Raw genomic sequence first — 232815 nt, forward strand, 5'->3', positions numbered from 1 at the left:
ACTCTCTGAGTGCCTAGCTCTGTTTCTTGGAAGCACCTGGCTACATGTTTTGGCTGGAGGCATCCAGAGGCTCTTAATGTCTAGTGGCCTCGCTTAATGACACATCTTTGGTTCTTTTTGCTGTAAACAAACCAGGCTCCCCGCTGCCAGACAGCTTCACTGACCTCCCCTCTGTCATGCCAGGGGTTTGCCAGGTTTCTCTCACCAGCCAAGGCACCTAGCACTTTCTCTCCACCTGTGGTGGTTATGACAGAGGCCTCAGTGCATCATGGCCCCTCCCTCCAATCTCTGCTCTTTCCGTTCGGGAATGCCTATGGCTGGCAGAGCTCCCGTTGGGAAGAAGGCTACTGGGTTTGGGAGTGGGACAAATGGTGCTGTGCATTTGGCCACAACAGAAACAGTCCCCCTGGCCATTTAGACGCAAAGTTCTTCGTGTCAGGTGCTCTGCTGTCAGGCAAGAGCAAAACTCAGCCTCCTGCTGGCCAGGACTGCTGGGGGCCCCGATGGTCTCAGTGCCTGGCTGTGCTTCTCACTGAGAGCCGTTCCAGACCTTTCTGTCCCTCAGACGCTCGGAAAGAACCCTCTTTTCTCTGAGGTACTGTCTTTTTTCTTTCCCAAATTCTGACCCTCCTCATAGCTCTCCCTTGTCTGGTTTATATATATCCGAGGCCTGGCTTGTTTCCTGCTCTGTCATCAGCGTCCTGGCCGAGGATAAGCCATGGAGCGTCTGGAAGACCACCCGTCCAGTGTATAGATGTGTCTGGTTATTTGGGGACTCCTGGCCCCCCACATCAGCGGGCCAGGTACTTTAACGTCTTCCGTTTGCGGCATCCCCAATAACATGCATAAAAGGGCATGACTAAGTGGAGACTGAGATTTACCATTTATTTACTGCTGATATTTTTTACTTTGGACGAGGGGGAGCTATAGGTTTTTATTTTACTTGTTTTTTTAAACATATTTTAAAATTGCTTTTTTAGAGAGAGAAAGGGAGAGGCAGAGAGAGAGAAACATTAATGTGAGATAAAAACATGAGCCTCCTGCACACACCCCAACCGGGGATTGAACCCACAACCTGTGCCCTGACCAGGAATCAAACTGACGACCTTTCAGCGTATGGGATGACACTCAAACAACAGCCACACCAGCCAGGGCGATAGATTTCCATTTAAATGCCCTGACTCATCTCTGGGACAGAATTCCTTAAAACCAGTTTAAGTTTGGGAGCCTAAACCCTCTGCCATCGAAACTTCCAGCAGAGCCGAGGACGTGGGAACAACTTTCCAGGCCAAGATTTTACGTAGAAAGTCCCTCCTTTCCGTGTGAGCGTCCTGCCCAACTGTTCCGGTGGCTTTGCTCCTCAACAGACTCCCGACTGACGTTCCCTGCTGGACACGTCTCCATAAACCCCCCTGTTTCTCTTTAATGGCTATCAGAATCCAGCTGGGAGGAAGAACCCTCGGAATGAGGAAAACGCTGCCTTTGGAGGTCCTTGCTGGCCCCGACGAAGGGAAAGGCCAGTGAGTACATGGCCAAAACGTGCCATTGGAATAAAGAGCCCCCATGGCTCGCCAGGCCGGGGCTGGGCCACGGCTGGGGCAGCGGGCTGCAGGCGCAGAAGTCCGGGGCGGAAGTACTGGTGGTCAGCAGGAAGGGCAAATTGAGGAAGCAAAGCCTGAAGATGCCATTTTCCCCATAAGTTCTTTCCTCTCCTCTCCTTTGGCTTCCCTCCACCCGGCAGCTTGACAAAGGGCTTAGAGCAGCTGTGTCTGTGTTTAATGGTGGAGGGAACTCCTTCTCCAGATGTCCAGAGCCACAGAAGCAGGGGCTGAAGGCACCGAATCCATAGCCATGAGGACCAGCTCTTGAGTCTATGGACCCTGCAATGCGGCGGCCCCAGTCAAGAGCTCAGTTCTTTCGTGTCATATGCAGGGACATTAGGTGACCAGGAACAGGGCATCTGGTCATCTCCAGGTGGGAGGGGGTCTCTGGGGTAGCTACAGAGTAGACCGTTGACAGCCCCAGAAGAGGAGACCCCTTGCATCAGAAGAGGATGAAATTAGGTGATTGTTCCTTAAAAACTCAGTGCGGTTGCTTTTCTGCCCCTGCTTCAGTACTTGTGTGATGGCCCAACTGTAGCTCTGGCACCACAAACCACTGTCCCATCCTCCCAGCCAGGGTATGTTCAGAGGAGGCCAAGAAAAATCGCTTCTCCACTTTGTTTTGACTCGACGTTTGGGGTCCCCAGGTCTTCCTTTCGACCCTTCCAAGGGGCGGCTTGGCACTCTCAGCACTGCTCCGCCTCCACAAAGCCCTCCTTCTCGTGGCCCGAGGGTTCAACCTCCGTGTAGGTGGAGTGGTTCGGGTGGTTGCGGAATCGCATGGCTGGCCAGTGGTGAGGTCTCCTCTGCGGGGGTACAGACCGGAGTCAGTGGGCATGACCTCACCCACTGGGGACCACCCCCCAGGGATAGCACTGAGCACCGAGCCCCTCTACAAGGGCACTGGGCCTACTGAGAGCTGGGTGGAGTTCAGGGCTCCTCTCTCAGAAGGCTCCGCTGTGTCCCTCCACTGCTGGGCCACGAGGGCTGCAGGACACAGGTGAAAGCTTTAGCATCATACGAGTAGAGCCGAGACAGTGGCCAGGGAGGAAGTAGGTGAGAGAGGGAATGATCTGGAAGGCTCTGGAACTGCCAAGATAATAGGTCCTACATCAGAGTGAGCTGGGGAGCTTATGAAAATGCAGATTCTTGGGCGTGCCTCAGACCTGCCCTACCAGCATCCCTGTGGCTGGGGATACCATTCTTAAGCTAAGGCTTAAGAATGACTGGTTAGGGCCCTGGCCGGTTTGGCTCAGCGGTTAGAGCGTCGGCCTGCAGTCCTGAGAGACCCGGGTTCGGTTCCCGCTAAGGGAGCGTACCTCGGCTGCAGTTTGTCCCCGGCCCTGGTCGGTTGTGCGGGTGGCAGCCACTCGATGTGTTCCTTTCACATCGATGTTTCTCTCTCTCTCTCTCTGTTCCTCTCTCTCCCTCCCACTCTACCTGAACAAAAAATGGAAAAATGTCCTCAGGTGAGGATTAAAAAGAAAATGAATGACTGGTTAGGGCTCACAAGAAACCGGGGGTGTCTAAACAAACAGGAGGGAGCCACCTGGGCCTCTGGGTAATGAGGTCAGGGGGTTGGTGCACCGCTGTGCATGAGCAGAGCTGGTGAGAAGCCGAGAGTGGGGCTGGGACAGGAGCTGCTGAGCTCTGCGGCCCAGTGTGAAGGGGGCCGGGCCTTACTTCCGTGCTGCACCTGGACTGGCTCTTCCAAATCCTGAGACATGCGAAACCGTAGCCTTCTCAATGAAAGCTCCCAGAGAGAGTAACTCATTATGGTTTGTTGAGTCTAATCTAAAAAGCCCACACAGCAGCGTGTTCTCCCTCCTGGGAGCATGCCCACGCCTCACTTCCCTCTCAGGTGGGCCTCTCCTAAACTCTAAGGGCCCCCACGAGACTTGCAACCAGGGGAGCAAGCAGCAGCGGCAGCTTGTCCTGGGCTGACCCCCTGAACCTGTCTCCAAAGCCCCCTTTCTCTGCCTCAGTGAGCCAAAGCAGCCCCAGCTAGGCTCTCTCCTGTTCCTTCTTCTACCCTAAGCCCTTCCGTGTTTCACTATCCCAGGTTTAATAAACATACTCTCAAAAAAAAAAATAATAATAATAATAATAAACCCACACAGAAAAGAGGCAGAGACCTCAGTTCCATTATGGCTTTGAATAAACACCAGGCCTGGAATCTGGCCATGAGAGACCACAGATCATTAGAGATTGGCTGCACAGCCACTAAATGGCCATGCGTGGCATTTTTTGCCTCATTCTTTTGCCCTGGGGCCTAATTTCACAAATGGGAGAGCAAAAGCAGACAGGACAGGAAGGCTGGAGGAGTTCTAAGGTGCACATCCCTGGGGGTTGGGGACTAAAAGGGCACTAGCCAGTGTGAGTTGTGCCCAGATGGAGTCAATGAAGATTCCTCAGGTGGGAACAGGTGCCAGGCATGTGGCGGGTGACGAATGAGATGAGGAGAGGCGGGTACTGCATGGCCAGGGAAACACTGATGCAGAAGCAGAGGGAGGAGCTGACCTCGATGAAGAAGAGCGCAGCATTGGAGGTGGGGTGGCCGCTGATGTAAATCCCCGCCAGGATGATGGCCGCCACGACAAGGACCGCCAGCACAATGCCCACAATGGTGCCCAGGTGCACCGGGGGGCCCTTTGTCTTGGGGGACAGGTTGTTTTGAAGTCCTGTGGAGAGACAGTTAGGGCAGGGCTGCTGCAGGGGAGCAGGGAAGGTGGGGCCTGGAGTCCTGGGTTCTGACAAAGTCTCAGAGATGAAAGCTGACGGAACTTTTGGTCTACTTATGAAACACACGAAAGGGTGGGGCCGGAGTGGGTGGACTCGTGAGCATGGCATTAACATGCTTGGCATGGTTCAGGTGGTTTTTCAAAATCATTTAAAGTTGCCCAAATGTTGATTGAATAAGGATCACAAGAGAAGTTCTCTCTGATACCCTTCCAGAAATTCAGCAAATGTACGTGATGGTGAAGATTTTGGGAGCTGGAATCTGGCTATCTGGATTCAAATCCAGACTCTGCCACTTACTAGCTGTGTGACTTTGGGCAAATTACTTAACCTCTCTGTGCCTCAGTTATCACTTACGTAGAACAAGGATAATAATAAGTACATGCTGGGGTTATTGTGAGGGTTAAAACAAGATACTTCTTGTCAAGTACTGAGGACTGTGGCTAGGATCTTGGACGACCTCAGTAAGTGCCAGGTACTGTGATTGCAAAATGACCATATTTTTACCTGTCACTGTCCATTACACCAGACTGTGACCTCTTGCAGGGCAGAGACGGTGTCTTATTCATCTCTATGTTTTCAGCACTTAGAAAAAATTGCCAACCCATTGTAGGAGCCCAATAAAAGAAATGAGCTAGGTCCTCTGAAGGCTAATAAACCAGCAGCCACTCTCTGAGAACATCCCAAGCATTTGAAATATATTCCATGGAGGAAGCTGAGTATTTCCATAGACTGTTGAGCTGGAAGCTCTTGCAGTCCCACCCTTCCTGTGTGGCTGAGGTAATGGAAATACGGAGAGGTGAAGCGATTCGTCCAAGGACACAGTCAGTGCCAGCCACTGAGAAGCCTAACTTCCTGATGCCACCTGGGTTGGCTATTTGCTTCTTCCCTCTATCCTAAAGGGATGTGGAGATAATGAAATAGAGACAGATGAGCACGTAAACAACAGGAGTATCTAATCTTATTTGCATTGCTAGTGGGTGGGATGGGAGTCAACAGGAGTGGGGATTTTTAAAGGGATGATATTTGCATCCAAAATCATTGCCCTCCCCTGCCCCTCTTCTCTGCAAGCAGAGGAAACCCAGGAGAGAAATTACCCTGGGGCACTCCGGTGCATGGTTTGTGCCTCTATCTGCCATCAGGTGGGAGAGTTGAGGTCACACACCCCGAAGCTGGCCTTCCCTGACCTGGCAATTAGCCAGCCAGCAGCCTGCAGTGACCTGATGGTCAGGGCTCGGGCTAATTAACACACGTGTAGAGAGGGGAATGCGGCCCAGCCTCGCCCCTTCACCCTGCGCCCGTGCCCCCCACGCACACGCACACTCACACCTGCTGCCCACAGAAAAGAATAGCTCCGTCCCTGGTGGGAGCCACAATCAAACTGTGCTGTGTTTCTAGCCTCTTCTCTCCTGCTCGATCCGCAGACCTCCCAGGCCCTGGAGTTGACCTCCCTTTGCAGGGTTTGCAGCAAGGGCCTGAGCTGGCCCTGGGCAACAGGCAGGAAAGGTGGGGCCACCTCACCTCATCAGAGAGACTGGCCCCCCAGGTCATCCTGGGGCAGGGGACCCCACATTCTGGCACCCTATAAAAACTGTAGTGAGCCCTGGCCGGTTTGGCTCAGCGGTTAGAGTGTCTGCCTGCGGTCCGGAGAGACCCGGGTTCGGTTCCCGCTAAGGGCACGTACTTCGGTTGCAGTTTGTCCCCGGCCCTGGTTGGTCGTGCGGGTGGCAGCCACTCGATGTGTCCCTTCACGTCGATGTTTCTCTCTCTCTCTCCCTTCCTCTCTCTCCCTCCCACTCTATCTGTACAAAAAATGGAAAAATATCCTCGGGTGAGGATAAAAAAAAAACAAAAAAACCTGTAGTGAACAACTTTTGTGGACTCTGCCAACCCAGGTGGAGAATCAAAGCAAAGTTGATGTGAGGGCAGCTGCTCCCCACTCGTTGTGAGGCCCACAGGGGAAGAGGCCAACAGCCCCAGGCCGCACACCACCATGCCTGCTCTGTGCAGCCCTACTGCCTCCTCTCCTTCGCTTTAGGGCGGTGGTTATTCAAGACCAGGGAAGAACCACAGGAGGTTCCTGACGGACATGGGAAATGTCTAGACACCCTTCAATCTAGGGGGCTTGTGCCCCAAAGCCCCTGCCTTCCCACCCAGCAGGAGGTCTAGGAAGCGCAGGCTGTTGCTGTTGCCCCTGCCTCACTCAGAATGAAAGCAAAGAGGCCGGGTGACTGCTGCACCCTCCTCTGGGGTGGGTCCAAGAGGCAGTAGCTCTGAAGAGGGGCAGGCAGCTCTGTACTCACCATCTCCTCCTGCATAGGGATTCAACTTGGTGTCATCTTCAAAAAGAAAGGAGAGAAGTGGAAGATTAGTGGAATCATTATAGCCTTCGTCACTTTAGGTCCCGATGGGACGTTAGGGAAGGAGGTTCAGTTCAACCCTTCATTTCAGAGGCAAGGAAACTGAAGCACAGAGAGGGGAGGTGACTTGCTCAAAGTCACACAGCAGTGTAATGGTAGAAGGCCGTGAACAAGTCAACTTTTCCTAGTCTTGTGTTCATTCATTCAACAAATATGTATTGAGTGTCAAGTATGAATTGAGCACTGGGAGTAGGCACTGAGGACAGACATGGTCTTTGCCCTCAGGGAGTTAACAGGTGGGATGGATAGAGGGGCAATTAAAATTCAGCCTAATAAAGCTCTCACTGGGGACCTCACCAGACAAAGGGAGACAAGAAGGAGGGGTGAGCTATGGGGCTGGAAATGGGGTTCTAGATGGAGGCAAGAGCATGGGCAAAGGACCAGAGTCAGCAAGAACGTGGCCAGTCGAGAAATAAAAAGCAGTTCAGTGTAGCTGGAGGGCGGAGAGGATGGATGTTGAAAGTGAGGCTGGGGGTGGGGGCATGGCTGCCTGGAAACCAAGCTAGAGGACCGTTCACACTCTCCTAAGGGGCAATGGAAGCAGAGGAAGGATTGGAGGAGGGGGTAAATGTGTCACAAGATCAGATTTGCTGGAGACCTCCCCCAGAATACAACGTGGAGGACAGATTTCCACACCAACACACACACTCTCCCCAGCTCAAGGTGTGTGTCCCGCAGCGTCCTAAATAATTCCCAGGGTTGACCCCTCCCATGGTTCTTCCCCACCGTCATCTGGAGAAAGGAAAGCAGGAGCTCCATGTGGGGAGAATGCTCTAGTTGACTGCTTTAAGCACCAAACCTCTAAACAAATGGAACCAGTCCACGATTGAGGGCTGCCAACATGCAGTTGGTTCCTCTCGCCTCCAGCACCTCCACCATCTATGTCATTTTAAAGACTTTGCCGGCTCCTCTCTGTTCACAGGTGTTCAAGGCCCTTGCAATCGGTCCCTGATCTTTCCTCATGTCCCTCGCCACAAATCAAGATGCCGCAGTGTTGTAACAAGCTGCCAAGGCTCGCAGACACCCTCGGCTTGCATGTCTCTGAGCTGCTGCATGTTCTGTTCCTCCCCCTGCGCATGCCCTTCCTGCCCTTCACGATTCCTCTCTCCAGAGTCCCAGCCCTGACTGCCCTCTGCATGAGGGGTTAAGGCTGGGATTAGGGTGAGATTGGGGTGAGATTGGCTTTACTTACCATTTGGATCTTTTGTTCATTATAGAATTTTTGGCATCAATTTTGGTTTTTACAATATTGCATTAAAATATTATTTATCCTGATTATTGCTTTGGGGTGGGGGTGGGGGGCTCCTGAAGTTTTATACCTGCAGTGAGAGTCTCACTTGCCTCACCCTCGTCCTGGCCCTGTGGCTTCCCGGACGACACACGGGTGAGTCCTCCTTGGTGTCCCGTTGCCTTTGGCACCTATCTCTGCAGCATCTAAGGTCCCACTGTTTCCCTAGACTGTGAGTTCCCCAACACCCTGCCTAGTTACACTCCCGTGACTGGACACGGCACCCTGCTCTGCGATTCATGTCCAGTAAGTCTTGAAATATCAAAAAAGTCACACTGGATAATGGAAGACTAAACCATAAGGACATTTAAAAACGACTCCCTGTAGGGGAAAGAGAGAAAACTAGAAACCGAACTTCTTTGAATATACCTGCTTTTGTAGGTTTGACTTTGGAACCATGTAAATCATCATTTAACTATTACATAATTATAAAGAAATCAAATTTTAAAAGCACTCCTAAAAACTGAAAGCAAAACATAACAGCAAGTTATAGACTTATCACAGAAAGCTGTATTTTCTTCTGGAATTTCAATAAACAAGGTATTTAAACACACGTCTGAGTCTATTTTGTTACTCCAAGTTGAAAATAATGAATTGGTTAATCAAAAGTGACCAGAGTAACCTTAGACATCACTGGGAAAATTAACTTGATTTGAATCTACTTGCTTAGAATCTGGAGCATTGAAAATCCATTGTGGCCCAGTCCATCTAACCCTGGCAGACAAAAGGACACGGTGCCACCTACAGCCAGTCCCTCCTACAAAGTGACTAAAAGTGACCACACAGTGGTCAGGACAGCTTTTCTCCCACTCATTAAGGGCTGGTTCCCAGCTTCCCTCTTTTTGGGGGTCCATGGAATGCAAATTGGTTCCCTGATGAATGGAGCGTGGGAGAGTACCATGAAATCTCACACAGTGGAGAAATACGTGTGGTGTTTATCGAATGAGTGGTCATCTTTCCGTAGTTGGTTGCCACCTCTTGCTGCTATCAACATGCTGTTCAGCTGCTCATCAGATGAGCCCTTCTACTGCAGCTTTTCTGGGCGAGGGCCTGTCTCTCCTTGTAGTAAAATGCATGGGCTTTGTGGCAGCTGCTTGCCACGCAGAGGTCATTCTGGTTCACTTACGTGGGTGGCAAGTGAGCAACTCTTAAAATCCAGCCCCTGTACCTCCTGCTTCCCTGGCCTTCTGTGTTTGTTTGGCTGGTGCCAGAAGGGGTCCGCACACCTTCCAGCAGCCTGAGCCCACTAAGTTCCTCGCTGTCTGACTCAGCCCTGCACAGGTGGGTCCCTCTGGCTGGAATGCTGTATCCTCTTCACTTACAGCATCTCCCTGTACCCTGAGACTGGGCAGGTGCCCTCAGCACCAGGTGGCTGTGGGATCAGGAATCAGACCCTCCTGGCCCCTCACCTGCCTCCACAAGACTCCACGTGCCAGTTGTAACCACATGGGCAGGCGGGGGACTGAAACCTGTCCTGCCAAGATTCCCTGAGAATTGGGTGTGGGGAAAGTCATCATCAAAATGTGTTTTCTTATAGATGTAACTTGATCCTCTTTGCCACCTCCTCCAGGAATGGAATGACATAAAGCCACAATTGTCCTCACTCTAATTAATGCTTCCTTTTGGGAACTGTTACACAGCACACCAAAGTGAGACATTCCTGGCTGGCAGGAGAGACACACATAATAAAACTGGCCAACAGAACATGCTGCCTCTGCATGGGAACAGCCCACCATGGCAGCAACCCGGGAGCAAGACTGTCAGGAGCTGAATAATTCAAGTCGGACTAGAACCCGGTCCCCAGATGTCTTGTGCTGGGCTCTCCACACCCAACACAGCCACCTTCTGGCCTCTGACATTCTGTGGCTCACCCAAAGGTTCGGTAACCCCTAGCACTGGGCTCTGAGGACGCTCTCAATAAACATACAGGGTTAACTCAGAAGTGACTGGCCAGGAGGTTCTTCCTTTGAACTGGAATTTCCCTTAATTAGAAGGTCACCTGGTCTTGACTGTTAACTCCCTGAGGGCAAGGTCTCCTCCTGCTCCTTTTTCATTCAACTTATTTAGTCCCCCACAGAACCAGCAGGAGCTCTGCTCCCACTGCCCGGGGGCCTTAACCAGCTCCCGACCACTTCAGAGTAATGGCGGCTGCCTTGCTTGTTCACCCTGTGTAATCTCCCTGGTTCCCCAACCCACAAAGACCCTTTTCTATTTCTTTCAGCACTGAGAACAGCAGGGGGGGTCTAGGGGCAAGATAGCTGCTTTTGGAGCCAGATGAGACCTGACTCCACCTCTTCGGGGCTGTGTGACCTTGGGCAAGTCATCAACTTCTCTGAGCCTTAGTGCCTCCTCTACCAAATGGGGATAAAAGAGCATCGTCCTATAGGATTGTTAGGAGGACTAAGTGAGTGTTCATGTGTGCACAGAGTTAGAACCCTACTTGGCACACGGTCAGCCCCCCCCCCCCCCCCCCCCAGTGTTAGTTCTTTCTGTCATTTGTTCACTTTCAGATCCATGGGCTGCTGCTCTAGGTTTCCAGTTCTCTAGGCTACATTTAGAGAGGCAGGGGCTCTACCACTTATCCCTCATGTAACCCTGAGTAACTTTCCTTGCCCCTATGAGCCAATTTCTGTATCTAAAAAATGGGACCGTGACTGAATGATGTTTTAAAATATTAACTTATTTCTTATCTCCTTTCGCCCTTTCCATTTTCCCCTTTCCAGCAGGTATCTGGCTCAGGGGAGATGGTAAGAGCTCACAGGTCTCTAGTCTTAGCCTAAAGGCAAGAAGCTAAAACCTAGATTCAAGGTATTGAAAATGGATAGAGAGAGAAATTTCTCAGACCTAGCCAGAGTCCCAGGGGGGCCTGCACAGGCTTGGGGGGATGGACCTCCAACAAGACCCTCCCCACCCCAGGCCTCGAGCTGGCAGAGAAGCCCCTGGGGACAGCCAGGCCTGAAGAGTCAGGGTGGATCAGCAGCAACAGATGGACATCGCTGCCCTGCTCTGACTCTGTGCCATACAAAGTCACAGGGCAGGGAGCCAGCCCAGGACTGAGGTGGGATCCTCTGCACTCCAGCTGAATGAGGGTTGAGAGAAGAGAAGTCATAGAAAAATGAGGCAGTCTTTGTACCACATCTGATTGTTTACACGGAGTCTATTCTTTCTACAGGGATGATAAGACCTCACAGGTTCTGCTAGGATTGCTAGTAAGATGAACTGAGGCATTATGTAAAATACCTGGCCCTGGGCTGGACATTCGTTTTCCCCCTCACCACAGTGACTTTCATCCCACTGCCCTGACCTGGGCTAACAGAGCCATCAGAGCCTGGGCGTGGGTCCACTCATTCTAAACTTGGTCCTGCTTCTCACCAGCACGTGACCCCAGCTCTGGGAGCCGCGGGTCTCTCACCTGTGAAAGGACAGGGCAATTCTTGTTCCCTGAGACAATTCCTGTCAAGAGGGCGCTACCCCAGGGCAATGGCCCATCCCCACCGCTTCTCTCCTCTCCTCCCCCGACATTACCTTCTGTGGTGAGGCTGTCCAAGAAGAGGGAGGAGGAGGTGGTGCTGTGGTCTCCATCAGAGGGGCTGAAGGAGCTGTCCGGGGAAGATGAGTAGTGGTCCTCATCCTGGAAGTCCTCACACGTCCTGCCCTCCGCCTGTAAGAGAGACCCAGGGCTGCCCTGTACAGAGGCCTCGCCAGTGGGCATACCACACACGAGGACGGCGGGGGCACTTGCATCCCTCAGCGGCCAGAAAATCTAAGATTCCAGCACATGGTCCAAGCATGGCACTCTAACCAAAGCTGTGCCCTGAGTGCCTTTAAGCCTTCCACTTTATCCTGAAAGCATCTACCTCACAGGGCAATTTATCTATCCACTGTTTCGAATCCTTCCTCAAGGAAGGAGCTGAGATGCCAACTTTAAATAAGTAGAGCAAATCTGTACATTTACCAATGGCCAGCGTCAGAACTGGGCGGCTGGACAAGGTTCTATTAAGGCCAGAAAGAGACAGCTCACCCAGCCTTCCTAACACCACAGACGGGGATGAGTGCCCGGCAGTGGGGTCTGGGGGTTTACTTTTAAATGCTGGTCCTAGCACCTTCGCCCTCTCACCTGACCTGTGAGATGCAGGCCAAGGCACTAAACTTCTCTGAGCCTCAGTTTCCCACTCTGGTCAGCGGGACACTGGCCCCAGCTCCTGGGGCACACTGGGACGGAATCAGAGCGATGCCGGGCAGCATGCAGTGAGGTGTGCGTGCACGAGGAGATGGAGAAAGCCAGGGAAGGGAAAGAACCCGTGGACGACACAGGTGTTAGTGTAAGGTGTGACAACAGGACACTCCCCACCCAGGATCAAAGTGTGGAGCATTCTGGGAAATTCAGTAGTGAGAAGGAACCTGGATGGGATTCTAGATGGGAGGAGCCTGGAACGACCCTCCTCACTCCCAGAATGACTGCACCCCTCAGAAGCTTGAAGGCTAGAGCCGCAGTTGCTTCTTGAATGTCACCAGGGCACAGCCTCCCAGAGGATCAGAGTCCCAGGTGGAAGGGACAGTTTTACCAAGAGCCAAAGACACCTTGAGAAGAGCTCCCAGGCAAGGGGCCTGCTGACAGCCCTGCTGTGCCCCACAACCTGGCTCACTTAAGCCTCTCACCTCCTGGGCACAGCCGTAGGCCAGCCACTCCTGGCGGTAGCGGTCAAAGCCACTGGAGCATCTGCAGGGGGAACCAAAGGTCAGAGGTGTGGGGGGATTGACAGAGCTCCCCTCCACTTTGCCCCATGCAGCAACAGTCTCCTTCGACAGTGAGGAGGGGCCTAGCCTCCAGGGCTCGGGCAGTCAAGTTCCCAAGAGCACTGGGCAGGTGCCCTCAGCACCAGGTGGCTGTGGGATCAGGAATCAGACCCTCCTGGCCCCTCTATTCCTTTTCCAGAAGGAGGGGAAGGGGTCTGTGAAATCCCCTTCTTTCTGACCTAGCTCCCAGGGATCAAGGCCTCACCTGCCTAAATATGTATGTTGGGGGCTAGATAGACTGCATGACCTCTAATGACCTTTCAGGCCCCCTTGACTCAGGGCTGCCATGAAATTGCTAAAAAATCCAGGGAATTCACACACGTGTTCTCATCTGGGAAAATCTCGTTCATTCGCCAAGATCCCTCTTTTTTGCGGAAGGGCCTGAACTTCGCAAGGAGAGGCTGGGTAAAGGGGGACATCAGCAGGTTTAGCCAACACGCCCTGTGTGATCATTCAAAGGCAGAAATGAGGGTCCTGCCACAGGCTGGGAGAGATTAAAAACTGGCTGACCAGGTTCCAGAGGACATTGTGCAGCTCAACTGGGCTGGAAGACACCAAGCACTTCGCTAGGGAAGGGGCGGGGGCACGAGGATGAACCAGAGAACGTTCTCCATGGCATCATGCTCAAATTTCCGATCCTCACTCCTTGGTGCCCTACTCAAGTGCAGGGACATCTGCATGGAAAAATATCATGCGCCACCCATGCTAAGAAAGAATCCGTGGCCAGTTAACTTTCGGCACCAGCAACTGCCTGCCCATCTGCCGGAGACCCGGTGGGGCTGAGGCTGAGGCTGAGGGCGCCAGAAGCCTTTCTTCTGATGTCTCCGAGCTGCTCCTCCCGCAGCCGAGACACTGAACTGAGCCTCCACACTGCTCACTTTCAGGTCCTCTGTGCCCAGTGTGTGGGGGATGGGAGAGTAGGGGCACCACTGGGGGATGGGAACTCAAGTTTCTTTTAGGCCACAATGATTCTTTCAGGGACTGAGCCTTTGATATGGGTCTAAGAGCATCGGGTTCTAAGCCCTGAGCCAGCCAACGCCCATTCAGAGAAGGGCATGAGCAATGGTCATTTACTGAGTGCCAGGCGCTGCCCAGCCACGTGCTGCTCCTACACCATCTCATGGGACCCTCACAACGGCACAGGAAGGCAAGGACCATGCCCCTCATTTCCTGAGCCAAATCCTGGAGTTAAGGTCACCCTTAGACTCCAGAGTGGGCCACTGGGGGGCAATGTGGGATGACAGGAAAATACCTGCCATGGTAAGTGAAATGGTCTAAATCAGATCCAGCCCCAGGGCAGGGAGCGGGAGCTGGGAGGCTGCAGAGGGGAGAGTGGGAGGACGGAAAGGGTTAGCCAAGAGCCCACGCGGTGATTGCAAGCAGCTGTTGGTGGGAGAGGCCGTGGTGGCCGGCCCTAGTGTACCAGCCCTGCCCTCTGACATTATAGGGGCTGGAGTCAGCTCTTAGTTGGAGCTGAGGCTCCAGAGAGCTGGCAAGGAGGGGCACACACTGGGGTGAGCCCAGGCCCAGGGGCATCTGAGGACCGGCGGTTTCCAGAACCATGTCAGCCTTGCACACTGATGAAGCGCCTCTGTCCTGTAGCTGACATAACCATGGCAAGAGCAGTGTCCACACCTGCGGCCCTGCCCTCCCCCAACCTGACCAGCCCCCATTAAACTGTCACAATCCCTGGCACCAGAGACTGAAGACCTAGGACTGGGCGTGTGCATGAAATGGGCCGTGTCAATGCGAGGGTGCGCTTCCATCTGACCCATTTTGCAATTCTCATGGCTCAGCTGTCGTCAGATGCTGAGTTATGCAGTGGCAGCCGGCCCCAGAGTTCCAGGGCTCATCTGAGTCCATCTGGATTATCTCCCCATGCTGAGATGGTGGCTCTCAAACTTGAAAGTGCAGAAGATGGACAACGCTGCAAGGCTCCACTCCTAAAACACCAACTTGGGGTCCCACCTATTGTCTTCTCTCTGAGACTCTATGCCTTCCGTGTGAAGGGCCCTGAACACTTTGCAAAAATGTTGTTTGGTATTTGTGAAAACAAAATAACACCGTGGCCCGGCTGGTGTGGCTGAGTGGTTGAGCACTGACCCTTGCACCAAGTGGTTGCCAGTTCCATTCCCGGTCAGGACACATGCCCAGGTTGTGGGCCGAGCCCCCAGTGGGGGGCATGCAGGAGGTGGCCAATCGATGTTCTCTCTCATCGATGTTTCTGTCTCTCTCTCCCTCTCCTTCCCTCTCTCTCTAAAAAAATAAAATAGAATAAATAAAGAATAAAATAAAATAACGGCGAGTTCCTCACCCATGTTTCTCTGAATCATATAACCCCAGCCCATTTTACAGGGAAAGCAAACCCTCTTGTATAAATGAGGTACTGAGTGAGTAAGTTGTGGGAGGAGCACCTAGGAGGCCTGATGAGGGTCTCTCTCTCCACCCAGACCGAAGCTGTGTCCTGCGTGCTGGGCGGGTCGCCTGCAAAGGCGATGGCTTCTATTTCTACACCAGGATATTGGAAAGGAGCAAAGGAAACACTGGCAGACACATGACAGCCGCACGGAACTCAGGGACTTCGTAACTTACAATTTTCAAGATTGCCTTAAAGGCTCTCAGAGTTCACAGGGCATCCCATTTATGAGAGACCTGGCACCCAAAGAAATTCTTTTCTTCCTTCTGCCATTTACTTATCTTGAACAGGAGAAGGGCTCAACTTCTGAGTGTACTCTGTGAGGAAATGAGTTCAGAACACGGACTGGAAGATGAGCTGGATTTAAGAACTTTATCCCTGAACCTGCATCTCATCCAGAATTTCCCCTATTTCTAAAACCAAGCAAACACAGCTTTGTTAGCCCCAACTTTCCACAGATGCCTGACATTTGCATGCCCCTCGTTTTCAGAAAACCCTGTTGCAGCCTGAGGAAGATCCTGAGATGGTGTTTTGGGGTCCTGGGGCTCCCAGCCAACAGCAGTTGGTCTTTGGGCCCCTGAGCTGGCAGGTCTAATGCTTGTGTGCAGATGAGGCACTGTATTGAAATCCAGGTTCCTGGGCTTCTCTCCCCGAGATCCTGGGGCCCAGGGGGCGTCCCAGGAATCCGTGAGCCTTAGCTGATGCTGGAATGCTTGCAACTGTGGACCTCTCTGAGGAGCGCTGCCCTAGGATAAACCAGGTGAGGAGGGAGCTGCAGTAGCTGGAATCTCTAAGAGCCTAATGTCATCATAGGGACCCTGCCACACAGGCACCTGGATCGGTCACGAGCCTCATGGAGCTCACTCTGTGACCTTCTTGTCCTAAGGGTCAGAGTGAACTGGCCAAAGATACCTTCATCTTGGCAATGAGGCCTGAGGCAAGGAGCGGGGCTGTGCGACCCTCTGCCCCTCCTCCACAGTCTGCCTGCAGGAACCAGAGGGTCAGTCTGGGCACAAACCTCTGGAGGACATGGCACCAGCTGCAGTTGAAGGTCAGGTCCGAGGACATGCAGGCATCACAGCTCCGATGCTGCAGGCAAGCTGCAAGAGAGAAGGCAGGGACCCCTCAGCACCGGATCCTCCACAGGCCTCCAAACAGTGCAACTTTCCTCAACGCTGGGTCTCACTGGACTGTGCCCTCTCTGACTAGCAGGGACCCTGGGGGTCATTAACACCTCCCTCACACGAGTTCAGCCCTGATTCCTCCATCTCTCCCTTCCTTTTTTCTCCCTCCCTTCCTTTCTTCTTCCTGTCTCCTAGGGGTCAGGTCCTGACTTCATGTGGGGGAATCAGCAGTAAAACCTGGTCCCTGACTTCTAGGACCTTGCAGTCATATGGGGAGACAAACACTAAACAGATAATCAAACAAAAATAACCACATAATTAGTATTTTGATGAGGCTCATGAAGGAGAATTACAAGGTGCTATAAACATGTCCAAAGAGATCTCATCCAGTCTGGGAAGTTATACTCTGGGCCATTGCCTACAATTACAGGGTTGAAAGATTTTTAAAAATGGAGATATATTTGACACAGATTGAGTTTAATATGTACACCATATCAACTTGATACATTTATATTGTGATATGATTGGCATTGCAGCTAACACATAATTATCGTTTCTTCATGTGGTAGGAACAGTAAGATCTAATCTCTTAGCACATTTAATGTTTATAACACAGTTTTATGTCTATAACCACTGAAAACGATTTTGTAAGATGTTCTGGTTTGACCTCCATCCAGAGCTGGCTGGGAGCACTCATTCCCCACCCCCGACATTCGGTCCAAGTGAAGGGATGGGGCTCTCTCCGCCTCCTCCCAGGGAAGTCTGAGTGCCAGTTTGTGAGGGTAAACCAGACATACGTAATTTTATTCCTTCTTCGCCCTCTCCTCTGAGAGTGGGCTACCCCAGGGGGGTGCTGGCATCTCTGCTCATCCAGGTCTAAATCTTACTTGGGAAGTTACTGAACCTCTAGTGCCTCAGAACCTCATTTATACAAGAGGGAGCAAGATGCCAGTTGCTTGGCAGATCTGCGGTGAGGATGACATGAGACAATACCTAGAGAGGGTTTAGAATAGCGCCAGCCACATGGTGAGCACAGTGAATGCTACTTGTTGTTATTGACTGTGGTCTTATTCATCCCTCTCAATATCCCTATCAGGTATTCATTCACTCACTGATCCATCCATTCATCCTTTCAATAAATATGTAATGAGCGCCTGACATGGGCCAGACACTGTCCCAGGTGCTGGAGATTACAGCGGTGAACAGGAAAAGACAGAAACACTGCCCACATGGAGCCTGCAGACCAGTGGAGGAAACAGCCAACGCCTATGCAGACAAATAAATCTACATTAGGGTTTCCGGTGGTGAGAAGGCTGTGAAAAAACAGAGCTGAACAGGGAGGTGAAATGACAGTGGGGGATGTGCTGTATTCAGGGAGGCTGGCCAAGGCCTGAGGAGAGGATGCTCGGGCAGGGACAGAGAGAAGGGAGGAAGCGATCCAGCAGCTCTCCCGGGGGAGAAGTCCAAGCAGAAGGGCCCTGTGCAGAGACCCGGAAGGAGCATGTCCCAGGTGTATTCTCAACAGCAGTCAGAACACTAACAGGCTGGGCAGAGTGGAGAGGCAGGACCCCCAGGGCCAGACAGAGTCAGAGAGCAGAGAAGTTAGTGGAAGCAGTTGCTGGAGGGTACATGGACCCCTTGTGGCACCAGCCAGGCAGAGGAGCAGAGAGGGCCAGAGGAAGAAAAGCTGTGGGGGGCTGACTTTTATGAGTTGCTCACTTGCAGTTCAATGCCACCCACTTAAGTGAACCAGAGTGGCAAGCAGCTGCCACAAAGCCCATGCATTTTACTACAAGGAGAGACAGGCTCTCGCCCAGAAAAGCTGCAATAGAAGGGCTCATCTGATGAGCAGCTGAACAGCATGTTGATAGCAGCAAGAGGTGGCAACCAACTACAGAGAGATGACCACTTGATAGACTTCACACGTATTTCTCCACTGTATGAGAGTTCATGGTACTCTCCCACACTCCATTCATTAGGGAACCAATTTGCATTCCATGGACCCCAAAAAGAGGGAAGCTGGGAACCAGCCCTTGGTGAGTGGAAGAAAAGCTGTCCCGGGCACTGTGTGGTCATCTTTAGTCACTTTGTGGGAGGGACTGACTGGAGGTAGCACTGTGTCCTTTTGTCTGCAAGGTCTTTGCAGGCCTGCAAGGGTGGATGGAAAGCCACAGGCAGGAAGTAAGCAGACACTGGCCTGGCCTGAGAATGAGGGTTCTGGCAGTTTGGTTCCCTTGTGTATCCAGAGGGCCTAGAACAGTGCCCAGCACGCGGGAGGCAGTTTCTATGTTTGCCGAATTGTTCTAGAAGAGGGGACCAGCCACTGAGTGCGATGGCTGAGAGATGGCCCATCCGCACCTCTGGAAGATTCTTGGTTAAGTACTCCCCCACCCGACATAAGGGAGAGCCTGGGCTGGGGGCTGCAGAGTTTTCTGAGGACAAAGCTAGTTGGCCTCCCAGGGGCTCCAATCACAGCCTTGGTAGCACTGTCCCCTCCCTCACCAGCTGCACTCACATGGGAGCCCATGGCCTGGTCATTCCCAGCGACTCTGGAGGCTCCTTAATGGCCTTAGTTAAACTGCAAATAAACCCTGGGAGCCCCGTGGGATGTTCATAAGACCCACTGACCTTTATTTCTCATGTGCATTTCAGATGTCCTGCATGCTAGTAAATGCTCACAAAGTTCACCGGAAGGGTGGGAAGTGGCTTACATGTACAGTGTCCCAGAAACTCATTCCCAGACAGTTTACTTCTTCCGCCCGGGCAGTAAGCCCTGTCCTTGGATGTCCTTGCTCCTACATGAAGTTTTATTCAAGACCTAGGGTCTGTGATTTGCTCTCACCAGTTCTTGAAAAAGCACCGGTTCTCAAGCCCCAGGCCTCTCTAGCCTAGAGGAAGGGCGGCTGGGGAGGTGGGGGGGCTGAGACCTGCCAGGTGTCCTAGCCCTGTGACCCCATGGTGTCCGAGTCCTTCTTTTCCAGAGGACACCTGCTGAGCCCAGACTGAAACAGGTGGCCAAGCATCAGAGGACCCTCTTCCTCCTCTTCTTGCTCCACCCTCTGCTCCCAGAACCTCCAGGGAAGAAGGAAAGATGGGGATCAGGGGAAACTGGCAAGAAACGCCCCAGAGGGCAGGGAAAAGGTCGTGGCTTCAGAAGCTGGAAGGTACTGTGAGACAGAGGATGAAACTAAAACCCTTTTAAAAAATTCAAGGATGGGCCCTGGCCGGTTTGGCTCAGCGGTTAGAGCGTCAACCTGCGGTCCTGAGAGACCCGGGTTCGGTTCCCGCTGGGGGCGCGTACCTCAGTTGCAGTTTGTCCCCGGACCTGGTCGGTCGTGCGGTGGCAGCCACTCGATGTGTTCCTTTCACATCGATGTTTCTCTCTCTCTCTCTCTCTGTTCCTCTCTCTCCCTCCCACTCTACCTGAACAAAAAAATGAGAAAATGTCCTTGGGTGAGGATAAAAAATAAAAATAAATAAATAATTCAAGGATGGGACCGTGGTCCTCCTTCCCCTCAGCCTCTGCAGCTGCTCTGACCGGACCCTGAAGAGCACCCAGCTGAAGAGCACCCAGCCCCGGTCCTGCGGGTCCAGCAGCAGCAGCAGCAGCAGCAGCAGCAGGGGCCTTGGCCATGATGGGCTTTCAGCTGGAGGTGAGTGGGGTACATGGGAGGAGAGGGCCCCATGGTTCTTGGACAGCTGCTGGCTGAATCCTTTCATGGCCTCTGCCTGTGGACCCCAGCACCACCCCTGCCCTCGGGAACACAATGATGAACTACGATCAGTTCAGTGCCTGGAGTGCTTTTCCTGGGGCCCAGTCTGAGTTCTCAGAGGTACATCTTTCCTGCGTTTCAATCACGTGTTAGTAATAGAAGCTGTCACCTGTCAAGCACAGATCACTCCCCAGGCCTGAGGAGTGCCCCTTAGTGTCACAGCTGCCAGCTACATCCTCCACTCTCCCTACTGTGGTCCTAACCTGGACCACGGCTCTGGGTGGCAGGTGGGGTTAGGCCCGTGTCACAAGTGAGACATGGAGGCCCAGAGATGTCACATGGCCGTAGCCGCACAGGACTCAGTGGTGAGCCTGGGAATGGCGCTCAGCCTGTTGGACTCCAAAGTTCTTTCTAAGACACTAGTGATCTAGAAGGCTGCCTTCCCGTCAGTGGGAACCACCCCCACTTACTTGGCAGCGGGGTGAACTCCACGGCCGACGTGCTGATGACCTTGCTGGGGTCCAGCTCCACACGGTGGTACTCGAAGATGGCCCTTCGCCGAGATTCTGAAACAGAGCAGAGCCTGTCATCAGGGGTCTGAGGCCTGCACCAGGACCCCGATGGTAGGCAAGCGATTGTAGTGAGTGGACGTGAGGGCAAGAAGTAAACCCATCGACCTGGGATAATGAGGCCGGTGCCGCGGGGAGACAGGACAGAAGTTGACCTTGAGAGGGTTGTGTGACATACGCAGGTTTAACTACTCAGTGCAGAGGCCTGGCTGCTCCTGGGGTCAGGACATAGGAGAGCCCACGCTCCTGGGTGCCTCTGTGCCTTCACAGCTTCTGCTCCCTTGACCCAGAATGCGTTTCCACCCCCCTCTCTCTGCCAACTCACCCTGCTACATCCAGCTCAAGGGCCACTCCCTCCTCTCCCCACTCAGGCCAGGTGCCCTCCTCCCACTGCACTCACCACCTTGTGTGGCCATCAGGGCTTATTTGGAGGATGGGGGGGCATTAGACTGAGAACATCTGGCCCTGAACCTGACCCACAGTGAGCACTCTGCACATGTCTGTGGGTGGACAGGCTGACCGTGGAGAACCTCGTCACTCCTGGATGGAGGCCAGATGAGGTTCAGGACCTGGGGCCAGGCTTACGTCCTGCCTCAGTTCCTGCAGAAACTTCCTACAGGACCTCAGTCAGGAAACCAAAGTTCTGATTTGAGTTCTGTTCCCGACTCCCTGGACCGACCACCTTAGGGCCTCAGTTTCTTGTTTGTGAAGTGGAAAGACAAAAACACCTGCTATAACACCCTTTGGAGGAAAAAACTGGAATTGTAGATTAAAAGACTTCCTAAAATGACAATCTGAGATGCTCTGATATCTCTCATCACACCCCTATTCTCACCCAAGAACCATGACTTGAGGTTGGTTTCCTCTGGCCCTGAAAGGCAGGTAGCCAGCCACTGAGCTTTCTGAATGAGTTCCCTATGAGGGAAAAGGGCCATTTAGGGTTTGGTCAGCCCAGCACCCCTTCTTCTGGAGTGCTTCCTCTGTTCCCTTTGGGGGGACTGCCCCCTGCTCCTTCCTACACGGTCTGCAGAAGCTGCCATCTTCCTCCATGACCCAAACCTCCCTGGCCACACAGTGATTGGCCCAGGGCTGAGTATCTGAGGAAAGCTGGACCAATCAGAGATCTTCCTGGGACTTTTTGACTGTAACCAAAAAGCCCTTTGCTTTCTAGTAATGAAGCTAAGAGGTGAGCTTAGAATCCATGAACCGCCACAATTCCAGGCTCATGGGGAAGGCCGGAAAGTGAAACCATCTTGTGGAGAGAAGCAGGAAGTACTGGTGACATTCCAGGCTCTGGAGGCCCAGGTCCTGCCCTGGTCCCTGTCTTACCTGTTGTCAGCTCTCCTTTGGCTCTGTGGGCTACTTCAGTATCCCCAGTGTACTCTTTCCCTCACATAGCCTCGTCCGAGTTGGGTTTTTGTCTCTAGAAGCCCAGAGTAGGCAAGGATATAATTTCTCATTCAGCTGAAGGTGGTTTGGAGAGACGTTTCCCGAGTTGGTAGTAGAGCTCACATGGGGCACCCATGGAAGAGAGGGCATCCTGTGCAAAGCTGGGTGCCCCATCCCCTGCTCTCCCCCCGTATGAAAAATCTGGGGTGGGGGCATCTGCTGTTTAAAAGAGTATCTCATCTTGGGGTGGTGAACACACACTACAATATACAGATGATGTATTATAGAATTGTACATCTGAGACCTGTATAATTTTATTGATGATTGTCACCAAATAAATTCAATAAAAATGAACAATATATAAAAATACATATAAAGAATATCTCATCTTTGTTTCTTTCACTTATTTATTTTCCGATCTTGAAATTGTTCTCTCCTCCTTAACGCAGCATTGAACCCCAGGTGGTCTGGCGCCCAAGCGAGCTCTCCCCACCCCACCCCATCGCCCCACTGCAGAGTAACGGTGGACACCTCAGCCCCTGAAACACGCGAGAGCGCAGAACGTCCTGGAGACACATTCCACGCAGTGGAAAGGAGACTGCTCTGCCATCGGAGCCGGCACAGCTCCCGGGACCTGGACGGGAACCTGCAGCCCCACCTCAGAGCCTGGGCCAGAACTGCTGGCCTTCCCACCCACATGGCACCAGGAGGGTCTGCCCCCACGGGCCAGGGTCTGCTCCGGGCCGAGTGGAAGGGGAAGGAAGGTGTGGGCACCGACAAGAACGTGGAGGAGACGTCCTGCATCAGGAGAGGAATCACACAGGAAGGGAGGGTAGGCTCTGCCCTCACCATCTGTGTGACCTTGGACAAGGGACGAAGCTCAGTGAGCCTCACCCAAAAACGGAACTAGTTCTTCTATACTTACGGGGTTGTTCTGAGAATTCAAGCAGGCAACTTAGGCAAAGTACCTGGACCAGGGGAGCCACTTAAAGTCTGTGAGCCCCTTTCTTCTCACCACCCGCTCCTTTTGTGAGTTTGGTTTTCTTGTGGCTGAGACTCTAGGGCGTTTTCTTCCAGCCTCTCCGAACCCCTCAAACTACTCTGGCCAAAGAACTTGAGAGAAAAAAGATGGCATGTTTCTCCCCCGCCTCCCGTAGCTTATTTCGGGTCAGTGATTCTTGAGTGGGCCCCTCAGCTCCTCAGAGACTCCGGAGGATGCTGCAGATGGAGTGACTCCCCGAGAGGCAGCCTGACCAGGGGGCTGGGCCAGCAATCTGGACATCCCACCTTCACCCTCCCAGCCTCCAGTGTCATCCCTCCACTGGGGGCCTCTTCCTTTTCCCCTGTTGGCTCCCGAGGTCCAGGATGCTTTCCCTCCTGTGGGGCCAGCCCCCACCCTGGTCTTCCTGGTCCAGATTGGCTACTGTCTTGCTTGTGCACCCCCTGGAGGATGAGGTAACAGGAGAGTGAGGGAAGACCAATGCTCAGGTGGTGAATAGGCCTGACGAGTCTTCCGGGCCACCTCTGAGGGCCCCTCAGACAGTGCTCAGCTCAGAGCCCCTCCCCCACCCAACCTACTGGCTCCCATGGAGAGAGGCGGTGAGAGGGCTACGGCCGTGGCCTTCCTCCCTGCCAGGGAGAATGACCACTCCAGTCCCAAGGCACCCCTCCATCTGGACCCCTGAATTGGAGCCGGACAGTTTATAATGAGACCCAGTCCGCCTCTTGCTTTTTTCTCTTCCTTCCATTGCAGGCAGATCTAGGGACTTGCTGCTTCTAAGGAAAGCAGCTGGCAAGGGTGGGTGGGATGAGGGGTCCGGGCAGTCTCGGCAGGTGTCCAGCAGGGAGGCCCTGTCCAGTGTGGGCTACGTGAGTGAGGAGATGGGCCACAGCCTGAGACTCAGACATATCAGGTTGAGAGCTGCAATGACAAGTTGTCATGCCATTCATTTCACAAGTGGGGGAACCGAGGCCCAGACAAATCAACCCACGGACTGATAAAGGTTTGCTGACACTTTACAATTTACCAATCCTGTCCACAACCTTAAACGGAAAAGAACAAACGAGGAAACGCACAGAGAAGCACAGCACCACCACACACCGCGTTCATTCATTCACGCGGTCGGCACTCAGATACGGCACCTGCTAAGTCCTGAGCACTTGTGACATGCAGGGCAGACCTGGCCCTGCCCCCGTGGGGCTCACATCTTTGGGGTACCTGGATCTGACTGACTCACTTGCTCTCACAATTTTCTGAGGTATGCAGAAGGGAATCACTGTTCTCCCCATTTCACAAGGAGGGACAGTGACATCAAGCAGGGGACTCATTTGCCCAAAACCACACAGCTTTTTCTTTTTCTTTTTCTCAGAGGCCAGACTTAAAATTCAAGCCTCAATGCTGGTGCAGTCCCAAGGTGTGTGGAAAAATATTTAACAACTGGCTCCTGGGGGGTGGGTGGAGGCTGGGAGGGGTCCTCACTTGTAGCATTTGCTGATTTTTTGTGGCAAAATAGCTCATTTCAAGGTACCAATCTGGAGTACTGAGTACGGAATTGGGAAGAGATGTGGTCAGTCTGCTCTTGTACAAGCATCTCCAGCATGCCACTGTTTACAGCTGTATCTTTAAAAGAATCAAAGGGAAACATTTACAATTAAAAAAATCATTACGCCAATGTCCCAAAGATTTAGTAATTGTGTGTTTATTTCTCCCAGACAATCCTAAGTCTGAGAAAGAAGTGACCCACTAGGCAAGCCTAGAATATATCAGGCAGTCACTGCCAGATTGTCACAGGGCCACCAAGGGCCTAGGGAGGAGCGAACCCTCCATCAAAAGCTGAGCAGCATTCAGAGCCCAGTACAGGTATGTGCACACCCACACCCACAGACACACAACAGATTTTGATATAAGAAAGTCCCCTTGTGCCCTGGCCAGTTTGGCTCAGCAGCTGGAGTGTTGGCTTGTGGACCAGCGAGTCCCGGGTTCGGTTCCCGCTAAGGGCACGTACCTCGGTTGCAGTTTGTCCCTGGCCCCGGTTGGGGTCGTGAGGGTGGCAATCAATCAATGTGTCTCTCTCATATCAATGTTTCTCTCTTTTTCTCCCTCCTGCTCTATCTGAAGATAAATGAAAAAAAAAAAAATTCCCCCTTGCCAAGCAGGAGTGGGGTCTGAGATGGGGTGAGGAAGGGCACCTTGCTGTAATTCATCTGCTCAGAGGAGGCACCAATTTTCATTCTGCACAAGGGCCCTTCCTGTATGACACCAACTTCTGTGAGGTGGCCTGGGCTTTAGGTGAGCCTGGGGGATGCAGGACGTGTAGGTGGAAGATGAGGAAGCTCCATCCCACCCACTACCACAGGGGCCACCTCTCCTTCTGAAAAACCACCCCTTTTAGCACCGAGTGTAATAGAAAACATAAATATGAAACTACAGGTCTTCCAAGGTGCCTGAGGCCATGGGGCCCAGAGCCTACGTCAACTTTTCTCCCTTTACCTGCCGCATCCTTCAGGGCTCAGCTCAAAGGACTCCTCCACTCTCCGGAGCAGTCAGCAGCCCTCCTCCCGGCTCTCCGTGCAGTGGCCGGTGTCATCTGTTAACTGCTCCACCAGTATTTGCTTTGCTGGCCACCTGCCCCACCAGGCGGTGAGCTCCTCCAGGGCAGAGCCTGCACGTTATTTGTCTCTGTTCCCTAACATCAGGCCCTGCACATAACAGGACCTCCAGAAATGACTGTGAATGAACGAATGGGTTACAAATCGTCATGAAAACCTCAGCAACATATTATAACTTCAGCCTGCAGCCCAAGGAAGAACGCCCTTCCTCCCCAGCCCACCACAGATTATGGCCTTTCTCCAAAGGGCCTCCCGCGGTGGGCCAGAGGAGGCCAGACAAGTTAGAACTCGAAGTAGAAGGGCTAGCTTGCAGGCCTTCCCCACCTGCAGGGGTGTAGGGCACAGCCACCCTTGGTTGGAGGGAAGGTGAAACAGGACGGACAAAGGGAGTCAGGGTTGGGGCACAAATGGAGACAAGACTTGTTATGGGACTGATTTCCGGCACAGAGACAGAAAGCAACATCCAGGGAAAGTGGGGGTGTGTCTCCCCACCAGCCGGGCTCGAAGTGGATTTGGGGGGTGCCTCGAGTGTAGGGCAGCCAGAGGTGCTCAGGTGTTCAAAACCCACCACAGCCCTCCCAGCGGGGCAGGGGGACCAGTGTGGTAGGAAGGAGGAGGCAGGTGGGTATACAGAAACATAGCTCTCATTTAAAATATTTGCTCATTTCAACTGCCAACTCACACTTATTTGAGTGCATGGCTTTGGTAATATTTTTATTTCTCTATAAACAGAACCCTTAATATCTCCGCCTGAGTTATTTGCTTTTGGATTATCTTCCCAACATCTGGAGCTTGCCCAGGGACAATGACGTCTGTCTGAATGACCAACAGCTCCCTTCCGGAACTGAGACAGAGGCCGCCCCAAAGCCACATATTTGGCAGTTGGAGACGTTCTGTTTTATCTCTGCTTCCACTCATCAAAGATTCAGAAATACTAAGGTCCAGACACGGAAAGTCCTGCCACCCAATTAAGAAATGTTTATTGTGCAAAAGAGGTTGACATGTCCCATTGTGTCTCCATACAGACACCAGTGGGAATGAGCTGGGAAGCACAGAAAAGTCAGACTGATGGGCCCCGCTACAAACTTCCCTCCAAACTGGGTGGTTATGACAAACAGTATCGGATGGTGGTTTTGGGAAAAGTATTCATTCACTCATTCATGTGTGTGCTCATCTGGTTATTCTTTCATTATGAATTGAGCCCCAGAGACAAACACAATGAGCGTCCCACACCTGAGGAGGATCCCTCCTCAGCACTAAAGCAAAGTAGACAAGGGGCAAGGGGAGGAGAGGAAGCAAGAAATGGCAAAACTCAGGGAGCAGAAGAAAGAGAAAAATAGAAGAGAAAAGTGAAAAGAGGGGAGAAAGGACCCCCAGATGGATGAAAAGCTCCAACGAAGAGCATTATAAAGGATCCCTTAGCCCTGGCTGGTTTGGCTCAGCGGTTAGAGCGTCGGCCTGGGGTCCAGAGAGACCCGGGTTCGGTTCCCGCTAAGAGCATGTACCTCGGTAGCAGTTTGTCCCCGGCCCTGGTTGGGTCGTGCAAGTGGCAGCCACTTGATGTGTCCCTTTCATGCCAATGTTTCTCTCTTTCTCTCTCCGCCCCCCCCTCTATCTGAACAACAAAATAAAAAATGGGAAACAGGTCCTGAGGTAAGGATTAAAAAAAAAAAATCACAATCAATCAATCAATCAATAAAGGATCCTTTATCCAGAAAGGCCACAGAGCAAACGGGCCAGATCTGGTGAGGACATGTCCCCGCCAACCACACCCTCACTTGGCTGGTCCTTCTCACTCTTCGCAGCGGGTTCCGGAGCCTCCCCCAGCAGCCCAGCACAGAGGTACAGCACAGACCTCGGACACATTTCAGGACTCACATCTGCCTTTGAAAGGAAAGGAAAGTTCTGGTAAAGGAGAAGCCCAAGTGTTAGGGCCAGCGGAGGCCATTCTGGGGCCAGCCAAGGGGCAGTCTATCATTCGGAGCCTTTCATAATGAACTCTTCATTAACCGATTCCACCAAGTCAGATCTGTCCGTTTTGACGTTGGCTACGCTAAAGTTGCTTTTCTACTGGCCATGAAAGGAAAGGTTTCTTTAACAAATGAATAGAGGAAATTAAATTGATTTCTGGGGGCCCTTCCAGCCACACAAAGAGTGTACAAGCTATTCGGTGTCTCGCGTGCCTCTGCAGAAGGATGCCGCTAACTGCACTTTCTGTGTCGATGCACACTCTGCAGACTGCTCCAAAGCCCGGGCAGCAGCTTATGTAAGGAAGTAATGAAAAGAAAAACCCTTCTTTCCTCAACCCCACGAGTGACAATGTGCAGAATTCTCTCCGCCCTCAGGCTGGGAAACGAGCAAGTCTCTGGACAAGGTTCAGTCATGGGGGGATTCTTGAACAATGGGGAACCCAATTCCACTCCTCACAGTGCCCCAGGCACGGAGGAGCTAAGCTTGGGTACAAGGATGGCGATGCCACCCATTCTGTAAGACTAGGTGGGCTGGGACAATGGGAATATCCATGGTGATAATAGGGTCTGCAGACCACAGCACTCTCCCTGAACGTCTGTCTTGTTTCAGCCCTGGTTGTTTGAGATTTACTGTTCTTTGCAGCTCAGCCTAATCCAAACAAATTCCCTGCTTCCTGGGTTGAACATCAGACAGAGGAACCTGACCACTTAACCACATCAAAGCCATCATTCTCCAAAGCAGAGATCATGGCCCATTTAAAAACCCAATGAAGGCCCTGGCCAATTTGGCTCAGCAGTTAGAGCATCGACCTGATGGTCCAGAGAGACCCGGGTTTGGTTCCCACTAAGGGCATGAACCTCGGTTGCAGTTTGTCCCCGGCCCTGGTTGGTCGTGCGGGTGGCAACCACTCCATGTGTCCCTTTCACATCGATGTTTCTCTCTCTCTCTCTCCCTCCCTCCCTCCCCCTCTGTCCCTCCCTCCCACTCTATCTGAAGAAAAAAATGGGAAAATGTCTTTGGGTGAGGATAATAAATAAATAAATAAATACCCAATGAAGGCCCCGGAGACTGTCCCAGAAAAATGCACACCTGGGAATATGCTCCACCTGCACCTCGATAGTCTTCCTAAAGTCTAGGCCTGGATCCTCAAGCTAAAAACCTTGACAAAAAAGATGCAATTACCAAAGCACTCACCCCCAAATTCAAGTGGTATCAGTTCCTGCTCTCACTTGGGGTCAGCAGAGAGCAGAGGACAGGGTCTCCAGTACACCCACATGCTTCCGTGGCACCAGCTCGTGTGTTCCTCACTGTTTGAGCACATGCCTGCCACAGGCACTGAGCCACAGTGAGCCCCCCGGGAGCTCACAGCTAACTGGGGAGAAGACAGATGAGCAGGGCAATGTGAAGGGTTTAATATTAAAGGTATCACCAAAGTGCTAGGAGGTGGAAATGGAAACCATGAATTCTGCTGCATGGAGGGGGCGACATCTGAGCTTTGCCAATGGATAAGAGGGGCATAATTTATACAGGGAACTGTCACAGAAACTCAGAGTGCCCTTGACTGTTTGGGGAACACAGGACATACACACCAGTGCTGCCCAGGCAGAGTGGTGAGTGACAGGCGGGTTTGGGGATGAGCCTATAAAGTCAGGCTGTGTGCAGCTGCACAGGGCCTTGAATGCCACTCAGGATTTTGACTCGATGCTGCAGACAACAAAGAGCTAGAGAATGACATGATCAGATCTGTCTGGTGGTGACAAGAAGAAATGGGGGACAGAGAGAAGGGAGCCTGACGTCTGGGTGCTGGTAGGCAGTGACTGGGGTCTGGCACAGGCTGTGGCCTGGCTGGTGGATGCAGCACCTCAGCAAACAGCACTTGGAGAGCCCAAAGCCAGCAGTTCCCACGACAGAGCCCTTGCGTCTCCTGTCTCCTCCCGGACTCTCAGAACAGGCGCAGCTGCCCTCCTGTTTTTTCAGGTGCACTGCGCTTCCTCTCACCACCCTCTTCCCCGCCTCCCTACATCTCCCTGCCTTGCTCTAAAATAGCCTTTTATTCCAGAATCACAGAGGAGCCTCAGATGCAGACACTCCCAGGGGATCTGACTTCCTCTAATTCACCCTCATTCAACAGCTGGATCCAGCACACATTTTCCGAGACTCTGCCATGCACCGCGCTGTGAGGGAGACGCAGATGAAGCGGACCAGACCGCCCAGCGGTGCAGGGATGCCCAGGGAGGTGGGAGTGTGTGGCACTGCCCTTCTGCCAAATAGCCTGGGTGTGTGCTCGCGCGCGCGCGCGCGCACACACACACACACACACACACACACGTAAGGCTATGGGTGTTTGGGGAACTGAGGAGGAAGGCGTCGCCCCTCTGGGTGGAATGTACGTGGGACAGACTTAGAAAGTCTCCATGGTGGATCCTGTGGCTCAAAACCCGGATCTGGTTTTCACTTCTCCCTGTCACAGTGTGCAACCACAGGAAGTCACTCCACCTCTCTGAACCTCTGTCCCCATTTAGAAAGGGACAGATATACAGTAGTTCTCCGTTTTCTGTGGGGGATATGTCCCAAGACCCCTGAAATGAAAGAGGGTCCTAAACCCTATATACACTGTTTTTCCTGTACATACATGCCTATGATAAAGTTTCATTTATAAATTAGGCACAGCAAGAGATTAACAACAATAACTAATAAAATAGAACAATGATAATATACTGTAATAAAAGTTATGTGAATGTGGTCTCTCTCAAAACATCTTCTTGTGGTGAGTGCACTCACCCTTCTTCCTGTGCGGATGCGAGATGATACGACGCCTGCGTAGTGAGATGAGGGGAGGCGAAGGACACAGGCATTGTGAGGGAGGAGTGTTAGGCTACTACACACCTTCTGACGAGATGGCTACTAAGTAATGAGTGGGCGGGAGCGCGCACAGCAGGGAGCGTGCACAGCCGGGCAGCGTGCACAGCCGGGCAGCACGCACAGCAAAGGGATGATTTATGTTCCCAGGTGGAATGGAGCGGGACGGCGGCAAGAGATTTCATCACACTATTCAGAATGGCGTGCAATTTAAAACTTATGAGTTGTTTATTTCTGGGATTTTCCATTTAATATTTTTGGACTGCGGTTGGCTGTGGGTAACTGAAACCACAAAAAGCAAAACCACAGAAAAGGGGGGACTACTGGACATTCACCTAGAAGGATGGGAGGATGATCAGTAAGATACTGTGAAGCTCAGTGTCTGGGGATGGGATTGTAATCAGTGGAGGAAGCAGCCTCTAAAATGGCCTCCACGGACCCTGCCTCTTGGTGGTCACACTCAGTGTAATCCCATCCCAAGAGTGGGCTGGACCTAGTGACTTGCTTCCAACCAGGGCAATACGGCAAAGAGCGATAGGGTGGCACTTCTAAGACAAGGTCTCGAGGAAAAGGACTGGCTTCCATCTTCCTCACCCCTGCTGCTGGCTTCCTGGCCTGCTCTGATGGCAGCCAGCTGCTGGGCTGGGAGCTGCCCTACCGGGAGGTCCACATGGCAGGATCCGAGTGGGGAACTGAATTCTGCCAACAACATCATGAAAGTATCTCTCTCCCCTAACAACTGTTGGGGTGACTGTAACCCTGGCAAACACCTTAAGGGCAGTCTGTGAAAGACCCTGAACCAGAGGACCCAGCTAAGTGGTGCCAAATTTGCTTCCTGACCCACAGAAACTCTGAGATAATGTTTGCTGTTTTAAGCCTCTTCAGGGTGATTTGTTATGCAGCAGTTGCTAACTAATACAATCAGGGTGATACGGAGACGGTTTAGCAACCAGGTCAGTACTGGCGTTAACCAGTTAGAGCAGATGCTGACAGCAGCGGCAGAGCAGGGTCTGGCAGGTCCTTGCTGAGCCTCTTGCTAGAGCACAGGGAGTTCAGGAAGGGGGTCTGGGGAGGGCAGGTGAAGTGGTGGGAATTCGCCTTACGGAAATACTCACACAGGGCATAAAAGTACCTACTTGCAAGAATATTCACGGCAGCATTATTTGTTGTAGCAAAAGATTGGAAAAAACTGAAAAGTCTATACCCAGGAGACTGGTTAAATTAAGGACATTCATGCAATGGGCTGTCACACAGCCATTGAAAAGAATGAGATGGTCCAGCTGGTGTGACTCAGTGGACTGAACACCCTCCCATGGACTGAGAGGTCCTGGTCGATTCCGGTTAGGGCACATGCCCAGGTTTCAGGCTGGATCCCCAGTAGGGGGCGTGCAGGAGGCAGCTGATGAATGTTTCTCACCTGGATGTTTCTACCTCTCTAAACAACAATAAATCTCATATATATATATATATATATATATAGAGAGAGAGAGAGAGAGAGAGAGAGAGAGATAAAAATCTCAAAACAAAAAGAAAAGAATGATGTGCCAATATGGAATGATGGGCAGGATATACTTTGTTCAGGAGAACAGTGGCATCATACATGATCATTTGTGTTACATATCTATACATATATGTATCTGAAGGCTTGTAGCTCTAGAAATAACCTGGTAGCCCTGGTTGCCTCAGAAACGGGAACTGGTGGGGTGGGTCAGGAATGGGAAAGAAACATTTTTCTGTCTCGTGGAAGCCCCTGTGTAATGCTTCTTCCATCAGCTGGGGTGGGGAGGAAATTATGGCTGTGTTCTGGAAGGACTCAAACCCTAATTTGGAGTCTGGAGATTTTCTAAATTGGGGGTTGCTACGTAGAAGGGCCCTGGCTCCCCTACCCCTCAACAACCAGAGCAGTGCCTCCTGCTGGAGCTTTTATTGGAAAAAATGGCTCCTCTGCTTTAATGAGGACAAGTTGGACCTCGCTATGCCCCCTTTCTTCCCTCAGTTCCCACTCAGCTCTCCATCGTCCATTCGCTCCCTGCCACCACTGCCACCCACCACCAGCCTGAGTCCGTGTGCGCCAAGTCCAACCCAGTCCAAGTCTCTTCTCTGCTGAATCCCTGGGGACTCACCTGGTACATCTGGGGAGGTATTGAGAGTCATGAAGGCATCTGACAGACCGGCTTTGACGGGATGCTGGGAGGAGCTGATTTCCAGGACAGACATAGGGATCTGCAGCAGGGGAGAAGAGGCTCCATCTACCCCACACACACTCTTGGGCCAGCCTAGACTTCCCTCTGAGCTCCAGACCCAACTGCCTGCCTGGCACTGCCTCTTGGAGGCTGTGAGGACATCTCACACCCAAGGGGCCCCAGTCAAATTCCAAGTCTTCCCCATACCACCTCCAAGCACATTTCCTTGTTCTATGCTCCATCTTTGTAAATGGCACCTCCATGCAGGCCAGAGACCTGGGAGTCACCCCGGCCCTCCCTTTTCTTCATTCCCCCTCCTCCATCTAATACATCTCTAAATACTATTAGTTAACCAGCTAACCGGCTCTCATATGTGTCCAGTTCTCGCCATCATCCCCCACCAGACTCCAAGCTGGCAACACCTCTCTAACTCATCTCCCAGCATTCCCTCTGAGCCCCCAACAATCTGTTCTCCACTCTGAAGTCAGAGTGACCTTTGTCAAAGGCAAATTTGGTGTTTCCCTGCCCCGTCTCGCCCCTCACTCTCTCCTCTCCAATCATGCTGTCTTCTTTCAGTGCTTCACACCAGCTATGATCTACCCTGTCACAGGACCTTTGCACATGCTTTTCTTTTTCCTGGAACACACTTCACTCTCCTCTTTGTTTCCTTAACTCCTATGCATCCTGCAGATTTTAACTCTTTTCTTTGGGGAAGCCTCTCCTGACCCCTACTGAAGCAAAGGGCCCCATGCCAGGCTCTCGTGGCACCTCTATGGAGGAGCACTTGTTACAGAGGCAATTACTTCTACCTTTGTCTTTGTGATTATTGTCAATTGTCTCAACAAGATCATCTCTACAAGGGCAGGGCCCACGGTGATCTTATTAACTGCTGTATCCCCGGCACCAAGCCCTATGCCAGGTTCTTCACAAATATCCGCCGAGTGAAGAAAAATTCTCCACAAGACCCAGCCAGCTCTGAAGGTGGGCTCACTCACCTCTTTATAGCCAAATACAATGCGGCCATCACGGTGCAGAGCTGCCTGGAAGGTGAAACTGCCCCTGTCCTCCCGGCCTTGGAGGTAGACATGGTCCCACTGGACAACAAAGACTGTCCCTGTGGAGAAGAGCAGAGACCAGGTGGATGGGGAGGTAGCTCAGGGAGCAGGGCATTGCAGAAATGGTGGCCAGAGTGGATTAGCCGTAGGTCGGGTCCCTTAGGGACGATGGGGTAGTTTGCAAATTTGAAGACAAGGAGCTGGACAACCCACACACATCAGCCTGGCTTCCAAGCTGGAGAGGAACCAGAAGACCCTACTTCTTCCCCCAGATACAACGATTGATCATCTCTTACCCAAAGCATGCCCTTCCTTCTTGGCACTTGAGATGAAAAGGAGGAGAAATAGGAGAAATGGCTGTTCCCCTGGGATAGGAGCATGGATGTCCAAGGGACAATGTGGTGAGAGTTAAGAAATAGTAAAAGTCCCTAGTATTTATTTCACCTACACTAAGAGCCAAGCACTTTCATTTCATTATCTCATCAGATTCTGCTAAGTAGCAGGCATCTTGTCACCATCTTACAGGTGGGGAGACCGTACAGAAAGGTGGGGTGACTGCCTTGCTGTGTGACTGTGGCAAGTTCCTTGCCCTCTCTGGGCCTTGTGTTCCTCTTGAGGGGCTGGGCCAGGGGAGCCCTGGTGCTGGGTGACTTAAACTCTGAGATCTGGTCTCACCATTGTCGAAGTAAGCAACTGTGGAATTGTCGGAGTAGCCAGGGTTGAAGTTGGCCATCAGAGGGGCCACGTACTGAGTAGCTGTGAGCATCCGATGGGTCACGTCACCAGTGAAGATGAAGCCTGGGGTGTGAAGAAATGCAGAGGAATCACCAGAGATGGCCCAGCAGGGTGCTGCCTTATGTTTTCTCCCCACGGGCAGGAAAGAGCAGTGCAGACATAGCTAGAAGCAAGCCTTGAACCTGTCCTCTACGCCCAGCTGGTGGGCTCAGGGACAGTCATGCACAGAGCAAAAGGGTCCCAGACCAGAGTTTTCCCCTGCCCCTCCAGGTGGGCACAAATCCCCATCTCTCCTTTTCCCTGGTAACTTACACAGGAATCAAAGATGGGCTCCTGATATGAACAGGGAGCCTGGTCCCAGGAGCCAAGCTCTCAGTGCAGTCTCCCTTTCCCTCTCAAGCACAGATTCGGAAACACAGGGGCCACAGGGGCCACAGGGGCCACCCATACTGGCCTGAGCTGGCCCGAAGACACACACACACACACACACACACACACACACACACACACAAGCAAGTCAGCTGATGCGAGGAAGGTATTCAGACATAGTCACTGACCTCCCTTCTGAGAGTGGGCTCCCAAGAGAGCCAAACATGGGTGCCTCCCTGGTCCATCTATACAAGCCTATCTCCAGGGAGCCTCCCCAGGTAGATTCCCCAAGTTCTGGTGGAGAGCGCCAAATCCTCCCCCAGCCCTGCTGACACAGCCTTACCTCCAGTTGCTATGGTGATCTGCCGCAGAGGATGCCCGTAGAAAGGGAAATCGAAGGACAAGACCACTCTCTGCAGGGGATGGAAGAGAGGCAGCATGGGCCAAGTTGCAGACCAGGGGCTGAGCATCTACACCATTCCATGCTTGTCTGGACAGGGTGGGGGGCAGGCATGTCCAGGGCAGGCTGCCAGGACCACAGGTGGGCACCCCAACTCTGGCCACACCACCCAAGATCCCCTGAAAGGCACCTCCCAGATCGAAGACCTTAGGCCAAAGCCATGCCCACTGACCAGGTGGGGTGGGGTGGGTTGGCCCCCAGCCTCCCAGCCCAAGGCAGTGCTTCTGGGAACTGGGCACTCACCGAAGCCTGCCGGTGGGTGTTGGAGAGGATTCTGTGGACCTTCACTTGGCTCCGGTTGGACTCGGCCACGTCCACCCACAGCTCCCGGCTGCGGGGCTCGCTGGGGCCGTACAGACGGGACACATAGTAGTTGTGGTTGTCCTCCTGCCGCCACCCAAGACAGAGCCCACAGGAAGCACGAGGTGTCAGGCATGCCAGGAACCACCTGCCCCCACCCCACCCAGCACCTTCCCAGGAAGCTGGAGCTGTGGCTCAGATGGCTGCTTTAGGCTGGGTAGCCCCTGGGCTCCCCTTGGCCGGAAATAGCTCAGTACCTGGCCCCCAGCCATGCCCATACGGCTCTGGCCCCAGCCGAATCCACACCTGCTGTGCCCATGCTCAGCCCAGGCTTCCCCAGAGAGGCCAGGGGGCTTCTGCTGCAGCCCCCGAGTCCCCAGGAAGCAGACAAGGCAGAGCTTGGCTAGAGACACCAAAGAGAAATAGCGCAGCCCCAAACTGAGCCCTTGTCTTCAGGGAACTCACAGACTGAGGGGGAGTGCTCCCCTGCTCTGGGGTATACCTTTGTTAAGGGAAAAGAAAAAGCTGGATCTCAGAAGCTGCCAGTCTGAAGATGGAGGCAGACCCTTGATCTTGGGGAGCCGCTAGACTGATGGAGGAAGTGGGCCTTATGCAAACAGAACACAGACCCAGACCCTCAAGCAGAGGGATGATACAGGGCCCACACTACGGTTACTAGAGAGTTGAGAAAGGAGAGAAAAGCAGCAAGGATTTCAAGATGTATTTCTAACCTCTACCATGTGCCCAATGGGGATAAAGTAAAGAACAAGCCAGAACCCAGCAGGCTGGGCGTCACTTCTGCAAAGCCAGTCCCGCACGGAGCGTTTGGCGCCAGGATTGAGAAGAGGCCCGGAAATGGCTGGCAGAAGGGGTGGAAGAGCCCGGAGAGGCGGCGATGTCACAGCAGGTCTGCAGGTGGGGGTGAGGGCAGCCACAGGAGAAACGGAGGCAGAGCGGGCAGGTTCACTTGGCAGCTGCCCGGAGATGGGGCTGCTGACCCGTGAGAAGCCCTGGACGGGGCGGGTCATCAATCAGGCTGTCCTGCGGCAGTGGCTGCAGACACAGCAGAGCAGACCATGTTCTCGCTGCCAGGCTGCCAGCTGCCCAGCCAGTCCTTGCCCTGGGCCCAGCATGAGCAGGGACAGGATGCCTGCTCTCCCCACCCACCAGGAGGGAGACTCTGCTCTTCTGACAAGTGACACCCTCTGGGAATGGGAGGGGGGGGGCAGGGCTCAGGGAAGAAGAGCAGAAGAAATGTGTAGACGGAGGCAGGCCGACCAGACTCCTCTGATAGTCTCAGGCCACCAGTGGTCACTCATGTCTTTGCACATGCTGATCCTACTGCCTGGAATGGCCTTCCTTACCTTCTTCCCCTGGCCGATTCCTATTCCTTTAATGCTCAGATTAAACCTCATCTTCTTTTTGACCTTCTCTCTCTACTTGCCCAGTGAGGACTTCCATCTGTTACCAATGGCACCCGCCATCCATGGGAGCCCTCCAGAGATGTGTGTACCATTTGAGTCACATAAGCCCACCCTTGCTTGACTTACGATTTCATTCATGAAAATACCTGAGGGGGCCACCCTGATGCCACCAGCCCTAGAGTGAGGGCAAGTGCCTGGGTCAAGGATGTTGCTTTGACCATTGCTGCCACAGGCACCCACCCTGGGGTCACAGAGGGTGCCCAGAGGAGGGAGCACTGCTTCCCAGCTCTGCCTGCGGGCACCAGAGTAGCCGTGCTTGTGCCCAGAGCTCAGAGCCTTCCCCAGGAAAGCAGCCCCTCCACCTCCACCTCTCACCCGACTCCCCGGGGCACCAGACATCTCTTCCTCCTGGGCCTCCAACTGTCCCATCTCCACCCATCTCTGCTGGGGATCCTCACCTTAGTCAAAAAAAACAAAACGCCGCGCGCACACACACACACACACACACACACACACACACACAATCACCTGCCAAGAAACGAAACTATGCCCACCACCTCATGCGAAGAGATATGTACAAAGGTGGCCCAGCCTGTGTCCTGGGATTCATGGGGTCAGTTGTTTTTATTCCACTGCCAAGCAAAAAACAGGGGGCCCTAAACAACACTGTACATCAGACCCCGTCTCCGCTTCGACCAGCTGCCAGAGCCACTGCTACAGCTCAGCTGCCCCCACCCCGGGGCTCAAATATAAAAGTGCTTTATTGCCCTGGCCAGTTTGGCTCAGCGGTTGGAGCATCGGCTTGCGGACCAGAGAGTCCCAGGTTCGGTTCCGCTAGGGGCACGTACCAAAAGAAAAAAGAAAAAAAAGTATCCTCAGGTGAGGAATAAAAGTGCTTTATTAAAGGTCATCGGTTAGCCTAAAATTTTGCCTGAAGAAAGGAAAACAAGTTACATGCTATTCAGGCTGTCATTTACATTTCAGCTGCCTCTCTCCCCCACCGCCCACCTGTCCAAACTCTGATCCCGTGACAAGCAGGGACAGGCGGGGTCACCTCTGCACCAATGGCTTGAGGTCCTTGAATCATCGGAGCTGAAGAAATGTTTGCTGAGGTGAGTGAGACAGGAGCCCAGACCCTTCCTTTTGCCTTTTTATAAGAAAGGAAGGAGGGACTGGTACCTGGCATTGGGTAGAACTTTTGGAAATAAACCAGTCTCCTTTATCCCTGGGCTGTCTTTTTATGATCTATGGGTGAAGTGAAATGAGTGGCCCAAAGTGACACAAAGCAGCATCTAAGTGTGCTACTGTAGGATGAATCGTCTTGCAAAAGAAAGTGTGCTCCAGCCCTAACACCCCCCGTACCTATGAAAGTGGTCTTATTTAAACATGGAGTCTTGGCAGGCACTAATTCCAATGATGGCTGTCCTTATAAAAGACAGGAGAGGGAAATTTGCATACAGTCACAGAGATGACACAGGGAAGAAGGCCATGTGACAACAGAGGCAGAGATTGGAGTGATGCAGTTGACAAGCCAAGGAACACCGAGGATTGCCGGGAGCCACCAGAAGCCAGAAAAGGCGAGGAAGATTCTCCCCTCGAGCCTTCCAAGGAGCATGGCCGTGCTGACGATATGACTCAGACTTCTGGCCTCAAACTGGGGGGGGAATACATTTCTGTTGTTTTAAGCCACCCAGTTTGTGGTCATTTGGAAACGAATACACTTGCCCACACGTGGCTCTAGTGGGATAACCCCGAGTTGTCTCCCCGTTCCATGTCACTGCCCTGCTTAGAACATTCTGTGGCTTCCCAGCTGTTCTCAGAATGAGGGCCGCACTCCTTACCACGACTGGCAAGGCCCTGTGAGGCAGACTCTGGATACTGCCTATCCGATAGCATTCTTTACTAACAGAATATTGGTTTTGTAGCAAGCAGCAATGTACCAGCTAAAAAACCTCATTCCCTGGATGTCTTTAGGGTTACATGTGATGCATGTGACATAGGACACAGGCTGGCTAATGAGATAAGGTAATGGAGTCTTTTGAAAGAGGTCAGATTTGACTGCTTGCCCCTCTTGCCTTTGTCCTTCTCATTCCTGCCTGGAATGGAGATATGATGAATGGAGCTCCAACAGCCATTTTGTGAGGATAAGGACAAGAGTCACAACCTAAGGGTGCTGAATTGCTGAATGGAACTTGGGTCCCTGATGACATGTTAGAGGGATGCTCATTAAGTTCTTGGTTCAGCTGTCTGTTACACACAAACAAACCCTTCCTGCACGTGGTAGTCTGGCCCCCCCCCCATATCACCTCCCCCTCTTCCCCTGCTCTCTGCACTCTAGCCCTGCTGGGCTTCTCTCAGTGTCTGAGAGCATCAAGTGTTGTCTGCCTCAGGACTTGGTACTGCCTGTGTCTCAAAACCTCTTTCTTATTCCATTCAGAAGCCTCACTCCCCAGTCATTTCCTCAGGAAAACCTGCCTGAACCCCGTTGCCCTCTCCTGCTTCTCCTGCTCAGTGAGTGGCAAACTCGTGATGATTTATTTGCCTTTTAGACTTGTTATCGCCACACCTGCTTTTTCTGTAAGTTGACGACAGGTCAGGTCAGCCTTTTCCTGTGGTGTTTAAGCACAGAGTATGTGCTCAGTTGGAGGATTTGATGAATGAATGACCGTTCAGAGTTTCAAGGCATAGCTTGTCAAAGGCCTGCCCACCCTGTCAGATTGCTACCACCACGTGTTCTGGTGGCTAGGATGGCGTGGTGTTACCAAACAAAGCGGGACAGCAGCTAACAGGGAACAGGTGCTGTCGGTCATGGAGGAGTCCAACGAATACTGCTGCACCAGGAACCTGAGCAGGCCGGTGTTTAAAACGGCTGTTTGCAGGTGGGAGAAGGGTCCTGTTTCCATCACCTGCTTCCTGGGACTCACGTTCACTAAACCACCACGTGTTCGAAGTAAGGGCTCTGGACAGATGCCACGCTCTGCAGCTGTGAAGCCCAAACATGCTGACATGTCTCTCGCTGCTTCGTCTAAGAGGCAAAGAGTGGGGACGCATCTCACCAGCTCATTGCTCTGACTCAATTTCCCATGAAGGAAAATGGCCCACTGCCCCAGCCGGTGCAGCTCTGCTGTGGAGCCCGGCTGGATGGTGGTGGGGGATCCCTGGACGGAATCCTCTCCCTCAGAGTTCCCGAGGAGCCCTCCCATGGCATGTCTTTGTCTATGTGGACTCAAGGAGAGCCAGAAACTCAAGAAGTTGCTGCCGCTAACTCCTAGGCAGAGATTCTCTGCAACGAGTCAGCAGACCCCCGGGAGAGAGAAGGCCTCAACACACACAGAGCACACGCAGGCCAGGTGTGTGAGGCCGAGGCTCTGCTTCCGGCCTCAAAAGTGCCAAGTGCAGCCAGCCTAGCAGGGGAAACTACTGCAGGAGACAGCGCCATGCAGAATCTGCCACACATCCCAAATAGGCCCCAACAGAACACCTCTCCTGGCGCGGGGGGACTTTCTTCATCCCCAGAATAGCGAGGCTGGCAGCTGTGTCTATGTAGAGCCCTGGCCTGGGGAGGCTCTATGGTGATGGGTGAGGACAAATTGCAGCCTGGAGAGGAAGGGACAACTTGGAACTGGGCAGAGCCAAGAACCAAGTCTGCAGAGGTGGGAGGGGGGGGTGCTGGGAGAACTGGAGAGAGAAGGGCACCGGCAGAGCTGTGACAGTTGCACTGGGCATTTCAGATGCGTCACCACAGAGCCCTAGTTGGTGAGCACTCCAAGTGGTCCCTTTTCACGAGGAGGGAGAACCGAGGCCAGCGTATCTATCTGAACCCATGTCAGTCTCACTCCAAGACAGCGCCTTTTCCTCTCTCCTGGTTTCTCAGGTCTTTAAGTAACTGCCCCGCTGGAAGGTAACTTAGGCCACCCACTCTCTAGTTAAAACCTCTCCCTCAGAAGAGCCGGCATGGGTCCTTTATGGAGCACAGAGCTCAGGGACCATGCTGCATTTATCTCCTCACCCCCAGGCACCTACTGAGAGCAGGGCTTGCACCTGGCTTACGGCAGGTGTGGGGATCGCCTGCGGAATAGTTCAGTCCCAAGGAGCCCACAGCTGATGGTGCTGCAGGCGGTGCTGAGAATGTGCAGAGTAGCTCGACAAGGACAGCGTCCCCCCACCACTGATGTCAGGTGACACCAAACCTCTTGTGAAGGACCCAGCTGCCCCCCTGGAATCCAAGTCCATGGAAAGCATTCCCTTCGCTGGGACACCCTGCACATAGGAAGGTGTCTCCCGATTCCTCAAACTCTTCTGAGGAAGTGAGGCTAACAAGGGAGAAGCTTTCAGGGCAAGGAAGAGAAGCCGGGTCCCGCCAGGCTTAAACATGGAAGACGTGGAATAGATCAAGTGGCCGAAGTCCAGCGAGGCAGCAAGTGTGGGACACAGGTGACTCTGATGTCATCATTGCCCGAAGTGGGACTTCTGGTCCGTAGAAAAGAGGAAGAGGACCTTACATGCATCTGACTTCAATGCATGCACGCTGGGTAAGTGAAAAAGGGACAAGAAGTGAGGCACATGGGCCTCGAGAGAAAGCTGCCCTGTTTTCCGACAGCTTTTCAGGTCCTTCCTCTCCAGTCCTTGAAGCCCGTAACAGGTCTCTGCACCCTCACGATAAACCCTCCCCCTGAGACAGCTCAAATGGCTCCGGGACCAAAGGGGCCCTAACTAGAACTGTCTTGCTCATGGGGTGATCAGAGGAAGGACTTCCAGGGATATCCCAGACAGCCCTGCGCCAGCACAGACAGTGTGAATCTGAGTGGGGAGACAGGAGTGAGAAACCATGCTTCTGAGAGCTTTTCCCTGGCAACATGGGCCGCCGTGTTTTTTTTTCCTTCTACCATGCTGGCTGCTGCTTTATTTTTATAAGAGTTTATTTAGAAAGTCACAGAGGTAGAAGAGGTGAGCTGCAGAAGAAATGGGTTCAGGAAACAAATTACAGCGGCAAAAGAGAGGGGCCCTTGGAGCTTAGTGGAGGAAAGTAATAGTAACGCTCCTGGAGGGAAGAGGGGGCTAGAAAGGCAGAGAGTCCGGGATGGGAGGACTCCGGACTCCGGGAGGAAGAGCAGCTGGCTCTTTTGTCCTAAGGGCTTTTAAGGGTGGAGTTTTAGGGGCGGTCCCAGGGGAAGATCTCAACAGCCTAAGCATTAGCCTTCCAGGTGTGTCCTTTCAGGGTCGTGGTCTCCACTGATTGGTCAGCACTAGGGCAGGGGATCATTAGTCAATGCAGCTGGTCCTGATGTCAGCCGTGGCCTCGTGGCCTCGCTTGTCGGGTTTTGCTGCTTTTCTGGGCCTGGAGCTGAAACACAGCTGAGGCCTAGATGTATCTGATGCAGGTCAGAACCATCATTGTCCTGGGGGCTTAATGCTTAGGGGAGTAGTCGAACAAGGGCCCACACGGGAGTCACGTGAAGCCACTCTTTGGCCCCTTATTCCTCCTCCAAGGGGGTCTACCACATGACTAGCAACATGCCAGGGGAGGAAAGGTCAGGGGAGGGTCCAAACTGCACGACAAACTGCTGGCTTCTTGGCTGACCACCAGGAAAGAATCACGTGTTTGGAATTCTGTAAATTGGCATGCTTCCCCTCTACCCCTGCAGGTCCCTGATCTTGCTGCCCCTGGCACCAGCAGTTTCGATGGTGGAAGCCCACTCATGTCAGAGATGGATAAATGCCTCCCAAGGACCATTCTCTCCTTCTTCCTTTAGTAGCAGAGCCTCCCAATTAGACTGTTTCCCAGCCCTCCTTACAGCTGGGTGTGTGTGGCTCAGTGACTAAGTCTGGCCAATGGAAGATGAGCAGAATGATTGCCCTCAACAGGAATGGGGGCCCTCGCCTTGCTAGGTAACCACTGGCTGGGATGCAGATGTGATGGTGGGAGCTGAAGTAGCCACCTTGGGCCACAGCATGGAAGGCATTTATTGAAGAGGAAACCTGGATTCCCAACACCATGGAGACACTACAGCAATCCCTGCTTACTTATGCTCTCACTGTGAGAGAATAAATTCTCTCAGGTCCAAGTGCCTCATCGGATGGGCAGTTGTTACAATAGCTGAATTTGTATCCTAATTAATACAAAGTCCTAAATGGCCAGTCAGTGGGAGAGCTCCTTCACTGTAATCCATAGATATGTCTCTCTTTTTTTTTTATCCTCACCGGAAGACATTTTTGCATTTATCTTCAGACAGAACGGGAGGGAGTGAGGGAAGAAGAAAGAGAGAGAAACATCGATGTGAGAGAGAAACATCGACTGGCCACCACCCACACGACCCCAACTGGGGCCGGGGACAAACTGCAAACGAGGTACGTGCCCTTAGCCGCTGAGCCAAACCGGCCAGGGCCGTAGATATGTCTCTTAAAAAGGATTTAGAGGCCTTGCTTGGCAGTTAACTTGCCTGAGGAATTCACTCAATTCACAGCCTGCTATGGCATTTGACCTGCTGTCCGTGGGGCAGACCCGGGACCCCAGAGGGCAGCCCTCCAGGCACTGTGGACTGGAGACTAAGAGCCACGATGGGGTGGCCTGACATTACAGAGGGCCAGGGAGCACCGCACAAGCCAGACCACTTGCTAAGTCCAAAAGGGAACTAATGATTCCTCAAAATGTATGCAAGAAGCCGTAGTAATAACCTCCATTCATTTGGGGAAGCAGCATGATGTGGATTTCAAACATTTTTGGTTATGAAATCCTTTCTTCCAATAATCTTCCATGGAAGTTCAATACATGAAATCCACCAAAGGCCACTCTGGGAGAAGGAAAGAGGAGGGCCTGGAGTCCGCTACTTCCTTCTCCGCACCCTCAGTCCTCTGCAACCCGGGAAGCCCCTGTGGGAACCGTTAGGGTTCTGTGGAGTCCAGTTTGAAAGCCACTGCTCTAGGATCAAGTGCGGAGGCCGTGGCATCAGAAAGACTCAAGTTCAAAAACTGGATCCACTACCTAGTAGTCGGTGCCAAGCATTTCTCTCCACTCTTCGTGTCTGTTCCATCAGTACCCTTTCTCGCAGAGTTGTGAAGGGATTACACAAAACATACCGATGGAAAGCTCTCAGCCGGGTGCCTGGTCCACAGTAGGTATTTGATAAGTGGGGGCTACGATGCGGACATCGTTGGACCTTTCTAGGAAAAGGACTTGATTGTGGAGGCTGCCTCCTCAAAGCCATCCCAGCTCCATCCTCATGTCCGCTGTTACAAGGTCTCTTCTGACTCAATTATTCACGGCCGAAGCCTGCCAGCGCTCCATTTCTGACAGCAGGGCAGCATTTACCTTGGCTGAGCTCAAGGCGGTTCTGGACAGGAATTCCGGCTAAGCTGTCACCATTGGCCCATCACCTGCCTGCCAACTGGCAGGTGGAAATGCCAGGGCAGGCAACCAAGGGCATCCTGCAGGTCTGCTGGGAGGCCGGGCCAGCCAGGCGTGTCCGGCCGGTGCTCCAGGCAGCTGGGTCCAACCCAGGGGGCGCTGATGGGATTACTGGGGTAGGGGTACCCCAGCCCCTGCCTCTACTATTCCATGAGCCCTTACAAGACCAACAGGAATATTTTTTTATATCCCTGCTACTCAAAGGATGCCTAGGGGACCAGCAGCATCTGCGCCACCAGGGAGCTTGTTAGGAATGCAGAATCCTGGGCCTAACCCCAAACTTGCTGGATCAAAATTGCACTTGAACTTGTTCCCCAAGGGATTCTTTTGCACAATAAAACTTGTAAAGCGCTGGTCTAAAACCACACTCTGTCTGGGCCAACATGTCACTCATTTCTGTCCATGAGGAGACAGTGGTTAAATGTTCACATTCCAAAGGCAGAATAACCTATATTCTTGTCACTAGCTGTGCAATCTCAGGTAAACACTGCACCTCTCTGTTCCAGATAGTATTAGAAATACCTGGCTCTAGTTGGGTAGATTAAACACAAGGCCACAGAATGAGGCCGGCGTTCAGGAAGGTCTCCTTGAACTTTACCTGTTATTATTTTCCCTTTGCTCACGTAGCCACACGATAACCTCCATCTACCCTCTGGAAGTATCTTTGAGCATCAGATTGAAACAAACCCACAGAGAACACTTGTCATCACAGAAGTGCAGAAAGGGGGTCTCACCTGGGAAGGGAAGGACCCAGGCCAGACAAAGGGCCACGGGCAGCAGCACGGAGGGCCTGGGTGAGAGGTGTCAGGGTGAGTGAAGGTGACCTAAGAAGGCCCTGGGAGTGGGGTTAGACCAGGCTTGGAAAGAGGGTGTGGACTGGCTTTCTAGACAAAGCATTTCTTCACGCCTGCAACACTTCCTGGAAACAGAAGACTCATCTTGTCCTGGCACTGATTCAACATGGAGGAGTATCAGCCAACCCGAGATTTTGACAGCACAGGTATATATCATATAACCACAGAGAATTAGGACAACGAGCAAAAGTGGGCCTCCTCCTTCCCTCATCTGGTCCCACTTGGCATAATGCCTTCTAGTCTTTTTCATACGTGTACAATTTACTTGATTGTCATCCAGTTATGTGGACTGCTTCGGTCACGTTGCATGACATCTAGAGCAGTTTTTTTTTGTTTTTTTTTAATCCTCACCCAAGGACATTTTTTCATTTTTTGTTCAGATAGAGTGGGAGGAAGAGAGCGAGAGAAATATCGACGTGAAAGGGACACATCGAGTGACTGCCACCCACACAACCCAACCAGGGCCGGGGACAAACTGCAACCGAGGTACATGCCCTTAGCGGGAACCGAACCCCAGTCTCTCTGGACCGCAGGCTGACGCTCTAACCGCTGAGCCAAACCAGCCAGGGCTAGAGCAGTTTTTGATGTTGAACATGACAACATTTGTAATGGCTTCATGGCTCTCTCCTCAGAAGAAAACACACAGTTTTCTTAACTATTTCCCCACTGTTGGGCATTTGGGTAACTTCCAATTTTTATGCTCTCATAAGTACTGTGGGATGAATTTACTGATGCATTTCCATAACCTGGATTTTCCCCTGCTTCAAAGCCTTTGGTAGAAAACAGTGCTTCTCTCACTTTCTTGTGCCTACTAATCACCTGGGAATGAGACTCAGTCTGCAGGTCTGAGGGCCTGGGCTCCCAGGTGCCCCCACTGCTGCGGGTCCCCCCCAGACTCTGGGGAGTCGTGAAGATAAGAAGAGTAGCACCTAAGGCTTCCAGGACAGGAAATCCTCTTTTGTTGCTGGGATCCTATTTTTCTACTTCCAGGTAAGATCTGAAGGATGTGGGGGGCATCACCCTTTTTTCTGGTCAACTTTCTCAACCAATTAGCTCAACTGATTTTTATAACAACTGTGAGAATTCTCAGTTCCATTTTACAAATGAGGAAACTGAGGTTTAGAGGGGTGATGTGGCAAGGATACATACTGTTTACCATATCTGGGGCCACAGTAACGTGGGGAAGGGTCCAGGGATTTCCCAGGATGCTGAGCATTCGTGTGTTAAAACCAGAACCAAAAAAAAACAAACAAACAAAAAACAGAACCAGCCCTGGCCGGTTTGGCTCAGCGGTTAGAGCGTCGACCTGCGGTCCTGAGAGACCCGGGTTCGGTTCCCGCTAAGGGCATGTACCTCGGTTGTAGTTTGTCCCCGGCCCTGGTCGGTCGTGCGGGTGGCAGCCACTCGATGTGTCCCTTTCACATCGATGTTTCTCTCTCTCTCTCTCTGTTCCTCTCTCTCCCTCCCACTCTACCTGAACAAAAAATAGGTAAATGTCCTCGGGTAAGGATAAAAAAATAAATAAATAAAAAATAAATAAATAAAACCAGAACCATCCTGGGAAAACCAAGATGGTTGGTCATTCCCAACCATGTGCCAGACTCTTCATGTAGATTTCTGCAGAACACCTTTGCAGTTACACACAGAAAATAGCATCCCCATTTGACAATAAACAAATGGGCTCAAGAGGGATTAAGAAATTTGCCCAAGACAAAAAGACAACCCAGTTTAAAAATAGACAAAGGACTTAGACATTTCTTCAAAGAAGACATATTAATGGCCGACAAGCATATGAAAAGATGTTCAACATCATAAATCATTAGGGAAACACAAAGCAAAACCCTAATGAAATACCATCTCACACCCACTAGGATTCTACAATTTAACTAAAATCGGAAAGTCGCAGGTGCTAGCAAGAATGTGGGGGCACTGGAACCCCTCATACACTGCTGCTGGGAAGGTAAAATAGTTCAGCTGCTGAGGACAACAGCTTGGCAGTGCTTCGGAAAGTTAAACGTAGAGTTACCGTATGACCCAGCAATTCCACTCCTAGGTATAGACCCCAAACAGTTGAAAGCAATACTCAAACAAATACATGGACACATGTTCATAGCAGCTCCATTCACAATGGCCAAAAGGTGGAAACAGCCCAATGTCTATCAGTAAGTGATCTGGATAAACAATGAATTATCTAAACAATGGAATAATATTGGGCCACAAAAATGGATGAGTTTCAGAAACATACCAGGTGAAAGAAACAGACACAAAAGGTTATATATCCTATGATCTCATTTACATATGAATCTAGAATGGGTAGATCCATAGAAACAGAACACAGATTGGTTGTTGCCAGGGGCTTGAAGGGAGGGGAGAATAGGGAGCAATTGCTTAAGGGGTACAGTATTTCAGGATTTCCTTTTGGGATGATGAAAATGTTTTGGAACTAGACAGAGGTGCTGGGTACACGACATTGCTGGTATGTTAAATATACTTCACTTTAAAGTGGTTAATTTTATGTTGTGTGACCCACCCTTCAATAAGAAAGAAAGGAAAAAAGAAACCAACCTGCTCAAGGGAAAAGGGTCAACAAAAGGGACCCACATGCGAAATGGACCTCCTGGGGCGGTGTACCCAGCAGAGCCGCTGCTGGGGGAGGGGAGACAACAGGGACTGAGAATCCGTCAAGTGCCTCAAATTTTGCTCTTAAATCTCAACCCGGTGAGCTCACTATTTACCACCCAATCTGGGAAATTTGAAGCTAATGGGCTTGCAGAAGCTCACCATGTCGGGCTCATTAACTGAGGGGTTAGGTGTCCAGCCCAAGGTCGGGTGGCTAGTAGGTACCAGACCAAGATGGGGGGTGGGGATGGGGGTGAGGGGCAAGACTGCCAGACTTTCCACAGTGCTGGAGACTGGATGTCTGGACCCCACCTCCACCTCCCACCTCCCTGGACACCCTTCTTCTCACAAAATCTCTTCTCTTCTCTCTAAAATTTTATTCACAACTTCCCCCTCCCTCCACCCACCTCACACTCTGCTCCCAGACATCCTCCCGAGTGCACTGGCTGCGCGGTTCTTCGGTGAGCACCACTTGCTCTTGTGTGTCTGTGCTACGAACCCGTCCATCTGTCCTGTCCACCCTAGCCCTTCGGTCTGGGGACGCCTTCTGGAGGTCTCCTTTTGGGAACCGCCTGCTTAGGGAGGTTGTGGACCAGGCACTGCATCCACTCGTCCCTGTCGCCCGATGCAGGGTCCTCAGTGTTTCTGGGCCTGCGTGGTGGTGGGTGAGCTGGGAAGGTTTGCTTGCGCCGGAGAGGAGAGGAATTCATGGGGGCCGGGTCAGGGGGAGACTGAGGTGGCAGGAGGGACTCTTTTCTCTTATGGGGTGAACCTATTCTATTACAGGGGAACTTCCAAATCTGAATGTTCTTAAACTTGGTTCCTCCCAAACACTACCCCTTAAGCAATTGCTCCCCATTCCAGACCTGAACCACGAAAGCAGGATTGAAAAATCCCCGAGATGGAAAAGAACCTTTGTCCAAGGCCTCCTCTTCCCAGCCTCTCGGAGAAGAACCTGCGGCACATCCCAAGGTCTCCGGCTCAGCACTGCAGCTCCCCCGCCCCCACCCCCACCAAAGACATTCCCAGAGTTATAGGACCTTAGGGTTGGTCTCGGTGGAAAATCTCTGGAAAACGTGAGTTCAGACAGGAGTCTTATTCCCACTGGGATGTGGTTTTAGAGTGGGCGTGAGAATAAAATCCAAGGAAATGGCTCTGACCAGGGGCCTTGGAGCTGACCTTTCACCCTGGGAATGCAGGCTGGATCCCTCAGGCCTCAGAACAAGAAGATCTGAATTGGAAGAAGCATTGTGGCGAGGTGGCCAGGCAGGCGCGCTGGGCAGAGGGGCTGGGCCAGAGGGATAGGTAGGGGGCTGGGCCGGGGGCTGGGCAGAGGGGTAAGCAGGGAGGCTTGCCAGAGGGACTGGGAAGAGGAGGTTAGACCAGAGAAGGTGAGAAGGAAAGATGGTCAGAGGGGGTGGGCCTGAGAAGGCCTGGGATGGAGGTTGAGCAGAGCGGCTGACTCGAGTGAGCTGGGCCAAAGGGACCCGGCCAGGAGGGAAGTCACAGCCAGAAGGATGTACTGAGGGACAATGAGGGAAGATGAGGGGCAAAGGGAACGGCAGCTCACCTGCCGGGCCCTCGGCCCCTTGATATGGCCTCAGAGCTCAGGCACAGACCAGGCTGTGATATGGATCAATGGTGGAAATGTTTTCCTGTTGAGACCAAGAAAACTTTCCAAAACAAACTAAATCAAACTTGCTAAGATGTCCCCTTCCCACCACTCCCCTCCTGCCCAGCCCTTTGCTGCTAAGCTGTTGTCTAGATTGGATTTCCTTCCGCCAAAGAGACCCCAGCTCTCATAAGTACTGACCAGAGGTGTGGGAGAAGCAGGCATCTCTGGGCCCCTTTGCTGGGCTCCTGCAGGGGCTGAAGCTGCCCACTGGCCAGGTCAAAGTGGGCACATAGCCTGGGGTGGGGGGGGGTGAGATGGCATTGAGATCTGACCATCAGTGTCCCCTGCTGACCACTGCTCAGTGCAAGGCCTAACGGGTTCAGGGTAAGGTAGGGAAGGGAGTGTAGGTCCCTCTAAAGATTCAGGCAAGAGACCACCCAGGTCCCGGGTGTGTGCACACATGTGTATAAGCACTGATGTTCTCTTCTGTCTGTGGGAACCCGAAAATCAGTACAGTTGGGGTCCTAAGAGGCCACTGAATCCAACATCCCACCCTGGGAACAACCTGTTTTCTTCAGTAAGGCCTCTTTCAAGGCCTCTGGGGATGAACAAACCCTTACTTCCTTTGTTTCTTCAAAGGAGGAACTCCCACCATGTGCCAGGCACTGGCGACAGAGTGATAAAAGTCTCGAGTCTCATGGTGCTTCAGTTCCCGCGGGAGGACAGGCAATATAAACAAATAAACAGAGAATTCAGTGCAGGACAGGATAAGTGCTATGGAGAAAAATCCTGTTTCCTCTGCCCAGTCGCAGCCCCGCAGCTATTGGAAAGCAGCCACCTTTAGAGCCGTCTCGACGCCAGGCTCAGTACCCCAACTCCTTCAACCATCCTGGACTACTCTGCCTTCTAGAGAAACATCTAAAGGGAGGCTCACGCCCCTCCGCTGTGGTCAGGCTGAGAAATACCCCACAGGATCCCCAGAGTCCCAGCCCTGGTCCCAGGGTTTTTGTGGGTTTCCATCGACACAGCTGGCTTTGCCACCTCTGGCCTTGGCAGTCGCTCCTCACTCCTGACTCATCCTCAGCCCACAGGCAGTGAGAAGCCTCGAGTCCTTCCCTCCCGAACTGCTGCTAAGTGAGCACTTCTCTCCCACCTTATTTTAAACCGAAGTGCCAGGATTTACACTTATCCTGGGAGTCTCATCTGGCGGGAGTCCAACTGCCATCCAGCCCACTGAGGGGGCTTTCGGCCCCTGGCCTGACATCTGAACTTGCTGCCAGCTAAGGTGGAAGTCTGGTCTGGAAGTCTGAGCCTCCAATCTTCTGGGCGGAGCTGGGCACCACCCCTCCCACAGTCAGAGGGATCTCTTGCCAGGGTGGCCCCGGTCCTCCACGTGGACTCCCGACGTGCGGCTGCTGAGGGAGCCACGAAGCCCCAGGACAGTGGAAGTCTTACAGCCATGTGGTTGAAAGTCTCATGTTCTGGAGATCAGTCTGGTAACCGATTTTGAAATTGGTTGGAAAGATTACATGTCAGAAGTTCCCACACCTAGATGACTGTGAGAATCACATGGAGGGACTTTTAAAGAAGCAAATTCCCAGGCTCCATCTGCAGAGTTTCTGAACCAGGCAGTCCAGGGTGGAGCCCAAGAATCTGGGGTTATTGAGTCCATGCTGGCTCTTAATGGTCCCATTGCCCTTTCTGACGCCCACAGACAATTCCTTCCAGAAGTCTGTATCTCTGTGGCTCTCTTCTGCAAGGTCCTCTCTGCACAGACTGGGACGTGGCCCTCTGGCCATGGTTTCTGGCCCAAAGCAAGTGTAAGTTCTGTAACTGATGGCCCAACTAAGCTGGGGGTAGGGAAGGGTGAGCCTCCAGGTGTTCCCTCACTCGAGGGACCTCTCCTGCCATGCCCTCCTCTTCATCATCCCACCATGGCTCCTTGGTGCTGCAGGGTGGAGAAGACAGGGCAGCTGGGAAGTGAGGGAGGCCAAGTGTGGGGTGCGGGTCTACCTCAGGGCTAGGATTCGGGTGAGGAGAGTGAGACGCTGACCTCAGGTGCAACGTTTAATCCACAAACTCAGTCATCAAGACAGAGATTATTTTAATGCCCCATTTTATAAAAGTCAAAATTAATCCAAACAAATCTATGATGAACAAAATATCAAAACATTAAATAAAGACAGGATCGGGAATGGTGCCAAGCCATGTCAGAGCCCAAGATAAAAGGAATAATCAGTCACAGAAGTGGTGCAGAGAGGAGATGAGTTCAGAGCATTTATTACGCTGCTCCCGCCCCACCAGGCGGGCTGGCACTGGTCCCTCTCCCACCCCCGGCTGCGCGCTTGTCCAGCAGCCCCTCCGCCAGGCAGCCAGCAGCTCTTCCGGGGTTGGGTAACCACCTCCCTGCCAGTCTGAGCTCCTCCACTCGGCTGCTATTCCTAAAGTGCTTCTCCACCCCTGTTGTCCTCCTTCACGCTGCCCACTCCTGTAAACGGTCCCTGGGTTTGACAACCCCCCACAAAAAGAGAGAGAGAGAGAAATGATGCAGAGAGCAGGAAAAAATTGAAACATCTTAATTTTAAATATCTTTAGAAAGAGAAGATATATCTATGGCACAAAAAAAGACGCCCTTTTGAGAAAAGAAATAATCAGAAAATAATAGAGAGCTCTTGGGAATTAAAAATATAATAGTAGGGGGGAAATCAGTGACATTAAGACAATAAGGCTGAAGGACAACCACTGAGTGGTCTTAAGCTGTTCTTTTTTTTTTTTTTTTTAATTTATTGTTTTAGAAAGAAGAAGAGAGAGAGAGAAATATTGCTTTCGGGGCTCGAACCCTCCAACCTTGGTATATCTGGATGACACTCTAACCAATTGTGCTACCCAGCCAGGGCCCACAAATTCTTAAACAGAATAGAAATAAGGATGACAGAAAATGAACAGTTTCTAAAGGTTGACAAAACAAAGAAAAGAAGATTGAGAAAATCTCCCAAAACGTAAAACAATAATAACATGCAAACTAATAAATAAACAACAAAAAATGCAAAAGGAACGGACGAACAACGGAAGAGAAGAGAGTTTGAGAATCATTCCCCAAGAAGGATGGCTAATCGAGGGAAGTGTAGAAAGAAGGGAACGGGCTGAGGGGAGATTATCAAAGAAACAAAGAGGAAGATGTTCTTGAGCTGGTGAATATCCATCTCCAGGTTGAAACTGTGCAACAAACACCCAGCCGGAGCAGAGCCCTCACTCTCGGAGGTGACAGGGAACACCCCGAAAGCTTCCGGAGGTGGGGGAGAAGCGGGCATAGTCAGAAAGGGGGCATAAGAATGACATCAGACCTCTCAGCAGTGACACTGGAAGCCGGAAGACAATGGTGAAGTGCCTGCGAACTTCTGAAGGAAAATTATTTTTAATCTAGAATTCTATATTCAGCCAAACCATCCATCAAGTGTGAGAAAGAATAAAGGCATTTTCAGACATGCAAGCTCTCAAAAGAATTTTTTCTCCCGTGTAACCTTTCTCAGAAAGCTAAACAAACAAGGGGGAGAAACAGGAAGAGAAGACACAGAGTCAAGAGCACAGGATGCCCAACACAGGAGAGAGACCGGGGTCCCAGCGATGGAGAGGTCCAAGGACGGCTGTGGGGCAGGCAGGGGGACAGCCGGTCCAGGTTGGAGCAGGACAACAAGAGACAGGTTTTGGGTCGGGAGCGGGGGACAGGGGAGAACTGACAGGGTTGACTACCCTGAAAATTATCATTGAGGCTGTTAAACAACAAAATTCAACTGAGTACATTTTAAAGATCTTACTGGTTTTATTAAACTATTCATGAATCAGGCACCATCTCATCTAGCAGATAGAAGGAGGTTTCTAGCAAAGAGTGGATTGTGTGTGTCCAGGTCACCTTCTTTCAGGGCAATGACAGGGGTCTATCAAGCAGATCACCTCAATAGGTAGTTCTAGACGGACTGGTTTAAGATTCCACTCCTGGGAGACATTGAAACTATAATTAAGTTAAGTATTAAGGGTTGGTTTTTGTGCTATGGGTTTAGCACAAGGAACTCCATTTTAAGCCTGTGGTCTCTTATCTTAACAAGACCAATGGATGTGTAAGAATATATAGCTGTAGAAAACGAAGCAAGTGGAGGGGGGCAAGGATCCAGGAAAAATAAAAATTATATAAGGAAGTAAACAATGCTATCACCCTGCTTGGATTAGTGGTGAACAATATTTACATGCTTATAATGATATAAAGCAGAGCATATGGATTTAATAAAAATACTGAGAGAGTAAAATGAAGCTCAAGGGAGTGTGTAAAAAGCAAATCTTCATCTACACAACAGGCAGTCAACACATAATGTCTAAACGGATTAATCAAGAGGCAACAGAAGCTTGGCCGGTGTGGCTCAGTGGTTGAGCATTGACCCATGCATCAAGGGGTCACTGGTTTGATTCCCAGTCAGGGCACCTGTCCAGGCTGTGGACCCAATACCCAGTGCGGGGCATGCAGGAGGTGGCCAATCAATGTTTCTATCTCTCTCTCCCTCTCCCTTCCTCTCTCTCTAAAATCAATAAAGAAAAAACTTTTTTAAAAAAAGAGGCAACAGAATAAGCAAATTACTTCGAAGTATGGAGGTACTTCACATGGAGGTGCCAGCAAACATGCCCAAAGCCTCGCCGGGGGGGGGGGGGGGGGGGGCACCGCTGTGTTTTGTTTTCCAATCTTAGCAGTATTTGACCTTTTTGACTATCTGTAAACACTTCTTTGATTTAAAAAACAAATGTTATGAGAACATAAAATAAGAAAATATATACTGATAAGCACATGTGTTGTTCCTTCTTGTTTCATAGTTTTCCAACATCCGGAGAATCCACTCTCTTTACGGTCAGCCACAGGCACGGACACACATACTCAGGCAGACATAAAGAGCTCATGGTGACAGACACGCAGGAAGAAGATGTACATAACCACCAAACCCTCAGACACGTGCAAACACTCCTGCTGACACACACATGAGTACAGATTCACCCGCACACATGCAGAGGCCGCCAGAAAGCCAGCCGGAGAGCAGGGCCAGGCCCTGCAAGGACCCCACTTCCTGGCCTTGATCCCCCTGACCTCTGAGCGCCCCCACCCCCAGAGCTGCCCCAGGCAGAGGCTGGTCTCTCCTGGGGCTTCACCCTCTTCGCTTCCTCTGCTCAGAGTTCCCTGCCATGAGACTGAGCAGCCTGAGCCCCTGCAGCCATGAACCCTTTGGGGACACACAGTCTGTAGATGGCACAGCAATAAGGTGGGGGAGGGGCCAGAGCTGGCAGCTGGATGGGACTAAGAATGTCACCTTCATTCAGCTTTTAGTGGAGGCCCTAAGCAGGGCAGGAGTCCAGTGTCAGGAACCCTGTGGACATCCTGTGTATCCCTGAGCAAATCACTTTACCTCTCTGGGTCCATGAGGAGGTAGGCAGCCTATGAAACTCTTGAGATGCCAAGATTTTATGACCCAGGCTGGGCCCTGTTTCTATCCCCTCTAGATCCCTATCTTTACACTGACCTCCAAAGCCAACACCAAAGGACATGTGATTGCGTGTCTGACAAGTGTACATGGGCCATCTGGCAGCCCCCCTCCCGGCCCCTTCCCTTCCCCTCCATGTTCACTCACCACCACCCTGGTCCTGTTATCTGGCAGTGTGTCAATGGCCAGGGTGCCCCCACCCAGGTCCTGGCTCAGCTGGGTCCTGTCCGGCTCCGACACCTGCCCAGGGCTCTCTCGGGCTCTCCGACTCCAGCCCTGCACGGTCCCCTTGGCAGCCCATCCAGAGCCTGGGCCTGCATCCTGACCTGGGAGAAGGAGACAGAAAGCTGAGTCCTGGTAGTCCAGAATGACAGTCTGGGAGGGGACCAGCCCCCTCACTCTGCAGAGGCTCCACCCCCATGCCATCATTGCCTTTGGGGACACTGACTACCAGGGCAGGACATAGCCCACATACACTGAGACATGTACCCAGCTCCACTCCATGCACTTTGCACATATGACACTGTCAGTCCTCATCCCAGCCCTCCGCAGTGGACAGGATGCTCTGCATTTCACGGCAGGAATCAGCAACTCACAGAGGTTAAGGAAGGTCACATGGCAGGTTAGGGATGGAAAAAAGTTTCAAACCCAGGTAGATCTGCCTCCAAAGTAGTAATTATTCTTTTTTATGTTTTGTTTTGTTTATTGATTTTAGAGAGAGAGGAAGGGAGAGAGAGAGAAAAACATTGATGAGAGAGAACATCAACTGTCCGCCTCCTGCATGCCCCTCACTGGGGATCAGGCCCACAACCTGGGCATGTGCCCTGACCAGAAATTAAACTGGCGACCTCTTGGTGCATGGGTCGATGCTCAACCAGTGAGCCACACCAGCTGGGTTGCAGTGATTATTCTTTTTTTTTATCCTCACCTGAGGACATTTTTCCATTTTTTGTTCAGATAGAGTGGGAGGGAGAGAGAGGAAGAGCGAGAGAGAAAGAGAGAAACATTGACATGAAAGGGACACATCAAATGGCTGCCTCCTGCACGACCCCAAACAGGGCCAGGGACGAATCACAACCAATGTACATGTCCTTGACCAGATTCGAACCCACGACTCATTGGTCCTCAGGCTGATGCTCTAACCACTGAGCAAAACTGGCCAGGCCTGCAGTAATTATTCTTAACCTCAGCTGCACACTGGAATCATCCTAGGAGCTTTATAAATTCCTGATGTCTGGGTCCCACCCCAGAGACTCTGGTATACTGTAGTCCATGGTGCAGCCTGAGCATTAGGGTTCTTCAATGATCCTCAGGGGAGCTATTAAGAAGCCCTGGACCTAACACTGCAGACAAGGGTGAGAACCACTGCTCTGGAACCTTCCAAACCAGTTCCTTATTTCTCTGCCAGAAATGGTACATAATTTCACCTTCCAGAAGACTCCAGGGACTGAAAGCCAGAGAGCAGAGTTTTTTAGTTCAGGGCTTCTCAACCTTGGTACTATTGACATTTGGACTGGATATGTCTTTGTTGGGGCGGGGGGTGGGGGGGAGGGGGTTCCTGAGCATTGTAACATGTCTACCAACATCCCTGGCCTCTACATACAAGATGCCACTTCCTCCCGGCTGTGACAGTTGAAGCTGTCTCCATAGTGGGGGCCACTGTTTAATCCTCTCACTACCCTCCAACACCTTGGGTAAGTCACTTTCCCTATAAAATAAGGAGCCTAGACACCATCAGGGATGGTAAATAACTTTCATCTCAAGACCCACCTCCTATCAGTTAGTGACAGCCAGGAGCACTCTAACTAAGAAGAATTCTGAGGCTCCATTTGTGTTGAGCAGGAAAGACTGTTATGATCAATTAGCAATGTCTGCCACGCACAGCATTGGAGAGTGGTGGCAGCCAAGCCATTTAGCAGCTATTCCTAGACTCGGTGTTCTCTCCAGCTCCCTCATTAAATTTATTCTAAATGACACAGAAACCATGCTTGTCCATTTCGGAAAGATGTGTCTTATATTGTCACTCCAATCGCCACCCCTACTAGGTATTGGTATATGGGACACCGACCACCAGACAGGCGGAGCTAACAGTCCCTGTGATCTTCATCAGTTTCAGGCCCACCCTGTATCCGATGCCCTTCTCGACCTCTGCCTGCTCCCGCCCACTCCCCAGAGCCTCTGGATGAAGCCCTTTTCCTAGAGCATCCACAGTGTTGTAACTATATGCCTGTCTCCCTGGTGCCCCCAGGACTCTCCCACCTTCTGAAAATGTGTATTCTCGGTGCCTAGCAAACAGTAGGTGCTCAATCACTGCATAACTGAGCACACGAAACTGGAGGTAACTTGGGAGCCAGCAAGCACAGAGGTTGAGACAAGGTTTGGCCAGGACCAGGCCTGGGGCGGGGGCCAGGACTCTTTGCTGCGAGGCTCTGGTTTGTCATTAGACATTTTATCCAATTAAGTCATTCTTGGCTGCTGGTGCCTGCTGGACCCTTGCCGGCCCCCTCTCACTTCTCTGCCCCTAATCGCAACCAGATGCTCTGGAGAAGATGGGGAAAGGGGCGGTCTCCAGGCCCCTTCCCCAAGATGCCCACTGGCGGAGATGGACCTGAGCCCGGTGCTGGGAAGACAGCCTGCCCTTGGTCCATACCCCAAGCCAGCGCTGCCTTGCCCTTCTCGGGTGAGGCCCACAGCTGCCTCTGGAAATAGTCTTGTTTGTGCTGGGCTGGTCTGCCTGGCTCCCTAGGTCCTCTTGCAAGCAGCCCTTGGGCCTGGGCAGGAGCCAGGACAGGAAAGGAGCATGTGCAGAGCAAGTGGAGGAGCTTGGCCAGCCTGGACAGGGAGGCTGGGGATCTGCAGGCATCACACTCTTTCAACTGAGACAGGAGGGTGCCTGGCTGGTGGGGGCCCAAGGCTGGGGAGAGAGCAGGGATGGGGTACCCAGCCAGAGGTGGGGTTGAGGGGGACATACCTGTACCTACAAGCTGTTTGACCTTGGACCCATCAGTTTACTTAGCTAAGCCTCAGTTTCCTCATCACTAAAATGGGACAATAATCATGCCTATGGTACAGGCTGCTCTGAGCCTCAAATGAGAAACAGAAATGAGAAGGCTTTATACATAGAGGGCTCAGGGCCAGGTCAGAGGCAGAGACCCCGAAGAAGGGTAGGACAAAGGATAGAGAGGAACCTACCCTGCCCTGACCTAGTCCTGAGTCTTGCTCTCCCAAACCGCACACTCCATATCCCTGCCACCCTCCCCCTCCCAGCTGGCTAGGATAGGACATCACCCCCTCAGCCTGTGGAGGGAGCCAACACAGCTGGTTGCTCACGTGTGTGTGTGTAAGGGCCCACGTGCCTGTGCGTACACACGTGCACGCGCACACAGACTTGCCTGAAGGCCTGGCCTCCTCCCTGCACGCTCACGCACGTTACACACCTACCAACCTCGGCGGCTCCCTGCTGTGCCTGTCTTGCACTGGAGGGCCTCTGCATGTGAGCGAGGGCAAGAAGCTTCCAGAACACACTGTTTATTTATTCATCCACTCATTCGCCCCCAGTCCCAAGTAGCATACCGTCTAGTGGATGTCACAATAGTAATAGTAATAATAAAAATGATAGCTAACTTTCAGAGAAATGCTTACTCTGTGCCAACACTATTTCAAGTACTGTAAACACATTAACTCGTTTAATCCTCACAATGTTAGTTTTAGATCTATGTTACAAATTGGGAAACCAAGGCACAAAAATGTTAGGGGATGCCCCATGGTCACACGTCTAGTCTGTGGCAGAATTTGTACACAGGCAGGCTGGCTCCGGGGTCTGCTCAGTCACAGAAAGTGCAGTAAGATGTGACCAGCAATCCCAGGCTGTTTCCTGAGGTGCAGGGGCAGCCCCCTCCCCGCCCCCCGGGGCAGGACTGGCATGTGGGCTGGGTTCCTGGATGCCCTGCTCTGAGAACCATTGGACCTGAACCTGGCAGCTGCCCTGGGAGACTGTGTCCCCTGTCTTTCAGGGGGCAGCCCAGTGGTAGTGCCCCACCCCCTTCCCATGCCACTGCCCTGCTCCAGGGCAAGAAGTGATGGGCTGGTTTCAGGAGGCCAAGTCATGACACCACAGTGCCTGGCCCAAGCCACCCTCACCCTACCCATCACCCCGGCTTGCCATTCCAGCCCCATGCCTACCACTCACTCCAGTAGCTACTTCAGCCTCACCTTTAATGCCCTTCAGCTAGTCTCCCACATGCCTCTAGGGGGAAAACTTGATTCCAACTCTCCCGTGCGTCCCACTTGCCAGTCCTCCAGCTGATGCTCAGCAACTAGCGACTCTACCCAGCACCCGAGGCCCCTTGTGACTGGATTCCTTCTCTCTCCTCCAGCCTCCTGTCTCCCTAAAGCCCTCCTCAGGACCCAGCCCTGCTCTCTCTGGGCACAGGGCTTCACACGTGCAGTCTCAGCCAGAATCGTTCTGCTCCATAGTGAGCCTTCTCCCGAGGAGCTCTTGCTCATCCTTTGAGTCTCTTAAGATGCCACTTCTTCCCAGCGCATGCCCTGACATCTCTCCCCCTCACCCCAAATGCTACATGTGGCGCCCAAGCCCTGATCGCAACATGTCGCTGCTGCCTGTGCATCTGCTCCAGGTGCCTGACACAATGCAAATAGTCAGTAAGGGCACGTGGATGAAGGACTGAAGGGAAGAAGGACAGGAGGGAGGGAGGGACAGACAAGGAAAGAAGGAAGGAAGGGATCAAAGGAGGGAAGAAGGGAGGGAGAGGGGGAAGGATGGGAGGGAGGGAGGGAGGGAGGGAGGGAGGGAGGGAGGGACAGACAAGGAAGGAAGGAAGGAAGGAAGGAAGGAAAGAAGGAAGGAAGGAAGGAAGGAAGGAAGGAAGGAATCAAAGGAGGGGAGAGGGGAGGGGGGAGGGAGGGAAGGAAAGAAGGGGGGAGAAAGGAGAGGAGGAAGAATCTTTAAATGGCCCGAGTACCAGAGACACACAAGGCTGAGAAGACCCTTCCCTTGGGCCACAGCCCCATGGGAAGCCCTCACTATAATGTCACAGCAACAAAAGAGCACAGGTTTGGAATCAGACAAGCTCCAGGAGGAAACCTGAATCTGCTACTTACTGCCTGAAACATTGGACAAATTGCAAACTCTCTCTCAGCTTCAGTTTCTTCATCTATAAAATGGGGATGATAAAACCTATACTTCGTAGGTCGTTGTGAGTCTTTAACAAAATAATGTACACAAAACATCCAGCAGGGTCCGGCCTTCCCAAGGCCATCTTTCTGTCTGTCCATCTATCTGTCAGCCTCTCCTGGTCTGCCCCTCTAACTGATAGATCTTCAGATCATTCATTTTCTTTCTCTTGCTCCCATCCTATTGATGAATAAATTTCAAAGCTCCACCAAGCATGCCAATTCATCAAGAGGGAGAGATGTACAGATGTAGATTTAAACCAAACTAACTCCCTCTCTCTGTCCCAGAGGTGTGAGTTTCATGCTATGCCCTTTGACCAACTTCACAGTCCTTAGCAAGCATGATTATCTGAGTTCCTTAAAGTGTAGCCATAAATATTTCCTTAGTAACAGTTGGAATGGCATGATAACTGAGGTCAATATCAAACAGGTGATATTGATTATAAACAATTTTTCTATCACAAGACCACCAGGAGGTATGGCCCCTGGCGACACTGCATTCTTTGTCCCTTTGTTCTGTCAGTCCTTCATACCCACATTATACTATTTAAAAAGTACGGCAACAGGGGTCTGTTAGCAGAGAAAAATTTGTGCAAAACTGCTGGGCCGTCTGTCCACTTAGGCCTAGTCTTCCCGTAATTAAGTTACCTTATAATAAATTCTCTTCTATTCTATGGAGTTGCCAGTTTTGTCTTTCGGTCTGAAGATACCTTGTTATGGCGGCCAGTACACCCTGGACGGGAGATCTCAGCTCCCTCCTGAGCCATCCTCCACCCAGCCCAGGTGACTCAAGGGCAGAACTCCTCAGGCCCAGCTCCCAGCTGCCCTTTCACTAGTTGTAAGGACTCAACCCATCAAAGCTAGGCTGCCCCTCCTTAGTGCCCCCCCCCCAGAATGTCCCACCCCCACCCCTGTCCTCTCCCAAAGATACCCCCTGCCTCCATTCAGCCCCTCTGTCCAATCCAGCCTGGCCTTGTGAAAAAGTACTAAACAGAGTCAACGGCTAGCCCCTCTGGCTTCAGGAAGCTTCCTTAGGTCTAACCAGTCTCTCCTGCTGCAGAGAAAGTCCATTTGATAGGCTGAATCGCTGTCAAAACCGAGAAGACGGTGTCTTCTACTTAGAGACGTGGTTCAAGTCTCTGCCTGCCATGCTCTTCTTAGCCTCCCCAGGTGGCACCACCTCAACCCAATCTGAAGAGACGGCCTTCAGCCAGGCCTGAGTCTGGCCACGATCCTCCAGCACATCCCTGTTAGCCCCCAACTCCCTTTCCTAAACCTCTCCATGGTTCTTCCAATTCTGTAGGGGTTCAGAGCCCACCCTCATCAACGCTGTCACATCCTAAGTTCAGAAGATCCCACGTTGGGGCTACAAATAACCTCAAATATTGAGGTCCAACTTCTTCCTTTTTATATTGGGTTTGTTTTGTTTTTTAAATTATCAATCACCCATACATATCATAGCAAATAAGAAAAGGGAGCCCTGGCCGGTTTGGCTCAGCGGTCAGAGCGTCGGCCTGCGCCCCGAGAGACCCAGGTTCAGTTCCCGCTAAGGGCATGTACCTCAGTTGCAGTTTGTCCCCGGCCCCGGTTGGGGTCGTGTGGGTGGCAACCACTGATGTGTCTCTCTCACGTTGATGTTTCTCTCTCTCTCTCTCTTCCTCTCTCTCCCTCCCGCTCTATCTGAACAAAAAATGGAAAAATGTCCCCGGGTGAGGATAAAAAAAAAAAAGAAAAGGGAAACCCTGACCGCTTTGGTTCAGTGGTTAGAGCATCGGCTTGCGGTCCAAAGAGACCGGGGTTCGGTTCCCACTAAGGGCACATACCTTGGTTGCAGTTTGTCCCCGGCCCTGGTTGGGTCTTGCGGGTGGCAGCCACTCGATGTGTCCCTTTCACATCGATGTTTCTCTCTCTCTCTCTCTCTCTCTCTCTCTCTCTCTCTCTCTCTCTCTCTCCCCCTCCCTCCCTCACTCCCACTCTATCTGAACAAAATATGGGAAAACGTCCTCCGGTGAGGATTAAAAAAAGAAAGAAAAAAAGGGAAGACAATAATAAAAAGAAAAGAAAAAAAAAAGATCTCTCATAATCCCACCACCAAGAGTCAAATATTTTGCCCACAGCCTCATTATATAATAAGACAACAGACCCAGAGAAGGAAAATAACTTGCTCAAGGTCACCCAGCAAGTGAGATGCTGGGAATAGAAGCCAAGTTCCTGGCCACTCTTTGTGTGGTCTCCCTGAAACTGGTGGCTCTGCACCAGCAGCCTCTTGCCACATCAGCTTCCACTGCTCTCGGCCCACATCTCTCCATCAGCACCCTTCCCCACCCTCCTTCTCAACAGGGTTCCAGGCCTTCATCAGCTACATACAGGGACCATTAAAGTCAAGAATGCTGTCACTGTCACTGTGCCTGATGTTAGCATACCCCTGAGAACAAGCAACCCAACTATAGCATCCCCCTACACACACACACACACACGCACACACACGCACACGCACGCATGCACTCACTCACTCACTCACTCACTCACTCACTGCTCTGTCCCATCTGAGGGACTCCTATGCCAGTGAGGCATAGAGCTCTCTATCTTCCTTCTTCTCTCGGTCAAGAGTCTTTACTGCAAATTACCCAACCCCCCAACCCAAGAGAAGGTCTGGGTGCAGGAGGAGAATCTAAAATTACCTGTTGAAAAATGGTTCTTTCATAACATGAGAGAGTCATGGTAGATCTCAGAAAGGACATCCATGGGAGAGATGTTTGTGGGAAAGTGGTGTAGGGGAAGAGGAGTGTGCAGACAGGAGCCTCCACCCCCACCTCCTATCTAGAGCCAGAGCAGCTAACAGCCAAAGGCCACAGGGTAGAGCAGAGCAGGAGTGACAGGAGGACCCCAGAGGCTGGGGATAGAGGAGCAGCAAGCCGCTTCTTCCTGAGCCCAGGGCTGCTCTCCAGGTACCAGACAGAGAGAGGAAGGCTTCAGTCCCAGGCCATCACTACCCTTCCTCTGGGAGAAATGCTGAGTCTCCACCATTCCCCTGGCTGCTCCCACTCAGCCCCAAATCCGACTCAGACCCAACCTGAGTCAGCTTGGGGGTAGGGAAGAGAGAGAAGGAAGCAAAGCTTGGCAGACTCCCCAGTTCATCAGAATTCAGCCTTGCCCCGTGTGGCCAGGGGTCCCTATGACCCCCCCTCCACTGTCCCCTTTGCGACCACAGCCCACTGCCTTATGGAGGCCCCTCTGCAAGGGAACCTCTGTTGTCCTTCCAGGAAGGCAATATTTGATGCCTGCGCTCTCACTCACACACCTATGTGTTTAGGAAAGTGGGGTCCCTGTCCACCTGCCACAGCCCACAAGGCTCCTGACCTCCCGCTGACAATACTCCCCAACCCCCCACCCACCCCCGACCTCACCAGCCGGCTGGTACCTGCCCATGCCCACGCCTGCCTACCTGGCCCCTTCCCGCCCCCGGCCCACCCGGCCAACTCCGGCCCGTCCTACCTGCTCCGGGCTGGGGGCTCAGCGCTCGGGCAGCCTCCCTGAGCACCAGCAGCAGGAGCCAGAGCTCTCCCCGCATGGTGGGCGCCAGGACCCGCCCCCGGCCCGCGGCTGCCGAGGGAGGAAGCCCGGCTCTGCGGCGCGGTCCCCGAGGCTAGCGGGCGGAGGGCTGGCGGCGAGGCGGCAGCGGGGCGCGGGGCCCGACAGGAGCGGAGCGGCGAGCGCGCGAGCGGGCGGGGAGCGAGCAGAGCGGCGGCGGCCGGGAGCCGGGAGCCGGACCCGGAGGGGGCGGGGCGGGGGGCGCGGCGCCTCCCGAGCTCTCCCCAGTCTTCCCCGGCCCTTCCCGAGAGCTCCCGCAGCCGCTCCCAAGGCGGGGGAGGAGGGGGTCGGGGGAGGGGCGGAGGAGGCGGACGGGGCGGCGGACCCTTGGACTGAGAGAACCCCCGAGGAGCATCAGCTGCCTCCCTCAACACCTCACCTTAGTTCCTGCCACCCTTCCCTTCCTCCACTCCCCCGGGAAAAGCAGCAGAGAGAAGATCCGGGTGACAAGACCCAAGGAAGGGACTGGCGCCCCTTCCTGAGTCCTGGGCTCCTGCCCGCCTCCCGCTCCATCAGGTTTCCCGACTTTCTGGGCTGTTCCTCAGAGTTCTGTGGAATCTCCTTGCAGCAAAGACCCCGGCTCCTCTCCCCAGCAGATGCGTGAATTCCACCCCTCCCAGGGCCCCTCTCCTCTTCACCGCGCAACCCCCCATTTCCAGCACAATGTTGCCCCCCAGCCTAACAGACTTGGAGGTGGAGGTAGCCTGGCTCACCTTTGCTTTAAAAAAAAATTGGACCTGTCCCCACCCCCCGAAGGTAACCCAGGTCACTCTTCTCTGGGGACCCCAGGCCTGCTCAGGACCCAGTCAATCTTCAAAGCCAGCCCCAGAGCAAGAAGACAGTGCACCTCCCTGCCACTACCACATAACAGGCTCTGGGGATAGATTTTTTTTTTTCCCTTCCAGGACAGAATAAAAATACCCGCAATTTAGATTTAATAGACGGCAGGGAATCAGGTCAGGACTCGGAGGTGCCTCTTCCCGCCCCTGACCTAGTTCGTGCGACAGCAAGGAGTTGGAGCGCTGGAGGATGGGCGAGTGAGGCGTGGGGGGCAACCTGGCTTCCGCGGGTCTGGGGCCTAGGAACTGGAAAATCGAGGAGAGGGGTATGCACGCTGAGCGTCATTTGGGGGATTCCCCAGGGGGAGGGACTTGCGTAGGGACAAGAGAAGGAACAGTATGAGCTGCAATGAAAGAACCCAAGACTCTAATTTCTCGGAATCCTAGTTCCAACTTCCTCAGGATCCAGGGTCCCGGAAACGAACTCCTCCAGTCCTAAACCCTCTGTTTCCTTACGAGGAACGAGACGAGGCCTGTCTGTAAATTCTTCTTGTCTAATTTAAATCCCGATTTTACAGACTCTCAAAGAGGATCGAATAGGCTGCTGCTTCCAGCTGCGGCTTCTGGCTGCCCTCTAGTGGCCACGTGACGATCCACAACGCGCGTGTTTTGCGGTTTCCCTCACTTTCCCGAACCTGCCCAGACGCTGTCCATTCACTCCGGCTCTGACCCAACTGATTCACATCTCCTCGCCCGTACCTTCTGGGGGCTCAAGTTGGGAGGTCTTAGGACAGGACTGCGGCTCCGTCCCGGGTCTCTTTGTACATTCCCCAGCTCGGGGTGCCTCACAGTCTGTCTTATACGATCTTCTACAAAGGTTCAGGTTGAAACAGCAATTTGGAAATAATTAGAAGAAAGTGACGTGTACATTTTTTTAATGTAAATCTCTGGGACTTGAGTGTACATTAGACACACCTGAAGGACTAATTAAAAAACAGATTTCTGGGCACCACCTCCAAGTTTCTAATTCAGTAGTTCTGGGATGAGACGGAGAGCCTGCATTACTAACATGTGCCCAGGTGGTGGTGCTGGTCCCCAGGACTATGGTTGAGAGCCACTGCTGAGGAATTCTTGATTCTTGCTCGCTCTCTCACCGTTTCTCGTCTGCCAAAAAGAGGTGACGAAGGCAATATCAGCATACAATTGTAGAAGAAAAAAAGGACGCGCTGTAAAGAAATTTGTCCAGGCTCCGGAGGTGAGGCCTTAAAAATGACAAGGCAGGGGGCACCCGGATTTGAACCGGGGACCTCTTGATCTGCAGTCAAATGCTCTACCACTGAGCTATACCCCCTCCGCTGGTGCTTCCTGCATGGAAAGCCTCTTAGCGCTGCTTCTACACAGGCTCCGCGAGGAACTGCAAGGAAGCAGAATCTAAGGTTTACAACAGAGGGAAAGGATATACGTTTCGAGCGATTGCACATCTGAATGCAGGGCTTGTTTTCTGGCTTCTAATGACGGTGTAAGAAAAATGAAATTTGGGGACGTGGGAGGGTAAGTCCCTCCAGATCCTTCGAGATCTTTTACTTCCGGGCATTTCTTTGGGCCGGATTCCCCTTCTTTTTGCCCTGCTATAGCCCCGTTACTAATGCTTAAGTGCCATTCTCTTCTTCCTACGCTGTTACGCGGACTTTTCTGGGCCTTCTTTCCCCAACCCAAGCTTCGCTCTTAGAAAGTCAGCCTCCCTCCCCGAGAACTAACCTCAGGTCACTGGCCAGGCCACCCTGAGAGCCACCTAGGGGAGTGGGCCGTATGTACAGTCCGAATAGGTCAACCCGAAGGTCCAAGTCCTTCCTCGCAATACATTCCATTCTTCGAGCTTGTGAATTGGACAGAGGCTGGGTCTCCACCTTCACTGACTCAAAATAGGTTGGCAGGACCCAAGGAAGTATCTCCCGTCATCTGTAAGGGAACTTACAGAGATGGACCGCAGGACTAAGAAAACTGGAAAAGCCTGGGCTTGAAGAGGGGGCACCCGGATTTGAACCGGGGACCTCTTGATCTGCAGTCAAATGCTCTACCACTGAGCTATACCCCCACCTCGCTGTTGGTGGGTTGCTTTCTTGTTGAGATAAGTTTTCATAGATAAAGGCAATGGTGTCAATTTGTGTTATTATCTGAGGGCTGTGCCAGAAAAACCTAATGAAAAAAGAAAAAAACAGAATCTGAATAGGGGCTGCTAGAATTCCTGAGTTCTTCGTTCACAATCATTCCTCAAGAAGACCACAGGGGTAAAGAATCCTGGGCCCTTTGTATCTCTGTTGACTCGCCAAGATATCCACTTCCTGACTTGGCAAGGAGAGAGACTAAGTGACCCCAAGACCATCCCATGTCTTCTGGGGTAATAACACTGCTCCCTGTGTACAGGGCAGCCTGGGTTTCCATCCTGTCTCCAGCTCGACCTAGATAGGATTCCTGGCCTTAATAACCCCTAAAGACCCCTACTCCAACAGGCAAAAATAAGAGGTGAGTACTTTTCAATGACATTTATTACATCTTTATAAATAAAAATTAAAATAAAATAAAAAAACCTGATACAACGTGAAATAAAATTATTACAGAGAAACAGACAAGATAAGCAGATACTGTAGGAGCCTAGGTCATTTGGCAAGAGTGGGATTTACACTGGAAGGACACTGGGAACGAAGGGCATAGGTGGGGTGGCCTAAAGCTCAAAAGCTGTGGTCAGAGCCAGCATCTCAGAGGGAGTGGGAAGGTGGAGGGAGGAGTGGAACTCCCTGCAGTGCCAACGACTGTTCCTTGGATGCTCTGTCCCACTCCCTCTCCCCTCCCAGCTTTTGAGTCTGCCCTCGGTCCCCGGAGCCCACCCCCATCACCTTTCTAGAATATTCTTTGCCCAAAAAATGGCTGAAGGGCCAGAAAGCTGGGGTGGGGTAAGGGAGATAGGGATGGGGTTCTAGGAAAGAAAGGAGTCTCTTACTCTGCTCCTCCATTTTTCCTACAGAGAGGTTGAGAGCTGAGGGGAGGAGGCTCCACTTTCACTTTCAACATACCCCTGGTGTCTCCAAGGACACCTGCTTTTGTGAAGTGAGGGGCAGCATTTCCTGCTGTCCTGTCTGCAGCAATTCAGGTTACACAGTGTAGCTCCTCTGTGGGGAGTTGGGTGAGCAGTAGTAATCTCACTGTCCATAGCTGCCTGTGCTCCCACCAGAGAATCGTAGACAAGTAATAGTCACGTGGGGTTTCCACCCACGTAGTCCATGCAAAACCCCAAAGTTTCTGGTTGGCCATAGGCTAGGACGTCAGTTGGCTGTGGCCCGAGATTGCATCCACTGAAGCCCAGCGAGCAGCCTGCAGGAAGGGAGGAACAGGCAAGGATCAGCATATCCCATGAGGACGATGGCCTTCAAGCCCCTAGCCCCTGCCCAAAGCCAAATGAGGAAACAACTGAAGTTACATCCAATCTTTCCACCAATAAAATAAACAGCCTGAGTACGTAGGCACTGTGGTTACTGGTGATAAAAACAGACACGCCCTCTGGGGCTTACTCCAGCAGAGGAGATGGATATTAAACACATGATCAAATAATTTCATAACTACCTACTGTAATAAAGGTTAGGAAGATGTACAGAGACCTCTGGATGTCTGGGAACCAGGAGGGGGCTTCTCTAAGGAAGGGGTCTGCAGACCTACCTTAGCAATGTCTCTGGACAAATCTCTAATGCCCCCTTCCCACCCACTCCATCACAGGAGGCAGTGCAGGGTGACTTCAAAGGCCTGGGAAGAGGCCCCATAAGCAAGTTCTCCCATTAGACTGTTAGCAACGCCAGAGCAAGGGGTGGGGATAGAGGGGTCTTGGTCATGTCTGTATCACCGGGTACAGTGCATGGAACATGGGGTACTTAGGAATGCTGGTTGAACTGAACTGACTGGGTTGGGGAAGAGGAGGGCCCTCTTGACCCAGGGGGTAGCGAGACACTACCAGAAATGTGTGGTTCCTTGGGCTGACCTGCCTAAAGCCTCCCCTTCTTTAACCAGGATCTAGGTCCTCAGCCTGCTGTGACTCCACCTGAGAAGGAAGAGGAAAGGGAACTCTCCAGACCTGGTACAAGGTCCTTTCTCTGTGACCCTGGCCTAGCTCCTTCGCATTCCTCAGGTGTGTGCCCCCAGTGCCTACCTTCTCAGCACTCCCTCCCTGGATAGCTTATCTAAAATTGCAACATCCCCCACCCCCACCATGTTCTTCCAATCTTCCTTCCTAACTAACTTTTCCCCTGAGCACTTAGCATTTTTTAACTTACTATATATATATATATATTTTTTCCTTTATTAGAGAGAGAGGAAGTGAGAAGGAGAGAGAGAGAAACATCGATGAGAGAGAACATCGACTGGCTGCCTCCTGCATGCCCCCCACAGGGGATCTGGCCCACAACCTGGGCATGTGCCCTGACTGGGAATCGAACCAATGACCTCTTGGTACATGGGTGGATGCTCAACCACTGAGCTACACCGGTCAAACTAACTTACTATATATTTTTTTATTTTAATTGTTAATTGTCTGTTTCCCCCCACTGGAAAGTAAGCTCCATGAGGGCAGGTATTTTTGTCTTTTTTGTTCACTGTTGTTTCTCCAGTGCTTAGAACAGTGTCTGGCACAAGTAGGTGCTTAATAAATGTGGAGTGAACGATATCATTTACTCTCTACAGAAACTCTGGAAGGGAGTAGATTTACTCACCCTCCTCCTCTTACAGATCAGGAAAGTCAAAGGTAGAAGGAGTCAGTGATTTCTGCCTGGAAGGCTTGCCCGGGTTTTCCAACAGCTATCTCCTCTTCATTTGTCTCAGCTCAGACATCTCCTAGTAGAGGCTGTCCCTGACCACCGAGCTAAACCAGACCCATCCCCACCCCTCTGTCACTGTGATCCAATTTCACTTTCTTCATAGCACTTATGAGCACCTCAAAGGATTGTGTTTCGGTGGGTTGCCACCTCTCTCCCCGACTAGAAGGAGCCCCTTGCGAGCAGGGACTCTCTCGCTCTCTGCCTGCACATCTCTACTGTGGAAACATGCTCAACTGACTCGACTAACTGTGAACCAGATTCTGACAGGAGAGGCAGGAGAATGTTCTGATGGTCAGTCGTTCATTGGTTTGGCCAGGCCCTGGAGGTCCCGGTGGGACAGCCACTAACCCTTCCCCGGTGAGGGCACAGCAGCCCTGTATGTGCCACGGGTGATCTTTGATGGCACTAAGGGTGAGGAATTGGGAGATCTCCACAGTGGTCATGGAGTCCTTCATGTCCTGCTTGTTGGCAAAGATCAGGACGGAAGCATCTTGCAGAGCCTGTGGACAGAGGAGTCAGCCTGTCAGGGCCCAGCCTCCCTTCCCAGTACCCCATGAGTGTCCCCTGGTTCCCCTGCTGTCCCTGCAAGAGAGGCCCATGCCCAAGTGGGATAGGGATGGGGGCCCTGTCCCAACATAACAACCCCAGTAAATGACACCGACAGCTCATAGATGCCTCTAAACCAGCTCATATAACCTTTAAGACAGTCCCATGACATAGGAATTTGATGATTCTCCCCAATTTTAGTTAGGGAAACAGAATTAGAGAGGTAAAATGATTTGTCTGGGGTCCCACAGTGAGTGGGAAGTGGTGTCAGGACCTGAACCAGCAACTTTGCCTTCTGTGATCAACTATGCTGAGGGTATTATTGTCCTTCGTCTAAGATAAACTAGCCCTGCCCAAGCTGCTGAGCTAGGGGCTCTTGCAGACTGAGTCATCAGGAATGAAGCTCAGAGAGGCTAAATGAGTAAACTGAGGTCAAACAGCTAGCACATTGGGCCCTCTCCCAACCACAGGGGGCTTACCTCATGGGCCAGCATCTTATACAGCTCCACCCGAGTGGTCAGCAGCCGATCCCGGTCTGTGCTGTCAATCACAAGGATGATGAACTGGCCAGCAGAGGGGAACCATGAGTGGAGGGCCTTCTCTTTGGTGAAGGTACCTTCTCCCAACTGTGCTCCCCACTGGCCTCTGCACAACCCTGATGTGAGTCCCACAGAAAACAAACTGTCCAGTCTCAAGATCTCACTGCCCTAGTCCCATTTTTTTAAATATGGTTTTGTATGCATGACCAATGAACATAGACAACAAAGCTGGGGATGGGGCAGGGGTGAAATGGGAGGAGGGTGTCAATGGGGGAAAAATGAGAAACATCTGTAACAAAAACAAATTAATAAAAAATAAATTAAAAAAAAAAGAAACCTGAAACACAATCAGAAAGAATATATGTACCCCTATGTTTGTAGCAGCACTATTTACAATAGCTAAGATCTGGAAACAGCCCAAGTGTCCATCAGTAGATGAGTGGGTTAAAAAGCTGTAGTACATGTATACAATGGAATACTATGCAGCTGTAAGAAAGAAAGATCTCTTATCCTTTGAGATGACATGGAAGGACCTGGAGAGTATTATGCTAAGCGAAACAAGCCAAGCAGAGAAAGACAAATATCACATGATCTCACTTATTTGTGGAATATAATGAACTAAACAAACTGCTGAACAAAATTAACCCAGAGACATAGAGGTGGGGTGCAGACTGATAAGTCTCAGAGGAGAGGGGGTTGCGGGGAGGGGGGGAGAGACAAACCACAGAACTTACATGCATGTATGCATGACCAATGAACATAGACAACAAAGCTGGGGATGGGGTGGGGGGAAAGGGGAGGAGGGTGTCAATGGGGGAAAAATGAGAAACATCTGTAACAAAAACAAATTAATAAATAAAAAATAAATTTAAAATAATGAATAGCTTTTTTATTTTGAAAAAAATAAAATAAAATATGGTTTTATTGATATTTTTAGAGAGAAAGAAATGGAGAGAGAGATAAAAACATCGATATAAGAGAGAAACATCAATCAGCTGCCTCCTGCATGCCCATCCCATTCTTTGTTGTTTTTCTTAAATATATTTATTTTTTGTCCTAGTACTGTTTTATTCCCTTTTCCAACCAGACACCGGGAGTACACAGCACAACCTCAAATTTCATGCCAGGGGCTATGCTATGCCCTGGGCGTTCATGACTCCGTCTGGGCCTCACCACAGCCCTTTGGAACTGAAACTGCAGTTGACCCTTGAACAACGTGAGGGATAAGGGCAACCAATTCCCACACAGTTGAAAATCCATGTATAACCTTTGACTTCTCCCCAAAACTTCAGTCCTCTCTTGGTATCCGCTGGGGACTGGTTCCAGGGCCCTTACAGATACCAAAATCTATGGATGTTCAAGTCCCTTATATAAAATGGCATAGACCAATGCATACAGTTGGCCCTCAATGCTTGTGGCTTCCCAACCATGGATCAAAAATACTGTTTTTGATCCACAGTTGGTTAAATCAGCAGGTGCAAACCCCGGAAACACAGAAGACCAATTTTATATATATTGAAAAAATCCACATGTAAGTGGACCCGGGCAGTTCAAACCCATGTTGTTCAAGGGCCAACTGTATTATGATCCCCATTTACAAATGAGGAGACTGCACTTCAACGAGGTGCCGTATCTGGCCCTCAGCCACACAACAGGTGAGTGGCAGTGCTGGAATTTGAACGCGGCTGTCTCATTCCAGGAATTAAACTACTAAATTCTACTGCTTCCAGAGTGAGTAACTAAAACCTCCTGAGACAAAGGGTCTACCCCATCCAATGCATCAAACGGAAGGCTGCCAGCAAGCAGAGCTTCTAGGGAATATTCAAACATTTTAACCGGTACTGTGCTATGTAAGTATTTGACACACATGCATTAGCTATTGTTCTATTATTTAATTTTCATAACAACTCAGGGAGGTTATTATTATGATCTCCATCTCACAAGTGAGGGAACCAAGGCTCAGAGAGGTTAAGTAGCTGGCTAATATCACAAAGCTCCTCCAACCCCAGTGCCCACCTCACCTCGGTGTTGGAGTAGTATGTATTCCAGGTGGAGCGCAGAGCCTCTTGTCCCCCTATGTCCCACATGAGGAAGTGGGTCTTTCGCAGAACAATCTCCTCCACATTGCTACCGATGGTGGGACACGTATGGACCACCTCATTCATCAGGCTGGGGAGGTAGGAGAGGGCACCAAGAGATCAGCCCAGCCCCCTCCCAGCTCTGCCCTCCTACCCCTCTACTCCCAAATCAGGCTGAATCTAATTGAGAAGATATCAATCCAGGCTGACCACGCCTCTGCTGAGCACAGGGGAATGCAGACAAGAGTGAGACCAAGTCCTGCCCTGGCTTGGACCCCAGAGAGGGGAGACTTAATAAAGCAGTCTCCCCAAGCTTTAATGTGCAGTTGAATCACCTGGGAGTCTTGTTAAAATGCAGATTCGGATCCAGTGGGTCTGGGGTGGGGCCCAGCGTTTTGCACTTCTAACAAGTTTCCAGATGATGCCAGTGCTGCTGGTCGTGGCCCATACTTTGAATAGCAAGGGATTAGAAAAAGGAGACAGACCCAAGTGAGGGCCATCAGAAAGGTGCTCTGTTTATAGTGACATAGGAAACACACACCCTTTTAATATGTGAGGAATTCCTCTGGAAGGTCTGTCTGGGAAGTAAAACTGGGAGTTAGAGGTGAGAGAGAAACGCACTTTTCACTGTGTACTCTTACACTGTTTGGATTTTTCTTTTAACTTTTAAAAACCACTTACATAGGTCACTTTTTCAGAAATTTTGTCCTAAGTAAACACTCTGGAGGCTCCAGAACGGGAGAAATGCCATCCAAGGAGTGAACTTCGGGGAAAACTCTGATGGGTACTTAGCACATGTGCCAGACTCTGCGAAACCAGGAGCTACAGAGCCTTGCGGACCCAAAGCTGGCCCTCCCAGTTGTGTTTGCAGGAGAAAAACGCAGAGGTGGAGCGCAGAAGTTAAAAAGGAACCTGCCGCTAGGGGGTAGCAAAGAGCAGGGAGACGGGAAGAACCTGCCTGCCCAACAGAGTCAGCCTGCAACCCGGTTTGGCAGGGCCGGGGGTAGATGGTGGGGCGCTGTGGAGTTGCCCACACCGAGCAGCATTCGAATGCCAGACCGAGGGGCTACTGAACTGAGTGAGGGGCCACTACACCAGGAAGGTCCCACTAGCGTTCCCCACAACACTCCTCCCGGGAACCCAGGAAAGGGCTCCGGTGATTGGTCCAAATGTTTGTCAGTCTGGTGGGAAAGCACAGACCCTTCCCCTCACCCCTCGGAGTCACTTACAACTGGTAGAGAATGGTGGACTTTCCTGCATTGTCCAGTCCCACGATGATAACCTTGTGCTCTGGAGGCATCCGGGGGAAGGGCAAGGTCAGGGCCAAACGCGATGATCGAGGGACTGTGTGACCCACTAGGCCTCCCACGAAGGAGACAAGTGTTCCCAGCAGGCCGAGGGACCTTTCCCATGGTACCACGTCTGCTTCCCCACCGCCCCACCCCATCTCCCACCAAAAAGAAAAAAGAAAGAAAAGCGAACCAACAGGGCAGGCTTCTTTCCCACCGGACCCCGGACACCTGCGCCACTCCCGAACAGTGGAAATGAGAGCTCAGCCCCACCTCCCTCGCTCCACATTTCCAGAAAAGTGACTGTCCGAAGGGTCGGGGGAGCTCGGGGCTTGTCAAGAGAACGGGTCTGGGAAAGAGCCGAGCGCAAAGTCACTTCGCAGGAAACCGGCGGCGGCGTCTACCCCGAGCAAGGAGGCTCGCCCAGCCCTGCGCCCTGCAGCGCACCGAAGCCGGCGACCTGCGAGGAGCCGGCGGGGAAGGGGCAAGGGAGGCTGGGCAGCTGGCAAGGAGCGCCCACGCAGGACCCTCCCAGTCCTAGGTTCCCAAACGCATCCCCCCGGACGACCCCAATCCCGGGATCCCTGGGTGGAAGCCGGATCAAAGAGGTCGCTTGGATGCCCTGTGCGCCCCTTACCCTGTTTCCCAAAGATGCCCATCAACTTGGCCATCAGTTGCCCCATGACGGGTCCTGGGCCAGGCAGGAGCAGTACTCCGTGGCCTTCGGGGGCCCGAGTCGAGCCCTGGTTCTTAGAGCCCCGCCCCCGGGGGTGGGCCGGGCTGGGTCGATGAGGTCACCGAAGCCTCAAGAGTGTCCTATGAGCCTGGGAATTCCTTGGGACGCTGACCCCTCAGGGGCGCTATGGATGTCATGGTGACAACAAACTACCTGTCCAGAGCACTGGAGGTGCAAGGGAAATGGAGTCCAGACTCCACATCCTCCCCCTCCCCCTGAGAAGACCAGAGTTCTCTGGGTGGACTGCTCCCCCACTACAAATTCAGGAGACTCAGTACAGTATCCTGTGACCAGATCCCAGCTCTCCCTTCTGCAAGGGGCACCAGGCTAAATCAAAATCCTTGGCCATTCATACCTGTTGCACCTACCAGCTGTGTGGGGTAGACAGGGCCCACTGATCCTCTCTCTCTCTGAGCTCAGAGAATATTCTGACCCTCAATATATCTCTAGTTGTTCACTTGTGTGGCTCATGTAGGCCTACCAAAGTGAGTTCTCTTGGGGAAGGGCAAGGTCTCCCTCCTTTTGCAGGTCCCTTGGTGATAGGCAACTTCTAGGAATAAATCAGTGCTACTTCTATGATTTACTGACAGACCAACTGCTCAGACACAGCTCCCTGATCCCAGAGGGTCCTGCATCTGAAGACAGGGGTAGAGCAAAATAGACATCTCTCAGCCAGAGACCCTACAGAGGGATTCCAGACACTAAGACCCAGCAGAGGAGGAACAGGTAGGGGGAGCTGCTTGTTGTTGTTTGTAAATTTCCTTCCTTTCTTAAACTGGGAAAAACCAGCTAATGAAAAGAGAAGTGGGGAAGGCAACCAACCTCAGGCTGCCAGAGTGGTTAGGAGGCACCAGCCATCACACAAAAGAATTGGCTCCTTCCACCCCATCGCCACTGCTCTCCTACAGCCAATTAGTGCACTCTCCATTAAGGGAACAACCCTCTAACTGGCCTCCCTCCCTCTGTCTCCCCTAACCCAAGCATCTTCTTCACAGCCCTATTAACTTTCAGAGTCTGTTACTCCACAGCTCATAACCCTACAGTGGTTCCCTATTGCCCACTGGATTCAGATCAGTGTCCTCACCTGAAATTCAAGAGCCTCCATGAACAGCCCTCATCTGCCCTTGCAGCTTATCTCCCATGTTTGCATCCACTGGTCCTTGCTCACACATGCACAGCTCTTTCCAACTGTGCTTTTGCTTCTCTGTGCATTTCCCCTTTTCAGAAACCCAGTAGCTGCCTGCCATAGAAGTCACCTGCTTCCCAAGCCCTGGCCTGGTTCTCCAGTGAAACGGGGCTTCTCTCCACACTGAGACTGCAGTGTCACGCCTTTTTCTTCCAATGACCTGTGAGTCCTACAGGGCAGGGTTCATATCTTGTTCACCGGCGTATCCCCTACTCCCCACCGGGTCCAATACCTGGAACACAGTAGGGATGTGTTGCTATTGGACTGAAGTACAGTGAGTTAAGTCACAGCCTGAAAAATGGTTTTGGATTGTTGTGGGAGTTTTTTTAACATGTGAGTATAAGTTGAAGAGAATTGAGGACGACTGGGAAGTTTATGAAGAGAAGAGTGCAGTAGGGCGAGGGCCCAGAAGGGTGCTGAGGGCAGCAGCAATGTGTTAAGCATTTTCACCATCTGTTTCCTGGTGTGGGGGAGGGGGGACTCTTCGTGCACGCTGCCTCCTCCACCACTGCCCCCAAATGCAGAATTGAAAGTGACACTCTGCTCACTGGAGTATATTCAGTAAACAGACAAAAGCCAAGCCTTCACTGTGAGGCCGAGTCTGAATCTTAGGGGCATTTCATTCATTTGACAAATATGAGTCAGGAGTTAGGAAACATGCCAAGTAGACTAAATAGACCCAGTCTGGGTCTTATGGAGTTTACTGTCTAGTCGGGAGACAAATACACACACCAAAACAAAAAACAAACAAAAAACCCTGGGAAACAGTAGATGGGAAGGCCTGATTTAGAAGAGAACCAAGGCACACTTTGTGTGATCATTGGATCTAAGACAAGATTTTTCTCTAGAGTATTGGACTGGAACACCCCCATGCTTCTGGGCCGTGGTGGCCCCAGCTCAGCTCATTTTATTTTTGATCCGTGTAAACCTTCAGCCATACCAAGGACTGAGGCTCACTCTGGTGCAAAGCCTGCTGCAAAGACAGAAGCAGGTAGTCAGGTAGGGGTTCCCCAGCGCCTCCGTTCCTGAGCCTGAGGTGGCTGTGGTAGAACTAGCTTCTCTGGATCTAGTCCCAGCCAACTTCATGGTTGTTGACATTCTCACATGTTGACAACCACCAACCTGCTGTGTCAGTTGAGGACTTGTGGTTACCAAGAACCAACAATCTCTCTCCTCATCTCTCAGTATCTCCAAGCCACCTAGAGATGCCCCTGCCTGTAAGTTCTGGGCGAATGCAATTTCTGGCAGAAGCCACATGGGGAGGAGACAGAAACATTCAGACACCTGCTTTCTCCTCCCCAACCCTCTCGCCTCACAGCTGGGCCATCCTGGGGCAGGAGGAATCAGCCCTAGACTTGGGAGTCATGGACACCACAGACCTTGAAATCCAAAGATCTGAGTCCAAGTTCTTGCTCCATGGCCGTGGAACCATGGACAAGTTGCTTAATCTCTCTGCACTTTATCTGCAAGTGATAGTTAATAATCCCTGCCCTTGATTCACAATATCAGGCTCCACACAGGATGGAGCTCAAAGCTCCTGACCAAGCACTCATCTGTCTTCTCTCCTCCTCCTCTTAGATGTCCTCCCACAGCACCATAAACCCACCTTGTCTAAAGCTAGACATCGTTTTTGCCTCTAACCTGCTTTCTCTCTGTGACCCAGACACCTTCCTTCTCCTCACTGGCCATTTCCAGTTGCTCTCCATGCTAACTGCTAGATGTCTCTGACAGCCTTGGCCTTCTTCCCCACGCCTCTGCTGAGGTCTGATGCAGGTCCTTCTCATCTCTCACCCGGACTATCGCAGGTTTCCAGGTTAGACCCTCTGATCTATGCTCCAAACTGCAACCAAGGCAATCTAGTCAGCACTGCTTACATTCCTTCAATTCCTGCACACCAGCTTCAGGACAAAGCCCAACCTCCTTAACATGACTCAAGGCCCATGGTGACCTGCTCCTGTCAACTCTTCTCTGACCACTACTACCTTGAGAATATGCTTTGCTAGTGAAGTCCAAGAACATGTCCAGCATGTCACCTGTTTCCTCTGCCTTCCCCCTCTTCTCCACTCAAGCTTTACTTCCTCCAGGAAGCTTCTCGGGGTCTCCTCACGTTTAGGAAGTGGCCCCTCTCCCAGGTTCCCCCAGAACCCAGTGCTTCGCACATCAGACAGCTCATTGTGCCATCCGGAATTGCCCGTGGCTCCCATTTAGACTCATGCCCCATACACAGCAGATGCTCACCAATGTTTGTTCAGTGACTAAACAGGGGAATGGGTTGCACCGAAAGGCAGTGCAAAGAGTACTACACTGGGAGGAAGGCTGGACTCGTCCCAGCGGTGCCAGCTTTGCCATCACCTCCCCACGGACCTCGGGCCTGCTACTTGATCTGTGGGCCTGCCCAGTTCCTCTTCCCTTGGGTCTGCTAACCCCCTCCTCCTGGGGCAGGGGGCAGTGTCTGTTGCCCTCTGTACACAAACACACACACACACACACACACACACACACACACACATCCATACCCAGCACAGAGGAACATCCAGGTTAAAGACCCAGTAGCTCTAGTCCTTCAGGTCCACCACCACCTCAAAATCAAGAACTAGGTGCTGAGACAGGATACAGGTGACAGCAGGAACAACTTTCAGAAGTCCACATCCTGCCAGCTGATGGCAGGAACGGGCAGTCACCTGCTTTTGTCTTTCTCTGAAGCCGAGACTGGGAGTGCCTCTGCCCTCTCCCGAGGTTCGTTAGCAGCGGCTGGGAAGTGGATAGTTGTGGAGGCTTCCGTGGAGAAAGCTGGGAACTCAGTCTCTCCCTCTCCTGAAGTGTTGGGGAGCAGTTCAAGCCACAGGGGTAGAAAAACAAGCACAAGCCTTAAAGACATTGTGCCAGTGGGTCTGGATCTCACCCACTGTAGGACACCCATTTCTCCTCTCCAACTTCCTATTTTCCCTGGCTCTACTTACGGGGAGGTGGGTTAAGTGTGGGATTTGGGGCCAGGTGGGGACTGAGACTAGCCACACAGCTCCCGTCAGGCTTGAATGTAATGCATCAGAGCCACAAAACAGCCCCATATCCTGTGGGGCAAACAACTCCAGGCACAGCTTCTCCCTGCATAAGCCCCTTCCATCCCCTGCATGGTGGCAGCTCTCACATGCCTAGGCCAGCAACCGTGTGGCGGGAACAAAACAGGCTTGGGAGGCTGCCACAAAAGACAGGACAGTGGTTTTATATGTGGCAAAATACTTCTCCTAAGGGAGTCAAGACGAACAGACAGACAGATGGGGGTACAGGATACCAGACAGGAGGGGGTTAGGTTGGGCAGTGGTCTCTTCTAACCAGTAAGTGGAAGCTGTACCCCACCCCAAGGTTGAGGGGTGGGACAATATTGGCACAGGAGGTGGCGAGACAGGCATGAGGTGCCCATCCCTGAGGTGGGCAGCCGGGCAGGGCCCAGTCCTCATTGGCACAATCGGCTCTCTCTGGCCCAGCTGGGATGCTGGGGAGGGTCAGGGCTGCTGGGCTACGGGAATGCTAGGCAGAGGGACACTCCAGGCCAGAGGGGTACGAAGGCCTCTCCTGGGGGGGGGGTGGAGTGGACATGGGTAAAGAACAGGATCACAAGAGGTAAATACAGAGCAGCAGCAGCAGCAGCAGCAACCAAGCCCCCAGGGGAGATCCGTGGTCCTGAGGCTACCCCTGGGGTGGTGATCATTTCTTGGGCACCAACCCAAAAGGGCCTCTGATGGGGTTTCAGGGTGAGAATGAATGAGCAGTTTTTGGTTTCAAAATGAGGCAAACCAGCGTTCCACGGGCTCCATACCCAGGCGACAAAGAAATGTGGAGGGACCCTCTTCTGATGGCAGCAGGCAAGGGATGTTGTAGGCAAAGCTCATTCCTGGGGCGGGTGAAGGCTGAGGAATGGAGGTGGGGGGAGGGAGCAGCATCTCAGATCGCCCATTCCTTAGGGTTAGGTCCTGGGCATGCAGATGGCACTAAATCTGATGCCCATCAGTTTCCGCCCAGACACCTCCCCAAGGAGCTGCCATCCCAAAGCTCTCCTACCAGACAATACTGCCAGAAAGCTGGGGAGAGGGGAGGAGAAGGGTTGGGCATGAGGGACCCTGAATCTGGAGCTTGAGAAGAGAACCATCATGGGAAAGTCTGTGATCTGTCTTCAGGAAAAGCCCCCTATCCTCCTTCTCAAATACTCCAGGTTGGAAAAAGGGCCACCCCATTTAGGACCCTTTTAGAGCCCCAAGTAGAGTTAAGGAAGTGCACCTTTTCTCTGGGAGAGTGAGGGGAAAGACCCCTGAGGTGGGGAAAGGGGGACACTGCAGAAAAGTGGGCATCCCCCATCCATCCACCGCAGGTAGATAAAAACCTACAGCTGGGGCTTAAGAGACTCCCAGGAGCTGGGATGCTACTACCAAAGAAACTCCAAACATTGAGCAAAGGCATATGAAAGGAGACAGCGCCCCCTGGGGGCAAGATACACCCCCGGTGGTAAACCAGCTTGCTGTACCTCCCCTCCCAGGGTGGCCCTTGCCTCTCAGCGGATGTAAACACCCCGCCCCCAGCCCTCCAGCTCGTTCTTGTTGCGTCCCAGCACGGGTCCCCCGCCCTCCACGCAGTAGCGGGCCTTATTCCGGCCACGATTCCGGTTGTCAGTCAGCTCCTCTTCATAGTCTTCTTCCTCATCCTCCCAGGATCCCTGACGAGCTGGTGGGGTGCTGACCCCGGCAGGGTCTCCAGGACCTGGCCCCTCTGAGGGGTCAGTCTCCATGTCCACACACGAGTCTCCAAGCTCCGTGTAGGCAGAATTTCGGTTGCCAGAGGTGTCGGCATCAAACGTGTCTTGGCGGGACAGTGCCCGCACGGTGCCCACCCGGCCTGGTGGGTGGCTGCTGGAGTAAAGGCCTGGGGGCTGGCCCAGCTCCCCCGGGTACTCGTGCACACTGGCGTGCTCCCCGGTGGCCCGTTCCAGCGACTGGTCCCCAGAAGCAAGGTAGGGTCCCTGGTTAGCAGACAGACGTCACATACCATGCAGATCAGGCAGGGGTGAGAGAAACACAACAAAGCAAGGCAGGTTAGTGATGGCAGGAAGGCACCAGCCTGGCTGAGGGAGGGGGCTGGCTCTAGGGGATGGAACCCTACCAGCCAGACCTCAGGGCGTTGCTCCTTTGTTGGGGGTAGGGGGGCAACCTTCCTAAGGCTGAGGTGTGAACTCACCCAGTGACCATGGTTCAGAGCCCATGAACATTAGTCACAGTGCAGTCTTGGGGTAAATCATCAACAGTTCATTAGTATTGCCACTTGTTAGTGGTTGATTGGGTTAGTCATTGCCCCTTTTCCAAATATACTAAGGAGATTTCAGCTCAATTTCATTAACCCCAGCTCCTCAGACCAAACCAGACCCTAATCAGAGGCTTCCAGAACCTCACACTCCCCTGTTCCCAGTCAAATGATGGAATTCCTCCTCTGCCCCCAGGAAAGACTCAAAGCAGCAAAACAGGGAAGGCTGATGGGTCTCCGTTCCCCACAGATGTGAGGTGGCCCAATGTCCTCAGCACCAAATGCCACATGAAGATGATCTGATGGCCACTTCTACCAGAGGCTGCTGGGTGGATGCAAAGAGGCCTGGGTCCTAGTCCTGCCCCTTTAATTTGTGTGACCTTAAGCAAATGACTCCCCTTCCTGTGGCCCAGTTTCTGTGTGGTGACGTGATGGAGATTAGAGCAGCAGTTTCCAAACTGTGCCCGGAGATCTGCGGTGGGGTGGGGAGGGCACAGAAGTGCTTCAGGGGTCCCCATGGAGGTGAAGTGGAGGCAAACCACTAGCTCCTGCTGAGCTGAGCAAGGATGTCTTATCTATGTACTGAGCTTCCACATAGGATTCAGTGAACAAATCTGAAAAGCAATGGTTTAGAAGGGGTTTCTTCTGGCTCTAATTGAGAATCAAATACTTGATGTGATCTCAGAGACAGGCCATGGCTCCCACAGTGGGGAGAGGCAGGGCAGGGCACCCATAGGAGGGCCTTTCCTGGAATCTGGTGAACTGGGAGAAGAATGGAAGGCTCATCATCAGTCACAGAAGATGCTACATTCTGAATATTTCTGAGCGGTCTCCTATGGTTAGGGATCTAGGGGAGGGGACAGTCTCTGGGTTTAAAGGCTTCTTCTCTGTGGAATCCCTGCTCTGTTGGGTCTACCATGTTGTGACCACTATTGGGTCTAACAGGTATGGAGTCCAGCGAATGAATCTATTAGTCTTCCCCATGTTTTCTTCCTAGTTACTTGTCTTACAGGGCCCCAAATATGGCCTCCTACCTGAAAGCCCCCAAGCAGCCCTATGGGTGTAGTCCTAAGGGACCAGGCCCAAGGAACACCACCAGCCAGCCCCAATCCCTCAAAAACCACAGACACCAGAAGCTGCTGCTGCTCACCACATTTTTTTTTTTTTACAAAATAAAGCTTTCCTTCCTTCCCCATGTTCCCTGCACTCAAGTTCTGGGCCATGGGCAGGAGGGAAGATGGGGGTGGAGGGCACCTACATGGCGTGCTCCTGCAGCTGGGGCACCGCCCTGGCCTGCTGGGAGGCCTCCAGCCCACCCCAGAAGCTGAGATTTCTCCTGAGTGAGGTGAGCACCTGTACCTGGAGGTTGGAGACAGGGGCAGGGCTGGCAGCCAGGGCTGCAGAAGCCATGGTGCGGTTCAGCAGCGGGTTAGGTGGAGTGCTGCTGGGCGGGTGTGTGGCTTTCCAATAGGCTTCCAAGTATTCCGCCAAGTGCTCGCAGGCATCCTCCAATTGGTTCTCATCCAGGATGATGTCAAACATTTCCTGTGGAGGTGGGGTTAGGGGCAGGGCTAGGATGAGCCAGGCATGACCTAGGGGGTGAGGGTGTGGCCTGGGCACAGTGGGTGGAGAGTCAAGGGGTTGAAGGACAAAGTTAAAAAGAGACTTCTGGATGTCCAGAAAGAGAAGGAGGGTTCTCAGATATACGCATTGGCAGAACTATAAAAGGTCTTGGCACCCACACCCTCCACCTCCCTCATTCTAGATTTAAGGCAGCCAAGGCTTAGAACTGGCGCTTCTATAGCACCCACAGAAGCACTTCTCTTGAAGCCAGTCTCTGACTTCCTGTCCAGCACTCCTTCCTGGAAGACTAGTCTGTACCTATGGACCCAGCCCAAGTGTTGCTGGTCACTCTGTCTCCTATGCAGGCCAGAGGAAACCAGAATCCAAACGTCCCCCCTTCCCCTAGGTCTGAGCACTTACAGGGGGACACTGCGCCAGCTTCTCCGAGGCCGCTATTTGCACGTTGAGGTGTTTGGACTGAGACTTCCCTCGAGACTTGATGAGCCTCTGAAGTACCTGGTTCGGAGGGAGAAGAGCAATGCACCACGTCAGAGGGGCAGGTCCTGGCTGAAGCCAGCGTGGAGAGCCAGTGCCAGGGCTGGCAGATGTCCGAGGACTCTCAGCCCTGGATACCTTTAGAAATCACCTCACCAACTCTTATCCATCCTACACAATGCTCAGGCTCTCTCCCAGACCTCATGCCAACGTGTCCTGGGAAGTTCTCCTAACAGTGGCTGTATGACGGTCATACAGCCCAGCCCCTGTAACTTTCTTCACAGGCTTCATTGTCCAGGCCACCTTCCCCTCCATGTTAATAACAGCCATGCCTTATGGGGCACTTGCTATGTACTGGCACTATTTGGTCCTTTCTACATGACCAATTCATTTAGTCCCAATAATAATCCCATTATGTAGCCACTCCTATTATTCTCACACAATGATAACAATAGCTAAAACAAAGCCATAACCTTAACTAAGTGATAAAAGTTAACAGCACTAAAGGTGCATCAAATCATCGTCATGTCTCTGATGCAATGCACTCAGAAGGACACATCGCTTTGGTGATATTCCAACCCAAAATGCAAAACCTAAATCTGGTCATGAGGAAACATAAGATGAACCCACAATGAGGAACATTCTGCAAAATTAGTGATCTATACTCTTCAAAAATGCCAGTGTCATGAAAACCCAAGGAAGGTTGAGGAACTGTGCCAGCTTAGAGAATACTACAGAGCCCTTGCTGGTTTGGCTCAAGGGTCACAGCTTCAGCCCAGGGACCAAAGAGTCGTGGGTTTGATTCCAGTAAAGGGCGCGTACCTGCTGGGGTTTGGTCCCAAGCCCTGGTTGGGGTCATGAGGGAGACAGCCAACCAATGTGTCTCTCACATGATGATTTTCCTTCTCTCTCTCTCTCTCTTTTTCCCCCCCTCTCCCCCCCCTCCCTCCTTCCCACTGTATTAGAAGATAAATGGGTAAGTATCCTCAGGTGATGATTTAAAAAAAAAATACTACAGAGATGTAAAAGCTATGTGACATGTGATCCTGGACTGGGGGAAACTGCCATAAAGGCATTACTGGGACAATTGGTAAAAACTGAAGATGGACTGTATTTTAGTTAACACTTCTTGAATTTGACAATTATACTGTGGTTAATGTCCTTCTTCTCAAAAATACATGTTGGAGTATTTAGGGATAAATACAGTATCTACATACAGTATCTACAACTTCCTCTCAAATGGTTCTGTGCACTTAATACATACATACATAAAGATAAAGTAAACATGGCAAAATGTTCAAAATTAGTGAATATGAAAAAATTGAACTGTGTGCTTTAAATGGCTGAATTGAATGGTATGTGAATTATATCTCAATAAAGCTGTTAAAAAATTAGTGAATCAGACTGAAGGGCATTCAAAGGATAAGAGTTCTTTGAACTATTCTTGCAGCTATTCTGTAAATAAAAATCTTTAAAAAATACCCTGGCCAGTTTGGCTCAGTGGTAGAGCGTCGGCCTGCAGTCCAGAGAGACCGGGGTTCAGTTCCCGCTAAGGGCATGTACCTCGGTTGCTGTTTGTCCCCGGCCCTGGTTGGGTCGTGCGGGTGGCAACCACTCGATGTGTCCCTTTCACGTCGATGTTTCTCTCTCTCTCTCCCTCCCCACTCTATCTGAACAAAGAATGGAAAAATGTCCTCAGGTGAGGATAAAAAAAAAAAAACTTTAAAAAATAGAATAAGATACGGTGCTTAGTAGGTACTGGACACTTTGCATGGTTAATTCCTTTATTTGATCTTTGCAACCTCCATTTGAGGATCCCTACTTTCCAGATGGAGAAACTGAGGCACAGAGATGTTATGTAACTTTCCAAAGAGCACAGAGCTGGTAAGTGGCAGCGCTGGGCCATAACTCCAGGCAGCCTGGACTCTCAGAGTCCCCACCATTAACCTCAGTCAGTGCTCATCCATGGGGGAAATGGACGTACCTCTTACTTTCTAGATCACAAGGTGTTTTGTATCCATTACCTCATTTTATCCTTTCAGACACTCCAGGAAGTACTTCCTATCATCCCCTTTATGCTCATTAGAAACTTAGGACTCAGAAAGGTTAAGTAGCTGGGTGCTCAGCTCACAGGTGCTATCATGAGCTAATGACAGTTACTACTCCTGGTTGCCATCGTGAACTCTGGGCTCTTGACATCATTACCTCAAATCCTCTCAACAATAACTCAAGGGAGGGACAATAATCCCTATTCTATAGGTGAAGAAACTGAGGCTTAGAGGCCTCGATTTTCAATAAAAAATAACCAAATAAACAGAATTAACTAATAAGCCAGCCAGAGCTAGGAGTTGAACCCCATGCTGTCTTCTAACTTCAAATCCTTCACCTACACTCACCTTCCACGTGTCTCAAACCCCCACATCTTCACCTACACTCACCCTCTATGTTCCTCCCCCGTTAACATCTAGGAGGGAAAACGAATGGAGCTGCAATGACAGAGAAGTAAATCAGACTTCCTACTGATTTCATCTCTATCAAGGTCCGCACGAGGACAGTGCAACAAACGGCTGAAATCAAAAGCCAGGAAAGACCTCCCAACCGCCAAGTAGCTGGGTGACACCTGGGACAAGCAGCTCAGAATTCTTGCAGTTCTCTGGATCAAGGATGGGAGGTCAACCACAGCGGAGATAGGGGACTGGCCCACATGACCCTGATAATAATATTTGTACAATGTTAATACCTAATACATGCTGAGGTGCATTATACCCCTTTGCTAAGTACTAAGTATTCATATTAGGTTGAATCTTCCTTCACAGTATCCATGTGATGGGGTTTTACAGAGAAGGAAAGTAAAGCTGGGGTGATTAAGTTACATAATTAGTAAGCAGTAGCTGGGAGTTAAACAGGCAGCTGGACTCCTGAGTGTTCCTGTCCCATCTGGGGTCAGGCTTCTGCACCCACCTTGGGAGAGGTGATCTTGATGTAAACAATGATGGGGGCCAGTGAGGTCTTGGAGAGCTGGGCCGGGTGGTTGATGGTGTCGGCGTCCAGAGCAACCAACTGAAGGGTCCGGGCCAGCTCAAAGATTCGCTCGATCTCGCTCTGAACCTCAGCTGGGGATACATGAAGTTATAGAGAAGGAGGAATGTAAGGCAGCACCCCAAAAGGCAGTAGATGGAGAGGACCCTTCTGGAGATGCCCCCCCACTTCCCTCCCCTCCCACGTCTGACCCCAGAGAGGGTGACTGAGGGGTGGGCTCACCCAGGCTGGAGCGAGTGTTGGAGCGCTCAATGATGATGTGTTTGCTGGGGTTGTTGAGCACTGAGCGCTTAGCTAGAGAAATGTCCGCTGTCACGCGAGTGATGGAGATCCTGGGGGATGGGGCAAAGGGGTCAGGGGTCAGGTGGGCTAGAATGCCCTGCCCACTCCCCAGGCTCCAGGCCTGTCTCCTGTCCCTCAGTCCAAGAGTCCCAGAATTAGCATTCAAGCCATCCTGCCCATCCCCAGCAGCAGAGATCCGCAGTGGGAGAGGGGAGCAAGCTCCCAGGTCTTTACCTGCCATCAAACCGATGCTTCAAGAAGTCGAACAAAGCTTTCTGCATCATGTCTGTAACCTGAGGGCGGAGACAGAAGTCAGGGGTTTAAAGCCACTCAGCAAGGGTGGGCTGCTGGGTAGATGCACCCTCACATCCCACTTTCTTAAATTCCTGAGATGAATGAGATCCTGGATGTAGGGGGGTTCTTCTGGGTCTGAGGAGCCTCCAGTGAGCTCTCAGATTCCAAAGGTCCTTCTGAGTGGTACCTCTGGGAGGACTCCTCTGGGGATATTGGGGAGGAACTGGACCCTCTGAGTGGGTCTCCCTGTTGGACCCCTCTGGGAAATTTCTCTGAAGGACTGCAGCCCTCTGGGGAGGACACCCGAGAACCTGGGCCCTTTGAAGGAATCTCTCTGGTGTGTGAACTTCTGGAGTCTCTCTGAAGGTCTGGGCCCCTCTAGGTCCACGCCCCTCTATGGGCTCCTACCTCATAGCCCTTGAGCGACGGTCCCACCAGGATGATGGGCCTCATGGAAGGCACCACGTCATAGGGGGGCACATGCTCTGTCTGGAGGGGAAGCAGGGAGGGGAAACCCCAGAGTGGAGATGGCATTAGCCCCTCTCCCTCAGTCTCCAGGCTCCCCCATGCATCCTTCCTCCCCCTGGTCCCAGAGCCCAGATGTGGGGATCAGGGTGAGGGTGGGGAGGGATGGCCAAGGAGAACCAGGAAGGGGGGGATGGGTGTTAGAAGATCCCTCTAGCTCATCCCAGGGGGTGGGGAGGAGGACACAGAAAGCTCTGATACTCACCGACTTCTGCTTCTGTTTGGCTGGGTCCAGAGATTGCCAAGAGGGGTAGGGGGGAGAGAAGGGAGGGCACCCAGGCAGGGGCAGAGGGCAAGGAAGGAGCCAGGGCAAGAGAGGGAGGGAGAGCGGGCAGACGAGGAGAGATAACAGGTCATGCGTGTTAGTGACAGACAGAGCCAGAGGGGGGACGGGACCCCATGCCAGGGGGAGCCAGAGATGGCCCTGGATCAGGGCTGGGAGCGGGACTGTCAGTCCAGTGGACTTGAGAATATTCAGACATACCAAGACCCTCTTTCTGGGTCTTGGAAAAGGCCTGGGAAGGGGGACAGCCCCTAATTTAATTCCTACCTCTTACCCCCAATACAAGCCAACTTGCCCATTTTGAGTTCCTATAACTATCCTGCTCAGTAGGCAGGAGACCCCGATATGCCCACCCTAGACCCATGGAGTCTAGGGGCAAGAGCCCCACTCCCGCTTCACATTCAGGTGTGGGGGTGGGGAGGAAACTTGGGATGTCCCACTGGTAGTAAAGGGAAAGGTTGGGTTTCTTTACCACCAGACCCTACTTCTGGTAGGGGGAGCACCCAAGGGAAGGGGTGCTTTGATGATCCCTTCCTGTAGAATGGGCCAGGGTAGGGTTGTGTGTGGAGACAGAGATACCTGTCCTCTGTGCCATCCCACCCTCCCCCCTCCTCAGCAGGAAGCCCTGACTCCCCACAGGATCAGGCTGCTACATCTGGATCCATTCCATCCCCCTCCCTTGCCAAAGATCTGGGCCCTGACCCCCTCCCCGCATGTAAGAACCCAGCAAGAATTACCTTCTTGAAGAAGGGGATGCGTTTGCCATGGGGTGGCGGGGTGGTGACACTGCTAACACTAGTCTTGGCAGAGCCGCCATGCTCCCCAAGCTCTGCCTCCTCGTCCTCTAACTCTAGGGGGTCTAGTTCAAAGGCTAAGTTAGTCATTTCATTACCTGGACCGCAGAGTCAGGAGAGAGGGAGGAGGGAGGCGAGGTGGGGAGGAGTGGGATGGACATGGAGACACAAATACAGAACGCAGGGATGGGATGGGGAAAAAGAAAGAAGAAGAGGTGAATGGAACAGGGCTGGGAGAAATGAATGGGGGAGGGGAAGGGGAGTCAGGCAGAGAGATGGAGCTACCAAAGAAATGGGAGAGGAGAGACATGAGAGGATGGGCGCTGATGGGCCCAGCTTATGGGGTATCCTACTCTTCATGGAGAGGGGACCACTGGATATATGTGGAGGACTCAGGACTGGGGTTCCCGCTACTGCAGGGGAAGGAGGGAAAGGCAGTGGGGGAACCATCCCACCCAGAAGCTCCCCCGGACCCCCTGGGGAGGCAGCAGCTCTTACCACTGGCAGGAGGTGTGGGGCGGCGGGTGCCAGTCACCACGTCTCCCAGACTGGAGCTGGAATTGTCACCTGATTTGCTGTGTGGGCAGAGAGGCAAATGGAGCTGTGAGCGAAGGGGTGGGTGCGAGGGTGGGGGAATCTTGTTCTCTCACATGCTGCCCTGCCCCCAAGATTCTCTGGCCCCACTGGTGAGGCCACAGAGAGCTCTGTGCCCTCAAGGCAATGGGTCAACTCCTGAGGCCTATTCCTGGCCGGATGGCCTCTCCTGGGGTTGGCAGTGCCCCGCCCCCAGCCAGACACCTGGAGCTGAGGCGGTTCTGGCGCAGCTTCTGTTCCTGCAGCAGGCGCAGGCTGTCCAGCTTGACAGGGCTGGGTATGAAGCCAACCTCACAGCCCTCCTTCACCAGTCGCCCGATCCACCAGTCATTATTGTATTTCTGCAAACAATGGCAGGTGGGGTGGGAGAGACCAAGAGGGAGATTGGAGGTACAAGTCAGCAGCCACCCTGCAGGGGAAACTACCCCAGGCCTTGCCTACCCTGCCCAGGGGGTGGCACCCTGCAAGAGCCCCACCCTAGCCTCTGAGTACAGCCCGGTTTCAGGACAACTCCAGGACCAGAATCCTCTTGGGCCGTAGATAACCCTGCACCCAGAACATCCCTGTTCTGAGAGCCTTTCCTCCCCACGTGTGTCTGCCCTGCCCTGCAAAGGTGGGGAGAGAAGTAAACACTGACACCTCCATGTGCCTGGCAAACCGCCACTCCCTTTACAGGCCTCACCACAATCCCGCCCAACAACCTTGTGGCCTAGGCATTACCACCCATTTCACTAATAACACTTAGAGGCTCAGAGAGGTGGAGAGACTTGTCTAAGGTCACACAGCAGACTCAGCCCAGCTCTACTTGGCTCAGAGGTCTTTCTCCACTATAGCTCCGAATGCCCCTCTTCTGGCACCCACTACCCTGCCCTCCTTCCAGATGCCAAGTGCTCTGTCCACCTCTTTGATGTGCAGGAAGTCCTTGGGCTCGAAGGTGATGGCCACTCCCTGCACAGGCACCTCATCCCCTGGAGACGGATTGTAGCCAACATTTGTCCGAACAGCAAATGCCACCGGCTTGGTCTAGAGGAGGCACACAGGGAGGATGACAGCCAGAGGGTTAAACCATTGTGCAATATACAACTTCTTGATTGGGGTGGTGATTATGTAGAGATTTATTCTATAAATTAATTGTTCATTAAAAGGTATACTGAATGGTTTATGTTGTTTTTTGCATATAGGTTAAATTTCACTAATAAAAAGTATGCAAAAAATAGAACTCAGCCCTCTCATCATGGGGTGCGGGGCACAGGGGAGTAATAAATATTAGGAGTGGGCCCAGCTGATGTGGCTCAGTGGTTGAGCATCGACCCATGCACCAAAAGATCGCCGGTTTGATTCCCGGTCAGGGCATTAGTGGGCTTAATTCCCAATGGGGGACATGCAGGAGGCGGCCAATTAATGTTCTCTCATTGATGTTTGTATCTCTCTCTCCCTTTCCTTTCCTCTCTCTCTAAAAATTAATAAAGAAAAAAAATAAGTATTAGGGGTGGGGGAGCCCAGAATGACACCCAAAAAGATTAATAACAATAATAATAATAAGCTACTGTTTAGTGTGCCAGGTATTAACTTCATTTTAATGAAAGTTCATAAAAGTTAAGTGACTTGCCTAACATCACATAGCTAGTAAAAGCAGCCCAGGAAATCTGACTCCACAAAGTGTAAATTTTTAGCACTTCTCAAGCTCCTCCTATGTGTGGAAACAGCATTAGACATGTTACACTGTATGAGGAGGCAGGTACCATAACCCACATTTTCCAGGTGAAAGACAAAGGCACATTGAGGCCCAGAGGTATACCAGTTAGAAAGTGGCTGGGTCAAGACTTGACCCTGCGTCTGTCTAGGCCATCTCTAAAGCCTGGGGGTGGGGGAAATAGGACAGCATAGCCCTTTTTTCTCACCTTGGCTTTCTCAAGCTGGGCTAATGCCTGGCGCTCTGCCTCCTTCCTTAAGGCTTCCCGGTCTTCTTCCAGAGACACATCAGAGTCCGATGGACGGCTGGTGTAGGACTCCGCTGAGCCCTGAAAACAGACAGGGCCAGCTCAGAGCCAACACTGCCTCCCCAGCTCCTGGGCCTCAGAAGGCATGGAGGTGCCACTCATCATGGGTGCCTCCAGCCCCAGGCAGCCCAGCATGATGCCACAGGCTAGGAGAAGGTAGTATTAGATGGGAGGAATCAGGGACTGAGGCTTGCAGGCCCACGGGGAAGGTGTGGCCCTAAGAAGGGTGACAGCAGCAAGTCAGGGGTTAAGGCAGGTCCAAGGACAGCTGCTTGGGGCCCAGGGAGGGGTGGGAATCTGATAGGGGCAAAGCGAAGTAGAGGAGTGCCAGGGGACAAATCTCCCCTCCCTGTTCATTCTGTCCCCTACCCTCAGCACCGGCTGAGACAGACTCAGCAGAAGCCCAGTGGGTCGTTCCAGGGACTGTAGCCACTAGCACAGTCCTGAGCTTTCTGCACTGTTGGCAGTGAGCAACCTGCTCGGCATGATGGGGCCACCAAAAATTCTGCTGTCTTGTACTTAAGGTTGAGGGAAGACAGAATCCTACCTCCCCTACCCTGGCCAGTTTGGCTCAGGTGTTAAGAGTGTCAGCTCTTAGATAGAAAACTCAAGGGTTCAATTTAAGGTCAAGGGAATGTACCTGGGTTGCAGGTTGGATCCTCAGCCCGGTTGGGGGTTGAGGTCCTGTGGGAGGCAGCCATCTGGACGCAGCCAGTCAACAAGCCTCTCACTTCAATATTTCTCTCCCTCCCTCCCTCCGTTCTATCTGTCTAAAAATCAATGGAACAATATCCTGGGGCAAGGATTAACAACAACATGAAAAGAATCAGGGGAGCCCCAACCCTCAGGCTCTCATAAGATACAAAAGGGAGTCCAAGATTCCTGAGGTGGTGCAGGCAGAGAGGCAAGTTAAGAACAGAACACGGGGCAGGCCTTTCCTTAATGCTAGGGCTACAGCTGCCAGGGCTAAGGCTGGCTCAGAAGCTGGGGTATGCCAGGAAGCTAGTCTTGACCACACGGACCATCCCAGAGCATAACTCCTTCAGTGATGCAGGCATGTGTGGAAGACACAAGTAGCCTGTCCAGGCCCGCAGTATGGATGAACACACTTACTCATGGGTGTGCTTGGATGTGCAACTTCAAGTCTGTTCAGGAGGGTGTGCCCTATAGTATGTGTTGGATATTATGACTGAATACAGACAGGTACACATGAGCACATACAGGGGGACGCCCTAGATGTCAGTGTCCCTGAGAGAGTGTAGCACATGAGGGCAGGAGCTAGGAGGTGTGGATTTGTGTGACTAAGAAGCGGTGCTGTTGCTATAAGGGGCGGGAGCTGCAATGAGGAAAGAACAAGACTGCAGAGACGTGGGGTTTTTTCCTGTGGGCATAAAAGGGTCACTTGGCTAGAAATGTCCATTAGCTTGGTATGGAGGAGACCTGAGAAAGAGAGAAGACAAAGTCCCACCTCCCCCAGAGGGCCCTGGTCATTAGCTAGTGCAGTTGTCTATTCTTTTCCCAGCCAAATCATGCAAATGGGAACCTTGTGAGGGGATAAGCTGGGAGTGGGGAGTGAAGTCACTAACAGAAGCTGGAAAAGAGACATAAAGGAAGAAGGGTGGAAACTACCACTCTTCACCCCTCCTGATGGGAGCACCCAGAGTCAGGGAAGCAGATGCACAAAGGGCCAGAGAAGCAGACCCAGAGACAGAGACAGAGAGGCACTTACGGACCCAACAGACACATCAGGAATGGCAGGGGACAGCAAAACAGTGAGGAGGCGAAGAAACAGGCTGGAGCGATGCCCCCTTCACAAGCTTCCATGAGGGGCTGCTCCCACCCCCCATCCCCAGCTCACCACCACGAGGGTCCGGCTGGGCGCCTCCATCACAGCACCCTCAGTGCCTGGCCCTGCTGGCCTAGGAGGTGGCCCAAACTGCCCGTTCCCCCAGGGGGCTCAGGTTACAAGCAGAGTTGCTACATGTGCAAACTGCTAGGGTATATTTAGCTCAGAGATGTGGCAAGGATTGTCCCCCCACACCCCGCCACCTAGTGGGGGGTCAGAGCTAGGGAGCTGGAGGAGAAAGGATTAGAGGCTGGGGTCTGACACCCTGGGTTGCCAAACACTGAGGGAACCAAGGCCTTTTTCTGTCCAGAGAGGTTACACTGAGAGCACCACATCATTCTTCCTAACCCAGTCCTGCAACAAGAGGGATGAGGGAGAGACTGAAGAAAGGACCTCCTATTTGTATACTTAGGAGATGCTGGGATGAAGGGCCCCTTTCCTGGGCTCACATGTGCCAAGTGCTGTGGAAAACGGAATAAAAAAAAAAAAAAGGCCTTACTCCAATCTGTGTGGATCTGCCTGGTATCAACCTCTCTCTCCTGGTCCAAGGGAGGGCTTGACCTCCACAGGGCCCTTCCTCCCAACTATCCTCTGCCCTCACGTGCCCTGCCCACCTCCTTCAGCTACTCCTTCTCCTTATCTGATCTCCCAAGCCCCCCTTGCCTTTTTTGGGTACCAGGCTTTGTTGAGATGCTCAGTAGTCATAGCAACCACATGCTTCTCCCTGAGCCTGAGATGGCCTGGGGTTGAGAATTAGAACAAAGATGAGAATGGCATCTTCCTGACCAACCACAGAAGACCCCAGGAAGCTACTCAGTGACCCTGCCTTCAGTTAGGGGTACTAGGCTAAAGTCCTTTCTAACATCAAATCCCTCCTGCCAATACCCCACTTCTGTCAATACACTATCTCTTTGCATATTAAAGAACAGTCATATCTGGATGTGAGGAGGACATTTCCCTGACCCATACCAAACCAGGGCTCCAGGGATTCAAATGTCCTGGCTCTTCATTTCTTAGAACTTGCCTCTACCTCATGCTGTCACAGATTCTGGGGGAGGACATGGAAGCAGACAGCCGGCAGGGGGAGTGGGTGACAGCCTGAAGCAAGCTAGGAGGAGGCAGGCCAGGCTGTCCCTGAATGAGATGACGCAGGCAGGCAACAGGGGTTGGTGCCTGGTGCTGGGGGAGGGGCTGGGCGGAGACTGAGGGAGTGGGTGCAGCTGACAGTATATGTAGGAGAGGTCATGGGGTGTCAGTGTGATGGGTGGTTCCTGGCAGGTGACAAATCACATGGGGGAGGGTGCCTGGAAAAAGCCCCAGACCCAGCTCACCAATGCTGGGCTCCCCCAACAGGCCACTTCCCTCCTCTCAGCTCAGCCTCCCCATTACCTGGCGCACAAAGCTGTTGGATGTTGTATCCGAGGATGTGCTTCCATCCGACCTTTTGAACCGCCCTTTCCTCTTGCTGTATTTGCTCTGGAGGAGCCAGGAAGGAACATGAGTAAAATCAGCAAGGCTCTTTCCCAACCCTTACCCCATCAGGCCCAGAGCTACTGCCAACCCTTGGAAATATCATTCCTGATGTGAACAGCTCCCCATCTTCTTCCAGAGATGGTACAGCCCGAGAGTGAGGGAGGGCCCAGACCACAGCCCTGGGGTAGAGGACAGTGCAAGAGAGCCCTAGGAAGTACACACAAACCCCCAAACTTAAGCCAGAGAGGCTGGGAAGAGGGAGGCGCTGAGTAGCTGGAGGCTCATTAGACAACAAAGCTAATTAAGATGCTGGGCAGGCTGCGGAGGCCTCGAGGGAAGGGAGAGGCTGCCTGCAGTGCTGGGGGAGGGGGTTGAAGAAACCTGGGGAAAGTCTCCCTCTCTCTCCCCCACCAGCTGGAGCAGCGCAGGGCTGAGCATGCCTGTGGCCCCTAGAGAGAAGAGGAACTGCCAACTGCCAATGGGGCCCAGCTTGGCTTTTCTTATGCCCAATTCTTGCTTTCCTTTTTCGAAGATGGGAGAGGAGGGGCAGCTCTCAGCTCTTGGGAGACTCAAAACTAGATTTCCAGGGAGGGGTGAGGGGTGTGGAAAGGTGTTTGGAAAGTAAACATCTAACCCCAGCCTACTGCCATGGGGCAGATTTAACTCAGCACCCCCTACCTAGGCAGGACTTTTTCTCAGGCCTCCCCTCAGTCACAATGGTCACACCTCTCTCCAAAGGGACAAGAGGGATTGAGCACCCGCCCACTAATCCCAGCTGCCACTGTCAACATCCTGTCCCCATGGTACCCACCAGGCTGCATCAATCTAAATGCCCCTTGGCCCTGCCCCAAGATGAGCCTAGGACACAGCCCCCACAAACCTCTGGGGTAGGCTGACTCAGTCTCACTGACTAGGCTCCTGATTTGCCTGGAGTGGACAGTGCCTGACCACTCAAGCAGCCTGGCCACTCAAGCAGTACACATTCAGGTATTTGCCTCCTGGAAAGAGGCAGCTTCTTTGCCCTCCCCAACTCACATACACACATTGGCCCCAGGCCAGTCCAGAGTAGGGGGTGATGATTGAGGGTGCAGGCCCTCCAAACCCCTGCCTTCAGCCTACATCCTAGAGTTTCTTTACGGGGCAAAGAAGGTAGATAGGATCTCTGGTTCCTTGGGCCTGAATACCAGAAGGAGGATGGACAGATGGGCGCGAAGGGCACCTGGGAACCCCAGAATCCTCCCTCCCATCCTCTTTAAACCAGATATATGCACAACCTCTAGTATTGAGGAGCCCTAAAACTTAAGAGGATTCCCCAGTAAGCCACAGGCTCTTTCAGACCACCGCCCCAGGCTAGGAAAAGGGAGTGGCACCCAGAGGGACAAGAGACAGCTGAAAGAAAGGCCCCAAGTCAGCTGCCTCCCAGGCTCCAAGAGGCCTGGGGTGGAGAAGGGAGGTATTTTTAGGTCTGACCTGACCCCCGCCACACACTCACATACCCATCAACGTTATCATGGCGGTTACAGTTGCTCCAGGCTGGCCACAACAAGAAGAGTTAATGCCGTCCTAGCTTTGGGGTGTTGCCAGATTAGAGAAGGACATGTCTCAGAGAAACCACCCCAGACCTTGCTAGTCACTCCATGGGCACCCACCACACCTAAGAGTGTCCCTTCCTCAGAGTAATCAATCCATGGGCAGTTAAGTGTAAGGGGGGGTGGGGCGGCAGACTGCCTCCCCCAGGTAACACAGCTTCTTCCCCTCCAGGACAGTGAGTTGGCATCCATCCAACTTTCCAAACTTTGGAGGCATTTTTCGGGGCTGGGCGGCGGGGGCAGGATTGTCAGGGAGAGATATGGTGGGTGTTGGGAAGGAGGAGCTGGTCAATATAGTAGCCTGGTCCCTTCCCCACCCTCGAGGGCCAGAGTCTGCGGCTCCGAAGGCCTCCTGGCGCCGCCCTCTGACTAGCGCCTCGGCCATCTCCTAAGCCACCCCCGCCCCACCCACCCCCGCCCTGCGCCCAAGAGCGTGCTCTGCGTCGCCCCCTTTGCTTGCTCTCAAGCGTCCCTCAACCCCCGGATGCCCCCGCCAGCAACCCCATTCTCAACCCACTGGAACCGGTATCCGAGCAGCAAAGACCCTGATCGTGGTGGAACCGAGGAAGCAAGGGGTGACAGGCGGTCCGACAGACCCCTCCGGCTCTGCAAAACCGCAGCCCAATTCTGGGCCAAGAGCCCATCAATCATTAACCCGCAGGGGCTGGGGGCGAGCAGACTCCCCTCTCCCCTCCACACCGAGCATATAATCCCTTCCTCCCCAGGGCCCTGAGCCAACCTCACGGGGTCCACAGGAGCGGCCCCCTTCCCTCTGCCCCGCCAGCACGCCTCACCTGTGGGCTGGGGTCGAAGACCTCCATGGGAATGTCCTGGGAGGGTGGGTAAGGGCCCCGGGACATGCTGGTCTTCTGGACCATGGAGAGGAGCCTCCCCTCCCGCCGCCGGCCCGGCCCAGCCGGGCGCCCTCAGCGCATGAGAGAGGCCGTAGGAACCGAGAGCGGCGCTGCGCAGCCAGCACCCGATCCAGCCACCTGGCCCGGCCTGCGGCTGCCCTCTTCCAGCCTTCCCTCCCTCCTCCCGCTCTCTCCTCTGCCGCCGCCGCCTCCTCCGCCCCTGAAGGCTCAGCATCTCCCCCCGCCCACTCTGCTCCGCTCCCCTCCGCCCCTCCTCCCTCCCTCCCTCCGCCCGCCCCGGCCCCGCCCCTCGTAGCCCCTCCGCGGGCTCCGCGCAGACAATGGAAGGGCGTCCGGAGGGAAGCACTCCCCTCCTGGCTCCGGAGCAGGGAGCCGGCTGGCCTCTAACTGGCCCGGAGTGAAGGCGACCCACTCTGCGGAGGCGGCGGTGGGGGGTAGAAACTCTCCTAGGAACTGGGAGCGGAGGGGGGGGGGCGGGTAGGGGCGGTTTACCAGCGGGTGCCTAGTGCTAATGTGTAAAGCGGCTTAGCATGTCTGGTACCGCGCCCCCCTTGCGTCCCAAACCGCTCTTCTTAGCTGATCTCCCCATTCCCCTCCAGCTTGGGCCACCGGAACTTACCGGACCCGGTGGCTTTAACTCCTTTCTCTCCTGTGTGGGCCCAGGTCGCCTTGAACCACACAGAAAGGCCCCCTCCCCCTCCTCTGGGGCTGGCCGGCGTGAAGCTGAAGCTGAAATGGGGAGGTGTCCAAAGGGAATACCAACAGAGAGAGAGTAACAAGAAATCCAGGGAACCCAGGAGTACTTCTGTCCTAGTCGCTAGTATCCCAGGCCCTTCCAAAAGGCCGGGATTGGGGCTGAGTGAAGTCCATGTACCTTGGAAGAGAGAAGAAAGGAAGAAAAAATGTGGAGCTGAGAGGAGAGACTGGCTAAAATTAAATCTAATGACCATTGACCTAGAATTGCTCCTCCTTCATCCTTTTTTGGGGACAAATATCCAAAGTCTGGACCCCACTTACCATGATCCGTGGAGAGAAAAGGAGTAGGGGATTCTGGCAAGAGACCTTAGTGCCAATTTGGCTCAGGCTGTTTCTGGTCCTGTGGCCCTGGACAAATCACTACACCTTCTGCAAAATGGGGTTGCCAATACTGTGGTGTCTTTGTCACCTGGGATTATTGGAGGGATAAGGGAGAATGAAATTAAATGATGGATTGCTGGGGCCTTTGGAGATATTGTAAGGTTTTGTGCAGGGGTTAGTCATGTCAGGGGACCTGTTACCTCCCTAATTTACCTCTTCCCCTGGTTCCACAAAGAGAAGAGATGAGAAGTAGAATGGAGATTTGCCCATGTTCAGTGACCCGAATATAAGGTCAGCCTGCTAGAGAGCAGACTGGAGTACATTGATTCCAGCTGCCCACCCTGGATTCTGCAACAAGTGGATGGCCAGCCTAAGTTGTCTCTGATCACATCACTCTAAGAGAGCATGCAACCCTGTCCAGTTTGTTCAATGGTTAGAGCGCTGGTCTGCAGACCAAAGTGTGCAGGTTGGTTCTACTCAAGGGCAGGTACCTGGGTTGTGGTTCAGTCTGGCCCTGGTCCAGTAGAGCAGGAGGCAACCAGTCGATGTGTCTCTCTTTCTCTCTCTCCCTCCCACTCTACCCAAAGATAAATGGAAAAGTATCCTCAGGTGTCTGGCCACTATGGCTCAGTGGTTGAGCATGGACTCATGCAACAAGAGGTCACCAGTTCCATTCTCTGTCAGGACACATGCTGGAGTTGTGGGCCTGATCCCCAGTGGGGGGCATGCAAGAGGCACTGGCCAGTTGATGTTTTCTCTCATCAATGATGTTTCTCTCTCTCTCTCCCTCTCATTTCCTCTCTGTAAAATCAATAAAGGAAAAAAAATTTTTTTAAATGAAAGAAAAATATCCTCAGGTGAGGATTTAAAAAAAAAAGAGAGTGAAGATGAAGCCCATTAGCATTGTTCCATGAGCAGATCCAATCCTGAGCAGGGTTCCCATTCTGCCAGTTGGGCACGAGAGAGTGTCGGATGACAGAGAAAGCATGGATTTTGCAGTCAGAAATAACTGGATTTTCCATTTCTGTTGCCTAACTTAGCTGTAAAATGACGATGACAATCATTTTGCTCCTTTCTCTCTTTTTGACTTTCTGAGCTCCGTTTAGTAGACAGGAAAATTCAGATACAGATAGGGTGATCAGCTGGAGCCAAGCAAATTGGAACCAGCATTCAGATCTAGGTTTTAGAACCTCAGAATATTTTCTTTGGGTTTTTGCATTGGGTACTCCAGACAGGAGTGAAGAACTATGGGTTGTGCGGACATTTGAAATTTTTTAACTTATAACTATGAATTCACTCGGCCGATATACTATTTCTCAAGTGCTTACTACATGTACAGTGTGAGCCAAACAAAAGGTTCCCACCGTCAAGCTTGTCTTAATGCCTTCCATTGCAAGTTGCAAACATTAACTCATGTGATTTTCACAAATGGATTTTGGAAATATTAGAATTAGATACATTTTTTTAATTTATTTTTTTATCCTCACCTGAGGACATTTTCCCATTTTCTGTTCAATACAGTGGGAGGGGGAGAGAGAGAGAGAGAGATAGAGAGATAGAGAGAGAGAGAAACATCGACGTGAAAGGGACACATCTAGTGGCTGCCACCCCCACCACCAACCAGGACCAGGGACAAACTGCAACCGAGGTAAGCGCCCTTAGCGGGAACCAACCTGGGTCTCTCTGGACCGCAGACCGACGCTCTAACCGCTGAGCAACCGGCCAGGGCTAGAATTAGATACATTTTACACAGGAGAACATTGAGGCACTAATTGACTAAGAAAAAGAGTGGTGGAAAAATAAGCTACTGTCTTTGGTGACCTATTCTGCACTCCAAGGGCTCCCAATCTGCTGAGAGAATGACTAAAAGGTGGTTTTTGTCTAATATCTTCCCTATTATTCTCTTTCGCTTCATTCAGTAATTCCCCCCTCCCCGCTAATAATAAAACGCGTCTGGAGTACAAGACGCGTGCAAGCAATGGGCCACTGTAGTAAAAACCCCTATGCCGCTTGCGCAATCCAACTGACTTCCGGATCCCATTAACCACGTGATCAGGTACCCTTGCTGCGCATGCCTAGCAGGAAGTCGGGTTATACCACTTTGCCTTATCAAAGGGGTAAATTTTCTGTGTTTTTAAGTTTAAATCGATTCCCAATATTACCGTTCTGTTATTTCTGGTCCTTACATATGATGTAAATAACTATAGGGTGGCGGAAGATGAAAGGACAAGAGGGGAATACGGGTGAAAGCGGAGCAGGGGATGGGTTCTCCCCTTTACAGATAATGGGAGGAGCCTGGCCGAAGTGAGTTCTTTCCTTTCGTCGCTGCGGCAGCAGCCATGAGGTGAGGACTCACGGGTCTGCGGCCTGAGTTAATCTGGATTGTCGGGGCGGGTGGGGCTCGGTACCGTGGCCCCGGTTGGGAGAGATGAGGTAGAGGCAGCCCTGAAGCGGCCGGTCCAGGAGCTTGGGCCAGGCCGGAGCGCGGTAGGCCCGGCCTCGAGAGGGCTGGAGTGGGGGAGCGTCCGGTGAACTATAGGCCGCGGGAAGGAAGGCCACCGCGCCGCACGCGCATCGTGGGCGACCCACGCGGGCAGAGGAAAGGTAGCAGCGCTGACTAGGCCTGGGCTCCTGTACTTGCAGGGCGCTCCTGGATCCGAGCTGATTTCTGCATTTATGTGACTTAGGCCCCAGGCCTCCGACTGGCAAGAGTGAGGCCATCCTAGCACCCCATAGACCCGCTCTTAAGAAAACTCTAAAGCCAGCTAAATATAGTTTTATTGTGATAAGACGAAGGATACGAGCACAGGAAGCAAAGGACTAGACTAGCAAATCATGTTTACTGGCCTCGGATTTTTCACGCCAAACACTTGTCTCTAGAGCTGAATACCAGAACGGACATAAGCCCCCTCTTCCTCCTAATTTTACCCGTTATCCTCATTTACCAGAGAAGGATCTCGATAAAGGACGGATTCTTAATCTGGGGGTGTGGTGGTGTAGGTGGCAAAATCTTAGTGGAGGGGGACCTGTTTGCCCTTAATACTAAGGGCATCTGTACATCCCTTTTCCCAACTGTTATGTTTCACGACATTAGAAGACTTTGAAGGCCAGGTCTTGCTGAGATGCTCATTCTTGCCCAGGAATGGCTTCCAGGGCCTGATGGTGTGTTCTGTTTTTCACAGTATGCTTAGGCTTCAAAAGAGGCTTGCCTCCAGCGTCCTCCGCTGTGGCAAAAAGAAGGTCTGGTTGGACCCCAATGAGACCAATGAAATCGCCAATGCCAACTCCCGTGAGTTCTTGGGTGTATGTTCCTTCTTCACTCTACCCCTTACTCATTCTTCATGAGATGAAAGATGACTGTTGTGTTGACCCTTAACAAACCTAGGAAAGCTCATAGTCTGAGAGGTCTTATAAAATGGAGGAGTGACAGAAATAATGGCAATGCCAGAGGTTTTATTCCTGCCATTTGCCAGAATGACAGGATAGAAGGTAATGGACAAATTGTAATTGAAAAAAAATTTTTTTAATTAAATAAAAGAACTAGGGTTTCATTTTAGTTCTTCCTGGGGAAAAAAAAAGTTAACGGAACCTCCCAATGTTGGATTAATAGCTATTTGTAGAGTGGATGTTCTGTTTTATAGGTCTGTGGAGATTTATGAAGAGATAGTATAGGGACTGGGGAATAGAGATGGCCAAGGAAATTATGAAGTGGTGAGATCTGGGGCCTCAGACTTAAGTAGAACCTATTAGCAGAGAGAGAGAGAGAGAGAGAAACGTCTATGTGGTAGAGACACATAGATTGATTGTCTCTCGCAGGAACCCAACCAGGGCCAGGGCTCAAACCTGCAACCCAGGTATGTGCCCTTGACCGGGAATCTAACCCAAGATCCTACAGTCTGCAGGCCGACGCTCTAACTGATTAGTCAAACCAGCTAAGGCCTTGTTGTCATTTTCAAGGCAAACAGATGTTAGTCCTATAGATACCGTTGACATACCTACAATATTTCCAAGTAATATTACAGAAAAAAGTATCCGATGACATTTGTTAAAGAGGGTAAAGCAGATTTTATTCAGGATCATTGCGATAAGTACAGGGACCACTGCAAATGGGATTTTACAGTGGTGGGGAGAGATTGGGTTCAAATCCAAGTGTAGCATGGGCAAATAGGAATTTATAGCCAAGGCACCCAGTGTAGAGGGTCAGTGGATGGAAAATTACAAAGCGGAAATGGAGGTAAGGGAGATTCTGGCTAAACAGACCAAACAGGATTCTTGCTGAAGACAAACAGGCCAAGTTATTGAATATCACCTGGGGATGGTGATGGATATGGAACCTGATCTGATATCAAGGTTAGGGGCTTCTACTTAAACTGACTGAAGCAGAGTTCTTACTAAAATTAGGATTTACAAGGAAGTGCACAGGTGAGCCTAGCAGAAGGTTCAGGAACCTGATGAAAGTTTGGTTAAGCAAAGACTCTTGTCAATATCAGGAGAGTTCTTGACCATTTTGGATTTGTGACATTGTTATGTGTGCTCAAAAATCCTAACTTTCTTTTAGACCAACACCTAATAGGTGAAACTGATAGGATCTGAAGGATTGGGCTGTGTCTGTACACAATATTGATTACACATCTTAAAGATACATTAAGTATGCTCTAAAACTCCTAAAAGTAGAATTTTTTTTAATGACAAACAGTTCCCTTATTTCCAACCACTTCTGAGACCGCTGGGCTGGGGGTGTGAGCAGTGTCTATGGCCTGTCCTATCTAACTCAGTTGTGACTGGTATTCTTGGGGCTAGGTCATACCTGACTGACCAGGTGCATTATGTTTTCCCAGGTCAGCAGATTCGGAAGCTGATCAAAGATGGGCTGATCATCCGGAAGCCTGTAACTGTCCATTCTCGGGCTCGATGCAGGAAAAACACCTTGGCCCGCAGGAAGGGCAGGCATATGGGCATAGGTTAGTGCATTCTTATTCTTCCTCTAAGACTTACAAAATAATAGATGCTTAAGTCGAGACTGAAATATATTCACAATCTTTTTCTTTCCATTCTGTCTAATCTTGAGCCCTTTACTTACTCTGATATTTGATGTGTTTTCTCTCTGTGCAAATCAGAAAATTGGCACTAGTGTCGAAATTGAAAGTACAGTATTGGTAGAAAGAGGTCACATTTATTGAGCACCTACCCTACACCAAGGATTCTTTTTTTTTCAATCCTCACCCGAGGATATTTTTCCATTTTTTGTTCAGATAGAGTGGGAGGGAGGGAGAGAGAAACATCGAAGTGAAAGGGACACATCAAGTGGTTGCCACCCGCACGACCCATTCAGGGCCAGGGACAAACTGCAGCCGAGGTACGTTCCCTTAGCGGGAACCGAACCCAGGTCTCTCTGGACTGCAGACCGATGCTCTAACCGCTGAGCAAAACCGGCCAGGGCATACACCAAGGATTCTATTGGATACTTGAAAATGTTGTCCAGAAAATCCTAAAACCACTTTCTAAGGTCAGGATGATTGAGGGAGATGAGGGCCACACCACCTTTAAAGCCCCTTCCAGCTTACCATACTGCCTTGGTGAACACCCTGTCGTATCCACATTCTGCATGAAGCATATGGGGAAGAATTGCTTTGTTTGTGCTTCCTTAAAAATTGATTAATGAAAGAAATTAAATACTTGAGATCATCTGTAAAGTGGAAATAATGTTACTTAAAATGAGATAAAGCATTTGGTACATGACCAGTGAATTATAAAGTGTTAACAGAAGTTGGAAGTTGGTAGCTATCATTATAGCCAATCAGCTGGCTTTAATAACTGACTTGAGACCTAAATGCACTAGAGTGGCCCTAACTCATCCTCCCTGCAGGTAAGCGAAAGGGTACTGCCAATGCTCGAATGCCTGAGAAAGTAACCTGGATGAGGAGGATGAGAATTCTTCGCCGGCTACTCAGAAGATACCGTGAATCCAAGAAGATCGACCGCCACATGTAAGCACACCCTGCTCTTGCACCCACCAAGACCCATTTGCTGCTTTGGTGGCCCGTTCTTCGCATAGACACAAGCTTCATCTCATTGGCTTTGGGGAGGAAGCTATGTGTTTAGTTAAGTAAGCTTAAATTCTTCCATTCTGACCTGTTTTTCTAGTTTTTATTTACTGATTTTAGAGAGGACAGGAAAGAGAAACATTGATTTGTTCCACTTATTTATGCATTCATTGGTTGACCCCTGTATATTGCCCTGACCAGGGATCAAACCCACAACCTTGCATATGGGAACAACACTAACCAACTGAGCTACTCAGCCACGGCTACCTGTTTTTCCTTTTTTCCCCCCGTACAGTGCATCATCAGGATAGTCGAAGAATTTATCTGCCAGACAAGTTCTGTTTAGACGCTGCACAGAAAGTCTTGGTTTGGGGGAAAGTAGTTCATGCAGCAATAGAAGAGAAGAAAGGAACCCTACACAATTTAGGGACCTTGTGTGGAGGTGCCAACCTTTGATCCCATCACTGACTACAACCTCTGCTCCTTATATCCTGCAGGTACCACAGCCTGTACCTGAAAGTGAAGGGTAACGTGTTCAAAAACAAGCGGATTCTCATGGAACACATCCACAAGCTAAAGGCAGACAAGGCTCGCAAGAAGCTTCTGGCGTAAGTTTCGTCAGGAATTGGCCTCTGTGTCATGGGGGCAGGTTCTATAAGTGTTCTGAGACATTTAAAGTTTGCTAATGCCTAATCTTCCCTTGCATGCAGTCTGTTAGAGGTGTATGTTCCTCTCCTATACGCACCCCCACACCACCTACTATACTATCATTATTGGGGTAGGGGCTGTAAGTTTGTTGAAGAAAGAGGTCTGGGCATGTGCTCCATCTCCCAGAAGCTTATCTTTTCTCAAACTGACCCATCTTTTCTCTTCCATTACTCAGTGACCAGGCTGAGGCCCGAAGGTCTAAGACCAAGGAAGCTCGCAAGCGCCGTGAAGAGCGGCTCCAGGCCAAGAAGGAGGAAATCATCAAGACTCTGTCCAAGGAGGAAGAGACCAAGAAATAAAGCTTTGCCTCTCTTACCTGTACATAGTGGCCTTGGCAATTACATGGATCAATCATTTAATAAAAGTAGCCTTCATCTGTCTTCCTCTCTGCTTCCAAAGTCACTGGCTGTTTGTGGGTCTTCACTACTTATTTATTTTGTAGAGTGAGGGGAGAGACATTGATTTGTTCCACTTATTTATGCATTTATTGGTGATTGTTGTTGTTGTTGTTGTTGTTGTTGTTAGTCCTCTGCAACCCAGGTATGTGCCCTTGACCAGGAATCAAATCCTCTGCCCTTCGGTCTGTGGGCCGATGCTAACTGCTGAGCAACCGGCCAGGGCCGTTGGTTGATTCTTGTATGTGCCCTTACCGGGGCTTGAACCCACAACCTTGGCCTATCAGGACGACTGAGCTACCTGGCCAGGTGGGTTTTCACTATTTAGAGGGCCAGAACTGACCACACAGGACTGAATTAGGCCCTTTCCAGGGTCCCTGTTTATTCATTGGTTCCTGGCCTCTGGTCAGGTTCATGAGCCTTCTGTCCATGAAAGGGTGTTTGTTTTTCCACTTTGTTTTGGTGGGTGTAGGGCCTACTCTGAAGGGAGGGTAGGAATGGCTTCTGGCCGACCCTCCAAAATACTGTGCTTCAGAACTGCTGTTACAGCAGAGCAGGAATGGAAGTGGTCTCAGATGTTGGTTGGAAACCAATAGCTGTGACATCAGTTGTCATATTGTGCTAAAAACAACCAAAAACAGAATGCTTACACTTCTCAATGAGGCACTGAGGTCCAAGATTAAATCTACCCTAGAACTCTAGGACAGTGGGGGTTTCAACTACCATCAGTCCAGAAATTAGGACACGTAGACTTGAACTGCTGACTACAACCTAAGCTGTCTCTAAACAGCTTTATGGAGGTGTAACAAGCTGTCTTTGAACATCCAATTTTCTAGATCTTTTTTCCCTTCCTGTTCTAGCAGGTCTTTTGAGGGGGTGGGGGTTATACCTATCACAGCATATAAAGGAAAAGGCTTTCCTCAGAAATTGGAAAAAAGGCACATAACAGAAAGCTTGTCAGCCATGGTGAGTTGATTAATGAATTTGTAACTTTTACAAATAGTTTTATTATGCAACTATTACTGGTAGTAATCACCAATTTTACAATCAAGTGTCTGCTCTGTGATCTGAATACTTTCACATTGACATTAATTCTAGTCTTTACAACATTGTAAAGTAGGGTTATTACTGTCTTCATTTTGCAGACGTTTGAATTCACAAAAAATACTATTGCAGAGTTGGGGTGGGCAAAAGATATACATCAGACTTTGTAGACACTGACTGGGGGCTGGGGAAGGAGTCTGGAGGACTGGGCAGGAAATGCATTTAGTCATGAGAAGAAACCAACTGAGGTGGGGAGAAGGGCTAGAAGAGCTGAGTTTTAGATATATTGAGTGGGTGGCAGTTCAAGAGGCAGATGTCCAGGTGGAGAGGGTCAGCCAGCCAGTTAAACGCAGGAATGTCAAGTCAGGTGAGGATTGGCCCTGGCTGGTTTGGCTCAGCAGTTAGAGTGTCAGACCAGAGAGTCCTGGGTTCGGTTCCCACTAGGCACATACCTCAGTTGTGATTTGTCCCTGATCCCGGCTGGAGTTGTGTGGGTGGCAACCAGTTGATGTGTCTCTTTCACATTGATGTTTCTCTCTCCCTCCCTCCTGCTCTATCTGAAGATAAATGGAAAAATGTTCTCAGGTGAGGATAAAAAAAAAAGGTGAAGTTTGCATAGAAAGGGCCACCTACTTTTATTTATTTTTCAAAAATATGTTTTTATTGATTTTTTTAGAGAAAGGGAGAGATTTAGCCCTGGCCGGTTTGGCTCAGCGGTTAGAGCGTCGGCCTGCGGTACAGAGAGAGATTTATCAGCTGCCTCCTGCAGGTCCTCTACTGAGGATCGAGCCTGCAACCGGGGCATGTGCACTGACTGGGAATCGAACCAGGACTGCCAAGTCCATGGGAAGACGCACGATCCACTGAGCCACACCGGCTGGGTGGCCACCTACTTTTTTTTTTTTTTTTTCTTTATTGATATTAGAGAGAGTAAGGGTGAGGGAGAGAGAGAGAGAGACATCGATAAGAACACTGATTGGCCCTGGCCTGTTTGGCTCAGCGGTTAGAGCATCAGCCTGTGATCCCAAGAGACCCGGGTTTGGTTCCCACTAAGGGCATGTACCTTGGTTGCAGTTTTTCCCCGGCCCTGGTCGGTCGTGCGGGTGGCAGCCACTCGATGTGTCCCTTTCACATCGATGTTTCTCTCTCTCCCTCCCACTCTACCTGAACAACAACAAAAAAATGTCCTCGGGTGAGGATAAAAAAATTAAAAAATATAAAAAATAACATTGATTGGCTGCCTTCTGCATGTCCCCCGTGGGGGTCAGGCCCACAACCTGGGCATGTTCCCTGACTGGGAATTGAACTGGCGACCTTTTGGTGCACCAGCCGGGCCCTACTTTTATATGGGACACAGCTAGGACTGATGTGCCATCCTAGTTCTTCCCTGCCTTCCACCCCTCTCCTGAGGAATTCTTGTTGTGGAGGGAGCAATACAAAGCCAATTGGCCTTCAGGGGATGTACTTGGCAGATGTTCTCATCTGCACTCATGTAGGAAAGGCAGGGCTAAAGTGGTCTTGGGGACAGCAGACCCCTCTCCAGCTCTGCCTTGATTGTCCTTGTTTAGTCTGGACAAGTTTGGGGTGGCCCAAGGCAGGGAAGCCCAGACTCAATGAGAAATGTTCGGAGGACCTCTGCCACCCACATGCATCAAAGCCTGGGACGAGAGCACTGATTTGTGGGTTCCCTGTCGCCTCTGTGGCAGCCTGTGTGCACTTAATTTTTTAGCTCTTGCTCTAATCCTTTGCCATCCCAAGTGGGGAAGCAGTGGCCTAGAGGGGAAAGGCCTTGGCCAAGCTCCCAGCTTGGAGCATGGGACACCTCCTTCCCAGTGATGGACTGGAGGAAGAAGGGCATTGGAGGCCACTCCACCTCACCCCCTTCAGGCAGTAAAGGGACAACAGAAAAGAGAATAAGGTAACAAGCATGGTACCCACCCAGCACAGAAACTGGTTTCCACCCTGGACCAGGAGATGGTGCTGTTCTCTCACAGGTCCCTGCAGAAAACTGCCTCACTTTTTGTTTGGGGGGTGGAGGGGGGTTGGGGGAAGGGAAAGGTTATGGGTGTGGGAGCCTATCTCTTGTGAAGCTTTGGGCTTAGTTACTTCTTTTTTTCCTTATTGAATTTATTGGAGTGACACTGATTAGCAAAAGTACACAGGTTTCAGGTGCACAATTCCACAACACATCATCTGTATACTGTGTTGTGTGTTCACCACCCAAAGTCAAGTCTCCTTCCCTCACCATTTATCTCCCATATGCCTTCTTCCACCCCCACCCCCACCCCCTAGTTACTTCTTTCTGAAGCTCACCCTAGGCCTAGAAGTTACCTCTTTCCACCATGGGCCTCCAATCCCTTCCCAGAGCAGTGCCTGGGAAGGCCCCCCAACAAGCAGATCCCCTAAAGTAACTACTGGATCTTTTTGAGGTCCTGGAAACTTACAAAATTTTTATGAAAAGGTATGTTCACTCTCTCAAGCGTATACAACTGGTCTCATTATATAATTTTGCATACCATTTAAAGGGGTTCGTGGCCTTCAGGTAAAAACTCCCTGAGCAAATCCAGCTCCATTTCTAGAGGAGGACACTGAGGCCCAGAGAGGCCAACGACTCCCCAGAATGTCAGCATTGTATGAACACAAGCTTCCATCTTTGACTCCTCCAGACGGAAGGGTGTGACTCAGAGTGGGCTGCAGCAGAGGTACTGTGCACAGCAGCTGCTGCAGGGCCATGAGCTGGAAAAGGGGTACAGGGTCCCTGGCCTCCCTCCCAGTGCTCTCTCTGATGCTAAGAGAGGGACAACCCAAGCTGGCTCCTTGGCCAACACCAGGAGGGCTGAGGCTGGAAGTACACTGCTTCCTTCCTTGTGCACCTTAGCAGGTTCCCCAGCCTGTCTCAAGCATTGGGGGAGAGTGGGAGTGAAGAAGGTTGAAGGGGTCAAAGGGAGTGGCTGGTGCTAACAGAATGGGTGGGATTGGACAAGCTCACTCTATGACCCCTCCACCTTTGGTATCCATCTCTCTACCCTGTTAGGCCTCCTGTCTCTGGCTCCCAGACTCCCCTCTTTTTTTAGTCCTCACCCGAGGATATTTTTCCCATTTATTTTTACAATTTTTTTAGAGACAGCAGAAGGGAGGGAGGGAGGAGAGAGAGAGAGAGAAACATCAATGTGAGAGAGAGACATCAATTGGTTGCCTCTCACACACGCCCTGACCAGGGCTAAGGATCAAATCTGCAACCCTTCCGTCCAGGGGGAAGAATCTCTACCCACTGAGCAACTCTGGCCAGGACTCCCCCTTTTTTTGCATCTCTCCTAAGCCAAGGTAACCTTTATCCCCACACAGTTAAACTCAGGCTGAGGTGGAAGGATGGAGGGCACATGTGGGTCAGACAACAGAGCCAAATAGTGGGTTGGCACCACCAGCAGTTTCTTGGGCATTCTCTGCCCCAGGCCAATGGTGTTGCTGGTCCAGCCACCCCCTGAGTGGGCACGGAGGAAGGCAGAGGCTATAGTGAGGGCACCAGCTGTTCCCAGCCCTCAGCTGTGAGCATGCTGTCAGTGGCTCAGCCACCCGAAAAAGCTTTGTGCTCAGCAATGCGGCAAATGGGCTGGGGAGGAGGCGTGGGTCCAGGCCAGCTGCTGGCTGGTGGCAGATGCAAGTGGGGTGCGCAGGACGATCGAAAGGCTCTCACTGTCTCCAGTGCAGTGAGGTCTTGATCCCTAGAGCCCCTGGCCCAGCAAGTCAGGGTGTCTGTTTCCATCTTGTTGGTTGAAGGCACGGAGGGACACAGGGTCCAGTGGGAGAAGAGCTGAACCGGCCAGAGAGATGATTTCTGAGAGTGGCTTGACCACTATTTTGTTGGGTGACCTTGGGCAAGTTACTAGTCCATCTGGGCCTCAGTTTCCCCATGTATAAAAGGGGCAAGGTTGGACAGGATAGTCTCTATGACCTTGGGGAAGCCGCCTAATATCTGGGCCTCAGTGTCTCCATCCGTGAAAAGGGGACACCACCACTTTCCTCACTGGGTCATTGAGACGAAATAAAATTAAGTTCCTGGCTAGGTTCCTGGAACACAGTAGGTGCCCACTTATGTGAGTTTCTCTCTCTCTTTAAGCTTTTGGACTGGATTTGTGACCCTTTTTTTCACTCCTACCATCAAGGGTCCTAGGAAGGGGGAGCTCATTCTCCTTCTCCTTCTCCCCCACCAGCCCTAAGGCCTTTCTTGGGTGAAGGGGCCCAGAGAAAGCTCAGGGCTTGGTCCCACCTAGCCTACCTTGCTTCGGGGGTGGGGGCTGGAAAGCAAAACCGGGTAAGTGCCCATGCATGTCCCCGTTCGCCCACTGCATCATCGCAGCACCGCCTTGTCCTGGCACCCCCACAGCCAGCCTCCTGCTCCCTCCTGGCTCCCCTCTGCCTATAAATAGCACAGGACGCGCTCCGGGTGACGCGGACGCCCGCTGGGCGGGCGGAGGGGAAAGATGCAGTTCTGCCGGAGCAGGTGGGCGGCGAGTTTCGCGCGGGCTCCGGATAATGGGCATGATTGAGTCATCTCAGGGCCCGCTGTCCGCGACTGTCTCCGCCGCCAACGTTTGTGCCTCGGACTTGGGAGGCTGCGGAGGCGAAGCTGATCTGGGGTGGGAATTGAGCTCCCCAGGCCCTGGTCAAGGCCGGTCTCGGAGGGCACCGAGGGGCGGGCAGGAACCGTCCCGACACGCGGAGGTGTGTGCCCGCGCCCCGCGGGACTCAGGTGCGCATGGAACCAGAAAGTGGCCGCAGCCCCACCTCCTCTCCCTCCAGCGTCCGGCAAACCCTGGTTCTCCCTTTCCTCGGGTCCTCTCCACGTTCTTCTCCCCTTTGGCCCCTTCTCTCAAACACCTCCCAGATCCCGCGTCTTAGGCTGCTGGAATGGAAGCGAGCGAGGAGGCTCGGGGAACCCCTTCAATGTCAGCCTCCACACCCCTTTCTGAGATCAACAATTCTTCCACCTTCAGGCCAGTCTCCTCTCAGTACTCCCAGCCCCCACCCCAACCCTTGCCCCTTTTCTTCCTCTATCCCAAGCAGATACACAGAGCAGATAGATTGGGACAAGAAACATTTAATTGGGGGTCTGGGGGCTCAGCAGTGCCCCAGCAGACCCATCATGCAGCCTTATGTACAGTGGGCATTAGGCCGCCCCTGGGATATTGCTGAGGGGGCCTCATGGCAGCAAACAGGGCAGTGTGGCTTGAGTCCCCCCTCTGATGGGGGAGAAGTGGGGCAGGGGCCAGTGGGTAGGATGCTGTGTCCCTCCCACTGCATAGGAGGGCATGACTGTGCCCAGGATGGGGGTGGCATCAGCTGGCACGATCAAGGGCACAAGAGGAGGCTCTGAGCTGGGGGGAAGAGGGAGGTTGGCACCAGAGTAAAGCAACCTGGAAGGGAGGGGTTACCTTTGTGTGTGCCCACTCCACCCCCAGGGTGCCTACTCCTTTCCTTTCCTGGTGGTCAAACAATGATCCACCTTTCTTGTCTCTCACTCCCTCTTCCTCCCAGGGCTCTGTGTCCAGGACAAGGGAACAAATGCAACCAGAAAAGGGACTTTCAACAGCAGCCCTGACACCTGCAGAGCAGGGGCGGGGTGCATCTGGAGGTCAGGGGCTCTTGGGGCTCCCTGGTGGTTGGTCCTGCTACTGGGGGCTTTTAGAGTCCTGACAGTGAAATGGGGGTTGTTTTGAAGAAGCATAGGCCAGTTTTTGTTCTCAGTTGGGTCTCCGTGTTCAGGTTGCTCTTGGGTGTCCTTTCCCGTGGGCAAAGGTAGGGTGAGGCTGCTCTGTAGTGACTGTTCTACTCAAGGGGACAGTCTCTGATTTGCCACACATTCTCCCCAGACCTCAGCCCTCCCCTCCTCTGTCTGCCCAGGTTTCAAGTAATGGGAGAGATTCCCGCAGAACTTTCCTGAGAATTGATGGAGTGACAGAGGCAGTGAGACCAGGAGGTGGACTCAGGACCCTCCCATGACCCTGAATCCCCTCCCAACCCAGGGCAGAGGGCCGAGAGACTGGAAGGCACTCACTTCCATAGGGGCAGCATGGTCACACACACAGACCCCAGCAGAGCTCTGTGGGGAGAGGGAGGTGTCAGTCATGCGAAGCTGGTATGGGCACAGGGGAAGGCTCTCTGGAGGAAGCAGCAGGGAAGTCCCCACAAGAATGCCCTGCAGGGCTGGACTCAGCATGGCAACTGGACTGGGGGTGCCTGGGCATGGGCGGGCCTACCTGGAGCTTCCCCATCCCCTCCCACTTTCTCCTCCTCCCTCATCCCCAAGTCCCAGAGGAGCGTGTCTTTCAGGACACCCTGGGACCCAAGAAATTAAACATCCTCAGTGCAGAAGCCTCCCAAGCCATATGGTGAATGGCCCCAAGGAGAGAGGCAGAGGGAGGAAGAGTGTGGGCAGATGCCTGCTCCTCTCCCAGGACCAGAAGCAAGGGCCAGGCATAGGCAGGGGTGACATCTGGGTTCTCTTGGCTCCTCTCAGATCTCGGTCAGGGCGTCGGCTGGCACCAGGCCTCGCTTCTTGCCACTGCTGACGCGGATGAAGCCGTCAGCATCCTTGCTCCTGCCCACGCCTACACAGATCTGAGCCAGAGAGATGTGGAGCTAAGGCCTGGCACTGCCTACAGCGCTGGCCCCGAGTCCTGCTAATGGCTCCCAGGGGGCCCACTCCAGGGAACGATGAAGCCAGCATCAGATGTGGTCAGAGACCTCAGCTGGGGTGACAAGCAGATCCCATGAGGGCACAAGGTGCAGCAGCAAGACCAGGACATCAACAGACACAGAGCAACACTTCGGGGTTGACCTTTGAGACCAGCTGGTCTAAAGCAGCCCCACTCCCATATCACAGATGGAAAATAACTTGTCTGAGGTTACACAAGCCAGAGGCAGAACCAGCATTCAAACCCAAGCCTCTGGACTCCTAATCCAGTGCTCCTCTTCTTCCCAAAGCTGTCTCTAATGTAATTCAGCCCCCTGCCTGTGGCCACCCCCCCCCCCAAATCCCAGCAGGAGAGGACAGAGGGCGCTGCAGTCCCACCGCCTCTAACCACTGCAGGGCCCAGGACTCACCTGGTTCTCCTTGAGACTCATGTAGCCCTGTTCCTTATTCCCGGAGAAGGGTTGGCAGCAGCGCCAAACATTCTCGCCTGGCCTCACCCGCTGCACAAAATTGGCTGGGAAGAAGCCAATCCGGTCGCCAATCTTGCCCTGGGGATGAGGCTGGAATGAGGACCAGTGCCACCCCGATGCTTTCTCTAGACCCAATGCTCACTTAGAGCCAATGCCAGATTCTGGGTTCTCTGTATTCAAGCCCCCAGTTGTGTGGCTTCTGTACTGGGAAGGGCATTAGGTGGGCAGAGGGACAGGGCTGAAGCGGGTGAGGGAGTCAAAGCAAGAGCAAGGTCTGAGGGTGGGTCCCGGGCTTAGCTAGGGCCAGTGGCTGGAAGAGGAGTGGTCTTTGGGGCCTGGAGAGAAGGTGGGGCAGTGCCCATTGAGGACTGGGGTTGGTGAGATGCCTACCAAGGTCCCTCTGCTTCCCACCCTGCCAAGTCACCTTCCACCAGTCCTCGTTAGAGTCATCCACCAGCATGATCCGATCTCCAGGCCTGGGAGGAGAGAGCTGGGGCAGCATATGGCCAGGATGGGCTTGCCCTCTCTGCACCCCAACAGGCCTGGGCCCCCAGGTCCCCTGCATGCCCCCTTAAGCTGAAGGAGGAGTGTTGATGCCCTTAGATGAAAAACACTGTATGCCTGCAGGGACAGCAGACACCCTCCAGGACAGAGCTGGGGTGGGGACAGGAGTCACGCTATCAGCACCAAATCCCTCTGGTACTCTGGGCAGCTCTGCTCCTGTCTGGGCTCAGCAGCCTCAAGTATGCCAGGTTCCTGAAGGGCCCCCCACTCACGTCCCAAGGTCTGGGAGTGCAGAGCCCGGCGGGACTGGGCACAAAGAGGACTTACTGCAGGGCCAGGTCATTGTTCTCCTGGGGCAGAAACTTGTAGAGTGCAACATAGGAGTACATGGGCCCCACATCCTTCCGCAGGGGGAACTTGGGGGGCTGTGGAAGAGCTCTGGGTCAGTGATGGGAGGGTGATGCCCTCTTCACTCCACCTCCTTGCCCTGACTTTGCTACTTGCGGGCCAGGAGGTGGAACATAATGCTCCTGGGTCAAGGATAAGGAGAGGTCAGCCTCTCCTATCTGCTGTGCTCACACACCCCAGGGGGGACTGGGCCAGGATGGAGAGGGAGTACTCCACTGCCTGCTGCACCCTGAAACTGCCCACCTTTGGGAAAACAGGAGTGGGGGCAACAGGCATTGGGTCAGTGGTAGGAGCGGCAACACCCCTGCCTCCTGTGCTCACTCACCCTGCTCACACCCGCCTATGGGTCAGTGACAAGAAGTGACATCCCTCTCCCACCTGGCCTGCTGGGGCTCCGTGCCAGCATCACCTCACCTGCTGTCCGGGGCTCTTCTCCTCTGGTCCTGACCCTTCGCTCTCTGCCGGGGCTGTGAATACTGCAGATGCCAGGGTGAGGCAGCAGGAAGCCACCGCACCATGTTCCCTTCCTGCCCCTGGTCCCTACCCCCACTCACCATTGTCACCAGGGCCCTCCTCAGAGCTGCGGATGCTGCTTTCCCCATCCTCAGTCAGCTCTTCCCGCTCACTCTGCGGACAGTGAAAGGAGGGTTCAGCCCCCGGACCCTCATCCTCAAAGACCCCTGCCCCTGAGGTTCCCCTTTGGTGCCCACCATACCAGGCTCCGTGTGGGGGACTCAGAGGTGCTGCTGAAGCTGGATCGGTTCATCAGTGCCAAGGAGGTGCCATAGCGTAGGGTCTCGTAGATGGGGTCCACCTTCCAGCTGGCCCCTGCCAAGGATCCATCCTCAGAGCCAGGCACCCAGCTGCCAGTCTTGCTCAGCTCTGAAGGGCTGTGTCTCAGCTCAGCTGAACGCCTGTCCCCCACCCACTCTCCCTTATTATAGGGAGAGCTCGGTGTCCTCCCATGGAGCCCATGCAGAACCCGGGGGCATCCTTGGCCCCTCACTCTCCTCACTGCCCATGTCACTCCATCACTTAGTCCTAACTTCCAAATGTTTCTAGAATCTGCCCACTTCTCTCTCCATCTCCACTGCTCTCTGGTCCAAGCTACCAAATTCTCTCTCGGCAACCATCATGACCTTCCAACTACTCTATCTGCTTCTGTTCCAGCCCCTCCAATCCACACAGCAGCCAGAATGCTCTTGTTAAATCACAAAAATTGTCCTTAGAATAAAGTCCAAAGAACAATCCTAAAATGGACCCCAAGGCCCGGAGGCCATGGTCCTGACACACCCTGTCATTCCCTCAGTCCCAGCCATGTTGACCTTTTTTTAACTGCCCCTCCCTGCATCAGGTCACACCCTCTGCCCACACCAGTCTTCCCCAGATCCTCGGGGACAACTCCCCGTCCTTCATATCTCCAGATGCCTTCTCGGTCACCGTGGTTGAGGACAGTGCCTGCTTTATTCTCTCTCTATTTCCTATCCTTGTTTTAGGCGTTCACCTGAATAGTGATTAATTGATGATTGATATGATTCTTCATTTCATGTCTAGCTCCTTTACAGACCATGAAGTTTACCTTCTTCAGTGCTATGTCCTTGTTATCTGGCATGATGCCTCGCACTTGGTAGGTGCTCAATAAAGTTTTTGTTGAAGGATGAGTGAATGAATGATGAATGACCCCTACATTCAGGACAGGAACATCCAGAGAAGAGAAGCGGTAGCAGTGCTAAGAACTGGCAGTGCCAGTGTGATGCAGGTGCCCATATGAGGAACGCATGGTTTCTCACCACACCACAATGGGATCAGGAGCAACAGGGGGATACTCACCAGTGGGTGGGGACTCTCTGCTTGTGGCACAGGCTTGCGGTGGCTCATGCACCAGGAGCGGGGAGCTGAAGTTGCGACGAAAGGAGGAGGACTGTGGCAAGAGGGGAAAGAGAGAGGGTATGAGGGTGTCGTAGCCTATGGAGTACTTGGCCTTCCTCCACCCCAGGAGAGGACCCAGCCTTGAGCGGTACTCACTCCCCCACATGCTAGTTCTGGGAGCTCTCAGCCAGCCATCGCCACTCACCGTCTTGACTGGGCATTGCTGGTGGGAGATCTCCTCGGAGCACCAGAGGTGGACACTGACCTTGCATGTCTTACACCGCAAGCCCTGCTTAGAGTTTCCTGGGGAAAATTTGGGTTTGAAAAGAGGTTAAAAGAGGCCACATCCATGGGCAATGGAGCAAAGGAGGCAGGTTAGGGGGTGGGAGAAAGAAAGCAGGGGTTTGGGCATCCTCATGGCAGCCTCTGGGACTAGCATCTACCCCTCCTCCAGTCAGGGTGTGAACCTGTACTGAAGACTGAGTTGTTAGTCAACACCACAACAGTGGGCAACCACCCACCCCCAACAGTGCTCATTTGTCTGCCCAGGATGAGGGCACAGTTCAAACTGGAAGCCACGAATATCAGGAAGTTCCATAGGCCAACTCCCCACACCCACCCCGGCCCATCACCTTGCCCGCCTCAGGCACCTACCCACAATGAGCTGGTGGCACAGCTCACAGGGGTTCGCTCGCTTGAAGACATGTTCCTGGAAGCTGTGCAGCCTCACTGGTTTGAGTGATGCCAGGGGGCGTGGGACTGGGCAGGGGGAGGGTGCCGGGGTGGGCAGGCCCCTATCTGTGGTTGCCCGTGGTGGGGAGGAAGAGGGCAGTGGGGTTGGGGGTGTCAGCAGCACCTCGGTGGGGCACTTGAGCTCAGAGCCTGAGCGAAGAAAGAAGTTCTCCACACTCTTACTTCGGAGGATGGTCTTGAGGGAAAGCGAGCGCTTGAACCGCTGGAGCTGAGAGAGGAAGAGGGGCTGTGAGTAGAACCCCGGGAGGGTGCTGGCTCCCCTCCAGGGTATCTCTGTTGAACAGCAGCAGCCTGAAGGCTGAGGGCCAGAGGTGAGATGAAGTACTAAGAGAAAGGCTGCCAAGGTCCAGAAGGTGGGTCACAATCCCAGATGCCGATGGTAACCTCCAGGAGCAAAGGAATTCCGGCTGGGCAGGCATACACCTGGGAGTCCTGGGGACTGGCAAACTGAACAGCCAGGGAGCAGCAGCTGGTCTCCTCCAGCCAGCTGAAGTTAGTCTGTATGCCAGCCCAGTGTAGTCAGGTTTTTCGATTTTTGAAAAGAAATCTAGACTTTTATGTGACATTGAATAGAAATAAATTGAAGAGGTTTCATTTTTTCTCTTTGCAGAAATGGTAGTGAACTATTTTTCTTGTACCTTGTTTTTTGTTTTTCCACTTAACAGTAAATCTTGGAAATCATGGCATACTGATACATAAAAAGTTCCATCATTCTCTTTTATGGCTATACAGGGTTTCATTGTATGGGTATACCGTTTACTTGAGTTAAAAAAACACTTTGAGGGGTCAAACAAAACACATCAGGTCCCCAGTTTTCCACCTGTGTTCGTGAACAGGGTGGGAATGGGGAAGTGGTCATCCTGGGTCTTCATCCTCTTATACACCTCTCCAGCCCATTCTCTACAATCACCCCACCACCTGCACAGCCCTACCCTCGTTCAGTCCCCAGCACCCCAGTCTGATTCAGGGTCACAACCTCTTGCCTCTACCTGCTTTCCATACAGCTGCCAGGGAGTGACTCCTGACCCTGCTAAAACTTTTCCTGGCTCCTCAGGTCCCAGCCAAGGCCCCTGCCCCAGCCAGGAGACTCTGCAACGTGGCCAAACCTGCCTTTCCAACCCATGCCTTCCACCTACAACCCAGACGTGAGGACTTCAACTGATCCATGTTTTATGCCTCTGAGCTATTGACTTATTTGTCCTCTTCTCTGCCTTATCAATTAATACCCTCTTTATCCTTCAGCATTTCCAGTGACTCTTCCTCTTCCAGGAAGCTGTCTCTGCTGCAGGAATTCTATTCAGTGGAACCACTCCCTCCTCTGGGGCCCAGTTGCATCCAGCACTGACTTTCATAGCTCCAATCAGGCTTATGTTGTCATTCACTTCTCACTCTCCCAAGAGACTGTGAGCGGAGGGCAGGGACAATTCTCAACACAGGGCCTCCACACACAGTAGGCACTCGGTCAATATTTGTTGAATAAATGAGTAAGGGCTGGAATCCTAAGCAGAGCCCACGTTTTGGAGTGCAGGGTGGATTCTGCAGTAAGGCCAGGGTTATTTCCACTGCTCACCCTAACATACCATTCTTTTTTTTTTTTTTTTTCTTTTGATTTTAGAGAGAGAGGACAGAGAGGGAGAGAGAAACAGAAACATCAATGAGAGAGAACATTGATTGGCCGCCTCCGGCATACCGCCCGCTGGGGATCAGACACACAACCTGAGCATGTGTCCTGACCGGGAATCAAACCAGCGACCTCTTGGTGCATGGGTCAATGCTCAACCACTGAGCCACACCAGTCTGACTAACATACCATTCTTGAGTCTGCCCAGAGTGAGGCCTGGAATCCTCTCTACCTAGATCTTTGCTCCACTCCCCTCCTGTTGAGATCCCGCACACCCCTGCCCGCTCCTTTCCACCAGTGCTAGAAAAAGGGGGCCAGAAGCCTGGCTTCAGACCGGGAGTCTTGGCCAGGGTTCCCAGCTGGCTCATCAGGCAGCCTGTGTGCCATGGCGGCCAGCCTGGTAATCGTGCCAAGAGGATGGAAGCTGTGGCCCCTCTAGCCCTGGGGAGGTCAGCAGGCAGCAAGACGGATGAGGGGAGCAGAGAGGGAGATGTTTGGGCACAAGGCAGGCCTGGTGTGCCAGTGCCAACTGTGAAGCCAGAGCCCTGGGGTGTCTGGCACACTGAGTTGCCCAGGTCCTTCCAATGCAGCTTCCTGGACAGCACTGTGGGCTTCTTTGTGTGTCTGTGAGAATCAAGGCCCCAGGCCCCAGATGCCTGCACGTTGAGGCAGAGATGGTGGGCCAGAGGGACAATTAATTAGAACATAAATGTGTTCTGTGGGCCAAATATGGCTCTGGGGGTGTTCACAGGCCTAGAGAGGCAAGTGAACCAACCATGGCCCAGGGGCCATGGACATAGAGCACGTGAGGTCTCTGGAAACATATGTTGGGGGTGGAGGCAAAACTAAACTTGATGTCTAAAGGCAAATCACTTCACTTCCTCTCTCTGAGCCTCAGTTTCCCTATATCCAAGAGGAAAGAGGTAGGGCTATGTGCTCTCTAAGCAATCCAAGGCTCTCGGTCCAAAGAACAAACTATAAAGTTGTAGATACAAGGAGGGGCTGTCATTGTCAGTGAACTGGAAGTGAACCAGCACTTTATATGCAGCATCTCATTAGTCCTGGCACTACCCTCTGAGGTGGTGACAATTATCCCACCTTTCAGGTGAGGAGCTGAGGCTCACAGGGGTTAGGTCACGGACTCATCATGAGTCCTCAGCTGGTAAGTAGCAGGGCCAGGACTTGAATCAGTGGCTTTAGCTGTTGAGTCCAAGTGACCAGGAGCATCCTGCTGCTCTGTGCCCTGCCTTGGCCCTCCCCTCTGCCCCTCACTTGCTCCATGGGCTTGTCTACCAGGTCAGTAATAAAATTTAGGGTTTGAAGGGACTTGAAAGACTGACTATCTAGAACAGTCTCTACCCTATCACCCTGCATGTCCCCTTAGAATGGTTGTCTGACTGTGTTGGTCACCTCTGTGACAGAAAGCACACCCTCTCTTGGGACAGTCATTCCATCTTTGGGCAGCTGCAATCACTGGAAAGTGCTTCCCTATATAGAGCTGAAACCTGCCTCCTGCAAGTTTTGCCTATCGGCTCCTGTTCCTTCCTTGGCTCCAGAAAGGGCTACTCCCTCTTACACATATCAGTCCTTCAAATATTTTAAGACATCATGTTCCCCCTCCCAAGGCCATTACTTTCATAGTAGTCCTCACAGGATTACTTTAATACTCCCTATTCTCCAGCCTGTGCCCTTTCCTGATGGCCCCCTGGCCTCAGGGCCAGGAGCCGCCTCTGCAGGGTTCCAGAGGCCTCTGGAACAAAGTGTTCCTCAGCACCAGGGCAGCCCCAGCTTGGTCTGAGACCCCTTGGCTCAGTGTGAGCCCCAGATACCACCTGGGATGGCTGGCAGATGTGAAGGGCTGTGGATGGAGGGCAGGAAGGGTCACTCCTGACAAATGGCTTGATGCGGGCCCACACCAGAGACACCTGGCTTGGCTGGGTGTGCAAACCTCATTTTGGCTTAGCCTGGCCAGGTATCCCCCATTCCTGGGACCCCTAGTTCCCAGAGATGATCTTTCCCCATTTCCCCACCAGCTATCTTCTTGGTGCCCTCACTGTCCCAGGACCCATTCCCTGGCATGGGGAGAAGTTGCCATGTACCCCATACCCCGTACCACCTGGATCCTATTCCATTGCAATGCACCAGGAGCTGTCTGGCTTGGAGCCTGAACCTGTTCTTCTGAATCCCCTCCCAGAGACAGAGTCGGCCTGACTGCTCCTCCCCACTTCCCCACACCCTAAGATGATCCCTTCTTTCCTCAGTTCCCCATAGTACCTTCTCACTTCCTGCCAGTTCCTGAAAGGGCACTAAGCAACTAGCGGTGGATGGGAGTGGACTTGGCACAAGCTGACTCAGATGGTAAAGCTGGCACGGCAGTGTCTTCCCAAAGATGGCACAAAAGGGGGTGATGGCGGGCCCTGTGTGGTAATATGGGTTGGGGACCCAGAAAAGGTGATACTGACACTAGGAAGGTGGCTGAGTAGCTTGAAAGCAGGGGTGAGACCCAACCTTGGGGTGGGCAGAAGGCTGGATTTGGACTGGGAAGAAATTCCCATGGGCCCCCAAATATTGATATATAAACCTGGGATGTTGGCTTCACTGCCGGGTTGGCACAGCCCCCTCTGTTGTACCTGCCTCAAACTGAGTAAGGGAGACAGTGACCAACCCTCTTTCTTTCCTCTCCCCAACTCCTACAGTCTGGAGACAGAAGTTTCTTTGAGACAGGTTGGGGGAGGAGGATGGAAGGAAGCTGGCGAGGGTCCTGAATTATTCTCTCTCCACCCACCTCTGCCTTCCTGACCCCCAGCCCAGTCTGTGTTATTATTACTGAGTCCTTCACAAGAGGGAGCTATAGGAGAAGGGGGCAAAGGCACAGGACTCCAGCAGGCCGGGCACAGGGGGGCCATGTGGGCTGTGCGCTCGCCCTTCTCCCCTGCTCCTGGATATCCAAGGCTCAGACCCAGAGGTGACGGCATTGGAGGGTCCTTGGGCTGGGAGGAGGGTGGTACAAACCTGCCAGGCACAGACCTCCCCCTCCCCACACAGCTGAGCTTGCAGCCTGCTGACTGCTGAGGCAGCACTGCCCAGGGCTCCTGCCTGCTTTCATGCCTGCATGCTTGTGGAGAGCTCTTAAGGAAGGGGCAAAGCCACCAGACCTTGGTGTAGGAAGCAGGGTAGAGCCTAGGAGGCCCCCAAGTCCCTGGGAAGCAAGGAGGGGTATTGTGTATATCTGTCTGTCCAGGGTGACTAGAAGCAACTGAGGTCAGGGGCCTTGGAACTCCGGATGGGGCTCAGCTCCTACGATCCTCTGCTTGAAAGAAGCCGTCACAAATATTCCAAGCAATATCCTCCTACCTCAACATCTCTTTCCCTTCCTAGTAGACACTTGACTTTCTGAGAGGGAGTTAACTTTGTGGTCTGAGGGCTCAAGGTCTCATTCTCAGAAGAGGACAGAAGAAGGTCAAGTGTTTTCTAGGACATGGAGACCCACTGGATCCATCTAGTTTAGGGATAGAGAGGCTTCCTGGGGTACCTCAGCCCTGGACCTCTCATCTCCCCCTGGTCACTCCCTTGGTGACCTTGACCTTGAATTAACCTTATGTCTTGGGGTGGGGTGGAGGTGGGGGGTTAAGGCAGAATGAGAAGGAAGATAGGCATGGGAAATAACTATATAGATGAACTAGAGATATCAGGGCAAGCCAAAGACCACATCCATTTCTGGCCCTTGCAGCCCCTCTCCTTTTCTGGATAACAGGAGCCAGGTGGAAACAAAATACCCGATGGAAAGAAAATACCCGGTGGAAAGGAGAGGAAAGGGGGTCTTGGCCTGAAGTCTGGAGAGGGGGCAAGGAGCACCCTTGACACAGAGCTTCTTCTCTCACCATCCCCAGGCCAGCTCAGGTTGCTTCCCGCAGAACTTCTTGCGGGTCAGTTGTGAGCACCTAGAACTTGGGGAGTGAACAGAAAGATTAGAGGTGTGTGTGTGTGTGGGGGGGGCATTGATTGTGAGTGGTGCTCTCTCCCTCACTCCCTTCAGCGCCAGGAGTCTGGGCTCCGCCTGACTTCACTGGGGAATAATTTATTCATTGTGACTCCCGCAGGAGTAACAATCATACATAATTAGGGTTAATTATGACATTCATTAATTACGATGACTTCTCTTTCTGCTTTTTACCGGTCCTGCCCGACCCCACCCCCGTCTCGCTCCCGGGGTGGGGGTGGAGCTGCCTGTCTTTCTGGTCTGGAACCGCAACAACAGTCCCCCAAGTCCCCACCCGCGATGCCCCGTGCTGCCGCATCCCCCAGCGTGGACTCGGAAGCTGCACACCCCTGGGCCGCGGCCTCACGTCCCCGAGACTAACCCGGTTGGGAGGGGGGAAGGAAGGACTGCGGCGGGTCAGAGAGACATCGAGAGAGACTCAGAGATAAACACATAGAGAGGCCGAAAGAACCCGGGAGAGACGCACACAGAGCGATACCAAGACAGAGACAGACAGGTTGTAGAGACATTTTCAGAGAGACACAGGCATAGAGAGGGACAGGCTGAGCTACACCCGGAGACCTGGCGGACACCACAGGGATGCGCCTCGCACGCACACACGGGCGCGTACACCGGCCCACACCCGCTACGCACCGCTACACACTCCCTCCGCCTTGGCTGCGCCGATTCCCTCCAACAAAGCCAAGTTACAACCTCCCTGGAGGGTCGTGGTAGTGCGTCTGCTCATCACGCGCGCAAGGGCGTGTCGTGCTTGTGCGACGGGGGCTCCTTGTGGCCCGTCGTTGCGAACCTACTCCCCCCGGGTCGCCGCGCAGACCTTACGAATCACACCCGCCCCGATCTTGTAACCGCAGGACACCGGAGCCCACAGTGGCGACCGCGTCCGGAGTAAGGCGCGCAGGCCGGGGCGCACTGGACAGGGGTCCAGGCCTCGCGCCTCCTGAGTTACCTTGGTTTCTTGGAGGACAGAGACGGTCCCCGGGGGTGTGTGGGTGGCCGCGTCATCCGGTTCATTATCCTTCTCGCTCATTTCGGTCATGCTTGGGGGAGAGGGACAGAGAAGGTGCCAAGACCCGACGGTCCGCCCGCTGGGGGCTGCCTGCGGGTGGCAGGCGTCTCTCTGGGACCTTGAAGCCCTTCTCAGAAGACTGCCACCCAATGAACCTCGGGAGAAACCCGCCCAGACAAAGCAACCCCTCACTCCTGTGCGCGGGTGGAGAAAGTTCCCGGGTTGGCCGGTGAGGGATGGTAATTACACGGAGCGACGGGAGCGGGACGACCCCGGGAGTGAGCACCGAGGGTCTGCAGAAGATGCTGCTCGGAGCCAGGGGAGGAGGGAAGTGAGGACGCGGGGATGAGCTGAGGGAGAGAGCAACGGAGCAGTCCGTGTCCGGCTGTCTCTGCCGTCCTCTGCGCCCGCCCCCCATCCTCCTCCCCCTCCCCCGCCGGCCCCAGCCCCGCACCCAGAGGCCCCCTCGGCCCAGTCCTCGCCTCCCAACTTTGATTTAGGAGGTCGCCTGGTTCCTCCCCTTTCCCTCCGCTGCTCCCCCGCGCAGCTATGCAAATCAGGTTCTCAGCTATTGGTTACTGCGGTGGCAACGAAGGTGAATTGGGCGGAGCCTGTGGGGGCTCGACAAGATGGGGAGGGCCTTGGAAGGTAAAGAAGTGGAAGGGGCAGTTTTACATTGGAAAACCCGGAATGAGTGGTGTGACAAGGTTGAGGGTATGGCTCGGGAGGTAATATTAGGGTCTGGATGGGGTTGGGGGGAATAGAAATTGGTTACATCTGCAGGATAGCCGAGAGTGGGATCCAAATTAGGACTTTCTGATAGCGAAGTAGAGAACGAATGGGGACCCTTCTGCCCCATTACCTGGATGTCTCTCTGCTCTGAACAGACTCTCTCCAAACATAATGCACCCCTGGACGATGTAGTAGTAATTCCCTCAAGCAGAGAAGCAACAACTTAACATCATGTGTCAAAGGCCAGGCCTGACAATTGCTCGTTTGTGGATGGAAAGCCGGACATTGTGTCACTTTTCAGTCTTGTCTGGACTTCAGCAGAGAAGTGAGAAGCGGTCTCAGTCTCAGCACCTAAGGTCCCCTAAACTCCAAGACACGCCCCCTCCTATAGATCCTACCACAAATGGAGTTAGATCAGGGGACAGGGAAAGGTGAAGGGGGAAGAGGGTTCTTGCTCTCCAAGGAGTCCTCTGTCCACTTATCTGAAGGTATCTCTTCTAAGGCATGTTGCTTACCTGCCATTTCTCCAAGTCCTCCTCCCTCACCTTCTGTCCTGACCAAAAGCTTCATCTCTTGGCCTGTCCAAGGAAAGGGAGGTAGGTTGGGAGTTGAGAGACTTATTTCCTGGGTGTGAATGGAGAGACTCCTGGCTCTAAGTTTCCTTCCTCCTGGTCTCTTCATCTGCTGTGGGTGATAAGATTGTGTGTGCGTATGTGTGTGTGTGGGGGGGGGGTTTACTCAAGAGGGTCCTGCCTTTATGCCCGCCCTGAGGAAGGGCTGAACTTTGTGTCCACCCATGCACATAGCCATCCATGTGGTCTCTGTCTTCCCAAGGATGAGCTCACCAAGGAGGACCGCTAAGGTTACTGTGTCCAAGAATAGAGATTTATTTGCCAGTGGCAGAAGCAGGACAATGGCAGATGTGAGAGTTTGTGATTGTGGGGGCTTAGTCCCCTCCCCCTTCAGACCCACCCACTGCAGCCACAGACTCTTCGAGTGGTAGCTTTCCTGAAAGAAGCTTCAACAGAACCTGGCCTCAACCCTCAAACAAGTCTCCCCAAAGACCCATTCATTACTAGCCTTCTCCCAATCTCATCTGAGGGCTGCCTTCCTCCCTTTTGGTCAGCTCAGGTCACCCCAAAATCCCCTCCCTGGATAATTGAGATGTAGGAATGTTTGGAACTCCCTGAGATAGGGTCATTAGGTCCCCCCCTTTATCCTGGGCTGGAGCAAACAGGGGCTTCTGCACTTAAAAACCTCCTGGGCAGAGGTACCTCTGTTTCTCCCAAATAGCAGAAACTCTGGGTTCCTTAGAGTCCAGTACCTGTATAGTCACTAATTAACTGTGATCTTGGATGAGTAACTAAACCATTTAGAGCCTTGATTTCTTCATCAGCAAAATGGACATAGTGCTGCCTCACTGTTAAGAGAATGAATGAGTTAGCCCAGGGAAAAGAGGCAGGAAAAATTTATTTTTTCCTTCTCTTCTTCTGGGATATTTGTCCCTTCCCAGTGCTATTCCCGAGGCAGAGAGAAGAAACAGCTTCATTCCCCTCACTTTCCTGAGTCATTTGGAGCCTGTTATTTTATGGGGGAGCCAACCCAGAAAAAGATTTTGATGAGACATGGGGAAGAATTCCCAGGGGAATCAGCGGTAACAGTGACCAAGGAAAGCCAGGAAAGTTGGTGGGTCCTGGATCCATTTGGTCTCAGCATCAGAAGCCTGAGGTGGGGCAAATTTGGAGGAGGCAGGGGGCTAGGTGCCATGACCTCTGGATGTCCTTCCTGGCAGTGTTTCAGAGAAGTCTTTCATAAACTAAGTCTGAGTCATTGTTTCAGTGCCAACAACTCCTACTGCAGCGGCTCAGAGACAGGGCAGGAGCAGCCGGCCTAGCTTCTCCGGGAGAAGGAGGAACATTGTTCCATCTCAGATTCAGAGAGCTGAAATGAGGAGTGGGCAGAGCAAGGGGCAAGGTGCCATGAGAGGATAAGTGGCAGTCACACTCTCAAAAGAACTCCCTAGACCAGAAGTCAAAAGGGAACCGCTAGAGAGCTGCACAAATGAGAGTGGGCACCGTGCTCAGGAGCCCAGGGACTGGGGGATGGACCAGATGACTTAAAATCTGCATGGGGCACAATGTCCAGCACATTAAGAGAGCCTGGTCCTCATCCCAGTCTGCCCTTTCTTTCTGTTTCGTGACGTTGGGCAGAGAGCTGTTCTCTGGAGCGACTTTTGTTTCCTCCTTTTTAGATTGGCAGAATTGGACTAGATTAGGTTGAAATGGGGAGTTGGGTTAAAATGGGGCAGTAATTGTATATCTCAATATTCTTTAGAGGATTAGATGAGTTAATATATGTAAAGAATGAAAGAGAGTACATGCACAATAAATAGTTGTTGTTGTTGTTAATTCTTAACCTTGGCCTTGCTGGTGAGCTTCAGGGAGTATGTGAACCCCTTGAAGCTGTGCAAAATTTTGGAGGATAAACACCTTCTGGGGAAGAGTCAGAGCTTTCATCTGCTCCTCAGAGAATCTAAGATCCGCAAAAGATTGAGAACCTCTGGCCCGAACAACCAACCCCCAGGGCTCCTCCACTAAGAGGTTGAGATTCTCTGATATGAGGAATTGCTACTCCTTCCACAAGGACTGACCTATTTTCTCTCATAAACACCTTTAGCCCAAGCCCCTCCCACTGTGGCCTCTGCCCCCATGAGTTGCCAAGGACAGTCCAAGCTGAGAACATGAGTGGCTGGCCTTTCCCTCTAGCTTTAGAATTGGCACTCCTAGGGTGGGGGAGTCCATCATGATTGAGGCCAAGTCTGGGTTCTCATCTCCTAGCTGGGGAGAGGAAGAGGGCCTAGTGGGGCTGGGGATGCAGGGAACACCATGAGTGGCCTGGCCTTAGTCAGTCTCCCCTACCACCCCCTGCCAGCCCACCCTGGGGCCCCAGAGGCAGATACCACCCTAATGAGGTAAGGCCCATGGCAGGCATCATTAATTATGACTTTATGGAAATATAGAAGGCTCTTACGCAAGTGCCTGACACACTTCCCGGCTGTGGCATCTGGGACAGCCAGGTCCCCAGGGGCTGGAAGAGGGCCCCTCCACCCCCTGCTGCCACCAACCCCAGGATCTCAGGATACTGGCATAGAGCCACCCTCCCACTGCTTGTGGCACTGTCCCTAACATGCCCTGGGTGAGCTGTTCCCTCTCTCTGTGCCCCAGGCTCCCTGAAGGGAACAACATGAACTTGAGTGTATGCAATCCCTCCCTGTACCCTGCCAGGCCCAGGAGGCCTATTCTCCTGTGAGGGGGACAGTGGAGTTGGGGATGTTTCCCTCTCCTCCATGAAGAAAACCTCTCTTTCCAAGAAGATAACCTCTTCTATTCTGTTTATTTTCTCTTTGAATCTGGGGACACAGAACTGACCACAGCCATGGTGGGGTGGTCAGAGCCCCGGTCTGCCCCTCTCCAGGCCCTGTGTCAGTTTGCCCACCACCCACCTCCCACGCCTCTGATAGTGTCCAGAAACCACTGCTTCCTTTCTCTAGTCCATTCCCCCACCCACCCACAAAGCATCTGTTACCAAGGTAACAGCAATGTCATCACTTTGGGGTGAGCAGGGGACTGGAGGTGCTGTTAGGGGTTAGAATTTTTAAAAAAATTTTTTTTCTTTATTGATTTTAGAGAGAGGAAGGGAGAAGGAGAGAGAGAGAGAGATAGAAACATCAATGAGAGAGATCATCAATTGGCTGCTTCCTGCATGCCCCCCACTGGGGATTGGGCCCACAACCTGGGCATGTGTCCTGACCAGGTATCAAACCAGTGACCTGTTGGTGCATGGGTCTACGCTCAACCACTGAGCCACACTGGCTAGGCAGGGGATTAGAATTTTGGAGAGATGAACACTAAGGAGCTCCAAATTATAAAAGGAGGATCCTTTAGCCAGAGATGGGCTCTGGGCACAGACTGGATAGAGGCTGTTGATGAGAGCTGGTGGAAAAGAGAGAGGATGAAGTCTGGAAGCAACTGGAGCTGGGGGGAGAGGTGAGAGTGACTCTGGCTTACCACGTGGGAGAAGCATGAAGGTGGCGATGCTCAGGAGACGTTGAGGCAGGGAGGGTCCAGCTCTTTTACTCCTTGGGAGAGGTTTTCTGGCTGGGAAAGTCTGAAGTAGTATGGGAGAGCCTGGGGCTGCCCTGGGCCCACACCGCCCCCTGCAGGCTGCACAGAAAACAACACTGGATATTCGGCAAGGAGGTGCGTTTAGCCCGGACTTAGAGGATCTACATTTTAGACTTCTAAACCATGAGGCCTTCTAAGTGCCTGGAATGGTAATGGACATTGAGGTGCCTGATCCCTACACTAGAAGCCTTGCTGTAAACCCTGATCCAGAGAGCGCAATAGATTAGAGAGTCCCTCTGAACCGACTTGTGGGTAGGGAGCAGTGGGGACAGGTTTGCTTCCAACTGGTTGACAGAGGCCACCCAGATCACTGAAAGGTGGAAGGGCTAGAGTGTTCTGGCAGAGGGAACAGCCTGGGCAAAGGCACAGAGGTGTGAAATGGAGCAGCCTGTTCTGGACTTTGCAGGCAGAGGGAAGAGGACAGCAGCGAGAGGGAAAGGCAGGAAAAAAATGGAAAATGGCCTGGAATATTGGGCCAGGAAGCTGAGTTTTCCTGTACAAAGTGGCTTCTCAAACTCACTCATTGGAGCCCAGCTGAGCAATCCAGCAGTGCAATGGAGGAAGCGGTGGGGTGGGGGAGAGTAGGCAAAGTGGCTCGCTCAGACCCTGAGAGGATTTTAAAGGCATGGCTCTATAGTAGATGTTTGTGCAAGCCTTGCATTCGACTCCAAGAACATCCATAGTGGTTTTCCTATCAAGAAATTATTTTGAGCACTACCTATTGTGTTCCACTGATGCCCTGGAAGATGGGCCATGGTTACCCAGGCGTTTCCACAGCCCAGCTTGAGAACAGTGCTGAGAACGATGGGGGTTCTTCTCCACAAAGGAGTGGTACAGTCATTCCTGTGTCTTAGGTACAGTCCTCTGGCTCCCAAGGGCAGCAAATGAAAACAGAGAGCTGGAGTGGTGGGCTCTTAGGGTCCTCTAGCCAAAGGCTTCACTATGGGATGGACAGAAAGGAGTCCTGTGTCTTGGCCTGGGTGGAAGGCAGGTGTGCAGGGCAGTGAGGTGACTCAGGTTCCAGCCCACTTCTTACCGGCTAATAACCTTGGGCAAGGTGCATTTCTCCGTTTTCTACTCTAAATGGTGAGCATCTTACTTCACAGGGTGGTTATAATGTGCAATGGGACTGGGCTTTCTCCACCAGCATCATACGCCTCTAAATCCTCAGGGCTCAGGGCAAGCTGCTTCCCTTGCCTGCAATGCTTTTCACTTCCTCCTGAAGCTTCCAAGTGCTGCCCATCCCAAGGAAATTCCCAGGTCAAGCAGGACCCCTCTCATAGCCACACCCAATGAGACCACAAATCCTGTTTCCTGCTCCTGCCACCCCATCACTAGCCTCCCCTCCTCCATCTGTCAAAACTGCAGTAGCCCAGCCACTATCATTCATATTACTCACCCTCAGGGTTCACAGCTCAGGAGTGGGACAGAAAGCACTTTTACCCCCATTTTGCAGCTGGAAAGGTCGAATGAAGCTCAGAAAGGCCCAAGGTCACTGCCATCATTGGAGTCAGGTTCCTGGGTCTGTACTTCTTTGGGAGTTGTTGAATGAATGCTTGAATGAAAAATGCCTCCCCCATCAGTCCTTTCTTTGGAGGAGAAGTACATTTCTTTCTTCAGCTCTCCAGATTGGAATATTACCTGGAGATTTATTTTAAAATTCGATGCTAAATTTATCAGGTAGAGTGGGGCATAGGACAGTGATTAAGAATATGGACTGTGACCCAAAGGGCCTGGGTTCAAACCCTGGCTCTGTCTCCTCTTAGCTGTGTGACCTTGAGTTAGCTACTCAACCTCTCTGAGTCTCAGTTTCCCCATCTGTATAATGGATGGGGAGATAATAGAATAGAAAAACGTATCATCTTCTTCAGATGGTACATTGTTTGAAAAGCACTGAAGAACTGTTTATTTGGTAAACAGACCCTTAATACTTATAAGTGTTGTGGAAATAAACCTATAAGTGTTAAATAAACCTATGATGTACTGGGCACTGGGGATACATAGAAAAAAAGACACCCAGATTTACTGAGGACTCAACTGTTATCTCATTTAGTTTTAGTGACTCTCATCATCTTCTTTTTATAGTTGCAGCATGAAGCTCAGAAAGGTTAAGTTACTTGCCCAAAGCCACACAGCTGCACTTGAACTCAGTCTGTCTTTACAAACATACCCTTAACCTCAACACTATCGAACCTCTCTTAGTCCCAACCCTGCAGGGACTTCCACTTTTATGAGGAAATAAAAATTAGACAAAGTATACAAAGAAAAAACTGCACATCAGTTGACTGCTATGAAGAAATTTGGTGAAGGGCAGAGACAGGACATGGAGTAAACAAGCGCTAACTGGCTGGGCTGCAGGAAGGTTTAAGAAGCAAGCAATGAGTTTGACGCATAAACAGAGTGGGTACCTTTCCAAAGTGAGACTTACTGGTGGTTGAGAGGGACTCTCAGGAATAAAGGGTTGGGGGCTTAGAGCCAGGCCTATGCATTGTCCAGCTCTAGGGGGCACTGTTTAGTGTGGTGCCCTTTGGAGCTGTGCACCCAAAATCCTCAGAGGCATTTTACAGGGAGGAGGGCGCCTCTTGGGGGTAAGGGTATTTGCGTGCACAGACACACAGACCACACAGGAATTGCCATATGGTATCGCCAGCTTCCTCTGTGTGTGCATGCATGCACACGTGTGCTTGCACATGATGTCTGAAAAATCGTGCTTTCATCCCTTCCATTTTAAAATCACTTCTCCTGGAACTCAGGGCCCAGGTCTTTTAAACACTAATGCAGGGGTAGCAGGAGGTGCCTCCTGAGCACTAGATAGGCAGGGTTTCACCCACCCAGTTATGATGGAGAGAGAGACAGAGAGAGAGAAAAAGAGAGAGAGAGAGAGGGAGAGGAGCCTGGTACATGGTACATAGAGGCACTCAACATTCTGTTGAACGAATGAATGAATGAATGAATGACACTTCTCTCAGTCGCTCTTTCTTTGAGAGAAGGGTAGACCTCACTCTTCAACTCTCCAGGTTCCAATGTTGCTTGGGGATAGAAGGCAAAGCCAAACAAAACGTTTTGGTTAGAGGAGAAAAAGGACACTGAATTTATTTCTCAGCAATTTTTACAGATAAAAAGTTACTTCCTTGGCTTAAGAAACCCAAGGGTATTATTAGGATCGGGTTATGCTGTGGCCTAGAAAATGATAGAACATTTTAGGTGGGGAAAAATCCATTTAAAAAAAATGCACCCAAAAATTTGCTCCTGAAATAATCTGTGTGTGGGGAAGTTTCTGGGACTGTCAAGTCTGTACCCCTCAGGACTGAGGACATGGGGGTCCTTGCTGGTGTCCCCTGTTCCCCCAAGGGGAGCTCTTGGGAATTAAACTCTGGTAAGAGATGCAGCACCACAGAATTTCTATTAATCCTCACTGACACACTGGGTGGGAGAGGGGCCTTGCTCCCATTCGGAAGGCAAAGAAGAGTCTAGGCCTTGTCCCTGCCTCATGGGGGCCTCACACCCACCAGGGCCTGAGACACCTCTGAGAGTGGGGGAATCTGGACCAAAGTTTCCTAAGGCCTTCTGGGTTTGAGGATGGGTTGTTCAAACCCAGTTCTGCGCTGGCCCAGGGGGCACAGCGATAGAGTTGGGTGGGGGGCTGCAAGTGCCCAGGCTCCGCTGCCTCAAGCCCAGCTCTTTCCTTAGAGAGAGAGCCATGAAAAACCAGGAACAAGTCCAGCAACATCTGGTTGGGGACAGAGTGCAGAGGGGTGGAAGGAAGGAATGGCAGCTGGTAGGGGGGAGAAGGGCTCAGTGGGGTAGCGGGAGGATACAAGCAGCTTTGGAGGCAGGGGGTGGGTGGGAGGGCAGGGGAGTGGGTGCTGCCGTTGGAGTCCCACTCCCAGGACCTGCTCCTGAGGATGTCCTCAAAGGGGGCCCACGGCGACCTCCACCTTTTCTACCTCCATCTGCCTGCTTATCTCCTCTGTCCCATACTCTGCTCCCCCCAGGCCAGGGTCAAGTGGCCAGGACCCCTCTGACTTCCCTCCCCTTCCTGGGGTCCTGCTCTGTCCAACCTTGGAGGGCTCCATGGGGGCCTTCTTGCCTTGACTCCGCCTTTGGGCAATGGGTGTGCTCTCCAAGCCTTTGGGATCTTGGGTACTTGGGCTTCTTTGCCCCCCTGACAGGCACGTTCCCATCCCCTTCGTCTCTCCCCTTCCATTTTGTCTGGCTTTATGGAAGAGGAAAGCAGGTACAGGACAAAGGGTCATGAACCTGGAGATGGCAGTGCCCCGCCTGGTGTGTGGGGGGACCCTTTGGTTTTCCCTGTCCCCCAGGCAGGCCCCTCAGGCTCACACGAGCTCAGGCAGTGTGTTTAGAGCTCTCCCTGCTCTCTGCAAAGCCCTGTCTGTTTATACCAAACAGTAGTTGGGGGGTGGGCACAGGGGACTGGGCTGTCTGTGTACAGTGACAACGGGCTGAGCATGGGGAAGAAAGCCCTGCCCCCGGCAGACAGTGTTTGTCCATAAACACAGTCCACCCCATACTCCAGGGCAGAGGAGGGGCAAAGAAACCAACCCCCCTGGAACTCCTCTCCTTCTGCTACCCTGGGAGGGGTCACCCCAGGCACACCCTCCTCCTCCCCACTGGCAGGCTCTCTCTCCCAGCACCACCCCCTAAGTTGTTTCCACAGCAAGCTGGACTATGTTCTGTAAACTCCAGTCCCCAGCCAGGCAGCCCCAGCGAAAGGACAGGTGTCCTGCTATCATGGCACCTGTGTGTTGGGGTCAGGGGAGAGGAGGGTGGGAGGCCAGCGGAAGCAGAGACTCTTTGTAGGTGCGTGGGATGCTGCGTGTCTGCTTCTCCTGTCCGCTGGGAGGGGTCAGGTTCCTCCCATGGAGTCAATGTGAGGGGTCCCAGCCTATGAGTTTCCAGGATTCTACATGGCTCATGGATCTGGGGCCAATCTTTAAACCCAAAGGTGCCCCTCATTGCCCTGGGCCTCCTGGGGGATGGCGAGGGAGTGGATGTCCATCCTTGTGACTTTGTTCTGCTGTACCACCATCTCCCCTTCAAGTTAATGATTGATAGGAAGCCCTGGGGACACCATTTTTTTTATTTCCCCCAGCTTGGGCTGCCTAATAGGTCCTGGGTTTCCTAGAGCCCTGGGTGCTTAGCCAATCAGAGGTCCCAGGCCTCACCCCACCCTTTAGCGGGTTTGCTTCTGTATATAGAGGTTGAGGCCCCAGGTGAACAGCTCAGTGGGTCCAGCCCAACTCAGTGCCCAACTCACACACCTGGCCTTGCTCCCTTCCTAAGATGCTGTTTTGGCACAACCAGCTGGAGCACCTGTGGCCCAGTCCCGGGGAACTGTACTCCGGGCCTCCAAGCAGCTTGCTCAGGTAAGGGCCAGAGCCCCTTTCCTCAGCCCCTAAGGAAGACCCTGGCCTGAGTTGTGGGGATGTGGTAGAGCCATCCATTTCAAGTGGAGGGGGATGGGCTTCCTGCTCATTGATGCCAGATGTTTGGTAATGTCTGGGTGGTATCTTAACGAATGTCTCTCAGAGGCCAAAGGGACTCCTTTGGCGCTGGCTGCTGCTGGGGTGCCTGCTACAGGCACCCTGGAGATAGGACCGGGCAGGGAGAGTCAAAGCCCTATAGGGGATGGGGTGGACAGGGCAGAAAGCTAGCAGTGCCCCCCCCCCCCGGCAGGGAGTCCCTGCCCTTGCCCTACCTGAAGCAGGAGGAGCTGCCCAACATCCCCAGCATGGAGCCCCCCTGCCCAGCGTTCCAGTATGTGCTCCGTGCAGCCACATCTCCAGCTGTGAAGCAGCAGGAAGAGGCCCTCACCTACCTGAACCAGGGTATGCTGGGCCTGGGAAGGAAAGGCGTTTTTGGGGCAGCAAGCTCTGGAGGTTGTGCCAGGGTGGGCTGGGGAGGCAGGCACCATTTCTGTCCCTCATAGTGGGGCTCACACATCCCCTCAATCTCTCTCAGGCCAGTCCTATGAGGTGCAGATGCTCTGCAACTCCAAGCTGGGTGATGCCCCCCGGTGGCCCGGGCTGCTGAAGGTAGGCGCATCCCCTCCCAGATCTGGCACAGGCTGTCCATCTTGGGCAGGAAGCCAATGGCATCACTGTGATGTCATTGTCAAGCAGAACCCTCTGAAGTCCACCTTTTAATTTGACCTTCACATTGTTGGACAGGAATTGAGGCAACAGGCACAGAGCAGTTAAGTATTTTTCAAGGAAACAGAGCCAGTTAGTAGCAGGACTGGGATTTAGAAATACGTTATCCACACACGATTCCTTCTTTCAAAAAATTATTCATTTAGCCATGTCGGGTGGCTCATTTGGTTGGAGCATTGTCCTGTACAGTGAAAGGTTGCAGGTTCAATTCCTGGTCAGCGCATGTACGGGAGGCAACTAATCTAGGTCTCTCCTCTCTCTCTCTCTCACTCCCTTTCTCTCTCAAATCGATAAAAAGAAGGGAGAGATAAAAAAATATATTCGTTTAGCTCCCATTTATTGCCAGAAACTGTTTTCTGAGTGAGGGATTCAGCAGTGAAGAGACAGATGTAGTTTCTTTCCTCAGGGGGCTTGCATTCTACTGAGTGAGACAAACATGTAATTATACAAATTATTTGCAATTACAAGTTGATTTACAAATTGCAAATTGATAAGTGCTGCAAAGAAAAGAGACATCCAGCCCTCTCCCTTTCTAGAGTGTGCCTCACCTCTCCCTTCCCATTTTCTTCCCCTTAGGCCTGTTACCTTTGCCTTCCTCTCTCCTAAGCTCCAGGGGCCCCTCTTTTGCCTCTGTAACGTGTTTCCTCTGAGCCCATACAGCCCAGCTGGTTTGCTTCTTTCTCTCTTTGTGAATTTCTAAATAAACTTTTGCTTATAATTAAAAAAACAAACAAACAGAAAAGAGACAGAGCGATTAACAGTGGGAAAGGATTAACTCTCCTATTTCACAGATGAGGAAACTGAGGCTCAGGGTCTCTACGTTACTTCCCCAGTTTCACAGCTTGTGGTGACATGTGGGCATCTGAACATAAATCTAGTAATTCTAAGTTCTATGTTCCGTAGGAGTGAGAAGCAAAGTGGGGTAGTAGCCAGGTGTGGGAACTCGTTCCCAAATGCCCAGGAACCCTCTGACCTATGAGCTGCCCCCTCCTGTGCCCACAGAGTGTGGTGCATGTGGTGTTCCATGACCGGCGCCTGCAGTACACAGAGCAACAGCAGCTGGATGGGTGGAGATGGAGCCGGCCAGGGGATCGCATCCTGGACATCGGTGAATGGGGAGGGACCAGGGACCTTTAGGGACACTTCTATCTTCAAAGCCCTTATGGATTGGGAGGGCTGAACTTTGCTCCCTGTTTGCTACCCTGTGTCTGCAGATGTGCCGTTGTCTGTGGGGGTGATAGAGCCCCAGGTGCTGCCCTCACAGCTCAACACAGTGGAGTTTCATTGGGACCCGACCAAGAGGACCTCCCTCTTCCTGCAGGTGAGTCCAAAGCCGGGAAAGGAAGGTGAGTTCAGGTGGGAGTAAAGGGACAGTAAAAATAAATCACTTGCAGAAACACCTTGAGGAAGAAATATGGATAAAGGTTTGTGGAATCTCACCACAGGGGACTGATTAAACATTAAAGCAATGGAAGAAACTACAAAACACAGGACTCTACTTCATAGACAGACATGGTCTGCAATACCTAGGCAAAATTAAAAGGAGACATCAAATGGAAAAATAGTTGCTAATGTGTTATACCTTTATTTATTTTTTAATCCTCACCCAAGGACACTTTTGCATTCATCTTCAGATAGAGCAAAAGAGAGAGAGGGAGGAAGAGAGAGAGAGGGAGAAACATTGACGCGAGAGAGACATATCGACTGGCTGCCACTCACAAGAGCCCAACCGGGGCCGGGGGCAAACTGCAACCAAGGTATGTGCCCTCAGCAGGAACCAAACTTGGGTCTTTCTGGACCACGGGCTGATGCTCTAACCACTGAGAAAATCAGCCAGGGCTTATATATCCTTAATATATAAAAAGTTCTCACAGCTCTGGCTGGTGTGTCCCAGTGGTTAGAACGTTGGCCTGTGCACTGAAGGGTAGCGGGTTTGATTCCTGGTCAAGGGCACGCACCTGGGTTGCAAGTTTGATCCCTGGCCCGACAGGAGGCAACCAATCTATGTTTCTCTCTCCTCTCTCTCAGGACCGCAGGCCGACGCTCTAACCGCTGAGCCAAACCGGCCAGGGCTCTCTCCTCTCTCTCTATCACTCTAAAAATCAATGGAAAAAATATCCTTGGGTGAGGGTTAACAACAATGACAAAAGTTCTCAAAGGTTATAAGTAGAAAATTTATATAAGGATACTAAATGTACACAGGTCAACGTCATAAAAGCTAATTAAAATTTCATATATGTCATGAGGAAGTAAAGTACAGCATAGGGAATATAATCATTATATTGTAATAACTATGTATGGTGCCTGGTGGGTACTTGTATTGTAAATTATATAATTATCTAACCACTATACTGTAAACCCAAAACTAATATGGAATAATATTGAGCCCAGCTGGTGTTGCTCAGTGGATTGAGCATCATCCCATGGACTGAGAGGTCTGGGTTCCATTCCTGGTCAGGGCACATGCGTGGATTTCAGGCTCAGTTCCCAGTGAGGGGCATGCAGGAGGCAGTCCATTGATGTTTCTCTCTCACATTGATGTTTCTATCTCTTGCCCTTCCTCTCTCTCTAAAAAATCAATAAAAGTATATTTTAAAAATTAAAAAAATATTGAATTTTAACTGTACTTGAAAAATAAAATAAAAAATTTCTTTTCATATATATATATAATGTTAAAAAACTCAAAAACCACACCTGACTGGTGTGGCTCAGTGGTTGAGTGTCAACCCATGCTCTGAGAGGTCACTGGTTTGACTTCGGGGCACATGCCCAGGTTGTGGGCCCGATACCTAGTGTGTGTGTGTGGTGGGGGCACGCAGGAGGCAGCTGATCAATGTTCTCTCTCATCCATGTCTCTATCTTTCTCTCCCTCTCCCTTCCTCTCTCTCTAAGAATCAATAAAGAAAAATATAATTTAAAAAACCCCGCTTATTGGTGAGGTTGGAGGAAACACTCTCATGTCCTGAGAATGCAGATTGGTGCACTTCTTCTAGGTATGATAGCACTTGAGCAAAATTTATTAAATTTACTGTTCATACCTTTTTACCCAATAGTTCCACTTCAAGAAATTTATCCTATAAAAGATTGTAAACAATCAAAATGCCCACGGGAGAATTGACGTTTAAATAATTTTTAGTACAGGTTTACAATGGAAATAGTGTAGCCATCAAAGTGATGTCTCAGAAATATTTCATGTAAACAGCTTTCCTGTAAGTAAAGAATAGGCAGAATACAAACTTGTATTTAAAGTTTAATTTCTATTTTGTAAAAACCAAAATGTGTGTGTGTCTACATGCCCCCCCCCCCTTTTTTCTTGTCCAGAGAAAAGATAGAAAGAAACAATACTTGAATGTCAACAGTATATCTCTGAGGTGGAGTGATGGGAGATGCCTGTATGCTTCTGTATTTTTTCAGTATTCTCCACATTTTCTACATTGAATATATTTTCCTTTATAATCAAACAACAGTGTCAAAAGTCACCTACAAATCCCTCTTTTGAGTGCCCACCATGGTCTAAGCACCTGGCCTAGGAGTCAGGCAGATGTGGCACAATTGCAGTTCCAACACTTCCTAGCAAGGACCTTGCCTAGGTCACATAATTGTTGGGAGCCCTAGTTTCCCCACCTGCAAAGTCAGACCCTGTAACTATTCTTTTTTTTTTTTTTTTTTATCCTCACCCGAGGACATTTTTCCATTTTTTGTTCAGCTAGAGCGGGAGGGAGAGAGAGGAAGAGAGAGAGAGAGAGAGAGAAACATCGATGTGAAGGGACACATCGAGTGGCTGCCACCCGCACGACCAACCAGGGCCGGGGACAAACTGCAACCGAGGTACATGCCCTTAGTGGGAACCGAACCCGGGTCTCTCTGGACCGCAGGCTGACACTCTAACTGCTGAGCCAAACTGGCCAGGGCCCTGTAACTATTCTTCACAGGATCGTGGGAGGGCTATTGTGGGCAGTGTGTGAACGGAGGGGAAGACTCCAGTTGCCCTTGGAATCCTGGTGCCAAGATGAACCCAGAGGCTGCAGACCATGTAGGGTACAGACCAGGAAGGCTTCCTGGAGTCAACTGCTAGATTTAGCAAAAACAAAACCAAAACCAGGACAGTCTGTTAAATTCAAATTTTATTTTATTATTTTTTATCCTCACCTAAGAATCTAAGAATATGTTTATTAATTTTTGGAGAGAGAGAAACATCAATGTGACCGAGAAACATGGATCAATTGCCTTCCATACTCACCCCAACTGGGGATTGAACCCCTTCAACCTAGTTATGTGCCCTGACTGGGAATTGAACCCAAAACTTTTTGGTGTATGAGACGACGCTGTAACTAACTGAGCCTCCTGGCCAGGGCTAAATTTAAATTTTAGATCAAGATTTTTTTTAGTATAAGTATATCCCATGCAATACTTGGCACATACTTATACTAAAACATTATTTGTTGTTTATCTGAAATGCAAATTTAATTGGGCATCCTGTATTTTAACTGGCAACCCCAACCTGGAATGGGATGTCTTGGCTCAGATGGGAGCAGTGAGAACTTTCCATGTATAGGATTCTAGGGAGAACTCTGCAGGTATGTTGGGGCCTAGGCTGGCTACCTGGGTCAGCAGGTTCATTATGGTGAGAGAGAGCGGCCATGCAGTAAGGCTTGACTTGACTCTTCAAGGTGCTCAGATGCCAGGGGCAGAAACTTTGCTTCTCATCCCATTAGCTTGGGGAGCTATTGAAGGATTTTGAACAAGGGAAAGAACCTAATAAAGTTACACTTTAAGAATAGATGTTGCTGCAGGTGACAGGCAGGCAACAGGTTTTAGGTAGCATTCCCCTAGAATGTAGAAGCTTGGAGTCACACCGCTTCCTCTTTGCTTCTTCTCCATCTTAGGTTCACTGCATCAGCACTGAGTTCACTCCTCGGAAAAAAGGTGGAGAGAAAGGCGTCCCCTTCCGCCTCCAGATTGACACTTTCAAGCCCAGTGACAAGGAGCTTCCACCTGAACACCTGCACTCAGCTGGCTGCCTCATCAAGGTGTTCAAGGTACAGGCAGCATCGGGTCCCCTTTTCCCTCCCTCACAGGGCTCATCACCCTGCCTTGCTGGCTGTGTGGATTTCTGGCCCTGCTTTGTTATGGACCCTCAGCCTTCGGTCCCCTCTGGGACTCTTTCCTTCTCTATGCACAGAGGAATGGGGCTTGATCTCTTTCTTAGCACCCCTTCTGCAATGAGAAGTGTGCAGGTGAAGAGAAGACATCTGAGATTTCCATGTCTCCCTCTTGTAGCCCAAAGGAGCTGACCGGAAACTAAAAACTGACCGGGAGAAGATTGAAAAACAGCCCCTGCATGAGAGAGACAAGTATCAGACTGCCTGTGAGAGCACAGTCTTCATGGAGGTGTGTACTGGGGTGGCAGGGATGGGAAGGGAGGTTTGGAGGAAAGACTCTCATTGTGCACCTGGGGAAATGGAAATCTCAAGGGCTGAGATTGCTCCAGGATGATCACAGCCCCCCACCCCCCCATCGTGATTCCACCGTTTCCTGCAAAGACAAACTGCACTATCTGTTGTTGGAGACTTCCAGGAGCTGATACCTTCCAGGCTGCCTCTCCTGTGCCCTGCCATCGCTGCCACCTCACTTCTGCTCCCTCTGCCTGGAGCACCTCCCTTCCTGCTGCTGCTCTGGCTAGCTCCTCCAGGCCTGCCCCAACTCCCCCAACCAGACCTGCAGGCTAGTTTGCTCTCTAACTGCTTATCAGGGACTCCTAGGGCAGGGACCAAGTCTGGTCAACTCTCAATAGACATAGGGAGGCGAGGGACAGCCACCACTGCCCTCAGACTGTCCATTCCCATGTGGCTGTTTGCCCACAGTGTTCACCGTGGCCAGAGCCCAGTGCAGAGCCCTACCCTCCTCTCAGCCCTCTGGCTCTGACTTCCTCCCACTCCTGCAAGCTCCTGTCCCCGGAGAGGGAGAGGTGAGTGAAGATGAGCACCTTCTAGCAATCTTTTGGGGTGAGAGTGAAGAGCTCCTTAGTCCACACATCGGGGGAGGGGCATGGTTGAGAGGCAGAAGAGGCTCTGCCCTGGCAAGCTCTGCCTCCCAGGGCAGCCTGGGGAAGGGTGGGCTGAGCAGGAGACCAATTGCACTGCTCTGAAGAGCCCCTGACTCTCTGCTCTCCCACAGGCTCTGCTGCTCACCACCATTCATCCTGGACACTTTGAGGGGCAACCCAGCTGAGGTGAGTCTTTCTTTTCCAGCACCCCACCCACTATCCCAAAGCCTTCTCAGCAACTTCATCTCATGCTCCAGCATAAGGTGGCCCTGCCCCCTGGTGGACATCTGTGGTATGGCCACAGATTATGAAACCCTGAATGGACCTGGCACTACCCTCCCACCAGCAGAATGAGCCTCCCTCTCAGACTTGGGGCCCTCCCCTTGTTCTCTGTCCATGGGTACATGATGTTACCTGGACCGCCTTCTTTATGCCCCAGGGTCTGGACCCTGGAGCTTCCATCCTAGAGACGCAGCAGTGGTTGCATCGGCACCGGTTCTCTAGCTACTGCCGGATACTAGCCAATTTCACTGGTGAGGCTGGGGTCTTGCAGGGACTTCTCTGTAGATGAATGAGGAATGAGGGTTGGACACTCAGCAGGGAGCCTGCCTCTGTCCTGGCTTTTGTGTTCCCTTATTTAAAAAAAAAATGTTTTTATTGTCTTTTTAGAGAGTTGAAGGGGGAGAGAGAGAGCAACATCAATTGGCTGCCTCCTGCACACTGCCTCACACTGGGAATTGAGCTCAGAGTATGTGCCCTGACTGGGAATGGAACTGGGACCTCCCAGTCTATGGGATGATGCTCAATCCACTGACCCACACTGGCCAGGGCCTCCAACTAACTTTTATTTAGGACTAAAAGTTGCCTGGCACCATGCTTAGTAGGTTCTCTCCTCTTGTATTATCCTATATAATTTATACACTATCCCTTGGGGACAGGGCTCGGAGAGGTTAAATAATTTGCCCAAGGATAGACAGCTAGCAAGCGGCAGAGCTGGGGTTTGAATCGAAGTCTGACTCTCTGGATGGATATACTAGGGCTATTTGTACACTAATGTTGGGCCATGTCCCTTGCCTTGATCCCAGGCCTCTTCCCCCAATCTGGCCCTGTCTGCCTCTGCAGGCACCGATCTGCTGAAGCTTACCCGGCAGGACCTTATCCAGATCTGCGGGGCTGCTGACGGGATCCGCCTTTTCAATACTCTTAGAGCCAGGTGCTGGGCACTGCCAACCAGGGGTCCCCTTCCCTCTGTACTGGCACCTACCAATTCAGCTAGCAGTCATGTTTCACAGAATGTTTAAGTCAAAAGGCATCTTACAGGCCACTTATTCCATGCCCTCATTTTACAGAGGAAGAAACTCGGGTCCCAAAAGGACAATGACCTGCCTAGGTTACAGAACAGGATGGCATGGCTGGGCTAAAAAGTTAGGCTCCTGTGACCTCTTCTTTTCTGTGGTCATCCCATCTGCATCTCTAATTTCTAGGGGCAGAGATTTTTCTCATATTCTCTCCCTCAGAATCCAGCATTCCTTAAATGCTTAATAAATGCTTGGTGAAATCTCTCCCAGGAGACCTGGGAGGAGGTGGGGTCTCTCCCAGGGATGGAAGCTCAAAGTGGGAGCCTAGTTCAGGTATGAAAGGCTGATACATAGACTGTTTTCCTGGCTCAGGCCCATCCGTCACCGGCTGACTTTATATGTGGCTCAGGAGGCCTCTAGGCAAGAGAACGAGGTTCCTAAGAACTCTGACTCAGGTGAGGTTCTGGCCTCTCCCTCCAGAAAAAATTCAGGTGTGGCTGCACGAAACCTCTTCTGGCCTGGGACACAGGCTGCCTCCTTAGCATTCCCCTGACTTCCATGACCAGATTAGTCTTCTCCTTCCAGGATGTCTCCCTGGGTTTATTCCTCCATGTTTCCCCCCTAACCTCATCTGATTTTGTCATTCTATTAGTATGTAGAATTATAACATTATAATATTATTGTACTTGGGTTTTAGTCATTCATATGTAGATGTCCATCTCCTCTTTCAACTGGAGACTCCCCTCAGTCTAAGACCTCCCCAAAGATGAGGAATAGGAGGTGAACACTAGGGGGATTTATATCCCCACTCCCCCTGTGCTGCCCACACCCCAGGCTTTTATCAAGAGATTTCTCTGGATGAACTCAGTGCAGTTGAGCTGATGGGGAAATTGGCAGAGCTCCTGGCCCTCCCAGCCAATCAGATCCACCGCCTCTTCCACCAAGGCCCTGGGGGCATTCTCATTCTTCTCAGTGACCAGGTAAGGGTGTGGCGGTTCCCTACAAGGCTCCACAAAGGCCTTGCTCACTCCTTTCCCTCTCCCTACCTACCCTGGCTTATTCCGTTTGGCTGTAAGAACTAAATTGTCTTAAGTGACCATTTCTCCCTTGCAGGTGGTTCAGAATCTTAAGGATGAATCATACTTTGTGGCTGTGGTGAAGAAAGGTGGGTTTTATGGGGAGATGGCAGCTTTATGTCTAAGGGACAGAGATTCATATAGCTAAAAGCCAGCTATTTATTGCTCAGGAAAAACGTGACTGAATAAATGCATTCTCCTAAGGGGGGAAACGCGTTTCTCTGTTAGGAAGTTTTTTATAAAGGGAGGTAAGGCCCCTTCTTTCTTGCACCCCACTCAACCTGCAACGGTTGTACTGTGCAGGAGGACCGGTGCTTGCTGACCAGTCAGCTGCTAGTTCTGGTTATTTGGATGCCCACTCTCTGTCCCTTCTGATGCTACAGTGCAGAGGGAGCCTTCCTAAAAAGGTGGATTCGAGGTGTGGTTGGAAGAATACTTGGGTGTGGCAGATGCACTGCAGGCCGCCCAGAGGCTAGGGAGTGCATAGTAGTGGTGGCTGGGGCCAGCCTCATCACAGTGATGCCCTTTTTACAACTTTCAGTGCAGAATCCAGATGGCTACTACCTGGTTCTGACCTAGGCCCAGAACACCTGCTGCAAGAGGACACTGATGCCAGCCTGGTTCTCTAGGGCCGTATTCACCAGAAAATCCTCATTGCCTCCCCAGGCTCCAGGTGAAGAGCCAAACTGTCCTGTGTCCTCCCCCTGGGGAGAAAGCAAGCAGCCCCCAGGCTCACATTTCTTTCTGCTCAGCAACAAGTTGTTGGAACCTGGGACACAGTGTCCCAAGATAAGCTAAACTAGCCAAGGCAAAAAACCTGTACATATGAATGAGCTTTTGCCCCAAGCAGGGTTGCTGAACAATGAAATTAATCTGTTTAAAATTTTACTTACCCATTCCTTTTTTGCAAATTAAAAAAGATATACTTAATGCTTGTTCAACTTTCTTGGTGGTATGGTCCTTTTGGAGAAATGTCCTCTATTTAAACTATAGACTAGAGCAAGGGATGGAGTCTGGGACAGAGGAATAAATAAATCTGTCTGGATCCCCCCTCCCCCAAGTTTGAGCAACAACTATTCACTAAAACCTCCAAAAAACCATTCAACTATCAAGTCACTGGGATTAAACTGCAGTTCTAGAGATTTGAGAAATACTATAGCTATTCTTGCACATTGAGCCCATGAGGTTTTTATTTTTAAAATGTAGTTAAGCCCCGGCCGGTTTTTCTCAGTGGTTAGAGCGTTGGAATCCCAGGTTCGATTCCGGCCAAGGGCACATACCTCGGTTGCGGTTATTCTCCAGCCCCAGCTGGAGTTGCGCGGGTGGCAACCAATCGATGTCTCTCTCTCACATCAATGTTTCTCTCTCCCTCCCACTCTGACTGAAGCTAAATGTAAAAATATCCTCGGGTGAGGATTAAAAAAATAAAATGTAGTTGAATTTACTAATCTTTTAATTTTTAGGTTGTAAGAAGTGTTTTCCTATATTAAGGTCATAAATATAAACATTTTTCAAAGTTTAAAATTTAACTTTGCATTTCACTTTTAGGTCTGTAATGCAGCTGAAGCTGATTTCTTGGTGTATATTTTCCCATGTAGAAAGCCAATTTTATGCAGTGCTTTAAAAAAAAAAAAGTGATATTGAACCATATCTTATTCTGCTTATTTTTTTTAATTCCCTTCCCTCAAAATTTTATCCTAAAAAAATTTCAAACATACTGAAAAGGGAGAACCCATATACACGGAGTGGAAAACAGGCTAAGGCACCCTCTGCGTAATCCCGTATTAATCGTTTACCAAGTTTTCATTTACTGGTCATCTATGTGAGTCTTAAACCAGGCAGCCTCTTAATAGGGAGGATAGGAAAGGGGAAGGCTCTGAACACTGGCTAAATTAAGAATGGATAGAACGGATGGGCCCTAGCTGGTGTGGCTCGGTTGGGGCATTGTCTCACGCGCTGAAGAATCTCAGGTTTGATTCCCCATCAGGGCACATACCCAGGTTGCAGGTTTGATTCCCAGTTGGCCCATATGGGAGCAACTGATGGATGTTTTTTCTCTCTCTCTGGAATCATTAAAAAACAAACAACAAAAAAAAAACAATTCTTGGGTGAGGATTAAAAAAAAAAAGAATGGCCCTGGCCAGGTTGGCTCAGCAGGATGAGTGGATTTCAAGTGGAGCCTGTGAGCCCACAGGGTTCCCTGAGGGTGTTCCATGGCAGGATAGATACACTGCAGATCTGGCTCCACTGTTCATCTCCACCCATTTCATTAACTTTTGTGTCTCTCTCAACTGAGGAGCCTCTAGCACAGACCAGACACTGAAATATTTGCTGAAATAAAGTGAATAAAGCAGGTAACATGTGAGTGTTTACAATGTGCCAATATTACCTCTTTTAGTCTTCACAACTCTAAAGCACTGTTACCCTCCGTTTAACAATGAAAATCAGCCAGAGGGTCATTCGGGTCGTTTGGGTGGAAGTCAGGCAATATGACTTGGGAGTTTGTGTTTAACCATTTCACTATTCCATCGTCACTCCGTCCTAGTCGAGGTCAGGGCAACGCTCTGCACAGATAAGGGACTCAGGCTGAATTGTTACTATCAAATTAAGACAAAAAATTTTAAAAACTCTAATTTATATTATGTCTTGTTTTTCGTAGAGACAAGCAGAGGTCAGGGTACTAAAGAAAGGCTACTAAAAAGGTATAAAATAAATATTATGAAGTGATATTGAAAAACAGAAGGATGCCAAAAAGAAGCCCCTTCATTCAGCCTCGGGAGCCTTTGCAGTTCTAGGGTTCAAGAAAGAAAAGAATCACAGCTCCAAGTCAGGCTATTTCTGCAGCAAAATGAAAAGTCTTCACAGCTTATTTCCTTTAATTACATCATAAAACAAAATTAGGACATACAGGAAACAATAATAGTTACAGAACAATTTACTTTATATATTTATATATAAAAAACATTTCTTTTTAGTCCAAAGATATTAAAGCTAAAGGAATCCTCTACTGCCACCTTGGATTTTATTTACTTTAAATAACCCTCCCTCCCCCCAAGTCTCAAGCGCCAAAAGTAGTGGGTGGAAACACAGTCACTTGGACAGCTAATGGAGCCTGGTGTTGAGTCACCAAGTGGGGAACTGTGTCGGTCCCAGGGACTGGCTAAGCGTCAGGCAGGCCTGGTGGAGAAACAGTAAGCAGCAGCTTCCACACTGAAGCAGTCCAGGGTAGGCCAGAAGGCTGGGGAAGGCTTAGGCCAGGTAGCCGATGTTTGAGATCAGACCTTGACAGTTAACCATCCTCTGCATTTTATTCCCTCAAGGGCTGAGATCAGAAGGGGGCGCTGCAGGTACAGGGATCAAAGAGCCTGGTTTAAAGATAAACATTTCTCCCACAGCACCATTTACCCACCCATCTCTGTCCCAAGCAGTCTGATGGGTAGGGTAGTCCTCACAGTTCTCTGAGCTCTGCACAGGCTGCATTTCTCAGGTCTGTGCTCTCAGGGTCACTGGCAGGTGGGCAAAGGTGAGAACAGTTGGGAATGCCCAAGGCAGGTACTTGGAAATGATTCCTGGGAGGAAAAAGGAGGAGGCCAGAGTGGGAGGCATCTGAAGGTTGAACCATAAAACAGGAATGGGGAAAGGCAAAATTAAGAAGAAACCCTCAGTACTGGCCAGCCACAGAATCTCAGGGGCCACCTCCATGAGCTGCTGCAGGGTGAGAAAAAACACAAGTAGCTTCTGATGAGCCCCATTCCACAGGGGTTGCAGAGGTTAGTGTGTAATTGGAGGTAGGGTGAGGGGGGAGTTAAGAGAAATCTCAGGTTCACCTCTTCCTGCACTTATTAGAAATTAACAGTCATCAGAGAAGCACAGATAAATTCTTCTTCAGGGAAGGAGAAAACCCAGGAAAGTAGTAGCAAAGGTTTCACTTATTACAGATCAATCATATAACACTAGCAAAGAAACCATTCAAGTCTTTAGGGAGACAAAGGTAAAGTAACCAAATCATGCCAGTTAGACTCCTTTTCAAGTTAGGATTTTCTAAGACTTTAGGTTCTCTCTCATTCACTAGTGCCATTAAAAAAAGAGAAACAAAATAGAACAATGACACCAGGTGCTGAGGTTTAGGCTAAGGAAAGAATCACTGATGCCTGTGTGAGCAGCGGTGTGATACAGATTTGAATTAATAAGAAACAGTAGTAAGAAACAATGACAAGCGAAACTTAGTGGGGCATTCTTCTTCCACTTTAATAAAAATGAACATCACTTCAAAGATTTCCCTGGGTTCTTGGGGTATGGCAGAAGAGAAACGGTGTGTCTGGACACCTCTCCCCTCCCACCTCTTCTTTGGGTGGGGACTCACACTGCCTACCTGCTCTTGCCCTGGTGAATACCATGCCCAGAAGCAGCTGGGAAGCACTGGGGGTTCTTTCAGTGGTGCCAGTCCCCATGTGGATGACTCTGGTGAGGTGTGTGGAAAGCTGAAGCCCTCCTTGCCAGTAAGGGCCTGGAGTTCATTAGCTGGAGAGGAAAGTAAATCTACTCACACATGAAGCAGTTGTTTCTATATATTCAGGACAGATGCTTGTACCTGAAGCAAAGTACCCAGTTCCAGAACTGATTTTCTCCTTTACTTTGAATCTCACCTACCATTTTCCCACCCCAATTCTTCAAAACAAGACACTGGAAACAGAAAATACACAGGGTCAATTGATACAGTTTTGGTACCTCATGGTTTTTTCCTGAAGGGCAGTGAACTGCCCTGGTGAAGCACTGACTCAACATCTGGGAATCAAACTTGATCAAGGGCTTACTCAAAAAAAAAAAAAAAAAAAAAAAAAAAAATCCCCACGAAGCAGAGATGAAAGAAATGCATTATGGAATTTTTCTTAACATCCCACATGTGAGCTTGTCTAGCAAATTTTTTTCTGCTGCAATTGAGTGTAACTCTCTCAGGCTCCAAAGATTCACTCTGACTCAGCTGAAAGATTTTTATTAACTTTCCCAAGGATCAAAGGCTTCAGAAATGTACAACAGCCCAGTCAGTGTGGCTCAGTGGTTGAGCATTGATCCATGCACCAAGGGGTCGCCAGTTTGATTCCTGGTCAGGACACATGCCCAGGTTGTAAGCCAGATGCCCAGTGGGGGGCATGTAGGAGGCTACCAATCAATGTTCTCTGTCATCAATGTTTCCATCTCTCTCCTCTCCCTTCCTCTCTCTAAAACAATACAGGGAAAAAAAAAAAGCCCAAATCTGGTGAATAAAAAGAAACATTAAAAAAAAAAAAAAAAAAGTACAATGGATGCTCCTAAGAATAAAATTGGACAAAATAGGTAGACTTGCCTGAGCGGGAGAACTGCAGAAGCCCTTCATGTAGAAAACTCACTTGCCTCAAAAGGCAGTTTCTGGCAGGTAGAAAGTCCCAAGTGAAAAGGCAAGCTTAGAGAAGCACTGTGTTTGCTAGAGAACCAAGATGGTAAGTTAGGGCATCTGGATATAGCAAATACAGACAATTTTATTACCTGCGTTAATTAAACACTACTGACATGGTCTTTAACAGCTTTTGCATCTTCCAATCTTACAATGAAAATTTATGATAGAAATAAAGGTGAGGAGAGGCTGAGACCCTCATCCTTCTACTGTTTTAGGGTTCTTTGGTCCTATATCATTGTAAAGGGAAGGGCTCTGCCCCAAGACCAACCAAACATCCTAAACCTCTTCTCAAACAAAACCTGGCTACTTCACATTGCATTGGTCTGAGGTGGTTAAAGATCCTAGAACTGGTGGGCAGATAGAGAAGGTAATCTTTTTATAAAATGGTCCAGAAGCTCAAAGCATACCACTAAAGAGTTTGTCAGCCAGGATGCACAACAGGGATAGAAACCTAACCTTAAATCATGCACACAAGCAGGGAAGAGGCAGAACATACCAATTTCCTCTCTCATTGGTAGTGACTGCCATGAGCAGCCTGTGACTTTCAGCACAATAAATATTAAATGGCCAAGGGTCTGCAACCGTGATCGGCAAGTGTTTCTCCTCTCCAAAACAACATGGTCACCTAAGGATATGCTGCCAATACAGACAGACAGGAAACCACCCTCTTCTTTTCTATGACACCATCGCACTTCCTAACTTCAAACCAAAACAGGTTCCGTTGCACACTTTGTTTAGCCCCACAGCATTAGTGGGCTACTAAACCAGGAACAATGCATTTTACAAGGCAATTGGAATATAAGAACTGACTGCTGTAGCATTATAGCTATACTGAACTATTCAGTTTGAAAAACCCAAAATAAAGCATCTTAAAAACATTTACCAGGTTTCTCTCTAAACTGCGTAATATAAGGAATATATAAAATTTCTGATTCATGTCTGCTAAATCAACTTAATTCATGAATGTGGAAATTTACACACACACACACACACACAAACATTTAAGAAATACTTTTACAGCCACTAAAGAGCAGAATAGGAGAAAATGTTTTTCACACGGAGTACAATGTGCTTTCGTATTCCAAATATTGGAAAGAAAATAAAGCCAGATCCCCTTTACTGCTCATATCCAAGTTTGATTTCTAATTCAGTAAGCAAATGTCAGAGACCACCCAGTGAAATAATGGCCTGAGCCACTTGATAGTCTTGAATTCAAGGCTGCCCAGGATAATTTGCCTAGATCAGGACAAGGACTCAAAGAGAAAGCTAGATTGGAGACATTTAAGAATCAGCAGCATCACTGGGAGTGAGATAAAGGCTTTAAACAGACAATGAGGATGGGTGTAGAAAGGAAATGGGAAACATTGATTTAAAAAAGTTGGAATCACTTTGATGGGGCGAATGAAGAGGATGTAAAAGGTATTGATGTAGCAAATGATGCTGGAAAATATAAGGGGAGAAAAGGTTGCTTGGAAAAAAGATGACTTGGATGTTTAATAACTTTCTCCAGAGGACACTGCAATAATTCCTCCTGGCTATTGGCAGGTTTATGGCAGTGGCTTTGAGGGTACCTTCTTACTTCTCCCAAATCTATTCTGTTCATGTTGCATTTTTTCATTATAGAAGATGCATTGTTGAGGGGCTCTGGAGTCAGACAAATGGAACATTAAGTTTTTACTAAGGAGAGTTACACCTGTGAAACCTTATTGAATTTTCAAAAGTGTTCCTGATGTTGAAACAGGAAGCATTATGCTCAAATGACAGGACCCTTTCCACCTGACCAAAACTTACCATGTTCTGGGTCGTCAAATCCTGGTACATTTCATCAGCTGGCGTAGGTTGCAGATTGACAAAAAAAATGTATTTCCTTCCAAGCTTGATGGGCCTGACGTTTCTTGAGAAAGGAACAAGTCTCCTGCCTGACTACATATTACTGCATACTCCAGGCTTTTATTCTTTCCACTCAGTTCTCGGCCCAGATAGGCAGGGATCGCCTAGGCAAGTCCACGTGGACCTGCACGTGGGAACACTCTTTGAGGAGAGAAAAAGTATTTCCAAGACACTCATATACTGGTGAGTAGGGTCTTTTAAACTTATATATATATTTTAAAGTAAAGAAGTACCTTAACAGCCTCAACTATTGGGAAGTTCAAATCCTCACTAATCAATTGGGGTTTTATGGTCAATTTGTTCAGGTACTATAAAAAAAATTATGTTAGAGCAGATGGCCCCTAAATATTTCTTTTTAGTTTTATTTGAATGAGTGACCTGGGGATCTGAATATTATGAACTACATCTGGAAGTGTGTGCACGTGTATATATTAAGTGTGGGGAATAGCCAGGAGAGTGAGTCATACTTTATTTTTATTTTTTTTATCCTCACCCAAGGACATTTTTTCATTTTTTGTTCAGATAGCGTGGGAGGGAAAGAGAGAAAGAGAGAGAGAGAGAGAGAGAGAGAGAGAGAGAGAAACATCGACGTGAAAGGGACACATCGAGTAGTTGCCACCCATACAACCCAACCAGGGCCGGGGACAAACTGCAACCGAGGTACGTGCCCTTAGTGGGAACCAAACCCGGTCTCTCTGGACCTCAGGCCAACGCTCTAACTGCTGAGCAAAACCAGCCAGGGCGTGAGTCATACTTTAAAAAGTACATTCCTTACACTGTAATTTGAAAAATGAAAAAATATAAGTAATTTGAGTTTTTAAAGGGGAATAAATAGGATTTAAAATAAATGTAACGTCTGGCCGGTGTGGCTCAGTGGCTCAGTGTCGACCCATGCACCAAGAGGTTACCGGTTCGATTCTTGGTCAAGACACATGCCTAGGTTGTGGGCCAAATCCCTAGTGGGGGGGCATGCAGGAGGCGGCCAATTGATGTTCTCTCTCATCGATGTTTCCATCTCTCTCTCCCTCTACCTTCCTCTCTCTCTCAAATCAACAAAGGAAAAAAACATTTAAAAAAATAAAAAATAAAATAAAATAAAATGTAGCATGTTAAATACTGGTGGGTTGTATACATTTCTAGAACCCTTTCATAACTGCCTGTGAAGAAATAAATCACACAATTCTTACACATGCTGGTTGAACCAGTACTTGAAGCATTAAAACAAACCCTTTAAAAGCCTGAATCATGCAGATAGTCTTAAGATCATGGTAGGCTGCACATTAATGTTCTAAAAGACCAAAAGTGGTCAAAAAAGGTTATCCTATTAAAAAAAAAAACAAAGCACACAAGGTTTCTAACCTCAGGATTTAGAAATCTACTTCTAATACTTTAGAAACTCATTTAACTCATCCTGTATGATTTGGGGGTGAGGGGGAGATGACTTCTCTGACTCTGTTATGGGCAATGAATCCCCTACTTCCTCTCAATGGTCTCTTTAATTCCCTCACCTGGCTACACAAGAGAGAGATGGTTGACAGGTTCTGAAAAGGTTCTGGTCCTTTGAGGCTCCAATATTAAATGTGATGACCATCAACACTGACATACAGTTGACCAGCTGTTACAGGATCATTCTTGTATCCCTGACAGGCTAAGCGGGGGAGAGACACCGATTGGCTAGATGGCACAGCTCCTTTAGCAGCATTCCCACTAAAACAAATCAACCCCACAGACACAAATTCAGAGATGTCACTGATCACACACAGATTTCAGTGAAAACACAACATGCCTGAGTTCGGGTGATAGAAGTTTCAGGCTCAGTTTTGGGATTTGCCATTCTACTCCTCACTAAAAACGCATTTTGCTTGCCTCCTAAGTTAGTGGAGCTTGATGGAAGGAAAAATGTGCAGTGAAATACTGGGCAGATCTTGTGTATTATCACATATCACAAAATATAACAGAAACCAAAAGGCAAAGTTTACTATCATCAAAATAGTTTTAGCTCAATTTCTTCTCATAACTTTTCTTGCTTTTGTAATAGCTTCCCTTCAGACTGGCAAAGATTCAGGCAGGGTCCCCTAATGGTAAAATATAGAATTAAAAAAATATTTATTGATAATGTCTCTTTTAAAAATGTTTGGTAACCTCAACTAATCATCCAAAAGGCAAACTGTAAACACAACAGCAGCAAAAAGAGTAACAACTGAGTGTGAGTAAGCAGACTATGAATAGGTGACAGACTGAGCAAGAATGCAGGAGGGAGAAACACAGAACAGGTGCACAAGTGTGCTACAGACAGTGACAATTTGAGTGAATAAGTAATCACATTTGGACCACAGCGATTTCAATGTGACCATTTAGGAAACCTCTGAGCCAAATACTAAAACAGGAGGCGGAATGGAGGAGCCTTCTTTGTGAGCATGCTCAGAATGTTGGCATGGGAACGAGAAGCACAGAAGCTCTGTAGTCATCTCACAACAAATGGCTACCATTTATAGGATGCAAAGAAATTTTCTTTCTGGTCCCTGGATACAACATATATTGTTTTTCTATGCTTTCCCTGACCCTGGAGGACTGCTGTTGCTATTCCAAAATCACCAAATAAACCCTTTAACAAAATAAAGAAACCGTAGTAGCAGTAACACTGGGTTTGCTGGAATGCCCCCTTCCCCTACCTTGCCTATGATTTTCTTCTGGGTACGTCCAACAGGAATGGTTAAGTTTTACCAATCCACTTGATAAAGCCAGCACAATCTTCAGTCCCCTGGTCACAGAGCTAGAGTGGGTGGGTATGTGTATGTATGTGTGGCTCTGGGAATCTGGACGCTGCCTCACTTTGTAATCCTTGCCCAGAACACTGGGGTCACTTCCACTGGAGACTCCACAGTAACTCTAGAAGTGTCATTAAATACTCAGTTCGCCAAGGCTGACCACCTCCACTGTCATAGGATGATGCAACATCTGCAGAAGCGCTGTCTGCTGCCCCCTACTGATGGGGGTGGAGTGACAGGTGCGAAGTAGGCGTGGACTTTGATATTGGGTAAATGGGTCTGAAACAAGACAGAAACATTACTGAGAGAGAGGGCTTAAACAGAAAAGAGCAATGTTGCTTTTCAGAAAAAGCACTGAGGGACTGAGTGGTCATGAAAGCAGGGCAGAGCCAGGACAATGAGAGGCCTGGGTTCTACTCTGTACCATCCACATTACTCTAAATGACTAAATCAGCTCACATAACTTTGGTATTTGCTTCCATAATACAACTGGGGTAAAATTTCATACCAATTTCTTAACCTGTCCCAAAAGGGATTCCTAGTTTGATTCCCATAGCTGGAATAAGCTTAAAATAAGATTTCCCCCCAAGTCACTGTGGACAATGTTTCTTCTGATGATCTGTGGCTCTCCTCTTTTGATGTAGAAGAAATATGGCTGCAAGGCTTCCCCACTGAAGTTATGCTCTCAGTCCTCTAGATTTGATGGGAGAGGAGGAACTGAGGCAAACTGGAAATCAAGATGAGGTTTGGTGCTCCTTTATGTGCTCAGGTGCCATATGGTCAACATGGAATTTTTAGGTTGGCTGTAAGGGATAACTAAGCACAGGGCCTTTCCCACAGCAGGTGTGAAGCAGAAGTTCCAATAAATGTCTCTTTTACTGAATACTCTAATATATAGATTCATCCAGCCTTTTATAACCTCCTTGCTGACAACCCGTCATTCAGTCATTTGGCTATGCATGGCTCTCTACTATGGAGGGTGGGACAAAAAGAAAAACAGTGCATGGATCTCTCTACTATGGAGGGTGGGGCAAAAAGAAAATGGGGAAAAATCACTTAATCCATTTGTTGTCTTAAAAAATAAAACCCCAGCAAAAGAGGTTTGATGTAAAAGAAAATACAAATTAAATTCTTAAATCCTATTGAACTAAATATCTTCTTTACATTTTTCCTTTCTTTCCTTTAGAACCAAAATCTGGCATATGCTTTTGACTCCAGTCATGTTATTGAGTTGTGGACATTACGGGAGAAACTCTGCTGGCAGGAGACCTACTTTTCTTCCCTTCAGTGGCTATTTTCCTATTAAATTTCCCTATAAGACTATCTACCTTAGGCTTGCTCTCCATTTTTCCCCCCTTTGCTAAATGCCCAAGTAAATGTAAAATTCACAGTAATCTAAATCTAAAAAATAAAAAAAAAGGGGGGGGGTGCTCTGAGAACACTAGAGCCAGGCAGTGATGCAACCATCTTTACCCTGAGTCTCTTGATTCCAGCCCGTGAGATTTGCTGGCAGTCATAGAGTTCTATACGCTCAAGGCTGTGGCAGCTCTTCAAGTGCTCCAGGGATGCGTCTGTGATTAGTGGGCAGTTGTCCAGTTCAATCACCTCCAGCTGGTCATGAGCACAGGCCCCATTCCCCAGGTGACGAATTCCATCGTCTGTGATCAGCTCACAGTGAGACAGACTCTGCAGCCAAATAGAGCAAGAAAGGACACTGAACTATCTTATGGCATTCTTCTAGGCAGAGACCTGTGTGTCATCAGAAGATCTTTCTAGTTTGATTTTGATGTATATGGAACCATCACTAGATTCATGTGGTAAAATGAAGAAATAAGCTAAAGTCACTGGGGTTCTGCTTTTGATAATCAATGATAGACATTTCTGTGTGATTCTAAATATATTGTGTGATTTCATTAATGACTGTGAAATAGTTCATAAACAAAATATCTGCCCCCCCATACACAAATGAATACTTTTCTTCTTTATGGGGACAAGAGGGACTCAAGCTTTTCCTGCAAAAAATTTCTGAAATTTGGACTAAATATTGATTACTTGGTACAGGGAGATGCTCAGTTAATTAAATGAAATTGATTCTTACAGCTGCCAGGTATGGTGATCTCTTCACATAAATCTCTTCACTTTGTCAATTTTCCTTAAGTCCCCTGGTTTCTACACGTGAAACTCAGAACCCCTGACCCAATTTGGATAGTACTATGTCACCAAATACACCAAAAATGAACCTAGATACAGAATGGTCAACCAGAATGCTGTCTCATCATATTACTGGAGCAGTAGCAAAAAACTCTCCCTAGTAAAGCACTGATTACTTCTGTTTTGGTCTGAAGGTGAAGCAAACTGTATTTTGGGCCATCTTGTCCCCAGGGCCTTTGGAAATTTAAACATCATTCAGGTTGCAGTATAATTCATGTGGGAGGGAAAACGCATACTTTCCATGTCCGTTTTCAATCTCCAAGTATTATAAAGAAAACATTTAACATTTCTTAGCTCCTCCCTTGGTCCTCTGTAAGTCGGCAATTTGGAGAAATATGCTTTACCAAAATGGCAGCCAGACACCAAGAGGAAAGTCAGAGCTGAGGTGTTTTTTTTTTTTTTTAGAGATCCTGACCTCAGACCATATCTCTTTATTTATTAATTATCCTCACCCGAGGACATTTTTGCATTTATCTTCAGAGCGGGAGGGAGAGAGCAGGGAAGAGAAAGAAACATCAATGTGAGAGAGACACGACTGGTTGCCACCCATACAATCCCAACCGGGACTGGGGACAAACTGCAACCAAGGTACATGCCCTTAGCGGGAACCGAACTCAGGACTCTCCAGTCCGCGGGCTGACACTCTAACTGCTGAGCCAAACCAGCCAGGGCTGGGTTTGTTTGTTTGTTTTTTTAAATTATCCTCACCCAAGGACATTTTTGCATCTATCCTCAGATAGAGCAGGAGGAAGAGAGGGAGGAAGAAAGAGAGAGAAACATTGATGAGAGACACATCGACTGGTTGCCATCCACACAACCCCAATGGGGCAGGGACAAACCGCAACCGATGTACGTGCCCTTAGCGGGAAGTGAACCCAAGACTCTCTGGTCTGTGGGCCAACGCTCTTACCGCTGAGCCAAACTGGCCAGGGCAAGAGCTGGGTTTTGATTAAATCTAATAAATAGCCCTGGCCAGTATGGCTCAGTTGGTTGAGTATCATCCCATGTACCAAAAAGTCACCGGTTTGATCTCCAGTTAAGGCACATGCCTGGATTGCAGGTTCAGTCTTTAGACAGAGTGCGTCTGGGAGGCAACAAATATTTCTCTCTCACATCTGTTTCTGTTTCTTCCCCTCTCCCCTCCTCTCTCTTTAAAATCAATAAAAACATATTTAAATCTAATAAACACATAAACTTTCAGAGTTAAACTCACCAATACTTGAAGTCGAGGACAGTGTATAGAAAGTTGGATTAATGTGCTATCTGTTATCTGAAAAAAACATGTAAGTCTATTTTAGGTATAATCCAAAAAAAAAAAAAAAAAAAAATCACGGTCCATACCGCACTCTCTCTCTTTTTTTTTTTTAGCACGTGCCCCTAGCGGGGACTGAACCTGGGACTCTCTGGTCCACAGGCCCATGCTCCAACCGCTGAGCCAAACTGGCCAGGGCCATACCTTACTCTTAACTACAAATGTAATCTAGACTGATATGCTGACATTGTTTATTAAATAACAAAATCAACAGCTATCTGAATCTGTTCTTTGAAAACCTAGGCTTGAAGACATTTCGTAATCTCTAGTGTTTATTTTTTGAAAAGGTCTGTTGAAAATAGCTTTGTTTTTGAAATCAATGAAAATCTGTCTCCTCATAACTTCCACCCACTGGACTTTGTTCTACTTCCTTAGAACCATCACAGAAAACAATCAGAAGATACTGCTCCATGAAAAATTAAGAACATCCTCAAATTTTTAGATAGTTGGCACAACTCAGGATTAATAACTTGGGTTTCAGTTATCTTAGATAGTTGGCCCATATTTTATAAGTCTTGGCACAACTCAGGATTAATAACTTGGGTTTCAGTTATCTTCCCAAAGATGCATAAAGAGGCTGCTGGAATCTGGGTTACCTACAAACATTACAGAAGGAAGAACTCTAAAGGAAGAACAGTCTTTTATAGTTATCTTAGGAAAAAAGTAAATCAGTGCTTATTTTCAAATTCTTCCAACTCTGAGGTATATTATCCTAGTATATACAGTTTCAAAGGGGCCAAGAAATATGAAGGGGGTGGGGAGTTGGGGCAGGCAGGTGTGTGCACATCACTCAGCAGGACTAACACTGGAAAGGACACAAAGCATATGCAAGAGATAAATGGACACAAACAAGTTTTAGCCTAAGAACTAATTAAGTGCTAAGTAGTGTTGGGAAACAAGAAATTTAGAAAAAACTGACCTCAACAGTTACCCAAGTATTTTCTTTATTTTTACCATTAATAAAAGTCATTGCTCTATCTTCTAAAATAGGAGTTTCCCTTCAAAGTTTCTTTTCAATCAACTATTCTCAAAGCTCTTAACATTGGCAAGAAAATAGCTGATAAGGAGATATCTGGTTGCCTGCTTGAAGGACAGGGTTCCATACAGAGTCAGGTCTCCAGGGTTAATGATGTAAAGGGTCAGGGTATATCAGTGTGATGGCTAATTACTTACTAGTATCAAAACCCTGTAGGTCTAAGGAAATAGCTTTATGGCTTGAATGTTTGGGCCTGCTTTCTTTCCAATGGCAACCTTATTGATGGCATACATTTTCCTAGTTCCTGAACACATATACCATGAGTCCTCCTCCTGGTGTGCCTGGAGGACACCTCAGTACATGGAGAGTCAGCAGTGCTGCCAGGCACTGTATTACCCAGGGGAGGGAAGTGAACGTTCTCATGTGCATATTACGTAAATTTCTATCATACTGTATTTCTGAGTAAAAATCCACAATCTTACCTGAACACACTCTTCCAGGTCCATCTTTTCAAGCTCATGACAATTCTATAAAATACAAACCAAACATTACAATAAAAACATTTAAAATATGGAAAAATTTAAGGCCAGAAAACTAAGTGGTATTAAATATCAATCTGCCTGAAAGCAAAGATCCTTTCTGTTGTTTCATACACTGGTCAAAGACAGTTGTAATTTTAAATACTATTATTATACAGTAATTTATAAGTCACTCGTAAGTACTTAAACCTTCTGGAGAATACAGAAAATCCCTTGAAACATTTCCATTTAAAATCAGGATTATAGAAGATGGCAGAGTAGGTAAATGCGGTATTGCGTCCTCCCACAACCACATCAAAGTTACAACTAAACTACAGAACAACCATCATTCAAAACCCCCTGAAATCAAGCTGAATGGAAGTCCCACAACTATGGAATTAAAGCAGCAGCCCCATCCAGACTGGTAGGAGGGGCGGAGGCACAACAGGCTGGTCCCACACCCACGTGTGGCGGATAAAAATCAGAAGGATACCTCGGCTGGGAAGGTCCTCCCTGAGGTCTGAGGGGTCCCCGTGCCAGGAAGAGAAGTCCCCATAACTTCTGGCTGGAAAAACCAGCGAGAACTGAGGCTCAGGGAAGCTGACACAGCTGGAGCCCCAGGCAGCTCCTTAAAGGGCCCATGCACAGACTTATCGGACTCACTCCCTCTAAGCTTGGAGGGGAGGCAGCTTGAGGGGCACCAGAGACATACAGGAAAGAACTAAGCTGTTTGGCACTGGAGCGAGGGCTGGAGAGGGGGCTTTCTCTGGGACAAATGTGCTGTCGGAGGCCTTTGTTCCTTTGGTGAGCCCTTCCCTGGGGCGGCAGACAGCTGCCATATCTGGGACTCCAGCAACCTGGCTCACACTGGTAGTCCTGCCCTGGTGATTCCCCGAGGCCCCGCCCCACCCAACTTTCAGGCCCACCCAAGCTGTTGCCAGTTGCTTAACCATAGGATTGGCCTGTCTTGGATCCTGCTTCAGGTTTTCCTAAATTCTTTCAAACAAGCAGCATCTGGTCTCAGCGAGCCCCATACCTCTCATTAAGTAATACACAGAAACAAACACAGGGAGGCAGCCAAAATGAGACAAAGAAACAGGTCCCAAATGAAAGAACAGAACAAAACCCCAGGAAAAGAACTAAGTGAAATGAAGATAAGCAACTTAAGAGATGTTGAGTTCAAAACACTGCTTATAAGGATGCTCAGTGAACTTAGTGAGAACCTCAGCGAACTTAGTGAGGGCTTCAAGAGCATAAAAAAGGACCAGTCAGAAATGAAGGAAGCACTAACTGAAATAAAGAATAATTTATACAGATTCAATAGTAGAGTAGGTAAAGCCAAGAAGCAAACCCATCAATTTGGAATATAAGGAAGCAAAAAACACCCAATCAAAACAGCAAAAAGAAAAAAAAAATACAAAAAAATGAAGATAGTGTAAGGAGCCTCTGGGACAACTTCAAGTGTGCCAACATTCGCATCTTGGGGGTGCCAGAAGGAGAAGAGAGAGAAGAAATTGAAAACCTGTTTGAAACAATAATGGCAGAAAACTTCCCTAACTTGGTGAAGGAAACAGACATACAGTCCAGGAAGCACAGAGAGTCCCAAACAAGATGAACCCCAAGAGGCCCACATCAAGACACATCATCATCAAAATGCAAAAGGTTCAAGACAAAGAGAGAATCTTAAAAGCAGCAAGAGAAAGGCAGTTAGTTACCTACAAGGGAGTTCCCATAAGGCTATCAGCTCATTTCTCAAAAGAAACTTGGCAGGCCAGAAGAGAGTGGCAAGAAATATTCAGAGTGATGAAAAGCAAGAACCTACAACCAAGATTACTCTATCCTGCAAAGCTGTCATTTAGACTCGATGGCCATATAAAGAGTTTCCCAGACAAGAAAAAGTTAAAGGAGTTCATCACCACCAAACCATTATTATATGAAATGATGAAGGATCTTTTTGAAGAAAAAGATAAAATATATGAACAAAAAAATGGCAATGAATACATATCTATCGACAATAGAATCTACAAACAAAATGAACAGGCAGAACAGAAACATTCTCATACAGAGAACATTTTGTTGGTTGCCAGATGGGAGCGGGGTTGGGGGAATGGGTGAAAAAGGTGAAGGGATTAAGAAGTACAAATTCATTGCTAGACTGACAAACCTCAAAGGGAAAAGGATTGGGGGGTGGGAAGAAATAAACCAAGAACTTATATGCATATATGCAAAATCAATGGACACAGACAATAGTGTGGGAAAAGGTGGGAGGGGGGTGGGAGTGGGGAGGAGGGGGTCAATGGGGAAAAATGAGGAACATCTGTAATACATTCAACAATAAAGATTTAAGAAAAAAAGTAAAAAAAAAAAGATGGAACAAACAAAAAATTATAATAAAATAAAATTAGGATTATATGCTTCTTTCAGTATTGCTTTCATCCACCAGTTGCATACAAATAACCAGTTAAGTTTATTTCACAAAGTACTAGAAAATCCGTTTATTTTATCATATGAAAATGTGGAAAATGAAGTTTCATGAAGAAGTGTCATGTTATCCAATGCATGCCTGCATTTCTAGAGCAGTGTGTATTCTACAAGTCTGTAGCTGTGGTACGAGAACACTCAGGAACATCAGCCACAGAGAACTTCCCCCACATCCCACACGTTCAATTCTGCTGCCATTCCACACCTCCATCCTTGCTCATTCTTCTGAAATAAAAATCGCAAACAAAACCTATGTAGAACCTGGAGAAGATACTTACCCTGGCCAGAGTGGTGAAGCCTACATCTGTTAATTGAGAACATCTTGCCACTTCTAATATTCTATTAAAAAAACAAAGTGAAAGTCAAGCCCTTTGGTCCTTCAAAACTCTATTTATTGAAACAGCAAGAATTGCCCTGGCCGGTTTGGCTCAGCAGTTAAGAGCATCGGTCCGTGGACCAATGAGTCACGGGTTTGATTCCGGTCAAGGGCACGTACCTCAAATAGAACTCTACTCTAGGCTCCTGATATTACTAATTTTGACAAGTCTATGATTGATTAAGAAATTTTGAAACTATAGGCAAATTTTCTTTCACTAATTATAGTTAGGCCCATGGCCAGGTGATTACAAAACAATAGTTTTAATAAAGTTTTATTGGTTTAAGAGATTATTATATGTAAAACAAGTGGTTTCATGGGTTCTGGAGCAAGAGTGCCAGGGTTGAATCCTTGCTCCTGCACTTACTAGCTGTGAGGCCCTGAACAGGTTACTTGACCTCTCTGGCCTTCAGTTTTCTTCATATATAACATGGAGATAATAACAGTGCATATATGATGTTTGATGATCAAATAAATTAATAGTTGTGAAACACTGGCTAACAAGTTTAACATATAAGTACAATATAAGTTTTATTTTTTAATTTTTTTTCTCTCTATTGATTTTAGAGAGAAAGGAAGGGAGAGAGATAGAAATATCAATGAAAGAGAACATGAGAGAACATCGATTGGCTGCCTCCTGCATGCCCCACACTGGGGATTTGACCTACAACCTGGGCATGTGCCCTGATCTGGAATCAAACCGGAGACCTCTTGGTGCATGGGTCGATGCTCAACTACTGAGCCACACAGGCTGGACTAAGTTTTATTTCAAAAAACAACAAAAAAAAGGGCCCTGGTCGGTTTGGCTCAGTGGTTGGAGAGTTGGCCTGCGGTCTGGAGAGACCCGGGATTGGTTCCCGCTGGGGGCGCATGCTTCGGTTGCAGTTTGTCCCCAGCCCTGGTTGGTCGTGCAGGTGGTAGCCACTTGATGTGTCCCTTTCACGTCAATGTTTCTCTCTCTCTCGACTCTTCCTCTCTCTCCCTCCCACTCTATCTGAACAAAAAAGTGGAAAAATGTCCTCAAGTAAAGATAAAAAAAGAAAAAAAAAGGTATATAAAAATCAAAATAGTGTTTTTGTGTGCTTTTACAAAATCAGTATGGGTCTAATACCATGTGCATGCTAACAATGCAGTCTTAATAAATATTTAGCCAATCCTATATTTAGGCAGAGAGGTAGAGCCAAGAAAAAAATAAGGCTTGCTCTAAAATACCATTAATCTGCCCAGCCGGTGGTTGGTCAGTAGTTGTGGTTCGGTTCCTGACCCTGGTCAAGGTCCTGTGAGAAGCAACCAATTGATGTGTCTCTCTCACACTGATGTTTCTCTTTCTCTCTCTCTCTCTCCCCCTCCCACTCTGTCTGAAGATAAATGGAAAAGTATCCTTGGGTGAGGATTAAAAAAAATAATAATAAAATAAAATACCATTAATCAGCATAAAAAAGGTTCTTCTGTAGGGCTGTTTTTCTATTTATCTTCAGATAGTGGGAGAGAGAGGAGGAGAGAAAGAGGGAGAAAGAGAGAAACACTGGTGTGAGAGAGACACACTGACTGGTTGCCTCTTGCATGACCCTGACCAGGGCCGGGGAAGAACCGCAACCAAGGTATGTGCCCTTGACCAGAATCAAACCCGCGACTCTGGTCTGTGGGCCAACGCTCTAACCGCTTAGCAAAACCGGCCAAGGCCTGTTTTTAATTTTTAAATATTTTCTGCTTTGTACCTAGCATCACTATTACAATATAAGTGACCACAGGATGGGCCTTCAAAAACTTTCTTCAGAATGGAATTACAGATACACCTTGACTTGTGATGGGGTTATGTCCAGACAAACCCCACAAACACAAAAAATATATTAAGTTGAAAATCCACTTAATACCCTTAACCTCCCGAACAGCATAGTTTAGCCTAGCCTACCTTAAATGTGCTCAGAACACTTAACATTGACCTACCGTTGGGCAATATCATCTAACACGAGTTACTTTATAATAAAGATGTTGACTATCTCATATAATTTATTATGTATACCACTTTCAAACCATCACAAAGTCACAAAATTGTAAGTTGAACCATTGTAAAAGTTTGGGACCATGTATATATGAAAGCATTAATAAGAGAAAATGCCTGTTTATTTCTTTTCTCAAGTAATAAAATTATGTTTTTTTCTAGTATGGATAGCAAATAGAAAATAGGGACTAGTATCCCTTGGTTCAGGACAATTACATGTAATCAAGTATAAAACAAGAAGGAGGGCATCTAAAGGGTAGCGGCCTTGCCTGCCTGGTGTGGCTCAGTGGTTGAGTGTCGACCCATGCACCAAGAGGTGGCCAGTTTGATTCCCCGATCAGGGCACATGCCCAGGTTGTGAGCCAAATCCCCAGTGGGGGGCATGCAGGAGGCGGCCAATCAATGTTCTCTCTCATTGATGTTTCTTCTCTCTTTCCCTCTCCTTGCCCCTCTCTCTAGAATCAATCAATAAAATAAAATAAAATACATACATACATACATACATACATACATACATACAAGGGTAGCAGCCTTACAGTGTCTACCTTGAAATTTTCAAGGTTCCAAGAGATGAATATAAGTGAAAAAGGCCTCTATTCTTTTCCTGATTCTTTTGAGCTAAGCAAGAAATATTACCTTGGCTGGGTAGCTCAGTTGGTTAGAGCGTAATCCCGATACGCCAAGGTTTCAGGTTCAATCCCTAGTCAGAACACATACAAAAATCAACCAATGGCCCTGGCTGGGTGGCTCAGTTGGTTGGAGCATAGTCCCGTACACCAAAAGACTGAGGGTTCGATTCCTGGTCAAGAAACATACCTAGGTTGTGGGTTCAACTCCCAGTTGGTGCACATACGGGAGACAACCGATTGATGTTTCTCTATCACATCGATATTTTTCTCTCTAAAATCAATGAACATATCCTCAGGTGAGGATGAAAAAAATAAAAATGAAAATAAAGAACCAATAAATGTATAAATAAGTGGAACAATAAATCAATGTGTTCTCTCTCTCCCCTCCTCCCCTTCCCTTGCTCTCTCCCAAAAAAACCCCCCAATAAATTAAAAAGAAAAGAAATGTTTACCTAAGCCGTGGGCAGTTCTGACCTAAAGCATTCAGGATGGCATCTGTGATGTTGGAGCAGCCGGAGGCACAAAGAGACTGTAACTTATGGCACCCTCTGCATATAGTAATGAGACCTTCATCTGTGATTTGCTAAAAAGCAAGAGCAAAAAATCCCCATAGATATTAGTAATTTTGCAGAACAAAAAGAAGAAAAAATGTTACCTCTGTGAAAGTAAGTACCAAAGAGAAATAAATGCAGATTTATTATTACTCAGGTAGCAGACCTAAAAGAAAACAAAACCAATTTGTTTCTTCCTTCCAGTTTCTTTTGATTTAGTTTGCAACAGAATCTGTGTTCATTTTGGGGACAAAGGAAAGAAATTATAATGGGATTCTTTCAATCTAATCGATTGGGAACAGCATGGGGTGTATCGTGGTGTACATTCAATTAAATGGTTTTAAAACCTAGAAAACAGGAATGGCAGTATTTTAATAGTATAAACATATCGAGAAGTTCAATATTGACACTAAATTACTAAAAAAAATAAAGCAACCCGTGGATGACAGTTGCAACCTCATATCAACCACAGGTCCATTTATTTCTGTATTTTTGTTTTCTAATAAATAATATGCTAATTTATGAAGATAAACAATTGTGCCCTGGCCGGTTTGGCTCAGCGGTTAGAGCGTCGGCCTGCGGTCCGGAGAGACCCGGGTTCGGTTCCCGCTAAGGGCACGTACTTCGGTTGCAGTTTGTCCCCGGCCCTGGTTGGTCGTGCGGGTGGCAGCCACTCGATGTGTCCCTTCACGTCGATGTTTCTCTCTCTCTCTCCCTTCCTCTCTCTCCCTCCCACTCTATCTGTACAAAAAATAAAAAAATATCCTCGGGTGAGGATAAAAATAAATAAATAAATAAATAAATAAACAATTGTGACTGCCCTGGCCAGTTTTGCTCAGTGGTTAGAGCGCTGGCCTGAGGTCCCAAGAGACCCAGGTTTTGTTCCCACTAAGAGCATGTACCTCGGTTGCAGTTTGTCCCCAGCCCTGGTTGGGTTGTGCAGGTGGCAACCACTCGATGTGTCCCTTTCACGTCGATGTTTCTCTTTCTCTCTCTCTCTCTCCCACTTTATCTGAACAACAAAATAGAAAAATGTCCTCAGGTGAGGATAAAAAAAAAAAAATTGCGACCAACTCAAATATAATTTTCTATGTTTCAAATTATTTTAAAATGAAAAAGAACAAAGATGTTACATTAAAAAAAAAAAAAGTCATGCCCAACTGGAGTAGCTCAGTTGGTTGAGCATCTTCCTATGCACCGAAAGGTTGCCGGTTCCATTCCCAATCAGGGCACATACCTGGGTTTCGAGTTTGATACCCAGTCAGGGAGCATATGGAAGGTAAACCGATTGATGTTTCTCTTTCAATGTTTCATTTTCTCTCTCTCTGCCTCTGTCTCTCTCTCCCTTCCTCTTTCTAAGCATGTCCTTGGGGAGGATAAAATAAAATAAAGAAGTCAAGTATAAACATATGTTGGATATGATCAGATATAACAAGAATTTCAGCCCTGGCCAGTTTTGCTCAGTGGTTAGAGCATCAGCCTACGGTCCAGAGAGACCAGGGTTCGATTCCCGCTAAGCGCACATATCTCAGTTGGGTTGTGCGGGTGGCAGCCACTTGATGTCCCTTTCACATCGATGTTTCTCTCTCTCCCTCCTACTCTATCTGAACAACAACAACAACAACAAAAAATGAAAAAATGTCCTCGAGTGAGGATAAATAAAAGAATGACAAAGGAGTGACTCGTGCCCTAATATCTGGGTGAAGGGAAACAGTAAAATAAACACATGCTAGAACTGGTTCTTTATGCTTATCAACTGTGATTTCTGCCTGGTGGAAGGGTAAAGGAAACGACATTAAAACAGTAAATGGTAGGTATGGTGTATACACATATATTTGTGTGTATGTGCAAATATGTATGCAATATATGCATACACACATATATACAGAATGTGTGTGTGTATATGTATTTTAATAAAATCTGAAGATGCCCAAGAACAATTTTTTTCCTATCACTGTAAGATGATGGTTTCATGTTTAAAACAGTTGTATAAGCTCTTTCAGGTCAAATATTTCAGTTTCATAAATGAAATGAGGCAAATTCTGGTAGTTAGCAGCTATGGCAATCAGAATTAAAAGGAAGGGTTGGGTCAGAATAAATAAGAATGTCATTTCTTTAACTCAGTCTCCAGAAGCCTCCTAAGCAGATCATTATCAAGAAGCACCACGCCACAAGGGCTGGAGGGCAAGCTGCTTAAGTTGCACAAAATGTGGCAGCTTTAAACCAAACAACCACTATGCTCTCTCAAGTTTTAAGTGATTAAACAAGAAGGGGTATAATAATCAGAAGGTTCAGTGAAAACAAACAAACAAAAAACCCTTATCAGTTTTTTTCATTGCTAAGAGAGGCTCTCACTCCAAAGCAACACACATACATACTTTTCAAGGCAAGAGAGAAAAGCTAAAAGTGTATTGCCAATGGTTATAGAACCCTGAATAGTTTCAGCAAATTCTCTAAGTAAAATTGAGGAGTTTTGAGATAGACACAAAAAAGTTGATAGTCTAAAGAAACAAATGTGAACTACAAATACTATTAGAATATAAATTAAAGGGCACATTTTGCTCACCATCTGTTTAGATCGTTATGACCCACTGATAGATCTTAATCGATGAAACTGCAATTAATTTACCAAAAATATTTTAAATACTGAAGCTTGTGAATAATTTAATTTTAAAATGTATTCTCTTAAGCAGGAAAGAAAGGAATGAAGTTATAGTTAGCCTATCTGGAATTCTGAATAAGCTACCCACTTATCTATGTCAAAGCCCCTGGGAACGAGTATTGTCAAGCAAGTAAAGAATCATCTGTGTATCTACTATGTCCCCAGGGTTAAAGTGAAAAAACTACTGGTCTTGATGACTAAAACTCTTACAGCAACAATATAGAAATCAATTAGTAATACAGAAGAGCTGTGGGAAGGACTGCTTACTAAGCAGGTCTGCAAGTTCAAAGTCACCAGTTCAGGACAGTGTGCACCTATGTACTTGAGAGCTTCATCTTCTAGCTAGAAAGATTAAAAAAAAGAGAGAAAAAATAATTACTGACATTGTGTCAAAGAATAAAGATTTAAGAGTGTACACATTAATCAATACATTCTAAATATAGCCAACCTAGTTTCAAAGTAACAATGAACCATGATCACATAAAGGTATAATTCACATGATCAGTACCTTTTATTTGATCAGTTCTTACCACTTCAAATTCTTATTATCACAAAAGCAAGAAAAAGATAAAATAAACACTGCTTAATGTTTGTGCACTTCTGATAAGTATGTTTTACAGCATTTTGCTGAGCATTTATGAAGCTACAAGAATTTTTTCATTTCTACACTCCCTATATTTTTGGGAGCAAGAGCTGAGAAAAAATCCAGTTTATCTGCTGCTAGAAGATCAGTGCCATGAGTACTGAGAACAGATGGCAAGTAATTGATTATAATGATGCATTCCAATCAATATTTTTCAGGATTCCATAAATAACCAGAAGCTCAAGCTGTTGTTTTAAGGTACTCATACTTCCAAAGCTGTTTCAAACAATGGAACATCTCTCACCATGGTGAAAAAATGAGAACATTTTTAATGAAATTCAAGGAATGGTTTTAGCAACCATTAAAAAAATGAGGTAATAAGAGTCCCTTTTAAACCCACTCTTGATCATGTCCATGCCAATTCCTTCTAGTAATATTTTTAATGACAAAATATGTTGAATCTGTCATGTGACTGGCAGGAAATAAGCATCAACAGTATAAAATGTAGGTTGCTGTATACTTGGCACATTCAAGAAAATTTTGGTAGTTTAAAAACTAGTGAAAATTGCCAAGACTGCCTCCTTGCCTATCCAGTTCAAGGTCTCAGACAGTAATAACCACAAGTTTTCTTTTCAGATTAAACTGGATAAAACCCTTCTTGCCTCAGGTGCTTGCTCAGTATGCTTTTTTGTCTCCCCAGCCTGCCTCAAAACAAAAATCTTTGGTCAGATGTTCATTCTTCTCTCTCTCTCTCTTTTTGTAATTTTTATTACATATATTTCTCCTCCACCCCCGACACCCTCCTCCCGATCCCACCCCCCAACCTGTCACCACCATTCTTCTCTTCTCTCTCTCTCTTTTACTCTATGGAAAACACTGATTTTTGGTAAACACGTGTCCTTGGTTAATAATACAACTACATACTCTTTAAGCCAACATCTTGGGGTTGCCTACAAAGTTCACAGTTTCTCTATCATTCACAAGCACTACATAGAGTATTACCTGTGTGCAGCCTTTTAAGAATAAGGCCTTGAGACCCCCACAGCCTCTCACTAGTGCTTGGATACCATCCTTGGTTACTTGGTCACACCAGGATATGTTCAATTGCTCCAACAGTGGACATCCCTCACTTGGGATAAAACAAAATGAAGAAAACATATGACTAAATCCAATTCCAAAGGCACAAAAGTCTCATTTTATTGGCTATTTAGTCAGGAAATGGATAGAGCCCCATGCTCTCCCACAAGAGTATACATATTTACTTTATGAACATAGATTTAGAACACAGGAAATCCCATAATCACAAAAGTGGGTTTATCAATGTTTGTAGTGTTCATGTGAAACTATATCACTAGGAAGGCTAGCCCAAATCCAGTATAATTAACAAGCACAAAGCACAATATTGTTTTTCAGATATATTAGATTTTAATGGAGGTTTATACTTTTCAAATTATATTCTATTTGCACTTATCACATATTTATATGGTCCCCAGATAGGAAACAAAAATTAAGTGACTTGCTCAAGTTGATCAAGTAATTAAGAGTTTAGAGTCAAACCCAGAGTCGCTATCAAATAATTCTATTACTTATCAAAGTACTAACAAGGACATTTAAATTTTTATTTAAAAAATTACAGAGGTTCTGTAAACATTCCTTATCTGGGAAGTATGTAGATTACTATTTCCATAGGCTGAATTTAAGATACACTGTATATGATCTCTGACTTCTATCAATGCTAGCTTCATCTTTGATTTTTGATCTATAGAAGAATCCCAAGGTCTATGACATTCTTTGGAAAGTGCTGACTTAACTGTTTTATAAAAGAAAGCCAGGGAATCTTGGTTCAAGTTCATCCTTCAACATTAATCATGTAACTTAAGGTAAGTCATTTCAGGAAGCCTACTTGAACCTCTCTTAATCCAAGGTTAGCAACAATCACTTCCATGTTCTCTCCAAACTGCTAGACTTACTTCTACACAGTACTGTATTACTCTATTACCACACTGTAACATGATAACATGTTTAGGGTTCTTTTCCTCCCACTAGACTCTGAGCCAAGTAAAGGCAGCAACAATATCTTATTCAGTTACATCTCATGGCTGAATCACATTACCTGGCATTCAAAAATGTTTTAGATTTTCTATCTGTAAAATGTCTGTCCTATCTATATCTACCTCACAAGGTTTTCAAATAAATGAGATCATTTATGTGAATATTTTATAAACTATAAATTGTTATATTATCCTACACAGCAAACAGCCTTAAATACATATATGCTCAATATTCATAAGGAAGGTCTAGAAGGAGTCACATTTTTAGATTACTTATACTCTACTTAACTAAATTTCCATTCCTTCTAATAGCTTAATTCTTACTATTCATAAATGTAACCAATATATGAGACCATAAAAGGTTGATAATAAGCAAAGTTACAAAGAGAACGGGTATTTCACCTTCCTTTATTTTTTTTATTTTTTTTTTTTTTTGAATTTTATTTATTTATTTATTTTTTTGTTACAGATATTTTACCTTTTTACCCCATTGGCACCCCCCACCCCTTCACCTTCCTTTAAACATACATTTTCTGTAATGTACTTTAAAAAAAATACATGAATATTACAACAATTAGGACTTATTGAGTGTTTACTACATACTAAGCAATTTATATATATTAGGTTAAAGCACATGAAACTGTAATTTTTATAAGACAGACACTTATTCGCAACTTTATATGGTTTGCCTTAATATTATAAAAAAATGATAATATTGTTTAATCCTACTATCAAACCTATGAGATAAGGAGGAGAAATTCATGAAGGTTACATTTGTTCAAGGTACCTGGTTAATAATCTGACTCCAGAGCACTGATTTAATCACAAAGCAATAATATATGTCATTTTTGGGGGGAGAGGAGAGGAAGCCTTCATAAAAACTAGTCATCTATATATAAATTGTATTACTCTGTTCAGAAATCCTAGTTTACCTCTAGTTATTTCACCTGTCCTATAATTTGGGTAAAACAAAAGATCTATTCTGAACTATATAGTATACATCCATAAAACATAATTTCCTTCAATTCCAACTTTATGTCAGTTATTTTTTAAAAATATATTTGTTCTCATTTTTGGACAATCTTATTATAAGAAATTTACCTCAGAGCTTTTAGAGACATGTTTGTTATTGATGTACAGGAAGCCAAGTCAAGGTGCCTGAGTTTGGAACAGAACTTGCTAAGGCTAGTACATGTACTGAAAAATGGAAAAAGGAGAAAATAAATAAACAAACAACACATCCTTAGTATATCATACATGATTCTCATTAAACACATGTGTATTTACACAAGAACTGTAAAATTTCCACAATCTCCACAAAAACATTAAAAAATCCTGGGACCTTTCATGTTAAGAGAACAGAGCCATTTACAAGGGATAAGAAAGGATGTGTGTGATATATATAAGAATTTGCATGAGGGGAATATGGTGCTTTATTCACATTTGGAAATGTTAATAGCTATTAGGCATTAACTGCACATGAGCTGATAAAAGATCTACGTGCATTTTGCAAATCCAGGAACACCAGAAAGCTAGTATCTGCTAGTAAGTGGTGAGACATGGACATGAAGAGTGAAAGCTGTCTCTGCTCTTTCACTTAAATCTCTGCTCAAGATAACCTTTTGCATGGCACAAATATCATATTTGGGTTTTTGCAAGAAATACAGAGGATGAACCAGTATTAGGCTGAAACAAGCTAAGTTATACAGCATTATTTCCTATTCCTATATGAATTTCTTAAAGGCTCTTTTTCCACAGTGGTCAAGTTCTTAATTTCAAATATATACAAGAGTGAATGATACAGAAAGCACATGTACCATCAAGCTTCTACACTTATCAATATTCTATTTCTATTTTATTCATTTCCCTCCTTTTTTCATTTTAGTATTTTAAAGCAAATCCCATATACATTTCACCTGTAAATATTTCAGGACATATTTCTAATAGGTAAGGACTTTAATTCCTTAATACCTGATATTCCCTCTATATGTTTCCCAATTCTCTCATAAATTCCTTTGTCAAGTTGATTTGATCAAATTAGGATCCAAATAAGAACCCTATATTCTATTTGGCTGACATGCTTCTTTGTTTGTTTTTTAATTTGTCTTTAGCCCTGGAGGGTTTGGTTCAGCGGTTAGAACGTAGGCCCGCGGACCTACCAGTGACTTACTGGTTCAATTCTGGTCAAGGGCACATACTTCAGTTGCAGTTTGTCCCTGGCCCAGGTCGGGTTGTGCGGGAGGCAGCCAGTCGGCGTGTCTCTCTCCCATTGATGTTTTTCTCTTTCCCTCTCTCCCACTCTATCTGATGATACATGAAAAAATATCCTCAGGTGAGAAATAAAAACAACAACAAAAAAACCACTTATCTTTATTGTTGATGCCCCCCCCCCATTGACCCCATCCTCCCCACTCTCGCCCCCCTCCTGCCTTCCCATACTATTGTCTGTGTCCACTGGTTATGCATATATGTTCTTTGGTTTGTCTCTTCCCGACCCTCCCTTCCGTTACCTCTAATAACTAATTTGTACTTTTTTTCTTTTAAATCTTCATCTGAGGATATTTTTCCATTTATTTTCAGATAGAGTAGGAGGGAGGGAGAATGGGATGGCGGGAGGGAGGAAGAGAGAGAGGGAGAGAGAGAAACATTGATGTCAGAGACACATCGACTGGCTGTCTCCCGCACGACCCCGACAAGGGCCAGGGACCGAACTGCAACTCTTTGGTCCACAGGCCAATGCTCTAACCACTGACCAAGGGCCAATTTATACTTCTTACTCCCTTCACCTTTTTCACCCATCACCCCAACCCCCATCCCATCTGGCAACCAACAGAAAGTTCTCTGTGTCTGAGTCTGTTTCTGTTCTGCTTGCATATTTTGTTTGTAGATTCAGTTATTGATAGATATGTATCTACTGCCATGTTATTGTTCATATTTTTTTTGTTGTTCTTCAAGACGACCTGTCAACATTTTGTATGAACTCCTTTAGCTTTTTGTTGTCTGGGAAACTAAACAGTTTTGCAGGATAGAGTAATCTTGGTTATAGGTCCTTACTTTTCATCACTTTGAATATTTCTTGCCACTCCCTTCTGGCCTGCAAAGTTTCTTTTGAGAAATAGGCTGACAGTTTTATGGGAGCTCCCTTGTAGGTAACTTAACTGCTTTTCTCTTGCTGCTTTTTAGATTCTCTTTGTCATTAACCCTTTTTGTTGTTGTTGTTCAGATGGGGGGGGGGGGGAGAGAAACATGGATGTGAAAGGGACACATCGAGTGGCTGCCACCCGCACAACCCAACCAGGGCTGGGGACAAACTGCAACTGAGGTACATGGGAACCAAACCCGGGTCTCTCTGAACCGCAGGCTGATGCTCTAACTGCTGAGCCAAATCGGCCAGGGCATGTCTTTAACCTTTTGCATTTGATGATGATGTGTCTTGGTGTGGACCTGTTTGGGTTCATCTTGTTTGGGGCTCTGTGCTTCCTGGATATGTATTTCTGTTTCCTTCACCAAGTTAAGGAAGTTTTCTGTTACTTTGTTTTTCAAATAGGTTTTAAATTTCTTGCTCTCCCTCTTCTTCTGGCACTCCCATGATGGGAATGTTGTTATACTTGAAGTTGTCCCAGAGGCTCCTACACTATTCTTATCCTTTTGGATTCTTTTTTCTTTTTGCTGTTCTGATTGGGTGTTATTTGCTTCCTTCTATTCCAAATCAATGGTCTGCTACTTGGCTTCACAAACTCTACTATTGATTCTCTATAAATTATTTCAGTTACTGCATTCTTCATTTCTGACTGTTTGTTTTTTTTTAAATCCTCCTGAGGTCCTCACTAAGTTCCTTAAAATTCTAAGTTCCTTGTGCACCCTTGTGCAGTGTTTTCAACTCTGCATCTGTTAGACTGCTTATCTCCATTTCATTTAGTTCTTTTCCTGGAGTTTTGTTCTATTCTTTCATTTGGGACATGTTTCTTTGTCTCCTCATTTTAGCTACCTCCCAGGGTATGTTTCTATGTATTAGGAAGAGTTGCTACATCTCCTAGGCTTCGTAGGGTGGTCTATTGTAATAGGTGTCCTGTAAGGTCCAGTGGCACAGCCTCCCTGATCACCCCAGCTGGGCCCTCAAGGTGTACCCCTCTGTTGTAATTGAGTCTTGGCTGCTATTGGCATGTCAATGAAAAGGATTTATTCACGCTGATCGGCTGCAAGAACTGGCTGTGTCCACTGCCCAATGACCTCTGACTACCTTGGAGGATCAGCTGTGCAGGGGACCACCACACACAGCAAGACTTACTTCAGCAGGGATCTGGTACCCACCGAGTCCATTCCTTGAGTGTGGCACTTGTGGAGGCGGTTGAGTGGTGGTGCTTTGATGTGGTCTGAAACTCCACGGGGTGTGCTGGCTCTGGGGCAACGTTAGCCACAGCCTGCATTCTACCCGGGGCCACCAGGTATAAGCAACAGAGATCTGCAGATGGCTGCTTCTTGTGCTGGGCTTGGAGGCGCCCAGGCAAAGCCAAGCTGTGAACCAAGGCTGGCTGCTTCTACTGCCAGGCCTAGGTCACTTAGTGAGAGGCATGGGGCTTGCTGAGGCCGGATGTTATTTGTTTGAGAATACAGGAAAATCTGAAGAAGCCAAGACAGGCCAATCCTGTGCTAAAGCCACTGGAAACAGCTTGGGTGGGCCTGAAAGTTGGGTGGGGCAGAACCTCACGGAGTCACCAGGGTGGGGCAAACAGTGTGAACTAGGTTGCTGGAGTCCCAGATATAATGCCATCATATAATGCCATCTGCTGGGCCCATGGGGGAAGGGCTCACCAAAGGGAAGAGCCTCCTCCACCAGCAGGTCTGTCCAGGAGAAAGCTGCCTCTCCAGCTCTCACCCCAAAGCCAATCAACTCAGTTCTTCCCGGTATGTCTCTGGTGCCTTTCAAGTTACCTATTCCAGGCTGGAGCCAGTCTCAATGTAGCCTCTTTAATTTTGTAGTTGTAGGACTTCCATTCAGCTCAGTTTCAGGCAGTTGTGGATGATGGTTGTTCTGTAGTTTAGTTGTAATTTTGATATGGTTGTGGGGGGAGGCAAGTACTGCGTTTACCTATACTGTCATCTTGACCGAAATCATTTTTTAGGTTTTTGTGTGGACCTAATGCTTCCATTTCTTCTGGCTAGATGCTTGAAGAGAAATTGCTAGGTGTTATATATACTAAGTTTGTTTGAGTCTTTAAGAAACTGCCAAACTGCTTTCTAAAGTGGCCGTGCCCTTTTAGGTTCCTACCCAGCAACTTATGAAAGTCCCAGTTTCTCCATATCCTTACCAACACTTGGCTTGGTTTTTTGTTTTTTGTTTTTAATCCTCTCATGAGGACATTTTTCCATTTTTTGTTCAGATAGAATGGGAGGGAGGGAGAGAAAGAGGGAGGGAGGGAGGGAGGGAGGGAGAGAGAGAGAGAGAGAGAGAGAGAGAGAGAGAGAGAGAGAAACATTGACGTGAAAGGGACACATCAAGTGGCTGCCACCCGCACGACTAACCAGGGCCGGGAACAAACTGCAACCGAGGTACGTCCCCTTAGCGGGAACCGAACCCAGGTCTCTCTGGACCGCAGACTGACGCTCTAACCACTGAGCCAAACTGGCCAGGGCTGGCATTGTTCTTTTTAAAAAATTATAGCCATTTTAATGGGTATGGAGTGTAATCATCTATTGAGGTTTTAGTTTGCAATTCTGTAATAAATGTACTGCACTGGCTAGAATCTTCAAAAAAAAGTTAACTAGAAATGGCAAGAGTTAATCTAACATCCTTGCTTCTGACCTTAGGGTGAAGCATTCAGTCTTTCACCATTAAGTATGACGGTTAGCAATGAGTTTTTCATGGATAGCCTTAATCAGATTAAGGAAACTCCCTTCTATTCCTAGTTGAGAATTTCTATCATGAATGGGTGTTGGATTTTGTCATGTGCTTTTACTATCTAATTTAGTTATCTATTGTTCCATAACATATTACCCCGAAGTGAGCAGCTTAAAACAACATTTATTATGTTTTTGTGGGTCAGGAATACTGACACAGGCAGTATTTTTGACTCAGGGTCTCTCACAAGGCTGTAATCAGAGCATTGGCCACAGGTGCAATCATCTAAAAAGTTAACTGGGTACAGATTCCATTCCAAGCTCATTTAAGTAGCGTTTGGCAGACCACAGAAGATCCAATTCCAAAATCACTCATTTGGTTTTTGGTAAGTTTCAGATCCTCACTGGCTGTTGGCCAGAGACCTCAGTTCCTCGCCACATGGTCCTCTCCACAGAAGTACTCAAAACAGGGCAACTTGCCCTGCTCCTCCCCAAGTCAGAGCCCCGAGAAAAAGTAGAGCAAGATAGTAGTCACGATCTTTTAGTAACCTCATCTCCAAAGTGACATCCTGCCCTGGCCGGTTTTGCTCAGCGGTTAGAGCATCGGCCTGTGGACCAAAGTGACATCCTATCTCTTTTGCAGTATTCTATTGTTAGAAATGAGTCCTTAGGCCCAGTGCATGGTCAAGGGGAAAGGATTACATAAGGGTGTGAAGATTAGGAGGTAGAAATTATTTGGGGGCTTTTTTCGAGGCTGCCTATCACACTGAGATGACCATGTGGCTTTTGTTCTTTATTCCAGAAGGCAGTAAATCTCAACCAGTTGCCTACGTTATATAGCCCACAAGTCAAGAATGGTCTGATATTTTTCAATAATTGAAAGAAAATCCAAAGAAGATACTATTTTGTGATGTGAACATTTTATGAAATTCAAATCTCAGCACTCAGAAATAGTTTTACTGGAACATAGCCATGTTCATTTGTTTATGTACTGTCTATGACTGCTTTTGTAAAACAATGGCAGTTTGAATAGTTGTGACAAAGGCTGTATGGCCAACGAAGCCTAAAATATTTACTTATCGGGCCCCATATAGAAAAAGTTAGCTGTCCTCTGCTTTATTCTACTTTTATGAGACATAACATTAATTTGATTTTCAGATGTTAAACCACACTTGTATTACTTCTAGGATAAATCCTACTTGGATATGATACAAAAATCCTTTTATATGTTGCTGGATTCAGCTTGCTAAAGTTTTTTTTATTTTTTTATTCCTCACCCAAGGATATTTTTCACTTATTATCAAATAGAATAGAAGGTAGGGAGAGAGAGACAGAGAAACATCTATGTGATAGAGCCACATTGACTGGTTGCCTCCTGCATGATCTAACTAGGGCTGGGGACAAACCACAATTGAGGTACGTGTCTTTGACAGGAATTGAACCCGTGACTCATTGGTCCGCAGGCCAATTGCCTAACCACTGAGCCAAACTGGCCAAGGCTCAGCTTGCTAAAATTTTAGAAAGTATTTTTGCATCTTTGTTCCTGAGGGATACAGACCGGTCGAGTTCCTTTTATTGTGATGTCTTTATTTGTAGGCTTTGGTATCAGAAAAATACTGGCTTCATAGAATGGGTTATAAAGCATTTCCATTTTTTTTTTTTTGATGAATGAGTTTAAAGATTGGTTATTATTTCTTCTTTAAATATTTGATGGAACTCACCAGTCAAGTGCTTTTCTTTGTGGAGTAGTATTAAATTATTCACTGAATTTACTTGTTATAGACCTATTCGGATTGTCCATTTTTTCTTGAGTTAAATTTAGTAATTGGTGTCTTCCCAGAAATTTGTCCATTTCAACTCAGTCATCTGATTTGTTAGCATATAGTTATTTACGACATCTGTGATAATCCTTTTAATATCTGCCTTTTGTCCTTACCTTAATTCCTGCTTTTAGTAATTTGTGTCTTCTGCCTGGCTGGTTTGGCTCAGCAGTTAGAGCTTTGGCCACAGACCATGGTTTTGATTCCTGGTCAAGGGCCCATACCCAGGTTGCAGGTTTGACCCCAGGGCTGGGGATGGGGCTGTGCAGGAGGCAACCAACTGATGTGACATTAATGTTTCTTCTTTCTCTCCTCCCCTCCCTTCCTCCCTATCTAAAAATCAATGAAAAAATATGGAGGATTAAAAAAAAAATTGTGGCCCTGGCCAGTCTGGCTCAGCAGTTGAGCGTCGGCCTGCGGACCAGAGAGTCCCAGGTTCAGTTCCTGCTAGGGGCACAGACCACAAAAAAAAAAAAAAAAAAAAAAAAAAAAAAAATTGTCTTCTCTCTTATTTTCTTAGTCTAGGTTTGCCAATTTTATTAATATTTTTTTCTAAGAACCAACTTTTGGTTTAATGAATTTTATTACTATATCCCTATTTCCTATTTCACTCATAGTCAATGTATATTATTTCCTTCTTCTGCTTGCTTTGGGCTTATTTTATTTCCCCCTAATTTCTTATTGTTGAAAGTTGTTACTGCCTTGAGTTTTTCTTTCCTTTTCTCCCTGATACAGGTATTAAGAGCTATAGGCTTTAGCTGCAGCCCATAAGTTTGATAGTTCTTCATTTTCATGAAGTTCAAAATATTTTTTAAATTTCTGTTGTGATTTTTTGTTTTTAACTAATGGGTTATTTAGAAGCATGTTGCTCAATTTCCAAATACTCTGTTGTTCTGAATTTCTCTAGTTCTAGTCAGAGAACATACTTTGTATAATTTTTTTTTTATCCTCACCTGAGGACATTTTTTGCATTTATCTTCAGATAGAGCGGAAGAGAGAGAAGGGGGAAGAGAGAGAGAAACATCAACGTGAGAGAGACACATTGACTGGTTGCCACCCACACAATCCCAACTGGGGCTGGGGACAAACTGCAACTAAGGTACATGCCCTTAGTAGGAACAGAACCCGGGACTCTCCGGTCCGCGGGCCGACACTCTTAACTGCTGAGCCAAACTGGCTAGGGCTGTATAATTTTAATTTTCTTAAATTTATTAATATTTATAAATATTTGTTTAGTGGCCCAATTTATGCTCAATCTCACAGAATGTTCCAAAGTCTGTCAGGAACGTTTATTCTATAACCACTGGGTGGAGTGTTTTATTTGCACTGTATGAATTTTTCCATATTTCCTTTCAACCTATTTGTGTCTTTGAATCTCAAGTATGTCTCTTCAGGAAAGCACATAGTTGGGTCCTACTTTTTATTCTTAAATTATTTTTGTTACAGATGTTTCTCCTTTTTCCCCCCACTGAGACCCTCCTCCCCATCACCCCCCTACCCTGTCCCCAGCTTTGTTGTCTATGTCCATCGGTTATGCATATATGCATATAAGTTCGGTGGTTTATCCCCCACCCCCTTTCTGAGGATTGTCAGTCTGTACCCTACTTCCATGACTCTGGGTCTATTTTGTTCAATTTGTTTCGTTCATTATATCCCAGCAATATGTGAGATCATGTGATATTTATCTTTCTATGCTTGGCTTGTTTCGCTTAGGATAATATTTTCCAGGTCCCTCCATGTCGTCTCAAAGGATGAGAGATCTTTCTTTCTTACAGCTGCATAGTACTCCATTGTCTATATATACCAGTTTTTTTTATCTACTCGTCTACTGATGGGCACTTGAGCTGTTTCAAGATCTTAGCTATTGTAGACAGTGCTGCTATGAACATAGGGGGTCCTACTTTTTAAGTCCATACTGACAGTTTGTCTTCTGAGTGAAGTACTCAGTCTGTCCACATTTAATAGAATTGACATGGTTGGATTTTATCTCCCCCTTTTTTCTACTATCTTCTATTTGTTTCATGTTTTGTTTTTCTGTTCTCCTTTACTCTTTTCTTTTTTTTTTTTTAAAGAAAGCATGGCCCAAATGCCTTTTTTTTTATCTTCACCCGAGGACATTTTTTTATTTTTTGTTCAGATAGAGTGGAAGGAAGAGAGAGAGAGAGAGAGAGAGAGAGAAACATCAACGTGAAAGGGACACATAGAGTGGCTGCCACCCGCACGACCCAATCAGGGCCGGGGACAAACTGCAACCGAGGTACATGCCCTTAGCGGGAACCGAACCCGGGTCTCTCTGAACCGCAGGCCAACGCTCTAACCGCTGAGCCAAACCGGCCAAGGCTCCTTTACTGTGTTCTTGTGTTAAGTGTATCATTTCAACTCCTCTGTTAATGTTTTACTTTATTTTTCAGTTATTTTCTTAGTTTGCTCACCTATTATAATATGTATCTTAATTTACCAGTCTATTTCAGAACAATAGCTTAAGGCATTTTGCTCCAATATATCACCATTCCCTCCTTGCTATTATTTTCCTATGTTCAATGTATATTTCATAAGAAAAGAAGATATGAGAAAATTATAGAATCTTAGATTTACCTACATAATTACCATTTCTGGTGCTCTTTTTTTAAAATATTTTTTTATTAATTAATTTTTGTTACAGATGTTTCTCCTTTTTCCCTCACTGATTCCCCCCTCCCCCTCCTTCCCTGCCCTGTCCCCAGCTTTGTTGTCCATTCTGGTGCTCTTCATTAACTATTTCTATGGATTCGAGTCATTGTTTAGTATTTATTTCCTTTCATCTTGAAGGACTTCATTTAGTATTTTTTGCAAGGCACATCTGCTAGCAACAAATTCGCTCCATTTTTGTTTATCTGGGAATGTCATTATTTTGCCTTCATTTCAAACGGTTAGTTTTGCTAGATAAAAAACTGTGTTTCTTTCCCCTATTCAGTACACTGAGCATGTCACCTGTCTGTGGTTTTCACTGTTTCTGACTAGGTCACCCATTAATCATATTCCTTTCATGTACCTAAGTTATTTTCCTTTTGCTGCTTTCAAATTTTTCTCTCTTAGTTTTCAACAGTTTGGTTCTAATGTGTCTAGGTGTGAATATCTTGTTTTTATTCTTCTAGGAGTTTATTAAACTTTTTAGATCTGTAGATTATTGTTTTTCATAAAATTTGGGAAATTTTCTATTAATTCCTAACCTTTTTTTATTGTTCCTTGGTACACATATACATTGGGAAATGCTTATCACAATAAGGTTAATTAACATACTCTTCACCTCACCTAATTACCATTTTGTTGTAGTGATAACATTTAAAGCCTACAACCTACTTTCTTTTTTTTTCTTCCGGTAGGTGCCCCTAGCAGAAACCGAACCCAGGACTCTCTGGTCCGCAGGCCGATCGATACTCTAACCGCTAAGCCAAACCAGCCAGGGCTAAAAGCTACTTTCATAGCAACTTTCAAGTACACAATACAGTATTATTAGTGATCATGCTATGCTATACATTAGATCCTTGGAACTTATTCATCTTATAATTACAAGCTTGTATCCTTTGACCAGTATTTCCTGAGTTTGTTCTTATCTTCAAAATGCTATTGGGATGGTTAGTGTAATTTTCAGCTAGTGTATTTCCAATTCCAGAATTTCCATTTGGCTCATATTTTGTAATATGTATTTCTTTACTGATAGTCTCCATTTAACAAGTAATTGTCATCATGCTTTCCTTTATTATATGCAAATACTTTTTAAGAACTGAGATATAATTGACATATTGTATTAGCTTCAGGTGTACAACAAAATGATACAATATATGTGTATATTACCAGATTATCACAAAAAATCCATCTATTACCATATATAGCTTTTAAGATTTACTTAAAAAAAATTTTTTTTAATCCTCACCCGAGGACATTTTTCTACTTTTGTTCAGATAGAGTGGGAGGGAGAGAGGAATAGAAAGAGAGAAACATTGACGTGAAAGGGACACATCAAGTGGCTGCTTCCCGCACGACCCCAACCAGGGCTGGGAACAAATCACAACTGAGGTGCGTGCCCCTGACTGGAATCGAACCTGCGACTCATTGGTCCGTGGGCCAATGCTCTAAACACTGAGGCCCAATGCTCTAACCACTGAGCACCCGGCCAGGGCTACTTTTAATTTTTAAAAACCTGGTTTCAGTTTACATGACTTCACATATTTTTATTAACTTTACATATTGGCTATGTTTCCTGTGAACTTCCTAGAAACCTACCACGCCATTTATTTCTTTCCAATCTGCATGCCCCTCCTTTTTTTCTTCCCTTATACTAGGTGAACTCCAGTACAATGTTGAATAGATATGACAGACCCAATATCTTTTCTAAAAATATGTTTTTATACATTTTAGAGAGAGAGAGAAGAAGGGAGAGAAACATCAATTGGCTGCCTCCTGCACACCCCCTACTGGGGATCAAGCCCGCAATTTAGGCATGTGCCCTAACTGGGAATCCAATTAGCTACCCTCCAGTGCTTGGGACGATGCTCAACCAACTGAGCCACACTGACCAGGGCTCCATCTTTAATTCTTAAAGTCTGCATCTTTTTCTTTCTTTCTTTTTTAAAAAATATTTTTCTTTATTGACTTTAGAGGGAGAGGAAGGGAGAGAGAGAAATATCAATGAGAGAAGATAACTGACTACCTCCTGCATGCCCCCCACTGGGGATTTGGCCCACAACCTTGGCATGTGCCCTGACCAGGAATCGAACCGGCATCCTCATGGTGCATGGGTTGACGCTCAACCACTGAGCCACATGGGCCGGGCTATATCTTTTTCTTTTATACCATGTTTAAACTATTGCATTTCTAAAATTACTAGGATAAGCAAAACTCTGATCAACCAGGAGTTATTTGATGATTTTAAGATATTTTTTTCATAGGTGTGACAAAGTTAATGCACTTTTGTTAAAAGTCTTTAACTTTTAGCCCTGGCCGGTTTGGCTCAGCGGTTGGAGCATCGGCCTGCGGTACAGAGAGACCCGGGTTCGGTTCCCGCTAAGGGCACATACCTCGGTTGCAGTTTGTCCCCGGCCCTGGTTGGTTGTGCGGGTGGCGGCCACTCGATGTGTCCCTTCACATCGATGTTTCTCTCTCTCTCTCTTCTTCTCTCTCCCTCCCGCTCTGTCTGAACAGAAAATGGAAAAATGTCCTCGGGTGAGGATAAAAAAAAAAAAAAAAAAAGTCTTTAACTTTTAGAAATGCATACTGATTAAATAATATAATGTCTAGAAAAATTTTCAAAGTAAGATAAAATGAATCCTGGCCAGTTTGGCTCAGTGGTACAGCATAGGCCCACAGACAAATGAATCTTGGGTTTGATTCTGGCCAAGGGCATGTACCTCGGTTGTGGTACATGCCCGGCCCTGGTTGGAGTTGTGCAGGAGGTAACCAGTCAATGTGTCCCTCTCACATCAATGTTTCTCTCTCTCTCCCTCCCACTCTATCTGAAGATAAACAGAAAAATATGCTTGGGTGAGGATTACAAAAAAATAAGATAAAATGGGGTAAGATGACACAAGACTAGTCATAAAGTGATAGTTTCTCAATTATCAATGTGAAGATGTCCAATGGATTCAATTTTGTCTACTTTGGCATATGCTTAAATTTGTACTATTTGCAGAAGTAACTTATCTCTGGTACTTATAGCTCTAATTTGATATAGCTGGGTTCATATGTTTTAATCCAATTGTTAGGGACTCCTTTCTTTTTAGCTTAATTCATGTTTTAATTATGTAAAACATTTACACGGCTATTAAAGTATAAAACATGATACTTCAGAGGTCTCCCTTTCATTCTTGTCTCCACGTTTTTTCTCTCCCCTATAAGTAAACATTTAAATAATTTATTACCTTTCCATTGTTTCTTCTAGAGAATATTAATAAATATGGATATATCCCCTAACCCTACAAAAGGTATCTTATTATACAAATTCCTCTGCAGTTTTGTCTTAACAATATTTCCTGGGGTTCACTGCAGAGTACTATAGAAATATTGTCTTCATACCTTTTTCTTTTTTTTTATTAATTAATTTTTATTACAGATGTTTCTCCCTTTTTCTTTTTTTTTGTTAATCCTCACCCAAGGATAGTTTTCCATTGATTTTTTTTTAGATAGAGTGAAAGGGAGGGGGAGAGAGAGAAAACATCTATGTGAAAAGACACATTGATTTTCAAAATATATGTATTTTTCTTGCTTTTCAGAGAGAGAGGAAGAAAGAGGATGGGAGAGTGAGACAGACAGAAACATCAATGAGAGACACATAGATTGGCTGCCTTCTGCCCGCCCTCCATTGGGGATCCAGTCTGCAACCCTGGCATGTGCCCTGACTGGGAACTGAACCAGTGACCTCTTGGTCCATGGGCTGATGCTCAACCACTGAGCCACACCAGCTCGGTGAGACACATCGATTGATTGCCTCCTGCATGACCAGGACCAGGGCCAGGGATTTAACCTGCAACCCAGGTACGTGCCCTTGACCAGAATCAAACCCATGACTCTTCAGTCTGTGAGTCCACACTCTAACCACTGAGCAAAACCAGCCACAGCCTCATTCCCTTTTTTTCCCCCCTCATTTTTTTTTTAATCAGTCCTCTAGACATGATTGTTTTCTGTCATTTGCTATTAAGAGTAATGCAGTATTTGTTATTGCAAACAGTAAAAATGAATAACCTTGTACATGAATCCTATTATATTTTTGCCAGTGTATCTTTGGTATATAAGTTCCTAGAAAAATGTGTAATTATATGCCACTTTTTAGATACCAAGTGGTCAAATTCTTCATTTCTATAACATTAAGTATTCAAAGGAAAAAATAAACAGGTCATTTATCTAAAGTAAATGTTAGGCTACTGGTATAAATAGTCATGGTTGGGGAAGGGATTAGTAAGCTGTCTCTCCTATTAAAGATTTACAAATCAATCCACAGGGATAATATTTGTTAATAGAATAATTAATAACCACAGTCCTGTCTTTCAAACACTTTCTTATATTAAAAGTGAACAATATTGTGACCTCAAAGAAAGAAATAACATAAATAATGTGTACTCTGTGCTCGGAGTGTCTTCCACTTTCCTTCATTTAAGCAATTCTAAAAATACCATCTTTTATGAGGACTTTGAACAGAAATATTCAGTGAATAATCCTGGCCCTTCACTGTGAGAGCATGCTTCTTCAATGGTTTCACTTCACCTCACAATACGCAGCAATTTCCCTACATAGTATTTAAATGTTACTTGAGCCCTGGCCAGTTTTGCTCAGCGGTTAGAGCATCAGCCTGAGGTCCGGAGAGGCCCAGGTTCGGTTCCCGCTAAGGGCACGTACCTCGGTTGCAGTTTGTCCCTGACCCTGGTTGGGTCATATGGGTGGCAATCACTCGATGTGTCCCTTTCACGTTGATGTTCTCTTTCTCTCCCTCCCTCCCACTCTATCTGAACAAAATGTTGAAAAAAGTCCTCGGGTGAGGATAAAAAAATAAAAAAATAAATAAATGTGCCCTGGCCGGTTTGGCTCAGTGGTTAGAGTGTCGGCCTGCGGTCCTGAGAGACCCGGGTTCGGTTCCTGCTAAAGGCGCATACCTCGGTTGCAGTTTGTCCCCGGCCCTGGTGGGTTGTGTGGGTGGCAGCCACTCGATGTTTTCCTTTCACATCGATGTTTCTCTCTCTCTCTCTGTTCCTCTCTCTCCCTCCCACTCTACCTGAACAAAGAATGGAAAAATGTCCTCGGGTGAGGATAAAAATAAAATAAAAAAATAAAAAAATAAATAAATGTTACTTGATACGTTAGTACCAACAGATATTCTTGGGCTTTTTCCTTTTTTTAAATCCTCACCTGAGGATATTTTTCCATTGGTTTTCAGACAGAGTGGAAGAGAGGGAGGAAGAGAAACATCAAAGTGAGTGAGACACATCGCTTGGTTGCCTTCCGCATGACCCCGACCAGGGCCAGTGACCGAACTGCAACCAAGGCACGTGCCCTTGACCAGAATCAAACCAGAAACTATTTGGCCCTCAGGCTGATGCTCTAACTGCTGAACAAACCGGCCAGGGCTCTTGGGCTTTTTTATGCCTACCTTTGATGTCTATCGTGTCTGTGATGATAAACTCTCAAGGATGAAGGATCAGGTTTTCTTTCTTTTATATTGTGACCAAAACAAACACATTACATTCAGAGCCATTTATTTTTATTTTTATTTTATTTTTTATCCTCACCTGAGGACATTTTTGCACTTATCTTCAGATAGAGTAGGAGGGGAAGAGGGAGGAAGAGAGAGAGAGAGAAGCATTGATGTGAGAGAGACACATCAACTGGTTGTCACCCTCACGACCCCCAACCGGGGCCAGGGACAAACTGCAACCAAGGTACGTGCCCTTAGCGGGAACCGAACCCAGGACTCTCTGGTCCACGGGCCAATGCTCTAACCACTAAGCCAAAACGGCCAGGGCCATTCAGAGTCATTTAATAAATGCACTCAATATTATCACAATCTGTTTAGTCCCGTGTTTAAGATTTTACATCTTTTTATAGAATTATCTGTTTACCATGTCTTCTGAATGATAGCTACTAGTATCTTCTTGAAATATAACTTGTTTTAGTAATTTAAATCATTATTATCCCTACTGCATATTCATTAACTACAATTTTGAAGTCACTTAAAATATCAAGATAGGGCCCTGGCCACTTTGCTCAGTGGTTAGAGCATCTGCCCTCAGACCGAAGGGTCTTGGGTTCGATTAGATTCTAGTCAAAGGCACATACCTGGGTTGCAGGTAGAATCCTGGGCCCGGTTGTGCGAGAGGCAACCAACCGACGTTTCTCTCTTGCTCCCTCCCTCCCTTCCTCTCTATCTAAAAATCAACGAAAAAATATCCTCAGATGAAGATAAAAAACAAACAAAAAAAATCAAGATAGGATTTGGGTTAGATTCCAAAATAAATTTATTTCATTTCAACTTTAATGTTACCTTCTCCCTATAAAACCAAAATGGAATTTGCTAAATGTATTTATTAGCATGCATTTAAAGCCTGTATAGGCAAGACACAAGGGGCTATGACTTATCCTTCTAAAACACAAAATACTTACGCATCTGTAGTCTTTGTACACCCATTTAAATTTAGTACTTCAATGTTCCTACAGTTTTGTGCAAAGGTCCTTTATAGAAAGAAACAAAGTAAAAGGTTTGAAATGAAATGGTCACAATTCTGGTACTTAAAAAGTAATTAAAGATATGTATTATTATTGGTAATACTGGATATTGGTACAAAAAGGTTCACAATTACAAATAAATTAATTTTCAACCATAAACTTTGAACATTGATCTTTTCGTCAAGCAAGGTTAAAATTACTTAACTTTGAGTAAACAAACAAAATTTACTTAAGGCTTTAAAAGAACTATTTATGATATGGGGAATTTGGCTTTTTTGGAGGAGGCACTGGTTCTTGTATTCTCAAAACCATATATCCCTCTATTGGATATCTTTGTGTTATAAGCAATGGATGTGTGTTTTGTGGTTAGAAAGGCTTGAAGTTTTAATTACCTTCATAAAAAACTTAAAACCATTTTAGCCTTTTCTGGGTGAGATGGTGCTTTCTTTACTAGAGTCAGGAATACCAGTTAATCAATAGTTATGTTCTTACCTTAATGCATTGTCTCCTACTCCAAGACACCCACGAAGACTTAACTTTCGTAAAAAACCCCCACATCTTTTTGAAATATTCTCGACTACCCGGCCCTGTAAAAGACAGGTAAACAAGAAGTTGATTTTGAAACAAAAACACATACTCATTTTTAATAATTTATAAACAAAGAAGAGGCTTCTACTAATTTTAAAGGCTTAGTTATTAATTCAATAGGAAAATGTCGACTTACTGCAAAAAAGCTTCCCTGATTAATGCATACTTGAAACATGCCTAAACCCTATATTGTTATTTATTTTACTCAATTTGTAAAATATTCTACATTTAAAGAAATGATACTCTACAGTTCTCTTATGTCTATATTAAGGTATATGTCTATGTAAGGTCTTACATCTATATTAAGGTAGAATGCCCTACTGATTAAATTGCAGCTACTGAAAGATATTAACTTTCTCTATTATTTCTGTATCCTTTCTAAAGTTCTTACTATAGTATTCTCATTAGAGCAGAGACTCAACAAACACTTAACGAAAGCTTGCTGAATGACTGTGGGCCATGTTGCTTTAAACATTCACTTCCATGAAGATTAAAAAATTGTGAAAAACATAAAAACCAGCTTAATGTTAGTGGGTATTATTTTAAAAGCACTTTTAAAAATAATGAAAAGTTCACATGAGGCCTTTTATTTTTTATTTTTTTGTTCAGGTAGAGTGGGAGGGAGAGAGAGGAACAGAGAGAGAGAGAGAAACATCGATGTGAAAGGAACACATCGAGCGGCTGCGGCTGGGGACAAACTGCAACCGAGGTACGGGCCCTTAGCGGGAACCGAACCCAGGTCTCTCAGGACCGCAGGTCGACGCTCTAACCGCTGAGCCAAACCGGCCAGGGCCACATGAGGCCTTTTAAAAACTTCTTTCATAGATCCTCAAGAGAGTTAAGTTCCACTGGAACTTAAAATCTCTCTCCAGCAAAAATAATTCAATATACGACTTTGATTTTATTCTTTTTCATTCTCCACAAAAACTATATATAGGCTTTCCAAGAACCAAAATGCTCATCTCAAAAAGAATTTATGCAAATATCATACCCCAACAAATTAACTCAACCAATTCTTCAATAAACAAATATAAAAAGACTTCCTTAAAATGAGCAAACACAGGTTCACATTTTGACCACAAAAAAATAAAAAATTTTGGTCCTATTAATACAAATAATTCAGTATTATTTCAATAAAATAAGTCTGCTCATTCTAAAAAATTTAAAGAATAAATTCTGGGGAATATTTCAGGCTCCCATGAAGTTCATATGCACTAAAATTAATAGTTTATCTCTAGGGAAAGAAGATTTATATGGTTGTGCTAATCTATTCCATGCTGTAATTACATTCTAACAAGAGAAATGGGGCCAGACACCACATAATTATACCTCAATATCCCTCTGGAAGTCAAATAGGTCAATTCGCTGCCAGTTACTGCCATCCAGAGCCAGAACATTCCAGGCCTATTTTTAAGAAAGAGACAGAATGAGCAGGAGCTGAAACAAAGGGTAAAAACAAGTAGCATTTGTGTTTACAATTCAATCTACTAATGATTAAAATTGACTAAAACATTTATCAACCCTGACCATTAGCTCCCAATAAGTCTGCCTTCTTGTCATACTTTATTCTCCAATTAGATTGTCTCATACATGAGTGGGTATAGAAACTAGCAGCTACAAAAGATCTTAGGGAATTGGGGAAAGGACAGGTTATAATGAGTACCATAGCCAGAAACTATTTTCTAACTGGAAGATTCTGGCTTCTTATCCCAAAATGATAGTTCAGCTGATGAAAAGCAAGTCTGTTACTCTATCCCTCAACAAGGATCAAGATGAGGGTAAAATCAAAGGAAGAGGGCAGTACTCTGAATATCGCTATGTTCAGTATCTATTTGCTGTCCATAGCATAACTTGGTCAGACTTTGAACTATGATATGGTGAACTGGGCCTTCGAAAAGACAGGATTTCTCTGTATCTCTGATACAGCCTTCATGCTTTCCTCATTAGCAACTTGCTCACTCAAGCATGTTTTCAACTAGTCAGCTTTCCCTCTAACTCGATTTAGTGATAACTAAAACAGTGAAAGTTTAAGACTTCTCATACATTTCCTCAGTAAACTAAAAGGAGGCAAGAAAGTTTCTAAGCTTTCAACTTTTCAAGATTAGGTGAAAAATGACTCAATTAATTTGCTGTGGATCATTCTGTATTTTAATCAGAAAGCCTTTAAAAGGTTTCCTATATTGAATTTAAAGTGTAAACAAAGTGCCCTGGCCGGTTTGGCTCAGCGGTTAGAGTGTTGACCTGCGATCCGGAGAGACCCGGGTTCGGTTCCTGCTAAGGGCACGTACCTCGGTTGCAGTTTGTCCCCGGCCCTGGTTGGTTGTGCGGGTGGCGGCCACTCGATGTGTCCCTTTCACGTCGATGTCTCTCTCTCTCTCTCTCTCTCTCCCCCCCGCCCCCTCCACCACTCTATCTGAACAAAAAATGGAAAAATGTCCTCGGGTGAGGATTAAAAAATAAAATAAAGTGTAAACAAAGTCTTAATATTGTTGAGCTATAAACTTAAACTTAGAACATTATCTCTTACTATAATAATAATAAAAATACAGATTCGATACTGCAATTTAAAAATAAATTGTGGCCCTGGCTGATTTGGCTCAGTGGTTAGAGTGCCGGCGTGTGGTCCAGGGAGACCCAGGTTCGGTTCCCGCTAAGGGCACGTACTTCGGTTGCAGTTTGTCCCCGGCCCTGGTTGGCTCATGCAGGAGGCAGCTACTCGATGTGTCCCTTTCATGTTGATGTTTCTCTCTCTCTCGCTCTTCCTCTCTCTCTCTCTCTCTCTCTCCCGCTCTATCTGAACAAAAAATGGAAAAATGTCCTTGGGCGAGGATAAAATAGATAAATAAATAAATTGTGGATATATTTACTGATCCCAAGATAACTATCTTACAATCAACTAGAAATATGTCAGGGATATGAAAGTAAGCAAAGTCATTATTCTAAAAATCTTTAAGGTTTTCTCGGGAGCTCAATCCTTTTTTTTTTTTTTGGTCTATGCCCCTGGCAGGAACCGAACCCGGGACGCTCTGGTCCGCAAGCCGACGCTCCAACGGCTGAGCCAAACTGACCAGGGCTACTTTCCTTTTTGTAGCTTCATATTTTTCCAAAGGTTTCTTAAATGGCTAGCCATGGGAGACAACAGATAAAACTTTTTTTTTTTTATCCTCACCCAAGGACATTTTTCAATATTTTGTTCAGATAGAGTGGGAGGGAGAGAGAGAGAGAAAGAAACATCAATGTGAAAGGGACACATTGACTGGTTGCCACCCGCATGACCCAACCAGGGGACAAACTGCAACCGAGGTACGTGCCCTTAGTGAGAACTGAACCCGGGTCTCTCTGCACCACAGGCTGACGCTCTAACTGCTGAGCCAAACTGGACAGGGCAACAGATAAAACTTTTTTTTAAATATCCTCACCCGAGGACATTTTTCCATTTTTTGTTCAGGTAGAATGGGAGAAAGAGAGAGGAAGAAAGAGAGAGAGAGAAACATCGACGTGAAAGTTACACATCAAGTGGCTGCCACCCGCACGACCAACCAGGGCCAGGGACAAACTGCAACCGAGGTACGCGCCCTTAGCGAGAACTGAACCCCGGTCTCTCTGCACTGCAGGCTGATGCTCTAACCGCTGAGCTAAACCGACCAGGGCAACAGATAAAATTATTAAAGTTCATGTATTTACTATATTTTTGGGCTAAACATACCTCTGATCTGGTTTGCTATTTCTCGTTTCTTTATACTACTTTCTCCAGCAACAAGAAACATGCCAAACTGAGACTAAAATTAGGAATGACAGGTTTTTTCCAGAGTCTGTTTCTAAATAAATTAATTAAATACTTCAAGTACAGAGAATGATAATATAACTACTGATGTACTAATTATCCCAGTTTAATGAAAACTGGCATTGTGCTTTCATTTCTTTTAAATTAAAACATATCAAAAAGGAAGAAAAACCTGCAAATGAAAACAATCAAAATTCACTCAAGTCAACACTGCTAAGACAAGATGCTGCAATTAAACAGGTTTAGACACTGGTCTCAGTATTCGGTTTCTCAATGATGACCTCAGCTTCATATGGACACAGAAAGCCATGTCACTCAAGTAATGGGGACAAAAATGTCATAAATTATCAAAACACTAATGATTGTTTCCAAAATAGCTGATGCACAGATTTAGTATGGCTTTAGGATGTAGAAATTACATTAAAGTTAGCAAGACAAAGTAAATTTTTCATGGCAAATTTTGTGGAGTTTTGTTTTTTTTTTAATATGTTTTTATTCATTTTTATAGAGAGAGGGAGAGAGAGAGAGATAGAAACATCGATGAGAGGGAAACATCTATTGGCTGCCTCCTACACACCCTCTACTAGGGATCGAACCCGCAACCCAGGAATGGCCCTGACCGGGAATTGAATTGGTGACCTCTTGGTGCATGGGTCCGATGCTCAACCACTGAACCACACCAGCTGGGCTTGTTTTCTTTTTCTTTTTTTAATGAGTGGTGTTGGTAATTTGAAGAAAAACCTGGGCCCACCTACAAAGATTGTACCATTGTCGTTTACAAAAAGATGATCATTTTAAGTACACATTCATTTTATTAGCTTAATTATTATATAACTGTATTACAATAGAGACTAGGAATGGTTCATAAAGCAATTTTCCACAACAGAGATCCTATTCTTTATATTTGTGGCAGCCAATAAGATTACATTTCACTGTTTTGTCATGGCAATGTCAACTGACAAAAATGGATAATTAAGTGTAACGTAGAAACTGACTTTGAGAATGGAATCTGGTTTGTTTTACAATTCTGAAAACATTCTAGCCCTGGCCGGTTTGGCTCAGAGGATAGAGCGTCGGCCCAGGGACTAAAGGGTCTCAGGCTTGGTTCCCGGTCAAGGGCATGTACCTAGGTTGCAGATTCAACCTCCAGACCTGGTTGGGGTTGTGCAGGAGGCAACCAATCGATGTGGCTCTCTCATATTGATGTTTCTGTCTCTCCCCATCCCTCCCTCCCACTCTATCTAAAAATTAATGAAAAAATATCCTCAGGTGAGATTAACAACAATGAAAAAACAAACAACAACAAAAATTCTATTACCTTTTCCAGAAAAAAAAAATACAGGGAGATAACATAAGAATTAGACCTTCAAGAGCCTTCCGTACACTAGTGTGCATAAAATGAACTAGGAAAACACAATGAAACACTATTTATTACAATTCTAAGTAGAGTCTAATCTTTTGATGTATATGTTTAATGCTTTTTCCTTGAAAATGTTTCTTCTGTTTGTATTATACAAGTAGTCAAGGATCCCAAAACATTACAGATGGTACATGTAGCAGAATTGTGGAATTACATGGATTTAGGTATGCCACGGGAGAAACATCTTCTCAAACATAACATAAACTAACATCTCAAGTACATAGTTCCCCTGCTACAGCAGCTGATGTTATCAGTGTCAGGAAAGGGTGCCCCTCTAATCATGTCAACCATTCTTACCCTGGAGACCTGAGCACAGCGACACAAGGTAACAACATCCAGAAAAGAAAATATCCTAAAAAGAGATAGAAACAACTTTATTATAAGATAAAGTAGAGCAATTTACAAAGATAATATAGAGGAGAAAGTAATCTTTTACTTGATAATGTATGTGTTAAGTACCATAATAGTTCAATTATATACATCAAAGAATGATAAAATATTTCTAACTGATACAATATTTTAAAAGTAAAGCAACACAATTTTCACACTTCTGGTTATGAAAATAAATAGGCTAGGGGAGGAATATCTTTACAAAGAATTTTAGTTATGAAGGAAAAAGGATAAAAAATATTGTAACACCTAAAAAATAGTAACTATAAAATATTAAGTCTATATATTTCATTCTAATTTAGGAAATTATAAAACTCATTTACACATCAATGTCAGAAAACACTGCCTAGAATTTTTCTCAGTCTTATAGTGGTTAAATCTTTATTTTGAAACATTATTATTTGAAATAATTTATTTGCCTAAAGCCTGATAACTCTTCACAATATAAACCACCTGGAAAAATAGGTCAGAGCATCCTGAGAATTAAGTGAATGGGTCACTTCTGCTTAAAGACCTCCTCATTCACGAATACCCTTAAAAGTCATTTTGATCTGAGTAAGAAGCTAAGCTCTCTGCAAGTACAGAAAGTACAATACAGCATGTACTTTAAAGACTTAAACAAAAGCTTCTGAGTTAGATTAAAAGAAAAAAAACTTTATTTTTTAGTGACTAGAGGCTAATTTCTTCACATTTTGAAACTTGGAATAAACGGAGTTAAAAATAACATCAGACGCCCTGGCCGGTTTTGCTCAGTGGTTAGAGCCTTGGCCTGCGGTCCGGAGAGACCCAGGTTCGGTTCCCACTAAGGGAACGTACCTTGGTTGCAGTTTGTCCCCGGCCCTGGTTGGGTTGTGTGGGTGGCAGCCACTCAATGTGTCCCTTTCACGTCGATGTTTCTCTCTCTCTCCCCTCCTCCCACTCTATCTGAACAAAAAAATGGAAAAATGTCCTCGGGTGAGGATAAAAAAAAAATTACATCAGACAAAGTTGTGTGCATTTAGTAAATATTTTCAGTTTTTAAAACATTTTTTATTTGGGCAAAATATACACAACATTTAACATTTTAACCATTTTAAGTGTACAGTTCAATGGTATTAAGGACATTCACATGGTGCAAAACCATTGTGATGGTGTACAAGTGTCACCATCACCCATCTCAATAACTTTTTCATCTTTAAAAAGTAAAATACTGAAATTCTGTACTCATTAAACAATAACTCCTCATTCCCCTTTCCCTAACTCCTGGCAATCACCATTTTTTCTCTATAAATTTGACTGCTCTAGGTACTTCGTATGAGTGGAACCATAGTATTTCACTTTTTCTGACTGGCTCATTTCATTTAGAATAATATATTCAAGTTTCATCCATGTTGTATCACTTGTCAGTATTTCCGACCTTTTTAATGATGAAAAATATTTCACTGTATATGGATACATTTTGTACATCTGTCCACAGATGAAAATACTGAATGCCTTTCTTGTTCCCTTGAAGATGCCTTGCTACCACCCTGATGGCAATAAAATATGCATCTTCTTCAATATTTACTACAAACTCCACTTTTTCATCTCCAAAAAGTACAGAACTGAAATTCGTATTCATTAAACAATTACACACACACACACACACACACACACACACACACACACACCCCTATCTGGTTACCTCAATTCCTAAAGCAATGAGTTTATCTAATACAACAAATACCCTTGCACTGGTGAAATACGGCTGCTGTCATCCAATATGTAGTGCCTTTATGTGGAGTTTCATAATTGAAAGATCGTGTTTCTGCCCAATCATCACTAATCCCTGAGCAATTTCTATAAATACAATATTACACATGGGAAGGGCACAGGTGAGGAGCTTTACAGGTAATGCTAGTTAGACTTCAGCAACCTTTCAACAGAAAGGTTCTCCACAAAGGAAAACACAATAGATGGACGTAAAACATCAGGCTAGAGATCAAATGCAGACCTAGAAGACTCTCTGAAGCGTACACCCCAACAACCATAATTCTATTCTTAGAATGTACTGACTGGGGTTCTAAATGTTAAGTTCCCAATGAGTTACCATTTCACCTGAATTTTGACATTAAAGTACATTAAAACAAGAGAGACAAGACAAATATAGTCACTGTGTTCCTTTATTCAAGTAGTAAGAGCTTGGTCTTTCCAGTTCTGATTTGGCTCCCTGATAAAATGGGTGTGATAAACATCGGTGCTTAAAACTCACTACTCCACAAGTAGTCTGTTTAAATACTTACTATTATTTAGTGACCTTTGACCTCTACTTACTCTATGCATTTGACAATAAAGATAATTATCTTTAAAAACCCAAATATGCTCTGCCTGGTTTGGCTCAGACATTAGAATGTCGGCCCTCGAACAGAAGGGGCTTGGGTTTGATAAAGGGCATGTGCCTGGGTTACAGATTCGATCCCTGGCCCCAGTCAGGGTAGTATGGGAGGCAACCAATTGATGTGTCTCTCTCATATTGATGTTTCTCTCTATATCTTTCCCTTCCTCTCTTAAACGTTATCTAAAAAAAAAAAAAAAATCAATGAAAAAATATCCTCAGGTGAGGATTAACAACAACAACAAATAAATATCAGAATTGATGGGCTCTGGCCAGTTTGGCTCAGCGGTTAGAGCGTTGGCGTCAGCCTGCGGTCCCGAGAGACCTGGATTCAGTTCCCACTAAGGGCATGTACCTCGGCTGTGGTTTGTCCCCGGCTCTGGTTGGGTTGTGCAGGTGGCAGCCACTCGATGTGTCCCTTTCATGTCCATGTGTCTGTCTCTCTCTCTCTCTCTCTCTCACACACACACTCTATCTGAACAAAAAATTGGAAAAATGTCCTCGGGTGAGGATTAAAAAAAAAGAATCGATGGGATAAGCTGCCAGGGTTTTAGCTAGTGTGATTGGGGGTGGGGGGGGATTTACTAACAATGAACATTTATTCTTCCAAATATAACAACATTAACTTAAATTTAAAATATCACTGTACCACCCAGCCGGCGTGGCTCAGTGGATTGAGTGTCATCCCATGGACCGAGAGGTCCTGGTTCGATTCCCAGTCAGGGCACATACCCAGGTAGCAGGCTCAATCCCCAGTGAGGGGCATGCAGGGGCAGCCAATCAAATGTTTCTATCTCTCTCTCTCCCTTTTTTTTTTTTACTTTAAGGATTTTAGAGAGGAAGGGGGAGGGAGAGGGATCGATTGGCTGCCTTCTGCACGCCCCTCACTGGGGATTTGGCCTGCATCCTGGGCATGTGCCCTGACTGGGAATCGAATTGACGACTTCTTGGTGCATGGGTTGATGCTCAACCACTGAACCACACCGGCGGGCATCTCTCTAAAAAAAAAAATCAATAAAACATATTTATTTATTTTATATATATATATCTTGCACTACCTATAAATATGCATTTGTAAGGTGAAATGATATTGACATCTCTATATAAGAGGTCAAAATAATAAACTACACTATACTTAGCACCTTCCTATTTTTCATCACCTTTAGGCTAGGTATTTTAGACCATGTTTACAATCATTCTTTACTTTTCTCCACAATTTAACCCTTTACATAATTCCTTCTGAGGATACCTATGTCCATAACCCAGAATGGTAAAAATCAAAGACATTAAGAAAACTGAGATGGAATGAAAGGTCTACTATTATCAAAGGATTTTGTTTGACTCCTTCAGTAAAAGTCCTCCACCATCTCAACAGATTGCTAAACAACTGCTCTAGCTTTCAGGTTTCTGAGACATCACGTGGAAGAATACAGGGTCTAATTATAAAGAAATCTATTGCTGCCCTGGCCGGTTTGGCTCAGCGGTTAGAGCGTCGGCCTGCGGTCCGGAGAGACCCGGGTTCGGTTCCCGCTAAGGGCATGTACCTCGGTTGCAGTTTGTCCCTGGCCCTGGTTGGTCGTGCGGGTGGCAGCCACTCAATGTGTCCCTGTCACATCGATGTTTCTCTCTCTCTCTCTCCCTCCTGCTCTATCTGAACAAAGAATGAAAAAGTGTCCTCGGGTGAGGATAAAAAAAAAAAGAAATCTATTGCTGTATAAAAATAGGAAGAAAAATCCAAATCCTTAATAATAAGTTCTTGGAGGAGAACATGAAGCTGGCTATTAAAATTAATACTGAAAATCTTCGAGGGAGGGGCTGCTGCTTCGCCCCAGAGCTCCTGGAAGGAGCAAGATGGCCACCGTCCCGTGTGGCTGCAACTCAGCAAAAACTCAGAGCGCCCTCCAAATCCCGGGTATCCCCATACAGTTCCAGTCCAATCCAATCCACTCTCCCTCTGCAGGAGCCCAAGCGCCAGGCCAGAGAAGCAGCAAAACCAGGGAGTGACACCAGACCCAGCTGCAATGACTAAGAGCCCCCTACCCTGACACTGACCAATTGGTGAGGACTACAACCCTGAAGAAACATACCTAGAAAACTGATGAATATTCTGCTGAAACCCTTCCCTGAGACCTCCCTTAAGATTCCTGCCTGCAAGAGAAGAGAAACACCTCAAGACAAAGGACCCAGCATTTTCCCTCTACCTCTGGGGGACAGCCCACACCACTCACTTTCCCCTCTTCTTTCACCTCAGGCATGCATCTCCTATATGCTAAGGGTCCTCAAAGAAGCCTGCAACCAGGGTAGCAAATGGGCAGTGGCATTTCGTTCCAGGCAAAACCCTTAACCTGTCCCCAAAGCCCCCTTTTCTCTGACCTCTTAGTGAGCCAAAGTGATCAGCCTAAGCTCTTTTCTCCAGCCATTTCTTGTTTCATTGGCCCCAGCTTTAATAAATGTCCTCTAAAAGTCAATAAAAAAAAATTAATACTGAGAGTAGACTTTGGGGATATGGTTATCCACACAATGTTCTGTAAAAAGTATTTATTCCCAATTTCCTTTGGCTTTACAGTCTTATATCAAATATCCCAAACTTACTTGAGCAATACCTCTTCATATAATCAAATGGGTAAAATTTATTCATATCAACTATTTTGAAGAATAATTTAACAGTATCCATTAAAATAAAAAAAATATATGTACTACATCCTGCAGAAGCAAAAGTATGAGTAAAGATGGTTTTCAGAATGTTCATGCCAGCATTCACTGAAACATGGAAAAGTAAGAATTGACCTTAATATACAGCAATAAAAAGTACTTAAATAAATTATGGCACATTTATCCAAATGGACGTTGTATTTAGCAGCCATTATTTTAAAAATGAGGTAGAGCTACATCAACTGACTTTAAAAATGTCAGATTATTATTATTATTTTTTTTTCATCCTCACCTGAGGACATTTTTCCATTTTTTGTACAGATAGAGTGGGAGGGAGAGAGAGGAAGAGAGAGAGAGAGAGAGAAACATTGACGTGAAGGGACACATCGAGTGGCTGCCACCCGCACGACCAACCAGGGCCGGGGACAAACTGCAACCGAGGTACATGCCCTTAGCGGGAACCGAACCCAGGTCTCTCTGGACCGCAGGCCGACGCTCTAACCGCTGAGCCAAACTGGCCAGGGCAAAAAATGTCAGATTATTAAATGACAGAAACAAAAACAAACTGTAGAGCAGTATTTTTATAATTCTTTTCAGTTTTGAAAAAAATATGTATACATGAACATATGCAGGTATTATATGCAGATATAAGACGATACACCTGTTAAAGTGATATGCTCATGAGTAATTAATATATTATTTGTTAAAGTAATTTTTTAAATGTTTTTATTGATTTTTTAGAGAGGAAGGGAGAGAGAAATAGAAACATTGATCGGCTGCCCCCTGCACACTCCTACTGGGGAATGAGCCTGCAACCCGGGCATGTGCCCTGACCGGAAATCAAACCCGGACCTCTCAGTCCATGGGATGACGCTCAATCCACTGAACCACACCGGCTGGGCTGTTAACATTTTTTTTCTCTGGTCAACATTTTTTTAAAGGTACTAAACAAAGATCTTTGACCACATAAAGTGTTAAAGCCTGCTATGAATTTATTTATTTTTTTCCTTTATTGATTTGTGGGGGGGGGGGGGAGGAACATCGATGAGAGAGAACATCAACTGGCTGCTTCCTGCATGCCCCCACTGGGGATCAGGCTTACAACCTGGGCATGTGCCCTGACTGGGAATCGAACCAGCAACCTCTTGGTGAATGGGTTGACCCTCAACGACTGAGCCTCACAGGCCAGATGAGTCTGCTGTGAATTTAGAGTTCTGATACTTGTCTACTGTCTGGCAGAAACTAGACTGTATTTTCAAAACTGTACACTTCTTAGTCCTCATGAAAGTCCATCAGTTTGAGGACTTTGTCATTAAAACTGTATGCTGGCCCTCGCCAGTGTTGCTCAGTGGTTAGAGTGTTGACCTGAGCACCAAAGGGTTGCAGGTTTGATTCTGGGTCAAGGGCACATACCTTGGTTGCATTTTTATTTACTGCAACTTATAATCAAATGTGAATAGTATGTGTCTAAAGAAAAAAAAAAGTAGCCCTGGTCAGTTTGGCTCAGTGGTTAGAGCGTTGGCCTGCGGTCCAGAGAGACCTTGGTTCGGTTCCCGCTAAGTGCACGTACTTCGGCTGCAGTTTGTCCCTGACCCTAGTTGGGTCGTGCGGGAGGCAGCCACTCGATGTGTGCCTTTCACATCGATGTTTCTCTCTCTCCTTCCCACTCTATCTGAACAAAAATCAAAATATGTCCTCGAGTGAGGTTTAAAAAAAAGAAAAAGAAAAAAAAGTATATAGAGCCTGAGAAATAACTGGCATGCAGCCCTGTCCAGTTTGGCTCAGCAGTAGGAGCGTTGGCCTGCGAACCAGAGAGGCCCAGGTTCGGTTCCCGCTAAGGGCACGTACCTCAGTTGCGGTTTGTCCCCAGTCCCAGTTGGGTGGCAACCACTCAATGTCTCTCTCATGTTGATGTCTCTCTCTCTGTGTCTTCCTCCCTCTCTCCCTCCCATTCTATTGCAAGATAAATGCAAAAATGCCCTCAGGTGAGGATAAAAAAAAAGAGAGAAAAAAAAAATAGTCTTGGCCAATTTGGCTCAGTGGCTAGAGCATAGACCCGCGGTCCAGAGAGCCAGATTCAGTTCCCGCTTGGGGCATGTACCTTGGTTGCAGTTTGTCCCTGGCCCTGTTTGGGTTATGTGGGTGGCAGCCACTCAATGTGTCCCTTTCACGTCGAAGTTTCTCTCTCTCTCTCTTCCTCTCTCTCCCTCTTCCTCTCTCTCCCTCCTACTCTATCTGAAAAATGAAAAAATGTCCTCGGTTGAGGATTAAAAAACAAAAAACTGGCATGCATCCTTGAGTAAAATGCACATTTCATCTTTCTGCTTATTTTTTGTTTCTTTGGATTTGTTCTGGATAACTGAGAAGGCCAGAAAACTAAATGCTGGATAAGAGCAAGATTGGTTTTCTGTTCTTTGACTTAGACATTTCTGCCAATCTGCACCTTAAAGTTGAGGGATGATCACTTTTGGTAATCTCGGAATCTGTCACATCATTTTATGGTCTATGGGTAAAAAATAGAACTAACAGTAATATACATAACATTTTTATAGTACTCACCATGTGCCAGGCACTCTTCTAAGCACTTTACACTTATCAACCCTTTTGATCCTTAGGATCAAAGAGGGAGGAACTGAAACCCTCAATTTAGTTAGAAAGTGACAGAATCCAGATGCTCAGATTCCAGAGTCTGTGTTCTTGACCATTTTTCCTTCAGAAGAAAGGAAAACACTCTTTTCTGAATGGAACCATGGAGGGTACAGAAGAAGGTTCCTGCTGTGCCAGAAACCCTTAAGAAAAAATGAAAGAAGTTTGCCCAAAAGATGCTTTGAAAGGCTAGAAGAAAGATTATGTATGAAAAACCCAAGCACTATCACAGGAATACTAAAGTTAGATGTACAGAACTGAGATTTGAATAACTACCATGGCAAGAAGAGCTAGCAACCTTTATATACCTATGGAACCCAAATTGGCATTTGTCATCAGGATCAGAGGTATCAATCAATGGTGTGAGCCCAAAGGTCTGAAAGGTGCTGCAGCTTCTTTGCCTTCGTCATATCCTTCAATGACCGCATTGTTTTTGTTTTGTTTTTGTTTTTTTTGGTACGTGCCCCTAGCGGGAACTGAACCCGGGACTCTCTGGTCCGCAGGCCAACACTCCAACCGCTGAGCCAAACCGGCCAGGGCCGTGTTGTTAAGCTCAACAAAGCTTCAATTAACACGCTGAGGACTGTGGAACCTTATATTGCATGGGGTATCCAAACCTGAAGTCAGTAAATGACCTGATCTATAAGTGTGGTTATGGCAAAATCAACAAAAAGAGAACTGCCCCGACAGATAACACACTGAATGCTCAATCTCTTAGTAAATATGACATCATCTACATAGAGTATCTGATTCATGAGATCTATACTGTTAGAAAATGCTTCAAGGAAGCAAGTAACTTCCTGTGGCCCTTCAAATTATCTTCTCCAAGAGGTGGAACGAATAAAAAGACTATCTATTTTGTAGAAGGTGGAGATTATCGGCAACAGGAAAAACAAAACAAGATCAAAAGGCTTATTAGAAAGATGAACCAAGGTATTACACCAAGGCATTACCATAGTTATTTTTGTAATCTGATTAGTTAATATACAGGGACAGCTTTAAAATGGAAAAAAAATAAATAAATAAAAGAAAGGAAAACACAAACACACCTATCTATCCTGAATTCTTGGTAATTAAATGGAATGAAAAGCTACAAAAAAATCATCAACATTGTAAGCTTCCTTAAATAAAATATGAGATAGCATGTATGCAGAAGAGCATAGCAGTCCTATCCTTAAAAAGACCCGCTTGTTGCCCTGGCCGGTTCGGCTCAGGGGTTAGAGCATTGGCCTACAGGCCAGAGAGACCTGGTTCAGTTCCTGCTGGGGGCGCGTACCTCGGTTGCAGTTTGTCCCCGGCCCTGGTTGGTCATGCGGGTGGTGGCCACTCGATGTGTCCCTTTCATGTCGATGTGTCTCTCTCTGTCTCTCTCTCCCTCCCTCCCACTCTATCTGAACAAAAAATGGAAATATGTCCTTGGGTGAGGATTAAAAAAAAAAAAGGCCTCCTTGTGCCCTGGCCGGCTTGGCTCAGCAGTTAGTGTCGGCCCATGGACTAAAGAGTCACAGGTTCGACTCCTGGTCAAGGGCACGTACCTCAGTTTCCGGTTAGATCCCCAGCCCTCGTTGGGGTTGTGTGAGAGGCAACCAATCGATGTGTCTCTCTCACACCAATGTCTCTCTCTCTCCCTTCCTCCTACTCAATCTAAAAAAAAATAAAAATCAATGGAAAAATATCCTCCAGTGAGGATTCAAAAAAGTAATAATGAGCATTTTAAAAAATGCCCGGCTGCTGTGGCTCAGTGGACTGAGTGTTGTCCCATGGACTGAGAAGTCCCACTTCAACTCCCAGTCAGCACACATGCCTGGGTTTCAGGCTCACAACCAGTGGGGGGGTGTAGGAGGCAGCTAATCGATATTTCTATCTCTCCCTTCATTTCTCTCTAAAAAAATGAAAACATAAACACAAACAAACAAACAAAATGGCCTACTTGTAATTTTGGCCCTTGGATGGCATCTGAGAACTTGGATTTTGGCAGAGGTCCCACTACTCCCTCAGTGAGCTTCTCTGGCAGACAACGCTTTACTTATGTTGTTACAACTTGTTGCTGGAGCAATTAAGTGCATTCTGTGTGACTCCACTGGGAAAGGACTCTGGGAAGCTTATGGCTGGTTTCCTCTCTTTTGCCCCCTGCACTTTTCCCTTTACCAACTTTGCTTTGTATCCTTTCACTGTAATAAATCAAAGCCATGAATATGAATATATGCTGAGTCCTGTGAGTCCTCCTAGTAAATTACCAAACCTAGGGGGTGTTCTTGGGGACCCCCAACACCTGATTATCTATTTCAGATGAAATAAATCCCAGCCAATGCATTCTTTCCATATAAGTTCAGAAAGTTCATCTTCTACCAACTTACACATACATATTATGTATTACATGATAATTATGCCCCAACACCATCAACAGTTGAAAAAAATAATGAAAAATATTTTAGATTCTTATAAGTAATAATAATCCTCATTCTGAAACTACATGTTGTTTTATACCTAAAAGGGCATGTGTGGGCTCAAGCAGTCTTATCCCTCTTGTTACTTTTATAGTTATCAATGTCATCTTCAGAAGAAATCTCTGAGGAACAAAGTCACTTTACAATAGCTCTTGGAAAATACACAAGACTCTTTGTCTTATAAACACTAACATTCATTTTTCAAGAGGTACTCCTAAATAAATGCATGTTACTCTGCTCTGAAAGAGAGTACTGTCAATCCTGCTGATTTCACATTATGCAAACAGTGGATTCCAGCTTGCTACCACATTAATAATAAACTTTGTTTTAAAAGAGAAGGAAGAGAATCAGTAAGTTAAAGTAAGTTCAAGTTAAGAGGAAACAAGAACACTTGCTTAATTCATTGGTAACTTGGCTGTGGCCTTGCATTTACAAGGAAACAGTATGGTCCTAAGAACACAACTGTCCTCTCAGTAGGTTAATATATGTTAGATTCAATGATGTAATATGTAGTTTAAAATATAACCAAACCAAATGTTGTATATTTATTAAGCTGTATTTTAACAGAACACTTACATAGTCTCAACACCTTGCCCCACAAGATATTTATCAATAACAAAAAATAAATAATTTCACAGTGGAGAAACAAAAAGACACTATCTTAAGTAAGTAATCCAAGTTAACATCACCAGTAATAAGTACACTGACTTATGTACCTCCTGTTATGACACATGGAGAAGAGCACAACACCATTTTTGTAATATACTTGCCAAAATGCATAACCTAAATTTAATTATAAGGAAACATCAGACAAAGCCAGATTAAGGGAGATTCTATTAAATAACAGTTCAAAGGAATCAAGATGAAGAAAAACAAAGAGTAAGAAACTGTCCCCGATTAAAGAAAACTAAGCAGGCATGGCAATTTAATGAAATGTCTAATCCTGGGACTAGATCCCAGGCCAGAGTAGAAGATATTACTGGGACAATTGAGAAAATTGAATAAGTCTGAAGATTAGTTAATAGTATTGTATCAATGTTAATTTCCTAATTTTGATAATTATATTACTTAATTTTATAAAACATTAATTCTTAGGGAGGGGTATTCTCAAAATTATTTGTACTATTTTTGAAACTTTTTCTAAGTAGGACACTATTTCAAAGTGAAGAGTTCAAATAAGAATATCTAGAAGATACCAAAAAAGCCGAATGAAAAGTAAGATTTTCTTCTATTCCTATCTTCCATTTACCCATTTTTCTTTCACAGGGGCACCTGCTGTTTCTAGTCATGCCCTATATACTTTAAAGAAAATTTAAACTTTAGGAAATATCACATTCAATGAATTTCAATAAATTATAAATATTCCAGATTGAATTTGTTAATATTTATATTGATCAATTATCTGTTTGGTATAATGTCAAAGATATCAAAAAAGTCTCTTTTGTATTTGTCTTTAATGGTTTAAATAAAATCTATGTTTCATATACTTAAATGTATTCATTAGCAGTATGTTTTATGGTATCTAATCATTTTCTTCCTTCTCAGGGTATCAATTTCACTCTGTCTCCAAATTTAGAAAAGGACTTGTTCCCTCAGTAAGTACACAATCAACTATTTGGAACTCATAGAAGTCATATCATCATGTGGTAGCTAGGTTCCCTGTTTAGGCTAGAAAGCAGCCGATTTAAAGTATAATGTACACAAGAATCAGTTCCAATATTAACACACATAAGTTAGAACCAAATTCTCATTCATAAAAATGTTACTATGGAAAAAATATCTCGTGTTCCAACTTGAGAAGTCAGGCACATGTCATACTTCTTCAATCTCCCTCCTTTTCCAACCTTTCAACTCATAGCTACTCTTTTCCACAACCCTAGAAAAAGAGCTAGATACCCCTTACTTTTTTTTCATCCTCACCCAAGGAAATTTTTCCATTTTTTTTGTTCAGATAGAGTGGGAGGGAGAGAGAGGAAGAGAGAGAAAGAGAAACATCAATGTGAAAGGGACACACCAAGAGGCTGCCTTCTACACTACCCAACCAGGGCTGGGGACAAACTGCAACCGAGGCACGTGCCCTCAGCAGGAACCAAATCCGGGTCTCTCTGGACCACAGGCCAATGCTCTAATCGCTGAGCCAAAACGGCTAGGGCAATACTCCTTACTTTTCTTGTCACTCAGAGTCACAAACCTTGGCTTCACATGGCTAAGCTAAGTGGCAAAGGTATTGCTAGCATAGAGTTTTATAACTCTGCACTGGCAACAATAACAACAACAACAAAAAACAAACAAAATCTCATAGATATAGAGAACAGATTGGTAGCTGTCAGTAGTGCATTACATATCTGTAAGTTGCTAACAGAGATCTTAAAAGTTATCACAAGAAAAAAATTGTAACTTTGTGGTGACGAAAATTAACTAGATTTGTTGTAGTGATCGTTTCTTAACATATACAGATACTGAATCATTATATTGTACACTTGAAACTAATATAATATAATGTGTTGATTATATCTCAAAAGAAAAGAAAAAGAGACAATAACTAAAGCTAGAAAGGGCAGAGGCAAGCAATGCTTCAGTCTAAAGAATTCAGAGCAGCCCAACTGGCGGCTCAGTGGTTGAGCATAGACCCATGCACCAAGAGGTCACCAGTTCAATTCCCAGTCAGGGCACATGCCCAGGTTGTGGGCCTAATCCCCAGTGGAAGTCATGCAGGAGGCGGCCAATTAATGTTCTCTCTCATCAATGTTTCTCTACTTCTCTCCCTCTCTCTAATAGCAATAAAATTAAAAAATAAAAATAAATAAAAAGAATTACAGAACATGTTTTCTATGTTACCCTCATCTCTTGCCCAGAATTTTTTTTTTCCTTTGTTGATTTTAGAGAGAGAGGAAGTGAGAGGGAGAGAGATGGAAACATTGATGAGAGAGAACATCAATTGGCCGCCTCTTGCATGCCCTCCACTGGGGATTTGGCCCACAACCTGGGCATGTGCCCTGACTGGGAATCAAACCAGTGACCTCTTGGTGCATGGGTCAATGTTCAACCACTGATCCACACTGGCTGGGCATTGCCTGGAGTTCTTTAATAGCCTTCTTATTGCTCTCCACTCCTATCCCCTAATCTGACAAACATATAGTACCGAGACTAATTCTTTAAAAATATAAACCGGATCATGTTACTCCCCTGTCAGATAAAGAGGGGACTTGGAGGCCATAGTAAGGAATTTGGATTTCATGGCAAAAACAGAAAAACATAAATCATACATTGTATGGCCAGTTACCAAAGAATCAGATAATTTCCCCAAATCTTAGTGAGCCTTAAGGTAATCTACAGTAGTACAAAATAATCCTGAGTATTCAAAATAATGACATAATAAAAAAACTAAAGTAGCTCTGACAGTATGGTTCAGTTAGCCGGTTGAGCATCATCACATGCACCTAGAGGGTGCAGGTTAGAATTCTGGTTGGGGCACGGGCCAGAGTTGCAGGCCCGGTCGCCCCCAGTAGGGGGCGTGAGGGAGGCAGACGATTGGTATTTCTCTTCCCTCTTCCTTCCTCTTTCTCTAAAATCAATAGAAAACATATTTTAAAAAACACTAAAGCATGTCTTAGTATATTCAGCTTATAATAACTGAAGAACAGCCCTGGCCAGTTTGGCTCAGCGGTTAGAGCATCAGCCTGTGGGCCAGAGTCCCAGGTTTGGTTCCCGCTAAAGGCACGTACCTCGGCTGCAGTTTGTCCCCGGCCCCAGTTAGGGTTGTGCGGGTGGCAACCAGTTAATATGTCTCTTTCACATTGATGTTTCTCTCTCTCTCTTTCTCCCTCTCCACCTGAAGATAAATGCATAAATGTCCTCGGGTGAGGATTAAAAAAAAATAACAGTGAAGAACATAATCTGCCTAAAAGTATTTCCCATTAAAATAGCTAAAATTTGGCCCTGGCCAGTTTGGTTCAGCAGTTAGAGCATCAGCCCATGGACCAAAAAGTCTCGGGTTTGATTCCTGGTCAAGGGCATGTATCTAGGTTACGGGTTCGATCCTGGGCCCCAGTTGGGGTCATTTGGGAGGCAACCAATCTATGTGTCTCTCTCACATTGATGTCTGTCTGTCTATCTCCCTCCCTCTCCCTCACATGTTCAGGATATATTCTCCAATGGACCCAGGCAGTCAAGGGTGTATTGCTGTTAATGTAAACTACAGCCAACCACCATGTACATATGCATTGCTTCCATAGAAAAAAACCCATTCCAAGTTCAATTCAGTTATTTTTTTCTTAGTATCTCCAGTGTGTAAGGTACTACATAAAGATTTATAGGATATAGTGTTTACAAGAGCCTTGCAATATAGTGGAGAATTTACAACATTCAAGTACTTAGGAATGCCAGGAATATTCTTCTTCTTTTCTTAAAATTATTTATTTTTTTATCCTCACCCGAGGACATTTTTCCATTTTTTGTTCAGATAGAGTGGGAGGGAGAGAAAGAAACAGAAAGAGAGAGACAGAAACATGGACGTGAAAGGGACACATCGAGTGGCTGCCACCCGCACGACCAACCAGGGCCAGGGACAAACTGCAACCGAGGTACGTGCCCTTAGCGGGAACCGAACCTGGATCTCTCTGGACCACAGGCTGTCGCTCTAACCACTGAGAAAACCAGTCAGTGCAGGAATAGTTTTCTTTACCAGCACTGGATCAGAGGTTATTTTCCACCCTAAAGAAGAGACTGGGCTGGTTATGGGCTACCTGAACTGCCACAACAGCTAAGAGCATGAAATAGATGCCTCGGAGCACAGTAATTTAACTTCTTACAATTGCAAAGGAGAATATACTTTTCTATACTTTTATATTTCATATAAGTGAACAAAGAACGGTGGGATTAAGTTCCCAAATAATGAGTACTGAAAATAACTCCCCCATGATGTTTCTTCCTAGGTGATTCCTAAGTCAATGTATGTAAATCAGGAGCTGTGTGTTTTATGTTATATGTGATCCCAAATGTAGTTTCTAAAGATTAAGAGCAAGCTTGCCCAGCCAGTGTGGCTCAGTGGATTGAGCACTGTTCCATGGACTGAGCCCGGTTCTATTCCTGGTCAGGGTGCATGCCTGGGTTTCGGCCTCAATACCCAGTGGATGGCATGCAGGAGGCAGCCGATAGATGTGTCTCTCTTACATCGATGTTTCTATATCTCTCTCCAAAAAGTCCATAAAAACATATTTTTTTAAAAGTAAGAATGGTAAAATCATAAGTGCAATATAGAACAAGAAAGAGTTTCATATAACTTTTGCCTTTTCATCTTTCAAATAAAGGGCTGTAACTCTTTAATATAGCCCCTCAGTATATGCAATATTTTGTTGCAAATATAAGTGGGGTGAGGGATAGATTAGAATCACTCTTCAAAAAAATCAGTACTGTACTAAAATAAAATATACTATTTCTTTTACATTATATACAAGAGTAGGGCAAAGTGAAAACAAGTAAACAAAATCATATATAGGAACAAATTAGGTAGGAGAAAATTTTCTAAATTAAATATTCAAAATCTTGACTTATATCTAGAAAATACAAAGTAAGAATATCTAACAAAAGAATCAATAAATTTACAAATTCAAATCATTTAGATGCTATAAATATATGAAAAACAGTCTACAAAATTTTACATAGATAAGTATGATATACACACAAACATAAACTTAGCATTCAGACTTACCTTAATAGGAGTTCTTTGGGAAGCTTTTTATTGATTACAGCTTCATCACTATTTGAGAACATCTGTAAAAACAAAATACAGTGTCAAATGTTACTTAACATTTTATTATGTTCAACTCAACAGTTTAGAGGTAATCCTCTTAGGAGAAAGGCAAATAAGTATATAGTGGGTATAAGCCAACCCATATTTTCAGAGACTCTTTAGGCTAAAAAACATCTTTGAGACAATTTGTTACCTGTCGTTAGAGAACATGAACTAGTAGCTGTCAGAAAGATAATACTGCCCTGGCCGGTTTAGCTCAGCGGTTAGAGCATCGGCCTGCGGTCTGGAGAGACCCAGGTTCGGTTCCCGCTAAGGGCATGTACCTCGGTTGCAGTTTGTCCCCGGCCCTGGTTGGTCGTGCGGGTGGCAGCCACTCAATGTGTCCCTTTCACGTCGATGTTTCTCTCTCTCTCTCTCTCTCTCTCTCTCTCTTCCTCTCTCTCCCTCCCACTCTATCTGTACAAAAAATAGAAAAAATGTCCTCGGGTGAGGATAAAAAAAAATTTAAAAAAAAGAAAAATAATACTATGTTCTAGGCACTGTTTTAAGTGTTTTTCATGTATTAATGTATTGAATCTTCCTATTATCCCTAATCTTCATTTCACATATAAGGAAACCAAAGTACAAAAGGTTTACTTGTGTAAAACCACATCATTACATAGTGACCACTTAAAAATGCCATTAAGGCCCTGGTCAGTTTTGCTCAGTGGTTAGAGCGTCAGTCCATGGACTAAAGGGTCGAGGGTTCAATTCCCAGTCAAGGGGATGTACCTGGGTTGCAGGTACGATCGCCCGCCCCTGTTGGGTCATGTAGGGCAACCAATTAATGAGTCTCTCTCACATCGATGTCTCCCCCCCATTCTTTCCAGAAAAAACACACAAAAGCAATAAAAAAAATATTCTCTGGTGAGGATTAACGAAAACAAATAAATAAAAATGCCATTAAGGAGCATTTCAGATCTTGCTCCCTGGCATATGTCACCAGTTTGGCTTAAATAAACTCTTGTAAAAATTTTTTTAAATTAAAAATTAAAATATCATGCGCCTGGCTGATGTGGCTCAGTGAATTAAGCGTTGTCCCAAGGACGGAGAGCTACTGGTTCAATTCCCAGTTAAGGCACATGCAGGGCACATGCCCAGGTTTCAGGCTTGATCCCCAGTAGGGGGCGTGCAGAAGGCAGTTATTGGATGTTTCTCACATCCACGTCTCTCTCTCTGCCTTCCACTCTCTCTAAAAAAATCAATGAAAACATTTACAAAAATTAAAAAGCCATTAAAGTAAGGTGATTCCCCAAATAAAACACACATTTACTTGTTCGAGGAGATGTTCAGAAACCTGGGATAGAGAACATTCTCTTCCATGTTTTATATATCATGCAGCAAACCGATAATACTTCCTAGCCACCACCAGATGCATTCATGATGCACACAAGTGATCACTTAACAAATTAATCAAAATTAAACAAAACCACTATTTCTTCCACAAAGGAAATCATGACTGTGAGCTTGTCTAGTAAGCTACATTAAAAAAACCCCACAAATATCTATGCCCAATAAAAAGCACAGTAAAACCCTGGCTCAACGGTTAGAACGTCAAGCCTGTGGACCAGAGAGTCCTGGGTTCGGTTTCCGCTAAGGGTGCGTAACTCAGTTGCGGTTCCTCCCCGCCCCTGTTGGGGTTGTCTGGGTGGCAACCAGTCAATGTATCCCTCTCACATCGATATTTTTCTCTCTCTCTCCCTCCCACTCTAGATTATCTAAAGATAAATGCAAAAATGTCCTCGAGTGAGGATTAAAAAAAAAAAAAAGCACAGAAAAAATGGCAAATACACATCATTAAATAATACAGAGATGTCTCTTGACTTCATGCAATGAACATTTCCTGAACACCCTGTGATCAGATGCTTTTCCAGGCAATGAGATACAAAGAAAAGAAGATATTATCTCTGTCCTTAAGGAGCTCTTGTTCTACATAAAGAACACAGAAATAGGCAAATATTTTACTGATTATTAGAGAAAAATGACAAAGTACAATGGAAGCAAAAGACAAAACAATTCAAACTATAGATGATATCTAAACTGGGTCTTAAAGAAGGCCAGACATTAACTAGGAAAAAACGAGGAGATAAGATATATATGTCATACATAAGGTCCTGGCATTTCATGATTCAAAGTAGAAGTAACTGAGGGGAAGTTGAAGGGGTAGGGAAGTAGTGGACAGAATGCACTTTCCCCTCAATCTCAGACATTTAAAGAGTAATTGTAATAAATATTTTCTAATAACTATAATAACCTATACCTTACAGATAAATGAAAAGCTCTGTGAGGGCAGGGACCATGACTTTTATGTTTGCCATCATTATTTCCAGGACTGAGTATAGAACCTGATACATGGTAAGAACTCAAGAAATCTAATTAACAGACCTGTTAAAGTAGATGGTGGAATTATTAGGTCATAAAGAAAACTTATATATCAGGCTAGAAATTTGAAACAATCCTGTAGAGATGAGAAACCTAAAGAAATTAAACTCTGGACTAGGAGCAAGGAGATAGCTAAGAATATACTGACATTATATTTCAAGTAAAATATGATGCAGGTCTCTGTAAGATTCCAGGGTCAGTGGAAATTTTTTTTAAATGGAGAAAAAAAAATTTATTTTATCAGATATAAGTATGGCTACACCTGCTTTTCTGTGTATGCTATTTGCTTGGAGAATCATTTTCCACCCTTTCACTTTGAATCTATGCAGCTTAAATGTATTCTGAAAGCAGCATATGAGTGGGTTTTGTTTTCTGATCCAATCTGCTACTCTGTATCTTTTTATTGGTTAATTCAGTCTATTTACCTTTTGGGTAATTATTGATGTATGAGGATTTCCCATAGCCATTTTATCTTTTGTTTTCTGGTAGCTCTGTGTTTCCATTGGTTCTTTTCGTGTCCCTAATTGTTGTTTTCTTTTGGTGATATTCCATACTTTCCCCCTCCATTTCCTCTTTTTTTAAGTTACATGTCTCAGTTTTGTGTTTTTTTGTGTGTGGGGGGGGGGTACCGTTAAGTTAATGAAAAAGGAAGTTTCATGTATCTAGTAGCCCTTTTTCTTTTGAATGCATTTGAGCTCCATCCTTTGCAAATTAAGATCTTTATCCCTTTCAAGTTTTTGTTGTCCCAAATTACACCTGTTTATGCTGTTTACTGGTATCTTACTCATAGTTTTGTGACCTTTTGTTCCTTGTTTCAGTTAGAATAACCCTCTTCTATTTCCTGCAATGAAGGTCTTCTGGTTATAAATTCCCTCAGCTTCTGTGTGTCTGAGAAAGTCTTTATTGCTCCTTCATATCTAAAGGATAACTTTGCTGGATATATTAATCTTGGCTTGTAATGTAATTTCTCTCTTTCAGTAGTGTGAATATTTAGTACCACTCTCTTCTAACGTGTAGAGTTTCTGCTGAGAAGTCCGATGATAACCAAATGGGAGTTCCTTTATAGGTTACTACTTTCTTCTTATCCCTGGCTAAGGACTTGGTAATAGAAGGTGGTTCAACTACCAAGCTTCAGGGCAGCAAACACTATCTTATAATAAAAGTAATGTTATTACCCTGGCCAGGTGGCTCGGTTGGTTGACGTGCTGCCCCATTTACCAAAAGGTTGTGGTTTGGATTCCTGGTCGAGGAGTGTAGAGGAAGCAACTGACTCATATTTCTCTCCCACTCGATGTTTCTCTCTCCCTTCCTCTCTCTCTAAAAATCAATAAAAACATATCCTCAGGTGAGAATTAAAAAACACCACTGCCTGACAATTACATGTTTTAGAAAATTATCTGACATTAAAGAATAATCTGCTTATCAACAATATCTACCCATTGGTGTAAGCTATCAATCACAAAAAAAAGTATATCCTCCTTCTACAACTCTAGATATAAAAAGGAACAAAACTCACACACAGCTGCTGATCTTTTTCCTTGCTTCAGTCTATACAGATTGAATGCTGTTGTCTTTGTGGGAACATGAAGGTATGTGAAGGGAAAAAAGAATGCACAGTATTTTGGGAGGATATGGGAAACAACAGATGTATAGGTAGAGTCTGTTTTCCCATCCTTTGCATCTGAGTTAACATGGTGACTTGATCTGACCAAAAGATTGTGAAGAGAAAAAAAAAGACTATGTTTTTCAAGGCTAAGCTTTAAGAGACACTAAAGCTTTACCCTCTTGAAATACTCCTGCCACCATGTAAGACAGCCCAGGACAAACTTAGGAATAATGAAACCATATGGAAAGACTACCAGCTGACAGTGACACCAAGGTCTCACACTGTAAGTGAGGCCACCTTAGATACTCAAGTCCCAGTCAAGCCACCAGATAACTACAGCCTTATGAGTGACCTTTTCCAGTGGTCAGAAGAAATGCTAGAGTGAACAACTGTTTTAAGCCACTAAATTCTAGTAGTTAACAGCAAAAGCCAGAAAAACATGTCCTATATTTTAAAAGTTTATGGCTCATGATATAAATTTCATAGATTTGAATAAAACTTCATACATATAAAGGTAGCCCAACATAAGTCAAATCTTTCACTGGGAGGAAGATTTTAGGGAGAGATCAAGGATAAAATTTTATAAAGAAATGTACAGTTGAAACTAAATTTTTTAAAACTATTTTTTATAAGTAATTTTTACTGATTATGCCATTCCCTAGCTAAGCCAATACCAAATGTTTTTCTGGTTGGCTGGTTTTCTTGCCAGGATCTAAAAGGAAAAACATTTTTGCATGGCTAAATAAACATAAAACAAAATAAGTCTGTAATTCCTCCACCCAACATCTTGTCCCTAACAGAAATATAGCTACTTTTTAGACGAAAACTACCACCAGTACCTTACCATCTTATGACAAAATTTATTCTAAGAAAGAAATCCCTAGATAAAACACCAAGAATGGTATACATTTAGAAAACAGACACATTCCTTAGTAGGTCAAACTTTCAGCTTTGGACACCTTCTAACATCTGCCTCAATATTCCAAGCTTTCGCCCTGGCCGGTTTGACTCAGCAGTTGGAGCATCGGCCTGTGGACCAGAGAGTCTTAGGTTTGGTTCCTGCTAAGGGCACGTACAAAAAAAAAAAAAAATATATATATATATATATATATATTTTCCAAGCTTTCTTTTATCCTGACTTCTGTTTACTTAACCAAAATCTATCTATTTTCGATCCTCACCCGAGGACATTTTTCCATTTTTTGTTCAGATAGAGTGGGAGGAAGAGAGAGAAACATTGACGTGAAAGGGACACATCGAGTGGTTGCCACCCGCACGACCCAACCAGGACCCAACCAGGACCGGGGACAAACTGCAACCGAGGTACGTGCCCTTAGTGGGAACCGAACCCGGGTCTCTTTGGACCGCAGGCCGACGCTCTAACCGCTGAGCCAAACTGGCCAGGGTTAACCAAAATCTATATCCACTACCAGTTAGTTGCTCTTAGCCTAAAATAAGTATATACTTTTACTCTGTTCTCTGTTGAGTATCTCTGTCACCTACTAAGTTTTAACTGTACCCTGCAACATTCTAGGGCCCTGAGGACTCCATGAACTTAATGAACCACTGGATATGATTGGAATTCATTTTGAAAGCTGCTCATTCCTAGAAATTATAAACAAAAAAGAGGCTATGTAATAAAATCTGGCAAGTGCAGGGATGGAAGTAACCTCACAGAGTGATCTGATCATAAATTCCAAACTGGGCAAGTCATGGTGGGCAGTCATACTCCAGGCCTATAACTTCTTTAGTAAAGCTTGATCTTTGCCTTAAGCAAGCCCTGCCCATTGTTCTTGTGCATCTAGATTACATTTCAGAAATGCCAGAGTAACCCTTTTTTCAGACCCCTCAAAAACATACCCACCCTGAGGGGAGCACGTGATCGTACACCATCTCTATTCACTATAAACCTTGTTAATTATCTATACCCAGTAACGTAAATGTATATCTCTCCATTTTATTCTTCCTACAATCATAGGCATTTCCCTGCCTTGCTTTCTCGCCTCCTGCAATCTATCACCAATAGATTCCTTACTTCCCTTCTATTACAAATGTATTTAAAAACAAAAAATAAAACCCAAAACCTGCAAAACTGCCATTCCCCTGAGCATTGAGATTTTGGTTATAGGCATGTCCTCAGTTTAGCTGAAATAAACTTTAATCTTCTATAGGTATGGAAGTTCCTGTGTTGACAGAAATCTTCCATGCACTACTAAAAATTTCTTTTGAAGTTTGAAGTGAAAGGAAAGAATTGAAAATTTAAAGTAGCGATATAATTACATGTCCTTCTCTCTCCTCCTCCACTTTCCACAGTCCCACTCCATCTAAATACACACAAAAGAATTAAGAAGTAGGTAATACTGCAAGTAATAATGGAGTTTGACTCAGGAGCAGCAGGCATTTAACTGAATTTCATATTCCAAAATGCCACAGGGAATGGTAAATCAAGGGAAAGCAGGGTTTGATTTCCTCATGTAGAAATTCTAGTCAATATGCCAGAAACTGAAAACTGGCAGAATCTGTGGAATTTTCAAAGACATATGTCAGACAGTAATTTTACAATTCACTCACAAACACATTCTAAATCATCTTACTGCTATGGAAATCTCTCCAAAGCAGTAAGATTTTAATGCAGCCACGCTACTTATTTGTAGAAAAAGCATTCCTCTGTTTTAGATAATAGAAGAAACAAATAAAGTACATAGTACCCTAGATATCCTAATGGCATGCCAGAAATTGTATTTTAAATTTAAAAGGAGCCCTGGCCAGTTTGGCTCAGTGGTTGGAGTGACGGCCTGCGGACTGGAGAATCCCGGGTTCAGGTTCCTGCTAGGGGCACACATAAAAAAAAAAAAAAAATTTTTTAAAGGAACCAAAGAAACAATATGTTCAATTAGAACAAAGATTCCTTCCTTGATTCCTTCCTCCCTCCCTCCCTTCTTCCCTTCCTTGGACAAAGATTCTGCAAAGTGAAAAAGAAATAAGTTTGTAAGAAAATTATTTAGGAAAAGTGACACCAAATTAATAGACCAAGGAAATCTATTAGACTTAGCCCATGATATGACCAAAACAATAGTGCTATTATAAACAAGCTAGTTAAAGAAAGGATGCATGATATAGCTAGGCTGGCTGGTATTAATGAATTGATAAATATCTGGAAAGAGGTCTCTAGAACATGCCATGTAACTTAATTGAATTTTTATATAAAAAGTCAACCATGACACCACAGGGTCCTCCTCATTTCTATACTTTACTGAATCTCCTAGGGCAGTGATTTTCAACCAGTGTGTCACAAGAATTTTTAAAACATGCAATACCTGACTATTTAGTCAGGGGCACTGACCTCTTTTTCCTTAGATTGTCCCCCCCCCCCCCAAAAAGGACAACAGTCAAACACAACAATAGCTGTCCTGTGTGACTGCCCTGTCTTGAACCATAAATACATTATCATGTAACAAAGTTGCATCTTTTTGGTCACTTCCCATAATATGGTTACACCTGACTGGTTAATTCTTGGTACCAGAAATCCTTATATATAAAGTATAAAAGTGACACTGATTTTTTAAAAAGTCACTTTGGAGCAAAAAGGGTAAATAATTACTTATTTTAAAAAAATAAACCAATCAAAATTATACCTATTTTTCTGTCAGATCTGCAAAAAATATATTTCTGGTGTCACAGAATTTTAGTAATTAGGTCTGTGTAAGCCATGAGATGAAAAAGGTTGAAAATCACTGCTGTAAGGGCTTCTTCTGACATTGTCTCTTTCTAAATATGCTCTATTTACCAAATTTATATATCATCTACTATTATTCTGCCATGAAATGTATTTAGCTTCCAAATCTATTCTGACTGTATAATTTGATGATAACCTATGTTTAAATAAAGTACATGTAGCCCAGCCGGTGTGGTTCAGTGGTTGAGCATCGACCCATGCACCAAGAGAGGTCACTGGTTCGATTCCTGGTCAGGGCACCTGCCCAGGTTGTGGCCCAAATCCCCAGTGGGGGGCATGCAGGAGGCTGCCAATCAATGTTTTCTCTCACTGATGATTCTATCTCTCTCCCTCTCTCTCTAAAAATCAATAAATAAGAAGAAGAAGAAAAAAAAGAGTACATGTAAATGTAGGATTGGAGAGATACTACTCAGTGTTGAGTCAAGTAGAACAGGACCTTGCATTACTACGTAGAAATTAATGACTACCTCATTTTTTCTACTATATATGTATGTGTGTGTGTATATATATATGTATATATATATTTTTTTAGTTGAAAAAATATTATTAAAATAACCATTCTACCCAAAGCAATCTATAGATCCAGTACAATCCTTATCCAACTTCCAATGGTGTATTTCACAGAACCAGAACAAATAATTCTAGAATTTGTATGAAACCAGAAAAAAAAAATCCTAAATAGCCAAAGCAATCTTGAGAAAGAACAAAACTGGAAGTATCAGACTGATTTCAAACGATACTACAAAGCTATAGTAATCAAAACAATATGGTATTGGAAAAAACATACGCAGACAAATTAAAAATTGAGAGCCCAGAAATAACCCAAACAAATATGGATGCAAATTAGGTCCTCTAACTAATGCATCTATAAATATATTAAAGAAGAAAATATTTAGGCCCACCTTCTTCATCCTTGTGCAATTTTTCTACTAACAAGCAAGGACCTTAAAATCTAAAGTTTTTCTGTCCGTATGCTTATATCACACACGTTACTCAATCAGGAATTGAGTCCTTCCTCCAATTTCGTTCTTTGTCAAGATAAATATATTGGCTATTCTGAGTATCAAGCATTTCCATATGTATTTTATTTTTTTTAGTATTTATTTTTAAACTCATCTTTACTGTTGAATGTATTACAGATGTTTTTCATTTTCCCCCATTGACCCCCTCCTCCCTACTTCCGCTCCCCTCCTGCCTTTCCCCACACTGTTGTCTGTGTCCATTGGTTATGCATATAAATTCTTTGGTTTATTTCTTCCCACCCCCCAAACCCCTTTCCCTTTGAGGTTTGTCAGTTTAGCAACCAATTTGTACTTCTTAATCCCTTCACCTTTTTCACCCATTCCCCTAACCCCCTTCCCATCTGGTAACAAACAAAATGTTCTCTATATCTATGAGAATGTTTCTGTTCTGCCTGTTCATTTTGTAGATTCAGTTGTTGATAAATATGTATTCATTGCCATTTTGTTTGTTCATATATTTTATCTTTTTCTTCAAAAAGACCCTTCAACATTTCATATAATAATGATTTGGTGGTGATGAGCTCCTTTAACTTTTTTTTTGTCTGGGAAACTCTTTATATGGCCATCAATTCTAAATGACAGCTTTGCAGGATAGAGTAATCTTAGTTGTAGGTTCTTGCTTTTCATCACTCTGAATATTTCTTGCCACTCCCTTCTGGCCTGCAAAGTTTCTTTTGAGAAATCAGCTGACAGTCTAATGGCAACTTCCTTGTAGGTAACTAACTGTTTTTCTCTTGCTGCTTTTAATATTCTCTGTCTTGAACCTTTTGCATTTTGATGATGATGTGTCTTGGTGTGGGCCTCTTGGGGTTCATCTTGTTTGGGACTCTCTGTGCTTCCTGGACTGTATGTCTGTTTCCTTCACCAAGTTAGGGAAGTTTTCTGCCATTATTGTTTCAGACAGGTTTTCAATTTCTTGCTCTCTCTCTTCTTCTGGCACCCCCAAGATGCGAATGTTGGCACGCCTGAAGTTGTCCCAGAGGCTCCTTACACTATCCTCATTTTTTTGTATTCTTTTTTCTTTTTTTCTGTTCTGATTGGGTGTTTTTTGCTTCCGTATATTCTAAATTGATGGCCTGCTTTTTGGCTTCACCTACTCTACTACTGAATCTGCATAAATTATTCTTTATTTCAGTTAGTGCCTCCTTTATTTCTGACTGTGCATCCTTCATTTATGACTGGTCCTTTTCTATGCTCTTGAGGCTCTCACTAAGTTCGCTGAGGTTCTCACTAAGTTCATTGAGCATCCTTATAAGCAGTATTTTGAACTCAGCATCTGTTAGGTTGCTTATCTTCATTTCGCTTAGTTTTTTTCCTGGGGTTTCGTTCTGTTCTTTCATTTGGGACTTGTTTCTTTGTCTCCTCATTTTGGCTGCCTCCCTGTGTTTGTTTCTATGTATTTCTTAACCAGAGGTATGGGGCTAGCTGAGACCAGATGCTGCTTGTTTGAAAGAATTTAGGAAAACCTGAAGCAGGATCCAAGATAGGCCAATCCTATGGTAAAGCAACTGGCAACAGCTTGGGTGAGCCTGAAAGTTGGGTGGGGGGCAATGCCTCAGGGAATCATGGGGGGGGGGGGCAAACAGTGTGAGCCAAGTTGCTGGAGTCCCAGGTATGGTGGCTGTCTGCCATCCCAGGGAAGGACTCACCAAAGGAACAAAAGCCTCTGACAGCAAGTCTGTCCTGGAGAAAGCCCCCTCTCCAATGCCAAACAGCTCAGTTCTTCCCTGTATGTCTCTGGCGCCCCTCAAGCTGCTTCCCCTCTGAGCTTAGAGGGAGCAAGTCTGAGTAAGTCCGTGCGCGGGCCCTTTAAGAGGAGCTGCCTGGGGCTCCGGCTGCCTCAGCCTCCCTGAGCCTCAGTTCCCGCTGGTTTTTCCAGCCAGAAGTTATGGGGACTTCTCTTCCTGGCACTGGAACCCTGAGTGGGACGCCTGGTGTGAGACGGGGACCCCTCAGTCATCGGGAAGGACCTTCCCAGCCGAGGTATCCTCCTAATTTTTATCCGCCACACGTAGGTGTGGGACCAGCCTGTCGCACCTCCATTCCTCCTACCAGTCTCGATGCAGCTGCTTCTTTAATTTTGTAGTTGTAGAACTTCCATTCAGCTTGATTTCAGGCGGCTTTGAATGATGGTTGTTCTGTAGTTTAGTTGTAAACTTTGACGTGGTTGTGGGAGGACAAGATACCGCGTTTACTTACGCCGCCATCTTGACTGGAAGTCCCTATATATTTTTAACTTTTCCTCAAATGCTCTAACATCTGTCACTGTCTATCATTATTTTCCATATGCTCAAACCCATCAGACACTATTTTTTCCTAGAGCCATACCTTCCTAAAATCCTTTGTTCTTTCTTTCGCTTCACCCTGTTAAGGGATTCTCTAGACTGTACACAGCTGTCATCTTGAGCTCTCCCTTGGCTTTTCTCTTTGACTGAATTCCACTTCTTGGACCTGATTTCTTCTCCCTTGCTATTTAAGAGCACATGTCCTAATAACTTACTTTTTTTGTTGTTTGTTTGGATTTTTTTTTGTTTTTTTTTTTATCCTCACCCAAGGACATTTTTCCATTTTTTGCTCAGGTAGAGTGGGAGGGAGAGAGAGGAACAGAGAGAGAGAGAAACATCGATGTAAAAGGAACACATCGAGTGGCTGCCACCCGCACAACCGACCAGGGCCGGGGACAAACTGCAACCGAGGTACGCGCCCTTAGCGGGAACCGAACCCGGGTCTCTCAGGACCGCAGGCCGACGCTCTAACCGCTGAACCAAACTGGCCAGGGCCTTACTTTTATTTTTAATAGTTTATTTATTTTTAGAGAGAGAGGGAGAAGAAAGAAACGTAGATGTGAGAGCAAAACATCAATAAACTGCCTCCTGGCCCTGACCAGTTTGGCTCAGCAGTAGAGCATCGGCCCACAGACCAATGAGTCACGGGTTTGATTCTGGCCAAGGGCATACATCTCGGTTGTGGTTCGGCCCGGGCCATGGCTGGGGTTGTGCAGGAGGCAACCAGTTGATGTGTCCCTCACTTGTCGATGTTTCTCTCCCTCACTCTATCTGAAGATAAACAGGAAAATATCCTCGGGTGAGGATTAAAAAAATAATAAATACTACTACTACTACTAATAATAAAAATAGGCTGCCTCCTGCAAGCCCCCCCACCAGGAATCGAGCCTGCAGCCTGGGCGTGTACCCCAACTGGAAAGTAAACCAGCAACCTTTCAGTGCATGGGAAGATGCCCAACTGACAGCCATACTGTCCAGGGCATTACTTACTTTTTAAAAAAAGGCTCATGAGCTCTGGCCAGTGTGGCTCAATCCCATGCATTGAGAGGTTGTTGGTTCAGTTCCAGGTCAAGGCACCTGTCCGGGTTTCAGGTTTGATCCCGTGGGGCGCTTACAGGAGACAGCCGATTGATGTCTCACTCTCATATCGACATTTATCTCTGTCTCCCCCGCTTCCTCTCTTTCTAAAAATAAAAAATATATATTAAATAAACAATTTTAAAAAATCATGAGAACTGAAATTTTGGAGTCACTTGCATGTCTAAAAATATCTTTATTCTATACTCACATTTGACTCATAATTTGGCTGGAAATAAAATTATAGGTTGTAAATCCTTTCCACTGAAAATGTGGCTTTATGCAATTCTATCTTCCTATGTTACTGCTCTGCTATATAATTCCATTCTTGTTACTGGAAAGGAAACCTGGCCCTTGTCAGGTCTGCCTAGGGCCAGTCTGCAGTGTATGGGTTTCTTGACTTCGTGCAGGAAAAATTTCACAACACAAGTCCAGGTGAATTTTAGAGAACATTTATTAAAGCTGGGGACAGCCCTGGCTGGTTTTTCTCAGCGGTTAGAGCGTCGGCCTGTAGTCCAGAGAGACCCAGGTTCGGTTCCTGCTAAGGGCACGTACCTTGGTTGCAGTTTGTCCCCTGCTCTGGTTGGGTCGTGCAGGTGGCAGCCACTCGATGTGTCCCTTTCACGTCAATGTTTCTCTCTCCCCCCCTCCCATTCTATCTGAACAAAAAAGGAAAAATGTCCTTGGGTGAGGATTAAAAAAAAAAGCTGGGGACAATCAAACAAAAAAGGGCTGGGTAAATGAGCCTAGGCTAGTCTGCTTTGGCTCACTAAGAAGTCAGAGAAAAGGGGGCCTTGGGGACAAGTTCAGGAGGTTTGCCTGGGATGAACTGCCACCGCCCACCGCTGCCTTGGTTGCAAGTCTCATGTGGTCCCTTAGAGTCTAGGAGATGCATGCCTGTGGGGGAAGAAAAGGGGGGGCATGCTCCTGAGGAGAGGAGCATGTGCTGGGTCATTTGTCTTGAGGGTTTTATTTCTCCCTTGCAGCTGGGAATTGTAGGGGAGCTCTCTCAGAGGAGGGTTTCAAAAGAATATTCGTCAGTTTTCTAGGTGTGCTCCTTTAGGGTTCTGGTCCTCATTGACTGGTCAGTGTCAGGGCAGGGAGTAGTTAGTCATTACAGCTAGTGTTGGTGTTGCCTACTTGGTTTTGCTGCTTTTCTGGGTCTGGAGCTTAAATAAAACAGAGGCCTAGATGTTATTTCTAGGGAGGTGACCTTCTGTATCTGCTGTCAATTGCTTTGTCAGTTTGTTCAGCTATCTGTGTCAATTTCTCTATTCCACTAGTCCTGGCTCACTGGCCTGTCTCATTCTGACTTGTCCTTTGAATGTAACCTTTAGTTACACTTTCTAAAAGTTTTTAGTATAGTCTTTGTATCCTCAGTTTACTAAAAGTTCATGATCAAGATTCCTGGTCTGCATCTTTACTACTCTTTCAATATGCAAATCTATGATTTAATTTGGAAAAGGCTTTGGACTTTTTTTTGTATTATTTTTCACTGTTTTCTCTGTCTCACTTTTTTTTAATCCTCACCAGAGGACATTTTTCCATTTTTGTTCAGATAGAGTGGGAGGGAGAGAGAGAGAGAGAGGGAGAGGGAGAGGGAGAGAGGGAGAGAGGGAGAGAGGGAGAGAGGGAGAGAGAGAGAAACATCAATGTAAAAGGGACACATCAACTGGCTGCCTCCTGCACAACCCCAACCAGGGCCAGGGACAAACTGCAACTGAGGTATGTGTCCTTAGCAGGAACCAAACCCGGGTCTCTCTGGACCATGGGCTGACGGTCTAACCACTGAGCAAAACGGCCAGGGCTGTCCTCTCACTTTTAAATCTTATTAGTCAAACAGTGGACCTCTTGGTCTATCGTTAATTTTTAAATATTTTTTCTTGCCCTGGCCAGTTTAGCTCAGCAGTTAGAGCGTCGGCCGGCAGACCAAAGGGTCTCAGGTTTGATTCCTGGTCAAGGGCATGTACCTGGGTTGCAGATTCGATCCCCAGGCCCAATGGGCCCCAGGTGGAGTTGTGCTGGAGGCAACCAATCAGTATGTCTCTCTCACATATTTTTCTCCCTCCCTCCCTCCCTCCCTCTCTTTTCCACTCTGTATTAAAAAAATAAATAAAAACATGAAAAAATATCTTTGGGTGAGGAGTAACAATAAAAAATAAAAGTATTTTTTTTCTCCTATGTCCCTCATTTAATATTTTTGTTCTGATTTCTAGGAAATTACTTCAACTTTACTTTCCATCTCTCTAATAAATTTTTTTTTTTGAGGGGGAGGGATAATTTTTATTTCCAAGAGTTATTTGTTATTTGCTGATTTTCAAAATTGCATCTTGTTCTTCTGAAGATACAACACTGCATTTATTAGTGATTAATACCCCTTCTTCCCCTCTATCCCACCCAAGTTTTTTTCCCTCTGCTCTCTGCCTTGTTTCTTTATGTTTGTTTGCTCTTTCAATTTGGAGGCTTTTCTCAACTATCTGGTCATCCTTGGCTGTCTATTACTGTTCATAGCATTAAGATGCAAAATGGTCCTGGCTGGTTTTGCTCAATGTTAGAGCGTTGGCCCTCGGATCAAAGAGTCACAGGTTCAATTCCAGTCCAAGGCACGTACCTTGGTTGTGGTTTGGTCCCCAGCATTGATATCTGTCTGTCTCTTTCTCCCTCCCTATCCCCCACCACTCTGAAGATAAATACAAAAATATTCTCAGGTGAGGATTAAAAAAAGAAGCAAAATGAAAGCCCATTGTGATTTCAAAGACCCAGCAATCTACATGTCTATTTTCATTTAATATCTTGGCTCAATACCCCTATCTTTTTCATGGATATGATGTTCCTGGAGACAGAACCCTCAGCTTCCACTTTTTTTTTTAAATCCTCACTCAAGGACATTTTTTCATTTTTTGTTCAGATAGAGTGGGAGGGAAGGAGAAACATCGATGTGAAAGGGACACATCAAGTGGTTGCCACCTGCACGACCCAACCAGGGCCAGGGACAAACTGCAACCGAGGTATGTGCCCTTAGTGGGAACTGAACCCAGGTCTCTCTGGACCACAGGCCAATGCTGTAACTGCTGAGCCAAACCGGCCAGGGCGAGCTTCCACTTTCTTAAAGAAAAAAGTCAATCCCAAATTCCTAGAAGGGGAAGTCGTGTGCATAGGACTCAACCACTTAGCATAAGGCTTTCAACCATTATCTATTTTTAATCTCAAGCTTCATTCTTGTCTTTTCAGACTTTTTGCTACTCAGTGTTGAGTCTTTTAATAAATTTTGTAGGGTAAACTTGCTTTTCCCTAAGAACAATCCAGGGTGTACCTTCCTCCATTTGGCTAAATCACTTAACACTCTTCTATCCATTTTTTATCTTCTAAAACTAGCTGAAATTTCTCATCTAAAGATCATGGTTTCTTCTTCCACTCATTTTTGTCCCTGTGGTCTTATGCCTCGTTTCATTCCTTTACTATAATTTTAGTGCTATTTGAAAAAAAAAAGGAAATAGAAATATTGAGTGAAACCTCCATGTTTACCCAAAATTCTCATGTATGAGATGTCTTGGGTAAAATTATAAGAATATTTACTAAATGTGTGAAGACCACAGAACTCATGAATATAAATAATACTTTGGACAACAGAATAAAGACTCAATATGACTTTGAAAGGATAGTATTACATAAATACAAAACAGGAAACTTAGTTTTACAAAAAACTTAGGGAGTTTTAGTTTATCATGAGTCAGTTATCTAACTTTATGTAAACATTAAAAAAAAGAAAAAGTATAACTTTATTTATTTTTATTTTTTTTAAATAACGAAAGGGCGCCCTTCCCAGTTTGGCTCCGCGGTTAGAGCATTGCCGGCCCACAGACTGGAAAGACCCAGGTTTGGTTCCCGCTAAGGGCACATACCTGGGTTGCAGTTTGTCCCCGGCCCTGGCTGGGGTCATGTGGGTGACAGCCACTCTATGTGCTTCTCTCACATCAATGTTTTTCTTTCCCTCCCTCCCTCCTGCTATATCTGAAGATACATGCAAAAATGTCCTTGGGTGAGGAAAAGAAAGAAAGAGAGAAAGAATGAAAGAAAGGGCAAAGATTTGTGGAAATACAAGGTGGGATCGATTTATTTGGTATCACAGGGAAGCAAAGATTTCACTTAAGAGGTGATTTTTTTTTTAATCCTCACCCGAGGATATTTTTTTCCATTCATCTTCAGATAGAGTGGGAAGAAGGGAGAGAAAGAAAAAGAGAAACATTGATGTGTAAGAGACAAATCGACTGGTTGCCTCCTGCACACCCTGACAAGGGTGGGGACCGAACCACAACCAAGGTACGTACTCTTGACTGCAATCAAATCTATGACTCTTTGGTCTGTGGGCCGGCGCTCCAACAGCTAAGCCAAACCAGCCAGGGCTTAAAAAGTGATTTAAAAAATAAACATGATTTGCCCAGCCAGTGTGGCTCAGTGGTTGAGCATCAAATCATGCACCAAGAGGTCAACGATTTGGTACCCAGTCAGGGGACATGCCCAGGTTGTGGGCCAAATCCCCAGTGGGGGACATGCAGGAGGCAGCCAATCAATGTTCTCTCTCATCGATGTTTCTGTCTCTCTCTCCCTTTCCCTTCCTCTCTCTCTAAAATCAATAATAATAAAAAAAAAATTGATACCAGAGCAGGAGGAAGGGAAAGGGAGGGAGAGAAACACTGATGTGAGAGATACACTGATCGATTGCGTCCTGCATGTGACCTGACTGGGGACTGAACCCACAACCTAGGCATGTGCCCCAACAGGGAACTGAACCCGTGACCTCCCAGTGCATGAGACTATGCTCCAACCAACCAGCCACACCAGCCAGGGCAAAAAAGTATAATTTTAGAACACATTAATGGGAAGGCCCATACCAAGGGAGAAACCTATTCTGAGTGGTTAACAACTCTAATGTCACATTTAATAAAGGAAACTGACTAAATATCATGTAGAAGATGGATCCCAAGATACTAAGAGATTCTAAAACTAAGTATTGGGAAAAATGGTAAAGATAAGAGGAATATTCAAAGTCTTTTTTTTTTTCTTCCTTAAATCCTCACCTAAGGACATTTTTTTTGCATTACTCTTCAGATAGAGTTCAAGGGAGAGAGGAAGGAAGAGAGACGGGGAAACATTGATGGGAGAGAGACATATTGAGTGGCTGCCACCCAAACGACCCCAACTGGGCCAGGGACAAACTGTAACCAAGGCATGTGCCCTTAGCGGGAACCCCGGGACTCTCTGGTCCCCAGGCCAACACTCTAACCGCGGAGCCAAACTGGCCAGGGCGGAATATTCAAAGTCTTAAATGAAAGAACATTACAGTTGATATTGAATGTCTGACCAATTGTCCTTTAGAACCAAGTAGTTCTACATTATTCCAGATAGCCAACCTAGAAGAATGGAGACAATGTATATTAAGACAGATTTGGCTTCAATAAATTTGTAAAGCTGTGAGGTCTGACTGGTCAGTCAGCCTTCTCAGTATCAGGGATGTCAGAGTAGATTCTTCCACTGAGAAGGAACTTGAACTAGATGACATTAAATTTCATACCACTAAAAGAACCAATAGAAACAAACCAAGAGACAAAAAGGTCATTATATAATGTTAAAGGGGTGAATTCATTAAGAAGATATAACCACTATAAATATTTATGCACCCAACATTGTAGCACCTCAATATATAAAGCAAATACTTATAGTACCAAAAGGAGAAATAAACGGCAATATGACAGTAGCAGGGGATTTTAATACCTTACTCTCAACAATGGACAGAACTTCCACAAAGAGAATCAATAAGGAAATAAAAGATTTGAACAGTACTGTAGAGCAAAAGTATCTTACAGGTGTACATAGAACATTTCATCTGACACAAGCAGAATACACATTCTCTGGGAGAGAACATGTTAGGCCACAAAATAAATCTCAATAAATCAAGTAAAAAAAGAAATAATACCAAGCATCTTTCCTAATTACAATGGTATTCCGATGTGTGTTTTCCAACATCATCAAACAATTCTCTAGTCCTTAACAGACACTGAGTGAGTGTCCTACCAATTTAACTCAATTTGACACCATCTATCAGTTTGTGGCATTTTAATTTACCCCAATGCCCAGATCAGCAATGCCCTTGAAAATAATACCTTGCATTGTTGGTAAACTAGAACAGATCTCTTTTTCAAAGTGTTGTTAATTGTCTTCACCTGTCTGGTAAATCCTTGGAAAACCAACTCAAAAGGCTTGTCTTCATTTTACCCAACTGAAAGGGGACCTGGTGCTAAATAAACTACGCCACTTTGTCCAAAACATTTACAGGCAAATGTTTTAGTCACTGCTGCCCATGGAGCAAACAATGGGCCAACCAAAGAACTTGGAATGAAAGGGCCAGAATAAGCCCTGGCTGGTTTGGCTCAGTGGTCAGAGCATTGGCCTGTGGACCAAAGAGTCTCAGGTTCAATTCTGGTCAAGGGCATGTACCTCGGTTGCGGTTTAATCCCTGGCCCTTGTCATGGTCATCTGAAAGCAACCAATCAATCAGTGTTTTTCTCTCTCTTCCTCCCACTCTATCTGAAAATCAATGGAAAAATATCTTTAGGTGAAGATGAAAAAAATAAAAAGAAAGGGCCAGAATGAGATGTCCATATGGGCACTGAGAGCTCCCATATATTCCTGGGAATCTAGAAGGCCACATGCATGCCCAGGGTTGTGCACATGTCCAGAAAAGATGTCAGAAGACCTTAACCTGTCACCTCTAGCTGATCTTTTTTTTTTTCTTTTCTTTTAATCCTCACCCAGGGATATTTTTTCCATTGATTCTTAAACAGACTAGAAGGGAGGAAAAGAGAGAGAAACATTGATGTGAGAGAAGCACATCAACTGGTTCCTTCCTGTACAACCCCGACCAGGGCTGGGGGATCGAACCTGCAACCCATACACGTGACCTTGACCAGGAATCAAACTCGAGATCCTTCAGTCTGTGGGCAGACATCCTAACCACTGAACAAAACAGGCCAGGGCACCTTTGGCTGATCTTGAAGCTCTGCAGAAACAGGAAGTGAAGGCTAAGTAAGGCATAATTGTAAACTGGCTGAGCATTGAAGGCATTCCCTAACATGTACAAAAACCCCCCACAACTCTCAATAAAGAGAATTTTTAGTTGCAGGTATTTAAGAAAATCTCTGCTAAAATCATTTAGCTGATTACGAAGCTAATGGAACAGAGGTTTTGGTGGCCACACAAGACAAAAAATGCACATTTTACAGAATTAGTTCAAAAATACACTGAACGAATAATACTACAATAAGCAGCATTAACAAACATGGATTTGATTTAACAAATAAATATGATTTTTAGAGTTGACACATTTTAATATTCAAAATGTCCAATTTTTAACAAAAATCACAATGCATGCAAAGAAGTAATTTGCAAATAATATATACAAGGGTCTAGTATCCAAAATAAACAGCTCTTACAACTCAACAATAAAAGTACAAATAACCCAGTTTAAAAATGTGCAAAGAATTTGAACAGAATTTCTCCAAAGAAGATCTACAAAGGGTCATAAAGTACATAAGATGCTCAACATCACTAATTATTAAGGAAATACAAACAAAAACCACCTCACACCCACCAGGATGCTATAATTTAAAAAAAGGAAAACTGTTGGCAAGGATATGAAGAAATTTAAACCACTGTACATAGCTGGTGAAATGTAAAACAGTACAGCTGCTGTGAAAAAGTTTGGCAGCTCTACACAATGTTAAACATAAAACTACAACATGACCCAGCAATTCCACTCCTAGGTACATACCCAAAAGAGAGCCCTTTCCCTGACTGCTTGAAGATCGGCCACCTTCATGAACAACACAGTAACTATCTAGAGTAGGAAGTTTATGACCAACAGACTACTTCAGTGAAAACAAATGGTCACTGAAATCCTTCACTGGGAAGGCAACAGTACCCATGACAGAAATTCAGGAAAAACTAGCCAACATGTATAAGACCACACCAGGTGTTATCTTTGTATTTGGATTAAGGATCCATTTTGGTGGCAGCAAAACAACTGGCTTTGGTATGATTTATGATATGCAAAGAAAAATGAACCCAAACATAGACTTGCAAGACACAGCCTAGATGAGAAGAAGATGACCTCAAGAAAACAGAGAAAGGAACACAAGAACAGAATGAAGAAAGTCAGGGGGACTATAAAGGCCAATGTTGGTACTGAAAAAAAGGAGTAAAGATTCTTCAGTGATTTTATCTGTGGTGATCGTGCAGATTTTTCATGAGAGGATTAATAAACTGAGAACTTAAAAAAATAATTGAAAACAGGTTTCAAACACATCCTTGTTTATAAGAATATTCATAACACTATTTACAATCCTGGTGGAAACCACTCAAATATCTGTTGTCAACAGATGAGTACATAAACAAAATATAGTATATCCATACAATGGATTATTCAGCCATAAAAAAGAACAAGGTACTGATACACGTTGCAACATAAAAATATCCTGAAACATGCTAAGTAAAGAAGCCAGTCACAAAAGACTACATACTATTGCAATTCATATGGAAGTCCAGAAAAATCTAGAGAGACAGAAACTACATTAGTGGTTGCTTAGGACAAGGGGATTGGAGGATAGGGGGTAACAGGGAAAGAATACAAGTTTCGCCCTGGCTGGTTTGGCTCAGCGGTTAGAGCGTCGTCCTGCGGTCCAGAGAGACCCGGGTTTGGTTCCCGCTAAGGGCACGTACCTCGGTTGCAGTTTGTCCCCGGCCCTGGTTGGTTATGCAGGTGGCAGCCACTCTATGTGTCCCTTTCACATCGATGGCTCTCTCTCTCTCTCTCTCTCTCTCTCTCTCTCTCTCCCCCTCCCACTCTATCTGAAAAAAAAAAAATGGAAAAAAAAAAAATGTCCTCGGGTGAGGATAAAAAAAAAAAGAAAGAAAGGATACAAGTTTCTTTCCGAAGTGTAAAAAATGTTCCAGAATTGACTGTGGTGATGGTTTGCATATATCTGAGCTTACACTAAAAGCCACTGAATTGTACACTATAAAAGGGAGAACTTTTCTATAATATAAATTATATCTCAATAAAAAGATATTCATAGATAAAAATAAATTTACAGTAGACCTATCCTCATAATAAAAGTTGAAAAGACAACAAAGGAATATCTTTAGAATGCTGAGGGAAAGTAAATGTAATGGAGAACTTTGTACCCAGCTAACCCCAGATGATCCCAGCAGTGAGAAGAAAGAAGACTCTTTCACGTATAATTAGGTGAGTTCACCACCCACAGATTCACTGTAAAAGAACTTTTCAGCCCAACTGGTGAGGTTCAGTGGTTGACCATCAAACCATGCACAAAGAGGTCGCCAGTTCAATTCCAGATCAGGGCACATGCCCATGTTGTGGGCTAAATCCCCAGTGGGGGGACATACAGGAGGAGGTAAACTGATGTTCTCTCTCATCGATGTTTCTATCTCCCTCTCCCTTCCTCTCTCTCTAAAAATCAATGAAGAAAAAAATATTTAAACTTTTTAAAAAGATGTACTACTTTAAGAAAAGTGAACCAGGTACTTTTGCTTCTACTCACAGGAACGATGAACCAGATTATTCTCATAAACCCTCTAAAAGTTAGGTTTACCACTAAACTTGGGTCTCACCACTAAAAAGTTGGGTGAGATATTAAAAGTAATGATAATAATAACAGACATTTTTTAAAGCGTGGAAGAGCAAAAATAACTCAGTATAAAGAACTACCAGTCCAAAATCTAGAATGTGAAAACCCAAATGAAGCCAGCCCAGTACCCAAGAATAAAACATTTTAATTTTTTATTCTTTATTCCTCATCCGAGGATATTTTTCTATTTATCATCAGACAGAGTGGGAGGGAGGGAGAGAGAGACAGACAGAGAGAAACATCGAGGTGATAGAGCCACATCGACTGGTTGCCTCCCACACAACCCAATCAGGGCCGAGGAAGAAGTGCACCAAGGTACGTGCCCTTGGCCAGTCGAACCCATGACTCACTGGTCTGCGGGCCAACTCTCCAACCGCTGAACCAAACCGGCCACGGATAAAACAACTTTTATATCAATAATATTAGATAACATTTAATTTAAGGATAAAATAATTAAGAGTCAAAGAGGTATTTCTATAGATACAGAAATAATTCACCAAGAAAATAAAATTTAGCCCTGGCCAGGGTGGCTCAGATGGTAGGAGCATCGTCCTATACACGGAAAGGTTGTGGGTTTGATCCTCAGCCTGGGTTGGGCACATGGGGCAGCAACCAATCAACGTCTCTGTCTCCCTGTCTCTTCCTCTCTCTCCCTTGCTCCCTCCCTTCCAGTCTCTCAAAAAAAGATCAATGGAAAAATATCCTCAGGTAAGGATTAACAAAAAACAAACAAACAAAAAGAAAAAGGAAAGTCTAGTTCCTGCCTTAGTTTTTCTTAGACTTTAATTTGATCATTTCCTTTTTTTATAATCCTTTTTTAAATTTTTTTTTTTTTTTTTTTTTTTTAGCCCTGGCCAGTTTGGCTCAGCGGTTAGAGCATCGGCCTGCAGTCCAGAGAGACCCAGGTTCGGTTCCCACTAAGGGCACGTACCTAGGTTGCAGTTTGTCCATGGCCCTGGTTGGGTCGTGCGGGTGGCAACCACTCAATGTGTCCCTTTCACATCGATGTTTCTCTCTCTTTCTCTCTCTCTCCCCCTCCCACTCTATCTGAACAAAAAAATGGAAAAAAATGTCCTCAGGTGAGGATAAAAAAAAAAAAAAATTTTTTTTTTTAATTTTTAAGAAAGAGAAGGGAGAGGGAGAGAGAGAGAGAAACATCAATGAGAGAACACTGACTGGCCGCCTCCTGCATATCCCCCACAGGGGATCAGGCCCACAACCTGGGCATGTGCCCTGACCAGGAGTCGAACCAGCAACCTTTTGGTGAATGGGTGGACGCTCAACCGCTGAGCCACACCAGCCAGACAGAACATTTGCTTTCTATAAAATAGCAGAAAAAAAGCCCAGCCAGTGTGGCTGAGTGGTTGAATGTTGACCCATGCATCAAGAGGTTGCTGGCTCGATTCCAGGTCAGGACAGGTGTCCAGGTTGTGGGCCCGATCCAGGTCAGGACAGGTGTCCAGGAGGCATGCAGGAAGCGGTCAATCGATGTTCTCTCTTATTGATGTTTCTATCTCTCTCTCCTTCTCCCTTCCTCTCTTTAAAAAATCAATAAAGAGCCCTGGTCGGTTTGGCTCAGCGGTTAGAGCGTCAGCCTGCGGTCCAGAGAGACCCGGGTTCGGTTCCCGTTAAGGGCACGTACCTCGGTTGCAGTTTGTCCCCAGCCCTGGTCGGTCATGCGGGTGGCAGCCACTCGATGTGTTCCTTTCACATTGATGTTTCTCTCTCTCTCTCTCTCCCTCCCACTCTACCTGAACAAAAAATGAAAAAATGTCCTTGGGTGAGGATTAAAAAATAAATAAATAAATAAATAAAAATAAATAAATAAATAAAGAAAAAAATAAAATAAAATAAAATAGCAGAAAACTATCCTGTACTTAAAACACAATAATGCTGGTTCTTCCCAGTCAGGGCACATGCCCAGGTTATGGGCCCAGTCCCCAGTGGGGGGCATGCAGGAGGCGGCCAATAGATTTGGGTTTTTTTGTTTTTGTTTTTTTAATTATCCTCACCCAAAGACATTTTTCCATTTTTGTTCAGATAGAGTGGGAAGGAGAGAGAGGAAGAGAGAGAGAGAGAAACATCGATATGAAAGGGACACATCGAGTGGCTGCCTCCCGCACAACCCCAACCGGGGCTGGGGACAAACTGCAACCGAGGTACGTGCCCTTAGTGGGAACTGAACCCAGGTCTCTCTGGACCGTGGGCCGATGCTCTAACCGCTGAGCAAAATCAGCCAAGGCCAATAGATGTTTTATCTAATCGATGTTTCTATCTCTCTCTCCCTCTCTCTAAAAATCAATAAAGAAAATAATATTTTTAAAGTATGTTTACAGTTGTATGTGTATTTTCCAGTGTATGGAATATAATAATTAATAAATAATAATACAAGAATAAACTCTGGCCCTGGCCGGTTTGGCTCAGCGGTTAGAGCATCAGCCTGCGGTCCCAAGAGACCCAGGTTCGGTTCCCGCTAAGGGCATGTACCTTGGTTGCAGTTTGTCCCCAGCCCTGGTTGGTCGTGTGGGTGGCAGCCACTCGATGTGTCCCTTTCACATCGATGTTTCTCTCTCTCTCTCTCTCTCTCTTCCTCTCTCTCCCTCCCACTCTACCTGAACAAAAAATGTCCTCGGGTGAGGATAAAAAAAAAAAAAAAAAAAAAAGAATAAACTCTGTATTTCATGTACTCACAAACTGTAAATCTACTTTTGCCCCGCCCGGTATAATGAATTCCTGGAACTACTGGTGAAAGAGTTACTTTCCTGTTCC

General features: G+C 47.4%; 7 protein-coding genes, 1 long non-coding RNA gene, 2 other non-coding genes and 1 pseudogene across 15 annotated transcripts; 4 read left to right on the forward strand and 7 right to left on the reverse strand.

Moving 5' to 3' along the window:
* Positions 1 to 1122: 1122 nt before the first annotated feature.
* PLXDC1 (plexin domain containing 1) lies at positions 1123 to 63948 on the reverse strand. Its single transcript, XM_036268718.1, has 14 exons — positions 63719 to 63948; positions 55178 to 55356; positions 35541 to 35684; positions 35181 to 35250; positions 34409 to 34531; positions 33674 to 33792; positions 32619 to 32718; positions 20569 to 20664; positions 16280 to 16361; positions 12708 to 12768; positions 11574 to 11709; positions 6644 to 6679; positions 4122 to 4282; positions 1123 to 2407 (listed from the first exon to the last, which is right to left on the reverse strand). Exons 1-14 carry the CDS (start codon positions 63792 to 63794, stop codon positions 2288 to 2290), a joined length of 1503 nt encoding a protein of 500 aa, XP_036124611.1. The 5' UTR covers positions 63795 to 63948; the 3' UTR covers positions 1123 to 2287.
* A 1924-nt stretch (positions 63949 to 65872) lies between these two features.
* On the reverse strand, positions 65873 to 65944 carry TRNAC-GCA. The gene has a single exon. It is a non-coding gene; the product is annotated as a tRNA-Cys (tRNA).
* A 672-nt stretch (positions 65945 to 66616) lies between these two features.
* Positions 66617 to 66688, reverse strand: TRNAC-GCA. The gene has a single exon. It is a non-coding gene; the product is annotated as a tRNA-Cys (tRNA).
* Positions 66689 to 67547: 859 nt separating this feature from the next.
* Positions 67548 to 74624, reverse strand: ARL5C (ADP ribosylation factor like GTPase 5C). The gene is made up of 6 exons (XM_036269102.1): positions 74542 to 74624; positions 73845 to 73905; positions 72559 to 72706; positions 70478 to 70561; positions 69801 to 69952; positions 67548 to 67962 (listed from the first exon to the last, which is right to left on the reverse strand). Exons 1-6 carry the CDS (start codon positions 74585 to 74587, stop codon positions 67914 to 67916), a joined length of 540 nt encoding a protein of 179 aa, XP_036124995.1. The 5' UTR covers positions 74588 to 74624; the 3' UTR covers positions 67548 to 67913.
* A 4430-nt stretch (positions 74625 to 79054) lies between these two features.
* On the reverse strand, positions 79055 to 96983 carry CACNB1 (calcium voltage-gated channel auxiliary subunit beta 1). 4 transcript variants are annotated; one of them, XM_036268982.1, is made up of 14 exons: positions 96687 to 96983; positions 94220 to 94306; positions 90886 to 91005; positions 89885 to 90007; positions 89189 to 89325; positions 88889 to 88965; positions 87519 to 87538; positions 87197 to 87277; positions 86729 to 86787; positions 86435 to 86544; positions 86135 to 86286; positions 83099 to 83194; positions 82475 to 82660; positions 79055 to 80837 (listed from the first exon to the last, which is right to left on the reverse strand). In XM_036268982.1, exons 1-14 carry the CDS (start codon positions 96768 to 96770, stop codon positions 80373 to 80375), a joined length of 1797 nt encoding a protein of 598 aa, XP_036124875.1. In that variant the 5' UTR covers positions 96771 to 96983; the 3' UTR covers positions 79055 to 80372. The 4 variants fall into 4 exon arrangements, with proteins under 4 accessions (XP_036124875.1, XP_036124874.1, XP_036124876.1 ...); XM_036268981.1 differs by lacking the exon at positions 87519 to 87538 and adding an exon at positions 88334 to 88488 and having other exon boundaries at positions 79411 to 80837; positions 96687 to 96908; XM_036268983.1 differs by lacking the exons at positions 87519 to 87538; positions 94220 to 94306; positions 96687 to 96983 and adding exons at positions 88334 to 88488; positions 92843 to 92895 and having other exon boundaries at positions 79411 to 80837.
* Positions 96984 to 100122: 3139 nt separating this feature from the next.
* RPL19 (ribosomal protein L19) lies at positions 100123 to 104980 on the forward strand. The gene is made up of 6 exons (XM_036268525.1): positions 100123 to 100188; positions 101027 to 101133; positions 102683 to 102805; positions 103711 to 103831; positions 104386 to 104496; positions 104772 to 104980. The coding sequence occupies exons 1-6, from the start codon at positions 100184 to 100186 to the stop codon at positions 104893 to 104895; spliced, it is 591 nt and encodes a 196-aa protein (XP_036124418.1). The 5' UTR covers positions 100123 to 100183; the 3' UTR covers positions 104896 to 104980.
* Positions 104981 to 112400: 7420 nt separating this feature from the next.
* STAC2 (SH3 and cysteine rich domain 2) lies at positions 112401 to 123445 on the reverse strand. The gene is made up of 11 exons (XM_036269319.1): positions 123304 to 123445; positions 116635 to 116941; positions 116186 to 116283; positions 115942 to 116032; positions 114827 to 114939; positions 114666 to 114738; positions 114526 to 114587; positions 114031 to 114128; positions 113624 to 113675; positions 113140 to 113277; positions 112401 to 112653 (listed from the first exon to the last, which is right to left on the reverse strand). Exons 1-11 carry the CDS (start codon positions 123391 to 123393, stop codon positions 112549 to 112551), a joined length of 1227 nt encoding a protein of 408 aa, XP_036125212.1. The 5' UTR covers positions 123394 to 123445; the 3' UTR covers positions 112401 to 112548.
* A 10138-nt stretch (positions 123446 to 133583) lies between these two features.
* On the forward strand, positions 133584 to 143451 carry LOC118634608 (transcription factor CP2-like protein 1). The gene is made up of 15 exons (XM_036269261.1): positions 133584 to 133666; positions 133977 to 134128; positions 134262 to 134335; positions 135455 to 135560; positions 135667 to 135773; positions 139339 to 139491; positions 139733 to 139843; positions 140317 to 140420; positions 140630 to 140684; positions 140938 to 141031; positions 141621 to 141711; positions 142169 to 142251; positions 142631 to 142776; positions 142910 to 142961; positions 143414 to 143451. The coding sequence occupies exons 1-15, from the start codon at positions 133584 to 133586 to the stop codon at positions 143449 to 143451; spliced, it is 1449 nt and encodes a 482-aa protein (XP_036125154.1).
* A 7841-nt stretch (positions 143452 to 151292) lies between these two features.
* On the reverse strand, positions 151293 to 215044 carry FBXL20 (F-box and leucine rich repeat protein 20). Of its 3 annotated transcripts, XR_004960314.1 has the most exons (16): positions 214931 to 215044; positions 208154 to 208215; positions 192253 to 192307; positions 188081 to 188155; positions 186656 to 186750; positions 186101 to 186169; positions 170418 to 170513; positions 168268 to 168394; positions 166950 to 167024; positions 163922 to 164052; positions 160741 to 160801; positions 157946 to 157990; positions 156389 to 156445; positions 154438 to 154650; positions 152869 to 153243; positions 151469 to 151844 (listed from the first exon to the last, which is right to left on the reverse strand). XR_004960314.1 is itself a non-coding variant. In XM_036268235.1 (15 exons), the coding sequence occupies exons 2-15, from the start codon at positions 208213 to 208215 to the stop codon at positions 153136 to 153138; spliced, it is 1269 nt and encodes a 422-aa protein (XP_036124128.1). In that variant the 5' UTR covers positions 214931 to 215044; the 3' UTR covers positions 152279 to 153135. The 3 variants fall into 3 exon arrangements, 2 of the variants coding, with proteins under 2 accessions (XP_036124129.1, XP_036124128.1); XM_036268235.1 differs by lacking the exon at positions 151469 to 151844 and having other exon boundaries at positions 152279 to 153243; XM_036268236.1 differs by lacking the exon at positions 156389 to 156445 and having other exon boundaries at positions 151293 to 153243.
* LOC118633951 lies at positions 196722 to 204040 on the forward strand. Its single transcript, XR_004960315.1, has 3 exons — positions 196722 to 196756; positions 203589 to 203658; positions 203989 to 204040. It is a non-coding gene; the product is annotated as an uncharacterized LOC118633951 (long non-coding RNA).
* Positions 215045 to 228216: 13172 nt separating the features above from the next.
* LOC118633950 lies at positions 228217 to 228600 on the forward strand (annotated as a pseudogene).
* The last annotated feature ends 4215 nt before the right edge of the window (positions 228601 to 232815 follow it).

This window comes from Molossus molossus, unplaced genomic scaffold, assembly GCF_014108415.1.
Source record: "Molossus molossus isolate mMolMol1 unplaced genomic scaffold, mMolMol1.p scaffold_m16_p_19, whole genome shotgun sequence".
NCBI classification, from domain to species: Eukaryota; Metazoa; Chordata; class Mammalia; order Chiroptera; family Molossidae; genus Molossus; species Molossus molossus.

Excerpts from the sequence above, each read along its gene's own strand:
- LOC118634608 (XM_036269261.1), top strand. The coding sequence starts at position 133,584 with ATGCTGTTTTGGCACAACCAGCTGGAGCACCTGTGGCCCAGTCCCGGG. Across the intron at positions 134,336-135,454 it reads GGTGGCCCGGGCTGCTGAAG|AGTGTGGTGCATGTGGTGTT; the intron begins GTAGGCGCATCC and ends CTGTGCCCACAG. Across the intron at positions 141,032-141,620 it reads GATACTAGCCAATTTCACTG|GCACCGATCTGCTGAAGCTT; the intron begins GTGAGGCTGGGG and ends CTGCCTCTGCAG.
- CACNB1 (XM_036268981.1), bottom strand. The coding sequence starts at position 96,770 with ATGGTCCAGAAGACCAGCATGTCCCGGGGCCCTTACCCACCCTCCCAG. Across the intron at positions 89,326-89,884 it reads ACTTCCTGCACATCAAAGAG|AAATACAATAATGACTGGTG; the intron begins GTGGACAGAGCA and ends CATTGTTTGCAG. Across the intron at positions 83,195-86,134 it reads TCAAGATCACCTCTCCCAAG|GTACTTCAGAGGCTCATCAA; the intron begins GTGGGTGCAGAA and ends CCTCCGAACCAG.
- STAC2 (XM_036269319.1), bottom strand. The coding sequence starts at position 123,393 with ATGACCGAAATGAGCGAGAAGGATAATGAACCGGATGACGCGGCCACC. Across the intron at positions 114,739-114,826 it reads AGTCCCCCACACGGAGCCTG|AGTGAGCGGGAAGAGCTGAC; the intron begins GTATGGTGGGCA and ends CACTGTCCGCAG. Across the intron at positions 114,588-114,665 it reads GGAGGGCCCTGGTGACAATG|TATTCACAGCCCCGGCAGAG; the intron begins GTGAGTGGGGGT and ends TGGCATCTGCAG.
- RPL19 (XM_036268525.1), top strand. Across the intron at positions 102,806-103,710 it reads GGGCAGGCATATGGGCATAG|GTAAGCGAAAGGGTACTGCC; the intron begins GTTAGTGCATTC and ends TCCTCCCTGCAG. Across the intron at positions 103,832-104,385 it reads AAGAAGATCGACCGCCACAT|GTACCACAGCCTGTACCTGA; the intron begins GTAAGCACACCC and ends TATATCCTGCAG.
- ARL5C (XM_036269102.1), bottom strand. The coding sequence starts at position 74,587 with ATGGGGCAACTGATGGCCAAGTTGATGGGCATCTTTGGGAAACAGG. Across the intron at positions 73,906-74,541 it reads GGGCATCTTTGGGAAACAGG|AGCACAAGGTTATCATCGTG; the intron begins GTAAGGGGCGCA and ends GGATGCCTCCAG. Across the intron at positions 69,953-70,477 it reads ATAAGATGCTGGCCCATGAG|GCTCTGCAAGATGCTTCCGT; the intron begins GTAAGCCCCCTG and ends CTCTGTCCACAG.
- FBXL20 (XM_036268235.1), bottom strand. The coding sequence starts at position 208,215 with ATGTTCTCAAATAGTGATGAAGCTGTAATCAATAAAAAGCTTCCCAAA. Across the intron at positions 170,514-186,100 it reads TGTACAAAGACTACAGATGC|TACATGTACTAGCCTTAGCA; the intron begins GTAAGTATTTTG and ends TCCATTTTTCAG. Across the intron at positions 164,053-166,949 it reads TGAACTTGCAGACCTGCTTA|CAAATCACAGATGAAGGTCT; the intron begins GTAAGCAGTCCT and ends CTTGCTTTTTAG.
- PLXDC1 (XM_036268718.1), bottom strand. The coding sequence starts at position 63,794 with ATGCGGGGAGAGCTCTGGCTCCTGCTGCTGGTGCTCAGGGAGGCTGCC. Across the intron at positions 34,532-35,180 it reads GATCACCATAGCAACTGGAG|GCTTCATCTTCACTGGTGAC; the intron begins GTAAGGCTGTGT and ends TTCACACCCCAG. Across the intron at positions 11,710-12,707 it reads CCTACGGCTGTGCCCAGGAG|GCGGAGGGCAGGACGTGTGA; the intron begins GTGAGAGGCTTA and ends TCTCTCTTACAG.